Genomic DNA, 288358 nt, shown 5'->3' on the forward strand with positions numbered 1-288358 from the left:
CCTTACCAATCCCTTTGTCCTCGGAAGGCGGGCAGGGTCAACCCCACGCCCGCGCCCAACAGTTTTGCTAGCATAAATAACTGATGCCTACGTGACACGGGCATCGGGATCTGACCTGCTGAAGGCAAGGGTATCACTACACTTCATTCCCTATCAGCTGCACCAGAAGGTTGGTGACAGTAGGGTCTCCACCTGCCCTGGTCCTTTACCGGGAACCCCTTTCCAACCGCGGGCTCGGATCCAACCCAGTAGACCGACGCCACGACAGCACCTCTACCGGGACTTCCTCTCCGCGGCCACTTAATCGCTGTAAGGGTCGATCTCGACCGCAGGGCACCGGTATGACCTACGAAGCCGACTCCGAACCTCTGGAACTCTCGTACTGCATCTGAACTAGCCATTCTCCGAGTCCACGCGCCACCTCCCCTGTAGCTCCCAGACGATATGGGTGATAGCCGTTGAAACGGCGTTCCAGCCAAACTCATCCCTAAACATCCTCTGGACCAAATTGTCCGGAGTTGTGCCCTCCTCCCCGCATGTGGTAAGCATGCGGTAACGCATTGTGCGAAAACGTGGGCACACGAACAAAACGTGTTCCGCCGTTTCCTCTAAACCATTGCACACTGGGCATTCGGGAGAATCGGCATGCCCGAAACGGTGTAGATACTGTCGGAAGCAACCATGACATGAAAGAACCTGTGTCAGGTAGAATGTAACTTCCCCATGGCGCCTATTAATCCAACTATCTACCCTCGGTATCAACCTATGGGTCCACCTTCCTTTGGTGTCCTACGCACGCTGCCGTTTGACCATGGAGGCCATCCTGGAAGTCCTGCGTATGCCTCTTGTGCAGCGCATTTCGAAGCACTCTATGTCCTCACTGATAAGGATGCCGATAGGCACCATACCAGTAATGACGCAGAGAGCGTCGTGTGACACGGTACGGTACGCGCTCGCAACCCCCAGGCACATTAGCCTATAAGTACTTTCCAGCTTCCGTCGGTAGCATTTAGTACTTAGCGCAGTGTCCCACGCCGGGCCGCCATACCTAAGTATGGACGTAGCAACACTAGCCAGAAGCAACATCGCAGAGCTATTGGACATCATCCGGGACAGTGCCGCAATAGCCGTGGAGGCTCTTTTACAGGCATAATCGACGTGGCTACCGAAGGTAAGCCCAAGTGTTTGACGGAGCGCTTTGACAGGATAATGCACTCACCTACACTGATCTCCACTTGCTGCTCTGACTTCCAGTTGTTAACAACCGTCACCTCAGTCTTGTGGTGAGCCAGCTCCAGTTTCCTGGACCGCATTCACGCCTCCGCAACCTTGATCGAGCGGTCGATAGTCAACTTCACCTCCTCGATCGTTTCATCGTAGACTTCGAGCGTAATGTCGTCGGCAAATCCGACAATCTCCACTCCCACTGAGTACTCTAACCTCAACAGCTCATCGTACATGACATTCCATAACACCGGACCCAGGATGGAACCTTGCGGGACTCTTGAGGTTATGTGAAAGCACTTCCGACCCACCTCCGTGTCGTAAACTAGTACACGATTCTGAAAGTAGCTTTCGAGAATCTTGTACAGGTACCCCGGTATCGCCAGACGCTAGAGCGCATCGGCAATAGCAGACCAGCTGGTGCTATTAAACGCATTCCTAACATCCAGAGTCACTACCGTACAGAAACGAATTCCCCTCCTCTTAGGCTCGAGTGCTTTCTCCCCTTCTGGAAGTCGTACTGGTTACTCGAAAGACCAGTTTCGCCCTCGGTGAACTTCAACATTCTATTGAGGATGATCTTTTCGAGCACCTTCCCCGCCGTGACCGCCTTGGCCCTCTACCAGATCAAAATTGTATCGATCAGTTCTTAAATTTATTTCATTACTAAGGCTGCGCCCCCATAAGCCTCTGGGCCTGTCTATGTTGCGATGCCCTAGTGAGTTCTCATTTCAATATCTGCTTGCTACCGTACCGTTTTTACAAGATACTCTCTCAAATTTTATGCCGTCGTCTATCACCGACTGCAAGAGAGCTCGTGGGGCAATATCAGGCTGGATTCATGAGTGAACGCGCTACAACGGACCAGATGTTCGCCATCCCACTAAGGGGATTCAGGTGGCCAAAAATCGAAAATTGACTTTATTTAATTTGAGATTTAGCTTCGGCAGTTGAAAGTAGACCACTTGAACCAGTAAACCCTAGAATATTAGTTTGCTAATCCCTATACTTACCGGGATATTGGTAGCAGAATGAGACCATTGCCAATTTTTGGTAAAACGAATGAAATGTTTAACATTACATATCTTTGGCTTAAATGAAAAATGTCATACTTTTAAAGTAGTTTCTAAAAACTTACTTGTAAACCTTTCAAATGAAGCATCAGACATAGGTCTGTTGATTGTAAAAGTATTAAATGATACCACATTAAGAATATCAAATTATCTCCCTACAGGCCGTTCCATACAAAAAAAGTTTCGCTTCGGGACTACTTCCATGCCTTTGTTTAGGATCCCTGGGAGACATTGAAATCAAATTTGGCTACTACTAGCTGCTATTCTGTAATTCCAATCAAGTTGTCGGCGATGATTGAGATATTGCTATATAAAGGGTGATACGGTCAAAATTTGGTCACACAATTTGTTTCATAACTTGAGACTGCGTACACAAAAACAGCTGATTTTCGGACCAGTAATGGTACATTATATGTAGCTTATACCATAAAATTTTCATCAAAATCGGTTTAGTATTTGCGGAGATATTGTGAATCCTAAAAACTGCAATTTTAAAATTTTGTACAAAGAGGATTAAAAAATAAGAACACATTTTTACTCTTTTATTTATAGAGCCAGAAATACTGAACCAATTTCAATGAAAATTTTTCTGTATGTAAAGTATACGTATCAAAATGTTGTGTAAAAATTTAATTAAATTTCATCCAGCCGTTACAAAGTTATATATGTTTAGGTGGTCAAATTTTGTCAAATTTTGTCAAGTCAAGTCAAATTTTGGTCACACAATTTTTTTCATAACTTTAGATTGCGTTCACCAAAACAGCTGATTTTTGGATAAGTAATGGTACATTATATGTAGCTTGTACCATAAAATTTTCATCAAAATCGGTCTAGTATTTGCGGAGATATTGTTGAACCCTGACATCTGCAATTTTAAAATTTTGTGCAAAGAGGATTCACACATTTTTACTGTTTTATTTATAGAGCCAGAGATACTTAACCGATTTCAATGAAAATTTTTCTGTATGTGAGGTATGCATATCACAATGTTGTGTAATAATTTCTTTCAATTTGATCCAGCCGTTACAAAGTTATATTTGCTTAAGTGGCACCCGATCAGTTTTTTTCATATTCAAACTGCTACAACTTTGAAAGTACCGTCAAACGGGGTTACTTGCAACAGCGGTGTAACTTGCAACACGATGACATACACTAAATGTGAAGCATTTTCTAATAATAATGAAAACTAGTATGCCCTACTATTTTGGTTATAGAGATTATGTGTATCAAAGATCGATTCAGTATAAAAATTAGCCTTGTTTCTTTGTTTATGGTTTAGCTACACTGTTAAAACGGATTGCTCATTTTATGCCATAAAAACAAGTATGAAAATCGTGCTTGACCTCTCTCTTATAGTAAGTGCGATATGTCTGATGACCTTGCTTGCAGTTAGAGTACCTAATAGTAAGCTTAGCTAAACGATAAAAGTTTGATAAACTTATCGACTAAGTAATGCAAAAAATCATTATTATATTCGACAACCACTATGGGGTAACTTGCAACAGTTGAATTTGACGAAACCTTCTATTATTTATCTTTATTTCACGACATATTTGACAGAAATATCCGAAATGGATCATTTATTGATGATGTAACGCGTTGATTTTCAAATGACAATTCATTTTTTACGTTTTTTTGCACGTGACCTTCAAACATTGTTAGGAAATACCACATTTTGAAGTTTCATTCATGTTTCATCATGTTAAAAGTTCAATTTTTGTTTATGAACGCTGAAGCAATCACCAACATCAATTCTGAGCCTAGATGTAGTAAATTATTTCAGTTTAATACCCAAATTAGCCTGTTTGGCATTTACAAAGTAGAAAAGGTGTGTTTAAATCATGTTGATTTAGCTGAAATTGCCAAACACCACTTCAAACTAAAAGCTACTTGAAGATGACTCACTCTACCTTTTCAAGAAATGACAATAATCATTATTGACATTTTGTAATGAGTGCTAAGTCACGAGAATCATATATATTTTATGTTTGAGGGACGTGAGACCTGCTGCTAAACGATATACCGTAAAATGTAACCTAATTGCTTGGATTCGGGTCGAAAGTATCCGCGATCCACGTGTCTGGTTACCCGTAGCTAGTGACTTAAGCGCCACCTTCAACAGAAGGGCCACTAGCACTGTTTATGTCCGGCCAAAGACTCTTCTCTGAGGGCAGGTTGTTGTTCCCAATCACCGTAAATTCACTTAATCTCCCTTTCCAAACCCAACCAATCTTAAATCAATCAGAAAACCGAAGCTAGAACTGAGACCTAAAATACTATAAAATCATCGCACTTCATATCAAAAAACTCGAGCACTGATGGAGACGCATGGTTACTTAAAATGATTGAAATAATATTTACAAAAAAAATGATTAACTCAGGCAATTTAAAGAAATTCAACTTGAAAACTTAATTCTAAAACGCTTCCCAAAGAAAATAAAGAAAAACTAAAGAAAATTCAAGTTCAATTTTTAAAATTTAATTCGCGAAAAAGTGTGAAAGCAAAAACTAGGAACTAAGGTATTTAACTACTACGTGTATTTACAATATGTTACAAATTCCCCCAACTTTTTTCAGAGCTCATTCTTCGAGTGCACAAAACTAAAACGGGCTTACTTGCTGGCCAGCTGGCTTGGGGTTCCAACGAAGGATGGCTTCACGTGGCGTCGACGCACTTCAGTTCCTCGGAGCGGTTCGGGAATCGCCGTATTCTAAGAGGCCGCACAGCAGATTCTTCGGGAAAATTGTCCCGGAATCGTAGGTGGTGGACAGCTGCTTGCCAGTTAGCGACGACCGAGCGTGGGACGGCCACGTACTTTGGGCTCCAGACAAACACCCACGTTGAATGGGTTTAGCCACCTTTAAGTACGGCCGATTTTACTTCACACTCTTTTTGACGTTATTGAACCACTTCCGAATAAACTATTCAAAAAATCAATTAACCGTTTTAAGATTCAACAACTAACACTTTTACGTTTTCAAATCAACCACCTTGAACAACGGTTTCCACCAGAGTAAAGAGCGTTTGATATGAGTGCCCCAACCCCTTTTATAGGTTCAGCCCACTGATCAGTACTGTCTACTTTCCTGATTTCTGATTGGTCCAAATATGGTTTCCGGTTTTTCTTTTGAAATTTATAGTGAATTTTGATTGGCTGGAAAAAGGGTTTCCGGTTTCGGGTTGTCTTTCCATAGTCTAGCACTTCTTCTCGACTTTCCAAATTATTCGAGTACGAAAGAAAAGCGCATAAAGAATTCCGCCTGCAGGTATGCAATGTACGTGCTTTTTAAAGGTTATCGTTTTAGTACTCGAGCAGACATACCGATTCCTACCACTAGGTGTCTCTAAACGCCACAACGATAAAACGATCAAACTGTTGGGCATACACGGTAAACCACAATTGAACAGATTAAAAAAAAGAATTATTTAAACAATTTTAAAATTGTTTTAATAATAACAAGCACATGTTACAAAGACATTTGTTACATTCGCCCATACTAATTTTTCCAAATTTAAAAATACGCTACACACTCTCACGCAATAACTATGAAATAAATATTGACCTTTTCTTTATTAGAATGTATTATATTTACAATATATATATACATATATTTACAATCTTTATGTGACAACTACGGACCTACATTTAACTGGTTGGAAAAAAAAAACTATTTACAAGTGTCAATCGTTTCAACTTGTAGCTATCTTGTCTTGGAGATTAATTGGTGATTCCTCAACTCAAATCGCAAACATTCCATCTCACATTCATACAACTATACTAAGATTGCCTCAATTGCTACGCAATAGGCGATTCCCCCCTTACCCAATTTTGAATTACTCCATACATAATGGAAGAAAATGAATGACCGACATGGAAATTATTATCCAATAACTTCATAAATATATGAAAGAAATAATTGCCGACTGTTGCTTCAGCATAACTTCATAAAAATATGAAAGAAATGATCTCAACTTATTTTCTAACCAATTCTAACCCATTTCATGCACACATTACTAAACGCATTCATTATTATCGTTTCGGAAATCACATGGGCTATTGCATAACTTCTGGGGTTACTGGATGTTTTCGAACTTCGTATCTTATTGGAATCTATTGGAATGGGTGGTAGTATTCGTATCGCAAAACGGGTGGGGTGGTAACGGGTGGTTTATTTACATTGAACTGTCAGAAGTGAAAGAATGAGATTTTCCTTATGTACCGGTTATATAAGATAATAGTTAGAATATTGAAACGGAAACCACGTATTTGGCAGCGTTTTTTTGATTATTTAAGAGGTAAGGAAATCAAAATTTATTAAGTGATGAAAATAATCTAAAACTCGTTTATTTACTGCGTCTGTAATAGGTGGAACCGGCACAATTAGAATATTTTTAACGGAGATATTTGCAAATTTATATGGTTCAACTAGAAGGAACGAATCGGACTTTTTGACAGCTGGTGGTGATGGACAGATTTGGAATACGAATAGAACTGAATCGCTGGTGCTACAGCATGGGTGTACTTATCTATTGGAGGAACGATGCGGACTTCGCGTTTAGGAGAGATGGAGAATTTGTTCTATTGCATGGAGGTGATACGGAAGCTGATCTTTCATTGATGTGGAAAAATGCAGAAAACTACTGCGGTGGCTCGAATCGATTGACGAAACTATTGGAAAACAACTTATGCTACTATATGCAGATTCTATGTAGATCTACGCGGGATATTTGATTAAGATAAGTATTCAGTTTTTATGTATATTTTATCTTTAATAACCTAAACTAACTTACTGACATAATTCTGATTTTTGTTTATGATGATATTAACCTATTTTCTTTTTTTTTCTTTGAGCTAGGTGTCGCGATTGGAGCCTTTTCGTCGACTACAGGGGTTGTTTGAATTGTTCCGTCTTCTAATCTATTTCTCTTCCTCTAGATGGACCATTTTCTACCCGGAGGCTCTACTGCAGGACGCGGCATGGATGCGACGCCTTGGATTGTGATGACCACTACGTGTGTTTTTAATCTCTTGGTGAGTGATGGTTTATGTAACTTAGTGTGTACCGACATAGCTTTAGGGACTTAGACTTTGATTTTCTTTAAGAATGAGGAGTGATAGGTACCGGGAATGCGTTGCCCGTTCAAATTTGCCAATATAAAAGTATTTGATCCGACCACTTTGTGTATTTTCACTTTTGTGTATAAATTGGCAAATTTTCCCACAAAGTTCTTCGACTTGTCCGACTGGTGAATATTCTTTTTGTAGACAACTTCACCTTCAGTGAACTGTCTTGTAGGATTGCTTCTCAGGTTGTAATGGTGAGAGTACTTATCATAGGCTTTCTTGATATTTCGTTGGACAATTTCGTGAAGTTTTTTCTGGTCTTCTGGTAGGATTGCAGGGCGATAGTCTGCGTTAGGGTTACTGATCAAGAGTGTTTCATACTCTTGTCCGTTGCTGATCATATGTCTACCAAAATTGAGAAAATAAGGGGTGAAACCCGTACTTTCATGAACCGAGGTTCGAATTGCCATTGCAATTTTGTTAACGTCCTCGTCCCAGTCTTTATGGGAGGATTTGTCATTAAGCGAACACCGTATTGCAGTTACGATCACTCTGTTAATACGCTCAGTAGGATTGGGCCCAGGGTGATACACGGCAAGGTTCCAGTGTGTCACTTGGTATTGATGCAACAAACTTTCAAATAGTTTGGAGGTGAAAACGGTAGCATTGTCTGAAATGCAAATCGACGGTACTCCAAATACTAGGAAAACCATGTTTTCCAGAAAAGTGCAAACCGCTTGTGACGTAGCCGACCTCATACACTGAACCATCACAAATTTTGAATAAAAATCTGAGACGACTAAGCACCATATGTTTCCTCGTTTGGATCGGGGATATGGCCCTAAAAAATCTAGGGAGATCATCTCCCACGGTCTGGAACACAGCTTGCGTTTGCCGCAAGGAGGTGTAACATTAACATTGTCCGTTTTGGACTCTTTGCAGACCTCACACGTGTTACAAAATCGCTTTACGTCCACGGCCATTTTAGGCCAGTAGAATTTTTCACGGATTTTCGCTAAAGTCTTAGCAAACCCTAGATGTGCTTCGGTATGGATTTGCGTCATCACGCCTCTTCTTTCTGCCGCAGGTACTACATACTTCCACTTAAAGCAAGAATCTTCGAGCTCTGTGGTATTTGAGATGAATTTGTAGACGTTCCCTTCATGGACTTTGAAATCCTTGAAGCGTTCAGGGTTTTTTTGAATTTGATCCCGTAGACCGTTCAAGTAAGCATCAGGCATTTCAACCGACAATGAGTTGACGCATCTAGAAAGAAAATCCGCAGAAATGTTTTCGCTTCCCTTCTTGTATTCGAAGGTGACGTCATACTTCGACAATTTAAGAGCCCATCTGGCAATTCTTGGAGATTTTGACTCAATGGACATGGACTTTAAAAATGTCAAACTCATTGCGTCAGTTTGAACTACAAATCTGGTTCCTTCTACAAAGTGCCTAAAATTTTCGATGCTTAGTAACACCGCCAAGCACTCCCTTTCTGTTGCACTATAGCGTCGTTGAGTGCTGGAAAGTTTTTTTGAATAATAGGCCAAACATTTACGTTCGCCGTTCTGTATTTGGGTTAGGACAGCTCCGATAGCCTGATCAGAGCTATCTGTCTCAATAATAAATGGCATCTCAAAATCAGGGTTGGCTAAAATGGGCGCGGTAACCAGTGCAGATTTTAATTTGAGGAAAGCACAGTTTGCATCCTCTGTCCATAAAACCTTTTTTCCCTTTTTAAGAAGGTCCGAGATTGGAGCTGTTATGTCGGAGTATTGATTAATAAATTTTTGATAAAAACCTGCTATGCCTAGCAATCGACGGATATCTTTAACAGATTTTGGTATGGGGTAATCAAGCACAGCTTTTATCTTTTCGGGGTCGATTGACAACCCATCCTCGGTAATAATGTAGCCTAAGTACTTTATTTTCCGTTGACAAAAACTGGATTTCTGGACATTTATGGTCAATCCCGCCTTCCTAAATCTTTCAGCCACAATTCTCAGGTAATACATGTGGGTTTCAAAATCATCGGTCGCAATTATAGTGTCGTCCAGATAAACATGGACATATGGCTCTAAATCATGTCCTAAAACTTCACTCATTAACCGGGCCATTGTGGCGGGGGCATTTGTTAAGCCGAAAGGCATTACAGTAAACCTGTATAATCCCTTATTTGTCCGGAACCCAGTTTTGTTTTTGGATGATTCTTCGAGGGGAACTTGATAATAAGATTCAGATAAATCTATTATCGAAAAGTATTTTGACTTTTTAATCCTATGGAGTATGTTCGTCATGCTCGGAAAAGGAAAATCATCCGGCTTGGTTATTTGGTTTAAGCCTCGTGAATCTAAGCATATTCGCCATTTTCCACTGGCCTTCTTGACCGGCAAAATTGGGTTAAGGAAGTCTACAGGCCCACTACACTCTTCAATAACCCCTAGTTTTTTCATTCTTTCGACTTCACTGTCAACTTCACGTTCTACAGTCGGGGAATATTTATACATTGGCTGCTTTCTTCTTAGGTGTGCATCAGGAAGTATTTCTATACTGTGTTTGATAAGATCTGTTTTCCCTAAATGACCATCTTGAGTGCAAGGCAATGTCTTAACCGCCTCAAATAGCTCTAACCGTTGACTTGAACTGAGATTATGTTCGGTGATAATTTCATCTGGATGGTTAAAAGAGCTTTGAGGGAAATCTAATGTGGGAAGTTCCAAACTGGGGTCATTTTCATACTCCACCGATGATTTTTGCGTGACTTCCTGTTCTAACATCTCGTTAGGTACCAATTGGAAAACTATTGAATCGAGACTATTTTCGAAATAGTTTTCAACAAAAAACAAGTCGATCGTGTTCACGGTACCCTCAGTTGAATCACTATTTAAGGGTTGTGGATCATAAGGGCTACGTAACTCAAAACCAAACTGGTCTAGGAAGTTCATTCCCAGTATCAAAGGTTGGGATATTCCCACTACGATTACAGTAGGGACGACTTTCGTAACGTTACCGTATGTGTAGGGCATTTGTACACCTCCGAGACATTGATGAGCAGTACCATCCGCAGTTTTAATTTTAAGGTTAATGTTGTGAACTTTCAGTCCCAATTGATCAATAAGATCTCTGGAATTTATGATGGACATAGCTGCCCCAGTGTCTGCCAAAGCCTCAACTTCATAACCTAAGACCTGAACCTTGATCTTTGGACATCGATGTGGCTTAACTTTAATTTCAAAAACTTCGGAAAACGTAGGAAAAGGATTGGTCAGATCAGCTTTGGGAACCACTGTTGAATCAGAAGGAGAAGATTGGTTCCTTAAACATTCTCCTGTAACTCGTTTTTTGGAACTTTAGCGAATGTTGCGTTAGTTGGATGGTTGTTAGGACAGTTGAAAGAAGTTCTTCCACTATGCCCACAAACATGGCAAAAGATCCTTTTTTCTTCAGGACAATATTTCCAAATATGATCATTTCCACGACAATTCCAACAAATTATTCCCGTTTCCTCATTGTTTTGCTCGCTTGTGTACTTATTTCCATTTTGCCTATTAGTTCTACGACCAACTTTGACATTTAGCGCATTGACGTACTCCTCCTCGCTTTCTTCTTCATCAGCACTTAAAGCATGAATATCGGCGTTAGTGCCTCGTGACTTTGGATTGAAAAGATTTGATTCCAAGGCATCAAATCGATAACACTTTTGTGCTAAATCTTCAATCGACCGAATGTCTTCTAAAGCCAGCCTTCTCTTGTATGAAATCTTCATATTTTCTACCACTAAATCGAATTTTTCGATATCTGGCAATGGGTTAATCAAACGTTGCGATAAGGACTCGATTTCAGTAAGAAAAGCGCTGAAAAGCTCATTAGGCTTTTGCTTGCGGTTTCGCATTTCTTCTTTAATGTACCTATCCCTATTAGGGTTGTCGTACCTAATGGAGAGGTAGTACAACAGTGTGTCCCAATCTACGAAACGTTCAACGTAGGTCGTATACCAAGTATATGCATCCCCTGTAAACAAAAGGTGAGCATGGGGTTTAAGTTCTTCCTTATCGATTTCATAAGACCTGCAGAGCATATCAATTGTCCTTAAAAAGGACACCAAAGGAACAATATTGTTGTCGCCACAGAATTTTGGCCATGTGCCAATGATTTTACACAAATGGTGCGGTGGGTTCCGAACGTTTCTCATATTCGGTGTTTGAGGCGGATCAAAGGGGTTTCGCAAAGCATTTGGGCCGCTAGTCAAGGAAGTCCTATCAGAGTAAATCCTTTCTGGTTGATGAGGCAAAGATCGATTGAAAATCACGTTTGAGGACCGCTGCGTGCTCGTTAGTGAGGGAGGAATGTTCAAATTACCAGGGATAACTGAATAATGTTGAACGTCATTTTGCCTTCTGAAGGAAGTCGAATACGGTGTCGATCCTGGGGTTCGTTGGAATGTCGGAGTGTAGCGACTTTCTTCCCCACGAATATTGGCATTTTCTAATTGATCAGTGAGTAAATTGATCCGATCGGAGCCTACTCGATCTGTTCGTTGGTTTTCCAAAATTGTACTAACGCATTTTTGGACGTAAGTTTCGATTTGTGACACATGTACAAAATCATCTCTGGACGATTGTCCAAAATTATTGGTCACTTGTGAATTTGGTCTAAAAGCACTCACAAACACCGGGGGTCGCGAGGTTTGGGACGTCTGACCTCCCCGTGCCTCTTGTTGGAAATTACCTGTTTGAACCTCCTCAGTTCTTAGCCTGCGTGACATATTGACCGGAGTGGTATTCTGTACCCGCTCTGGGCTAATTAAAGGATTTACCGCTTCTGTGACTGGTGAGTTCAAGACTACTAAATCATCAATAATGTCACCATTTGATTCTAAACTTTCTTCATCGTCCCTAGTCGAAGACAAAAATGCAACGCGACGCGCTTGCTCGTTTGACTTAGGTATTGCCCCTGTCGATCTCTGATTAATACCTGAAACCGATACGCTTTCAGCGCGAGTCTGTCCTATCTCATTTCTACCCACGGTGCCACTAGAGTCCAAAGGCATTTGCATGTACAATTCGTCCTTATTTTCGATCAGTTCATTGAAATACTTCAACAACATGTCCTTGATGGCGTCTACTAAGACGTAACGGTTCTCTTCTTCGCGCGGAGTCTGTACCTGGCATCGTCTAAGCCTGAGATAATAATGGTACAACTTAGATTTTGATTTGAGGTTTGCCTGGTATATGATACTATCTTCGATTTCCTTTAAACGATTCCCTATGAACGCACATTCCTCAGAGATTCCTCGCCATGATAAGTAATCGCGATTTCCTTTCTCGTCATCCCTTAGGGCAGACCGAAGACGACGCTCATTGTCCTGTCTGTGTTCCGAAATCGATAATCCCCGCAAAATCAACTCATACTCCAACTCACACTCTTCCAAATGTGACGCATTCATACGATAAAGGTTCGCTGTAAACTTGGCCATATTGACCAGAGGTTTCTTCTCACGTCCCACTCTCAAAAAGAAAAAAAAAAAACTCCAAAAATAATATTAAATAAAAGTAATTTTAAAAAAATACCCTAAATTCAGAAATATTACACGTTTCCAAAAAAGAATTTGAAACAAATTCTAACTAATTTAACCCGCCCCACGTTGGGCGCCAAAATGTAACCTAATTGCTTGGATTCGGGTCGAAAGTATCCGCGATCCACGTGTCTGGTTACCCGTAGCTAGTGACTTAAGCGCCACCTTCAACAGAAGGGCCACTAGCACTGTTTATGTCCGGCCAAAGACTCTTCTCTGAGGGCAGGTTGTTGTTCCCAATCACCGTAAATTCACTTAATCTCCCTTTCCAAACCCAACCAATCTTAAATCAATCAGAAAACCGAAGCTAGAACTGAGACCTAAAATACTATAAAATCATCGCACTTCATATCAAAAAACTCGAGCACTGATGGAGACGCATGGTTACTTAAAATGATTGAAATAATATTTACAAAAAAAATGATTAACTCAGGCAATTTAAAGAAATTCAACTTGAAAACTTAATTCTAAAACGCTTCCCAAAGAAAATAAAGAAAAACTAAAGAAAATTCAAGTTCAATTTTTAAAATTTAATTCGCGAAAAAGTGTGAAAGCAAAAACTAGGAACTAAGGTATTTAACTACTACGTGTATTTACAATATGTTACAAATTCCCCCAACTTTTTTCAGAGCTCATTCTTCGAGTGCACAAAACTAAAACGGGCTTACTTGCTGGCCAGCTGGCTTGGGGTTCCAACGAAGGATGGCTTCACGTGGCGTCGACGCACTTCAGTTCCTCGGAGCGGTTCGGGAATCGCCGTATTCTAAGAGGCCGCACAGCAGATTCTTCGGGAAAATTGTCCCGGAATCGTAGGTGGTGGACAGCTGCTTGCCAGTTAGCGACGACCGAGCGTGGGACGGCCACGTACTTTGGGCTCCAGACAAACACCCACGTTGAATGGGTTTAGCCACCTTTAAGTACGGCCGATTTTACTTCACACTCTTTTTGACGTTATTGAACCACTTCCGAATAAACTATTCAAAAAATCAATTAACCGTTTTAAGATTCAACAACTAACACTTTTACGTTTTCAAATCAACCACCTTGAACAACGGTTTCCACCAGAGTAAAGAGCGTTTGATATGAGTGCCCCAACCCCTTTTATAGGTTCAGCCCACTGATCAGTACTGTCTACTTTCCTGATTTCTGATTGGTCCAAATATGGTTTCCGGTTTTTCTTTTGAAATTTATAGTGAATTTTGATTGGCTGGAAAAAGGGTTTCCGGTTTCGGGTTGTCTTTCCATAGTCTAGCACTTCTTCTCGACTTTCCAAATTATTCGAGTACGAAAGAAAAGCGCATAAAGAATTCCGCCTGCAGGTATGCAATGTACGTGCTTTTTAAAGGTTATCGTTTTAGTACTCGAGCAGACATACCGATTCCTACCACTAGGTGTCTCTAAACGCCACAACGATAAAACGATCAAACTGTTGGGCATACACGGTAAACCACAATTGAACAGATTAAAAAAAAGAATTATTTAAACAATTTTAAAATTGTTTTAATAATAACAAGCACATGTTACAAAGACATTTGTTACACTTTGATAGTTTTTCAGCGAATTTTCTTGAAAATTTTCCATGTAACAGTATTTCTTCTAGTTTTATATTTTTAAAACAAGTACTGGGGTATCAGTTATCAATTGCAATTGAAAGATCCGATAATTTTAAATATAATAGGTGACTTTTAATTTTTCATATGAGTGAGAATCACATTTTCATTTTGGGGTAACTTTGATAGTGCCCTGAAAAACACATCAAATCTTAAAAAATAATCACAGATTGAAATCTCAGTAGTTAGAACATGATAAAAGAAGCCTAGTAGAATATATTAGATTGAATTTTTTAGCAAAATATGGATTTTTTCACAAAATACTACATATAAAAATGAGTTTGTGGAGTACTGAGTGAAAAACCCAGTGTGTTTAACGATCAAAAATCATTTTCTTTGTAAAAATATATGCTCAACGGAAAATCAACATATGATTACATGTTATTCATGGTGAATTCTCTTTTTTCGGGTTGTTTCTGAATGTTTTATAAACAAATTTTGAACAAAACAGATTTAACTGCATGAAATTACAAGGGCATTGCATACTTTTAGGCGTTTATTGGTGTATGGAGATTTATGTCCCAATTTACAAAATTGATTCCAGTTTGTAAAAACTTACTTCGTTAAGAGATTCAAGGCCAAATTTGGAATCTACTATGATGGATCTACCGAGAATAAGAGGCCTTTAATTGAAAAAATAGTCGCAACAAAGTTGTACAGCAGATTGTTTGAAAGGGTTGACAAATGACAAAAATATCAACAATTTTTATTTTTTGCCCAGAAAGTTTAATATAAACTCGGTTTTAATGAAAACACGTCTAAGATGAACTTTCATATGTATAGTTTTAATCTACGTATGCCTATTTCTTAACTGGTTGAAGGAATCATAGTTATAAGATAAACAATACCATGCCTGTCGCACTATCAAAGTTACCCGCATTATCAAAGATACCCCATTTTACGGTACTCTCTTTTGCAATAACTATCAATCCTTCATTGAAAAAATATATGTCAATTGGTTAGTGTTATCTTTTCATGATATGTTTCATGCATAACATCAAAAATTTGCAATACGACTAAAAACTAGAATGTTAGTGCTGTTTAAAGATAGCTATTTTAGCTTCATGTCCTATGTTGCAAGTTACCCCACAGATGGGGAAACTTGCAACAAGCATGTATTTCGCACCTCCTGATAAGGTGGCAACGTATTTAGGTAAACCAAGTGCTGCATAGTATTCTACTCGGGGTAATTAGCGTACACGATGCTTCGCAGGATGTTTCAAATGTTTAGATTTTCAATGATATTGCTTCAAAGTCGAAAAGTGTTGCAAGTTACCCCATTTGACGGTATTCATACAAAATGGCTCAAAATTTTACTAAGAACATATTTTCATAATAGTATTATACTGTAAAATTTTGATAAAAATCGGAGCAGTATTGGTAGTTCTATAGTCAAAATTGTGCTTTACTGACCTTAAATTTCCGAAAATTTACTATGGAGCGCCTTTGTACAAAATTTCAAAAAGGTAGGTCGATGGTTTTATCTATATATCAACCAATACTTAATCGATTTTGATAAAAATGTTATGGTATAAGCTACATATAATGTAGCATTACTGGTCCAAAAATCAGCTGTTTTGGTGTACGCAGTCTAAAGTTATGAACAAAATTGTGTGACCAAATTTTGACCGTATCACCCTTTAAAACCTCTGATGAATCATTTGGTCGTCATGGCCGCTTTTCTCGGTAGATCAATCATAGTGCAGTCTAAATCTGGTGTTGGATCTCTTAGCGAAGCGTTTTTTTACGAATTGGAATACATTTTGTAAATAGGAACAGAAATCTTTAAGCGCCTAAAAGTATGCAATGCCCTTATAATTTCATGCTGTTTGAAACTGTCGTGTTAAAACAACCTGTTCAACATGTTTTTCATATTTTTCAGGCATAAACCCTACGAATAGGAGGACATTATGAAATTGACGTGAAAATATTTTTGGCCATCTATTTGTATGGAGCCGCCCCATAGTGCATCCGCCAGGTGTTGCAGAAATGCTGCGAATACAACGTGTTCACACATTACTTGTTCATCAATTTTAAATCGGCGTATGATACAATCGATCGAAACCAGCTATGGCAGATTATGCACGAATACGGATTCCGGGATAAACGGATACGATTGATCAAGGCGACGATGGAGCGAATGATGTGCGTAGTTCGAGTATCAGGGACACTCTCGAGCCCCTTCGAATCTCGTAGTTTTGGGACGTAAAACTTCTGATGCACTTCGTTGGTCAAACAGAGTAACTGGCATTTCGACCAACACTACATATCAATTCGTACTCTTCCAGTATTCGAGGAAGAACGAATTTGTCAATTTCTTGATTTTGCTTTGGCTGACCAAGCCATGTGGGAAATTACACTGTTGAAAATGCTTTGACATCCATGTGCACAACAGAACATGTGCTCGATGAACAAATTGAGATTTGAAATTATGAAAAGAAATCCACGTACTCCGGTGAGACTCGAACTCACGACTCCCAATTCGCTAGACGGGCGCTTCTATTCCTTCAAGCTACGGAGTCACTCGACTATCTCCGTCGCCAGCAGGCCAATCCCATCCGAAGGGGGTTTGGATTGTGAAAAGAAGATAACCATGTGCGATTGTGGAATCGAGTTCAGTTCTAGGCCTGCTGGCGACGGAGATAGTCGAGTGACTCCGTAGCTTGAAGGAATAGAAGCGCCCGTCTAGCGAATTGGGAGTCGTGAGTTCGAGTCTCACCGGAGTACGTGGATTTCTTTTCATAATTTCAAATCTCAATTTGTTCATCGAGCACATGTTCTGTTGTGCACATGGATGTCAAAGCATTTTCAACAGTGTAATTTCCCACATGGCTTGGTCAGCCAAAGCAAAATCAAGAAATTGACATTTGTAAGGTGCTACGGTCACCCTTACCGTATTCGGTCGGCCGAGGACCGACCCGTCGAGAGTCCGACTGCACACTAATTGCCATACCAATAAGTGATTGGAAGGCAGTGCCCGAAGCTCTCGACAATTAAAAATAACTTCCTCTCCCGCTTTGACATACATGTGCACAACAGACAATGTGTTAGATGTTCATCTAATCCCATCCGAAGGGGGTTTGGATTGTGAAAAGAAGATAACCATGTGCGATTGTGGAATCGAGTTCAGTTCTAGGCCTGCTGGCGACGGAGATAGTCGAGTGACTCCGTAGCTTGAAGGAATAGAAGCGCCCGTCTAGCGAATTGGGAGTCGTGAGTTCGAGTCTCACCGGAGTACGTGGATTTCTTTTCATAATTTCAAATCTCAATTTGTTCATCGAGCACATGTTCTGTTGTGCACATGGATGTCAAAGCATTTTCAACAGTGTAAGAACGAATTGCTTTGACATAACTGTTGTTGGTGTTCTAGTGTCCATTGCTGTATTACAATATAGTGACTTCTTTGGGATAATCACCTGATTCACCGAGCATAAATTTTGCATCTTCAATAGGGTAAATGTACCAATAGTGGTGCTATTAGTAGCTCCTTGTAGTAAAATAATTGAATAAAGTTGAAAAAACCACAAAACAAAAAGTTTGAAAACGTTAATCAGTAGTTTTTCACTTAAATTTGCTAGGAAAAATGTAAAAACCATTGTTTATTTCATATTTTGCTAATAAATCACTTGCACCAACTATAGGTACACGGTTCCTATTATGGAGGTAAAATTTAACAATGGTTCCTATAGTGGCGCATCCCATTGAATTCTTATGGGACCCACCACTATAGGAACACTACCACCACTATAGGTGCAAAGGAGCAAAAAAAATTAGGAAAATAATTGTTTAAAATAGGTTTTCCGGCAAATCCTGAACAAAAACCTGAATTAATGTTATTAATTAGGTATGAGGCATCTATAAAAAATGTCATTTGCATGCTTTTTGGTCGAAATAGTGCTAAATTGCCACTACCACCACTATTGGTACTACCTCCACTAAGGGAGCGTTTACCCTAGTATTGCATGATACTTGACCATGGAAGATCGCTGAACGTTAAACGTACATATTCAACAATTTTGAATAGAATCATATAATCACATAATAACAGATCTCGTCACCTTCGCCAACGTTCCGCAAAGTAGAAGCGTGACACCACCACCACAAGGTGAAGACAGCACCCAAATTGACGTGGGATTAAGAATGTGGCGCCTTCGTTTATGATCTACCACAAGACAGACAGACTGTATATGTAGAGATAGATTGTTGTAGATAAAGAGTACGATTCAGGCACTCTGAGTGAATGGTCCAATCAGGCCTCGCCCACCCGAACCAGATGTGAACGAAATGTGTGACTGGAAACACCACCGGTCCAGTCCAGTCCGCGCAACGCAGCTCGCAATCGAAAACGACATCGTTAAAGAAGTGTGGTTGTTTAAAATTTAAATTTTCCTTCTTACGGTGGGTCTTCAACTTCATCTTTTACATGCGAGGCGACGACGACAAGTGACACGGTCGTCATATTATTCTATCCAACCGCTTGCTGGACGAGGTTGGGGACAAATTGTGCGATGATGATGACGATGATGGTCTCAAATGCAAACAAAGGCACCATGTGCATGCACGTGCATATAAATGCAACTGTAGAGGACAGGGCTGATCGCGAATGGCTTCGAAGGCAGGTGAAAAACGTCTCTCATTCTAAATTTACATTCAAGACTATAAACAATAACAATGTTCGACAACACTCAACATGACCATGGTGTATCCACTAACATAGAAGTTGTCTTCTTTACGAGAGTTCCTCAAGCTTATTTCTCATCCCGGGATTCCTTCAAGAATTTCTCCAGCATTCATCCTGGAATTTCTCTCAGAATTTTTCGCGTGATTCCTAAAAACTTTGATTCCGGATTTTTTTTCTAGGGTTACTTCAAATATGCCTCCCGACATCTTTTTTTCAGGAACTGCTCCTAGAGGACTGTATGGTCAAAGTTTATTTTGTCCATTGGCAGCATATACTGTTTCATTATTACCAGCCCTGGCACAGCAGAAGCAAAACTATCAAGCAGCGGTCATGCTGTCAACAAGTTGTCCACATGGAAGATCATGTTGCGTCTGTTTCAGAATACTCAAAAACATTTGTCAATCATAATTGATTTGTTTGTCGTCGCGGTGTATCAACGAATCGAACCGAATGGCCAGTGCTTCAATTAGGGATGTTATTCCGAGAAACGCCTAATAGAAATGAATTCATTTCACGTTTTCTTCGCTTCATGCATGTTGTTGGTCGTCTCGTCTCCGCCAACGAGAAATAGATCAAAGATCTTACATTCCTCCGATTCCCCTCCGATCGGGTCGTCGGGTGGTGGTAATCAAATAAGTGTATAAATTCAAAACCAGAGTCTTTTCGCACTTGGTCAGAATGACAAGCGAAACCAGACCGGGGTCCGGTCGATGAAACCCGACTTATGCAGGCGAGCGAAATCTGTCTGCAGTAGTGCAGGATGGGCGGAGGCAGCAAAAGAAATCGCCACCGCGATTTCAATAAAAAAAAAAGTCGCACAGCAGGTTGAGTTCGTTGAGTCCGGTCCACACTCGTTATTGTACACACGCGGGTACATGCGAAATTAAATGAGGAATTTATTACCGATATTCTTGGTCATTAAAATATTCATGGCAAATGGTCAATCTCCAGGTGCTCCGATGGTCTCTTTTTCCTCGTGCAGCTCGTCGGACGAGAGTGCACCAACGGACCGGACGCATTTATATGCATGATGTAAAAGTAGATGCGATGATGCAAGGGCAATACGATGTTGATGGGATCCTTTCATCTTACTTAGTTGGAGACTTAGGCCAGTGGCCTTCGGGAAAATGGCTATGCGGATCACTTCGGGAGTTTATTAATAAGTTTATACTGTTTTCTTGAAGTACCTAGAGGTTTTTGCTTCTGAAATCGTCCTTTTTCGTTCAGGAACTCGTTGTTTTAAGTCACAGTTGCCTCTGTGATCACGTTTATTGAAGTCACTTTACACTACAGGTATGGGGAGTTCATTCGTGACAGCTCAGGTGGACCAACTCTGCTGATAAGTCTCTCATAGGACAGCAATCCACGAACACAGACCATTGCACCAAACACCTGAAACTTTACGATTTGGATTTCTTTGAATACCACAAGCCGGGAGCTAGAGTTTTTTGCGGTTTTCTTCTTAAACTGTTTAGTTTTTGTTTGATATTGAACTTCAATGCTTACTCCCAAGTCTTAGTCTGTCGGGCTGCAAAATGGTAAGTCTACAAGGAGCGTCCAACATAGCTCAGCACAAACTCTGGTCGTCACAAGTACATCATGCTTCCACGGGTCCATCGATGACAAAGACCGCCAGCTAAGAGTTGTGTGCTTAGCTGGTAGTGCAGCCTGGGCACTGTCGTCCTTCTGACTCCAGATGGCTTGAGGAGGTACGCCCAGAGCGTCTGTTCGCCAAGAAGGTGCGACTCAAATAGCGTCTGGTCTGGCATCCAGCGGTTGAGTATGTAAAGCTCCTCCACCACCGGAAGCCCCACCACGGTGTATAGAAGACCTTAGGCCAACAACCTACTGTTCCCTCCCGAAACCCAAAAAACGTTACAGAAACCGAAAATAAAAGAAAACGAACTGATTCAACGGCAACAACTTTTAGCACAAAGCAGCGGACAAGAATTGAAACTTGGAATGAAACCCTCCCAGGGTAAACTGGCATTACTAGCCAATTATTAGGCATGTCGTATGAAGAAGCTTGAGATCCTAGGACTAAGTGAAGTCCGCTGGGCGAACTTTGTAGAACACGGATTGAAATCGAGTCAAATTTTGCTATACTCTGGCCTACGAACGAAAACGCAACTCGTCACCGTTCGGTTGATCTCCGGCTTCTGAACCTATTAATGAGAGGATAATTGTAGCCAGATTCAGAACACGGGTTCGAAACCTTACCATGATCCAATGTTACGCGCCAACCGATGCTGCCGACATGCAGAACCAAGAGAAATTTTACAGTCAACTGAATGCTGTACCTACGTCTTAGATTCCAAAAGGTGATACATATCTAGATCCTCATGGGCGACTTCAATGCTAAGGTTGGTTCCGACAACTCGGACTATGAGCACGTCATGGGACGCCACGGCCTCGGAGAAATGAGCGAAAACGGAGAGCTGTTTGCACTGTTTGCAGAGTTTTGTGGCAACAGAGGCATGATGATTGAGGGATCACTCTTTTGCCTTCAATGCTTGAACTAGTGCACAATGTGACATGATTTTCCCGTAATAGCGTCACGAAAAATAAAACCGAACAAATCTGCATCAGCCGGAAATGGAGAGGAAACCTTCTTGACTTGCGCAACAAACGTAGCGCCGACATTGCGTCCGACCATCATCTCCTAATCGGCGAGATCCGACTAGGGCGCATCCGGATCCATCGACAGGAGGAGAAAATCTGACGCCGGTTCAGCACACCCCGACTGGAAGACGCTGCGGTGAAAAGGTCCTTCGTCGAGGAGCTGAAAAACCGTGCTGCGGATATTCTGCAAGGTGGAAGCGTTGAAAATCAATGGAGCGCCATCAAGAACGCCTTCATCGCCACCGGCGAAAATAATTTGGGTGAGCTACGCGTTCTGAGAAAGCAGTGGATCACAGATGATACCTGGAGAAAGATAGAAGAGCGAAGGAACGCCAAAGCCGCGATAGAGCGAGCGAAAACACGAGGAGCCAAAGCCCTAGTCCGTCAGCGCTATTCGGCCCTCAAGAAGGAAGTGAAACGCTCATGTAGGCGGTACAAAAGAGCGTGGGCCAACTTAGCCCACGAAGGTAAGAAAGCCTCCTCTACGATGTCTCACGTCGCTCTAGTGGGACTAAGATGAATGCTACGATGCCCGTGAAAGACACATCTGGATAGCTATTGACCGACTCGACTGACCAGCTAAAACGCTGGTTTGAGCACTTTGGAAACCTTTTTCAAGTATCGGCCACGCCACCTCAACACCTCAACATGATTCGCCAAGGGTTCGACATATTACCCGTGTCAACACCGAAGCTCCATCATTGCAGGAGATAGAAGTAGCCATCCGTAGCATGAAATCGAACAGGGCCCCCGGGGGTCGATCGCATATCAACCGAGATGCTCAAAGCTGACCCCGTAGTATCTGCACAACTGCTGCATCAATTATTCTGCAACATATTGGAAACCACAACATTTCCGGACGACTGGATGCAAAGCGTCTTAGTGAAGGTGCCCAAAAAGGGTGACCTGACTGTATGCGATTATTGGCGGGTTATCATGTTGCTGTGCATCGCTCTCCAAATCGTCTGCAAAGTGATCCTTAACCTGATACAGGAGAAGATTGACGCAACTCTCCGGAGGCAGCAAACAGGATTCCGTGCCGGACGATCCTTTGTGGATATATTGTCACACTCCGTATCATCCTAGAGCAAATCAACGAATTCCAAGAATCTCTCCACCTGGTGTTCATTGATTACGAAAAAGCTCTCGACTGTCTCAATCATGAAACCATGTGGGGGCCCTCAGGCGCAAAGGTATCCATGAGAAAATAATCGGCCTCGTTGAAGCACAGTATTTATTTTATTTATTTATTTATTTTGCTTTATTCGTGTAACTTAAGATTTACAATCTTTTTTAATGTTACAATTTGTAGGTATCAGCAGGATGTGCATGTTAGAGCTTGTCAACTAATTCATTCATTTAACTATTATCTAATTGCTGTGTTCATTTCAGTTTAGTGCGTGTTATTCAACTCCAAGAGTAGATCCCGTTTAAAGCTCGAAAAATTATTGGCAGATTTCAGATTTGATGGCAGGGAATTCCAACTAACTATACCCCTAACAAACAGCGACCGGTTATAATAAGCAGATTGATTAATAGGAACAAGAAGGCTTCTTGTTCTGGTGTTTCTGCATAGATTCAGCTTTGAAAACAGATAGCTAGGGTTTCCAGATGAAAGTATTTTAAAAATATGACAGCAGGATCTAAATTTGAAAAACTGATCGAAAGGACAACAAATAAGCTGACTTTGAAAGTGTGTGACACAGTACATGGCATTTCCATGCAGAGTACTACACAACGGTGTCTTGTCCGTTCCCATCCGGGTCGTTGCTGGAGTAAGGCAAGGATGTATCCTATCAACGCTACCGTTTTTCATCGTAATGGACGAGATCCTGGAAGGTGCGATTAATCGTGAACCAAATCGTGGGTTGATATGGCAGCCCATTACCAAGAAGCATCTAAATGACTTCGAACTGACTCTCTTATTTCAACTCTAATATACAGAGTAAGCTCGATGACCCTACCCTCGCTTCTCGGCGGCAGATCTCACCATCAACGTCAACAAGACCAAATCGTTGGATGTGAACACGGTCAACGCTTCCAGTTTTACGGTAGCTGAGCAACAGTGGAGAATGTTGAAAGCTTCCAATATCTCGGTAGCCAAATGGCTGCCGATGGTGGCACCCAAATCGACATATTCAGGTGCACGGATCAAGAAGACGAGGGCTGCCTATACGAGTTTAAGAAATGTAAGGAAAAGCAATAAGATTAGTCGACGCACCAAAATCCGAATTTTCAATTCGACCGTGAAATCTGTGCTGCTGTGCGTTAGTGAAACTTGGTGCGTATCAGCGGAGAACACTCAACGGCTGCGGCTCCATCGTCGATGTCATCAAGAGCCTATACCGACAGAAATTCGGGAGCGAATGTGGATGTGGGTCGGCCACACGCTACGCTCGGGCGGGAATGAAATCTGCAAATAAGCATTAGATTGAAACCCAGCAGGACATCGCAGCAGAGGCAGACCTAGAGGCCTGGTGGACCGACGCGATTGCGGACCTGCGCCGCGCCTGCCTACGGGCTAGGCGGCGGATGCAGCGAGCACGATCAGAGGAAGAGCGAAACGAACGGCGGGTGGTGTTCGCCGCTGCAAAAGCCGCGCTCAAGACCGAGATAAGAGCAAGCATAAAGGCCTGCTTTGAGGGTCTCTGTCAGAGTGCCAATACGAACCCGTGGGGTGACGCCTACAGGATCGTTATGGCCAAGACGAGAGGTGTGATGGCTCCTACAGAGCAATCTCCAGAGATGTTGGAGGGGATCATTGAAGGACTTTTTCCGCGTCATGATCCTAGTCCTTGGCCTCCTTTCGTAGGACAGCCGGGGACTGGGGCTGGCGATGAGGAAAGGGTCACCGATGTGGAACTTGTGGGGATAGCTAAGTCCCTTAGCGTAGGTAAGGCCCCAGGTCCGGACGGAGTTCCGAACCTGGCCTTAAAAGTAGCTATTGCAGAAGCTCCCGAGATGTTCAGGTCTGCTATGCAGAAATGCCTGGACGAGGGAGTTTTCCCAGAAGCTTGGAAGAGGCAGAGCCTGGTACTATTGCCAAAGGCGGGGAAACCACCCGGAGACCCGTCGGCATATAGACCAATATGCTTGATTGACACGGCGGGGAAGGTGCTCGAAAAGATCATCCTCAATAGAATGTTGAAGTTCACTGAGGGCGTAAATGGTCTCTCGAGCAACCAGTATGGCTTCCGGAAGGGGAGGCCCACCGTAGACGCTATCTTGTCGGTTACAAAAACCGCCGAGAAAGCACTCGAGCCTAAGAGGAGGGGAATTCGCTTCTGCGGGGTAGTGACTCTGGATGTAAGGAATGCATTTAATAGCGCCAGTTGGGCTGCTATTGCCGATGCGCTCTTGCGTCTGGGGATACCGGAGTACTTGTACAAGATTCTCGGAAGCTACTTCCAGAATCGCGTACTAGTTTACGACACGGAGGTGGGTCGGAAGTGCTTTCACATAACCTCAGGAGTCCCGCAAGGTTCCATCCTGGGTCCGGTGTTATGGAATGTCATGTACGACGAGGTGTTGAGGTTAGAGTACCCAGTGGGAGTGGTGATTGTTGGATTTGCCGACGATATTACGCTCGAAGTCTACGGTGAAACGATCGAGGAGGTGAAGTTGACTACCGACCACTCGATCAAGGTTGTGGAGGCGTGGATGCGGTCCAGAAAACTGGAGCTGGCTCACCACAAGACAGAGGTGACGGTTGTTAACAACATGCAGTCGGCGCAGCAGACGGAGATCAGTGTAGGAGAGTGCACTCTTCTGTCGAAGCGCTCTGTCACATAACCTCAGGAGTCCCGCAAGGTTCCATCCTGGGTCCGGTGTTATGGAATGTCATGTACGACGAGGTGTTGAGGTTAGAGTACCCAGTGGGAGTGGTGATTGTTGGATTTGCCGACGATATTACGCTCGAAGTCTACGGTGAAACGATCGAGGAGGTGAAGTTGACTACCGACCACTCGATCAAGGTTGTGGAGGCGTGGATGCGGTCCAGAAAACTGGAGCTGGCTCACCACAAGACAGAGGTGACGGTTGTTAACAACATGCAGTCGGCGCAGCAGACGGAGATCAGTGTAGGAGAGTGCACTATCCTGTCGAAGCGCTCTGTCAAGCACTTGGGCGTGATGATCGACGATAAGCTTACCTTCGGTAGCCACGTCGATTATGCCTGTAAAAGAGCCTCCACAGCTATTGCGGCACTGTCCCGGATGATGTCCAATAGCTCAGCGGTGTACGCCAGTACGCGCAAGCTTCTGGCTAGTGTTGCTACGTCCATACTTAGGTATGGCGGCCCGGCGTGGGGTACCGCGCTAAGTACTGAATGCTACCGACGGAAGCTGGAAAGTACTTACAGGCTTATGTGTCTGAGGGTTGCAAGCGCGTACCGTACCGTGTCACACGACGCTCTCTGTGTCATTACTGGTATGGTGCCCATCAGCATTCTTATCAGTGAGGACATGGAGTGCTTCGAAATGCGCGGCACAAGAGGCATACGCAAGACTGTCAGGATGGCCTCTATGGTCAAATGGCAGCGCGCGTGGGACAGTTCCACCAAAGGAAGGTGGACCCATAGGTTGATACCGAGGGTAGATAGTTGGATTAATAGGCGCCATGGGGAAGTTACATTCCACCTGACACAGGTCATGGTTGCTTCCGACAGTATCTACACCGTTTCGGGCATGCGGATTCTCCCGAATGCCCAGTGTGCAATGGTTTAGAGGAGACGGCGGAACACGTTTTGTTCGTGTGCCCGCGTTTGCGCACAATGCGTGACCGCATGCTTGCCACATGCGGCGAGGACACAACTCCGGACAACTTGGTCCAGAGAATGTGTAGGGATGAGATTAGCTGGAATGCCGTTTCAACGGCTATCACCCATATCGTCTGGGAGCTACAGAGGAGGTGGCGCGTGGACTCGGAGAATGGCTAGTCCAGATGCAGTACAAGAGGTGGTCCAGGGGTTCGAAGTCGGCTTCGTAGGTCATACCGGTGCCCTGCGGTCGAGATCGACCCTTACAGCGATTAAGTGGCCGCGGAGAGGAAGTCCCGGTGGCGGTGCTGTCGTGGCGTCAGTCTACTGGGTTGGATCTGAGCCCGCGGTTGGAAAGGGGCCCCCGGCAAGTGTCGGGGTAGGTGAGACCCTGCTGTCTGCAACCTACGGATGCATCTGATAGGGCCTGAAGGGTAGTAATACCCTTCCTTTGCGGGCAGGTCAGATCGGGTTGCATGTGGGCATCAGTTCTTGATGTCCGCTCAGCAGTAGGGCGCGGGCGGGGTTGACCCTGCCCGCCTTCCGAGGACAAAGGGAGTGGCGAGGACCACTCGGGAAACTGGCTAAGCGCCAGCAGGCTACCGTGATGGACTCTCCAGAGCGAGTCATCGATGTTCGTTGCTGCTAGGCTACGGCAGCTAACCTTGAGGGTGCGATATGCACTAGCCCCTCTCTGAAGCAATACCTTCTTGGTGGTTCCGGAGAGACGTAGGGTTTGGCGACCATAGGAATGTGTTTTAGTGGGTCGAGGAGAGAGTAGTCCTGGCTTCTACCGGCATTGTAGAAGACGGCCTCAACTCCACACTACCCTAACCTTCCTGTTAGGGTGTCTGATGAGCAGATTTATCCCCCTATGGTTTAGAAGGAAAAAAAGACCTAGAGGCTCATGGCGGCGCAGCCTCAATAAAGAAATAAAGGAAGTCGACAGAAATTTGACATGGCCACAGGTCAAGGCGATGATGGCTGGCAATCACCCAGGATGGAGATCTTTCAATTCGGCCTTCTGTACCACCGTGGGTGCTCAGGACTGAAAGTAAGTAGTCATACAATTACAGGCGAGCATAGATTATAGTTGAATGTGTGGTGTTACTGTTCAAAGTGTTAATAATTACTGTAACAGTTGTAGATGTCAAGGACTAAACTCCTGGATAATTTGGACGACCTTGAATGACCCAAAACTATACAATAATATCCATTAGTGTCGAGTATCCATAGTTGATTATTCAACGTTACACAGTACAGCGGACATGACTATATACTGAAAGTTCTGTACTCCAAGATAGTTTCTAATGACTTGGAGTATCCTCATTATGCTTCTGAATGGCGCTCGAGATTTCAAGAGAATCACGGATCCCTATTTCTTTTTGACCCCTCCGGTCCCAGATGGACCAATTTTTGTCTGGCTCAGCTCATCGAAGGTAAATTTTTTGAATCAATAGTTTTCCCTCAACAATAATCCACAAAAATGGCTTCAGACCCTCCCTTATGTACTTCCGCCCTTCCCATGGGCGCCATGGCAGGCGCTATTTTGAAATTTCACTTACCGTTGAACTTTTGCGCTCGGATACCGAGCACCGACGAGAGCTTGGTTATCGAGTCTTTGGTGTTTCGCTCCAGCAGGGTTTTGGCGTGCACCGCCAGCTTATTCTCTATCGTGTGTGTACAACAGGTGCCACCGGGCGGCACATCACAGTATCGTAACGGTCTATCTGTAAGAGGGTAATGAGGAGAGAGAAAAGGAAACGGAAAATAAGTACGTGAATCTATGTTTGGTGGTGAGAACAGAAGATGAGAGCATCAATTTGGCGCAAGGGTAATGAAGCGTTTAACTGGATGTAATTGGTAAACGAAAAGATAAACCGGGTAGAATGTGCATTTGCGTTATGATATTGTACTCCCTTATTCAGATTATCAATTATATTGGAATTCCACATGTTTTCTGAGGAATTGTAATAAATCAAACAACCCAAGAATTACACAGAGAGCCTATTTAAGATGCCGAACTATTCAAAAATCTGTTATAAATGTATTAGAAAAACGAAGGCAACATTGAAAGCACTTAATCACACTTTTTTTCAATTTTACGTCAACACTGCTACTGCTCGATTTTTACAAATAAGACTATGGAACGAGCTCACCAATTTGCATACATATATTGCGGCGCTCATAATAAATCCACATTGGGCGGCGGCGATATGGCCGCTAAGAGATACCCGCGATCAGGGATGAGAAATGTACTGGAAAAAACGGTTACCGGCTGTACATTTGACATTTATCCACACGAACATCACAGGCCCAGCAAAACTCAAACTGTTCGAAAAATAAATGTCATAACATTTTTTTTCCTGCAGCCTTCTTCCTCGAAACGGTTTTCAAGCGCGAGAGTGCCAGTACTCGAGCACAACGACGACAGAAATTTCTGTCTCTCCCATTTTCGCATTTTTCTGCGTTTCAAACCGCTTCTAGACAAACTTCTTAAATTGCAACACGAAGCTAGGAGTGTCCTCTAGCTATTTGTGCATATTGATTTAAATTATTTATTAAAACAAGCGAGTTATTAGCAGTTGGAAATATTTGACATTTTTCGCAATCACCCGCCGTAGCATGACTGCTCATAAATATTTTCGTGGGGAAGCGAAAACCATCAAGCGTCTGCTTGACTGCCGTCGGCGCGGCGTCTGATGGTATTGGTGCTGCCGTTGTTTTGTTTTTATTTTACTGCCAGTATCGATGAACGGTAAACAGAAAAAAGTCTCATTCTCATGCCTGCCCGCGATACAGACGCAATGTCAAAATCGAACAGATACTGTCACCCACCCAGCAGCATCGCAGCAGCCTTCAGGCCGTTCATATCAAAACAACAGTTGGCACAATGGCAACTCAGGTGGCCAGAAATCGTAATAACATTTATCGCGACATTGTTTCACTATAATACGCACACGCATCACCTCGTCGGCTTTGTGTTTAATATTTAATCGGGATGTTATTTGGTGATGCTACAGGATGCTGCGGCGGTATCTTCTCCATTTTCCACATTGCGTCTGTATCACGTGCACCTCCTCGCGGCCATATCGCCGCAGCCTCATGTGGATTTGATATAAGCGCCGCATGCAAAATTTCTGACCATCAGGTCGCTCATAGTGGTGCGCTCATATTTTGACAACTTGATGGAAAAGAAGAAGATAAACGCGTTTCGCGGATTTATCTTGCAAGGCACAATACACCCAAAGAAAATGGTCCACACTGGCCCGGACTCTTCCGCATAATCTAAGCATTTGGCATCAAGTAGAACAAAATGCCCCTTCTCATTAATAACAAAAATTCTCCCTCCGCATAAGTTTGAACCATAAGATGACAATACCATAAGCTTGAACCATAAATTACACCTTCGTTCGAACATTTTCATACATGTGGTCTTAGGCACAAAATATCGCGGGAATTATCTGATGCACTTTACGTCCTTTCTTTTTAATTTTGTTTTATTTTCGCGCTATGCATGTTCAGTGTTGGTACATTCCTTTCCTCATCGACCTGAGTTGAACCAATGCTTCAAACTTTCATTCAGGTAACCCCAAAATAACGGTGCACGTGGGGCTGCAATCCTGCATGAAATAGGTAGGTATGTACGCTCCCCAGCCAATCGACGGACGTCTGATCTTTGATCGGACTTTCTGGGCAGCAGAGCAGACACAGACCAGTAGCAGCAATAGGCGCACAAGCAAAACAAAAATTATCTAATTGGCCATGGTCAATCAGCTTCTCTCGGCTTCGGGTACCTTATGATGTATGTATACATGCTGCGTATGCTTTCCCACCAAAAGCCACGGTATCTCCCATTCCAACGCAACAACGATTGCTGCAGCATTACACGTGTGCCTCTACTTTCGATTTATTTTTTATTCTCTTTGCGGGTGCCGAAAAAATCTGTCGAGTAATTTAAATTCTCCAGAATAATAACCCTGCGCGGAAAAGTTCTTAATTATTGCTTCCGCTTTAGTTCATAATTTTGTTGTTTTACTGAAAGGAAAGCAACGTTTAAAATTGAATAAAGTCATTATGTTTTCACCTTTCTTTGAGCGTGCCTCACCTCCCTCTAGTAGTTTGTTTGGCTCCCTGGTCGGTAGCATCATCCCATCCTCGACCAATCGACGCGTCGGTATGCCGCACAATAAAAAGCTAACCGATTTTTAATATACACACATAGTATAGCTACATATGGTTGGAATTTTTTAAGTACCGTGCTTTTTGCGCATAGTTCACCTTTGGACCTACAATTAACATTTGTTGTGTTACTTTCGGCTGTGAAATTGAAGGTTTCCCGCCGTGATGCATATATTTTGGAACTCGCAGCAGCTAGCCTTCTGTTGATGTTCCACTTTGATCGAGGTTGTGCTCCAGATGATGTGCTCGTCCATGTTGGTATCAATTGGTATCCGGAATGCCTCCCGCAACATATACATACACATTACACGTACTATGTGTTTGATAAGAATGAAAGGTTTTGTCCTGTAATACCTAACGTCGTTAAGTAGACATAAGACTTGTACATATACTTAACAGCATAACAAGTAATTCAGTTTAGTAGCAGAAACTTCTGTTTAGAATTTGAAAAAAAAATCTTGTAAAATTATCATACTTATAACATCTATCACAGCGGAGGCGTTAAGGCAGAACATGGGGACAGAACTACAGAGGAATAACATTCATGAATTTAGCGTACAAGATTTTGCCTGGAATTCTGTTTAACAGGCTGAGGCCGATTGAGGAATCTTTCGTCGGCGGATCTGCGTGAGGGCCCCGAACAAAGACAAATCAGATATTCACCTTGCGGCAGATTCGATGTATTTTTTTTTTTCGAGTACAGCTTGCAGACCTATCATCCTCTCCTCTCCTCTTCTTGGCGTAACGTCCTCATTGGGACAAAGCCTGCTTCTCAGCTTAGTGTTCTATGAGCACTTCCACAGTTATTAACTGAGATCTTCCTCTGCCAATGACCATTTTGCATGCGTATATCGTGTGGCAGGCACGAAGATACTCTATGCCCAAGGAAGTCAAGGAAATTTTCTTTACGAAAAGATCCTGGACCGACCGGGAATCGAACCCGTCACCCTCAGCATGGTCATGCTGAATACCCGTGCGTTTACCGCCTCGGCTATATGGGCCCTATCATCTGTTTATCGATTTCAGGGCGGCATACGATTGGGGAGAGGGGAAACGAGTTATAGCAGATTATGATCAAACATGGTTTTCTGACGAAGCTGATTAGACTGATTCGAATAAATCAAATGTACGGATTGCAGGTGAAATTTCGTCTTCGTTCGAAACCTTAGACAGACCAGCTCTCATAATAGCTCCTTCAAGATCAATATTGAATAACAGATTCGACAGCTCGTCACCGTCTGGTCACGAAAGATGACGAAATTTCAACCGCAACCCGAACATCCGATTTTGATCCAGCAAGTTTTGCACGAATCTGCCTGATCAGTTTCTCCGGAAAACCGTGTTCTACCTTTATCAGCCATAACTCATTTTTATCACTAAATAAATCGAACGACGCCTTGAAATCAATAAAAAAATGGCAGGTCTGGAAGTTTTACTTCCGAACTGTATCTAGGATTTGTCGCCTAGAGGAATTCCTGGAGTAATTCATGAAAGAATGACAGGCTGAATTGCTGGAGTAACCGGAATTCCTGGACGAATCCCACCAGGGATTTATGCAGAAATCCTAACAGAAATTGCTGGAGCAATCCCCGCTGAAATTTCTGAAGGAATATCAAGAGGAATTGCTAGAAGCACTTCGTGAGAAATCCCCGAATAAAATCTCCGGAGGAATACTTAGATAAGATGCTGGAGGAATCTCAACGGGAGCTTCTTTAAGGATCGTAGCAGTAGTTCCTAAAGGAAAATCAGTATGAAATCCGAACGAAATCGTAGCAGGAATACTTGGAAGAATCTCTGAAGACATCGTTCGGAAGAATACGATATCTGATACAGCAGACGTTCGATAGCTCCAACAACTGACAGACGTGAAAGAACTGTCAGAATGTTGCCAATGTGCATTTGAAAAACATCGCACTGCAACAAATTTGCATGCGAAAAATATTGCATCTATGTTGACATTTTCTTTGACAGATAGTTAGCAGTGCGTAACTACAAACTTGTTGCACTTAGAGAATTTTCAGTTGAAAAGCATTGCAGTTAAAGCGTTTGCACCGGGCGAACGTCTACTGTAATTGGTTGAAAAGGTTGGCTATGACAGAAGCTAGAAGATCTGAAATATGAAAGTTTACCAAATTGAATTGATTGAAATTGGAGTCAATTGGAGAAGGAAGTTTTCAGTTATGTAACAGTCGTAGAGGTTCTTATAACACGCTAAGCGTATAAGCATGCTCTGTTCCAGTTAAAACGTAACGCCAAAAAGAATATTTGTTCGTTACGTTATTTGTATACGACGCTAAAAGGCATAAATTGACGTTTATATTAGGTATACCATGGTAATGCTGAACGAACGACTCGAGTCGAGTCAAGTACAAGACACTGAAGACGACCTTACAGTTGAGGTCGAAATACGTATCTGTCAAAGGATGCAAATTCTTAGTGGGATTCAAAGGAACCGTACTTAACCCGATTTTCTTTTTATTTACAGATATTCCCCTAACAAGCCCAGGTTAATCATCATCAAGAAAGCCTGACAAAATCGGGATTGCGAACTTAATGCTGATCAACTGGCAAACAAACATAGGTAAAAACTGTGAAAGTGCTTTTTTTAGCCAGTTAATTTATTTGAAGGCTCAGCTGTGTATAACATTCTACGGAGTCGAAATTTATTGTGAAAGTTCTCAAAAGAACATGCTCCACTTTTGAGACGTCAAGTCAAGGGAAGAAGTTTGGTTAGAACGAAAATTTGATGGACAATCTTCTTGATTTGAATTTATTTGAAAGAGAATTCAAAAGTCATGATACGCAAAAACTTTTCAGCTCACAATAATAAAACCATTTCATGAGCGTTTAATGCTCTAACCCCTCAGTCTGAACTATGATACTGATTAGTACCTATCAAAATCTACGTGAGAACCAATCAAAGCACCTAGCACTACTCCTCAAATGCAAAATACATTAAGGACAACAATACACACATGTCTACTGCTAAACGATCGACATCTTTCCGAACGGATCTCGCCCGTCCCGAACGGACCGCGATTGAGCATGCAATAAGCAAGCTATTTATCGCTTGTTGATAGCTGGTATCCATTAAAATCTTAATTGAAAAATAAAAAATCAATTTAAGTTCACGGCGACGACGACGATGATGACGATGACGTGTTGTATCACAAATGATGGTCGTTCTTCGTTCGATTATTCCCCATACAGTCAGAGTCTGATCAACCGCCCGCCTGTCCGTCCGAGCCCGAGTGGTGAAACGTTCCAGAGCACACAGAGCTGCTGATGGGTCTTGAGTTTTGAGCTTGAGCTGAGTGGACTCTTCTCCTCATCTGCACGTCTATTCACTTCACTTCGCCTCACCGAGGGTTTTGTGTGTATGCGTTTGTATTAGTCTGCGCGAACCGCAGTTTGATCAATCGCGGTCATTATGTCTTCATTACATTTTGATTGTGGTTTTCTGTAGCATTTTTATTGACCTCAAATGAACTGCCTTAATATATTTGAATATGGTATTTTCGTATTTTATGCAAACATTTCTGAGAGCTGCCCGAGCTCTGTGGTCAACCAAATTGGCCAATCGATAAAAAGGAGGCGTCGTTTAACATGGAAAGCAATAGATGCAGTACAGACAAACAGACGTAACATTGGCAAAATATCCGATCCGGATGTTAACGATCATTTCAAATCTTCTAAGTTGTGACCTTCACAACCAGAGGCGCGCACTTTGTTTTTTCTACGCGCTTGACGTTTTACACGGATTCCTGTAGTACCTACACTATGGAAATACTCGTAACATATGAAATTTAAGCCTATTGGGCGATAGGGTATTGGTTCTAAGGGCACACGGACGTCGACATGTACCGAGACACAGGAATTTTCTTACGAACGAGTGTAGGTGGTGTAGCGACAATATTATGATGAGCACCTGAAGGGCGATGTTGCAAGCATCGAAGGTGGCGAAGATCTAGGAGCACGTGCGGAGGATGAAAGACTTCCGGTCCCTGACCTCCAAGAGATTGAGGAGGAGATTGGCCGATATGGGCATGAAGCATGGAGCATACGTGCAGAGGACCAGCGCGTCCTTGGAGTTTTCGAACGGAATGTGTTGCAAGCACCGTGTGTTGCGGAGTGCAGATGGAAGACGGGACTTGGAGAAGGCGAGTGATCCACGAGCTGCATCAGCTGCTGAGAGAACCAACTATCGTCCACACTGCGAAAATCGGGAGGCTACGGTGGGCGGGTCACGCCATCAGGATGTCGGATAGCAACAATGGTTCTCGAGAGTCATCCAACCGGTACAAAAAGACGTGGTACGCAGCGAGCTAGGTGGGTCGATTTGCGGGACCCTTTTTTTTTTTTTTTGTATTTATGTGTATTTTAACTTATGCTAATTCTACACTTCAGGACCCTTCGCAGAGTGCGGAACTGGAGACACTCAGCCATGGACCGAGTTAACTGGAGACGACTCCTACGTACAGTAGAGGACACTCAGGCCTTAGTCTGACCGGTAAGGTAAGGTAATCAATCGAAGTGCAACTGCTCGAGCCAACACTTGTTTTCTACCGCGAATTATTGTTCACATGTAAGAAAAATGTATTTATTGCTGATAATATTAGCTGACTAAGTGCTATGAAGCATCTATATTAGTTCAAAGGATTTGTTAATGTGGTGAGCTCGTTTTATGCTATTTTTTTTAAATATATATGCATTGGTGGCTTCATAACTTTTTTTTTGTTTTTCGGTTATTCATATGTGATAACAATTAACAACTGATGGCAATCTTCCCAATTATTCGATCATTTGATACAACATGAACTGAAGCAGAATGGGAATAAAAACTCTCTTTTTGTTGGATGAGATACTTTGTCCATCAATACAAAAAACACAATTCGAGATGACGAACTATGATACGGCTAATTCCCACGGAACAATCAATGTAAATGCTTTTACTGCTTGGTTGCAAACCGTAGATACGGCATTTACCTACCAGCCAAAAAAACCTTCCATCGCCTCAAAACCGACGCCTAGCCATCCATGTGGGTACCGGACAATAGTTTGAAATGTAATCCATTAAAATCTCTCTTAATGACGTTGTCAATAAATGAATGGAGTCCCCGGCCTGTCCAACATGGAATGTGCGCAACGGACGACCGGCATTGAAGGCGAGAAGAACACACAACGGGCGAAGGAGACAGACACGGACAGACAGACAAGAGTTGAGAAGCTCTTCGAAAAAGGGAAGCCGAAATACATAATACATAGCGTTAAGGTTGAAGAAGTCGGCAGTATGATCTTCAGTTCTTCTTCATATTATTTTTCAAAACAATCATTGAACGGCTTTTGAATTTTAAATTTGCTTAATAGTATGTGTGACACAATAACACGTGCTTCGGTTCAGGATACGTTTTTATTTTTGCGAAGTATTGTAATCGTATGTTCTGAAATTTTATAAAATGCAGTGGCATGCATGCGACTGCGCATAACTTACGAACGGAATGTCCGATTGCTTAGTTGAGGCAAAAAACTTGAAGAAATTTTGATTTTTTGAACATCAGTTTTCCATATATTTTGAACGGGGACTTGAACTAGGGAACGTCAAACAACGCAGTAGACAAGACAAAGTTAACCGGAGACAGCTAGTTACTGTAACAATCGATGTCGGAGCAATCATTTAAACTAGATTTCTTTAATAACTTCCAAAAACGGTGAAACACTCGATGTCAAAAAAGTGTGCACCCTTTTATGCTGTCTTGCTCCCTCCCACAGGAAGTTTGACGTTTTCTGAAATAAATTTTTCTCTGTGTTTCTACTTTTAAAAAAGCGAGGGAAAGCAAAAATCAATTTTATTGGCGGCGTTAATGACTGCAAGATAATTAACATTGAATGTGTAGTCCGTTTAGCTACACTCGGCTCAGTAATCTTGTGACAATGAAATTAAACTTAAAGAAAACAATAACACTCCAAATAATGCAATTTGCATAATCTTTTCACGAGCCCAAATCTGAAAATCCAACAGCAGCTTCAGTTCGACTTTTCAATTTAAAATTTACTGCGAGTAAGCAAAAGTAAAATTTTTAATCAGACGCGTTTGATGGACATCCAGATTCATTCTCTGCCTTCGCAGATCATTGGTATGTTCGAACATGACACACGGTTAACGAATACAACATCATCAGCTCCCTTTCCAACTTTTTCGATTGTTCATTTTTGGGGCACATAACTTCCTCAACTAGAACCGTTTCATCTCAAACTGAAAGTCACGCTCAAGCTGCACAAAGTTTGTTTACAAAATAATCGAACAAAATGTGGTGGAATGAAAATATCAGCTGATGAGCAATGTTGCCAAATCAGGGCAAATAATGAAGGAAATAAAAATGTGTCCCTTTTTGTAGGAGATTTTTCGAAGCATTTAAATCAATTGTAATGCTCAACTTCAATTGATATATAATATAAAATTAAATTAGATGACACGTTTAATTATTAAGCCAACTTTTCACCGTTTTTGAAATAACTTTGGAAAACTAGTTTAAATAAATCAAAACATTGAACTGGCAACTTCACATTGATGATGCTTCCCTGGTTCGGTCGTAGTGCATGTACCGTCTGAAGTGTGGCTGTGCTGGCATAGTGAGTGTGCTGTTCGCAGGACGAATATTATTGTTCTGATTCCCAAAGTTTGAATCGATCGCGTATATCTTGATGTTATTGTTTAGTGCGCGGCTGTTTTTTAACGATTTTCTCAATCGCGTGATTTAATTGAAATGACGATACATTGTTTTAGTTTCACTGCCAGTGTTGATATTTTAAAAGCAGTTTCTAAAGAAACAAGGCGCTCGGGGGGCAAAAAGTGAGTGTTGTATTGTGTGAAAATTACTGCTGGGTGCAATGAATGCATTTTAGAACTACAGAAATGTGCATAATAGTGATTTTTTTCATTAAAAAAGGTTTGAGTTTCGGGTTTTTGTGGATTTTATGAGAATGTGTGCGTGCCTTTAGCCAGTGCCAAGTTGGTAGTGGTGATAGCAGCGAAGAAAAATGTTTATGAATTTTAGCAGTTTTCTGTGATTTAAAGGCATTTTCGAGGGAAAATGTCATGAAAAATTATTGGTGGTTTTTCCTGCTATCTACTGAATATATTCAGATGAAGGTAAGTTCACGTTTGTTTCATAAAAAGCGTGAATTAGCTTTTCCAGTGAACGAAGAAGAATAAGAAGCAGACAGTCATCGTCATTGACTTAATTAATTACAAATCCTTCAACCTTAAACAGCCACAAATCTTCATTCGACACGCTTGGTGTGTGGGTTAGCTTTCAATGAGCGTTTATTACGATTTATTGTTAAATTTACAGGAAAAACTGCGTTTAGTCAATAATTATCACGCCATGAATCCGAACAAATTTCAAACACCACGCGGTCATCGAGCGCAGCGGAGAGGGATAAACAGCAGCTACCGCCACCCCATTACTGAGAGGAAATACTCGCAGCACGGGCCAAGAGGGCTACACACAGCTACAGAATGCTAGATTTTGGCACTGTTATTTTCAATTAAGTGTCGTTGAAGTGCACTCGTTCGTTACGGTGTGGGGTTGAGCGAAAAGTTGCTGGTAGGTACTCGAGAGATACCCCTTGCCGTGAATCTGATTGAGATGTAGTCACTCTGCTGATTGTGATGATTGCTTTGAAAACTTGACCGGCTGTTGGTTGCAAGCTGTTATGTCATAATGGAAATCTTTGATGCGTAAAATTAAATTTGCCTACATTGTTCGATAAAATCTGGAAAACATCAGTGATTATTAGTTTTACATCGTTTACATCGTTTCAGATAATCGACCTTGTTCTTTCTTTACGTTCATCGCAGGATGAGTGAAAATGACTTCTACCCCCAAGACAATAAGCAAACTTTACATTTTTTTATATATTTTAACATCTCCAAGTCTAGTCTAGTCTAGTCTACACTTACACAGCCATCTTTTAGAAGAATCCTGGAAAATTATAAAATCGACTGCATTACAAGTATTGAAGCGGCCAGGCCTACTGTGCAGCGTCATTAAATACAATTGAAGCAGAGAACGGCGACATCTCGTCAGCCGTTCCGTATAATATGTGTTATGGATGTAAAACAAAATCGTTGGGAGTGATGTAGCTAAGAAAGTTAATATCACTCCATTGAAGCTCTTCGTCCTGGGATGGGACATAGGAATTTCAGCCTCATGTCCTGGCTCGAAAGCCTAGGCTTAAGCGCCATTACTCGCTCTCTGAAATGAGAAGAAAAAAAATCTGGCCATCCTTTTCCCAGCGTTATTAAATAACCAAAACTATAAGTAAGACAGTAAAAAGTATCGAACGTGGGAACGTGGGAAGAAATGTATTCATAATAGTGTTGCCTTGATTAAGTTGGCTAAAGTTGCTCGAGATTTCCGCATGATGCCCTTATTCATTTGTCAACAAATGGGTAGGAGCAGGACATACAAACCCCGAGAAAGTTCTTGAAAAATACTACTAATGAGCAACGCACGTGTTCACCCGTTAAACTCTTGTGCGGTGTCGTGTTATCTGGGTGACCACGGTAACAAGTTCATTTTCTGTAAACACGGCACTGCTCAAACGTCAAACTAGTGTCCTCGAACACTGGACCCTCTCTAACCGTTCCGCACACATATTGCATCACCGTCGTCATCTTTCGACACCGGTTCCAGAAGGTTGTGGATAGGAAAATAATCGAAATGTCCCAAATAGACAGAAATGTGTTTACTCTTAAAGAGAAACTTCAAAGAACACAAACATGGCTGCCACAATGGCCGACTTGGACCCGCGTTTTCAAGAGCACCAATATTGAAAATTCGTAAACAAATGCGCTGGATTTGGAAAAGCTGCCTCTTTTTGCAAGTGAGCAAAGCCAGGATTAACAAGTGCGGCTTAGTTTGATGCTTCTTTCGTCAGATTTGTGCCTCTAAAGTTTGTATGGAAAATTGCAAAGGGATTTCTTGATGTTTCACCTTAATGGAATCTTTTTCACGCATCGACTACGTCATCGTTCGACGCTGAGCCAAAAAAAGTCACAGAACAAAAAAGAACAAAGAACTACGAAAATAAGCGCGGCTATAAAATAATTTTCACTCGCTTGAAACGCACGCTGATTCTGGCCGGCTGCTTGTAATCAAATGGAAGATACGCACCAAATGGTCCACAAATTAAAAATTGTCTGTACAGCTCACACAGGTTTCGGCCATCCGTCAGCAGATAAATGCTTCCGAAATCCTCCAAAACCTCCGCTTGTGGAATTTGTTTCTGGTGTAGCACTAGTTTTCACACATTTTCCCATACTTCACAAACTAATGCACTCGAATGTATACTTTAAATTATTAGAGTAATTTTAAATTTCTTTAAATGAATGAAAACACCAAAAAATGACGGGAGCAAAAATTTACACGTCCGTCAATTCATATAGGGTGACAAAGGGTATTATCGGCAGGTTTGTTCTCTTCGTCATGGGGTGTTTTTGTGGGCCAAATTGTCTGAAATTTGGGCATATAACTTAACTAGGTTGGAAAGGATTTGAGTCCAACTTTGAGATCAACAGGTTTAAAAAAAAACCATGACGAAGAGAATAAAACTGCCGAAAATACGTAAGTTCCTTTTAACATCTCCAAGTGTTTAAAAACATAACAAAAGTTTGGTTTTCTCATCTTGAAGGTAGATTTTTTATTTCGCGCAGTTAGCGATGGACTCAGGAATCGGTTCCCAAGCTTTTTTTTTCGGAAAAGCCCTCATGAATCCTCCATGATTTTTTCTTGGGACTTCTCAAAGAATGCCAGGTGAAAAACTTTCAGGAATTGCTGCTTGGATGCTTCAGGAATCAAAAAAAAAAATCCTGTGATTCTTCCATGTATTTTTCTAGGAGGATGTTTTACAGGAATTCCTTCAAGAATTCCTGCTGCGATTCCTCCAGGAGTTTTCACAAAATTCCTATAAGAAATTTACAGAAATTCTTCCTGGGGTTGCTCCGGGAATTTTTGTCTTGTTTTCTCCATATTTTTTTTTCTGGAATTCCTACACTGGCTCCACTCGCATATGAGTCCCATTTGTAAAAAGTAGAAATGGAAAAAACGACATTTGAAGTTTGGAAATCCGTTTCCATATAAAACTTTGCAAATTCACCAAAATTTGGAAAATATTTCGATCATCTTGAAATTTACACAGATTACTTTTCACTCCAATACATAACTGTAAAAATATTATGTTTACTTAAAAAAAAGTTCAATTTTGTGTTACAGGGTACACAAATCCACGATGGGACTGATATGCGGGTACTTTCAATATGGGACGCTCATGATTTGGTATTTTTTCACGCATTGACATAAAAGTCCGCAATTTTTATTATGGTTCTTAAAAGTACATTGAAAGTTATGGCTATTCATAACGTGACCTCAAAAGTGACGACAAGTCAAATGGGACTGATATGCGAGTGGGGCAGTACAGGAATTGTTACTGAATACCTCCGGGTATTTTCCAAGAACTGCTCCGTAGATTGTTGACGAATTTCTGGTAGAATCCCATCATAGAGATTTCTTCAGTGACTCCTCCAGGGATTTATCCAGGAATGCATCTAAGGATTTCCGAAGGATATCTCTAGGGATTCATCCATGAAATGCTCTAGGTATTCCTTCAGTGTCTGTGTGAGAAGCTGCGCGCATCGCGAAAGAAAATGCTAAAATTGCTGTTATAACTCGTAACAGCGGGTTTTTAAATTAAGATATTTTCGAATCTAAGTCTGCAATAACAAGTGGAAGTCCAGTGTTATGAAATTGTGACTAGAAGCGCGAGTATCTGGAAGATATTTGATAAATTGTGTCAGTCCATGTCAAGATAAATCGACACTCAGTTGCACCAACACTAAATAATACCCCCCCCCCCCTTTTGCTATTGTTGTTGCGAAACTGCTGTTGCTGAGAAATAGCTGTGCATCCAGAAAAAGTTGGCATTACTAAAACCAACACGATCTACCGGAATTTTCTCACGAAGGAATTCAAGCATCTTGTTCAGGAGGTCTTCAAGAAGATAGTTAGGAAAGCTGACCAAACCATAGACCAAACATTCAACTCTTTCAACACTATGCTTCAGTCAATCAAGGCAGCTATGGATGGAGTCAAGTCTACGCAATGCTCACTCCTGGAAAAACAACAGAAAATGAATGGGGAACTCATGCATGGAACATCTGCACAAAATGCAAGATAAGCGCCTGTATGAACTTGCAGCAGTATCGGATCATATAGGGAAATCGAAGCTTATCTACGTCGCATCGAAAGCTGGAATTGCGCTTACAACATACTGATCTCTAACATCCCCAAAGCTCTCGCCATCAGATTGTGAGAAAGAGTTTTCGAGAAGGTGAAGATGTCAATTAGCATAGGATACGCTTGTATGGAAAAACTTAATCGCTCCAGCCGACTTTTTGGATTCCATTTAAGTCCCATTTAAACTGTGCAAAATTTTAGCGCAATCGGTGAAACTATAATTTAGCGCAAGCGGTTCAAAGTATGCATAGGATTTACTATGGAAAAAGTTACACTATTAGATAAAAAATCCCAGAGGTCGCCCTTAATCTCCTTAATTCAAATCGATAAATGCTTCTTGTAGAATAGTCATTTATGAATCATTCCTTTGAAGGCCGCATAACAATTGGATTGTGAAAAAAGTTGTTAAATTATTTCTGATTAGTGATCCGATGAACCAGGGGTGTAAGTTGACTGTCAACTGGGAACAAATTTCGCCTACCCTCTATCATGTTTTAGAACCAGTAGAAAGACGTATTTGCCAAATAAGAAAATTCCAATTTTTGTTTTTATAATTGATTTTAATACTATTTTATCATGTTGTTGAATCAGTATGTGATTCACGCATAAAGGATGTCATATTCAACATATTGATTTAAAAATGTCACCATTATGAAATATTAGCCTCTACTATCGTTTGTTATTGTTTTGTTTGGAGTGCGAAAATCGGTTGAAAATTGAAAACTCTCTGGGCGATTATTTTGCTCAAATGTGAGGATAATTCAACACCAAGACTCAACAAATGTCGATAATGATCGAAAACACTGATCATAAGCATCAACATCGAGAGAAAAACACTGATGTTTGTGCTATTGTTTATATTTATAAGCAATTGATAGAGTTTTGGAGTTCCTCTAGAATTTAGTCGTAGATTTTCTTCAGGATTTATAGTATATTTTCTTAAATAATTGCACAAAAAATGTTAGGTATTAGGTTTTATTTTAATTTAAATAATAACATTCTTGCCAGTAGGTACTAAGTTCAATTCTTGTAATAAACATCAAATCAAAAGAAGTTTCTGTCTCGCTCTAGGTCTCGCACTACTTTTTTTCATGCTTCCCTTTTTTTTTTTCGTGAAGTGCAATTTTGTGGGGGCTCCTGAAATGTGAGGGCCCGGGGCTCTGTCCCCCCCCCCCCCCCTAAATCCATAACACTCGTTAAAGTTCACTTTTACACGTTTTTATTACAAGAACAAGCACTGCTAGCGATAGTATTATAGCGAAAGGGATAAATTTATACAATTCATTACCTCACAATATTAAGGAAGAACGCTCCTTCAATATCTTCAAATCGAAACTACGATCATACTTGTTCGATCAACCAGTTAAATCCTCTGATACCCCGAGCAAAGCCCAACAACAAAATTACAGCAAATTGAAAACATTATTTGTATTCAGCAACAAATGGATATCACATTTTGATATCAGTTTATCTTTACTTAATTTGATTTCAAATTTTGTTTTCGTTTTGCTGTCATTTTAAAGTAATGAAAATATTTAGTGTTAGAATATTTTAAATTTTTTCAGTAAGCTATGTAATGTAATTCTAGGGATATATCATAAGTGCAATTACATTATTGCATTTATAATTTCATATCAATCGAAAAACATTACATTTTACGATTTTTCATTTTTTTTTTGCGCAGATAACAAAAGCAGTTATCAATTTTCTATCATCGATAGCAGGAGCTGTTTTCAATTTGCTGCCACAGGAACATTTTTCCTGCTCTCATTTTTGATGCTTTAACCGTTAAAACGACCAAAACGATAACAACCTGAATTAGCAAAATTGGCAATATTACAACATCAAAATTAGTTTTCAATTTGATATCAGACTCTGCTCGGGACCCCACCCCGCCTAGCGGTGTATAGTTTGAGCATTTTTGTAATTTTTGTTTCCTGAACAATCAAAACTTTTATATTTTTGGCTGATATTTAGGACTGTTCTGGTGTCTTAGTGTATTTAGATTTTTTTTTAAATCAACGAACAATTAATGATTTTTTTCACCTTTCGGAAGTCATTTTTATTTTGTATTTTTTTGTATCGCTAAAATTAACAAATTTTAGATTTTTCCCAAATCATGCTATCATAGTAAAATGGTTTAGGGGAGTCAAATACACTCTAAAATTATTTTCTTCAAAATTAAAATAAAATACTCCATGAAAAAAAAATAAAATAAAAATATTTCATAAATATTCATAAAATCTCAAAATGTTTTTAACTCAAAAATCACCTTAGAATGGTGCATTGCGGTGTAAGATCTACCAAATCTTATTTTGATCTTGATATTTACCGTATTTATAAATATTCCAAGATCAAAGTTTGATGCACTTTTTTGCGTTTTGCAGTGTATTAGAGCGTTAAACTACGCAGTGTGTCCTGTCCTGTCCTCAACTGTGAACGTGAACCCGTACTGTACATATATGTTATGATTAGCATTGGTTTGATGCTGAACATACTTTTAAGCGCTAAAACTTAGTCTCAGTGAGGCCGCTTTAGGATAATCAAAAGTAACGCGTGTAGGCGCGGAATTACAAGGGATGTCCATTATATGTCGCCGTTATTATAAGATGTGATTGTTTGGGTAGCAGTGGTTGGCAAAATTGGGCTTAAGTTAGGCAATAGTATTAAGATCAGTATTATAAGTACACAAACACTCAACGCGTAGTAGTATCACTACACCAAATCAGCTGAGTACAGTTTAAGAACTTTTTCAGTTGTAATCCCAATAAAGAAAAGAAAAGTATTCCTTGTGGTATTCTATCAGATTTGTTTGCTGGAATTCCTCCAAAAGTTCTTGCTCAAAAACTTAAACAGGAGCTCCTCTAGAAGCTACCTCCAGGCGTTTCACCAAGAACTCCTCCAGTAATTCATTTAGTGATTCCATTTTAAACCAATCAGTTTTATTGTTTTAAAATTTAATATTGTTAGTTTATTTCATCGCATGTGTTTTATATTTCAATGAAGTTCGAATTGATCCTAGGCCAGGGATTCTCGGCCTCCCGGAAACTTTTTAATTCTGATAATTCAGAAATTCCACTTTAAATAAATGATAGTACTCAGGCAAGAAAGAAACAAATGAACTAATGTTTTGAGATAAAACAAATATCAGAAATTCAACTTATTTATGAAATTTTATATTTTTTCAAACAGCTTTTCATTGAATTTTTGGAAAAAAAATGTTGTAGTAATCACATTATCAATCAGATAACGCCTACAAGTTATGCAATCAAGCGAACTGTGTTGCACATCTCCAGAATAATAAAAACACCCAATTCTATCACATAACCCTGGCATCCACGCACCAATGTGTGAACCTTCTGCCAACCAAATCCCACAAACACTCCGAGATCCGCATGAATTTATGCAGACGCAGAGGTATACAGGGTGTTAGGTTCCTGAGTGCAAACTTTTTAAAGGGTGATAGAGGACCATAAATGGTGAAAAAAATTGTTCTACGCATATGGTCAAATCTCAACCGTTACGTAGTTATTGAACTCCCCATGTTTTTGACTCTTATTGCCTTAACTGGTTATAACTTTAAAATGGTCAAACTTATCGCACTTTTTTAACCCTTATTCGAAAGATTATTGAATTTTCTATCAAATGGCATCTTTGAACCGATCGGTTTAGTTAAATAACTAAGTTTTCTAGATCAAATAGCCTAAAAGTTGTGTGTTTTAATTTGTTTTTGTCAATTATCTTTGAGAAATGCGTAATAATTTAAAATTCTTTCTTTGGGAAAGTTGTGATCCTTGTTTCACTCTACAGTTCGTTCTTTGACATCAAACTTCTATCTCTTATCGTTTTCTTGCAATTTCGATTTAAACGTCGCATTTCAGATCAGAAATTTGCAATCGTCATGGTTAGCACTTTTTTGCGCACTGTGCTGCACATTTAAATCAAAATTGCAAGAAAACGATAAGAGTTAGAAGTTTGGCGTCTAAGAACAAATTGTAAAGTGGAACAGGGGCCACAACTTTCCCAAAGAAAGAATTTTAATTTATTACGCATGTTTTAAAGATAATGGACATAAACAAATAAAAACACACTATTTTTAGCTATTTTTCCCTAGAAAACTTAGTTATTTAGCTAAACCAATCGGTTCAAAAATGCCATTTGATAGAAAATTCAATAATCTTTCGAATAAGGGTAAAAAAACTGCGATAAGTTAAACCATTTTAAAGTTATAGCCAGTTAAGGTAATAAGAGTCAAAAACATGGGGAGTCCAATAACTACGTAACGGTTGAGATTTGACCATATGCGTAGAACAATTTTTTACACCATTTATGGTCCTCTATCACCCTTTAAAAAGTTTGCACTCATGAACCTAACACCCTGTATTTGATTTTATGTGGTTACAAACGATTGCAATCATCACTTTCTTTCCCTTCCCCACATTAACCTGCAACCTGACGTGGCAGGCGCCATTTCCGCCCAAAAATAGAAGATTACCAACGCTCACATACTGAAGATGCCTGCCAGTCAGACACAGAAATTGCTTTCCGAGAACCCAACAAGAAATGGAGTCGAGGCCTAAATACAACCCCTTGAACCATGGTTTCTTTGACACCTGTCAGATGATAGAATGCAACCATCTACCCATCTCTCCATCTTTGTTGTTGTTGCCAGTTGATCGAAGTTTCCTGACAGAAGACGAATGCGATTTGAGCTCGCAAATATTCGACGTTGCCCGATACTCCTTCGTTACATGAAGATGATTATCATATTGTATTGCTTAAAATGCCATAAAGTTCCTTACCTAGGTATTTTCACCAAAGGTAGAAAATTTTGCTAGTGGTTTTCTAATTTTTCATTGAATTTATAGCTTTGCTCCCAGCCACAAAACATGTGACTCTTTGAATGAAACCACTTACTCCATCTATTAACTTCATTTGTTATAGGTACCTTTCCCACAATGCTTCCACACACCTACAACTGCCGGCATGGGGGCCCGTCTGATCCGAAGAGAAGAGGCAATGGACGGACGGACGGCGGGCTGAAGGAAGTCCGAAAAAGGTACACATCGTAATTCGAGGAAGAATCCCAACATTCACCGGCCGACAAAGACAAACTACTGATAAATGTAGCATGTTCGTCTTTCGCTTTGTCGCTTTCGGCGATTCTTCAATGATGATGTGTGGTGAGAGATCTTTGGCGCACACCGTGTGAGAAAATCCGGGAAATGCCAGACTGCGACTGACTGAGACGATGACGACGACAACGACGACGACAACCAAGACCGGCACGGCAATGCTATGCTGCTAACGGCCTCTCTCTGTCTATACAACCTACACCGGTCCGGAACCCCAGCCCAGTGACGAACGCATCAAACAAGTGAGACGAGAGAGATCACCCACAGTTCAATGATTGCTGTTGGACAGGGTCCTAACACGGTCTCAACTTTACGACAGCCGGCAGCCGTTTTATTTGAATGTGTTATCTTATTATACACTTCGACAGTCCATGGGTCCCCTTATTCTAGTGACTTCAAGGGATCGGCAACAATTATCGAACTGCTTAGGGAGAAATAAAATACCTCGTGTTTTAAAGGACAGAAAAGTATTGCTAAATAGAAGTACATTCAATTGTTTTCATAGGGTGGCGAACCACTTGAGCAGTAGCTGGTATTTTGTGCACTATTTCGCAATAACTCAGTCATTTTCGAACAATTGACCCGATTTTTTTAACACGGGTAGCTTTGTGGTATATTTTTCTGGAAAGCTACAGTTGTTCTAAAATAATCTTCGCAATATTGAAGCTCATAAGAATGAATTTGGAAGGCAAACGCTGTTGTTCCAGCCTCACGTCTACGAGTTATGCTACCAAGGAACTGTGCCGCACCACCTTTAGAAAAATCAACACAAAATCTACACGCTCAGAAAACCGTTCTGATAAACGTGAACAAACAAACGCAAATATGAGCACAAGCAAATATACACCGTGAACTGGAACTAGTTCCAGCTGTCAATATGGGCGTTCTAGAAAACGTGAAATCTAGTTCATGGTGTACATTTCTTATTGTTGTTATCGTTGCTATGCATAGTTCCCGTTTGTTCTCGTTGCCGTGACTGGGCGTGCACGTATATCGGAACGGATTTTTTTGCGTGTAGCAACTTACGGTTGGCATCCACAAACCAACATTAACCATTTGCTACACAGCTATTTTTCAAAAACTCTTCGACATAATAGCATGAACAGAACAGAGAACTCAGCGGTCTACCGTGGGCAAACAATTGCAATCATCACTGATTTCCGCTTCCTTACATTACCTGCAATCTGACGTACCAGCCGCCATTCTTACCTAAAACAGAAGATAACCAACACTCACACGCATTGAAGGTGCTTGTTAGTTCTAAGCTCATCAGTTCCTTGGGTGAGTGTAGGTAATCTGGCTATACTGGAGAAGCATCTATGGGTGGTCGTCAATCAAGCTCAAGCTCTGGTATATTTAATCATGACCATTTTTTTAATGTTAAGGCGTTTAGTACAAGGATTTAATTCTAAGATTTCAATTTTCACGCCTTCTTGATGGTCAACCGTAACCACTCAAAGGCGCTAATCTTAATGATTTGTATAACTTGGTTGTCAATTCATTACAATTCGATCCTCCAAATTTGCTTGAAATATATAAAAAAAATACTTCAATGTTATTTCTAAAATTGAAGTTTTTATTCCTTGGACCGCTTTAGTATCCTTATGGAGTTTTTCCTCATGATTTCTGCCTTATTTACTCCACTCGGTATATGAAAACACCTTTTGCTCATCAAGAAGCTCCAGTCCAGAGATTGGCACATGTTGCCGAACGAGCGGACATTCGGTATCGACATAAAACCCAAATGTGCTAATACACCTCGAAGTTGATGAGTCACCAATTACGGAAAAGCGAACCCCAGCCGCTCACCTCCAACCAGATTCGCAGATTCCTGTTGCGTTAGATAAACAATGAGCACAAATAAAATTCGTATGCTAATTAATTAATAAAAATTCTCAGGCACTCTGGCTCTGAGGTTCTTGTTTGCTTGTTCTTCCACCCAGAGCATTTATAAAAACCACTATCTACTTTAAATGTTGCTGCATGTAATCGCCCATTTTTTTGTTCTCTCTTCATCCAGATTTTTTTCCCTGTCCATTTGCCTCCCTCATCGCACTGCCAGCCGAGGAGGAGATACCGGTTATAAGATTCAGTATCTCAAAAAGAGAACCATGGGAATAAAAATTCAATACTAATACAAACAAAGCGCTGAGGAATTTCGATTCAGTTTTTTCCCTCCTCACATCATACAATCCATTCATTATTTTCTTGGAGTTATTTCTCTTAGGGGCAGATCATGCCTTGCAGATCTGCCTTCCCTGCCTACCTTGTACACCGCCGCAAACGGCCGGCCGGCCGGCCTGCGCCGGACTGCGGCGACTGGGAATGACGTGACGACCACGAGGTGAAGAGAGCAACGCAATCACGGCCACTATGGGACGGAAAGCTGTGCTGCATGACCAAAACTTGATAACAAAAAAAAAACATGAATGAGAATGAAATAGGACATATAAGCATACAAACTGAAGCGTAAACAGCAGATCTGCTTTTCCAACCAAAGAAAAAGGACATCCCAAGAAGGATTGAAATAAATTGTGAGGCAAAGAAACTGGTATATTGTTCTCATGCACCAAGAAAGTTCTACTAGAGCGTAGGCTTCATGGTATTCTGAACGTAACCTTTAAGGCGGCCATCGAGGTCCAGAGTAGCTATGCCGGAATGGACGCGAATTTCCTGAGAGGTAGAAAACACAAAGTTTGGTTCTACTGCCCAAAACGGGATGCCACCGGGTGACCCATCAGTGTACAGACCAATCTGCCACCACCGGGAAGTTGTTGAAGCGGATTATTTTGCTGAGTCTGATGGTTTATAACGAGAGGTCAGATGACTCTTGGCTCTCGGCCTAACTAATTTGGCTTCCAGAAAGGACGATCGAAGGCAGACGCTATCAGGTCAGTAACCAAAATGGTTGACATAGCACTCCAAAAGAAAGGAAAATCGCTCCTGTGTAGTTATCACGTTACGTTAGACGTGAAGAACATGTTGAACACACCAACTCTTCCCACTGAAGAGGGCCACAGAAAAAAAGGCTTCAGACGATAGCTCAACGGCTTCGGGATAACTCTCAATTGGTGCTTAAAGGCTGATTGTTTCGGCTGTTCAAAGAAAACGCATTTGTCCCTGCGTATCTCTTCAGTGGGAAGAGCTGGCCATTCCTCCGTCCAGTGTTCGTGATCGGACATTTTAAATGCGGTTCGAAGAACCAAAATGTCCGATCACGGACACTGAACGGAGAAATGGCCAGCTCTTCCCACTGAAGAAGGCCGCTGGAACTGCACTGCAGACGATAGCTCGACGACGGGATTTCTGACTAACTCAAGTAGTTAGCCTTCTTACTTAGACAGCCGGATAAATTAGCCTTTTACAAGGTTAACACTTGAGAGTTGGTCAGAAGTTGCGTCGTGGAGATATCGTCTGCAGCACTTGTTCATGTGGTCCTCTTCAGTGGGAAGAGCCGGCCATCCTTCCGTACAGTGTCCGTGATCGGGGACATTTTGATTATGTATCGATAATAAACTTTGCTCTGTGCTCGAATACAGTATCAGCTGGGCCGGTATCGGAAGCGCCATAAATCATATAGAAGTCTCGGAAAGAAGAGCGACTTATAAAGCAAGGTGCTCATCCACGACACCGATGAGCTACAAGGGCACCGCTGAAGTTCCTCAGAGATCAATCCTTGACATGTTACGGTGGAACGCAACGTACGACGGCGTATTGAGCATCACCAGGCATGGAAATGAGACTTTTTTCTGTTTACCGTTCATCGATACTGGCAGTAAAATAAAAACAAAACAACGGCAGCACCAATACCATCAGATGTCGCGCCGACGGCAGTCGAGCAGACGCTTGACGGTTTTCGCTTCCCCACGAAAATTTTTATGAGCAGTCATGCTGAGGCGGGTGATTGCGAAAAATGTCAAATATTTTCAACTGCTAATAACTCACTTGTTTTAATAAATAACTTAATTCGATTTGCACAAACAGCTAGAGCACACTCCTAGCTTTGCGATGCATGTAAAGAAGTTTGTCTAGAAGCGGTTTGAAACGCAGAAAAATGCGAAAATGGGAGAGACAGAAATTTCTGTCGTCGTTGTGCTCGAGTACTGGCGCTCTCGCACTTGGAAACCGTTTCGAGGAAGAAGGCTGCAGGAAAAAAAATGTTATGACATTTATTTTTCGAACAGTTTGAGTTTGGCTGGGCCTGTGATGTTCGTGTGGAAAAATGTCAAATGTACAGCCGGTAACCGTTTTTTCCAGTACATTTCTCATCCCTGAGCATCACACTCCTACCGGGCGTGAAGCTGATTGGCGCACTCGTGGTACACGGTGACTCGGTAGAAGAGGTGGAGCTGACAGTGGCGCATTCGATCAGTGAAGTTAAGACAGTTTGAACTCGCACGAATAGAGTTAATAAACTATAGAGGACGAATGTCGCTGATGTTCCCTTTGTTCTCGCTCGCAAACATGTCGGGTATCTATCTGTCAAACTGCATACTTTTTCGCTTTGACACTTGTAGCCCGGCCTATCTCCGCCAGCAAAAGATGTTTCGGCAGCGACGCCAGCGACATTCTTCCTCTATAGTTTATTACCTCTATTCTCGCACGTCACAAAACGAAAGTGGTGATGGTGAGCTATCACAATTCCGAGCAACGGGAGACGATCACCACGAGCGGTTGCACGATCGGCTCCAAGCGATCACTGAAACAGCTGAGTGTCACGATCGATGGTCAAACTGAACTGCGGTATCCACGTAGAATATACGCGTGCAAAAGAGGAAGTAACGGGTGGTCACTAAATAACGGGAATGCTTTGAATGTGCTCTTAAAAATATATGATCTTTAAAAATGGCAATCTGAATTTAACTATCATAAAGGTTTAACAATGTACGTCTATGGAAAATATAAAATTTAAGAAAGTTGAACGTAGTAATTTGTACAGTATTTTTTTGCAGTGATGTTGGAGCAACTGCTTTGTACGACTTTTCAGAGTTTACTTTCACGCATTTTCTGCGTCTGTGAAATCGTTGGTCAAAATAAATGGTTTCTCAGCTACCTTTAGCATCTACACACTCAAACAGTAATAAGAAAAAATGGGGATACTGACTTGTTTTTTTTTTGCTTTGGTTGTAGCCTTTTCCCGTAAATGACATTTATAGAAATTTCCAAAAAATGTTATTTTTCTGTATCACCAAAACGTGTCGATGTAATTTGTGCACTGCGGTTCATTGTTGAACTTTTTTTGTGCTATTTTTTTTTTTATAACGAACCATTTACATGTTGTTCAATGTGTAAATGTGATTTGATGTAAATATTTGTTATTTAACAAGGCATTCTATTGATTTATCCAGCCCATGTCACAAAAGAAGATTTTATTAAAATTTTTGTGGTGATGGTGAACAGTGTAGTTTGTTTCTGCAGTGCAGTGCTATTTTAATTAAATTTTCGTGTGAAATAGTGGATTTGCCGCTAGAAATTTATTTCTACAGCGAGCATAATAGTGTTTTGAAGCAGGATAAGTAGGAGGCAAATTGTCTCGAGTGCTTGTTCTTGTATAATTGTGCATTTATTTTTGCCCCAGCGCTGGCTGGCGGCTGGTAAATTTTTGATTTATTGTGTTGTCTCATCTGTGTTAGCGTTGCGTGCGTGTTTGTCTGTAGTATCGTGTATGTGGTAAGCTATACGAGATGGCTGAGTGTGTTTGCGGTAGTGCCATACTACCGTCGGACATACCGACTGCATGCTCGAGGTGTTCTAGAGTGTACCATTACAAGTGCACTCCTCTGACGAAAGCTGTAGCAAAGCTAGTCAGTGAGAACGAAAATCTGGAATTCAAATGTGGTGATTGTTTATCGGGCCAGTGTTGTGGCGAGCAGAATTTGGCGCTCTCGACCGTCCAAAAGTTCGAAGAAGAAATGAAGAAGATCTCTTCGATTTCTGACTCGATCAGTGGCGTTCGAGAGCAAATTGCTGCTCAGATAAATGACGCGTTAAAGATCGGGATGGAAGAATTGGGGAGAAGTATAAATAGTGCTATGGAAAAGGCTGTTTCTGAACTTGGTAGATCTGTGAGCAAAGAGTTGGAAAGTATGAAATGTTCATTTTTCGAATTTAATCCGTCTAAAACAGTAGCTGCAATGAATAGTAAGCAAGGAAGTGACATTCATAGTTATAACACTAGAAACGCGGATCAAATACGAACACCCCACTTTTTGCATGGTGCTTCACAAAATTCCTTGTATTATAAAGGTATAAATGTTTTCAATTCGATGCCTGACCACATCACGAACGCAGTAACTCTATCACAGTTTAAGAGACTATGTATTTCACACGTAAAAGCTGCTTTTTGAACAGCTTCTCTGTTGACTTTTTATTCTTGACTAGATTTTGTATCTTGACGAAGTTTACCAACGGATATTTTGTGTGGACAATTTATATTTTTGTAATAGGAGGCACGAACAAACTATAATGGTCGCCCCGATGATGATGATGGATTTTATATTTATTGACGTAGTATTATTAACTGAACTTATTTTGTGTAGTCTACAAAAGTTTGAGTCTCGCGCGCGGTGACAGGTATAAATGACATTTTTGTATTTATTTATCATATGGAATATTTCTACTGTTGAAGGATTCTATAGATTAGTAGTGAGTTGTCTAGTTGAATGTCGGGAATTTCTTGAGAATGAGAATATTGCCGACTGTTTTGACATCGCGCGAACGTTATCAATCCTCGCAATATTTTTGATTTTCAGATCTTTCATGATCACTAGTAACGCTTGCAAACATCCGTAGATGAGAACAGCAGTATTTCGAAATTTATGTTTTTGCTGTACAGTATGACAAATTATAATGTTGTTTATATCTGTGAAAAGAATCAGACCGTACTTAGTTTGCAAATCTGATTTCATTGATCATAATTAATAATTATCTTAAAGATATATCGTCTAGCTCAAACCTTTGTAGGGGTATGTGGCGGGACCATCATCATCATCATCATCATGTGAAATGATATCATGCTTATTGGTTTTGCTAGTTTTCCTCTATTTCCTTCAGGATCTGTTTCTTGGGATACCGAAATGTGAAATTCATTCAAAACCGGGCGGGTTCTAGTTTTATAATGGTTTACTATTAACTTTTTTTACGGTTGTTTTGAGCAATCAGTAGAGCCGTCCAAGGCGTTTTGGTAGTGCTTCCTGTTTCAATGTCGTTTTCTGCAGAACATAATAAGTTGACACAAAATAAAAAATACGCTGACTTTGTGGATAGATAGACGATGGTTTTGTCTAAAAAATGTTTACTCTATGGACGCTTCTATTGTTTTTAATCAGCTGCTAAAAGCATTCCCGTTATTTAGTGGCCACCCGTTATAGCATTCGCGGCGTTGAGGAAGATTATGTCCAACAGGTCGGCAATAGGCTCGAGCAAGCGTAGGCTGCTTGCGACAGTCAGGCTCCCTGCAAGAAAATGAGGAGGCGATTTATCTGATTTTCTGAGAAGAGAAAATAAATCTCGGAAATCACAACGCAAATCCTTAAAAGCACCGAGCGTGAGCTTGTCGCGCAGCGAGGAGTTCCTCCAACACTCATAATTGCTTGTTGTGTTTCTCACGTCCACTCACACTCAAAAAGCACTCGCGAGTTCCACTCCCATACAAATTAGTACTCGCTAGGCTCAAAACTCACACCTTTTCTCGAAATCATCATCGTTTGTTTTTTTTCGTGTGATCGAGCACACAAGCGGTCAACCGAAACGTGGAGAAATCGAGAGTATCCATATGAGTATAATGCCCATTACGGAAGTTTTAGCGGAAGATGATGAGTGATTTGAGCTACGTGGCATAAGAGTTGCTGCTAGACGGATCGCTAGAACGTCGTCAATGCTGAGATAGCGTAGGACTCCTCAAGCAAGGGTAGATGGACACAAAGGATTATACCAAATTTAGTCTTTGATTACACTAAGAGTGTCCAAGTGGACGAGCAGGCTTCGTGGCGAGATGTGTTTTTATCTGACACAATATTTGTCGGGCCATGCGTGCTTTAGTTGATATTCGCACATGCAGATTATCCAACATGGCCCGAGTGCACAAACTGCGATGAGACCGCCAAGCACGTGCTTTTCGTTAGCCCATGCTTCGTGGAACAAAGGTCGAGCATGCAGGAAATATGCGGTAGAGATATTCCTCCGGACAACATTGCTGAAAGGATATGTACGGGAGAATAACTTGGTTTCCGTACCTTCCACGTTCCCACGAATACTGCTTGAACTACAGAGGAAATTACGGGCTGGCCAACAGCAAGCTGAGCTAGCACCCCATTCAAGAGCTTACATAAGTCCAGTGTAGATTTTATAATACTGAAACAAGGCCTAAAACCTCTAAGGGGAGAGAGGACTGAGCGCTGTAGCAGTTGAAACAAAAAAGAGTGCTCATGCACGGTCTCCACTTCTCGAAGTCATCTTTAACAATTGATACGGACAAACTGAAACAAAATAATACGAACCGATTGTAAGGCAGCAACCCCAGCGAACAAAAACGTCATTTGAGTGGAAGCTCGAAACGTGGAACTGACGATCTCTCAACTTCATGGGAAGTACCTGTACACTCGCCGAAGGACTGAAGCAATCTTATTTCTCTTTTTCATACGCGCATAATCTTGAGACAGCGTAGCCGGAGGAGAGTTAGCCCTCCGTTGTGGCCTGGAGTACAGACAATGCATTCATCAACGACGCAGCCGAGAGCAGCATTGGGTAGGAAGAAGGAAGTTACATAATGTAACGATTGGTTCGCATGTATTACCGTGAAACGATACAAACAAATGTGGAAGCAGCAGACTTTCGGCGGAGACTGCGACAAGGTGACGGGTTTTTATGCATACTTTTCAACATCGTTAGAGCTTTTGCAACGGAGACAGAGCTCAACACTCACTTGAAATGTCAAACAGCAAACGTCGGAGTGTAGTGACGAATGAGTGAAGAGCCGTGCGGTTAGGGTCACCAAGCGTCTAATCGCACCATGCTGTGGGGTGAGGGTTCGATTCCCGCTCTGGACGGTGAAACTTTTCGTGAGAATAGTTTCTAATTCGTATCCACTGGTACATGCTCCGTGTGTCCCTCTTGTCTAGAGTTAAGTTTCGTTCAGTCTTTACAGCCTCTGACTAAATAGGGTGTCCGTGTCTTTATTTTTTTAACAAAAAGTGCATTCTAATTCGTGGAAGCAAGCATGACAGGATTCGTCAAGGAAATAGTGACAGAAGGAGATAGCTTTGAATTTGATTTTTTTTTTATGGAGGAATTCGTCTACCTGATTCTTGCTAACGACTGACAACAATGTAAATTGTGAAATACGAAGGCGTTTCCTCAATGGAAACCGTAATTACTATGGGCTACAGAGGAAACTGCTATCAAGTGAGATTCTCCAGAGAATCAAATATGCCATGTACGAAACGCTTGTCCGGTGTCTACGGTCATGAGATCTGTAGAAGGATTTGGAAGCTGTCAAAGCAGGAAGGATATAGTGGACAGAGCATATTGCGAGAATGGCAGACAACAACCGAACCAAGTTGACGTTGACATCAAATTCTTGTTAAACGTGAATCACAACGAATACGCTGGACAAAGTAAGTGATGCAGGTTACCTAAATGGGAGAGTTACAACTTCAATTCACTGTTATGCTTCAAAACATTAAGTTAAACAAACAGGCCACATTCCACTAGATTCAAATTGATTTCATCAATTTTGTCGCAAAATTTCGACTTCCAGCCCTTAGTGACGCGACTGGATGGTGCAGTGCAGCCCATCACACATGGCACCAGAGAGGTGTGCGGAAAAGGAGAAAATGGACTTGAACTCGACCAAACAGGACCAGACAGGTAATATGCCGAGGAAGAAATAAATTTAGCAAAGTACATTTATAAACGCATTCGCACACCACACACCGCAGCAGCAGCTTGCCCTCCCTCGTTCGGTTTGACCTGGTGGCTATCGAACCAGGCGAAATAACTCAACCTTAGTGTGCTCTCGTCCGTGGTCGACCGACCTACACTTAATTTCAATTTGTTTGAATACACCAACCAACCGTGAAACGGTTTCAATCAATTGTCGAATCATCCAGTGGACCTAGTATAGGTATGAAACCATTTACAAGCGGTTTGGATTTTCCTTCGCGGTTGCTAAGGACGAGCATTCCTGAAATACCTTTGCAATGTATCATACCTCTTCCCGCGATACAGGCAAGGTTAATGGACAAGTTTAGGAGCTACGAACTTCGTTTTTTTTCTGTTGTAAATGTATGTTGAGAATAAAGATGATTTGCCAATCATAAGCGATAAGTCGTTGACTCAGCGACAATCATAGAAGTCATAAGAGATGGAAATGGGTGCTACAGAATCTGTGATCTGAAACGCTGGAACGCATGGATCGGAATGGTATGCATAGATTTTATGAAACTGCAAATACGAGGGTGACAAGCTGTAGACCACATACCGCAATTCAGTAAAGATAAATTATCTACGGATATTGAAATATTCCATACTTTGGTCAATGCAAAAACTGTCAAAAATAATCGTACTTTCCAGTGCGAACTAAAGCGTATAAATAAGGAGCTAAACTACAAAAAAGGTGATAAACCTTATTGCCTTTCAGCTCTCACCGATGCTATCTCATAAAATGAGAATGGGATCCAAAAAGGAGAAGCCACAACATTCCATTCGGTCCGTTCCTTTACACGACCCACAGTGGATACAGTTCCGGATCGGTGCATCTCTCATGATGCAACATTGTATCGCGGAACTGGTTTTTGGCGTATAGAGTGACGACGAGGATGATGTTGCTTAGTTGCCTGGCTTGCTTACCCACACACAACAATGCAACAACGCAACGTTAGAACCAGAATGCTGCTCTCCGATCCGGCTTTCTTCGACGGTGTATCGTACTATCACCACTACTGCACACCAACACAGCCGACTGAACTGGAGACCCGACCACGATCGATGGCGGCCGCCAAAGTTGCAAATTAAGTTTTAAATTTTTCGCAAAAATGCTAATCAAGTGGCAATGCAATCAAGAATTAATCGCTCCTCACCGCTTCTCTTCTCGTGAAGCCGCGTGGTATCCTTAGCGGGGCTTTCCACTCGTTAACCATCAAAGCACCACACAGTGGTCGCATTCCGCAGAAAAGTGGACGAAAACAATTCAAGAGTGACATGAAGTTAGTTAAGAGTTGACTAAGGAGATAAAAAGAATATGGCACAACACACAACGAAGGCAGGGTAACGTGCAATACAGACGCGTCTGGCGACTGAAACAACAGATGCCGCCTCATCATACGCGCAGAACCTCGAGACAGTGTTGCCGGACGAGAGCTAGCTACATGAGGCCCCATCGCCCAGGGAAATGTAATGCGACGAGCAGGGCTAAACAACTAGTAAGCGGAACTGAACACGAAAGGATTTGGCTAGGGAATAACATTACGATAGACGGCAATACCAACAAGTCAGTGAGTCAGTGACGGGGTACAGAAGAAATGGCGGTCAAAAAAGATTCACCCCCGCATAAAGCTTTCGTACATGGTGCACGAAAAGCTTATAAGACCGGTACTGCCGTGAATCGCAAGTCAGTCCCATATGTAAAAAGTAGGCATTGAGAAAATGGACTCTGAAGTTTTCAAATTCGATTTCTATGTGAAACTTCAAAAAATTGCCGTGAGTTAAAAACTTGCACGATCATCATGAAACTTTCACACATTGCTTCAAACATGAAAACGTAAGAGTGAAAAATATAAAACTGGCTTGTGCAGTGTTAGGTTTTGAACTGGAGGGTACACTAATTCGTAATGGGACTGACTTGCGATTACAATTTATTATGGGACAATCTGACTTGATGTTGTTTTTTAATTTTACTGAACAAACTATATATTTTCATTCACGCAGCTGAAAGGCCATCCGAAGAAAGACCGAAAACGGCCATTAACTCATTTTTGCCCAAAATGCATATGGGACTGACTTGTGATTCACGGCAGGGTAGTCCTCTAAAGACACGAAACATGAGCCATGCTTGAGGGGGAGCTTCAGGCACTCGGAGTTTCCGATCGACGCGTGCTAAGGATGATCTTCGGCGGTATGCAGGAGAACAGTGTATGTCTGAGAAGGACAACCACGAACTCACTGCACTCTAGGGCAAATCCAGCATCTAGAAGTTTGCCAAAGCCGGAAGAAAGTCGGATAACAACCCTGCAAATTTGGTGTTCGCTACTGATTCGGTTGTAATCTGGGCGTGGCCGATGATGAGGAGCGGCAGGTAATGTACTTATCCTAAACGTTAAGTAGTGAAAATAAATATACTTAAGATTATTACCTTCTGAAGATAAGCACATTAAATGTTTTAGTCTTTCCATCAGCCCTCAGACCACTCTGTACATCGGCGACTTAGCAGACCCGGACAGATGATGCGACCGAACAAGCGGAAAAGCACGTCAAGGCTTGAAAAATCGTACTTTAAATTCATAATTTGAGCCAACCGGTGCGTGGTGCGGCGGTGTAGAGAGGCTATAAAAATATGGGTTAAGTTTTCGTAGTTACGCCCGTAATTGCGGTGTAATTAACTTTCTGGTGCTTTGTTTTAGGCTTTCCTGCTGCTGCTTCTTCTGCCCTTGCTGGCTGTTGCGCGTTGCGCCTCGGTCGGTGATTGATGTTGTCGTGCACAACAAGGCGCGTTCATAAAGGAAAAACAAGGATATTTGAAAAAAAAAAACCCGAACGTAAGCTGCACCAGCAGTTCTGGCAGTAGGTAAGGAAAGGCCGACGAACCTGGAAGAGAGAGAGAAAAACGGACAGAGGTTAGCATTTCCGTTGCAGGAGGACGACGATGACGATAAGTTAACAGATAGCGGTTGGTGTAAAAATTGACACACGCATCACTTGAGTCGCGGCAGCAGCGGCGCATGTGGGTTATATTAACAGCTGGCGCAGGGGAACAACCCGTAATATGCGACTGGCGCCAGCGTGAGTGCCTGGCGCTGGCCAAGTGAAGGCAGTGCACTGCCCTGGTGGACATGTGTGTAGGTATGGAAAGCAGTTTTTGGAAAACCGGTGATCGGGACTGGTGAGGTGGAAATCAAGGTGCGAATGGATAACACAACCTGCGAGCTGGTGCCATTTCAATACACCTTGTCTGAAATTTTAGTCGTAAGACCGCATGGGTCATTGAACGTGGGAATTGAAAATTATTTCAGTTGTTATATATTTAAGTGGGATAAAGTTTTATAATACAGTGAAACCCCTAGGATCTCAATGAATGTGGTAGTTAATCCAAAAAATCAAGTGAAAGATTTGAATCAATGAACAATTAACATACCAATAAAGAATGATCTAAACTTAAGTTTAATTAGATAGCCAAGGGCTGAAAGTTTCTATAATAAAGCTAAATCAATCGATCAATTTAATTCATTGGTTTGTATAAATAAAAAGTAGTAAACTTGGGTTTACTACATTTTAGGTAGTACTACTTGTGGGTGGAACATGTTCGTGTGAATAAAAACTATTTTACAGCACTAAAACTTTCAAACAAACTTTTATTAAAATTCGTCAATTGTTGAATGGTTAGTACTGATAATTTTGTTTCCATTAGTTTTTCCGTGCATAAGTTTAGCTAAAAACATCCAGAGAACGCCTAGATCCACTAATTCCTTATAGTTCGCGACATAGTATAGCGACAACACACCCAAATGATAAGGAAGCGCCTCATTTGAAGAGAGCTCTGGTTGACTGAAATCGCTTCAAATATGAATAGAAACAAAAATGTCTGAAAAGATTTGTTTGATAAAGTTCACATGAATTGGTTGAATTTTTGGCAAGACTGTTCGGTGAGATTCAAGGGGATTTCAAGAGAGCTTCAGGTCATGTTCAGAAGGATATCAAGCTGTTTCAGGATTTCAGGTGATATCAGGAATAAATCTCCTGGAGTGCCCCTAAAACACCTTTGAGACCCCCTGAAACCTCTTAAAACTCTAGAGCGCTCATGAAACCTTCTAAAAGCACATTTGAACATTTTTGAAATCCCCTGGAATACCCATGGGAACTGCCTGAACTATTTGGAAATCCTTTGAAAACCCCTGGATCGCTCCTGAAACCCCCTGGAACGCCCTGAAATGCCCCTGGAACCCCCTTAACCCTCTGAGACCCTTCGGAACATCCCTGGAACGCCCTTAAAACCATTTGAAAACGTTCCTGAAGCTCTCTGGAACATCCCTGTAGCATACCTGAAACGCCCCTGAAACCTGAAATTTCTGTTCAGATTTCTTCCGAAATTTGCTGTTCCTCTTTAAATTTCTTGAGGATTATTAGAATTTCTTTAAGGATTTTTCAAGGAATTTCTTCCAAGTTCCAGGGGTTTTCTCCGATTTGTTCCGAGAGGTCTTTCCGGCATTTTTCGGTGTTCTTTCCGGATTTCTGAGAGTTGTTCCTGTGATTTCTAACGGAGCTCTATCTAGATCATCTTCAGGAGTTTTCTTCCAGAGGTTCTTGAGGGAATCCTTCCGGAGGCACCAAGAAAACTCTCCCTCAAACTTTCTTTTGGCATTTTTCTTCGTGGTTTTCCAAAAAAATTTTCAACTGTTTCAACCAGAGCCGGAACTCGTAGCGTAGTGGTTACACGTTCACTTCATAAGTGGATGGTCATGGGTTCGATCCCAGCCTCGGCACTTGTAATTTTTTATCAGTTGCTCTTCCCCCCGAGAGCAGCTGACACCTGACCCTCTTCTGAGCATATGCTCTAACGGACCCGGAAACTTGGATATCGGCTACCGGCAACTCATAATGGACCCCCAATCGCACTCGAGAAGGAACAAGAGCTACATATCAACATCCTCGTGCTCATCATTCTACCCATGGACAGGGTAGAACAGTGACAGCAGCGCAACGGCAACCACTTCGATATTCGATATCTACTTCTAATTCTAATTAGCATAGAATACATTTAGGCGGTGTACAAAGTGTATTTGCAGCCGCCAATTTAAATCGCTCACGCAGTGTCCTAGTGGACAAAGGAGCTGTAAATTAGGGAAAGTGGTTGAAGAATAAAAAAAACTGTTTCCGAGATTTTTGCGATACTTCTGTAGCACTTCTTTCAGGGATTCTCCCAAAGAAGGGAAAGCAATGGAGGGTTGCAGAGATGATTTTACATGGGTTTCAAAAGTAAAGGGGACTTGGGGTTTTTGGTGGGTTTCAGAGGGTTTGAAAAGGGTTTTGGGCGAGTTCCATGAAAATTTTAAGGGCATTTCATGAGGTTTCAGGGTGGATCAGGGGGCTCCATAGGGATTTCAAAAAAAAAAATCCCCTAAAACTTCCTGAAACCCCTCTAGAATCTTCCTGAAGCGAAACCAAAGCTCACTGAAATTTTAATTAAAGCCCTCTCCGTTGGAACCCCTTCACATACCACTGAAACTCCGCCCTTTCAGGCTCCCCTGAAACTCTTAAATCCCCTGGACACCATCTCAAGCCCTCAGGGACAAAATATTTTCTCGAGAATCAAGTTCCCTCATTAAAATCACTGAGGTAATTTATGCACAAAATACCCTCTTTTTACGCCTTTTTACTCAGGACAAGAACAATTTCCGGAGGGATTTTGGGAAAAATCTTTAGAACAAACAATTACGAGAAAAGAAAGAAAAACACAGAAAGAATTCGCGGAAAGAACTCCATGAGAAATATCACAAATGACTATCCTAGAGCAAAAATTAGCTAAAAAACTGTAAAAACTAATACGTTGCTCACTGCTGCAATCTATACAACTAATTGCTGCAATAATTACTATCTGTCAGGGATTATTTTCGTAAGTAATTTGCACTCAAACGTTATAAATGCGATCGTAGCGCCATCTCCAAATGGTTGCCAGTCATGTTTCCTTATTAAAATGATGGAAATGTTAACAATCATTCTTATAAAAATCATAAAAGGAACTATCAATGAATCCTGGTAGACATCGATCTTGGAAGAAAGTCCATGATTAGTTCTGAAAAACTCTTAGAGACATTCTAAGATCAAATTTGGAAGAAATCTTATAAGATAAATTCCAGGAGAAATTCCGAAGGAAATCACAAGTCGAACTTCAAGAGAGAACTCTTAAGAAATACTTCAGGAGAAACTTTGGACAAAACCTCACGATAAGTTCATGAAGCAATGTCAGAAATAACTCTGGAAGAAATCCCGGGAGGGATCCTGGAAGCGATAACGCTAAAAGCTCCAGAAAGAATTCCGGGTTGAACTCCCATGAAAAAGTCTTGAAAACCCCATCACTATTTTTAGTGAAAATCGCAGGAATAACTCTTATACAAATTCTGGGAAAAATCGTACGAATACGAAAATTTAGTGGTTGTAAAATGTAAAAAAATGTCATTTGATTATTTGCCTATTTTACTGCCCCCAGCAAGAAATGTTCAATGACGATATCGTTATTTCACTATAAATAATTAACATTATTGAACGTTTGTGTTTACGGATGCATTAAAAATGGTAGAAATAGAAAATGTCATGACATTTTCTCCATGACATTTCCGTGACATTTAACAACCCTGGGAGAGATCTCGGGAAGAATATTTGAAAAAATCTCTGAACACTAGCAAAATGTGAAAAATAATAAAAGAATCTCGGGAGGAACTCTAGAAGAAAACCCGTAACAACATCTGAGACATACCCTGGGAGAAACTCCTGTAGAAATCCCGGTATAAACCCTGGGAAAATCTCATTAACATTTTTTTGGAGAAGACGCAAGACGAATTCTGGTACAAATTTCGCGAGAAATCAGATGAAATCGATCGGAATCCAGCAATCCAGGAAGTTTCTCACGGAGGAAATCTATCAGGAAGAATTACTGAAATGTTGGGAAAATGTCGGTAGGAATGTGAAAGAACCTCCGAGAGAAATCAAATGTAGAATACTGAGAAAAATGTCGTGAAAAGGAACGATTTTTTGGAGAAATCCAGGAAGGAACTATACAAAAGGTCCAGAAAGAATCCCTGATAGAATTTCTGGAAAAATTCTTGTGGAGGAAGACTATATGTTCGAAAACTTTTCTATTCATACCAACTATGTAGTGAGCTGTGTGGAGTAGATACTACAAGTAGTAAAGTTCGCTACTTTTTATTCATACGACCCATTTTTTTTTATTGTTCGAAAATTTTGCTTAAGCATTTTTTATGACCAAAAAGGACAATTTGTATCATCAGTTGGTAATTTTGACTCTAGCCTTACTTGTCTGAAAGGCCTAAGAAAAAATCATAGAAAAATTTTGTTCGTTAGATTAGCGCCTCTAACGAAGTGAGGAGTAGGTTGTCCCAAAAATTGCACATAGTCGAAAAGCTTGGGGGCTCACCCTGCAAATGATGGCTAAGGGTGTGAGAAACAAACTTTTGTATGACGGCAACTTTCAGAAATGACGTTTAGAGGTCGCCCCGGCGAGATAATTGAAAAATGGCCATTTTTCGTAATAAATTTCATACAAATATTTTTTACCGTACAAAAATTGGCAATACCCACTATTTTTATATTTTTTACAGCTTGATATAGATCCAAACTACCTGGGAAAAATAATTAACGACATGTTTTGCAGGTGACCTTTTGATACTGAATTTTTGAATTTACTAAAATTTGCCATTTCTTTTATATACTGTGCATTTTACCCATCATAAAAAGTATCTGAATCTAATTCTGATTTAAAACAATTTCCATAAAAAGATAGGAAATTTTATGAGGAAAAACTTTGCCGAAGACAGCATTGCGTTTTTTCTATCCGTTTTAGAGTTATTCACGATTTACTATTTGAAGAAATTTTGATTTTTAGGTATTTTTTTTTAAATCACAAAAGAACTGCCCGAAAACACATACAAAGTAAAAAATCAAGTATACTCAACAAGTTTTTGTCTTCATTGTGTTTAGGAATTACGGTGGCATCATTTATTGAATTTTTGTTTCCGTTGACAAATCCATTTTCTTTGATATAGAAAGGTATCTACTAGCGAGAAACTTTATCATTGGGTACCATTTTGAGATGCCTCAGTAGGCCATGGCATATTTAACGGTTATGTACTGACAATGGTTTATACGAGCATAATACACAATCAAACGCACGACACATTTTCTATATCATTTAGAAGGTGATACATTCCGCAAAACATGCCGTTTTGGTTTTCATTGAAGTTGTTCAAATCGTTCAAAGACATGAATAAATCGTTCTAGTAGTCCCTATCATGTTAATCAACATATAGGACGATAAAAATGACGTCACTTGTTTACGTCCAAAACTGTTGTTTACCAATACTAGCCTACCTTGTCTTATTGTATGCCGTGTATGTGTAATGGTAATCAAATTGTTCTAACCTTGGATAACATTACGTTAACTCGCTGGTTCATCTTATCCCACCCGTTTCAATTTGCCTCGGTGTGTCTTATTTTCGGTGTTGATAAGATAGTTCAAGTCAGCAAATGTAAAAAAAGACATGCTCTGCTTTTTAGAATGTCTTGAATTGGAACTTAGTATCTAAAAATTGGTACCTAATCTTACGCAAAATGTTCGTAATCGCGATTTGAATTTGGCATGGATCAACGTATTCGCCTTTATTCACTTTGCCACTGTTTCCTGGGCTGTTTCACTGATCCAGGACTCATACGTCTTCGCGTAGAAAAATAATTGAGAATAACGACAGGAAAGTAAGATAAACGCGAAAATATGTCTCAACATTTTGTGGAGAATATCTTCAAAAAATCAATAGGCAGTACGAAACTTGTCAAGAGAACTAGCTTTTTAATAAATTCTGCTAGTTAATTTTTATATGAAGGGAATGCATAACAAAAAAAAATCAATTATTGATGTCACCATAATTCCATAACACAATCGAGACAAAAACTTGTTGATCATACGTGATTTTTTACTTTGTATGTGTTTTTGAGAAGTTGTGACATTTTTAGAAAAAAATACCTAAAAATTCAAATTTCACCAAATAGTAAATTGTGAATAGCTCTCAAACGGATAGAAAAAACGCCATGCTGTCTTCGGCAAAGTTTTTCCTCATAAAATTTCCTATCTTTTTATTGGAATTTGTTTTAAATTAGCATTAGATTCAGATACTTTTTATGATGGGTCAAATGCACAGTATATAAAAAAATGACAAATTTTAGTAAATTCAAAAATTCAGTATCAAAAATTTACCTGCAAAACATGTCGTGAATTATTTTTCCCAGGTAGTTTGGATCTATATCAAGGTGTAAAAATATAAAAATAGTGGGTATTGCCAATTTTTGTACGGTAAAAAATATTTGTATGAAATTTATTACGAAAAATGTTCATTTTTCAAAAATCTCGCCGGGGCGACCTCTAAACGTCATTTCTGAAAGTTGCCGTCATACAAAAGTTTGTTTCTAACACCCTTAGCTATCATTTGCAGAGTGAGCCCCCAAGCTTTTTGACCATGTGCAATTTTGGGACAACCTAGTGAGGAGGCTGAACCCTTGCATTTTTTTTCTGCATAATAATAAAATTATCACCTCTTATGTGTGCATATATATTGTTTATCTGGTTCCCGGTTGGAAACAAGGCAAACATTCAATTTTCGTCCACAAGTGTCACAACATTTTCGCGACTAGTGCGCTGTGTTGATGATGACAAGGAGAAAGAAGCGTACTACTTTCAAAATGATTTAGAAAACATCGCGAGTCGGGTCACGTCGCGCACCACGGGTCAGTTGTGCGACGTCCGGATTGGTGACGAAGCGACAATATTTCTGGAGCAACATTTGAAAAGGGCATATAAGCATTGGTAAACAATGACTTCACACGGGGCCCTTTTCAAATGTTGCTCCAGATTTGATATGGAGTTCACCTCAGAGTTGCACTCTGTCACTTTCAATGGTAAGCAAATCGTTGATTTTGAGTCGCCCTGCGATCCTAGTCAGCGTGCGCTCTATTGAGGCACCGTCACTTGCCTTGTTCCATCAGAACTGGGCTGACTGTGATGGTGTGTGGAAATCACTGATATGCCATCTTTAAAATTCGTTTAAAAATCCAGATAAAGATTTACCAGGATGACATTTTAATATGACAGTAGACGATCAGTAGCCGAAGCGAAAAGACACTTTTGTTTATCCGCTGCACTGAGAGTTAGATTCTTCTTTTTTCTGGCTGTTTTCCTAGCTGTGCTTTGGCTATCCTGTAGCACAGGAAAAATGTCGAACGGAATCATCAAGAACACTTTGGTATTCCAGTTCCCGGAGGGTGCGGCAGGTCCCACTTTGGTGGAGATCGCCCGCTTTGTGAAAGCCTTCGATGCAGACAAGCGGACAATGGAGTCAAGCTACAAGATCTCCGATGAACGGGTTATCTGCATCAAGTTCAAAACAGAGGCTGCTATGAAGGAGGCGCTACTGCAGAACCCGGAGCTACATACGTTCCAGTACTCCAATGGCGACACAGTGCAAGTACGAATGACGGTGGCTGGAGGATGCATACTAGAGTGGGTCAACGTTGTATGGAGAAACTTCAAATTTGATCGTATCAACCCGGAACAAAGCTTTTTCAATCTATATTAGCGCCCAAAATAACTGTGCAAAATTTGGGAGCGATTGGTTGCGTCCCCGTATTCCGCATTGCGATTGAAATTTGTATGGAATTTAGTATGGGAAAACGTACTTTTTTGCATTTTACTTATAAGTTGAATTCTTTTGTCTAATACCATGTAACTAATGACGTTAAAGTATAGCCTAGGATATGCCGAAAAACTTTGCCGAAGACCGCAAAGTGATCCGACGCTTGTGAAAAAAGTTATTCGCCTGGTAACTTGGGCCAAAAATTGAGATTTTATTATTGATGTTATTCCTTTACATGTTAAATGTTAAGCACCACCGGGCAATCTATACGTTATAACTTTTTTCACAAGCATCGGATCACTTTGCGGTCTTCGGCAAAGTTTTTTGACACATCGTAGGCTATACTTCAACGTTATTAGTTAGATCGTTTTAGACGAAAAATTTCAATTTATGGGAAAAATGCAAAAAAGCACGTTTTCTCATACTAAATTCCATACAAATTTCAATCGCAATGCGGAATACGGGGAAGCAACCAATCGCTCCCAAATTTTGCACAGTTGTTTTGGTCGCTAAGAGGAATCGAAAAAGCTTTGTTCCAAAAAATCGACTTTGTTGACCCAGTCTAGCATACGTTACGTGCGTGTCTTTGACTTGCCGCCCGAGATATCTGAGCTGGACGTATCGTTGGTGCTCGGGAGATATGGTACGGTGAAACGTATGACCAGAGAGAGGTTTCCGGCGGAGTTCGAATTGGACCTCTTTACCGGTGTCCGAGGGATCGATATGGACATTAAAAAGGAGATACCATCAACCCTGTACGTCGCGAATCGAAGAGCTAGGGTGTATTACGAAGGACTGAAGCAGCGGTGCTTTTTGTGCAAGGAGGAGGGCCATCTGAAGGCAGACTGCCCCCAAAATAAACGACGTTTACCAGAAAGTGGTGCATCCGGGGTGGCAGTATCACCAAGCGAGAAACCAGTAACCAGCAAGAATACATACGCCGGTGCAGTGATCGGAACCGCGGCATCAAGCAAAATCAGCGAAGAACCCCAGTTGTCAATGGTGAAACTGGTATCGGCGAAGGATGACGGCGTGGCGCAGAGGGTGGTGGATGGGAGCTCCTTAACCGTCCGTGTGCCAGAGGACCGGGAGTCTGAGGCTGATTCCAAGGCAAACACTGACGAGGAACCAGACAGAACAGACGAGCTCACTGCGGAGGACAACGAGCGAACCAACAAAATACCTCTCACAGCAAGCAGCAAATCCGGGTCCGACGATGGTGGTGTCATGTTTGTTACAGTTGACCGATCCAGAAAGACTCGTAAACAGAAGCGGTGTGACGAAGATGCGGAAAGGCCGAATCCACTGGCAGTAATTGCAGCTGCGGTGCGAAGCGATGAACGGATCACCAGGTCAAAGTCCAGACGCCAGCAGGAGGAGCGATCGCGATCGCGAATTGGTGTGAAGGTGAGTCTCTCCAATGCTGCAACCGATAAATGCTGATTCTGACATATGTCAATCAACATTAAACGATACTTCGAGTCGCTGTCTACTCGAAACTCGAATCTCGTATACAACATTGAATGCAAGTGACATGAACTTTGTGAGAAATATTTCTACGGTCAATATTAATGCGATAACAGTGTGCTCCAAAAAAGAATTGCTAAGAGATTTTGTGGTACAAAACGACGTGGATATTGTACTACTACAAGAAGTTGCGTTTGACGACTTTTGTTTCATCCCTTCACATCACGCGATTGTTAACCGTAGCGATGCGAATGTTGGAACAGCGATACTTATAAGAAAAACTATTCCATTTGAGCAGATCATAATGTGTCTCACCGGCTGACTCATTTCCGTGGTTATCGGTGGTCTCAACGTCATTAATGTTTATGGGCACTCGGGATCGCAACATAGTGCTGAGCGAGATGATTTGTTCCAGAACACTATTGCTCCGCATCTGAATAAGGGACAGCAGATTCTAATAGGGGGCGACTTCAACTGTATATTGGATGCAGTTGATTGTAGAGGGAAGTACAAACCCTTCTCAAAAGGACTACGCAATCTCATTAATTTGTTCCAACTCGAGGACCTTGGGTTGAAAAATCGGGATTACACCTTCTTGCGACTTAATACGGCATCTCGTCTGGATAGGTTCTACGGTGGTAAAGACTTCGTTCGACAAGTTAAAAAGTACGTTACAATGCCAGTTCCATTTTCTGATCACCACGCAGTAGTACTCAAATTCGAAGTCAGCTCCCAAAATATTCCTCCGGCTATGGGTAGAGGATATTGAAAAATAAATGCTTCTTTGCTAGCAGATGATGAGACATCTGAGGAATTTGCTCAAGTATTTGCCAGTCTAAAGCAAAGACGCAAGCATGCAGTTAGCTTTTCGGAATGGTGGTCGTACGACTTTAAGAACAAAGTGAAAAGTTTCTACAAGTCCAAAGCCTTTGAATTCAACCGAGCTCATGCAATAAAGAAAGGAAGTTGCTACAGTCAGTTGAATGACTTAATGCGACAGCAGTCTGATGGCTTGGACGTACAAGAGAAGATGAGCAGTGTAAAGTCAGTACTTGTAGGACTGGAAGAGCAACGTTTGGCAAGCCTTCTTAATAAGGTGCAGCCATCTACCATGCTCGAGAGTGAGAAATTAAGCATATATCAGGTGTCTCGCGTTATGAAGCGCGGGTTTATTACGCCACAGCTGACAATTGAAACTCCGGAAGGATACACAACTAAACAAGCGGTGCACGATCACTTCGAAAAACAGTTCAGTAAACCACAAGAGCAACAAAGATCAGCTTATTCCGCCTTGAACCATATCAACAAACTGCTACCACAAAACATGGGAAACAACCTAATGTCGCCAATAGGAGAACAGGAGCTACTTGCAACAATCAAAAGCGCAACAAGGAAAAAAGCTCCTGGGCCTGACGGACTTACCTATGAGTTCTACGAAAGGCACTTCGAGCTGCTCAAACAGGATCTTTTGAAACTTTTCAATGGATTTTTGGACGGATCTATTACAATCCAAGAGAACTTTTCCAACGGAATCATCGTCTTGATCTTCAAGTCCGGGAATCGAAACGATCTACAGAATTACCGTCCAATCAGCCTTCTGAACACAGACTACAAAATTCTAGCGAAGTTATGTGCAAGAAGGCTCAAAGCATGTATGGAACTACTCATCGGAGAAGGACAAACAGCAGGACTTGAAGGAAAATCTTGTACACAAAACTTGGACAAGCTGAGAACGGTAGTTGCACGGGGTCAACAAAGCAAGCAAATAAAATTTGCGTTGCTGAGTTTAGATTTGCAGAAAGCGTTCGACTCTGTAGATCACACCAGGCTTTGGTGTGGCTGGCGAAATATCAACTTCCAGGACAGTTCATTGAGTTCGTACGAAAGCTGTATGGCAACGCATCGTCCCAAGTGTTGGTGAATGGTGCTCTAACAACATCGTTCAGGATTTTTCGTTCTGTACGTCAAGGGTGTCCATTATCTATGTTGCTGTTTTCACTCTACGTGGAACCTCTGATCCGGCAGCTGTACGATTCAACGATGAGACTAATGATAGAGGGAAGATTTTATAAGATAATGGCGTACGCTGATGACCTTACACTGATAGTAAGAAACAATGAAGAATTTGATCTTGTGATGTCTATAGTAACTGATTTTGCCATACAAGCAGCAATCCGAATAAATTTTCAAAAATCTGGATTCTTAAGGTTCAATAACTGCTCGTTAGGGCCCCAAATGATACAAGAGAAACAAGAATTCAAAATTCTAGGTATAATAATTAGAGATAATTATAAGGACATGATTAGGTCTAATTTTGATAAAGTGCTAAGAGCCTTCACAACTGCATGTCATAACCACAGTGCAAGAAACTTAAGTCTGATCGAAAGAGTAATGATTTTGAATACATACTTACTATCAAAACTGTGGTATGTGGCTCATATATTACCACCTAATAATTCGCACATAGCTGAAATTAAGAAAAGAACGGGCTACTTTCTATGGAATTCCTACTTCTTCAAAGTAAATAGGAATCAATTATATCTCGATTATAGTGAAGGGGGGATCAAACTTATAGACCCAGAGAGTCAGTGTAAGGCACTTTTTATTAGGAATATTTTGTATGACTGTGGTACGAAAACCAACCATTTCTTGCTAAAACATTGTAATATTAATTCATCCATAAACACAAAGAAATGGATCGAAGAAGCGAAAAAGCTTGAAAACCATTCATGTACTGAAAATAATAGGACATTGTATAATTACTTCATTGATGAACTAAAAACCCAACCCATTATACAACAAAAGTTTCCGCAACTCTGGTGGGACTGCATTTGGGAAAATATCAATCATTCCTTCCTCAGTCTGAAAACTAGGTCATTGCTTTACCTTATTTTCAATGATGTTATACCAAACAAAGCAAAAATGTACGATTATACTGATAGAGTTAACAATAATATTTGTGAAATATGCAACAAACCTGATACAAATATCCATAGAATTAAGGAATGCAGCAAGTCGGGAATTATATGGAACTGGATTACAAATATTATCAAACAAAAACTTAGGCTGAAATTAGGGTCACCAGACGAAATTTTGTATTACGGCATAACTAAGAAAAATCATTCTAAAAACGCTGCTCTCTACTTGGTAGCGGAGTCAATGGCATACAATATTCATCATTATAGAAACCCCAGCCTATTTTCGTTCCAAAAAATTATACGAGAAGCAAGGTGGAATAATAGGAAAATGTTTAGAACATTTTTCAGCACGTGTCTTAACATATGTTAAGCAGGTAACAATTGTTAAGATCTAAGATATTTGATGCCTAATTATTACCATTTATGTATATGAGGTACGATACATTATAAGGTTGTAGTTAGTATTTTAAGTAATGATCCGTAAATAAAAAGTTTTAAGTAAAAAAAAAAAAATATATGTGGTATAAAATAACAAGTTTTGCATGTTGGTCACAAAAAAAGTTTTAGTTTTGGCGAAACCCACTAAAATATCACAACAGTTGCAATGATTGTAATCTAGAGTGCTGGTCAATATCAGGTCGCACCCTGTCATTGCCGTTTCGATATTGAACGGCCTGGAGTGATAGTGATGATTGTGCAATATCAGTAGTCACCTGATAAGACTGATATTGCGCAACTCTGGTTCACCTATACAATGTTTGACTACTTATCCTTTTGTTGCACCACTGTACCCACTCATCATCCCAAAGTAAAGCAACAATCAGTTGCACTCGTTAAAAAATCAAGTCACTTGATTTCACCAGAATTAAATCCTTGACATTTCTCGAATAGTTTTTGGTATCCCTTTCTCTCATTATACGCATTTTTCAGGTTTGCGGTCTTCCCATCTTCTTGCCCGAGAGTCGTGCGCAATCCTTTCTCAGCCATAAACTTTCAACCTGATTGCACGACGGTGTGCGGTGTTCTTCTCAGGCCTGAGCAGGGCACATTCCTGATTTCTTATTCTTGATGCTCTGCTCTGTTGCTGCAGCTGCTGAAGTGCAAACTGCAGCAGTACTACTCCCAAGTCCCGACAACTGGCCCCGGAGTCCGGTCCGAGATGCTCGCTGGAAATCATGTGGTGCCAAAAAAGAAATACAGTTTATAAGAGCTGCCAACCAAGCGATTGCGAGAGCTCTCGGTCCTCGACGGACGATGCGATGGTGCAGGGCAGAAGGAGATAAAAATTCCTTTCCGAACTCGATCGGGCACTGATCCCGGGAAGACGACGAAGGATCACATGTGAATGGAACGAAAATCGTCAGCTTTCGATGATGCCAGCAATCGATTAGTCTCAAAGGTGTGTTTTTTTTGCGGAGAAAAAAGTTGATCCGGATGCTTATCTGCAAATCGGATTAAACGTATCTTTGTGGAAAATAGTTTAGGGATTTTTTGAACCTAAATTTCATCCGAGGCATGACACGTTAAAGTATTATTAATACTTAGGATGGATCATAGGTACATAGGATACACAGAGTTGTCACATGCTCGAGTTTTTACATTATGGGTTGTTGATTATTTGTCTAGATGAAATTCCATAAGTGATACGAATAATCTCATAGGGTCTCATAGGATCCATTTTAAGCACTTTACGCTGTAGCTCAATCAATTTTATAACAATTAAATTTATATTTTGAATACGGTGAGAAAAAGTTGTAAACAAACATTTATTTCATTTAGTATAAATTTGACTGAGTTATAGCGGAAAGTGCGCAAAATAGGTCCGAGGATACACAGCTAAGTATCGCGGTTTATTAAAAAATGAAACTGAAGATAGTTGGGTACAGTCAGATTCCATATAAGATCACTAACTTATGTAAACGATTGAATAATGAGTTCTTTAGGGAGGTCTAACAACCTCTTTTAGGAACTTAGGAATGTAAAATATTTGCCAGACGTCTGCGGCTCATCCGCAGATGACTCACCTCAGCTTGATGAAACATGATCCCTCGTGCTTCTGTAAGTTCAACCAGAGCCGAGGCCATCCGTCTCTGAGTCACCTGAGGATGAGGAGTGAGCCTTCAGGAATCCAAACGAACACGAAGAATCATTCTCTTTGCATTCCAGCAACGAACGTTGCGTACGAGGTGGACTGGTTGGTGGTATTCAAATTCCTCAAGTTCGACCAATCCGCAAACTTCGCTCTCGTCGGTGTGTGAAGAGGCGCATTTTCGTCGAACTGGTGCGCTGGCTGGTAACTATAACATCAATCAGATTAAGTAATTATACTCCCTGTCAGTTTGTGTTCCGTTTACCCGGGCCCCGAAAAGCAATGATAATTGAATCTCGGTTTGAAACTGGTTCGATTATTATCTCATCACTCAAAGACCGAATACCTCTCTCGACTCGAGCTGTGGCTAGACGGGGTGCGTCTTTAACGTGCCGCAGAGAGCAAAGAGCGCAGAACCGGCAGGACGTTGCCTTGGTTGTACGCAGCGCTTCGCGCGCTGCACAGTGGGTCAGACGTGGAAAATTTGCGGACAGAAATGGTCTTTTTCTTTTTTTAATTTTAATCACTTAACCCAATTTACATCTCTATTGCACACTAGGACACTACGCGAGCGATTGCAATTGACAGCAGCACTTACTGTTTGTGCAGCGCCTAAATGTATTCAACTTTAACTTTCAATTTTTACTTATCTACTAACTTATCTACTAATGCATGGTAGAATGATGAACACGTGAGTTGTTTTTTTTCCAGTTCCATTGAGGGTCCAATAACAGTCGACGTTCGCTGATATCCAGGAATCTGGGTCCGTCAGAGCCATGGATTCAGAAGAGTATCAGTAACAGCTCTTCTGTGGGGGGAAAATTGCAAGTGCCAGGGCTGGTAAGCGAACCCATGACCATCATGCTTATTAAAGGTCCCATTAGACATGACAAATATTTGGCCAAACAAGCCCAACAAATGACCAACACAACGTAAATCATGGCAACCTCGGATGAATGTCGGGCTACAATGGCAAAAATTTGTCATTATGACAAACAGTCTAATGGCCCCTTAAGCAAACGTGTGACCAATTGCGCCACGAGCCGAACTAGTCACCCTCAACTTACTTAAGCTTGAGCTTGATTGACCGCCCGTAGATGCTACTCCAGTATCGCCAGACCAGCTACACTCACACAAGGAACCAATGAGATTTCTGCCGGGGACTAGCAGGCATCTCTTCAGTGTGTGAGCGTTGGTGATCTTCTACGTCAGGTTGCAGGTCAATGTGGGGAAGGGTAAGATAGTGATGATTGCAATCGTTTGTATCCACATCTGACCGAATATATTTCTGCGCCAGCACAAATTTATGCGGATGTTGGAGTCTTGGTGGGAATTGGTTGGCAGAAGGTTCACACATTGGTGTGTAGATACCAGGGTAAGGTGATAGAATTGTGTGTTTTTATTATTTTGAAGATGTGCGGCACAGTTCGCTTGATTGCATAACTTGTAGGCGTTTTCTAATAGGACTGAGACACTGTGCTGTGAAGGTTTGGAAGGAAGGGAAACGGCTTTTTCAACCCGTTTCTGTTCTAGCGATGGATATGAACATGTGAATATACATGAGTTGTATATGTAGAGAGCAGAGAGAAAGTATATTGAAAGATACAAAGTAGGAGGAAAGGGACTGGCCAGGGATTGAACGCAGCACCTTCTGCATATAAATCAGAAGCGGTAGCCACTAGACCACCAAGCCCGTCTGAACTAGTCACCCTCAACTTAGTCTTGCTAAATTCATCGAAAATTTCCTTGACTTTACAAAAGTTGTCGTAACCATTTCCGACCCACAGTGCACTGTGGTCTGACTTTTGGATCTCTCAAGATGCACCGCCACCGCGCAGCCCGTGTGGTACCGAGCGAGGGGCGGAATTGCGCGACTATGGGAAGAAAAAGACTATCCGGAGGAACAAAACAGCAGCAGCGCGCAGTAAGTCAGCAGCGGAAAACAGCCAACGCGCGGCACGAGAAAGAGAATTCGAAAATAAAGTGAATCGAGAAGCTAATCATTGATACGTTCCGCAATTTTCAACGCGTAGAACATTTGAAATTAATTCTAATGCAAACACACTGAGCTTGTAGTTGCTCATGGGGGGGGGGACGATATAAAATGCGCCACGAGGGTAAAGCAACAGGCTAAAATTTGTCTTCGAATTTGACTCCATGGAAACGTGTTGTATGGTACTCTACCAAACTCATGGACAAAACGTCGGGAGACAAAACGTTGAAAGGACATAACGTCGAAATCGTCAAAAAGCGAGTACTATCTTATTTTAAGGGATACCAATTTTTCACTTTTCAGCGTTTTGGCATTCATCGTTTTGTACCCAATCACTCTCTATCATGCAAAGTACATGGTCGCGAGTAGAGCACAGGCATTTAATTTACACTACCTCAATAGTGACAGTGTGACTGGAGAAGTTTAAAACCTATAAACATATTAAAGAAAAAAAAAACGATTGTGATTGTTTACAACATTTTTTTTTACATTAAATTTCTCTTCATTCAAAATTTTCTGGTTTACAAACATGTTATTTACAGAGCAAGTGGTCAACTTTTCGTTTTTCAGTCTTTGTTTTGATCAGTTAAAGCAATTTACTTAGGATTTTAGTTTGGTATAAATCGTTTTACATGTTTACAACATATCTTCCGATATCTATTGCATAAAACAGGTAGTAAAATCTTCCTACCGGTCATGACATCTTTGGATTATTAAAAACCCACAAAAATAAGGGAAATAAGAGCAACACAAATAAAAATCGACGGTGAAAGAACTTTGCGAAACGCACAGCCGTGAAACATGTCTTTGGTTCGCATTGTTCAATTATTGAAAGGTGAAAGACAGACTTTCAAATACATGCAACTGAAAAGCATATAGAGTTACGATGTCATTAGTAATCCATTGCTCCCAAATTCATTCTATTTGAAAATAAAGCAAATACAGCAACGAATGGTTTCGTCAATTTACTTCTTCTTCTTCTTCTTTGTGGCTCTACGTCCTTACTGGGACTTGGCCTGCCTCGCTTCAACTTAGTGTTCTTTGAGCACTTCCACAGTTATTAATTGAAGGGCTTTCTTTGCCTGCCATTGCATGAATTTGTACATTGTGTGGCAAGTACAATGATACTCTATGCCCAGGGAGTCGAGAAAATTTTCCCGACCGGAACGGGAATCGAACCCGCCGTCTCCGGATTGGCAAGCCATAGCCTTAACCACTAGGTGAATTGGAGACGCCAATCACTTGCTTCGAGTAGGATGAATTTGGGAGTAAAATGTTAAGTCTCCCTATAATCGATTCATTTCTACTCTAAATTAGACTGTTTTCCTATAGGTCACATTTCACCCCAAGCTCCCCGGCTGAACCCCGGCTAGCTGGTGTCTAATTTGAATGAGTCATTTTCTCGGCACAATCGGCGAAACAATTTCCATTTCTCAGCTCTGCTCTCAGGACAGGTAGATGGATGCCCTGGACCGACGAGCAGTTGAAGTTAACAACGCGTTGTTTTTGTTGTTTGTGCTAACTGAGTAGGATAAACTTTCCTGTTCTTTGTCGTGCGCGCATCCTTCAAGTGAGCCGAGAGAATCACCAACAACGGCATACGGATTGGATCATCCGCGGAGGAAGCAAGTGTTTGTGGGAATGAGTACCTGTCAGGTTGATACGTTTGTTACGGTGGTAATTATAATGCAACCTGTTTCGTTCAAAATACTTGTTTGGAAGTGTTACTTCTTAATTCTTGAACTGGTAAGATTGCCTTATTTCACACATTCCTTAATGTGATTCAATCTGGAAACGATTTATTCAGAAAAAAAGGCTTGAATGAAACTAATTTTATTTAACTGACTTGTTCGTGGGCATCATGTACAGAGATATGCTATCAAATTTAGTAGATATCTGACAAAATAATCTCAGAGATTGTTACAAAGTTTGCACAGCATGAGTAATCATTGAGTACAGAGAAGCTTAAAGCTCATCACTTCTGATTTGTATATAGAAAGTCCTATTACCATAGCCATCGCTGGAACCAGAAACGGGTTTGAAAAGCTCTCGTACCCACTTCACAGCACAGTTACACCTGTTCTCAACCCGTGAACTGCGCCGCATAACAACGGTGATCCAACACGCAGTCACATCACCTTATGTGCACCGAACGGCGGGCTGCAAAACAGTGAGTCGTTAAGGCGAGCGTCCAACATAGCTCTGGACCTCAAAAATCCCTACCTCATGCATCCACGGGTCCATCGATGACTAAGACCGTCAGCTAAGAGTTGTGTGCTTAGCTGGTAGTGCAGCCTGGGCACTGTTGTTCTTCTGACTTCAGCTAGATTGAGGAGGTACGGACCGAGCGTCTGTTCAGCAAGGAGGCGCGGCCCAAACAGCGTCTGTTTTGGCAACCAGCGCAGCGACTGAGTATGAAATGCTCCTACATCGATAGCTTCCACCTTAGGCCAACAACCTACTGTTCTCGAAACCCAAAAACCGTTGCAGAAATCGAAAATGAAAGATTACGAACTGATTCAACGGCAACGACTTTTAGCCCGAAACAACGGACAAGAATTGGAACTTGGAATATATTAACCCTAACCCAGCAGGTTAAACCGACACAACTAGCCAATGAGGCATGCCGTATGAAGCTTGAGATCCTAGGACTTAGGGAAGTCCGTTGACTTTGGAGAACACAGATTGGCGTCGGGTCAAATTCAGCTATATTCTGGCCTACGAGGTGAACACACTCCACGTCACCGTAAAGTTTGTTTCCTGCTTAGCGCTCACGCCCACGCTGCTCACATGAAGTGGTAACCTATTAATGGGAGAATAATTGTGGCCAGAATTGTTTTTTAAAGTTCCGTTCCATGATCCAATGTTACGCGTCAATCGATGCTGCCGAAATGCAAGACAAAGAGAACTTTTACAGCCAACTGAATGCGACAGGAGGAGAAAATCGATCGCCGGTTCATCATACGCCGACTGGAAGACGCTGCGGTGAAAAGGACCTTCGTGGAGGAGCTGGAGAACCGTTCTACGAATATTCCGGTAGGTGGAAGCGTAGAAGATCAATGGAGCGCCATCAAGAACGCCTTCCTCGCCACCGGCGAGAATAGTTTGGGTGAGCTATGCACCCAGAGAAAACAGTGGATCTCAGATGACACCTGGAAGAAGATAGAGGAGCGAAGGAACGCCAAATCCGCGATAGAGCAAGCGAAAACACGAGGAGCCAAAGCCGTAGCCCTTTAGCGCTATTCGGCTATCGAGAAGTGAAGCGCTCATGTCGGCGGGACAAAAGAGCGTGGGCGGACTCACTGGTAGACGAAGGCGAGAAAGCCACAAACACCGGCGACATTCGTCTCCTCTACGACATCTCACGTCGGCTTAGTGGCACTAAGATGAATGCTACGATGCCCAAGAAAGATACATCTGGACAGCTATTGGCCGACCAGACCGACGAACAGGTACCGGAGGTCGATCGCATATTAGCCGAGATGCTCAAAGCTGACTCCGTAATATATACACAACTATACTGCATCAATTATTCTACAACACATGGGAAACCGCAACATTTGCGGTCGCCTGGGGGCAAAGCGTCTTAGTAAAGGTGCCCAAAAAGGGTGACCTGACTGTATGCGATAATTGGCAGGGTATCATGTTGCTGTGCATCGTTCTCAAAGTCCGCTGCAAAGTGATCTTTAACCGGATACAGGAGAAGATTGACGCAACTTTCCGGCGGCAGCAAGCAGGATTCCGTGCCGGATGATCCTATGTGGACCATATAGTCACGCTCCGTATAATCATGGAGCAAAGCAATGAGTTCCAAGAAACTCTCTACCTGTTGTTCATTGGTTACGAAATAGCTTCCGACCGTTTCAATCATGAAAACATATGGGAAGCCCTCATGCGCAAGGGTAACCCTCGATTCTAGACCAGGTTTTTACACCAATTATGTCATCTCACAAAAAAAAAATATTAATGGGACCTAGACAAATATTTGTCGGAACAGGTCGACATAAATCCAAGGTTCATCATGATTTGCTTTATGTTGATGAGCAAATGCTCGACTTGTTTGGTTAAATATTTATCAAGTTGAATGCTTCTTTTGTCCGTTTTTGCCCGTTTTGGTTGGAAGAGTGGAGATACCAACTTTCCTTTAAAACCATTATGTAGGAAATGGCGTACTCTTCTTCTTCACATTCATGGGGGCATCCTCCAATGCGGAGGCTATAATTTTATGATCTTGTTTTGTTTAATGAAGATGAGTATAATTATAAAGGATTGCTTATCAATAGTTCTGCTATTGAAGCAAGTAGTGAGCATTAAAGTTTGCCAACTTAGTTAACAATCTTGTTTTTAAAACTATGGCATAATAAGGACTGTTCAGTAAAGAAAGTGGACACCTTTTTTTCAATAGAGAATATTTATTTTCGAACAAATTCATAAGTTTATTTTTTATAAACGACAATCAACATACATGTGGCCGAATTCACGTGAGTTTGAACATTTACTTCGCATTTCTGAAGCGGATGCCAGATCCGGCCAAAACAATGAAGGATCCGTATGTTTTCGGCTGATGGGTAGAAGTCGTTTTTTGATGCATTCCTCTCTGTTATTTTCACCGTTGATTTTTCCCGTTGTGAAATATGAAGAACTCTTTGAGCCGCATGAACAATTAGCTTGCCACACCAAAAACTTTTTCCCAATTTTTTCAGTTCTGATATACCCTACATCATGCGGCACATCTCTCTTCTGCTCAGCGTTGAAAAATTGCGGTCCTGGAAGTGTACTAGTATGCCAATTCTCGAAACACCAACTTTTTGGAACACCATTTGTGCAGAATTAAAAGCTAGTCGCTAAGCTTATCCGACCCATCGCTATAAATTTCTCACTTTTTTCCGTTTTCTTTGAGTGTGTTGCCAAAGTGGACAATGTTCTTACACACTGAGCAATAATTCACATTTTTTTGTTTAGTTTTAACTTTAAACTATTGGTGAACAGATGTCCACTTTCTTTAATGAACAGTCCTTACACATCTAATTCCGTTTGTTAAGAGTTTGAAGAATCTCAATTATGCTGTAGAGCAAAAATCGGAAGTAGAAATTTGAATGGCATTTTATCACAAATGAACATTTACGTCATATAAAGGGCATTATTTATTTAAGTTTTGAAAAATTATTCCTAACACTTTCTGTTTCAGCGATAGAGGTAAATTATTTTATTGACGTATTTGTTTTGTTTTTGCCCTTTACATCTCATTCCAGCATAACTTAATCATACTAAATTCCATACCATTCCAGTTCCAAAATCCTATTTCCTTTCTATTTACGAGAGCGTCGGTGAGTCGCTGGCATCTCGATAAATAGATATAATCCCTTCCCTATTATCCCTTCCCATCCACATAACGTGTTTCTTATCGTTTCAGAGAGCGATCAATGGCGCTTAAGCCTAGGCTTGTTAGCCAGGACACATGGTCCAAATGCATGTGCCCCATCCCGGAAGCAAAAAGGCCCATGGAGTGACAAATTTCTTAGCTATGTCACTCCCAACGACGGTGTAAAAAAAAATCACTTACACTCACATCAACACATCTTACATGATCCACTCAAATACACTTACTCAATCTGAATCTTGTTGCATCACTCGCTTATAGTGAATTCCCAATCAACCCTTTCCAAATATCCAACTCCTTGACACCTATGGGGGTGTCGGTGAGTCGCTGACCTCTTGTAAAGTAGGTGTCATATCATCACATCCTTCCCTATCCTCGTAACGGAGAACACTGTTGGATAGTTGATGAATGTTTTATTGAGAAAATTTCTGAGTGATTGAAAACTGTGTAATATAACTTTAAAATTATATTCGAGTTAAAAAATCGCGAGTTTATGTGCCTTTCGATTGTTTTTGATCAAATATATGTGCATAAATATTAAAAAGTAATCATATTTTACATTAAAAATCTTGTGCAACGGTACCAAACTCGCATTGTTCTTGGTTGTGTTGCTGTATTGGTGCTCGTTGTAGATCATTGGTTACTGGCCGATTGCTGCTGCTGCTGTTGTTGTTGTTGATTGCTCTCTGTCCTTTCTTGGTGATGCTCAGTACTATCCGTGGCGCGAAACGCGGCTAGAATCTTGAGAACGGGCCTAAAAGGCGCAGAAGTGATTTTGACGCCACTTGCCATCAAATAAAAGTACAGCAGAAGCTAAGCATCTCACATAGTGTAAAATCAACTGCCACTGTCTCGATGAGTTCATTATAGTGCCAGCTAAGTTTCCATGTATGTAGTACTTTGTACCTTGCATGCAAGATTCCATACGTTTGAGAGCTACTTTATAGTGCAATATTTATGTAAATGTTTGAATCGAAAACTGTCAACTGGTGTATTTCCAGGTGTATGTGCGTGCGCGTGTATTTGTTGCCGTTGTGAATAAATTGATCGTATAGCCTGATTTGTGAAAGTGTGTGCTGATACCTTTGTAGATTGTTTGTTTTGATTTAGACAAATGACGAATAAGGGAATGATATGTTGTGTGGTGTGTGGTAAGACTGAGAGAGACCAAAATAAAATTTTAACATGTATGTATTGTTTTTCGGAAGCTCATTTAAAGTGTCGTAATATCGTTGGAAATGCTGCAGTACGCATAAAGCAAAACATGTACTTTTGTACCAATCAATGCTCTTCTAATTATCAACGCATATTTGAAATGCAGAATAATAAACCGTCTTTGATCGCCTCCTTGTCCGCTGAGCTTAAAAGCACCGTAGCAAAAGCAGTAACCACTGAAATGCATTGTTTTAGGTCCGAGATGAAACTGCTAGTTGATACAATCGAGTCTTCTCAGGAGTATATTTCAAACAAATTTGATTCAATTGTCGATGAATTTAGTACCTTGAAATCCGAGAATGAAAAACTGAAAGAGCAGGTTAAATTGTTGGAAAACTCTCTCAATAAGCTTCGGAATTTATGGATCATATTGGAGCGGAAGGTCATATTGACTCCATTCATGCAGTGTCAAGGATTTATGAAAACAAAAAACTAGCAAACCCGTTGATACCCATAAAAATAATGTTTAAAACTGTGGAATTCAAAGAACAAGTTTTTAAATTAAAAAAAGCCTGTGGAAAATTGTTATCATCTTCTATTGATCCTCGTCTGACGCGAAATGGTCAACCGACAACAGTTAATCTCAGAGATGAATTAACACCCCTATCGTTAGAATTACTTAAAAATGCAAGGGAATTACAAAAATCGTTAAACCTTAAATATGTGTGGTCTGGTAGGGGAGGGACCGTGTTCGTAAAAAAAACTGAAAATTCAAAACCATTCAGTATAAGAACAAGACATGATTTAGACACCACAATAAATCTCATCCGTGGGTCAACATAAATTCCGCATCACTTCCAGTGTTATTCGAATATTATATCCCAATGATAGCAATGGCTAACGCAACTAATTATCAGCATGATAGTATCGATGACTTCAATGCGCAATGTGATAACAACTTGAAATGTTTGCGTATCGCTCAATGGAATGTAAGGGGTATTAATGAGCTTCAAAAGTTCGATAATATCGCTTTGTTTCTGGATAGTTGTTTAGTTCCGATCGATGTTTTTGTTATAGGAGAAACCTGGTTAAAATCAGCCAATTGTAGTTTATATACAATTCCAAAGTATAATGCTGTGTTTTCGTGTCGTGATACGTCGTCCGGGGGTTTAGTTATGTTCATAAGAGATACCTATCACTACAAGGTTGTTAAAAATGAGACGATTGATGGATTCCATATAATTTGCATTGAATTGCAAATTAGTAGTGTATTACATGTTGTAGTTGGTATTTACCGGCCACCTTCGTTTGAATATAGTAAATTTCAAGATATTATGGAAAATGTATTGTCTTCTTGTCAAAATAAGCCGTGTTTCATTGTAGGAGATATGAATGTACCGATTAACTTATCGAGTAATAATGTTGTAATACGTTACAAAAATCTTCTTGAATCGTATGGTTTTGCTTGATCTAATTCGTTTGTTACACGTCCTGCGAGTAATAACACTCTTGATCATTTTATCAGTAAGAAAAATGATCTATCTTGTATTCGTCATGATACGATCTACTCAGATGTAAGTGACCATTTGCCTGTAGTTTCGTCATTTAAACTCTCTATCGAAAAAGAACGCATTACGCTCACTAAAAACTTTGTAAATAAAAACCAATTAAATCTAATGTTCACTAATTATTTGAACGAATTTGTTTGTTTTGAAGATGTTAATTGTTCTTTATTAAATATAGTCAATACTTATAATGAAATGTTATCACAGTGTACTGTTAAAAAAAGTGAAACCGTGAATTCAAAATCAAAACATTGTCCGTGGCTTACTTTTGATCTTTATCAACTAATAAAATTGAAGAACAAGTATTTGAAAAAAATGAAAAATAGGCCAAACGATCAGCATTTGGGAGAAATGTTGAAACACATATCCAAAAAGTTAGAAACTTCTAAAAAGTCTGCTAAAACCATATATTACAAAAACTTATTAGAAACTACTAACAATTCAAAAGTCTGGAAAAATTTGAATGAAATCATGGGGCGAATAAAGCAGAAAAACGTTATTAAACTTAAAAATGGAAGTGATGAAACCAGTGTTCAAGTTGAAGTTTGTGAAATATTTAATGAATATTTCTCAACTGTTGGAATCAAACTCGCTGAAAAAATACCGAAAACTTCCATAGCTGATCCTCTAAACAATATACATCATTTGAACCACTCAATTTTTCTCCAGCCTTCAAATGCCAATGAAGTATTTCTTATAATAAAAGAAATTAATACAAATAAAAGCAATGGCCCAGATAATTTTCCAGCCAGTTTGTTAAAGGATAACATCCAAAAGTTTTCGCATATTTTTTCACATATGTTCAACCAAATTATTTCTTCTGGTGCCTACCCAAATTGCTTGAAAGTGGCCAAAGTTGTACCAATTTTCAAGTCTGATGACGCAACTCAGCCTTGTAACTATCGCCCAATATCCACACTGTCTGTATTCAACAAAATATTTGAAAAGTTACTCGTTAAAAGAATAACAGATTTTTATGACAAATATGATGTACTTTATAAATATCAGTACGGTTTCCGAAAAGGCTGCAGTACATCAACAGCAATAGTAGAATTGGTAGATTTTCTTATTGATAAAATTGATTGTAAATGTGTTGTAGGAGGACTTTTTATTGATTTAAAAAAAGCTTTCGATACGCTGGACCACAATATATTGTTAAAAAAGCTGGAATTCAACGGAATAAGAGGTATTGCAAATGATCTAATACGAAGTTATTTGCAAGACAGGCAGCAGTATGTAGTTATTGGTGATAGTAAAAGCTCCTTGCGCACGGTTAATGTCGGCGTACCACAGGGGAGTAATATTGGACCTCTTTTGTTTTTGACTTATATCAATGATATTGGCAAACTACCATTGATTGGAGTTCCAAGGCTATTTGCGGACGATACGGCCATTTTTTACCCTCACAGTGATACCAGAACCGTAATTCTCAACATTGAACGGGACTTGAAAATCTTAATTAAATATTTTAACGCTAACTTACTGTCAATGAACCTTTCAAAAACCAAATACATGCTGTTCCACAGTCCACGAAAAAAACTGGAAAATCATAATCATCCATGCATTGGTACCGATGTTATTGAGAGAGTGTCTACAATGAAATACCTTGGTCTTAATATGGATTCAACATTATCCTGGAAATATCATGTCAAGTGTATAGAAAACAAAGTCTCTTCTTTATGCGGAATGATATACCATGTGAGTCCGTTCGTTCCGCGGCAAGCATTAATGAAGTTTTATTATGGCTGCATACATTCTCTTTTCCAGTATCTTATAATTGCTTGGGGTCACACTAGTAAATCTAACTTGAAAAAACTCCAAGTGCTCCAAAATCGATGTATGAAAGTTATATTTAAATTGCCAATCCTTTATCCTACGCTTCATCTCTACACTAGCACAATGCACAGTGTTCTACCAATACGTGCTCTACTTGAACTGCAATCGTCCCTATTTATGCATGATGTCCTACGTAACCAGAGCATGCATCATAATTTTAGTTTTACAACAGCGAATCACGGTCATGGTACACGTCAAGCCAATAATTTAATACTATCAAGAGCGCGAACAAATTTTGGACAAACAAAGTTATCCTATTTTGGTCCTCTCAAATACAACTCCCTTCCGGAGCACCTAAAACAGATATACAATCGCGATACATTCAAAATAAAATTGAAACAACATTACAAAGGTAACATAATCACATTTTTACTTTGAAACATAATCAACTATCTATCTAATTTTAGTTATATATTCAATCACTCATTATTAGTATTATCAGCTTAATTGTTAATATTAATGTATTAATTGTAATTATTGTTTAACTAAATGGATCCTTAAAAGGAAAGCTTATTTCCACTGGATCTTCAGTAATTCATTTGAATTTGCACTACACCTTCACACTATTTGTTTTTTTTTGTCAATTTTGTTAATTTAGTTGCGTCCACTACCAGGGGGCTCAACGGAGCTTTTTGGTGTGGGGGTTAGTGGTGGGTCGCTAAAAAAAAAAAAAAAAAAAAAAAAAAAAAAAAAAAAAAAAAAAAAAAAAAAAAAAAAAAAAAAAAAAAAAGATGGGCGTGGCCGGCAATGGAAGTTCTCATGTCTTTTTTACTTCAACCTCTGATTGGATAGCTGTTCCTTCCCAAATAGCATTCCATAAGCAATTAGAATAGGAGTATTTAAGTTTTAACATGACAACTTTCAGTATGCAATCTACGAATTACTCCGTTACAACGCAACGCAACGCAACGCAACGCAACACTCATAATTTGTTCTAAACAAAGGCGTATGAACAATAGTGCTGGCCAATACTCATTATTCATTTGGGCAATCCGTAAGGACGAAACAACTTATATCTTGTACTTTTTAGAAACATTTAGAAATCAAATTGAAAGTATATACACAAAAAGACGAAAAAGCCTCACAGGAAAGCACAGAATGAGCTCACCAATTTGTCTGGAAACAGCACATTCTTTCGATGCAAAATATTCAAATCTTTCCTGGTGGTTATTCGCATGGGCCACCCTAATCAAACCTCGCAAATAGTCGTGTTTGTTACATTGCTGAATTTCAGTAGCAAAGGTCGAATCGATGAAAACTTTCAACTGGAGCTCCATCCGCACATAGTATGTGTATACGGCCAGCAACAGCTAAAAGGTGAAATGGTTAGAAACCCAGCGAGAAGGTAAGGAAATGCATAATGAAAGAATGTAATATAAATTATAATCAAGATGAAATGTGAAGTTGAAGCATAAGCATTCTCATCGCCGTCGTCGTCGTAACCCATGTTTGTCGTTTCTGTACCGGTCGCTAGGTCGGTCGGTCATGCTGGGGTGGAGGCAAGTTGGCATGTAGATACCCAAGAAGCAGTACTTCAGCGGGTCGCCTTCGCCATCACCACGCCACGCCACTAACTGGCTGACTGGCTGAAGCACTGCGAATAACGATACGAATCCTATAGGTGTACGATTGCTTCCTCGGGCAGGCATTTTCTGTTTTCTTTCCCAGCCAAAGCCCATACTGAGGAGACGGAGGAGAATGCCATCGCCCCGCAGAGCAATGCCGTTTGGCCGATTTCGGTGGGTTATCTTTGGCGCACCGCCACCGCCGTAAACCGCTCGGGGAGTATTTTTTTCTGCTGCTGCTGCTTCTCCCGCCATCGCGCATAAAGAATTTCGAACAACAACGCTGCTGCTGACTGACACAGGAAAAGGGAGGCGGAGACGCATTGTTGCTCCGTGGTGCATATGTAACAGCAAAAGCGGAAATGTTCACAGCTGGTGGAACAGAACACGCAGAACGGCAGAGCCCGCAAATATATGGTAGACGTAGGTATACCTTACCGCATGGGAACGGAACCGAACGGTGCGGTGTGTGTGGTGCGAGAGTTGTGTGTGACAAGCTACGCTAAGTGCCCAGGATAATATCCGCGCCCGTATTATGTTCTCACATTCCACTCGTCGCCCTGTTCAAATATTCAAACTTTTGCGTATGCATTCATGTGTGGTGTTGTTATTCCCAGCAGCAGCGGCATCCAGCCAGCCAGCGCAGCGCCTGGTGTGTATGGGATGCTAAATGCATGCTGCCTTGACAGGTATCTTGAGAATTGATGAGTTGTAATTAGCAGAGTACGGTTCAAGATGCTCTTTCAACTGCACTTTTTGGTAATGAACAGCATAGGGAACCACTCCACATCCACAGCCATCTCGGTAGCGCTTCTATTTTGGGCACTTTTCTACTATAACTTAGTTAATTGTGAACCAATTGACACAATTTCTGGAACGCGATGAGGTATAGTATAGTAAAAATGAACGAAATATAATATTGTGGATTTTTTACCATGGTGTCAAACTGATTTTCACTTGCGGATGGAATTTGATACCCAGACCAAATTCGGGCATACTGGAGAAATTCTGAAGAAAATGATAAGCGCAGTGGATTGGCGTTGGGTCTCGACTAAGACGAGTTAGTGAAGTGGGTTCCCCATGACCTCGGACCTCGGTGGAAGAAACGCTATTGCGTGTGATGGCAGCAGTTCTATCGTTCATCTTAAATTACCGGCGAAAGACTGATGGACAGCTTATAATATGGACGGTTGAATGTTGCGAACGTACATCTGAACCGCGTCAAAGCAGTGAAGAAGTCGATTCTGCAACCGTTTCAGCAGATTGAATTCCAGATACAGGAACGGTGCTATGGAATCCAGCTCAAAGCGAAGGATTCCTGGACGAATTGCATACGCTGCTGAAAATGCACAGAAAGGTAGACTGCCACTAATGAAGCGGACAAGCGTGTTGTATCAGATGAAGCAGGTATATGGAAGACTGAAGCAAACCGAGTACAACAGGCCACAAGATAACGGAGGTGTTCATCCAAAGCTACCACGAAGCGTATGGTCAAGTGGCATCGATTCAGATCGATTCAGTGTGTTCAGCGTAGATTGTCTCGAGTCAATAACGGTTGCAATTGGTCATCGAAGCAAAAAGACGATGGGGTTTGCACGAGTGCGACAGTTCGAGCGATTCATCAGCAAGGAGAACGACAAGGTTACGATGAAGATCACCGCCGAAGAGTGTGCTGAGCTGATGATGGCAGTCAGTTGATGAGGAAGAACTACAAGTGGACGGATAGATGATAGATGATGCGTTGCACCGATGCGTGTACCGACGGTCACAGTATTGGACCTCCACAGGCGTACTAAATCTCTTATTGACCGATCAGGCTAAGGCCGGGGTGGCCTCTGCTGAACATAGTAGCCGTCTCCATTCCACTCGGTCCATGGCTGTTTGTCTGCAGTTCCGCACTCTGCGTAGGGTTCGCAGATCGTCCTCCACTTGGTCCATCCACCTAGCTCGCTGCGCTCCACGTCTTCTTGTACCGGTCGGATGACTATCGAGAATCATTTTAGTGGGGTTGCTATCCGACATCCTGATGACGTGACCCTCTCCCCGTAGCCTCCCGTTTTTTGCAATATGGGCGATGGTTGGTTCTCTCAGCAGCTGATGCAGCTCGTGGTTCATTCGCCTTCTCCAAGTCCCGTCTTCCATCTGCACTCCGCCGTAGATGGTACGCAACACCTTCCCTTCGAAAACTCCAAGGGCGCGTTGCTCCTTTGCACGTCCATGTTTCGTGCCCATAGAGTATAGAGATGGTCGGGTTTCAGATTTTACAAACCCGAACCCGACCCGTACCCGAACAATTTTCAATTTCAAAACCCGGACCCGACCCGTACCCGAGAATTTTTTGTTCCGTCAAACCCGGACCCGACCCGAACCCGAAAAATTTTCGTCGATCAAACCCGAACCCGACCCGAACCCGAAAAAAAGTTGCCAATAAACCCGACCGAAACCCGAGTTAAATTATAATCATTAAAAGTATCGGATACAACAAATAAAACATTTTTCTGAATATTGATTTATCTACATTGGTACCAAACCCGACTTGAACCCGACATTATTCAAACCCGACCCGACCCGTACCCGAGAATTTTGAAATTGTTTAAACCCGGACCCGACCCGTACCCGAGATTTTTTCAAATTTCCAAGCCCGAACCCGACCCGTACCCGTCGGGTTCGGGTCGGGTTTCGGGTTTGGAAACCCGAAACCAGGGCTGGTAGCAGGAACTGATGGTCAAAATAGTTATTTTAGTGACCAAAATCTCTGAAATAGTGACCAAATAGTGACTTTCAGATAGCAAAAAAGTGGCTAAATAGTGACTTTTGGCACAAAAATATGCTGATTGAGGAAACATTGTAGAACGAATTTGATTCAGAAAACCCTGGAGTACCGCATAATGAAAATGCTCAAGAAAAACTTTCATCTTCCATTCCTAAAATTGTACAAAGCTGCATGTTTTTACAATTTTATAGAATATATTGTGCAGAACTAGATGACCATAGCATGAAAATTCTGTCAAGAAAAAATAAATAAATTATGAAACTCTTGGAAAACTTGTTGGATGTTTTCTGTCATGAATTTCACCTTGATGGAAACTTAGGTAGACAAATGCTTAACAATGTGCGAATGAATTTGAATAAGAATTTTTCAAATATGATTTCTTGAATATTTTTGCAAATCAATATAAAATAAAATGAATACATAACAGAAAGTAATTAAGTAGTTTTGATGTAATACTTGAAATATTTCTCTACGTACCCTCTTGGAAATTTTCAGAAGAATTACAAGAAAACAACGGTTTTTTTTAAATAGCCTATGAAAATGTAATGAAACTCTTAATTTCTTCAAAATGTCCCATATTTACTAATTTATTTAAATTGTCTCATAGTTTCTGGTTAAATTTTCATAATATGTAGTTACAAGAATTCTGGGAGAAGTTGTTAATTTTATTTGGAGACTTAAAATAATGACCAAGCAACTAAATAGCGACTTACTATTAGGCCTGCACTCTCACCGACGCACCATGAGGCGGCCCCATACAAAATATGTTTGCGTTAGTTTATAAAACTCTCCAAACTTTATGGAACTCAGTCTTCCAATATACACTGTGGTGCATAATTGATCGGACAAACGCCGATTTTCATACAAAATGGCCAAGTTTGAGATGCTGTAACTATGGTTTGCGTTGATGGATTGAGCTCAATTTTTGACACGGAACTACTTACATGCTGAATTTTACGTATACAAGGTATTGCGCGCAAACCCCAAAATTTTATTCCCACCTTTGGGTTTCCGCGCCGAAGACCCAGCGCCAGATTCGGCAGTCGCCGGACAGTTGGCAATCCTGATTTTTGACGGCGGTCGCCCGTTAGTTATGGGAGTGAATTGTTGTCATGCAAATAGAGCTTTTCGCAGAAAATGCATGTGTATTAAGTTATTGTTGACGGATTTTTTGCTGTGTTAGTGTGAAATTTACCGAATTGCTGTATCGCGTAAGCTTTCGCTGGAAGCAAACGTCAAGTTCTTCAGCGAAGCAACGAAAATTTTCAATGAAAAAAGCAATACAAAATGTTTTCGTTCACAGGTTTGGGCGTGGCAAGGCGTTCAAAATGTGCAAAAGTGATCGGACAGCGGTACCCCTTTGATTTACATTTTGTACCTTGTAGACGTAAAATTCAGCATAAGAGTAGTTCCGTGTCAAAAATTGAGCTCAATCCATCAACGCAAACCAAAGTTACAGCATCTAAAACTTGGCCGTTTTGTATGAAAATCGGCGTTTGTTCGATCAATTATGCACCACAGTGTATATAAAAGTTGTTTCGATACACACGTACAGTGATTGGATTCCATTGATGTTGTTTTTTTAAGGCATATGTTTTGAAGATTTCTATAACAGTTTTACTACTTTTAGTTCTACATATGATCTAGGTCGTCCCAAAATTCCATGAAATGTAGGTGAAGGATCTACAAGCAAAACTAGTATTATACGAATGACTATTCTATACGCCCCAGACCAATGACCCTTTTAACAAGTAAATGGAGTATTATATTGAACTGTATACATGGTACAGATCTTACAAGATCTCAATGGAATATAAGCCTTTGTGTCCAGTCCACAAAACAACCAGTGCTGTCCGCGAAGGAATTTAGAGGTCCGAAAAGCGCTGTAATGGTCTTTAAAGATTATTCAAGGCCGTGCATGGTTCACTCTCATTATTTGAGGTGTTGTAAACATTTGAATAAACAATTTTAACACAACAGTTTCAACACTATGAAATTACAAGGGCATTGCTTACTTTTGGGCGTTTATATGTGCATGAAGATGGCTGTTCCAGTTTACAAAATAGATTCCAATTCCTAAAAACACGCTTCACTAAAAAATCTAATACTAGATTTAGATTCTGCAATGATTCATGATGCAATGATCTACCGAGAAAAGCGGTCATGACGACCAAATGTTTCCTCAGAGGCTAATATGGTAATTTTATGTTGGAATATTTCAATCATCGCCGACAACTTGATTGAAATTGCAGGATAGGAGCAAGTAGTAGCCAATTTTCTTTCAATGTCTCCCATGGATCCTAAAGAAAGACATAAAAGTAGTTGCGAAGTGATTTTTTTTTGTATGGAACGGTTTGTATAGGGAAAATTTTTTAAAAAATAGGGGCTTTTTTAATGTGGAATCATTTGATGGTTTAACATTTTTGAATATTTTTCAATCCGTATTTTATCAATTTCCCAAAAAAGTTGAAAAAAGTGACTTTTTAGATGAAAATAGTGACTTTAGTGACCTGACCCTGAAAAAAAGTGACTTTTTAGTGACCAACCCAAAAAAGTGACTAAGTCACTAAAAAGTGACTTGCTACCAGCCCTGCGAAACCCGACCATCTCTAATAGAGTACGACCAATCTAATCAGCGTTTTGTAGATAGTTAACTTCGTGTTACGGCGAACTTTATTCGATCGTAGAGTTCTGCGGAGTCCAAAGTAAGCACGATTTCCTGCCACAATGCGCCTCTGAATTTCTCTGCTGGTGTCGTTGGCGGTCACCAGTGAGCTCAAGTACACGAATTCTTCAACCGCCTCGATTTCATCACCGTCGATATAAATTCGGGGTGGCGGGCGCAGAGATTCCTCCCTGGAGCCCTTTGCCATCATGTACTTTGTCTTCGACACATTAATGACTAATCCGATTCGCCTGGCTTCACTCTTTAGTCGGATGTACATTTCCTCCATTGTCTCAAATTTGCGAACCATAATATCAATATCATCAGCGAAACCAAGCAGCTGAACGGACTTCGTGAAAATCGTCCCACTCGTGTTTATCCCCGCTCTCCTTATTACACCTTCTAACGCAATGTTGAACAGCATGCACGAAAGACCATCACCTTGCCGTAACCCTCTGCGAGATTCGAAGGCACTCGAGAGTGTCCCTGATACTCGAACTACGCACATCACTTGATCCATCGTCGCCTAGTTCAATCATATCAGTTTATCCGGGAATCCGTATTCGTGCATAATCTGCCATAGCTGTTCTCGATCGATTGTATCATACGCCGATTTGAAATCGATGAACAAGTGATGTGTGGGCACGTTGTATTCTCGGCATTTCTGCAACACCGGATGGCGAACATCTGATCCGTTGTAGCGCGTTCACCCATAAATCCAGCCTGATATTGCCCCACGAACTCTCTTGCAATCGGTGATAGACGGCGGCATAAAATTTAAGAGAGTATCTTGAAGGTAGCGCTCAGTAGTGTGATCGCGCGGTAGTTCCCGCAATCCAACTTGTCGCCGTTTTTGTAGATGGAACACACGATACCTTCCATCCATTCCTCCGGTAATACTTCCTCCTCCCAAATCTTGGCAATGACCCAATGTAGTGCTCTCACCAGTGCTTCTCCACCGTATTTTAGAAGCTCACTTGATAGTTGATCTGCTCCAGCGGCTTTGTTGTTTTCAACCGGCCAAGCTCTTGGAGGTCAGGGGCAGGAAGTCTTTCGTCCTGTGCCCATACTCCTAGATCTGTTACCACGCCGCCTTTGGTACTTGCAACGTCGCCATTTAGGTGCTCATCGTAATGCTGCCGCTACCTCTCGACCACCTCACGCTCGCTCGTGAGAATATTCCCGTGATTATCTCGGTACATGTCGGCTTGTGGCACAAAGCCTCTGCGCGAGCGGTTCAGCTTCTCGTAGAACTTTCGTGTGTCCTTAGCGCGGTACAGCTCTTCCATCGCTTCGTGATCTCGTTCTTCCTGCTGGCGCTTCTTCATCCGAAAGACTGAGTTCTGCCTGTTTCGCGCCTGTCTGTACCGTGCCTCATTCGCTCTCGTACGGTGTTGCAATATTCTCGCCCATGCTGCATTCTTCTCGTTTTCCAACTGTTCACATTCGCCGTCGTACCAGTTGTTTCTGTGATTCGGAGTCGCGAAGCCTAGTGCTGTAGCCGAGGTACTACCTATGGCGGATCGGATGTCCCTCCAGCCATCTTCAAGTTTAGCTCCTGACGGTATCGCGTATGATATCCCTAAGAAAATTCCCCTCATCAACTGGTTGAACCCCCTTGATACCATGAACCGGTTATGACAAACTGAAGCTATGTATACCCGATGAGTGGAAAGAAGGGGTAGCCGAGTCAAATATGAGACACTGAAGATGGCGTTGAGGCCGAAATACGTATCTGTCGAAGAATGCAAATTCTTAGTGGAATTAAAAGGAGCAGTACTTAACCCGGTTTTGTTTTTACTTACAAGAAGCGGTAGTTATTCCTATCCTCAAAGAGGGAAAGGACAAGATGCTGACGGAGGATTATAGACCAATAACCTACTTAGTAAGTAAAGTAGTAAAGCTGGAAAGGCATACATAAACTGGCGAGAGAGGAACGCATGCGGGGTGGACGTTGCCAACTCCGAAGTAGCTCTGACTATCTTCAGAGAGGTTGCATCTTCGTATGCAGACAGGCCACACATGTTCACCGATGGCTCAGTAGCACAAGACGAAGTATGTTATGGTGCGTCTGAGGTGGCTATAAACCGCTGTGATCGGAGTATCTTTCCAGTTGAGGTTTATGCATTGTTGCAAGCGTGTAGGAGAGTCTCCATTCGAGACATGTAAACGGAAAGGGTTTCTGGCCGTGGTATTCTCGGACTCCATGAGTTGGATGTCCGCCCTAGAACATGCTTGGACACGCAGCCAGCCCAGGCAAAGAGGTTGCCGACGTTCTAGCAAATCAGGGGCATTCACAGGAGGTTATTTCGGATCCTCTCTGTGACGCAACCCGTTGGATCAAACAGAGCACGTGGTATGTGTGGAGTGCAACCAGGTAGTACAATCGGGAGGCTCTCCTCCGCACTCGGCTTGCTCATGGGTCAAGAATCGATGACAATACGGTCTGTTGCCAGGGATGCGGACAAACAGTAGACGCTACAAATATACTGGTAGAATGTCCAGAACGGGTGTAATTGTGGACAGAATTCGGTGTAGAAGGATCAATACGGGATGTATTGTCAACGACCGAAACGCTGAGAAAGCTTGGAGAAAGCGGTTCTAAAGCTGATTAGGGCGCTGGAGCTCCATGACGCTGGCAAGTGGTTTAGGACACTCGTGCTTTATGAAGGTAGAGGAAGTAGAGGACGAATTTCAGAGGTTTTACGTTGCATAGGACGCATCACTTACTTCCAGATCGTGCTCCTTAGTATAACTTCCACCAACAAAAACTACTTCCCGCAACAACGTGGAGACGCAGAGATATAATACACCAGGCGAAATAAACTAATGAATTTATCAAAATAATCTATGAATTTTAGCCATGGCTGTAAAGCAAATTTCTGAAATTCATTCTAATCGTTATAAATTTTTTATTTTAATTATTCTGCCAATGACCATTTTGGATGTGTGTATCTGCGACTATTTTGACCCTACAGCGATTACCCGTGCTGCATCAAATTTAGATTATCAGCTGTATAATCAATCCATTGTACATATATACATCGCAAAAAAGCATTTCATGATAGCCAACCCAAATTTCCATACAAGGGGATAATATTTGCTCGGGCCAACGAACAGAAAAAAAGAGCGATTATCCAAACGAAAGAAATTAATTTGAGTTGGTAGTCGTAAATTAATAACTCGAAATGTGTTCACTTCGACGCGTTCTTCCATTCACCCGTATCGGACCGCTCTTTTCTCGCCCAAAGCCATGCACAAACTTCGTCCGTCCATCGTTCTACAAATAACCATGATGCCAGCAGAAAGAGAGAGAGAAAACCGGCGTGTGAGGGAATTCGGTTTGGTGGACCTCAGCGCAAGATCGAACCTGATACGACCGGAGTCGACCGATCGACTCGACCGGCAGTCAGTCCAGCCGAGCCAGACCGACCTACCGGCACTCTCCCGGATTCCGCCGTAAAAGTGTATATTTCTTTCTCTCTCACTTTTCCATCTACAACAGCTTTTTTTTTGTTTATGAAATGTGAGAACGAAACACTAAACAAGCTGTGAGGTACATTCCAGAGTTTACCTTTTCTTTTTGTTGCGCCTTGCTTCCTCATCAATTGCCCAGCCAGAGTTTACCTTTGCAGTCGAAGTCGAGGAGGAGCAGGCGAGAGTTCGAGCGGTGAACGAGCAACAGATTTCGGACTTTCGACTTCGTCCCATTTTCCCTCCTGCTTGATCCCCCTTTACCCCCAGAGGAGGCCAGGGAGGGGTACCTATACCACCGACCGAGGTGCAATGGGCTGCGTTTGCGTTGCGCCGCGCCGAAAACGGCACATCGGTGTATCCAGTGGTTTTCAACTGGAATTGGAAGAAATTAGTTACCATTTTGGTGTCCAAAGTGGTAAGGTAGAACACTTTTATTGTGGGCCCTCGAGATCTTAAACGATTAGATAGGTCAGTGCCACGACAAAGCTTACATGAAACGATCTACAACTTATCGATTTCAGACTCCAGTATCTTAACTGCGTCCAAAAGTCTCCGGGATCTACAGTGTACGGTACCGACGGCTACCGTGATACGACCTACATCGAGGTGTAACGGCTTCCACCGTCCCGTAATTTCAAGAGATGCTGGAGAAGACCATCGAGGGGTTCTGCCCACATCATGACCCGAGTCCTTGACCTCCCTTCGTAGGACCGCTGGGAACTGGAGATGGAGATGAGAGGAGTGTCACCGATGAAGAACTTGGAGAGATTGCAAAATCTTCCGGGATGTTCAGATGTGTTACGCTAAAGTGCCTGGACTTCTTTTCTCAGGTTCGGGAGAGGCAGACCCTGGTCATATTGCCAAAGGCTGGAAAATCACCCACGGTGACCTTTCGGAATATAGACCAATATGGTTGCTCGAGCTAAACACAACAGGGATTTCTCTAGAGCGGACCATCCTAAACAGACTGTTGAGGCCAAGGTTGAGGCACACCGAGGGTGTAGGTGGTCTCTCAAGTAATCAGTACAGCTTTCGGTAGGGATGGTCGACCGTAGACGCTATCTTATCGGTCTCTCCAATGTAAGAGGAGGGAATTTGATCCTGTGCAGAAGTGACCATATCTAGGGTCACGCGTTTGATAGTGCCAGTTGGGCACATATTCCAGATGCGTTTCTGCGTCTTAGGACACCCCGCTACTTGTACAAGATTTTCGGAAGCTAATTCCAGAATGGAGTACTGGTGTACGATACAGAGATAGATCTGAAGTGCTTTCTTGTCAGCTTCTCTCGAAGTTCCATAATAAGTTTGGTGTTATGGAATGTCACGTACGATGAGCTGTTGAGGTTGAAGTTCCCAGTGGGCCATCGTGGGCTTCGCTGACGATATAACGCTGGAGGTCTACGGCGAATCGATCACCGGTATGATGGCTATCGGGAGGATATCGAGTGCTTCGAAATGCGCCGCATTGGAAGCACACGTTGGACTGCCAGGCAGGCTTCAATGATCAAATGGCGGCGTACGTAGGACAGCTCCACAAAAATTGGTTCCGACGTTAATAGTGGAGAGAACAAGCGCCAAGCGGAAGTAACACCACTTGAATAAGCTGTTTTCAGACCATAGCTGCTATAGACAGTATGTACAACGTTTCGGTCATGCAGACCGGTGTGTGCAGATTTTGAAGAAACTACGGAACACGTACTTTGTTCGTATGCTCGTGGTTTCGCACAATACGTGACCACATGCTTAGTGCAGTAAAAATCAGGTATTCAGTCTCATCCACGAGAAAGGTAACAAGATTATAACAAATTTCGTACCATTCTGCACGTCGTCTATAAAGATTATCCCAGATTTTCGAGGGGCGTTTCTTGACGACCAGTTGATGGTCTATCATACCTACTATTCAATATTGACATGGAAGACACGAGAACATAGACCGAGCTACTATTTCCAGGAAATTCAGTCGATTCATTATTTTTATTTGTGAATTACATGATTGCGAATTATTAGCAGAAAGTTTAGGATTGTGAAAGAAACGAAAACTGCATGGAAGTGGTAGGCAGTGAAATAATCTTACGATACATGGTACGTTGAAAACCACTGGCACAAAAACACCCCGCACAAGAGCGACGGATCTCGGGCACTTGGTCCCTCTCGCGTCCAAACCGAATCAACCGAAGGAAGGTTCGAAGATGGAAAACACGCTGCATAGAGAGCCCGTCGTGAAGCTACCACACAGATTTTTATAAATTACTTGATTCCGATATCTGCGCGATCCACTTTGTCTGACTGGCTGATGATCTCCTCCAAGAAGCAAGCGCTGCTAGGTTTATTTGGAGTGTTGATATAGACTTAGGCAATAGGGACTCGACCGACAACACAACGACGGTGAACGAACAAATTCTTTTGTGGAATCGTTATCAGATCGTCCGAGATGAACTGGAAATGTTGTACTGCCCATCTATACGCTCGAATAATAATGCGAAGAAGGGTAAATTGAATCATCAACGATTTTCTGGGTCCGTTCTCGATCTATTGAGATGATGGCACAGAATAGAGTGATATAGGAATTTAGTGGTTGGTCAAGCAGTCGCTGTTTGGATTTAGGGTTCTTTAGACTGTGTTGTAAATAGAGAATAAAATCGTAAAGAAGCAGCTACCGTAAAACGAGAGTTAGCTGTTAGCAATGGATACGAAAAATGTTGATGAAAGTTGTAATCATTATATTAGTCATCATACTTAATATCGGAAACTGAATTTAAGTTGGCTCCTATCCATGGTAAGTTTGTATCAGATGCACAAAGTATGACTAGTGATTTACACTCCCAGTAATATGGCAAGTCTCGCTGGATAATTAGTCTCTCGTACGTTTTGTGGTGAAAAAATTATCATTTTGCAACTTGTTGCCGTACGTACCTACTTAGGTACTATCCGAAACTATGGAATCCACCGTTAATTTCAAAAATACATCTAAAATAGTATGAAACGAGCTCACTGATAATCATGAGTAAACTGACTTTCAGGCAAATTAGTTATACAACTCGCAAATGACATTAGCGAATTCTCTTGCACAACCTGTGAAGTTTAATCACCTCAAGTAACAATGACAGCTGAATAACAGCTTATTCAGCCATTTTTTTTTAAATCAAGCATAAGAGCAGCTTGTTCATCTGTTGTACAGCAATAATGTTTGTTGGGACGTTTCAAGAAAGCTTAGAAAACAATTTTTTGTTGGAATTATTCAAAAAGAGCTTCATTTGGCTTACCGCTACACTGACGTATGTACATGCAAGTGTTCAAACTGGTAGGGGGCTGTCCATTAATTACGTAAGGGTTTATGGAGGGAGGGGGGGTTTGAAAAATCTTACAAGCCATACAAAAATTTTTAGGCTCTCATACAAAAAATCTTACAAGGGGAGGTGGGGGTGCCGAAAAATCGTAAAAAATCCCTTACGTAATAAATGGACAGCCCCTAGGCTGTCTTTGGATTGCAGTTAATACATACCTGGAATAGAGAAGAAAACATAAAATTAGTGACTAATTTGTTACAGATGACATTATTATGAATGAAACAAGTTTCTAAATGAAGATTCACAAATAATGGGAATTGGAAAAAATAGACACAAATTGTAAAATTCTCTGTTGAATGGAACAATAAAAGCCAAAATTACAGCATATATCTGAAAGTGAATGCATTAAGCTAATTTACCTCTCCTTCCCCACGTTTAATGAACTCATACAAATTGACTGAGTTTAATGAAGTACAAGTCTTGTTCGTAGCAAAGCATGTGATAGAACATGCAATGAGGTACAGATACAGGTGGCGCAGATAAACATTGCTTTCCACTAGTTGTCTCTTTTGTTCTACCGCTGATCTTATGCAACTCAATTAGTGACTTCATTAATTGTGTTGCATAAGAACAGCGGTAAAACGAAAGAGACAACTAGTGGGTCGCAATGTTACCTTGGAAGCGATTGTATCCTCATGAACTACGCATTGTTCCATGTAGATGACTTCTTCATCCAACTCTTCTTGCAGGGAAGCTATTATAGCACCCATCTGGAAGATGTCCAGTTCTAGTTGAGCAGCCACTGCCAAGATATAGCGGATTGTGGCATATCTCACCACCGGAGAATACGTCTGGTTGTAATCCACTGCTGTTTGCTGTGAAAACCCTTCAATCACTAAACGCGCCGTGTAGCGGTTTACCATTCCGTTCCGTCCATGTTGATCCTGATCCTAGTAAACGTCGTAATCATGTCGTTTGCACTATCGTAGTCTGTCTTCGCTTCGGTTTCTTCATCGGTTCATCGGTATTGGCAGGTTCTCTTATCTTTTTTTCCTTCTAAACCATAGGGGGAATGCCTGCAAACAGACACCCTAATATCAAGGATAGGGTAGTGTGGGGCTGAGGCCGTCTTCTACAACAATAGTAAAAGCCAGGACGACTCTCTCCTCGTACCCACTAAACACATTCCTATGGTCGCCAAACCCTATAGGTATACGTCTCTCCGGAACCACCAAGAAGGTATTGCTGCAGAGAGGGGCTAGTGCACATCGCACCCTCAAGGTTAGCTGCGTACACAGCAAAATATTTTTGCTGGTAATCAGCAAACTTTGCTGATTTTTGGCGTGCTGATTGCATTCAGCAGTACAAATTACTGAGTATCAGCAATTATTTTTGAACTTGCTGAACCAACCAGCAATTTTGACAGTTGATCAGCAAAGTTGTGCTGAAATTCAGCAAAAATGTTGCTGAAATTCAGCAATTTCTTTTGCTGATTTTTGGCGTGCTGGAAGCATTTCAAAAATTTTGGTGTGTAGCCTAGCAGCAACGAACATCGAGAACTCGCTCTGGAGAGTCCATCACGGTAACATGCTGGCACTTAGCCAGTTTCCCGAGTGGTCCTCGCCACTCCCTTTATCCTCGGAAGGCGCCCAACTGCTTGGCAGACATCAAGAATTGATACCCACGTGCAACTCGATCTGACCTGCCCGTAAGGAAGGGTATCACTACCCTTCAGGCCCTATCAGATGCACCCGAAGGTTGCAGACAGCAGGTTCCTCTATCTGGACTGCTTCAACCGCGTCGCCGGTTTCTTCACGCGCTCATTGTCGGGCCCCGCCTGTGTGGCTTCTATGGGAATAACTACCATCTTACTAAAAGGCCACATCACAACAAAAACGGCTGCTTCAGATTTTGGATCTTACTTTTTGCGCTGCACTTTCGGAATGTGACACATCATCTTTATACTGATCAGGTGAACGGCCGTGGCTACGACTTCTGCCCCAAAAACACTGTTCCAGACCACCATCGAACAACAGACAACGAGCTTTTCCCACCTCCGTACGATTAATCCTCTCCGCAAGGACAATTTTTTTTCGGGTTGTACGGAACCGTCTACTGATGATGAATTTCCGATTCTCGTAGGAACTTTTCCATTTCTTGATTCACATGCTTAAGGCCGTTATCCAAAAGTAATCGCTTGATCCGCTTTCCATTTGTGTTTCATCAAACGCCTTGATGTTTTTGAAGCAGGTCCTGAATGTGTTGTACTGGATTTAACTCCCCGTTTTCACTGAAAGTTGCTTGATGGTGCCCCTTTCTCTCAAGCCTCTTTCTAGGACACTCTGTTGAAAAGTGACCTATCCGCTGACACTTGAAGTACTTAATCCTTGACTTTTCGGATTGCTTCTTCCGCTGCTGACTGATGAACGCACTATCGCGGTTCCACAAGATTTTGGGTCATTATGCACACCTTAACTTCCTGAAGAATTGTGGCCTTTATCGCGTCCGCTGTCATCCGAGCACCTGACATCTCAAGGTCAATGATTATCGGCTCGTACGTTTCCGGGAGTCCCATCAGCAGGAGGATAGCCAGCAAAGTGTCGTCGACTTTAAGCGATAGTTTGTAGGTAGTCGGCATCAGCTCCTTAACGTACTGGCGTATTCACCGACGCACACTGGAGTAACAGGGTCCATTTCATGGCCAAAAAGTTTTAACGCGTTTTCATAGTGTATTATGCATGTACTAGCTATAAAATTGTGAATTTAGATATTGAGGAAGCATTTTGGATTATAAATAGCCATATTAATCCACTTAAAGGCTAGAAATGATTTCTTATAACCTCTCTAAGGACAACGTTTATTTTCAATTTAATCATTTAATCGCTTGAAGCATCGAACATTTTTATTTGACAACAGAGAATTGAAAAATATTCATATTTCAATGAAAAATATTGTTTGGAAACAAGGGCCACCTCGTTTCATAGAAATTCTCCTAGAAGTGTGAGAGAAATTCAATTCTTTTATAAGTGTAGATAACGTGTTTATGTCTTCAGCAAAGTTATAAGGAGTGTAATAATTGGGAAACTTGCTGAACAATTGTTCTATCTTCACAATGTTTGGGAATATGGGCCGTTATTTTTGAACGGCCCCTTAAACTCAGTTTAATTTTGGGAATCACATTTTCATTTTGGGGTAACTTTTAAAGTGCATCAAAAATTATTCATGAATTGAAATTTTAGGAGTTTGAACATGATGATAGAAGCCGTGTGGAATATATCAGTTTGAATTTTTCTATTAAAACATGGCATTTTAACACAACTTTATACATAAAAGTAAGTTCGTGGAGTACTGAGTGAAAAACTCAATGAGTTTAGCTATAAAAAACAATATTTATCTGAAAATATTTTCTTAACGGTGCATCAACATATGATTACATGCTATAAATAGTGAGCTCTTTATTTGAGTTGTTTTTGATTTTTTTATAACAAATTTTGAACACAACAGGTCTAGCTACATTAGATTACTATTGCATTGCATACATTTACGCGTTTATCGGTGTATGGAGATTTCTGCCCAAATTTACTAAATTAATTCCATTTGACACATTTGGTTAAGAGATAGAAGACCAGATTTGTATTCTGCTATGATCTATCTACCGAGAATAAGTGGCCATTCATTGAAAAAGTAGTCGAAACGAAGTTGCTTTTCGAAATGAAACCTAAATTGTTACTAAAAACTAGTAAAAAAGGTGTAAATTTCAAAATGTTTTATTTTTTCGTCTGGTACTTTCTGGTACCCGTTCTTTTGCAATTCACAAAGGATATGCCTTATATTTTATTGTAATTTTATCCAGATCGCGGAATGCTGCAGAATATGGAAACTTTTTGAATGCTGAAAATGGTTCAAAATTGACAAAAAACATGATTTTGAAAACTCTTCTGTAAGAGAGCAAAATAAATTAAACCAGATGAAGTTTTTTGTTTAAATGATACACCCTTATCAGGAGAACTGTGTTACATACTCAGTTATTTTTTCAAATTGTCAATATTTCGATAACTGAAGTTCTTCCGATGAGTTATGATGCAAATGAAAAAAACAGTAGAGAAAATCGTCAAATTTCTGCATTTATTCTTAAAAAAATATGCATCCCAAAGTATTTTATAGATTGCCACATGATGAAGCATTACTTCATTTATCTTTAAAAAATATTAGACTCTGGAAAACCCTGAAAAAAACTTTTTCGACTTATGGCCAGGAATTTGGCCCATTTACGCCTGTGTGCGACGTAAGGGTAAAGTTTGGAGCATGAATATTGCTAATTTAGAGAAAACTTCCCGTTTCACGGTAAAACGCAGCTGTCAGACTACTGATTTTCACTGAGGTATCATCGATCTACCCTAGCGATGCCTTGGATAGCATTGGATACGATACCGATGATCAGTGTTTGTTGTTGGTTTTCAGTTCAATTCACCTTGCAAGCATGCTTTGATTTGGCCTTCAGTTTCAATGATAGGATGATTTTTAAGCCTGCGGTAGGACTTTGACAGCTGCAGTAGAACTCGGCGGCTACCGCAGAGTGGATTTTTTTTTTAAATCCGCAATAGAATACGTAACTGAAAGTGGTAGGCCCAGGACTGGGTTCAGAATGCGTAGATTCAATGGAGCGAATTGTAGACTATGGTGAGTTTCAGTGGGATGCTCGCGAACGAGCTCTATACCCAGTTAAATCCCAGGAAATTCCATTACGACAAAAATCCTTATCAGCACCAGGAATTGAACCCTACTGAAGCGCAGCGCGTTTGCCGTCAGCGTTATATCTGCCGCATCGTTGCACATCCATAATGTCGAGAGACAATTAGAGATTATCCCAGAACTGACACCAAATGACTTAATTTGATATTCTTCCATCACCAACAACGGCTGCGTTGGTGGCGGTTACGCTGATGGCTGCTTGCACCGGTTGGCCTCCCTTCCTTCCACCTGTCAATTGGAAACAAAGAGACACTCGTCGGCCGGCCGAAGGAACGCAGTAGATAAATATGATAATTGCATCTCCACTTTCTTCTTTCGTTTTCATCCATGGATACAATACGGTGCTTGCTGCCAGGCATAATAATGACTTCACGAGTCTCCTGTGAAAAATGTTGCTGCCGGTCGGTCGGTGCATCCGTAATAGCCTACTATTCCCAGGTAAGGCTCCGTCCTCGCACTTCGCATACATCCCGGCCTACTACATCAACAGAAATAACAAACACTACAACATAGCATACTCCCCGATCATTCGAGGCGCTGTAAGTGCGAAAGAGAGGGCTCTGATGCGCTTCATCAAACAAGCGGTGCGAGATAGGAAATAAAGATTAATATTTTATCAAGTAGGTGGCCTCCTATATTACTTTTCGGGGTATTCTTGGACTCCCGATGGATATGCGCCTGAGCTAGGCATTCTTCAACAGGCAGCCTTTTTTTAATGCTCTCTTGCCGAATTCATTGAATACAAAAAAAAGAACTTAAGAACAAGAGAGAAGCAGGCGATGAGCAACCTGGATACACACTAAAACGTGTTGAAGGCGTAGTGGGTTAATCTCTTTTCGGACATGTTCTTCCCCTACAGTCAATCAAATTTGAAAGAATGCGGCCAAGGAATTTGAGTGGCTCATTCCCTGAGAAAGTAGCAACAACTCGAGTATTTCCATTTAAGCGTGTAGTAGAACACGGATCACCTGAGAAAAGACAACAAAAAGCAAAAGTCCAGCGGAGCCAAGAGCGAAAATGAAAACGGAAAGGAAAGTAGGTACGGCAAGAAGAAACACATAAAATTGAGAAATATATTAAGAAGTTTCAAAACGACGACGACGAGGTTAAGGTAAATGATGATGATGCAGATCATTGAATACAATAATGAAAAGATGAAATGAATGCCGTTGTATGGGTTTTTATACGTGCATGCTCTTTTTTTCACCGTGTACTGTGGACGATGTGAACAAGACCGACCTCCCGCGCCACAGCAACCACGCTGACCGACCGCCACCGTGTCGTCTTTGCCGGTTTCGTTGGCTGATGACGGTGTATGACGACTGATCAAAGGAACCATAGGTAAATGTGCGCGGACCGTCCTCGGTGCCTCGAATGCCGTGGCCGACTAGATGTGAAACAGATCTGTCGTTTTTCGTCGTCGTCTATTGCCATAGTCAATGCGTGTCATCTGTGTCTATCTAGTTTTTACCCCATTCAGGTTCTTTGGTTCATAAAATTATGTTATAATTTATGTATAATATCGACTTATACGCCCGATAACTACAGCAGTAATGGTGCCTTGAATGGTGCACAGGAATGTTTTCCGTTGCTTTTATGCCTTCACCTAGGCCTTCACGTTTTTTTTCTCCTTGCGGGCGAGAAATGCGTAACTAATTGACTTGTGTTGGCTAATGCTCTTTGACACGTTTATCACCTTTATGCGTTTCCTCCAAAAGTTTGCCAGCTGTCACAGTGTCGGATCGATTTAGTTGATTTTTAGGTTCGGGTGAGGTCTGTGGGATTAGGATTTTTTTTTGGTTCCATCTGTATTTGTGTGACACATGAAACCGTCTTTCATTTTCTATGAAAGGTAATTGATGTGCGCTAATTTCTTAGCATGTGCCCGATGATTGTCCTGCCTAAGAGTACTGTAGAACCTAGTGTAAAGGGTGATACGGTCAAAATTTGGTCAAACAATTTGTTTCATAACTTGAAACTGCGTACACCAAAACAGCTGAATTTTGGACCAGTAATGGTACTTTATATGTAGCTTATACCATAAAATTTTCATCAAAATCGGTTTAGTATTTGCGGAGATATTGTGAATCCTGAAAACTGCAATTTTAAAATTTTGTACAAAGAGGATTAAAAAATAGGAACACATTTCTACTCTTTTATATATAGAGACAGAAATACTGAACCAATTTCAATGAAAATTTTTCTGTATGTAAAGTATACATATCAAAATGTTGTGTAAAAATTTTATTCAATTTGATCCAGCCGTTACAAAGTTCTATTTGTTTAGGTAGTCACATTTTGTCAAATTTTGTCAAGTCAAGTCAAATTTTGGTCACACAATTTTTTTCATAACTTTAGATTGCGTACACCAAAACAGCTGATTTTTGGATCAGTAATGGTACATTATATGTAGCTTGTACCATAAAATTTTCATCAAAATCGGTCTAGTATTTGCAGAGATATTGTTGAACCCTGAGATCTGCAATTTTAAAATTTTGTGCAAAGAGGATTCACACATTTTTAATGTTTTATTTATAGAGCCAGAGATATTTAACCGATTTCAATGAAAATTTTTCTGTATGTGAAATATGCACATCAAAATGTAATGTAAAAATTTCATTGAATTTGATCCAGCCGTTACAAAGTTATATTTGATTAAGTGGCAGCCGGTCAGTTTTTTTCATATTCAAACTGCTACAACTTTGAAAGTATTCATAAAAAATGGCTCAAAATTTTATTAAGAACATATTTACATAATAGTATTATACTGTAAAATTTTGATAAAAATCGGAGCAGTATTGGTAGTTCTATAATCAAAATTGTGCTTTACTGACCTTAACATTCCGAAAATTTACTATGGAGCGCCATTGTACAAAATTTTAAAAAGGTAGGTCGATGGTTTTATTTATATATCAACCATTACTTAATCGATTTTGATGAAAATTTTATGGTATAAGCTACATATAATGTAGCATTACTGGTCCAAAAATTAGCTGTTTTGGTGTACGCATTCTAAAGTTATGAAAAAAATTGTTTGACCAAATTTTGACCGTATCACCCTTTAGAACAGTCAGCGAAACCTTAAGCGCCACAGCCAATAATATTAGGCAATTCTCTTGCAAAAGTTACTACCTGGTGATGGTCAAGCTGACCCTAAAACTCTCCGACATCAGCAATGTACGGTACCGGCGACTGCCTTGGTATGAACTATATATAGACCGACTGGAACAACCGGATGTTGCCTTTGCATACGCGCTGAAGTTCGAAGCTGCCTGCGTTGACAAATGAGGTGTGGCCTGCTAGAGTACATTGAAAGCAATAACAAACGACGCAGCCAAGAGCATTATGGAGCGCAATCGACGGAAAGATGCTACACTGAGTAGTATACAGAGATTGTTATGAAGATATGGGAGGATGAAAAATTATCCAGTAGTTGGTTGAACGGCCTCGTATGTCCAAAGGCATGGAACTGGAGTGTGTTGATTATATACACTCAGCGAAGTAAACTACCGAAATTCATCGAAATACCTTATGAAATTTAGCCATAACTGTAAAGTATGGATGCCATAAGAATACCTTATGAAAATTGAACATGCTTATTATGACCTAACTACATAAGATAAACTTATGAAAAGAGCAGAAAAATCACAAAATGATGCAGACTGGAATCGATCCATTAACGTCGAGATCACTGAGCTCGTGCCCAACCCACGCGGCTATAGACGCTTGAGAATATTGTGTTGCTAAATGTGTATAAAAGCCAAACTGTGAGTCGATTCTGCGTCATAGACCGACCTTATGAAAATCGTTCTCGCCGTTATGAATTATTTAAAGGCCATTTCATAAGTTAGACCTTATGATTATCTTAGGTTTATTTGCCTGAGTGTAGGGATTACCGATTTAAATTCAGCGTACAAAATACTGTCGCGTGTCCTGTTCAAAACACTGAGACCTCTTGAGGAGTCCTTCGTCGCGGACTACCAGGCTGGTTTTCGTGAAGGACGACCAACAACGAATCAAATGTTTAACCTGCGGATGATCCTAGACAAACATGTAGACTTACTCTATGCCATTGATTTTTAAGCAGCGCGCGATTCAGTAAAAATGAAATGACCTTTGACAGATGCTGGTTTCCCGGCGAAACTAATTAGGCTGATACGCGCAATACCGGATGGTTCAAAATCAAATGTTCGGATCGCAGACGAAGTGTCAATCTCGTTTGTGAAGGAGCAGACGCGCCAACTTGGTCAAATTATTGGGGGGCAAAGTCTGATTTTCCCGAGTTTTTTCTTAAGTTTTGTATGGAAAAATCGAAAAATCGTCAAATATTGGGGGGGCAAAACCATGCTTGCCCCCCCTAAGTTGGCGCCTATGTGAAGGAGCGATCCCGTCATCCACAAAATGCCCAATGCGGCGAAAATGATACCCAATGTTTACTAAGATTGAGCAAGCAATAGATACCTAGAAATTTTAGCTATGTGCGTTGTATGGAGAACAAGATCCGTGCTTTCGGTATTTGCAAGGCAGTCATTTCCCGTATGGGAATAATTTTAACGATCAAATCTGACTATACATGTCAATGGTTGCTCCTCCGTGATTGATCTGAGCTGGTAACAATAGGGAACTGCACTGTTTTGATTTTGTATGGGATTATGACGTTTCCTGGCCTTGTTGTTTACAAAATTTCAATAAGAGTAAAAGAGAGGGAGTGAATTTCGTGCAGAGCCCTATTGCACTGAGATCCAAATGAATAAGGGCTGGGACACTCCACTTATTCTCAAAGTGCAATTTAAGCAGCTCATGCATTTTTGATCAATAACGGCGCCGGCCACGTCCTCATAGTCAGTTGGGAAGGGAAAGGAATGTTAGAGTGTGCTGGTTGTATCTACTAAAGACCGAGAGCACCTCTGCATCCCCACAACCAGCATGGACATTTGCAGCATGGGTTATTTGTTAGATGGAAAGGATGGTAGATCTGGGAGTCACCGTTGGGTCGGTGATGCGATCCATGGATAGGGGAAGTATTTATAGTATTCGTATGATGATAGAATGTGTGGTGAATAAGGTGAATAAGGTCAAGCGGCACAGCACGCTTTGGTTGCATAATTTGTAGGCGTTATAGACACTGTGCTGTGAGTGGAAATTGGAAGGGAGGTAAACGACTTTTTTTCCAATTCGTTTCTGGTTCTAGCGATGGCTATGAACATATGAATATACATGAGTTGTATATCTAGAGAAGAGAGAGAGAGAGAAAGTTGATAGAAAGATACAAAGTAGGATGAAAGGGACGGGCCAGGGATTGAACCCATGACCTTCTGCATACGAATCAGAAGTGGTAGCCACTAGACCTCCAAGCCCGGTTACATTTCCCGTATGGGAATAATTTTCCCGACTTCTCCTGATTTTTTCGAGTGCGTAACCGCTCTGTACTATGGGTTCTAGAAAAAAATAGAGCCATGTAGGTGAATCTCAACGGTCATGAAACCGGAGTATTCGAGCGACATGTGCCAATGATGAATTTTGTCTCGTTGCGTCAACTTGACATCAACAGTTTTCTAAAAGCATTCCTCATACAACAAAATTTGCATATCGTGTGCAACGATTTGCATGACTGATTTATCTTCTTTTTTGTTTTCGTATGACCTCACTAAGAAATCCAGCACCATCGGGAGTTAGCTAATGGTGCAGTTTATATCAGCACCACAGTTAAATAAACATAAGCGTTAATTTCCCATCAAAATCGCTATGCCTAGTCAAATTGCCGTCGTGAAATCCAACACGACCGGTCAGTCAGTTACCATCAGGTCGCACCCAGTTAAGCATCGCCATTTGACTAGAGTGAAGCTACAGGTCTTATATTGGCAGTTTAGAGAACCCGATGGAAAAAAAGTATTGAATGTCACACACAGGGGCGACAGGGGCAATAAACTTACAGAAGCAAGAAAAAAAAACCATAATTCGGGAAGGAGCGTGTGGTACCAATTCGACGTTAGTCATCGGTAAATCGAGGGAAAATAACTTAACACGTCATTTTCGGGTTATGGTTTCAGAACCAGTCGATAACCGAATAACCCATCCATCCTACAGACGGAAGACGGTGTCGAATATCCGGTTTGACCTTGATGGAGATGTGTGCGGCGCATGTTTGATCAGCTACCTACAGCTATGTTTAGAAGGAATTGCTGCACACTACCGAATGCTGTAAACCGGTACTCGACTCAACAGCGAGCAGTACAGAGTGGCAAGAGTAGGAGAGAAACGAATTCATCGTAGCAAGCAATAGCATCACGAAAACACTGTGTTGAAGCGCAATCAAACATGGATCGGAACGATATGCGGAGGATTCATGCAACTGCTAGTGGTTAGCTAGCGACACTAGGCTGTGCTAGTACCCGTCATGTGCAATGACCGTGAAAGAAATTTGCTGACTGACAAAACGCGGGTAGCAGCCAGTTAGAAGCAGGTGTACACAGGAACAGGATTAAAATAGTTAATCCTGCACATTAAATAAAGATATTGCCATGAAGCTGTTCGAATGGTCTCATATGCGCATTCTACAAAAAACACAGTCTAGATTGTGCTAATAACTGGGCCCATAACCTGTAGGCAAGGTATCACTGCCTCTCCTTCCATTCAAGAAAAAAAAATCAAATCAATTTCTTCCAGACGCAGGTACGTTTCAGTAGGTGAGCCCCAATACACAATACAAAGCACCCAAACAACAGTCTAGATTAGTGCAAAGAACCAAAACAGTTGGCAGCATCATCGCCCGTTTCCTCGCGAGTGTGTATACTAGATACCTATACGCTACGCATGTGCTGAGACTCCCTCCTCGCGGAATCCCACAGTCAGTGGCGTCGCATCGTCGTCGTCACAATCGTCATCAGGCCAGGCCGGGCGGCATCGAAGCGTACGCGTTTGATTTATCGCTCTCTTGAGATAATTGCCAACTGCCCCGATTGCGCCGCATGTACACACACAGATTTTAAGCCTCGAAGAAACGCGCCAAAGAAGCGGACGGACGTTGTTGGCGGCGGCTGCCGCACGCCGCCGGTATCTTGCAAGTTGTAATATGTTTCGCATTAAGGGGGAAACGGATCGGCACTTTTTGTAGGTTTCGCCGCTCTCTGTGTGTGACTTCTCCTCCTGTGCTCACTACTCACTGACTGGCTTTGGCTTTGTCTAGCCGTGTTTGGTATATACACTCTCAAGTCAAGTGCTTCCAACACCTTCGCCAGTCCGGCCGGGAGGAAAAAGAGCGTGGTCAGTTTTTTTTCGGCACTTTGGATGATTGCATTCGAGGGTGCTTGACTCATTCCGACCGAAATTACAATGATTGTCGCAACAGATTGTGTGATTGTTGTGGGTTAATTTCGGTTTGACTTGGTCAATCATGAATGAGTAATTTTGTTTGTTTTTGAACAAGATTTCAGTTTAAATTGAGAAGCAAGCTCTGTTCCTATAGAGGTGTAATGTCTAGGATTTTATTCTTTCTTTTTTATTAAAACTCAGGTCTAGTTTTATTGACTTGGTGGCCTAGTGGCTACCGCTTCTGATTCATATGCAGAAGGTCCTAGGTCGTCCCTTTCCTTCTACTTTGTATTTTTCTATCTACTTTCTCTATACTCACCTCTAGGGCCCATATAGCCGAGGCGGTAAACGCACGGGTATTCAGCATGACCATGCTGAGGGTGACGGGTTCGATTCCCGGTCGGTCCAGGATCTTTTCGTAAAGGAAATTTCCTTGACTTCCTTGGGCATAGAGTATATTCGTGCCTGCCACACGATATACACATGCAAAATGGTCATTGGCAGAGGAAGCTCTCAGTTAATAACTGTGGAAGTGCTCATAGAACACTAAGCTGAGAAGCAGGCTTTGTCCCAGTGAGGACGTTACGCCAAGAAGAGAGAGAGAGAGATACTCACCTCTCTACATATACATCTTATGTTCATAGCCATCGCTAGAACCAGAAACGGTTGTAAAGGCGTTTACCTGCCTTCCAACTTCCACAGCACAGTGTCAATCTATCAGATAACGCCTATGAGTTATGCAACCAAGCGAACTGTGCCGCTTTAGCTTCATAGTAATAATCGCACTAATCTATCACCTTACGCATGGCCAAAGTATCTAAATACCAAGGTAAGAGATTCCCGCTAATATTCACGGATTAGTGAGAAAAGGAAAAAAGCAAAAAATAGTTATGAAGTTTGCGCTGATTTGTATGGGCGCATCACTATTTAGCAAACTTTCTTAAGAAATTTTAAGCACTCTTATCATAGAAGCAATTATTTAATTGCATCTTACTGGATTAAAAGTGACTTCCAAGCAATAAAACAGGAAATATCGCCATTTGAAAATCGGTAACATTTTTTTTTAATTGGTTCTAAACATATTTTTTCAGCATTTAGAAACATCCAAACTACTAAAACTTTACAAACTTTGCTGAAATAATGACATTTTAGTGTAAAAACACCAACTTTTCATAACTAACGCAGATGTGTTGATGAGTCTCATTTTTGACATTTGCGGGAATCTCTTACCTTGGGTATTTAGATACGTTGACGCATGGTATCCACGCACCAATGTTTGAACTCTCTGCCAACCATATCCCACCAACACTTCGACATCCACATGAGTTTGTGCAGACGCAGAGGTATATTCCGGGCTGTTTTTTTGTCTTCTATACCACGACTATCTTATGTCATATTGTAATGGAAATATTATTCACTATCTTGTACAAAGAATATCACCGTACCTGCCAAACGAATACAAAAATGGCCAATTGACAATAATGGTAAAGCTTTCAGTTACCTAACCCTTTTAACGCCAGGGGAAAATCGCCAACAGCCTATTTATCAACCGAATTTTGAACCACAACTCGCATAAAGTGGCCCACCCAATGCATCCGTTTGCGTGCGTGACAATAATTTGACAGCTTTCCAATGGAAAACTTTAAAACCTTCGAAGGAACCTCCTAGTTTAGAAAATATAAGGACTGTTCAATTTATAAAACGGACAACTTGCTTGTGCGATATCTTTTTTATTTTTCAATAAAATCATTATCAGTTTTTTGCATAACTTTCTATAGCTATTCTCAAATATAGGAAAAATATAACATTAAGCAAAATGTACTTTATTGTGTAACTGAAGCGATTTTCGTAAAACATCAATAAAAACCCATTTCTCAAAATTCGACATAACTTTCCACATACTAAACATGCATATTTTCATGAAGTTTTTAATGTATTGGAATCTTATACTATTCTACTAAAGATAAAGCTCAATAGTTGGTTAGTAATAATGCACCAAGCCAGCCTTCAGCTTGATAAAGTGAGTTGCCTTTTTTACAAAGAAATTATTAAAAAATATTTATTTAAGTCCTGTGATGCAATAGCACAACGGATTCGGCTAAAAATTTGTCCAGAGTAGTAGAATATTGTTTTGTGAATGATGCAGAAGAAAGAAATACTTAAATTGCATTCTTCATAAGAAAAAAATAATCCATAAAGATGGTCATTGTAAAAAATTGCATTCTTTTTGCTCCATTGATGCAAATTTTCGACTCTAGCGAATTTTGTTATTATTTATTTTCAACAAAGTTGATCCTATGTTATTGTACACCTTATTTAATAACAATCGGATATAAAAATTTTTATTTGCAACATCAGCGATATGTAAAAATTGCATTAGGTTGCATTGTTATTTGGAAGAACCTTCAAAGAACGAAACTGTTTTGCTTACTGTGCCTGTAATGGCGCACAGTAACCAAACCAGCAATGCTATTAATAAGCAGTTTTCAGCATTTGAAACTACATCATTCCTATTTTCGACTGGATGCATAAAAAAATTGTTTCTTGAATATTTTCATGTACTTTTTGCTTTACAATTGAATTTTAATCAAAAAATCGAATCTCACTTGAGACTTTAATATTTCAACAACTAATTTTCCAATTGAGTTTAAACTTCACCAGAATGTTCATTACTGATGCTGCTGCAGCATGGCACATACTTTTCTGATATTAAAAACGATATACCATATGTGAACAGTAATTTTATATATATTTTCAATTTTCAGCAATAGTAAAATTCACCTCATTTAACACCTGGCCGATTTTCTATTAATTAAAACTATTTTTATTCGATTCAAAAATCACTACTATAATGAAAGATGATGTACTGAACAACGAAGCAAGGGTGGTTAAATTTGAACTACGCGTCTTCATTTTATAGCCTTGTAAAGTTGTCCGTTTTATAAATTGAACAGTCCTTATGGGATCAAAATTTTCTTCAACTTTTGGCTGGACGGAGTAAAGCCGGTAAGTCACTGGGTTAAGTCGGGTGAAAAAAAAATGAACTACGATTTGCACCCTCAAGAGTCTCTCAAGTTTTTCAATGGATGTTTACATATTTAGTTGCTGAATGATTGTTGGAATTGCTATTGGTTCAAAGTTTCTAATATGCTTTCAAGAACTCAACTGTTGAATATCACATTTCTGAACTATCGAAGTCTACGCTAACGTGTGTTATTTTCAAAAGATTTTACACACGAGTGTGGCATACCAGTTTAGCACCCTATGCGCAGAGATGCGAATCGTCAGCATTCGCGCATCATCGAACACCGCGACCCAACCGCGACAACAATATTCGCGCTCCATCAGACATCGCGACTTCGCGACGTCGCGACGCGCACGTCGTCGGTCGTCAGCGACACGAAGACTCGAGCCGGTCGGACAGGAGAGACCGCGCCGCCGACGATCGACCTCTTTCGCATCGCAGCAACCGGGCGGCAAGCACGTGTCATCCAAAACAGGCTGGAGGCAATTTTGCGGCAATCGGCCGAAACTGTAGTGCGGAAATTTACATTGGTGATCCTGCCAGGTTTGCTGCTTAAAGTTTTAAGAGCAAATAAATTGTGAAGGCCGAAAACATATTCCAATATAAGCTAAATGGTAAGCATATTTGGTGGAAGTGATTTTTTTTTTCATACTCGCAAAGTAATGCTATTTGATTGTGTAATGACGCTGAAGAGCAAGTGAGGTTATGAGTGCTGATTGAAAAAAAAATGGAAAAGAACCACACATGGACTTGTGTGAGGATCCGGCGCGATTGGAGTTCCGCCGGGGGAAATGGAAAAATCCACACATGGACTTGTGTGAAGATCCGGCGCGATTGGAGTTCCGCCGGGGGGAAGTGAAAAGAACCACACACGGACTTGTGTGAGGATCCGGCGAGATGGGACTTCCGCCGGGGGGAAGTGAAAAGAACCACACATGGACTTGTGTGAGGATCCGGCGCGATTGGAGTTCCGCCAGGGTGAAATGGAAAGAATTACACATGGACTTGTGTGAGGATTCGGCGCGATTGGAGTTCCGCCGGGGAAATGGAAAAATCCACACATGGACTTGTGTGAAGATCCGGCGCGATTGGAGTTCCGCCGGGGGGAAGTGAAAAGAACCACACATGGACTTGTGTGAGGATCCGGCGCGATTGGAGTTCCGCCAGGGTGAAATGAAAAGAACCACACATGGACTTGTGTGAGGATTCGGCGCGATTGGAGTTCCGCCGGGGTGAAAATGAAAAATCCACACATGGACTTGTGTGAAAATCCGGCGCGATTGGAGTTCCGCCGGGGGAAATGGAAAAATCCACACATGGACTTGTGTGAAGATCCGGCGCGATTGGAGTTCCGCCGGGGGGAAGTGAAAAGAACCACACACGGACTTGTGTGAGGATCCGGCGAGATTGGACTTCCGCCGGGGGGAAGTGAAAAGAACCACACATGGACTTGTGTGAGGATCCGGCGCGATTGGAGTTCCGCCGGGGGGAAGTGAAAAGAACCACACATGGACTTGTGTGAGGATCCGGCGCGATTGGAGTTCCGCCAGGGAGAAATGAAAAGAACCACACATGGACTTGTGTGAAGATCCGGCACGATTGGAGTTCCGCCGGGGGGAAGTGAAAAGAACCACACATGGACTTGTGTGAGGATCCGGCGCGATTGGAGTTCCGCCGGGGTGAAATGGAAAGAACCACACATGGACTTGTGTGAGGATCCGGCGCGATTGGAGTTCCGCCGGGGTGAAATGGAAAAATCCACACATGGACTTGTGTGAAGATCCGGCGCGATTGGAGTTCCGCCGGGGGGAAGTGAAAAGAACCACACATGGACTTGTGTGAGGATCCGGCGTGATTGGAGTTCCGCCGGGGTGAAATGGAAAAATCCACACATGGACTTGTGTGAAAATCCGGCGCGATTGGAGTTCCGCCGGGGGGAAGTGAAAAGAACCACACATGGACTTGTGTGAGGATCCGGCGCGATTGGAGTTCCGCCAGGGTGAAATGAAAAGAACCACACATGGACTTGTGTGAGGATTCAGCGCGATTGGAGTTCCGCCGGGGTGAAAATGAAAAATCCACACATGGACTTGTGTGAAGATCCGGCGCGATTGGAGTTCCGCCGGGGGGAAGTGAAAAGAACCACACACGGACTTGTGTGAGGATCCGCCGAGATTGGACTTCCGCCGGGGGGAAGTGAAAAGAACCACACATGGACTTGTGTGAGGATCCGGCGCGATTGGAGTTCCGCCGGGGTGAAATGGAAAAATCCACACATGGACTTGTGTGAAGATCCGGCGCGATTGGAGTTCCGCCGGGGGGAAGTGAAAAGAACCACACATGGACTTGTGTGAGGATCCGGCGCGATTGGAGTTCCGCCAGGGTGAAATGAAAAGAACCACACATGGACTTGTGTGAGGATTCGGCGCGATTGGAGTTCCGCCGGGGTGAAAATGAAAAATCCACACATGGACTTGTGTGAAGATCCGGCGCGATTGGAGTTCCGCCGGGGGGAAGTGAAAAGAACCACACATGGACTTGTGTGAGGATCCGGCGCGATTGGAGTTCCGGCGGGGTGAAATGGAAAGAACCACACATGGACTTGTGTGAGGATTCGGCGCGATTGCAGTTCCGCCGGGGAAATGGAAAAATCCACACATGGACTTGTGTGAAGATCCGGCGCGATTGGAGTTCCGCCGGGGGGAAGTGAAAAGAACCACACACGGACTTGTGTGAGGATCCGCCGAGATTGGACGTCCGCCAGGGGGAAGTGAAAAGAACCACACATGGACTTGTGTGAGGATCCGGCGCGATTGGAGTTCCGCCGGGGTGAAATGGAAAAATCCACACATGGACTTGTGTGAAGATCCGGCGCGATTGGAGTTCCGCCGGGGGGAAGTGAAAAGAACCACACATGGACTTGTGTGATTATCCGGCGCGATTGGAGTTCCGCCAGGGTGAAATGAAAAGAACCACACATGGACTTGTGTGAGGATTCGGCGCGATTGGAGTTCCGCCGGGGTGAAAATGAAAAATCCACACATGGACTTGTGTGAAGATCCGGCGCGATTGGAGTTCCGCCGGGGGGAAGTGAAAAGAATTACACATGGACTTGTGTGAGGATTCGGCGCGGTTGGAGTTCCGCCGGGGTGAAATAGAAAGAACCACACATGGACTTGTGTGAGGATTCGGCGCGATTGGAGTTCCGCCGGGGAAATGGAAAAATCCACACATGGACTTGTGTGAAGATCCGGCGCGATTGGAGTTCCGCCGGGGGGAAGTGAAAAGAACCACACACGGACTTGTGTGAGGATCCGCCGAGATTGGACGTCCGCCAGGGGGAAGTGAAAAGAACCACACATGGACTTGTGTGAGGATCCGGCGCGATTGGAGTTCCGCCGGGGTGAAAATGAAAAATCCACACATGGACTTGCGTGAAGATCCGGCGCGATTGGAGTTCCGCCGGGGGGAAGTGAAAAGAATTACACATGGACTTGTGTGAGGATTCGGCGCGGTTGGAGTTCCGCCGGGGTGAAATGGAAAGAACCACACATGGACTTGTGTGAGGATTCGGCGCGATTGGAGTTCCGCCGGGGAAATGGAAAAATCCACACATGGACTTGTGTGAAGATCCGGCGCGATTGGAGTTCCGCCGGGGGGAAGTGAAAAGAACCACACATGGACTTGTGTGAGGATCCGGCGCGATTGGACTTCCGCCGGGGTGAAAATGAAAAATCCACACATGGACTTGCGTGAAGATCCGGCGCGATTGGAGTTCCGCCGGGGGGAAGTGAAAAGAATTACACATGGACTTGTGTGAGGATTCGGCGCGGTTGGAGTTCCGCCAGGGTGAAATGAAAAGAACCACACATGGACTTGTGTTAGGATTCGGCGCGATTGGAGTTCCGCCGGGGGTAAATGGGAAAAAGCCACACACGAACAGCGACATCGGAGTGTGAAGATCCGTACGAGATCGAATTATCGTTGATAAATTAAAAAAAATCCAGACGTTATGCACGTGGTTGTGCTTTTGATTGAGTGCTCGTATTGAAGGACATCTTATGCATGTGGATTACCATCAGAAGATGCAGATCGAAGCTCGAGAAGTGGCAGCTCAATGTTCATAAATCCGCATACATGGACTTGTGTGCGCAATTTCAGACGCGTTTGGACTACCGTCGATATTGTAAAGGAATTCATTTCTTGATTTTAACGAGAAGCTACAGGATGCTCACGTGTATTCATGTTCGTACGACTTGCGACAACGACAGCAAATAGTGCTTGTTGCGACTCCTTAGAAAGAAACTCAGCGGACGTGGTTATGCGTCCGCCTTTGTGGTGTACTGATAGCCTCGGATGTGCTTGGAGAGTCACCGAAATAAGAAGTATCTCGGATTGAGAAACTATGGAAAATATAAAAGTTACTGTACAATTTTTATAGATTCGAAAATCCCGGAGTTGTTTGAACAGCATTGAACGCTTCTTTCACAAGTTGAATGTGCCCTATAATGTTGAAATTCATGCATAACAGAAGATTTGAAAAACCGTCGTGCAGGTAGCGACATTAGTAATGTTGGCGTATTGTGAGTGCCCCAGAGGACTCGATTCGCGCTGCAGGTGGAGGAAAATTTCCGTTAAACGAAAAATACTCAACTGATCCACCAGATGTTTCATGTTGTGGTTTCTAAGGGTTGTAATTATGAGGTGCTATTGCGGACTGATTGGACAACCGTTTGAATGAGAACGATTTCGCTTAGAAAAGATTTCATGTCAATTTAGTATTCTCGGGCGAGTTTTGTTTCACGATGAAAGGTACATTTCGTTGGAAAAATCAAGAAAAAGTAACATACCAAATGTGTTAGCAACCGGACATAAAACATGTATATGAACCAACATATAAAGTCTTTAACACATCATTCATTACGTCTTAGTTTGCATTTTTGAAAGTTTTTCAATGGGAAATCTGTCGAACTACTGCCACACAAAGGCATACGTACGTTATATGGAGCTTTTAAGACATGCACCGCATTTAGATTTCCAAAACATGTTCAGTAACATTTTTTTAAATAAAAGGCAATGTTGAAAACAACTTGTATAAATTCGCGAATTAAAATCGATCAACAGATTATGTCATCGAAATTCTTGTTAGGTATGAATCACTTAACACGGGCATTTTGAAACATGGACAATAGTCAGAATAATTATGTTTCAAACAAAGCCGTGCATGGAATAATAACATATTTAAGGATTCTCAAATAAATGCTTTGTTCGCATTAATAAATACTCCTCTTCAATGTGCTCCAAGAACACAAAGTTGGAGAGAAGCAGTCGTTCCAGTGAGAACGAAGAGCCGCAAAGAAAAAGAAGAAGAAGAAGAAGAACCATGACAGCAACTAGAGAGATCTAAATTAAAAGCTACGGTTCGCGAGGACAAGCGAAGGCGAAAGAAGCATCCTGAGTAACGTTATGATTGAATGTTAATATAGAGTGAAGGAAGAGTCGATATTCAAACTACATAGTAATGCAGTAATGGAGGAGTATAATGAAAAGATGGTGGTCAATTATGCATTTGGTCAAACCATAGTCGTCTCTAAATGACGAGATGTGGTTGCAACCATGCGAACGGGCCCTTCCGGTGTTCTGCTAGTGAGAAACAAGTGCAGGTTTATTCAAAAAACATGCAGGACCGCGAAGAAGCAAATTCCAACAGCTAAGAAGTAAAATTTTTGAATATAACTGGCACACGACTCTTACGATCATGAGATCGTCTGAGATTCTGGCAACGAAATGTTTCTGTTATTGGCTTAGTGCGATTGCCTAGAATCAATTGAATTACCCTGTGTTTTAGTAAATCAATAGGTTGACGAAATAATATTCCAGACGCATGTGAAGGCCGTATACAATATGTAGCTGGGAGATGGTAACCTTTTTTTTGGGTGTTTTTTTGTCGAGAGGAGAAGGAAGATGTGGCATACCAGTTTAGCACCCTATGCGCAGAGATGCGAATCGTCAGCATTCGCGCATCATCGAACACCGCGACCCAACCGCGACAACAATATTCGCGCTCCATCAGACATCGCGACTTCGCGACGTCGCGACGCGCACGTCGTCGGTCGTCAGCGACACGAAGACTCGAGCCGGTCGGACAGGAGAGACCGCGCCGCCGACGATCGACCTCTTTCGCATCGCAGCAACCGGGCGGCAAGCACGTGTCATCCAAAACAGGCTGGAGGCAATTTTGCGGCAATCGGCCGAAACTGTAGTGCGGAAATTTACAACGAGATATAGTTTGCTTATTGTTCTATATCTCGATAGATTGTCCGAATCCTCACGGACTATTTGCTATTGTATTCGTCGCTCTTTTCTGGCACCAATACTTGAATAAAGTAGACAAATGTTTGTATAATCAACGAGTATAGCAGACATTTTGACGACCTAACTGCAGTGTTGGGAATACTCACTTGCAAAAAGTTATACTCGCTTGCTACTATCTCAGTTTAGAAGTATGCTATCAAAAAACGGTGTTTGAAGGGACTTTCACATTGTAGTTTTATGTACAAGTTTGCCGAATAAAGTAGGGGTCGCAAACGCATACCGAAATTGTTAGAGAACTGTGAGCACGACTCACGAGGTGAGTATAAATTACACTCATTTTACTCACCTCGTGCTCACAGCTTTCTCACGACTTAAGGCGAAACTGGAAGCATTTCCTCATTTTTTTGGTTTTAGATTTTTTATTAAATAACGGAGCAATATTTTCAAAATCGGTTTTCATACACATGTAGAGTATTAGTGTGGGTCATCGGAACCGTTTTCTCAGATCAAAGCTTTTTTGGTTCCGTTTCGGGTCCTGAGTATCTGTGTAAAATTTGAGCACGATCGGTTGCGTCTACACTTTGCGCATTGCAATTGAAATTTGTATGGGATTTAGTATGGGAAAACATACTTTTTTGCATTTTTGTCATAAGTTGAAAAAGTTTGCCTGAAACTTTTTAACCGATACTATAGAATGATAGCCTAGGATGTTCTGAAAGACTTTGTTGAAGACCGCAAAGCTATCCGATGCTTGCGAAAAACCAACGAACCGCATGCATGTGTTTATGTTTTAACATGTAAAGGAATAACAATAACAACAAAATCATACTGTTTCGCCAAGCAATGTCAACGCTATAACTTTTTTCATAAGCATCAGATCACTTCGCGGTCTTCGACAAAGTTTTTCAGGACACCATAGGCTATGTTTTTATCTTATCGGTTACATGGTTTTAGAAAAATTCGAGCTTGTTATGAGAGAAATGCAAAAAAGTGTGTTTTCCCATGTAAAACCCCATACAAACTTCAAACGCGATGCGCAAAACGTAGACATAACCGACCGTGCTCAAATTTTGCACACTTATTTGGGTCCTAAAATGGGATCAAAAAAGCTTTGATCTGATAAGATACCATTGAATTTTTCGAATTTCCATATAAACGATGACCCACTCCAGTAGAGTATGGATCAAGGTATCTCCTGATTTTTTTTTGTGGTGGAAAATGGTTTCCTTTTTTCAAAAACCATTTTTTTGTGAGATTTTATTCAAAAATGGTTTCCGCAAAAACGAAAAACATTTTCCACCACAAAAAAAAGTCAGATGATACCTTGAGTCATACTCTACATGTGTACGAAAACCGATTTTGAAAATATTGCTTCGTTATTTAATAAAGTGAGGAAATGCTTCCAGTTTCACCTTAAGTATGCGTGTAGAACTCGTAATTTTTCGGCAAAATTTTAAATAACTCTGCAATGTAATTGTTCTTCATACACTGTTTTTGATAGCATGCATTTAAATTGTGTGTATAACAAGGTGTATAACTCTTGCAAATGAGTACACTGCCAACACTGTCTGACTGAAGTCAGGACTTCAGAGAACCGTAGATGGTCAACAATTCGAGTTATTTGTACGCGAAAAATTTCTGTTAGCTACAGATACAGATTGTGGCTTCCTGGTCATGCGGCTAGTGTCACCAAGCATTTAGTCGCATCGTGCTAGGAGCGCGGGTTCGATTCCCGCCGCAGCTGTAAGGAAAAGTTTTCGGCTGTGCCACTGGGCGTTGCATGCTAGTCCGTTGTCTAGTGTCGTGCTTCCTTCAAAGAGCGAATAGCTCACTGGAAGTAGTAAACGTGTCCGTGTCTTTTAAAGATAACAAAACTACATCAAACAGGATGTAGTAAATTCCTCGATATTGTTCCTGAGTACACGGAGACAAACTTCGTTCGCTTGAAACAAAAATATTAATGTTTATTAGTTTAACTGATAAAATGTTTAAAACTAACTCAATTACATACACATTTATTTCGACAATACCCATTAAGAAGCCCCCCGTTCCGCCGTCGAGAACATAAACATAGTCCAGCTGCAACATCAAACAAGATTTCCTCCTGCAAAAAAGGCAAGGTTTACCGAAAGTCTCCACGAAATCCCATTGTTTTCGGGAGCGTATGTTATCTATTAGATGTATATATGATGTTGTCAGAAGATGCATTTTTGTTTCAAACATGGATTGCATTTGCTTCAAATGTGACGTTCGATTTGCTCCAAACAGTTTTATTTTTGTGGCCTGAACAAATTGATAATTTATTTGAATTTACCTCAAATATTTTTGATTTCAACATAGTTTTTTTCTGCGTGTATCTGGGAGGGTCTAGCTGAAGTCAGTTCTTGAGTTCAATCAGCCGAAGACGGGCTGTTAATTTGTAGTACGTACATGTTTTAGCACACGTGGAACTCCTGTGAGCTATATATAACTTCATGTGTCAATAAGAAGCTATCTCATAAATATTTCTGAGTATATTTTAAGACCTATCTGGAGTCATGACTGAACTGCAGATAACTGTAGATAGCAAACTATTATACTTATGTGTATGAAAACAACTTCTGGTAGTTACAGAAATCGAACGAGATGAAGAAGATTTCTCGACAATATTTTTGAGTGTCTGTGAGAGCCTTGTTAAAGTTAATCTGTTAGACTATTGAGCTCTACGTGAAAAGGCATTGTCGATTTGTGCATGCAAGATTCCGACAAGAATCCTAGCAGGACACTGACGAGAATTCTTGCTGGATTCTGACGAGAATCTTTGCACGACTCTGAAATTTTTCCAGGATTCTGACGAGAATGCTTCCGGGACTCTGACAAGTATCATCCCGGGATTCTCACGAGTATCCTTCCAGGATTCTGACGATAATCCCTCCGGAGTTCCAACGAGATTTTGACGAGAATCCTCTTATGACTCTGACGAGAATCCTTTTAGGATTCTGAAGAGAATCCTCTCAGGATCAGGATCGAAAATCCTTCCCCGGAATTCTTACGAAAATCCTTTCGGGCTTCTAACGAGAATCCTTCCGGTAATCTTACGAGTATCCCTCCGGTATTCTGGCCCTGACGAATAGTATCTTTCAGTATACTTCCGAGTTTCTGATGAGAATCCTTACAAGATTTCAAAAAAAATCTTTCCGGATTTCTGACGAGAATCTTTCAAGGATTCTAAGGAGAATCCATCCGGAATTCTAACGAGAATCCTTCCGGATTTCTGAAGATAATACTAATTTCAGAATTTTGACGAGAGTCCTTTCGGGTTTACGACGATAATCCTTCCGGGATTTTGACGAGAATCCTCCAGGGATTCTGAAGAGAATTCTCTCAGGGTTCTGACGAGATTCCTTCTGGTGATTTGGCGAGTATACTTCCGGGTTTTTGACGAGAATCTTCCAGGGATTCTGACGAGAATCTTTCCGGAATTCTAACGAGAATCGTTCCGGATTTCTAGCAAGAATCCTTCCAGAATTCTGAAGATAATATTAATTTCACAACTTTGACGAGAGTCCTTTCGTGTTTTTGACGATAATCCTTTCGGGATTCTGACGAGAATCCTTCCGCGATTCTAACGAGTATCATTCCGAATTTCTGATGAGAATTATTCCGGGATTCAAAAGAGAATCCTTCCGTGATTCTGACGAAAATCCTTCCGATATGCTGACGAGAATCCTTACGGAATTCTTACGAGAATTCTTCCGGGACTCTGACGAGATTCCTTCCGAAGTTCTGACGAGTGTCCTACCGAGGTTCTTAAGATAATCTTTCCGGATTGTGACGAAAATTCTTCGCGAATCCTGACGATTATCCTTCCGGGATTCTAACAAGAATCCTAGCTTTCTGACGAGAATCCTCTCAGGATTCTGACGACAATCCTTTTACACGCAAAACTCGATGTACACAGCGCAACGAGTAACTTTCACGCAGCGACCGAAAAGGCATAATAATTTCCACGCAAATTTGTGTAACACTGGATCAGCACATATTTGTGTTGTTCTAGTCGTACACAACACAAACACGAGTGAAAAATCCTTTGTCATTTTGCAAGTTACTCGTGCGCTGAGTACTTTCGTTCAAGGGTGCAGGATTGTGAAGAGCATTCTCCCAGGATTCTGAAGAAAATCCTCTCTGAAGAGAAATCGTCCACCCTTTCAAGCATTTGACGAGAATCTGCTGAGGATTCAGAAGAGAATCCTCTCAGGATTTTGACGTGAATTTTATCAAAATTGTAACGAGATTCTTATCAAGATTTTGACTATAATCCTCTCAGGGTTATAAAGAGTATTTTCCCTAAAATCTGACGATAATCCTCCTTGAATTCTGAAGAAATCCTTCTCTGAAGTCTAAAAAAAATCCTCTCAGGATTCTGAAAAGTATCCTCCCACTATTTTGAAGAGAATCCTCCCAGGATTCTGAAAAAAAAAACTTCCAATGATTCTGAAAAGAAAGCTCTGAAGACAATTCTCCCACAATTCTGAAATGCCTTTTAAGAATTCCCTCTTTCGATCCTTGAATTATCCTTCCACAACATTTTTCATCGATTGAGTAATTAGCAAAATAGTTTCCAAAACGAATACCCAACCAGCTAAAAAAAACTGAGTAAACTTTCTTCCCCATCTCGTTTCGTTTTCCAACGACTATATACACATGTTTCAAACTGACAGGCACAATGTAGTGTGAACAGTGCTACTTCGTGTTTTACATGCATTCAAGTCCGCAAAAGGATCATCATTTTAATCATTCCGAGTGCCTCGTCATATTTCTACCTGCTATGCGGTGGTAACTCTTGCTCCCACCACACACTAGTAGCGCTACTAGAGTGTGCTAGACTATAAAAATACACATGTATCTCGACGGTTGGCCTCTATTCCAATCTCGTCGTCGTCGGTCGGTGGTATAGTTGGGTTTAAAAAATATGTTCTACGCTAGCATTTCCTCTATTATGAAAAAATAAAAATCTGAAATCTGAAAAGTCAGGAAGAAGGTTAAATGGTGAAATGCTAAAATGCGATATATAAACTCCCAGGCGGGCATGTTTCTTTTTCGTTGCCTGGCCGTTCTTCCTCCGTATACACCGGGCTCTGCTGCTGCATTCCAGATTTTACATTCTCTCTTTTATGCACCTTGCCGCTGCTGCCGTTCTGCCATCCTACGTCGCCTCGTCTGCCTCGATTGCCAATGCTGTTAGCCGTATAGTCAGCGCCGAGGATATATAGAGGTATCGAATCGGTGCAGCATGGGTTGCGGCGATGCGGAATGATAGCAGAGTCATTCCACGTCAAATCGACTAAGAGCAGTTGGCGCTAGACGATTGAAGCCTCAAAATTTGACTCCACGAATCTCGCTTGTAGATCGATCACGATCAACGATTAATTCTGACTATACATGTCAATGGTTGCTCCTCCGTGATTGATCTGAACTGGTACCAATTGCACTGAGATCCAACTGAATAAGTGGCTGGGACATTCCACTTATTCTCAAAGTGCAATTTTAGCAGCTCATGCATATTTGATCAATAACGGCGCCGGCCAAGTCCTTATAGTCAGCTGGGAAGGGAAAGGAATGTTAAAGTGTACTGGTTGTTGCTACTAGAGACCGAGAGCACTCTGCGTCCCCACAACCCGCACGGACTGGGGTATTTGTTAGACGGAAAGGATGGGAGATCTGGGAGTCACCGTTGGGTCGGTGATGCGATCCATGGATAGGGGTTATTTATAGTGTTCGTGATAGATTGTGTGGTGAATAAGGTCAAGCGGCACAGCACGCTTTGGTTGCATAACTTTTAGGCGTTATATATACACTGTGCTGTGAGTGGAAGTTGGAAGGGAGGGAAACGACTTTTTTTTTCCAATTCGTTTCTGGTTCTAGCGATGGCTATGAACATATGAATATACATGAGTTGTATATGTAGAGAAGAGAGAGCGAGAGAAAGTGGATAGAAAGATACAAAGTATGATGAAAAGGACGGGCCAGGGATTGAACCCATGACCTTCTGCATACGAATCAGAAGCGGTAGCCACTAGGCCACCAAGCCCGTCAGACTCCACGAATCTCGCTTGTAGATGCGAAAAACTACTTTCTAAAAAGTTCTTAGATTACCAAGAAGGGCAGCAGAACTTGATTGCTAAGTCATTATTGTTAGCAACTTCATTGCTAAGTCATTATTGTCCAAAGGCCCGTTTCATAAGAAATTCTTGTATGATGATCATTAATGACATAAATCATCACCATAAACTGATGCTTCATAAGTGAAGTTACGCGGCTAGTTTTGAAGAACTGTTTTCCAAGGAGTTCTTGAATAACCTAGAACATCCGTTGAACTCAGTTAAAACTTGCACATAGGTAGATTTGATCTGATTCTGAGTGGATTATGATGGTTATTTGTACAGCCATACACTTTTATCCAGTTGGCGAGATTCGGAAGACTTCTTCCGAGAATGTATTGTTCAACGCGGAATAGAAACAATGCGAGCGTGCGTGGCTAGTTTGGGAACATTAATTTTCCGTGAGTGCGTTGCTCGAAGATAAAAATGAACAGTGAGCGCGTGTGCGGCAATATCGGAACTTTCTTTGTCAGGAGTGTGTTTTTCGGTACGGAAACTTAACAAAGAGCGTGTACTGGTTTTAGCACATTCTTAGCCGAGAGAGTATTGATCGGATCTGGGAATCCGAACAGCTACCGGAGGAGGAAGGGAGGGATAATCTGTCCCATCCACAAGTAAGGCGACAAGTTAATGTGTGAGAACTTTCGAGCGATCACCATTTTGAATGCCGCCTACAAAGTGCTATCCCAGATCATCTTTCGTCGTCTTTCACCTAAAGTAAATAAGTTCGTGGGAAGCTACCAAGCCGGTTTCATCGACGGCCGGTCGACAACGGACCAGATCTTCACCGCACGCCAAATCCTCCTGAAATGCCGTGAATACCAGGTCCCAACGCATCACCTGTTCATCGACTTCAAAGCGGCATACGACAGTATCGACCGCACAGAGCTATGGAAAATTATGGACGAGAACAGCTTTCCCGGGAAGCTGACTAGACTGATAAGAGCAACGATGGACGGTGTGCAGAACAGCGTAAGGATTTCGGGTGAACTACCCAGTTCATTCGAATCTAGACGGGGACTACGACAAGATGATGGACTTTCCTGCCTACTATTCACCATCGCCCTGGAAGGTGTTATGCGACGAGCCGGGCTTAACAGCCGAGGTACGATCTTCACGAAATCCAGCCAATTTGTCTGTTTTGCGGATGACATGGATATTATTGCTAGAACATTTGGAACGGTGGCTAGAACATTTGGAACGGTGGCAGGTCGGACTGATGATGAATGCGGCTAAGACAAAGTATATGCTGGTAGGTGGGACTAAGCGAGACAGGACAAGCGTTGGCAGCAATGTTACGATATACGGGGATAATTTCGAGGTGGTAAAAGAATTCGTCTACCTCGGTTCCTTGCTAACGGCTGTCAATAACGTGAGCCGTGAAATACGAAGGCGCATCATCAGTGGAAGTCGTGCCTACTATGGGCTCTAGAAGAAACTGCGGTCAAAAAGGATTCACCCCCGCACCAAATGTACCCTGTCCATGGACACGAGACATGGACGATGCTCGAGGAGGACCTGCAAGCACTCGGAGTTTTCGAGCGACGGGTGCTAAGGACGATCTTCGGCGGCGTGCAGAAGAACGGTGTGTGGCGGAGAAGGATGAACCACGAGCTCGCTGCACTTTACGGCGAACCCAGCTTCCAGAAAGTGGCCAAATTCGGAAGGATACGGTGGGCAGGGCATGTTGCAAGAATGTCGGACAACAACCCTGCAAAGTTGGTGTTTGCTAACCATCCGGTTGGTACAAGAAGGCGTGGAACGCAGAGAGCACGATAGGCGGACCAGGTGGAGCGTGATCTGGCGAGTGTTGGGCGTGACCGACGTTGGAGAGCTGCAGCTGCAAAGCGAGTATTATGGCGGCAAATTGTTGATTCAGTATTATCATGAATTTGATGTTAACTAAATAAAAGGAGAATTGATCGACGCGGACATTGCAGTTATCGTGTGTACGGTTAGATTTGGAAGATTCTATGCCAGGAGTGCGTTGTTCGGCGACCAGACAAGTGGAGATTAGTAAGCCTATTGTGAAAAATAACGTAATCGGCAAAGGCAATAGATATATTCATCATTGTAATTCCATTCACGATTTCTGCAAGTGTTCATACAATGCTATGCATAAACTTTGTCGATTTGGCATGGAATGGCCCAACAGAGTAACCCATGACCGAGTGGAGATGCTGCACTGCATCGCATCGGCGGCGGCTGCCTGGAAGCATAGAAGGGAAGTAACAAAAGGAAGGGCAACATAGTCTTCGCTCTAGCCTATAGACTCACCGAGAGGTTACCAGCCAGTAGTGGCGCCTAGGCTGTGCTATAATGACAAAACAATAACACAACAACACCACCGAAGCCCGAGAGGAGAGATAGAGAAAGGTCGATCCAGAACAGGAGAGGGGGAGGGCACAGAAAACGTGTCTATGCAGCTTCTCTTCTTCACACTTTCCCATTTTCTGGCTCTGGATAATTTGCTGGTTGAGTTGCTGCGCGACCGGACCGGACTCAGCCGGACCAGACAGGGGCACCGTTTGGGAACACACAGGATGCAGAACGCAGTCGAAGGCAGCACGTGAGAATGCTATGCCACGAGAATAGTGTATGTAGTTTATGGACAAAAGCATGTTGGTAGAGCTGTTGTCGAGACGGCTTGACTTACTGACATGATCAAGTTTGTTTTGATTGACTCAGTGTAATACTTTGATGTAATTCATGTGAGCAGGGTGCTGTAGTTGATGTGTTTGCAGTATCAAACATTATTGTGGACAACTTACGTAAGGTAACTAAATTAAGCTATAACGTCCTCAACGTAACCCTTTGTTCCATTTAAGCAAATCTGACAAAGAAACATATGAACCACCGAGCATTTATTCATAGTACCTTTGTTCACTTGTAGAAAGCTTAAATCAAAATCAGATGCATTGATCTGCGGATCTGAAGGAGCTAGTGGAGGAATTTTTGGATCAGCTCCTGGAAGAATCCCAGAAGGAATTCCAGGAAGAAAGCAGTGGATTCCTGGGAAAAAAATATAAGAGGAAGTCTTTGAAGAATTCCTGGACTCCCTGGACTGGGGTCTCCAGTTAGCCTAGTGGCCTAGTGGTTAAGGCTATGCATCGCCAATCCGGAGACGACGGGTTCGATTTTCGTTCCGGTCGGGAAAATTTTCTCGACTCCCTGGGCATAGTGTATCATTGTACTTGCCTCACAAAATATAAATTCATGGAATGGCAGGCAAAGAAAGCCCTTCAATTAATAACTATGGAAGTGCTCAAAGAACACTAAGTTGAAGCGAAGCAGGCCAAGCCCCAGTGGGGATGTAGTTCATGAAGAAGAAGAAGAAGCTCCTGGACTCCTGGAGGAATCACTTGAAGAACTTATTGAGGAATCGTTGGAGGAACTCCTGGAAGAATTTTAAACATCTGAGGGAGAAAATTTCCTAAGATTAATTCTATAGACGGCCGCACAATTTTTTGGAGGAATCTCAGAAGGAGTTGGACGATAAGTGGAATGCAGGAGCTCGCGACCCGTTGGTGGTCAATCGACGAAAGAATGTGCAGGATCGAAGGCCGATTCTTCGACTTCAGCATTATCAACGTGCACAGCTCACACTCAGAAAGTACTGATGATGCTAAGGACGCATTCTACACACAGTTCGAACGCGAGTATGACCGCTGTCCAAACCAAGCCGCGAAGATCATCACAGGAGATCTAAACGCTCAGGTTGGCTAGGAGAAGAAATTCAGACCAACATTTGGAAAGTTTAGCGCCCACTAGCACATGGGCATTCGTAAAACCTCTTTCCGACACAACCAACATTTGAATATCATCACAGTACACGGAATCTAACATCGACCCCGTTTTGATTGATGGACGGCACTTCTCCGACATTATCGACGCCAGGACCTATTGTGGCACTGACATCGATTCTGACCTCAACCTGTAAGGTACCACCACCAGCGCAATATGACCTAGGGCGACAACTAGAGCAAACACGTAGAATCTCGAGGCAGCATTGTCGGACAATTGCGAGCTCCATGAGCTCCCTCTAGAGTACAGTTAAAGTAGTCATTAACGACGCAGCGCGGGCGTTCATGCTGTAACATGGGACTCGACAGAACGTGGAACATTACATACGAAAGCGGAAGCAGCAGGCCTCTCTTTCGAGATAAGAAACACCGTACGGGAGAAGCGGAGCGCGAGCGAATGGAATTTCCGTGCCGTTCTCAAGAGTCACAGAAGATCTACCGGAAGCTCCAAAGATCCCGCAACGGCCGAAAGCTAAAATGTGCCGGAATAAGATCGGGGACCTGTTGGCGGACCAACGGGAGGTGATCGAAAAAGTGGAGGCTACAGTTCAACTAAAACCTGAATGGTTAAGAATACACACTGAGGCACTAAGGATCAAGGTACATAGTATAAGAAATTGCTACGTCAGTATGGTGGATGATGGAAACCAACCAACTCCCTCCCTGATTGAAGGATGCCATTCAACAGCTCAAGAACAATAAGGCAGCTGGTAAGGATGGTATTGCACCGACTGATTCTCAGGATCTGGAACAACTAACAGAGGAGTAGAAGGGGTGTAATTTGCCCTATCTATATGAATGGCGACAAGTTAGAGTATGAGAACTTTCGAGTGATGTCGTCAACAAAGTGATATCTCAGATCATCTAACACCTATAACGAATGAGTTTTTGGGTAGCTATCAAGTCGGCATCGTCGATGGCCGTTCAATTACGGACCAGATCTTTAGCGAGCCGCAAATCTTCCAGAAATTCCGTGAATTTGTTCATTGATTTCAAGGCGCAGAGCTATGGAAAATAATGGACTTCCCCGTCCGTCAAGCTTACAAGATATAAGTAACGATAGACGGTGTACAAAACTTCAAGAATATTTCTGACGAATGCTCTAGTTCATTCGAATCCTGGCAGTGGTGAACGCGTTCCAATGGGACTGGTGGGGAATGCATCAAAAACGAAGTATACATGCTGGTAGGTAGAACTACGCGAGACAGAACAAACGTTGACAGTAGAGTGGTACGATAGACCAGGACACGTTCGACGTGGTGAAGGAATTCGTTTACCTCGGTTCCTTGCTAATGGCTGACAAAAACGTGAGCCGTGAAATACGAAAACGCATCATCAAGACAAGGTCCGGACAAGGTGGTCTGATCAGATCAATAATGATTAGGCGAGTGTAGGGTGTTCCTGAGGTTGGAGGGAAACAGCAGCGAACCGAAATGTATGGCGTAGAATTGTGGTTTCTTTCTTATCTATGCACAAGAACACATGCAAAATAAAGCCAAAACTTCGAGTCTACTTGGCCGACTTCTTCTTGCTAATGTTAGATCTGTTGAAATGTTCAATAACAGTTACCTGTTAGCCTATATCAAAACCAAACATATAAACGTGTCTAATGGCCTGATATAGCTCAATGATTCTCTGCACTTGCTCTCAATTTGGTTCCCGGGAAGATTGGTTATGCAATCACCAAAATGTTACAGATATGATTCAGCGACCAATCGTTTCCTGTACAGTCCTTAGGTTCTTCATTTGGAGTGGTTACGTAACTTTTTGTTCTATTTTTGTAGCTCAACTTCAAAACCTTGAATCCTCTGCAGGTTTTTACAGCAATCCGTAAATAGGCCGAAAAATATTACCAGACACCATTTGCGGTAGGACAAAAACTACAAAGAGACCTATTCAAAGCACTGTGGTGAAACAACAACGACTTTCACCACTCCGATACATCAAAGTTTTCAGCTATGATGAGGATGATGATGAATAAGTGTGTCGAGTGATATTACAAAATGCTTCCGAATTGAAGATGCCCACAAAAACTGTGTGTCTCTTTCTCTATCTCTGTGTGTGTCGCACTACATAATGGTACTATTTATGCAAACCACTCTCCACAGTAGCATAATGTTTTATGAAGAGTGGTTGACTGGTTAGGTACCATTCAGTCAACCAACACGACAGGACCAAAGGGAGGAAGCACGCGCGCCGCCTCTGCCTCTCACATAGTAGAGCAAAAAGATAAACATGGGAATGAACGGTAACCGACCAACGACGTTGTCTATAATGACCCGTATCGGAAGGGATTACAAAAGGTGTTCTATTTTGGACAATTGCTACACTGCCTATAATCGCATATCAGTTCCATATTTGCTGGATTTCCAAATCCAATGAGACAGTTATGCGATCATAGATAGTACATCACTAGTTAATGACATAGATGGATGATTTACACGAAATCAACTAATAGTTATTTATGTGACGAGTGGCAAAAAGTTGATTTTTCAGCACGAGTCGTACATTTATCCAACGAGGCTTGACGAGTTGGAAAAATACGAAGAGTGCTGAAAAATCGAGTTTTGAAACAAGTTCCATGCAAAACTTTATGCAATGCTTTTTTTTTCATTATACAACTCATTTGAGATGCATAATGTTCATAATGCAACTCAAATGAGTTGCATAATGAACTTTATGCAATTCAGTATCATAATTTACATTTTATATAACTCATTTTGGTATCATAATGGCCAATTTTTCCGAACTGGCTCATTATGCAACTGAAATGAGTTGCATAATGAAAAATAGTTGTATAATGTTCATAATGCAACTCATTTGAGTTGCATTATGAACATTATGCAACTCAAATGGGTTGCATTATGAAAAAAATCATTGCATAAAATTTTGTATGGAACTCGTTGCAAAACTCGATTTTTTCAGCACTCTTCGTATTTATCCAACTCGGCAAGCCTCGTTGGATAAATCTACGACTCGTGCTGAAAAAATCAACTTTTTGCAACTCGTTACATAAATAACTATTACGCAACTATTTTTCATAATGCAACTCATTTCAGTTGCAAAATGAACCGGTACGGAAAAGTTGGTCATCTGGTATCATGATGAGTTATGAAATGATTTATATAAAATAAAAATTATTATACTGGATTGCATAATAGTAGTTTACGCAACAAGGTGCAGAATGACGATTTTTACAGCACGAGTCGTACATTTATCCAACGAGGCTTGCTGAGTTGGATAATTATGACGAGTGCTGTAAACATTGAATTTTGCACCGAGTTGCGTACTACGTTTTTTGCAATTTCATAAATTACCGATTGAAGATAGTTTTTAACAAACTTGTTCCATGTTTAAGAAAATCTGATCATAGCATGTTATACAGTGATAGACATTCGTTTAGCCGAGACCAAAAAATTTTCAAAAAAGTGTCAGGAAACTCATACAAAAGATTTTATGATAAAACTTTTTTATCGTAGTGATAGTATATCTAGTAGTATATTTTTATAAAAATATGATACATCTCACTTACATATACACTTAAATAAAAACGAGGGTAAAAACCCTTCAAATGTCATTTTTTGCCTTGACATTCGTTTAGCCGAGGTAAATTAAACATTGATTTTCAATAGATTTTTTGCAATTTAGTGAGTACATATATTTCCCAAGGCATTTAGTTTATGACGTGTTAGCAAGATACTTGACCTTAAAAGTTTATTTATTTGTGAGATTCAGAGAAATATTATCAAAAAAATATCCAGATAAGGAGAAGCGATGATAAACAAATTTTTATTTAAGGAAAATGATTTATGTAAACACTCAAACGTAAGCTAGATTATCAATTTTGAAAATATGGCACAGAATAATTGTTGAAAATGTTCAAATTATTGCATAAATTGTCATAAAAAAATTAAGAATATTGGTTTTTGGTTTTTAAACCTTAAAATGGGATTGATAAAACCTAAAATAAATAGTTCTACGTTGAAATAATGACGTGCTCTAATGCCTGTGGAGTATACCTGTTTGATACTAGCATTACTTAATGAGTTAGAAGACTGCTAAGTGAAAGAACTGCAAGAACTGTCAGAATTTTTGTACCCTGTTTATTTAAAAGCAGATGTTCATACAAAAATGCAAAATGGTCAAAAAATTGGCTTATTTCATTCAATCTGAAGAAATATATTATAAATGAGTCTAAGATTTGAGCCACATTCATTTTCAACGTGATTTATCTGAAAAGAACTATAAATTATAAAACAAGTAGTTCATGCTATAAATTTGAATACTTTCGGTGCCATTTCTCGAAATGTGAGCCGTCCAATGTATGTTATTTCAGCCAGAATACAGTCTAGAAGATATTGGGAGCTATTAGAAGACGTAATAGTAGTAAACGTTGTGATTTATGCAAGTGAAACCATCATATTTCATCAAAGCAAAATACGTGATTTTTTTATGGTTTGCGTTATTTTTTTCTGTTAAAACATTGTTTTTCGTACATTTTTAACCTGCACTCGTCATGAAACTTTCATTTGATTCTTTTGAAACACTTCCGATAAAAATAACTACATCAAATCTCAATTTGGAAACATTTACAATATTATGACCTATTTATAAGAGATGCATGTAAAATTAATATGGCAACACTTCCAAAAACGATCAAATTTATGATTTACAAGTCGATCTATAATGCAGGTCACCATACAAAATGATTTTGTTGGATATTTTTCGAAATTTGTTAGTTTTTTATTATGGAATTCCAAAAATTGCACAATTCGGCTAAACGAATGTCTAGGCAAAAAATGACATTTGAAGAGTTTTTACCGTCGTTTTTGTTTCAGTGTACATGTAAGTGTGATGTATCATATTTTTATAAAACAGTACTAGATATGCTATCACTACTATAAAAAAGTTTTATCATAAAATCTTTTGTATGAGTTTCCTGACACTTTTTTGAAATTGTTTTGGCCTCGGCTAAACGAATGTCTATCACAGTACTGTGCAGTTGTCACAATTTTTTTAAAATTTCGGCCAGAAAGCATCAAGAAGTTGATCAAAACTGAAAACAGTGCTGTAATGGTTCATTACGCAACGCAAATCAGTGCTGTAATGAACCATTACAGCACTGTTCATTTGGTGTGGGAAAGTAGGCCTTTTCCTGGCAGATTTGCGTGAGGTAAAACAGCCTATTACGATGAGAAATTGCAAATAGTTATTTATGCAATTCATTATCATAATTTCTATATTATACTACTTATTTCAGTATCATAATGACCTACTTTTCCGTACCGGTTCATTATGCAACTGAAATTAGTTGCATAATGAAAAAAAGTTGCATAATGTTCATTATGCAACACATTTGAGTTGCATTATGAACATTATGCAACTCAAATGAGTTGTATAATGAAAAATCATTGCATAAAATTTTGTATGGAACTCGTTGCAAAACTCGATTTTTTCAGCACTCTTCGTATTTATCCAACTCGGCAAGCCTCGTTGAATAAATGTACGACTCGTGCTGAAAAAATCAACTTTTTGCAACTCATTTCATAAAAATATTTTATGCATTTCATTATGAATATAATGCAACTCAAATGGGTTGTATAATGAAAAAAATCATTGAATGCTCCGGATTTCTTATTCTTTTCCATTCGGGAAATGCACCTCGCCGGGCTTCCGTCTCCGCAGAATGAATCTTCCCTTGGTTAGTTGGTCGGGCTGACTGAATGACATGAAAGGATGAAAGCAAATATTTATGTGACAGATGAGAGCCACAGAGAAAACACGCTCATATCCGGTACTATAGGAAAGCATTTCCTCCCTCGCAACAGCAGCAGCACCGGTGTCGTCGTCGCCGGGTAATGTCGTCGTCACGTTTGGTACTGGTTGCAGCCCAGTCTGCTATAGTTACCCATTTTCAAATACGGGTGCTCAATTGACTTACATTTCCTGGTTTCATACCACCGCCGCCGGGATGAGGCTGAAGGACGTTAAAACTTAAATGTGTACATTTATGTTTTCAATTCTGAAGAAATTCTGTTGCATTCGGGAGGATGCCACTTAATATTGATAGAAATAATGAACGTAAAGGCAAATTTATTGGGTCAATAACGGCGCCGGCCACGTCCTTACGGTCATCGTCATCGCGGAAGGGAAGGAATGTTAGTATACAGTGCGTTGGTCCTAGAGACCGAGATCACCTCTACTTCTCCATAACTATTACGAGAAGGAGTTTTTGTTAGTGTGGAGTGGGGAAAGTTACATGATCTGGGTTCACTTTAATAAGTGATATGATTCATGCAACCTTATATCATACTAGGAGCAGAAAAATTGACAAATAACAAAATGAAAAGTCGCTTGAATTGCTCCCAACTGGAACTGCGACTGAAATTAGAATATATCTAATTGCCTATGACTAAATTGTGAGCCGTAAGTAACTTTCAGGTCAGGTTTCGTCACATCATCCCCACCCTTTTTCCACCCAATTCACCACGACCCCCATTTCCTGTCTACACTGACTGTTTCTATACCTCGCCCTAATCATCTCCTTTTTCCAATATATTTGTTATTGGAATTCTATATATAAATATCCGAATCGACACATCGGAGCGCTTGGGAAACACATGTGCGCTTCAAATTGAAACCGTGCACAAGCTCATGCTGAAGCTGGAACAGAGAGCATCATCAGCAGCAGCAGAAACGGCGGCGACGGCGACGACGACGACGACGGTTGCAGTGTTTAGATATCGAGTTGTGAAAAGTGAGAATCCAGACTACATATTCGGTCGTGTGCTCCCAATCCAGTATATTCCTGGAACATAACATAGCTCTACGCAGGTATCTACATATAGAAGAGAAGATGGAATACCTCTTCCATCGATCGCGCGGCGCTGGCTGTGGCTGATCCGGAAGCGAAAAATCGATAACTCTATTTGATTATGATAACACCCGTCGCGGCTCAAGGGGCTTATCTGTCGGGGGTTCTCCTGCGGGAGAGGGACGACAAGCTATAGGTACGTTAAGCAGGCACTGTTGATTTACGATATGTACCTCTATGTAAATGGACGAACCAGGTTTTGATTGGCATTTGAAGGCATACGTTAAGCCCTTTCACAGCGACCACGGCGCTGAAATAGTTTAGAGTTTGAACTTCAAGATAAATATAAACTAACAAGTTTTCTTGGAATCAGGTATGCCCAACTGAAACCGAATGGAGCGCTGACTTCGGTGTGTATCTCAGAAGTCACATTTTTGTGTGATTCATTCATTAATCTAGAGCAAAATTACTTATGAATACGCAGTATCAACAACTTGCCACCGCAAGACTCGGGTTGCGTCTACAGTTCACCAACATCTGTCTCAGATCAGTTAACGTTCGACGAAGCACCTTCTGCCTGGTTCGTCTATTGTGGTTGATGTTCAGGTGTTCGCCTATGTGTTGCTTTCACCTTTCAATCCCCTCAAAAAAGGTAGGTCTGCTGCTTTCTGTCGCGTTCAATCTAAGCGGCCGTCGGTACCGTGCATTGTTATTGACGAAGAGTTTTGGCATAACCAAATAGTGGTCCGGGTCGTTCTTTGAAGACGCATAAAAAAGGGTTTCTCAAAAAATGGCCTTTTTTTCATTTTAAGAATTGCTCTAAAATGCGGAGGGAATTTTTCTCTAAAAAAATAACTTTCCTATATCATGAGCATTCTGGAAAAAAAATATATTTACGCAAAAAAAAAATAATATTTACCCATAGTTTCCGCAATTTCAATTTTTTAGGAGGTGTACAAAATTTAAAAAAAAAACATGTGTAATTTTTGAGATAAAAGTCCAAGTTAAATGATTATTTTTAGAAAATCAGAATTGTCATTTTTTTTTCAAAGATTGATATAGGATCTCCAGAAATAAAGTTATGTTTATTTCGAACAGATTATTTTTAAGGTTGTTGTGAACATTTACAGTTAATTTTCGAGACACTCCTTATTAGGGTGGCCCACACTTGTATGAAAAACAAAAATTTAAAAAAATACCAAGTCTTACCTCCTAAATCAGTTGCTTTGGACTCCCAGAAGCTACGTTTAATATTTCAGCAAAATCGGTTGAGCCTAAGGGGGCGCTCAAAACGCTTGAAGTTTGTATGGGAAAACTTGGCCAAATGTACACTCCCGTTCAAAAGTTTGGGGTCACCCCCTCAAAAACATGTCATTTTTTTGGGCCCATATCTTCGCCAATTTGCGTCTGACTTCAAAACCCTAGGTTTCATTCAAAAGATAATAAGTCAAAGAAACTTTGAACTAGACCTGTGCGCCGACTTTATTTTGTTCGGCGGCGGCGTGAGGGTCATTTTTGGCCGGCGGCGGCGGCGTCATCGGCGTCACGCCGGTGGCAACTTTCGGCGGCGGCGGCGGCGGCGTGAATCGGCGTGATCAAAATTTTACCATAATGTCAACATTGGATAAGCGAAGAAGTTGTTACTACGCTCTAGAATTTATAGTCTGAGCTTTTTCGTGACCATTGATGATATAAACTATTATGTTAGTTAAGAGGAAACAAACCATCATCGTTTAGCAAAAACTCAAAAGCGGTTTTCTCGCTGAAATCTCAACCAATGTTAATAAAAATTTATCACTGCACTCTGGTCATCATCTGGATAACAGTGAAATAATTTTCAATGACGGTTTTGTGACTTAGAGGAAGAAAACTGCTTTTGAAAAATTAATGATTGCTGATGACTGAATGATGGTTATTTGAGCCTTAAAATGAATACCTAATTTATTTCTGTTTGGGTCCGTCAATGCCATCAGTGAATACACATATTGAGACATTACCTGTACCCTTAGTGTAATGCATATTGCATTACTTCAATGCAAATAAAGGGCAATAAAACATCGATTTGCTATAGTTTTTGTTTTGTTTTCTCAGAACCTTCAGAAGCTATCAAACTTGATAATAATTTTAATTTGTCTTTATTTAAGAGACTTTCAGCCCATGGCTGGTTCGTCTCTATCTTGATAATATGGTCACACTATTCATACTAAGGAATCCCCGAATGATTTCAGGAAGTAATCACAAAAGGAATTCCAAGAGGAGCTTTAAAGAAACTCATGAAGAAAATTGTGGACCAATCTCTGCAGGAACTGATGTATGAAACCCTGAAGAAACTTCTGCAGGAATCTCTGGTGGTTCAAGAATCTCTCTTAGAGAGACCCCTGCAGAAACTTGTTAAAAATTTGCTGATTAGAGTTTTGAAAAAATTTTAGAACAATGACGAATCTTCGAAAGAATTCGGATTCCCCAAATGAATTCAAGAAGGAAACCCCAGGAAATTACAGCAGGAGTTCCAGGAGGATTCACCGAAGGAATTTCAGCGGGAATTCCAAAAGAAATTCGAGAAACAATCCCCAGGGCTTTCTAGGAGGAATCAACGAAAAATATCCAGGAGGAATCTCTGAAGGAATTCCAGAAGAAATCCCTGAGAGAATACTAGGAGCAATTTCTTCGTGGATCCTCGAAAGAATTTCAGGAGGAATCCCATGAGATTTCCAGCAGGAATCCTCAAAGGAATTCGAAGAGGAATCACCAAAAAACTTCCAAGAGGGAATCTCGATGGAAATCCAGAAGTAATCCTCGACGAAATATCAGCAGAAATCCCCGAAGGGATTTCAGGAGGTATCCTCGAAGGAAGAATCCCTCAGGAAAAACTCCCGAAGAACTCTAAAAGGAATCCTCGAAAGGACTCTAGGAGGAATCTCCGAAGAAATTCCAAGAGGAGTCCCCGATAGAATTCCAGGAGAAAAATTCGAAAGAATTCTAGGAAGAATCGCCCCGCAGGAATTCTACGAGGACTCCCAAAGGAATTCCAGGAGGAATTTCCGAAGAAAATTAAAGATAAATCACCAAGAGGGAATCCCGAAAGAAATCCAGAAGGAATCCTAATCGAACCATCAGGAGAAACCCCCTGAAGAAATATCAGAAGGAATCCTCGAAGAAAGTCTAGAAAGAATCCCCGAAGAAATTACAGCAGATAACCCTGCAGGAATCCCAAGGGGCACCACCGCAGGGATTCCGGAAGGAATCTCCGAAGAAATTTCAAGCGGAACACCAAAGATTTTTTCAAGAAGAAACATCATAGGAAGTCCAGGAGGAATTTTCAAAGTAATTCAAAGAGAAATGCTCAAAGAAAAAAAAATATCAGGAGAAATCCCCGAAGGAATTCCAAGAGGAATCCTAGAGTAATTCCATAAAGTATAACTGAAGGAATTTCAGGAGAAAACCCCGAATGAATTCCAGGAGGAATCCTCGACGGAATATCAAGAGAAACCATTGAAAAAATTCCAGGAGGAATTCATGAAGGACGTTCAGGAGAAATCCACAAAGGAATTCCAGAAATAATTTTTAAAGAAATTCGAGAACAAATTCTCAAAGTATTTTTAAGGAAGAGCCATCGATAAATATCCAGGAGGAATCCACGTAGGAGTTTCATGAGGAACCCCTGAAATTATTCCAAGAGGAATTCACGTAGGAATTATAAGAGGAAACCCCGAAATAATTCCAGCACTTCCCAAAGAAGTTTCAGCAGAAATCCCCAAAAAATTACGGGGGAAATTTCCAAGCGAATTCGAGAAAGAATCCCCGAAGGATTTCTAGTAGAAATCAATGAAAAATATCCAGAAAAAATCACTGAAGGAGAAATTCCTGAGGTTATAGGATGAATCACCGAAGGAATTCCAAAAGGAATCGCCGGAAGAATTCCAGAAGAAATTCCTTAAGGAATTCTAGGAGGAATCCCCGGAGGAATTCCATGAGGGATCCCCGAATGAATTCCGAGTGGAATCTCCAAAGAAATTCGAAGATGAATTCCCGAAGAAATTTAAGGAGGAATCCCCAACTGAAATTGCAGAAGGAATCACCAAAGAAATTTCAGGAGGAATCCTCGAAGGAAGTTCAGGAGGAATCCCCGAAAGAATTTCAGGAGAAATCCCCAAAGGAACTCTAGGAAGATTCTCCAAAGCAATTCTAGGAGGAGTTGTGGGAGGATTCTCCGAAGGATTTCCAAGCGGTATACACGAAGGATTTCACGAGGAATCCCCATAGGAAGTCCAGGAGAAATCTTCGAAGGCATTCCAGGAGGAATCCCCGAATGAATTTCAGGAGAAATCACTGAAGCAAATTCAGAAGAAAACCCCGAAAGAATTCCAAGACGATCCTGGAGGAATTTCATAAGGAATCCCCGAAGCAAATCCAGGAGGAGTTTCCTAAGGAATTCTAAGAGAAATCATCAATGAAATGGTAGGAGGAAACTCCGAAGAGGAGGAGAAATCCCCGAGAATGTTTTAGGAGGAATCTATGAAGGATGTGCAGGAGGAAAACTCGAAGGAATTCCAGGAGAAATTCCAGAATGAATTCTAGGCGGAATCACCGAAACAATTCCAGAAGGAAACCCCAAAAGAATTCCAGAAGGAATCCCTAAATGAAGTCCAAGAGAAATCCCTGGAGGAATTATAAGAACAATCCCCGAAGAAATTCCAGGAGGTGTCTCCGAAGGAAATCTAAGAGAAATCACCAAAGAAATTCCAGGAAATATTTACGAAGGAATTTTCTGAGGAATCTACGAAGAAATTCAAAGAGGAATTCCTGAAGAAATTTCAGGAGGAATCCTCGAAGGAAGTCCAAGTGAACCCCTGAAAGAAGTCAAGGAGGAATCTTCGAAGAAATTACAAGAGATTTCCCTGCAGCGATTCCACGGGGAATGAACCAAGTAATTCCACTAGGAATATTCAAAGGATTTCCGAGTAGAATGCTTGAAGAATTTTCAGCGGATATTTCCGTGTAGAGGGAAGGATTTGCAGAGGGTATTCCTTAAAAAATCCTGTAAGAATTCCAGGATGTAATCCATAAGGAACTCTTGTAGAAACTCCATGAAAGATCCCTCAAGAATATCCTGGAGATATGGCTGATTATAATCCTAAGGAAATTATTGAAGGAACTCCATCAAGTTTCCCTGAAGAAGTTCCTGAATGAGCTTCTGGAGAAATCTTTGATGTAACTCCTGAAGGCATCCGTGAGTCTTCCTGGCAGGCCCGTGCACAGAAGTGGCGCCCAGGGAGGGGGTTTTCCTAATTTTGGCAAAAGGCGGAGGGGTGCCTAGTGTATGGAGCGTCGGTAATGAAGAGGATTTAACACCCAAACCCCTTCCCCCTTGTGCATGGGCTTGCTTACTGGAAAAATCTCGTTCTCAATCTACAATCTGAAAGAACCCCAGGAGCGATCCCTGGATTAACTTCTGGAAGAATCCCGAGAAACTTGTCGAGGAATCGCCTAAAAATATCATGAAGGAATCTTGGAAGGAACTCTTATAGGGTGAAAGCACTAGACTTCGCCACTACACTAGTCTTCGCCATCGCCATACAAACCTTTTTTATGTATGAAGTGGCGAAGATTGGAGCAGAATTTTGGAGGGTAGGCAAAGGCTAGAGCTTTTACCTTATAAAAATCCATGAATAATCGTCTGGGGAATCCCTGAATTCTGCTGGAGGTAACCTTGGATCTTCCTATATGATTCTCTGAAGAAACTTCTGTAGAGATTTCTGAAGGAACTTCAGTAGGAGTCCCTGAAGAAATTCAGGGGAAATCTCTGAAGAAACATCTGCAAGAATCCCTGTAACTTCTGGAGCAATCTCTGATGGAACTCCTGGACTAATTCTGTAAGAACTTCTGCAGGAATTCCTGAAGAAACTTCTCACGGATTCTTGACGGATCTTCAGGTGGTAATTATGAATCCTCCTGAAGAATCTTTAAAGGGACTTTTGGTAGTACACGCACGCTTTTGGTACATAGCATGAGCGTGGAGTCGTTGCTCGACTGCTCGAGGGTTAAAATGGCTTAGGGAAGTTCTGAAGGAATACCTAATGAACACCCGGAGGCATCCTTGAATCCTCCTGGAGCTATTGGGGTCCTTTAGCGAACTCCTGGAGAGATCATCGAAGGAACTTCTGGAGCAATCCTTGAAAGAACTCCTGAAAGAATCTCTGAAAAATTTTCATAAGGCATCCCGAAATAATTCCAAGAGGAATCCCCGAAGGAATTTCAGGAGGGATTCTTGAACAAATTCCAGGAGGGATACTAGAAGGAATTCCTGTAGGAACCTTTGATGAAACTCCCGGAGTGATCCCTGAAGCATCTTCTTGAGCAATCCCTACAGAACGTCGAGAGAAATCCCTTGTTGGAATTCTAGAGGAATTTCTGAGGAAACTCATGGACTAGTTCCTGGAGAAACCCCTGTATAAATTCTTGAAGGAACTTCAGAAGGAATCCTTGAAGAAACTCTCAGACTAATCTCTGAAGGACCTCCTATGAGATTCCCCGAAGAATTTTCTGGATGAATTTCTGATGTATCACTAGCAAGCATCCCTGTATCTTCCCGAAAAAAAATCAGAAAGAACTCCTGGAGTTTTCCTTGTCGAGATCTTCCTGAGAGTTCTACTGAAAAAAAAATCAATGATAAAACTCCTGGAGGCGTCCCTGAAGAATTTTCTGGAGGAATCCTAGGTGGATCTCCTGGAGGCGTCACTGAATCTTCTGGAAGAATCTCTGAAGAAACTTCTGGAGAGATGTTAATCAGGAATAACTAATATAATCTAATGAAAAATTAAAACAAGAGTTGAGAAATCAATTATTGTAGTCAATCATTTATGATAGTGATCGTGAGATTTTTTATCTCAACTTTATGTAAACTTAATTGGCTCTGACGGCAGCAAAAATGCACTCACTCCAATGGAAAATCCCATTTGTATCTGTCATCGTGTGCGTGAAGAAGTATAAACAAACGTGTTTTGTCTCGTTTTTTCTCACGTTTGCCATACGACTCCCGCCAGGTGGCAGCACTGCGGCGCTGTCATGGCCTATTTTGTTCGTGCACTGATCACCGGCGCGAAAAAAGAAAATCGGCGGCGTGACAAATAGCGGCGTATGGCGCGCCGCCGATACCTCCGTCGGCGTCGGCGTGGGACAAAAAGTGTCGGCGGCGGCGGCGTGGCGCGGCGGCGCACAGGTCTACTTTGAACATGATTTAAAAGAAACTTTTTCAAAAAAAATTGTATGTAAACTTAACCCAAAGTTGCAAAATTTTCTAAAAAATGAATATAAACTTACGGCAGTGTCGCTGGAAGTTGGGTCGACCAAATTTTAAGATAAGAGCGGTAATATGACCCGTTTTCTATTAGCTTTCAACTGCTTTTTACAGAACTTAGCTAAAAAATCTAGAAAAAAAGTTATTAAGTAAATTAATCCTTGATGTCATCGACCAAAAGTTTGGGGTCACCCCTCAATATGATGTATCGGCCAAAAGTTTGGGGTCACTTTCGTAAAACATGAAAAGGTGATTTGGTGATATCTTCGTCATCTATACAGTCGACTCTCCACATGTCGATGTTCTACATCTCGATATCTCTCCCTATCTCGATGGTTTGATCGGTTCCTTCAATCTGCATACATTTTACCTCTCTATAAGTCGACATCTCCTTATCTCGATATCTCCCTATCTCGATGCGATCTCGTTCGTTTTTGTTCTAGATTTTCTCTCCATATGTCGATATGCCTATATTCACAGGTTGCTAGATCTCGTTTCGTGGGTGCAAACATTCTGGGAATGCAAAGTGACAACTGTTTGTTGACGGTTTTTCCTAGTTACGGAGCATTTTTCAATCTAGTGTGCATTATAAATTTGTTCTGCATTTCAATCTCTCCCTATCTCGATGGTGCCTTCAATATCGAGATGTAGATAGTCGACTGTAGTTCAATTTTAATTATTGGGCCACCTTACTCCTTATAAAACTTCAGGCCCAAATTGTACCGTCATTTCGGGTGAAATTGATCGACGTGAGGGCCATTTTAAAAGTTTTGAGTAGCTTTTCGAATTCTGAGATGGTTCATTCAGGTGGAAAACATATTTTTGCAATTAAGTTGCAAAATAGCTCACTTTTTACACGCGAGAATAACACTAAAATGGTAGATTTTTCGATACTAAAACAAGTGTGCCGAAAAGTACTACTTTTCGGCACCCTTAAAAGTGCCGAAAAGTACCACTTTTCGGCACTTTTGTTCGTAGGGTATTGGTTCCCTTATTAAGCATGTGGCTCCCATTTTCATCCTACAAAAAACAAAGGAATGAAGCACTGTTTGTTTTGTTTCTTATTTTTGTATTTTTTGTTAGAAGTGAGCACGCATGAAAACAAAAAGAACGGAATCAATCGGTGCCGTAATCGCTTGTTTTCGAATAGGATGAATATGGGAGCGTGAGATTACTGATGGAACACAAACCCTATACACTTTTGTTAAGCTTCCGTGAAGTTCTTGGGATTTCTAAGGGAACATTACGCCGGGACCAGATTCTACTGGTACTTCCACGTTCATTGAGCAGCGGAAGAAACTGTTATCGTTGACCTACTACCGGAAAATCCTAATTCTTTCACGAAGGTTTGTCGCACTGATTTCCAACGGCTGCCCGAAAACTTCTGACACCCAACTGTAGCACAGCCTACCTGATCGAAAAACGTACTCCAGCGCGGCATGGATGCTCACACGTGGTATCTCTTGCAACATGGTTGTGTAGTTAGAAGTGATCCAACTCATTGGATTTTTTTTTATAATTGCAAAAAATGTTGTATGCAACTCGTTGCAAAACTCGATTTTTTCAGCACTCGTCATATTTATCCAACTCGGCAAGCCTCATTGGATAAATGTATGACTCGTGCTGAAAAAATCATCATTTTGCAACTTGTTGCATAAATAACTATTTCGACACTTACTAAAGTATGATCAATTTCACCCCGATTTTTTAATTCAAATGATGTTAATTGCAATAAAATGATTTGCTGTAAAAGTTTCAACCTCGTTGGCTGATAGGAACCGTGGTCGTACTTGTTTTATAGCACTGAGTTTGGCCAAATCGACAACTAGACATCGAAAACTGTGAAAAGTGATCAATTCCACCCGAAATCACGGTACTCAAAAAGTTCAACTTTATAACTACATTTGTTGTCGACGTAAGTTACAAATTTATCAAAAAAATAAAATTGTATATTTGTTGGCCAAATTGGTACTTGAAGAATTTTCTGAATTTACTATACACTCGATTCTTTTTTGCACGGGTCTGGTTTTCGCTATAACTCAGTCAATTTTTAACCGATTTTCATGAAATTGTGTACACATGTAGGCACGGTTAGTACTATCAGTGTACAAAATTTCATGAGAATCGGTTAGAAAATGAATGAGTTATAGCAAAACCAGACCCATGCAAAAAAAGAATCGGGTGTGCAAGCTTTTGGAAGAATTTTATTGCATCTGTTTCAGAATAATCGAGTTCATCAAAAACGTCTTCAAACATGGAGACAGAAACGAAATAAAATTTAGCCGGGCAAAATAAGTACTATTTTTGATAAATTCCAAAGCAATCTGTGAAAGTTTCGAAATGATTGAAATGTTTTTCAAGCTATGACGATTTGAAAACAAATTTTCAAACTTTAAATGCCGTTATCTCAATATTTATTTTTTACAGATGGTTGATAGGGTATTGGTTCCCTTATTAAGCATTTTCATTCTACGAAAAACAAAGGATTTAAGCGCTGTTTGTTTTATTTCTTATTTATGTATTTGTTGTTAGAAGTGAGCACGCAAGAAAACAAAAAAACGCAATCAAACACTGCCGTAATCGTTTGTTTTTGAATAGGATTAAATTGGGAGCGTGAGATTACTTATGGAACTCTTACCCTATATGAGTGGGGACAGTATTTTTCTTGGAGGAGTCACAACTAAAGATTCTTTAAAGAAAGTCTCACCGGAGTTTTCCAGGCATTGGTCAAAAATTTCTCAAAGTAATCTTTTACGAATTCCTCCAGGGTATTCTAATGAGCATGAATCATTTTTATAAATTATTTTTGTGTCAAGCTATTTCTTTGAAAAAAAAATACTCAAAAATTCTTTAAAAAAACTTGTCCATTTGAGTTCGTATTCAGGCTTTCTCAAGGGTTTTTAGGTATAAGGTACACCGGGGCAAAATAAAACGGGTGAGATAAGATGAAACAGCGGGTTAACATGATGTTATCTAATTATGATAAACAATATGAATTTGAATGGCATAACACATTGTTTTTTGAATCAAATAATCTTGTGGCGAGGAATAAATTTCACAATTGTACTGAAATATATTTCAAAACTTCGCGTTTCATCTTGCCCCACCCACTTCAACTTGCCCCGGTGCACTTTGCCTAAGGTAAGGATTTTTCCAGTTCACCTTAAAATTCTTCCAACATTGTTTTTTCCTAGAATATATCTCACGAATCCAGTAGCCTTTGGCATATTTCTTTTGCAATTTTGTCTGACGGGTCTTGACAGATATTTCTCCAAGAACGCCTTGTGGATTGCTACATCGTTTGTGTTCGAAATTGTTCAAAGGATTATTGTGAAAAAAATGAACCAAAGTTCTGGTAAAAATCTTTTAAATTTACTTACAGAAAGCTTACAATAATCAAGCTAAACCGCTTTGATTCACGAACCTAAAGTTTAGTTTAGGCCTCATACAGTTGCGAGTGTCTTTTTTTTTTCAATTTGCGTCCCTGACGTATGTTGCGCACCCAAATTTCGATGTTCATTTGGCTCTATTTACCATTTCTTAGAATGCACCGGTTGGTCAAGTTGGATTACCGGTTCCGGATTTATACGGAAACCCAATGGGGTACGTCGATTGGTCAAATGATACATTTTCGTTGTTTTTTACATATCTTATATGGAACAATAAGTTTTCACATCTGAATGAAGCTAGTGCACAAGGGAGTGATTTTGGGGATTTAACCCCTCTCATTGCCGATGTTCCATACACTAGGCACCCCTCCGCCCTTTGCCGAAGTTTGGGAAAACCCCTCCCTTGTAGTCTTTTTGTGCACGGGCCTCATAAAGTATGCATGTCTTTGGATACTTTAGGGTTATTTGGAACTATAGTACCGGATTCCGGTGTAACTTTGACAGTTTTTTCTACACGATTTAATGCGTGCAATCAAATTATCACCTGCGTATTTTTGTTTTGTTATTACTGTACATCAACATTTTATTATGGGCTGCGCATATTGAGTGCTCTTTTCGAGTTGTATTAGAAATTTACATTAACAAATTTGGACACAAACAGTTCTAACTACATGAAATTATAAGACATTGTATACATTTAGGCGTTTACCGGATTCCTTCCCAATTTTCAAAATTTATTCCAATTCATAAAAACACGCTTCGTTAAAAGGTTCAAGACCATATTTAGATTCTGCAATGATCGATCTATTGAGAATAAGCCATTAATTGAAAAATAGCCAAAACGTTGTTTTAGAGCAGATTGTTCAGAGGTGGTCTTCTTTGTCCAACTAACGTACCCCACTGGGTTTCCGTATAAATCCGGAACCGGTCATCCAACTTGACCAAGCATTCTATAAAATGGTAGTAATTTCCGGTTGTTCAGTCAAATTTACTTCAAAACCGGGTAAAAAATGAAGAAAATAGAGCTAAATGAACATCAAATTTGAGTATGCAAAATGCGTCAGGACGCAAAGGTTAATCTTTGGGGCATTAAAAAAAAGTTACGAATAATGCATTGGGGTCATAATGATCCAGAAATTAAAACTCTTTTAAAATGATGGTTTTTTACCAAGTCAAATGACCAATGTCTTATTTGTAAGAAAATTTCGCCAGGAATTATGCTTAAATTTCGCCAGGAATTATGCAGGAATTGCTGATATCGTAATACTGTGGTTCCAGGAACATTGGCTACCGGGAATTTGCTACACAGGGCACCATGTCGAACATGTGGGACAACAGCATTATATTTTGACAGTATCTCGTGTTCTGGACCACTTAGAAGGATACTGTATTCGGCAACGTTGCTCAGAAGACTAAAAGAGCTTTCACATAGAAAACAATTAAGTTCGAGATTCACGCACTGTGGGGTGCTGGTGCTCTTGGGAGCATCCAGTTTAGTGTGAACGTCGTATATTTCGCGTTCTAAACCATTTAGAAGGATACGGTCTTCGGCAAAGTTGCTCAGAATACTAAGAGCTCTCGCCTAGAAAACAATTTACTTCGAGAAACACTCACTACGTGGCGCTAGTGTTCTTATAAGCTTTTAGTACAGTCTAATCGTCGCATATCTCGCGTTCTAGACCACTTAAAAGGATACTGTCTTCGGCAGAGTTGCTCAGAAGACTAAAAGCTTTCGCGTAGAAAACAACTTAGTTCGAGAATCACTCACTACATGGCGCTAGTGTTCTTAGGAGCTTCCAGGTTGTTCTTAACGTCATATACGTCGCGTTCTGGACCATTTAGAAGGATATAGTTTTCGGTAAAGTTGCTCGGAAGCATAAGTTTCATTGTAGATGAAATTTTGTTCAAATCACGGCAAAGTGTTTGCTGGAAATATCGTGGAAAGAGAGGTGGGGTAACTTAGGACATTAGCCATACACTCGTATGAATATAATTATCACGAAAATAAATAAAAAATATCATGATGTCAAACAATTTTGTCATGATTTTTAATGTAACACTTGCTTGGGAATCATTGTTCATGAGACCTCTATGGCCTAAAAAAATCTCAGAAACCTCTTTTTAACTCAGTTGCTTTGGGGCCGTTCATAAACCACGTAGATTTTTTGGGAGGAGGGGGGTTGTCTGACCAAAGTCTATGCTCCACACAGTCTCTTATGAATAGTCCCTTTTCAACGTCAGCTACATTACCGCTAACTAGTAGTTACATTTCCCAGAACGCACATTCATCCAGGCAAGTCTATGACTACACTATACAACAATCGCATTGATTGACGGACCTTATCTATTCTCGTGAACGATAAATAGCGACACTCACCTGTAACTGGGTCAGTTGGCATGTTGGCCGTGTTGAAACCCCGTTGCTCAAAAATGGAATGCACATTAGAACACGTCCGCTTGGTTCCCACCGGACCACCGGTCGTTCCCGGTGAGCTGGTCTCAGCTGTTTGGAGCACATTTTCACTGCTGTTTCCGCCGGCAACTGCTCCGGTCACCGATGATGACACACTGCTGCTACTAATGGCACTCGTTGATTGCCATTGACCGGACAGAATCAACAAGTGCAGCAGACACACAACAGCGAAAGCTGCGTTCTTCGGCAAGCGTGCCATCTTCATGGATTTTGCACGGGGAGAGTTCGTTACACAAATTGATCAGATAGATGATAACGAACGAGCAACACTGTCACACGGTGCAATCCACCCGACGACTTCAGATAGTGTACCACGCTCACTCACGATTGTAACGATTGCTCCACAGCGGACAAAGTATCATAAAACGCCGGTCATATTTTTTGCACTACACACACAAGCTGCACTGCGGTCATGAGAGGTCCTCGAAAGAGCACCAACTTTTCACTCCCACTTGAACCATTCGAAGAATGCGTGCACCGTTTATTTTTGCTTCTGTCTCGATCGATTTTATGTATATTTTGCTGAACACACAATATTTTAAGCTATTGTATATTTTTCATGCCATACACGAACGCGTCACAACACCACACACCAAACGAGCCTCGACAAATGTTTACAAATCTATGGCTGAAAGCTCAGACATTTTTATCGCACATTTTATCACTCCTCCGATGAGATTCCAGCAGCAGCAATGGCACACAACTGGCTGACGGCGATCGTCGTTTTCTCCAACCACACTCGCTCACTCGCAGCAATATGCTGAGCGGGGTAAGTGTATTCCATGCAGAATTACTGAAAAATGTTGAGTTTTAAACTGAACCACCTACAATTTAAATTATATTTAGCGTTTGTTTTCAGAATAGGAAACATAGCATTTTTCACTTTTTTCTATCCTCCGGTATTCTTAACGTTGAACTTTTCGTCATTGAAATCATCGTCATCATTAAACATTTGAAAGCAGTTTTTTCGTTCAAAACAAAAGTGTTTGCTATGAAAATATATTCACTGTACTCCACTTGAGGAATATAATGCAGTGAATATATTTTCATGATCCTTGTTTTGACTTGCAGCGAGAAAACTGCTTTTTATTTTCCGAAAAATGATGACGAATGCTTGAGCCTTAACTTCTTAACAGGTCCTAGAAGCAGGAATGGGAAATGTCATGGTATATAATTTAATTCATAACATTTCCCATCCCTGGTCGTAAGTGTTTTTGCACAAATTTATCTAAAAAATGTGTAGTTTGGAATCGATTTTATGGAAAAAACTTTCTGAGAAAAAACTGTTCAGAATTAATGTGACTTCACAGAAGAAAATATTATACTAGTCGTTTTCAAAGGTTTTCAAATACAAAGTTTCAAAATAACATTTTATTTATTTTCCTCATTCCAAAATAAGACCCCTTGCCCAAGAGGTTCCGCGTCCTATTTCTCCACAACTAAACAAAATTGGTGTAAATCTTTCAAGAATTTAAACAAAAATTGCTCAAGGCATATCTCTAGTTTTTCGCCAGAATTCATTTAGGCAAAGTTTTAACTTTTAACGTGCCCATAAAATATTCTTCATGCAAATCCATCATTCCATGAATACTACAAACACTAAAACTATAGAAGACGAATCAATGATTATTAAAAAAATTCAGCCGAAAACACTAGTGCGATGTTGTTATGAAGAACTAGCATAAGCTAAAATTCACGTAAATAAAAAGACAAAACAAAACTAGTAGGATGTACGCAAGATACTTTCTCTCTCTGGAAATCTATCAAGATCCATTGTTTCATAAACTACAAAAACTACAAGTGGTCGGAGTCCACAAATAAATTCTACAGGTTTTTTTTTATGGATTAGAAAATATTTTTACTAATGAAACATTGTTTCTAAGTCTAATGAATCCCCTCGAATTCGTCCTCAGACAAGATTTTTCATAACAACATCGGATTCTATGCTACAACTATTAAAATAAATATGAGTGAAAACACTTAGAACCTTCTTAAAAATTATTAGAGTCCACATTTTTTTAATTAGCGGAAAATGCTTTGTTTCCTAGTTTGAAAAATGTGTAAAGTTTCATTCAACGATCTGTGATTTGGCGTGGAATCAATCAGTAGCGAAATTTGTGTCCGAAGTTCGCGATGAAGTAAGGTGAACTCACTGATACACCGGCACTTGGAACACCACGCACACTATCCGGCTTTACTGCCTATATTCCTTCTTCGGCTCGGCTCAACAACGTTGTTTCAGCTCCACTCAAATGTATTGCCAATTCATTTTTTTTCACAGACGGCATGCAGTGATTGGAAAAGTTTGCCAAAATTGTATCCTTCGTTTTTTTCGCAAACAATAATGTACGATTCGCACTTTATCACTTTTTATCCTTGCGACAGTGATAAACTTACTAAACAACACCAATACGAATGCGTGTATGAATGGAGCACAATTTTTCCTTAATGAACAATACCCGACCAACTTCACTGAATTTTTCACTTGCCCAATTTGTCAAAAACTTCACTCTTCACGTCTGTACTGCAATCTTCGAATGTCACCAATATCCGACAGAAAAATAAATCCAAGCAAAACTAGTACCCACGAAAAACTAAAAAAAAACCAAACCAATGCGAAAAGTCTCTGTGAAAAGTTCAAAAACGGAACACACAGAGCACTGAAATATTGGTGAACCACTCCGCACAAAAGCTGAAAAGGTACTGAATGAACAGCGACGAGAGCGAGAACCGATTTTGCGTACCGAACCGACCGCAACGCAACATAAATAAAACTTGATGTTTTCTTCCGCATACAAGCGCACAAGACTCTCCCGTTCTCAAATTATCTGCTGCTCTGCATTGGGGACTACGAAGGTGATGATTTTGTTTGCGGTTTTCTGTGAGAAAGTGAAGGAGGGAAGATTTTTTGCTTTTTTTTCACTCATACTCCCATAAGAAACCCCGTAGGAAGAAAGAGTGTTTCCCGGCTCTTCAACCTTCGTAGTCCCCAATACTCTCCCGCTTTCGTGGCTTTTCAAGTAAGAGAAAGATGGAAAACTAAAATGCCGTTAGAATGACAAGAAGAGCATCACAATGGATAACACGCGCATGCAAGAGTGGGACAACTATTTCGTCAATTTACCGGCTATAGGGCACTGCACTGTTTTGATTTTGTATGTGGTTTTGACGTTTCTTGGCCTTGTTGTTTACATAACTTCTGTGAGCGTGAAAGAGAAGGAGAGAATTTTATGCAGCGCCCTATTGATTGAATTCAAAGAGATAGACGAACGGGTTTGGCAAAATTCAGGTAGCGTGTTTAGTTAACTGTAGCCATGTGTTTTTAAAGGTATCATTAGACCACAAACTTTAGTATAGACTCGACGTAGGCCTCCTGGTCCAATGTGATGGACTCCTTGCTTCGACCAAACCGGATCCCAAGGCAATGGTTGCGTTTGTCCCAGATTTTTTATCCGGAAGCAACAAGATAGTTGATGCTTCAATGTGTTCTTCTAAGCTATGTCGTCAACATATGTGGCAACGAACATCATCTTGCCTTCTCTGATACCGACGTACACGCACGGGTCGAATTGTGATGGTACCAGGTCGAAACGTCACAGAGCCGCATCCAGTTTGTGGTTCCAAACTTGGCTGGACTGCTTCAACCCGTACAATGCCTTGTTCAGCTTGCACACCATCGTCTTCCGTTTTCCGTAGAGGGGGCTGCTCCATGTAAATCTCTTCATCGAGATCTCCTTGCAGAAATGCCGTTACTGCATCCATCTGGTCTATCACGAGGTCATGCTTCACAGCCAGGACACGGCGTGCATAAGGTGAAGGTTTATCACAAAAAATTAGGCATCGCCAAATCCGCCGTTTTTCGAAAATATGGACTTCTAGCTTTCATTTAACGTGTTCCCCAAAAAAATCCACCGAGGGATCCCGAACAACTTTTTCAGAATACTGTTTTTCCCCATACAAAATGCACGGTTCCAAATTAATCCCTATTTCTACTTAACAAACATACTCAATTTTTGTATGAAAAAGTTCCCCCGATGGAATATTTCGATGTTGGGCTCGAATGAAAGCTGGTAGCGTTAACTTTCACGTAGCGTAAAAATTAGCGATGCCCATTTTTTTGTAATAAATTTGTTCTACCAGACACACCGTGAGGACGAAGAGGTATCGCAGCGAACTGTACCGCACGACGGGAGCATATGTTTCATCGTAGTCTACCCCCTTTCGCTGGGAATAGCCTTTGAAGACCAAACGTGCCTTGCGTCTTTGAGGGTTTTCGGTCCCATCACACTTTACCTTGTACACCCATTTGCACTTGATCGCTTTCCGGCCCTTTGGGAGCGGGGTCCAGGTGTTGTTGTTCACCAGCGCGTCGAACTCCTGCTGCATGGCACGTTTTCATGCATTGCTATCGTCCCGAGCCACCGCTTCTTGGTGCGAAGCGGGGTCGTCTCCTGATTCGCCATCCATACCAGATGCCATCGTCACAAGACCATCGTCATCGTTTGGTCTGCCAGTGCTGTCGTCATAGGGGAACCCATGGAAGTCGCTCGAATCATCGTCGGAGGTTGGCAGTGGAAGTGTTAAACCGGGTAGGCCAGTGGTATCAACAAGAAAATGCTTGTACTTGCCTGGCAGGACGTGCTCCCGTTCGCTGCTACTCAACACCTTTGACCGAGGTGGTTTTGAAGATTGTCGCGAAGGAAGCACAAGGTCAGTCAATGTAGAGGTGCTGCTTGTATCACATTCTTGGCTTGAAACGCATTCATCGTACTTACCGTACCTTACCGGTCAGGCTAAGGCCGGGGTGGCCTCTGCTGTACATAGTAGCCGCCTCCATTCCACTCGGTCCATGGCTGTTTGTCTCCAGTTCCGCACTCTGCGTAGGGTCCGCAGATCGTCCTCCACGCATTCATCGTAGTCGTCATCTGATTCCGCAGCATTTTCAATTGACGGATGTTCTGGTCCCGCCACGGGTTGCTCCGGAACGTGGGTCACAAACGGTTCACCGAAATCCAATTGAATGAACGTCGTAGGCCTCCTGCGTGGTTCCGCCGGAGACATCGCATCAGATGTAACGCTTTCATCCAGTAAAACGACCTCTCGACTCACGATGGTTGACTTCTTTATCGGATCGTACAGCCGATACCCTTTGGGTTCTTCATCGAAGCCTGTCAATATGCATTCATGAGATTTGAGATCCCACTTGTGCCGCTTCTGCTTTGGAAATTGAACCGTCGCTTTCGTAACAAACACGCGCAGATGTGAAGGGTGTGGTTTCCTTCCACTCCACGCTTCCTCTGGAGTCATATTATGCCCACGAGTAGGAGAACGGTTGATGAGGTAAACCGCGGTGGATACGGCCTACGCCCAGAAGCCTTTCGTTAGGTTGCAAATATTGTCTCGCTCCGCCAGACCGTTTAGCTGTGGCGTGCATTCGTTGGTCGTTTCGTGTCGGATGCCTTTCTTTTGTAAGTAACCTTGAAAACTTTTGTTGAGGAATTCCTTACCATTGTCAGTCCGGATCGCCTTAAGCTTCTTGCCGCTTTGACGCTCCGCCATCGCGTGGAATCTCTTGAATACTGCGAACACTTCATCTTCTGATTTCGTTTTCAGGAAGTACACAAACATGCGTCTGGTCTTGTCGTCGATGAACGTGATGTAGAACCGATTGCCCCCAATTGAGTTCGTCTCCATCGGACCGCTGATGTCGGAACGAACCAACTGCAGGACGTCCGCCGCACGGGAACCCTTCTTCGGAAATGGTAATTTCGATTGCTTTCCCTTCGAGCAGATTCGGCAATCCGCACCCGCTTGATTGATAAGTGTGATGCCGGTCGCCAGACCACCAGCAAGCTTCTTCAAATTTTCGGTCCCAAGATGCCCCATCCGTTTGTTCCAGAGCTCGAAACTTCCAGCGGCGTTACATGACATAATTTTTTGCCTGCTACTCACCGCCTGGTCCAGCTTGAATTGATTGTTGGAGTGGCTCGCAGTTGCCACCGACTCGCCTTCGGATTATGCACTTCGCAGCCGTCGTTGTCAAACTTGACCGAATACCCCTTTTGCACGATTCTACTCACCGAGAGAAGATTTGACGTCAATCCGGGAATCAGTTGCACGTCACTGACCGTAATATCGTCTAGATCACCTCTGAATTTTGGCTGGAGATTTGCCGAACCATAGGCAACGATGTTCATCGAACCACCATTCGCTGCAACAACCTTACCATTGGCGTTTTCGAGGTTCTCCAGAGTCCAGGAGCTGCTTGTTACTCGTTATGTGCGCATACGCCGCCGAGTCGGAAATCGTTCGCATCTCCCTTGCCAAACGTGGAAAACACCGTGCAAAACGTCTCACCTTTCCTGGAATCCTTGCAGTCCCTTGCGAGGTGTCCATGCTGACCACTTTTTCTGCATTTCGAGCCCTTGAATGCGGTAGGCTGGATTTTCGGAAATTTTCTTTTAGTTTGTTGGTTGCGAAGACTTGGCTGTTTTTCCGGTTGCTCTTGGAGCAGCTTGGGTTTCACGAAATCGCCTGTTATGATGACACCAGAATTTCCCAGCACCATGATCATAGGCCGATATTCGTCCGGGAGGCCAGCCAGGAGGATCGGCCCTTGTCTTCGAACGGCGTTTCCAAATTTTCCCACACCACGCGCGCGCCGATTCCGCGTCTTCGATGTAGACGTAAATTGTGGGGTCCAGGAGAGAGATCAGCTTCAATCGGACTTGCAGATCCTTCCGCTCTTCTACCGCTTCGAATGTTCCGTCGTCGTTCTGCTTGGGCTTCACGGCATCCCATAGTCCTTCTAGCTGAAGAAAAGCTTTCGCTGCGAACTTCCATGACGACCAGTTTTGGCGTCCTGCCAGTCGTTCGATGGGCGGGAGGGTTGAATATCCGCCGAAGCTTGATTGACTTCGAGAACTTTCCATCTTCCAGAACTATTTTTTTTTTCACAGCGACAGGCCCATTGTAGGGTCTAGCTCGAATCCAAAGTAAGATTCAATAAGCCACGGTCAGATTATTTACAGAAAATACCCATTTCTGCGCTCTGAAACAGCGTCTTTATGTCACCATGTCGCCAATTCTCCCTTCCTAGATGATTCCCGACTACTACGACCGTTTCTTCTCGTTGTCCTTAACAACGAGCACATGTCTCGGAACACTGAAGCAAATCATCTACTCATTATGTTATAATAACATAACCAATTTCCAACAATCCTCCTTTTGCTTTTTTATTCCACAAGTTTAAAATAAAGTTTCTTTTAAAACGCTTCATAACAAAATCTCTTTCTGATTATTGGTCTTTTATTTCCATTACGATCTATCTACAGTATTGTAGCCGGTAAATCCACAATACGCGTATGGTGTTGGTTGAAATGCGAAAGCTTTTAATCATCAACGAAAATCGTGCCTTCTATGTGCTCCTGATGAAACTGTGGTCAAGTAACCTTAACTCTTTGTAACCGGATGATTGCGCCACTACTGCCGCCATCTCGCTGGCCTCGAATACATTTGTTATGCTCGGTTTCATCGTCGGGGTCATATTGACCCCTTCGGCTCCAAACTACGCATCAAATGTGTGTGGTGGCGACTAAAGATAAACTACGACCTCGCTGCACTCTAGGGCTAGCACAACATCCAGAAGGTGGCTAAAGTCGGAAGGATACGCTGGATTGGGTATGTTGCAAGAACGCCGGACAACAACCCTGCTAAGTTGGTATTCGCTACTGATCCGGTTGATACGGGAAGGTTTGGGCGTAGAGACATTAACCGTCTTCTTATCATATTTTCTGACTCCTCATCTACATCTTTCATTTGACTGTTATGATGACAGCACGGCGGGCACTGTTGCCGGCAACAATGCGGATACGTCCATTGGGTCTACGGACAGCAACGATCGGAGCGGCCCACTCCGAGAAATCGACAGAGAAAATGAATGATTCCCTTCGACTCGAGACGGTTGAACTCGGCGTTCACCAATGGAGTTGTGTTGAATGGAACCGGGCGCATTGGACAAAAAACTGGGTTTGCGTTAGATATAAGGAAAAGCTTTACCTTCGTCTTGGTGCAGTGCCCCAGCGAGTCGTCGAACACAACCGGATGGTCACTTCGGAGCTTCATTTTGTTCACCACGGAGACTCCCCGGGTTTGGGAACTTGTTTCAGCTTCTTCTTTGCAGGCTTCTTTGCGGTCGGTGAGCTGGGCTAGAATCCAGAGATGCCCGTATCCTCAGTGTAGAAAAGAGAAATAGAAAATACACCACTCACGCTGTGCATCTCAACAGGAGCCCGTCTCTTATATGTGAATCCACCACTGCGATTCGGATGCGCGCAAGCTTGGTGGGTAGAAATAAATCTCTTAGCTCCCTGAGCACGAGGCCACACAACAGTGCGGTGAGAGCGCTTCAAAATTCTCTCCGGTAAAAATGTAAAAGATCACCCGGGCGCGCGCTCTAGTAAGGTTTTTGTGCCAGATTGCGCGCTGCGGTGAAACACCGGAGAGTTCTCGCCCCGGTGACACCATGGTGATGATTCGGTGACTGCTGGGTGAAAACACGGGAGAGCACGCGAGAGCGATTCGCGTGAAAGAGTGAGACACACTCGATCCAAAGTAAACGAGCAAGAGCACACACTAGCGCTTGGTCTACCCACCACCCAAAACAAGAGAAACTGGCTTCTTGGTATGGTGAAAAGTGTTCCTATCCCCAGTGTGGTCGATAAACTGACGCCGCAGTGAATCGCTACGGTGAAATGCCATCTCTGCTAGAATCACCGCCGTGCGATTTATTGATGCAGCCGCAGTAACCTCTGTCGGAAAACGGACAGTCACGGACGTAGTTGACCTGACCGCATTACCAGCATGGTGTGGATGGAAGTGGCTTACTTTTCGCTTTCGGTGGCGTTGAGACTGGTGCTCCTTTTTCTCCGAGACCTGATGGTTTTTGGATGAACGTCGTGTCCGCCCTGAGATTGACCAGTCGTTGGAACTCGTCGATGAGCGTCTGGAGAGTCACCGGTGCGTCACCCGTCTCGCCCTCCATGCAGGAAGGAAGACGTGCCCGGATATCGGCGTAGCGTAGTACCTTGAGACCACACACGAAAACCAAGCACTTGAAGTGATCGATCACTTTCTCGAACTCCTCGCAAGCACGGTTGCCTTCCCACCGTAGCTAATGATGTCCCCGGCCTCGTTATTCACCAGTAGCAGGCACTAGAAGCGCTTGTTGAAAACGGATGTCGGTGTGTGTGTGTGTGTGTGTGTGTGTATGTACAATCCATCTCCCACTGACCGGCAGTGCTTTTATGGAAGAAAAATGTTCGCGTCTATTTTTAACTTTTATCCATAGACGCAAACAGTTTTAGTCCTGGATATGGAAGGTGATAGCTCTACTGCACTTCCAACGACCCATTTCAAGTATGACAGGGCTTCCACGTACATCTTGAGGTCGTTTTCTGAAACAGTAAGCCCCGCATTGATGCATCCGGATATCAATTGGATATCTGAAATGCATTAACACTTCCTGAATCAAAAATTTGCATTTTTATTTCTGGCGCGTATTTCTTCTTCTTCTTGGCGTAACGTCCTCAATGGGACAAAGCCCGCTTCTCAGCTTAGTGTTCTATGAGCACTTCCACAGTTATTAACTGAGAGCTTCCTCTGCCAATGACCATTTTGCATGTGTATATCGTGTGGCAGGCACGAAGATACTCTATGCCCAAGGAAGTCAAGGAAATTTCCTTTACGAAAAGATCCTGGACCGACCGGGAATCGAACCCGTCACCCTCAGCATGGTCATGCTGAATACCCGTGCGTTTACCGCCTCGGCTATGTGGCGCGTATTTAGGTATAGTAAATATCACATGTATGAATAAAATGACGTTTTTAATTAGAAAGATTTCACCAAGTTCTTCATAGTCTGCCGTGATATAGTTGAACCGAAGACCACTTTATCAAGAAGACTTGCAACACTGCCGAAGATCGGGAGTCACTGTTACCAGCGCCACCACGGATAAAGGTGGAACTTTTTATGATAGTGTGAGTAAATCTTCATACTCGCACCAATACACTCTTACCCTTTTATACAAAGGTACCACCTTAACTCAACAGGCGGCAGTGCCGTCGGTGACGCTTGCCGTTAGTATGGGAAAACAACAGAGTTGCATGTCTTCTTGATGAAGTAGTCTTCGGTTGAACTCTTATTTCTCCAGCGATGCAGCAACGACCGAAATAGGATTGTTTTCATTGCCGCGTACACTTTAAACGACGTGGACCGATCAACCGAGTCAGCGATTACTGGCATTACGCCGAAACTCACGAATAATGGATACTACGCTGAAGAATTACACTTTCACACGAAGAAAATTGACGGGGTGGCACCACCAGCGCAATCTTCGAATAAAGTTCGTTTTGAGAACGTGCAAAAAAAAAAAAAACAAGCGGATTCGACACCCGTTCGCGGCAACGCTTACTCGCCACCCACGTTGTTTTTCTTCTCACTGGTAAGTCAAAATTCACTTTGCTTCGATATTTATTCACAGTTCAGCATTCTAAACTAAGCCAAATCAACGCGTCCACACGTGACAAAACTTTCCGGGTGGCGTAGTACCGACCAAACCACCAGCGGAACCGTGAAATTTGCGAACGCGAAGAAAACGTGACAAGCAAAATAAAAACACACCCGTTCGCGGTAACGCCTGCTGCGATTTTTCAATACGAACCGGTTGGTAATGTATGATTTAATTCACACTTGACTAAAAGCTTCACAAAAGCGGCATTTCGATTTTGCCTCCAAAAACACACTGAACTGCCCCGTACGAAGATGAGCACCGCTTGTTGAAAACGGATGTCGGTGTGCCGAAAATTTTCTTGTAGGATGTAGTTCACGTAGTGGCTGTGTGAAGCATGATCCAGCTTCCGCAGGAGAAGACGTACTTCGGCTGCGTCGTCGAGATTCCGGGCGTCGTTGTCGAAAAGATCCGAATAACGTGCAACAAACTCGTACACAAACTCGTACACAAACTCGTTGATGTTCGTGGAGAGGGACACTAGCACTTTCTCCTGGCTAATCGGCGGTAGCGTGGCCATTCGTTGGAGCAGTTGAGCCGGAATCTCCCAAAAAATGACCACGTGGTTTATGGACAGCCCCTAGAGAGTAACCTCTAAAAGGCCATTGAGTTCATAAAGTACCGTTGATAAATTAAAATTAAATGAAAGTGCCATATTATCCAAACTTTTTGTTACTTGGGTGTTTATGTTTCAAGAATTAAATCTTAAGGATGGTTCGGACAATAATGCAACGCAGCTCAGTTGATTAGCTAAACAAAGTCTTATTTCTTTAGGTACTGCGAAATAGTTAAATATCAGAAAGATTAAGTATTGTACTGAAAATTACCTGTCGCCGCTTTTCACGAAAAGCGCATTCAGATCCGCTCGAGCAATGGTTTCACATTGCGGTCCCAGTTCTCCACCCAGCGCAGTTGCTGGAATTCCTTTAGTTTTTGGTTGATCCGTTCCTTTTGGTTGGTTAAGGCCACATTCACCGGAAAGTCCCGGAACCAGTCGCACAGTTGACTGGCCAGCTCGTTGGGTGTTTTGAAAACGAATCCATTCTGGCCATGTTGGACCAATTCGCCGATGCTAGGGAGAAGAGAAGTGGGATTGCCTAAGTTCATAGTTTTCTTCAACTTTGCAAAAAAATCGTGCTTACGCCGAAACCAGGGTGATAAGGTTGTAATTAACTGATTTTTGTCTTACCAATTGAAGTCCATGGCGCAGACCGGAAGCCCACAGCCGAACATATCGACGACCTTCATGGGAAGGTCAAGGCCACTAGAGCTATAATGGAGACAAACGCCGAGATCCCCCGCCGCCAGTAACCTCGGATAGTCAGCATTCTCAAGCCACGGAGTAACGACCGACACTTTCTGCCAAGGTCTCTCCCGGATCAGTGCCTTGTAGTGCTCCTTCTGGGGTCCCTTACCAGTTATAACGCAAACCAGCCTCGGGTAATGGGCGGATTCTTCGACGGCTCGCTTTTCGTAAGCGTCCAACGCCGCCAACAGGATTCCAAAGTCCTCATCGGGGGTCCAGCTGGTGCTAGAGATTAGCAACGCCGGCCGGTTTGGGCGGTATTTTACCTCACCGGATGGTAGCTTAACGGTGAAGGCCGACGCTTCTTGGGCTTCCTCCGTGGGGTCGAGCTCAGCGCTGGCAAATTGTGGGATTATTTTAGCCAGATCCATAAAAAGAGCGTGCTTCTCTTCGAGCGTTCGAGGATGGAATTGAAGCGGTGGTCGATCGTACAATACGGTAGCACTGGAATGGAAGTACAAGCAAAGAATGTAATTCTCGGTCGATTAGCGCTGATAGCAGAGTGAACTCGACTGATCGGTTAGGGGAGCGAACTAATGGCCGATTTCTTCACCTCGGCTTAACTGGTAAGCCAGGCTTACCCATATAGTTAAACCTGGCTTAAGCGTTAAGCCAGGTTTAACTGCATGGGTAAGCCTGGCTTACCGGTTAAACCAAGGTGAAGAAATCGGCCCTAAGAATGATTAATTGCTACACATAAAAAGGAAGGCTTACTATGCTAACAGATACATTGAGAATTCAGAATGAGCGCGTGCCAATTTTGGCGCGACGTACTTAATGGATGCTCTCTTGTCGTAGGAAAACCTATAGGATCAGGGATGCCAGGTGAAATTTTTGAATGTCTTCGCAAGGCACGCTGAAATGTCTTCACATGTCTTCACACACCATATTGTGGCTTTGATATACAACTAATGTTAAATATAAAAATTTATGATATGTTCTCACTGCGCTCCTCTATACTAAGTAATAATGCGTGATGATCTGAGTGATGATATCTTAAAGGCGTTGTAATAGGCTCCTAAAGTCCTATCGGGATTCTTGTTTTAAACCACAATATATGGTTCAAGAGTACATATTTACTCAATTTTTGACGTTTTTATTAACTGTAGTTGAAAAAATATAATTTTTATTTTTTTAGCCTTTTGTCTCGTCCCTAGCTTATAACACATACTTTGAGTGATTTTTTTCACCGTGTATGTCAGATGGGAACATTTTTGAAATCCCAGTGCGAAAAATGTCGAGCTCAGTCACACAAGGTTGACCTCAAATGTCAAAGTAGAACTATTTACCATTTTTCTTATTTCGAATTTTCTCATTATTCCTTTGTTTTTCAAGTTCGAGTAAAGTACAATTCCGATTAGAATACCATGCTTGATCGTATTATTCAATATAAGCGAGATTTCGTCTTAAATTTTAGGACCCTATTCCTCCAAGAGTCTGAAATCCCTTCAATAGTTTCTTCTGGGATTCCTCCAGTTCTTTTTTGTGATTCCTGACAAAGCTTCCCAACAATTTATTAGGTTCACTGGGAAGTCTCTTCAGATATTCCTACAGAAGTACCTCGGGAATTACTTTCCAAGTTTCCAGATAAAGCCTGTATCCGCAATAATCGGGACACAGAAGTACGTCATTAGCTACGTTGACAGCACGGCACAGAATGCGTTGTCCTTCTTCGAGCTGCGGCAGTCCTTCGCTATATGGCCGTACTTTGCACATTTCCGGCACTTCGGTCCCTTGGGAGGATCCGACTTCTTCACTTGCTTACCGGAAATTCCGCTTCGCTTCTTGGCTGCAAACGCCGAATCACTTGAAGTCATCGTCTGGACCTCTTGAAGAAGTTTCGTTTTTATGATGTCTCCAGTGATGGGTATGCCCGAGTTCTCCAAAGCCATAATCATTGGACGGTACTCGTCGGGCAGGCCAGCCAGCAGCAACGTTCCGATCCACTCTTCCGTAATCGCAAATCCGATCCCGTTGAGTTGATGAGCAGTCGAGACAATCCGGTTCACGTAATCGCCCATAGATTCGCACGATGTAAGGTCCGTCTTGATCAATTTGTGGAGGAGCCCGACTCGCCTGGTCAGTCCCGAATCCTCGAAGGCCCGCTCCAGCTTCGACCAAACTTCTCTCGCCGACATCGCTTCCTTGACGTGAACATAATTGATGGGATCAAGGAGTAGGATGATCTCCGCTCTAGCATGCTCATCCGCAGGAAGCTTGGAGGTCTGGCACCGCCGGATGGGACACCTGAACGTAAACGGCGTGCGCAGCCTGGCCAATGGACTAGTCACTGGTGTCAACATCGTTGGAGGAAGCATGGCTGATTGCAAGGTATGTCCAATGGGCAAACATAGTCGACATCCGTTTTCCAAACAAGGATCTCGCGCGGAAGGAGTACTCGACGTGGTCCATTCTGACATTTGCGGGCCAATGGAGACCAAATCGCTTGGGGGAAGCCGCTATTACATAGTATTACATATTTTTTGAAATCGAAGTCGGAAGCTGAGGTCATCAAAACTTTCCAGGATTTTCACGCAATGGCGGAACGACAATCTGGACGAAAGCTGAAGATACTCCGGACAGACAACGGAAGAGAATACGTCAACGCGGGTTTCAAGAATTACTTGAAGAAACACGGAATCGTCCACCAAACAACAAATGCGTACACCCCGGAGCAAAATGGAATGGCGGAGCGTGCCAACAGATCCATCGTGGAGCGTGCTAGGTGCATGTTGCACATGGCCCAACTGCAGAAAGGATTCTGGGCGGAGGCTGTTGCTACTGCCGTGTACCTGCTGAACCGTTCTCCAACCAAAGGTCATGATGTCACCCCGGATGAAGCATGGTCTGGCAAGAAGCCGGATCTGTCCCATGTTCGGATTTTCGGAACTCGTGCCATGGTCTTCGTTCCTAAACAAAAACGCAAGAAGTGGGACGCAAAATCCGAAGAATGCGTTCTGACGGGCTTCGACGAGGAAACCAAGGGGTACAGGCTGTACAACCTGAAGTCGAAGACGATTACCATCAGTCGGGAGGTGAACTTCATCAATGAAGGTGAGATTGTCCCAGTTCAAGCATCGTCAAGTCAGACCAGGAAAATCATTCTCATGGAGCATGAAGAGGTGGTATCCCTATCACCAAATGAAGTCCAGGAGGAAGTACCAGGCGAGGACGAGGACGAGGAATTCTTCACCGATGTCAACGATGAAACCTCCGATGATAACGACGCGACCCTGAGTGAAGTTGAGGATGCTGACAACACCGTGATCAACTTGACCCCCGTGCTCCCACCGCGACAAAACTCATATCCACCTAGGTCAGAGGTGTCGAGGCGCAGCGGTCGGGAGCACATACTTCCAGGCAAGTACAAAGATTTTGTAGTTCCAACGAAAGGTCTCCCCAGTTCCCTTCCTTCTCAGAAACGAAACATCATACTCCCGGGACCCAGAAACCAGCGTGAGTCCAACGAGGGTACAACATCCCGAAGCGAGGTTCCTTTTTCACGTGACGAAACTGATGCCACCGGACCCGAGAGCCAGGGTCAGTTCAGCGGGATCACAAAGTCCACTTCCGAGGCCAGGATTTCAGCAGCGGCTGAAGATCCTTACACCCATCAGGATGCACTGGCGCGTGACGACTCCGAACGGTGGAAGACAGCAATGCGTGATGAATACCAAGCGCTCATGGACAACGACACGTGGACTCTGACAACCCTCCCGGAAGGAAGAAAGGCTATCAAGTGCAAGTGGGTATTTAAGACCAAACACGACGCTGCCGGGAACATCGACCGTTACAAGGCACGACTAGTCATCAAGGGCTACTCTCAGCGAAAGGGGGTGGACTACGACGAAACCTACTCGCCAGTGGTTCGTCACAGTTCTCTTCGGTACCTTTTTGCGCTTGCTGCCAAACACAACCTTCTCGTCGACCAGATGGAAGCGGTCACCGCTTTTCTCCAAGGCGACCTGGACGAGGAAATTTATATGCAGCAACCCCCGTGCTTTGAGCAACCTGGAAAGCGGCCAATGGTGTGCCGTTTGAACAAAGCCCTGTATGGACTGAAGCAGTCGAGCCGTGTATGGAACGCGAAATTAGATGCAGCCCTCAAGAAGCTTGGACTGAAGCCTTCAAGGTACGACCCGTGCTTGTACTACAAGTTTAGTGGCGGCAAGATCCTGTTTGTCGCAATCTACGTGGACGACCTGATGCTGTTTTCCAACGACGAAGACATGAAGGACGAAATCAAGGCCAAGCTGAGCGGCATGTTTCGCATGAAGGATCTCGGACCAGCAAAGAGTTGCTTGGGGATCCGAATTACGCGTACGGAGGATGGCATAGCGCTCGATCAAGAAGCCTACATTCAATCGATTTTGACCCGTTTCAAGATGCAAGAATCAAAACCCACATCAACGCCGATGAACACCGCAGTCAAACTGACGAAGGAAATGTCACCGCAAACCGAAGAAGAAGCCGAACAAATGGCTACGGTACCTTATCAGGAAGCGGTAGGGTGCCTTATGTTTTATGTATCTTGCTCAGTGCACCAGACCCGATATCCTGTTCGCCGTCAACCAACTGAGTAGGTACAACACCAATCCCGGACCAAGTCACTGGCAGGCCGTCAAGCACCTAATGCGGTACCTGAGAGGAACGTCAACGATGAAGTTGCAGTACTCAACATCTGGTAACGAGGAGATACGTGGTTTTTCCGACGCTGATTGGGCCGCTGACTCGGACGACCGGAAGTCAACCAGTGGATACATGTTCCTGTTGCAAGGCGGAGCGGTATCATGGAGCTGTAAGAGGCAACCAACCGTTGCATTGTCCACCTGTGAGGCTGAGTACATGGCGTTATCTGCTGCAGTACAAGAGGCTTCATGGTGGCATGGGCTGATGTCGCAGTTTGGTATGAAGCAACCGATAGACCTCTACTGTGACAACCAGAGCACCATCTGTATTGCCAAGAACGGCGGTTACACTCCAAGAACGAAACACATCGACATTCGTCACCACTACATCCGAGACACACTGGATCGAGGGATAATAAACATCAACTATATTAACACCGAAGATCAAGTAGCTGACGGATTAACAAAACCGCTTCAACGAATCAAGCTGGAGCGAAATCGAGGAGCCATGGGAATCGCATAACTGGCTTAAGGAGGAGTGTTGTGAAACCTATCGTAGTAACCCATGGTTATGCTAGTTAAGGATTATGTCAAATAAATTTTCACTTCTGTTCTAACCTTAGTACGAGCAAGTCGTTATTATTGCGTACTCTAATAGCTCTGTAATGAATCGGTAAAATTGACCAAATAATTGACTGAGAACTCTTTGTTGTATGTTTATTATTTGTGCCAAATTTCATAAAAATCGATATATTACTTTTAACTGTGGATGAAAAACAAACAGACGTGGTTTTAAGCATTTTGTACATTCATGACCAATTTTCATTCGCATAGTAGATGGTTCTTTTACACTACAGTTCAAAGTTCTGTGATGATAATTGAGGGGGTCAGAAGCAGAGGGGTGTAAGTGACCAAAACCTGATTTTGAGATAATGAACGAAAACTTTGACATCTAACAAAAAAATCAACAATATTCGAAAAAGTTTGGATTCGCCCCGAACACTCTACTATCAAGTAACTCCACCATCTGAGATGGAAACAGACATTATATACGCTGTTTTTCTGCAGATAGGAAAATTTGATTTTTTGGATTAGTGTCACTTACACCCCTTTACCACCAAACTGTTGACTTACGCCCCTTTGGCGCCAAACAAGTTCTCAATAGGCCATATACTCTATATGTAGACTCAAGTATTACTATGAATAAAATTGTCCCTAAAATGTTTAAAATTTCGCTTTAATTTTGATGATGTGGAAGCATTATTACTTTTCTGAATTCAAAAATCAGATGAAGTACATATGGACAAATTAAGAAAAAGCCCTTAATTTAACCCTAGTGGGATGTTGGGGTCTTTATGACCCAGGCTTCCTGAACGAACACTGCGCTATCGTGATGCGTCTTACATTTTTTTTTAAATACACAAACATGAAACCTTAGTGACCATTTTGTCGGATCATTGTTACGTCAGTAAGGACCTACAACTTAATCATCATAGTATTTTCAAAAAATGTAAGTTTATTTTATTTTTAAATGTAAAAAATACATTTCAACCTGATATGTTAAAAAGATAAAAATTATGATAAACCGGCTGTGCGGTTTTTTGATATATAGCTCCATAGAGAAGTCCCCCGTTATGTGTATTGGGGCCTCTTTTGCCAGTTAATTTGTCAAGTTGTTTAGAATCTTCCCCGGCTCAAAAAAAAACTGGCATGTAAATGTTCACGCCGTTCGTTTCAGATATTTTCGAGTCTATAAGGGTAATACAGACAGACAGAAACTCATTATTAAATGTATAAATAGATAGGCGTGCGCTACTAATACATGTTTTATCTTTCCAAATTATGGAAATCGCCAACAATACGATTTAAAATCTAACTATTTATCATACGGATTCTAAAACAGAGCCTCAATGACACCATACACGACGTAATGATGCACTTTTAGTGTAATACTACGTATGTAAACTTGTCCCTGACAGTGATTACCAACGAGTATATACTGAAATTTGGAGTTTGGACGTCTCACGATTTCAAACGGTAATTTGTTAACTGCCCTTCGTTTCATCCGTGTTTGGCAGCCTTCTTTTAGGAGAAATAGACCTATTTCTCCCTAGAAGAAGACTGCCAAACACAACCGAAACGTCGGCTAGTTAGCAAAGCACCGCTTGAATTCATGAGACTGTACAAATTTTTGGTAATCAAATTGATAACCTAATTCTGATCTCCATGATCGTCATAAAATCCTAAATTTTGGAATGAACAATTGTGAATAAAATGCAGTGTTGTAATCTTAATTGGTACATTATCGTCATTCGTACTCACGATGTGCAACGAAAAGAAGGTGATATTGTCACTTTTTTGTGTGAAAAAGTTCAGCAAAAATATCAGTCAATTAATTCGCTATCGATGTTTGCGGCTTAGCCAGTCGAGTGAAAGTTTTACATTATTCCAAAAGCTAGACTTCGCAAATACTGGCGTGAGTGAGAAATGGATTATGAGAAGTGAAAATGACGAAAACGTTACTTCTCCTCTCAGTAAGACTCGAACTAGTAGAATACCATCACTGCCATTATTAACTAGAGAATTTAAATTGATTGAAAAAATGTTGAACAGTTATATTGGAACAACAGGTTCAATGCGATTTCAACATTTTTAAGAACACATTCGCCAAGTGCGTCGTGGGTCTATGACATAAACCATATTCAACGAGATCAATGATGTACAATCAATCATAAAAAAAATTGATTCAATACTTCATGTAAATATAATAAATTACTTACACCCCTCTGCCTCCAAGCAAATCTCCTCAACGGTTAAGCGTCATATTTTCAATCAATGTTTAAACTTGCTCAAACATTTTTAAAAATTACGGGTCTTTGGCAACAACCAAAGCTGATCTCGTAGAATCACGTACGCTATTTATCTCAATTTTGAATTTTTGGTCACTTAGCAGAGGGGTGTGCTTCTAACCGCCTCAATTATGAAATTTCGTTATCAGTTATGATACTTATAGAGACACTTTCTTGCAAAATTTCATCAACTTTGACCAATTGGTTTGAAAGCTACTGGTGTTGATAGGGGTGAGTGTTAGTGAAAATTTTTCGTGTTTTTCATGTGCGATTTTTGCCTATTCATAACTTTTGAATTTCTCTGCCAATTTTCATGAAATTTTCCCGGAAGCTAGTTTATTATGTGTATATTTTGCCTGCAAAATTTGATGATTATTGGTATAGTACTTTCAATAGTACAATCGAAACAATAAAGGGTGCTGACTAATTGCTGTCTGAGAGGCTAAAATCACGTTCAGTCCCAAAACATCGATTTTTTTGAAATTTTGCCCATGCAACAAATGTAGATTGAGAGATTTGTGTTCAAAATTTCAGCCATTTCCTTTGTCAAATTCAAAAGTTACAGCGCTGACAAGCAAAACTTGGGGCTGTACAAAATTCAATGGCGCACATTTTACTCTTTGGTTGGTACAACAAAAAGTACTGCACCGATTTACATGAAATTTTATAGGTGAAATGAACACATCTTAAGATATTTTTAGACAAAATTTGAGCAATTTTAATGTATCTATTGCAGAGTTACAGCTGTGTTTCTGTGTCCCAAATATTGCGGATACAGGCTTTAAACTTCTCCAAAAGTCTTCGAGAAATTTTCCAGGAGTTTCTCGGGAATTCGTCCATGGCTTCCCCAAGAATACAATGCAATTTCCTCAAGAAGCTTTAGAAGAATTTATGCGGCATTTAGGGTAGAATTCCCTCAGGATTACCCAAGGAATTTCTCCATGATTTTAATGAAAATAATAACATAAATTATTCTAAAATTCCCCCTTGAACTTCCATGAAATTTACTTCGAATTCCCCAAGAAGTCCTCCAGCAATGATGCATAGTTTCCTCAGGCAATGATGCATGGTTTCCTCAGGATTTCTCTCGAATATTTCAGTTTTTCCCAACATTCTTAAAGAAGTTCCTCGGATTTATTTCTACAAAAATTCCTTCAGAAGATCCTCGCAAATTCATCCAGGAATCCCAAGGAAATTCCACCATCAGTTCTTTAGAAATTCCTGCAAAAAAAATTAGGACTTTTCTCAACTGCCTTATCACTGCACTAGGTATCAGGTATCAGTAGGTCGGCTCTAGAGGCACGTTCTCCTCCATTCGGGAAATTTGTGCCATCGCCATGAACACGAGCCTATTCATCATTTACCTGACGGAAAAGGGAAGGAAAAAGGATAGGACATGGGAAAGGACAGGTAAGGGAATAGGATCGTCATACTCGCAAAAGCGTACCACAATGGGTTCACATAGCGTCCTGAAAAGGACACTGTAATAACGCATAAGCGTGCCACAATGGGTTCGAACAGCGCCCTGAGAAGGGCACTGTGATAATGCATAAAGCGTAAAGAGAGCCTATAGCTCTTTACCACAGCGGGTCAAGAACAACAGAACGTCCTGAAGATTCAGGTTTCTGAAGTCAGTTTCACTTAATAAGTGTTTCCCGAGTACTCGGAAACGCAATTGCGCAAAAACTGGACAGTTACATATTAAATGATACGAAGTTCCATAATCAGATTCACAGCTATCACATGCAAATGAATCAGCTTGCTGAATATTCGCCATGTGATAACTGAGTCGGCAATGGCCAGTCAATGCTTTGACCAGCATGCTGCAATTCTGCTTTGACAGATTTGTTAGATACTTTGCCACCACTAGAGATGGCTCAGTACAATACAATTTTGTTTGACGACATGACTCCAAACTATTCCAGTATTGTTTGTGCTGAGTGGCAGCCCAGGTGTCAATCTGAAGCTTCACCCAACACTTGGATACCGGAATAGCTGGCTCAGGGCCAATGAAGTCATGTGATGCTCCAGAGCGAGCTAACTCATCAGCCAATTCATTTCCAGCGATGGAAGAATGGCCAGGTACCCATACAAGGTGAACAGCGTTTGCTGAATTCAGCTCCTCAATTTGAGTTCGACAAGCGATAACTATCTTCGACCTGGAGTTGGCCGAAGCAAGTGCTTTAATAGCAGCCTGGCTATCTGAACAGAAGTATATTACTTTGCCCATTACGTGCTGCTGAAGTGCTGATTGCACTCCGCACATAAGAGCAAAGATTTCGGCCTGAAAAACGGTGCAGTGTCTGCCAAGTAAATAACACTGATGCAGCCTTAGCTCACGAGAATAAACACCAGCACCTGCTCGACCTTCGAGAAGGGAGCCATCAGTGTAACATACGATGCCGTCTGAAATACTTCTTTCCAGATAACCAGATGTCCACTCTTCCCGGGAAGGGAATTTCGTGGAAAATGTCCTATATGGAAAATTACAAGCAATTGTAAGATCACTTGGAGCAAGGACAACTTTGTCCCAATTCACCAAAAGTGGAAACAACGAAGTGTGTGTTGAACTGCGGTTCACAGGAGTTTCCTCTAGTAAACCGAGTACCCATAGGCGGTAAGTGCAAGAAAGTGCTTCTTGTTTGAGATGAATGTGTAGTGGGGCAACGTCAAAGAGAACTTCGAGCGCTGCCGTGGGAGTTGAAAAGAACGCTCCAGACATCGCCATTAAGCACATCCTTTGGAGATGGCCTAACTTTGATTGGACCGTTCTCACTTCGCCCTTTTGCCACCACATAGGCCAATATTGGCCGAACAACAGTTGTGTAGATCCATTTGATATACTTGGGTTTTAGACCCCAAGTTGTACCAAAGGTTCGCCGGCATTGCCCGAAGGCCATACAAGCTTTCTTGATTCTGAACTCAACATGAGGTGTCCAGGAAAGCTTGGAATCAAGAATGACTCCAACGTACTTTACCTGTTCAGTCACATTTATTTCAGAATCAAAGAGACGTAAAGTTCGAACACCATTACGGTTTCGCTTTTCCGTGAAAAGAACAATAGATGTTTTACTCGGATTTACCGAAAGGCCATATTGGCGACACCAACCCTCAACTACCTGAAGAGCGTTTTGCATCAGGTCGAAAAGGGTGCTGATGCACATACCGACTAACAATGTTAGGTAGTCGTCGGCAAAACCATAAGTAGGAAAACCGCTATTATTGAGTTGCCTCAATAGCGTATCTGCTACGAGATTCCATAAAAGTGGTGATAAGACTCCCCCTTGGGGGCATCCACAAACACTCAATTTCCTAATCGCCGCTTGACGCAATGTCGAGAAGAGATATCGGTTTTTGAGCATTTGGTGAATCCAATTGGAAATCATTGGAGATATACCATGACCCCGTGCGGCTTCCAATATGGCATCGAAAGGCACGCTGTCAAAGGCACCCTTGATATCTAAGAAAGCACCCAAGCATGATTGCTTTTGAGCGAATGCCTTCTCGATATCGTAAACAACTTTGTGTAAAAGAGTCACAGTGGACTTTCCAGATTGGTAAGCATGTTGGTTCACATGAAGAGGCACATTGGTCAGATGAGCATCACGGATGTGATGATCGACTATGCGTTCTAAGCATTTCAGAAGAAAAGAGGTCAAACTGATAGGTCTGAAGCTCTTTGCTTCTTCATACGACGCGCGACCCACTTTCGGAATAAACTTCACAGTAATATCCCGCCAGGATTTGGGAATATACCCTGTAGCAAAACTGCAAACAAGTAGTTGTTTTAAAACATGTTTGAAATGATCAAATCCCTTCTGAAGCAAAATAGGATAAATCCCATCTGCCCCAGGAGATTTGAAAGGAGCAAAGCTATTAAGTGCCCATTCAATCGATTCTAAAGTTATGATACTCCGAGCCGAAGCTAAAGAATCATAACTACAAGTTCTTTTGTGCTGAAGATTGATCTGAGCTATCCTAACCGTAGCCACTACCCAAACTAGGCAAGATTAAACTCTTAACAATCACAGCACAAAAAAGAACAGCAACAATAAAGCCAGATCGGTATCGATTTGAGTGCGCCAAAGGCGAGGATGCACAGAATACACTGTGTAAAACGCATAATGCGAAACCATATAGGTGAAAATCTAAACTAATTAATAACATCTTCATAATCCCGCCCTTATTCAGCCTCAAGTATGAGATTGAAGAAGGGCAGCTGATTGTCTCGGAGAAACACAAGGTCCACCGCGCTATTGCTCCGATTAGCACAGTAAGGGCAAATACTGTGGAGGGTGCCCTGGTACTCCACAGGCTCCGTTTGCGATTAGGTTTTTATAAGACCCCCCTAACCATTCGTAAAGCCGCATAACACCATGAATTAGGGTTCACCTGATTAGTGGATTCCTACCACTGGAACAGGCGGTCCGTAGTGCTATTCTTAGCCAGTTGAACTAACCGCTACCGACACTACACAGCTATCTAGGCTGATCGGGAAAAGAAGTTAATATTGGTGATCAACTTCATACGGGCCCGAAAAGCCGATAAAATAGTACAATCGAAACAATAAAGGGTGCTGACTAATTGCTGTCTGAGAGGCTAAAATCACGTTCAGTCCCAAAACATCGATTTTTTTGAAATTTTGCCCATGCAACAAATGTAGATTGAGAGATTTGTGTTCAAAATTTCAGCCATTTCCTTTGTCAAATTCAAAAGTTACAGCGCTGACAAGCAAAACTTGGGGCTGTACAAAATTCAATGGCGCACATTTTACTCTTTGGTTGGTACAACAAAAAGTACTGCACCGATTTACATGAAATTTTATAGGTGAAATGAACACATCTTAAGATATTTTTAGACAAAATTTGAGCAATTTTAATGTATCTATTGCAGAGTTACAGCTGTGTTTCTGTGTCCCAAATATTGCGGATACAGGCTTTAAACTTCTCCAGGAGTCTTCGAGAAATTTTCCAAGAGTTTCTCGGGAATTCGTCCATGGCTTCCCCAAGAATACAATGCAATTTCCTCAAGAAGCTTTAGAAGAATTTATGCGGCATTTAGGGTAGAATTCCCCCAGGATTACCCAAGGAATTTCTCCATGATTTTAATGAAAATAATAACATAAATTATTCTAAAATTCCCCCTTGAACTTCCATGAAATTTACTTCGAATTCCCCAAGAAGTCCTCCAGCAATGATGCATAGTTTCCTCAGGCAATGATGCATGGTTTGCTCAGGATTTCTCTCGAATATTTCAGTTTTTCCCAACATTCTTAAAGAAGTTCCTCGGATTTATTTCTACAAAAATTCCTTCAGAAGATCCTCGCAAATTCATCCAGGAATCCCAAGAAAATTCCACCATCAGTTCTTTAGAAATTCCTGCAAAAAAATTAAGACTTTTCTCAACTGCCTTATCACTGCACTAAAAAACACGTCTGCAGCACACGGACGCCTGAGTATTTCTAAGAGGCCAAATTTAGGCAATGGCCGCTACAATTTACTTTTCTCCCATTCCGTCATTCCACTTAATTTTAATTTTAGCATTCAGCCAGCCATGTTTTGAAATTGGTAGCCGACGAATATATTCACAGCGATACTGAACCCTATCACTTCTGTGGTATTTCCTTCTGTTTTTACACAAGAAACGTGAAGGGTCCGACACTTACAACATATTAAAAAAACAAAAATCAACAATTTGTAACCAAACGGTTACACACTTCAGGTGTTCCCTATAGTACTGTTCATGGTTTTTCTCGAAAATTCCTAAAAAAGTTCCTCGTATTTATTTCCACGAATTCTACAAAGAAATCCGAAAAGTCATCCAGGAGTTCCACGGGTATTCCTCCCGGAATGTTTCGGAAATTCGAAAACCACCAGTATATCCTTGGAAATACCTCCAGAAGATCCTCAGGAAATTGTCCTGGAATTCATCGGGAATTCCTTCACGAGTTATTCAAGAATTCCTCCTCGGGTCCTCGGGAATTCCTTCAGTGGTTCCTCGAGAATTATTCAAGAAAATCTTCTTCATAAAGATGTTCGGGTAATTCTCCAGAAGATCTTTAGGGATTCCTCCTGGAAATCGTCAGGAGTTCTTCAGAAATTCCTCCAGAAATTCCTCGGGAACTCCACCAAGAGTTCCTCGGGAATTCCTCCATAAGTTTCCAAAAATTGCTCCCGGAATTCCTCAGAAATTTCGTCAAGAGTTCCTGGAGGTATCCATAGGAACATCCAGTTGAACCACCGACGAAGTTGAACTTCTGATAGACTCCTGAAAATCCTCCTCCGTGAAAGTTTTCCCGAGAAAATGCTAGAGGGATTCTCGAGGATCTCCTGGATAAATTCCCAAGGTGCTCCTGGAGAAATGGACTACCCGCTTTGCGCGCAGCCACAGTTGATCAGCAGGAGTAAATCCATTTTATTTTGTATGGTGAAAAGCATCTAATCTTGAATTACTTGAAATAGAAAGCTTTTACTATTTGGTAGGCTTAATAGTAGTCACCATTGTGCACAACCACTACCAAATATTTTTTCGAATAATGTATTCCACTTCGATTAATTTGCCTTTAGATGCTATTCGCCATACAATATTTTTTCGATTTACTTTTAGCGATTTTTCGCGCATAGAAGCTAGCGCCACATTGGTCGATGCGGAGAGTAGGAAAACAGCCGATGTAGTTAATTCAGTGCTTCCAAAACTGTGCGCCGCGGCGCCCTGGTGCGCCGTGAACCTTTCCCAGGTGCGCCTCAGGATTTTGGCTTTTGTGACGAAACAAAAAAAAAAAACAAACTCTTTATTTGTATTGCGGAAAACTTTTATTTTTTTTTTATTAGTGAAACTAGTGTCGCTCACTTTTTTTTTAATCTTTCCTACTCTTCAATTGTTCAATAAGATTTCTGGTATCCTTTTTAAACATATCAATTGAAACCACATTTTTAAATTTCAAGTTTTTGAAACCATTTTTCTAATTCTTAAGTTTCAGTTTAGCTTTTGGTTTTACTACATATTGTCCAAAGTTTTAATTTCAAGAACATTATTTACGTTCTTTTCAGAATAATTACAAGGTCTTCGGAACAGCTTAGTGGCATGCAGGTTTGCCGATCTGGTAGTGTGAAGAGCTAGCTTTGACCTTTTTGAACCGGACTATCAGTACTGCCGCAACCTCGCAGAACTCGAATAAGTTTGTTATGCTCGGTTTTATCAATATAGTTATATGTATATGGCCAATCCAGGCCCAAAGGGTTAAGTTGAAATTTATGAAAATAAGTTCAATCAAAGTCCACCTGGCATGTCTTTACAATCTCTTCATGTGTCCCAGTTTGTCGGAATTAAAAAAAAACATAAAAGTGTTGCTTTGCAATTTCCGCAAAAAGTTGAAGCTTTGATCAAGTTCTGTGTAGTCATTTTCATTCAATAAGAATTCTTTAATTATTGCAAACGCTTTAGAATTTTTGGCTGAATTGTTGAAATTCAGCAGCTTGTTTTACCTGTACATCTGAGTTTCTTCTTATTTTTAAAATTTCTATGATGAAATCAACATGATTTTTGAATTCTTACAAATATTTCAACTATCTTTGAGAAATTAATTTAAAAAAATAGTTAGTTTCCAAATATTGAATTCTGAAAACATGATATTAGAGAAGTGTTTTACGATTTTGTCTTGCACACTGTAAAGTGAAAGTTGCCCAAAATTAAAAAAAAACCTTTGTTAAAACTTTGGTGCGCCGCGACATTTTTGGAAATGTCAAAGGGCGCCGCGATAGCAAAAAGTTTGGGAACCTCTGAGTTAATTCATTCCCAAGGATCTTCTTTAGGAATTCTCGAGAAACTCCTGGAGGTCTTCCTGAGGAACTCCTGGTAGAAATCGCGAGGAACTCGTAGAGGATTTTCTGTAAAACTCTTGGAAGAATTTCCTAAGTACTCCTGGAGGAATTCCCGAGTATCTCGTAAAGGAGATCTTAGAGAAGTTCCCAGGTAATCTCTGGAGGAATTCTGAAGAAATTCTCGGCAAACTCCTGAAGCAATTCAGGAGTAACTCCTGGAGGACTTTTTGGGAAATTTATGGAGGAATTCCTCAGGAACTGCTGGAAGAATTTCGATGAATCCCTAGAGGAATTCCTGAGGAACTCTCTCTCTCTCTTCTTGGCGTGACGTCCTCACTGGGACAAAGCCTGCTTCTCAGCTTAGTGTTCTATGAGCACTTCCACAGTTATTAACTGAGAGCTTCCTCTGCCAATGACCATTTTGCATGTGTATATCGTGTGGCAAGCACGAAGATACTCTATGCCCAAGGAAGTCAAGGAAATTTCCTTTACGAAAAGATCCTGGACCGACCGGGAATCGAACCCGTCACCCTCAGCATGGTCATGCTGAATACCCGTGCGTTTACCGCCTCGGCTATATGGGCCCTAAGGAGGAGGAAATCCTGAGGAACTCCTAAAGGAATTTTCGACGAAATTCTGAAGGGGTTGCTGTGGATCTCCTTGAGGAATTCCTGAAGAACTCCTAGAGGAATTCCCGAGGAACTCCAGGAGGAATTTTTGAGGAACTCCTGGAGAAATTCCCGAGGGACTTCTAGAGGTATAGTCGAGAATCGCTTGAAGAGGTTACCGAGGAACTCCTGGAATAATCTCCATGGAACTAGTGGAGAAATTCCCGAGGAACTCCTGGATGTATTCTTGAGAAACTCCTGGAGAAATTCCCGAGGAACTCCTGAAGAAATTGCGCAGAATACATGGAGCAATTCCCGAGGAACTCCTGAAGAAGTTCTCGGTAAACTCCTGAAGGAAATCCCGAGGAATTCATAGAGGAATTTGCGAGGAGCTCCTAGAGGTATTCGCGAGAAGTTCATGAAGGGATTTACAAGGAACTCCTGAGGTACTTCTGGAGGAACCCGAAGAACTTCTGGAGCAATTCCCGAGGAACTTCTTCTCCTCCTTCCGAGGAAAACATTAAGGAATTTCCTAGGAACTAATAGAGGAGTTCCCAAGGCACTTGTGAATAAATTCTCGGCAAACTCCTGGAGGAATTTCTGAGAAACTGTAGGAATCTGTTAGTTTTTATCAACAAAAATTGAAACGCATTTCAACTGAAATTGTTCCAAGATTTGAATTATTGGGTTGGATCAAAAATATAAATCTAGACGAACATATGAAAAGGGCGTATCTGCTTTGCGTAAACAAACATGTTTTTGTCTCTGTAGGGTCTACATATCTGTATCCACCCACGCACATCAACACCCTTATCAGAAAGAGTTGTTGTTTGTTTATTACCAGGGATTTTAACCTTTTATGGGTCATTCATCCCGTATCAGAAAGAGTGTTCTTCAAGCTATCTCTTAAGGGTGTTGATGTGCGTGGATGGATGCAGATGGGCCCTGCAGAGACAGAAACATGTTTGTTTACAAAAAGCAGATAGGCCCTTTTCAAGTGTTCGTCTAGAAATACTATTTTTAAGCTTTCAAAAGTCTTCAAAAGACTTCACTTAATTTGAAATGTCTTCAATATGTCTTCACAAAAATAAATGTCTTCACAGAAGTTCAAATCAGTAACAAATTTTGAAAACGACGTATAATCAATGCTACACCATTGATTATACGTTGTTTTCAAAATTTGTTATTGAAATGTCTTCACATTGAAGACATCTAGAGTAAATACCTATGTTTAAACGGGGAGCGGGACATTTGGCATAAAGTCATTTGGCATAAGGTCGTTTGGCACAAGGTCACTTGGCATAAAGCCATTTGGCATAACGGCCATTTGGCATAATGGCCACTTGGCATAATAATGCACCCTTCTTTATTATGCCAAGTGTCCATTATGCCAAATGACCGTTATGCCAAATGTATTTACGCCAAGTGACCTTTTGCCAAACGGCCTTATGCCAAATGACACAGACCCGTTTAAACGAGTTAGGGCCGATTTATTCACCTACCCGGCTTAACGACGTAAGCCTGGTTTATCTTAAACCACACTTAAAGTTAAGCCAAATTCTTAAGCCAGGTTTAAATATTTGCATTTCTTCACATCGGCTTAGCAAATGAAGGCGATGGCTTACGCTAAGCCAAGCTTAACGAAATTTCCCATATCATTCCAGTGACTTTCCAATGGAAACGTCATTTTAAGCCGCCAATATTTTGAAATGCCCGTTATATGCAGTATGGAGTAACAACAACAAAACATCCGCTGAAATTTTAGTAAGGAAAAGCGGAATCGGTAAATTTTTCGGATGCAGAAGGAAATTAACAACGATGAACTATCTATAGTGTTGATATTTTACGTATTTTACCCAACGTTAGTATCGAAGATCTTCGATTTAGTACCTACTCCATATGATCGTTGTAGGGTGTTAAAATTTGCCTTTCATTGTACAAAATGGGAGTGCCACCAGTGCCACATTGCAGCAAAGGCGTTGCAATGTTGATTTTATGCTTTGATATCCAGATTCGCCTTCTAATAAATAATCTCCATTATCGCCCTGTTAGAGTTGCATTTCGATAGTGAGTTTTTGAAAATGTGTTGGTCGTGAGATACTCCAGCGTCCAGACCATTTTTCGAATATGTTTAAAATTTTGAACTGTGTATGAAAACCATAGCAAAGTTCAAGTTCAAGTAGAAACTGAAATCCCTCAATAGAAACAGTTTATTCCACTTTTATTCCATTCGTTGGTGTTTTTAAATACTTTATTTTAAAAATGCTTATGTGCCGTTCACAAAATACGTAACGCTCTTAAGGAAAGGAAAATATGATCGTGCGTTACGGCCCATACAAGATTTAGGATTTTAATATAAAAATGCATTAATACGATGATGGTTGTGGATCAAACAATTGCATTATGATCATTATGAATCGATTCATAATATGTACAACCGAATTCAGTTGCATTATGAATCATATTGCAATAGGACAAATCGGCGAAGTACTAGATTTGTAGTAATGAGCTGAATTTTAGTATGGTGAGAAGGTCAATTCTCCGTTTCTACAGTGAAATGGTGCAAAAAGCGTGGGTATTATAATTCTTTGCCTAGTTTGATGCTGTTTGAGCAAAACTTTAGGCAACAGTGTTGTTGTTTTCTCTATTTCTCGCAAAGTAAACAACATAGTTATCCAAAGTTTTGCTCAAACAGCATCACATTAGGCAAGGAATTATAATACCCACGGTTTGTGTACCATTTTATTGCAGAAACAGAGATCTGACCTTCTCACCATACTAAAATTCAGCTCATTACTACAAATCTAGTACAACCCTACACCGAACGTGCCCCATTGTTTGGTATAGTACGAAAAGCTAGTCCGTTGTGATCTCTTCTTCTTTTCTTCTTCTTCTTTATGACTCTACGTCCCCACTGGGACTTGGCCTGCCTAACTTCAACTTAGTGTTCCTTGAGCACTTCCACAGTTATTAGTTGAAGGGTTTCCTTTGCCTGCCATTGCATGAATTTGTATATTGTGAGGTAAGTGCAATGATACACTATGCCCAGGAAGTCGAGAAAATTTACTCGACTGGAACGGGAATCGACCCCGCCGTCTCCGGATTGGCGATCCATAGCCTTAACCACTGGAGTCCGTTGTGATCCGGCAAGTATAAATCAAATTTCATACTGCTGATTTACAAAAAGATTTAAAATCCACTTGCGTCATTTTTAGATATGGGAACTTACGTATTTTCGGCAGTTTTGTTCTCTTCGTCATGGGGGTTTTTTTGAAACTTATTGAACTCAAAGTTGGCCTCAAATCCTTCCAAAGTGAGCTGAATGATATGCCCATGTTTCAGGCATTTTGGCCGACAAACACCCCCTACGACGAAGAGCACAAACCTGCCGATAATATCCAACGTCACCCTATTAGGTATTCAAAATAAGTCATGTTTAGAAGTACACCTCGAATAATACTTTTTATATTAAGAATTATAAGTCAAAATGTTAAATATTCGATGGGCTAAACGTGCTTTGAACTAATTTTTTTTAAGAAATCAGTGTATAAAATGTTATCAGAAGAATTTTTTTTTTGAGTGTCATCCCAATTTTGTTTGTTAAAAAAATAATACATATGTCTTGAACCATAAGAGAAAAAAAATATGTTTATTGTGACCTGAAATTATGGAAGGACTTGACTTCAAATAAATAGAACTTCAATGCAAATGTACTTTCGACTTCCAAATCAGGATGACAAATTTCCAAAAGTATCAACACGGTGCCTTTTTGAAGACTTTCAATCTAATGTAAAAACTTGATTGTCCCAAAAACCGATGTTGAATATTTTATATTGACGACGCACCGGCTGTAGATTATCATTCTCTTTATCATCGCCTCCATCCGTATCCAAACGTTTTACAATTGTATACATACTATATAATGTTTTTTAAAAATATTGACTGCTGTTTCAAAAATTTTACCATGAAGCAGGTGAAGAAACCCAAACTCTGCAATTTTTGGCTTAAGCCTGGCTTAGCGCTGCTAAGCCCCCTCAGAGCACCGCTTAAGATAAGCCACACTTAACGTAAACCGTAGCTTTATTAAACCGGGTTTAGTGGTTAAGCCGAGTTGAAGAAATCGAAAAAATGTTAAGCCCGGCTTAAAATTTTGCTAAGCCTGGTTTAAAATTTAAGCCCGGGTGAAGAAATCGGCCCTTAATGATGGAACTTAAGAATGATTTTTGAAGATTTTCTTGAGTAAAATTTACTTGAAAGATTTACTCCTAAAAAAATGCCGAATGAATTCCTAAAAAGTTGTCGGAAGAATAATTATCAAATTACCGAAGAAATACCTAAAAGAAACATCGAAGGAATTGCTAGACAAGTTGGAAAATACTTACCTTATATTCCAGTTCTCCTGTAGGTCCTGTTGCATCGCCTTGGTGACGCAGAGATTCTCAGCACTCTTCCGACCGAAGTGCGTCTCGATGGCCTTGGCCAACCGGACGATTACACTCTTCGGCGAGGACGCCATGGCCAGGATCGTGTGCGTATAGTTGTGCCAATCGATGATCATTTTGCACCGGGCAAAGAAACAGTACACCGAAACTACGGCCACCGTCGGAATGGCCGGCGGATTCTGACAGAGGATAAACTTCGGCTTCCGGATGCTGATGAGAACCATCAGAAGCGTTAGCGCTTGCCAGCACGACTTGAACAGGTATTTGGCCAGGCCGGGTAAGTGCAGCTCCGGAAAGGGACTCAGCGGATGGATGCGTACATTCGGGTTTGACGTCAAATCTTCCAGCGGTTTGGATTCCACGTATCCAACCAAGTCGACGAAGTAGCGCCTGTCGGCAAGACTTTTCGCGTGGTACTGCATCCGGGGGCTGCGGCCAATGTCGCCCAGCACGACCACGCACGCCCGCTCGATGTTCGGCGGTGGAGATTGCATCACTTTAGATCATCGGGATTTGGAATTTAGGGACACAAAAACTGATCACTTCCGAAAAAAATGTTCCGATTTTGGATCTCGAGATGACGAAACTGAACACTGTTGACATCACTTTTTGTAAACACTACTGAAAACGTTAAATTCGGGATAAGCGAAAGCGATAAAAATTAACTGCTCGGGATTTTTTTTTTAAATTAATATTTAAATTTAAATTTAATTGTAATTGTAATTGTAATTGTAATTTATTAATTATACGAAAGCCTGGCAGTTATTGAACTATAAATCAGGTCAAGGAAAAACAAATAGGATAGTAAATGGTTACATTGGAATTAAATTTCAATTTCAGTTATGGGGTTGGGACAACATTTTCATCAACAAGTACGCAACAAAAAAGGGATTTTATGATTTTTTCAAAAACTTTATGATTCATATACGCATAACATAAAAAAAAACATTTTCATTAGAAATATTTGTGTGCGATTTTATTTAACCTCATTAAATTTAATTTTGAATGATCGATAATATGCGTGCACACGAAGTGTCACAACAGCGCCACCGTTCCCGTACGCCGGTGATTGAAAGAACTAACCGTGTTCGGGTTTGTTTTTCTTGCAGTTTTGTACTTTTCCAACCGCGGAGAGCTGCTTGCAGTTTCCAACGGAATTTTCGCGGTTCAACTTGTTTTGTTCGGCGCTTCGGCTTTTTCGTCGCCAGAATCAAAACGAGACTCAAGATGGTGTAGTTCGCACGGAGTGCAGGCGTTGTTTGTGATCGTTGAAAGTTTATTTTGTAGGGGAAATTCAGTGAAATTCGTTTGAAATACGTAAAAACTAGTGAATAAGATACGATTTATCCAGTGGCCATTGAAATTTCGGTGTGAAGCAGGAAATTAGCAGTGAAAAAGTGAACTGAAAGCTCCGATCGAAGCAATCCACGCCTCGAAAGTCGTCCGTTGCCTTGGCAGGGAAGAAGAAAGTGCGTTTGATCCTTGCTGGAGGACACCTGGCCTTGGGGTGGAAAAAAGAGGACAATGGCACTATTGAGCGGGGCTCGGTTGTGTGTGCTGCGGAAGAAGGGCGAAGGCTTCATCTGCGAGGTTCCCATTCGGACCAACCTGGTGACCATCGGATTTGATCTGCACTGTACCGTTCGGCTCAAAAGTGAGCTGACCGAGCAGCTGCACTGCAAAATATTTGTCCGGAATAAAAAGGTAAGACTAGGTTATATTTTACAAAATTTAAAATTATGTGTATACAATATCGATTATACCTACCTACAGCACAACTTGTTTGTATAATTTAGAGTACGGGTACGGGTTATTTGAAGTATTACTTATGTATATTTAATTACAGTCATGTCCCGATATTAACTACCCCCTTTTTGGGACATCAGTGTAAACATTTCAATAGGGCCCATATAGCCGAGGCGGTAAACGCACGGGTATTCAGCAGGACCATGCTGAGGGTGACGGGTTCGATTCCCGGTCGGTCCAGGATCTTTTCGTAAAGGAAATTTCCTTGACTTCCTTGGGCATAGAGTATCTTCGTGTCTGCCACACGATATACACATGCAAAATGGTCATTGGCAGAGGAAGCTCTCAGTTAATAACTGTGGAAGTGCTCATAGAACACTAAGCTGAGAAGCAGGCTTTGTCACAGTGAGGACGTTACGCCAAGAAGATAGATAGGTCCAGCTTAATTATTTCTCATTCAATTTAGCCCTGTTCAATGAAGTAGGTTGAACATGGTCCAAGTTGCATCCTACTTTTACCAATTCGTCAACAAACGGCTGAGAGTAGGATGCAACAACTTTGACCATGCTCAACCTACTTCATTGAAGTGCACTAATATAATAAACTTTGATTATCTCTTGGAATTTCATGAGAAGTTTTTGAAGAAACAGTTTCTAACTCCTGCGATTTCCTTATGATTTCCTAATGAAATTTCTTCAGAGGTTCCTCCTGGAATTAACCCAGTCATTGCTTTTTAAATTCCTTCTCGAGTTTCTACCGGGATTCCTTCAGATTCCAACTTATTTTGGATTTCAACCGAATGTTTCTGTTGAGATTCACCAGAAAACGTTCCCCCTGACATTTCTCCTTAAATTCTTTCTGATATTCCTCCAGGAGTTGGGGATACCCAAGAAATTTTACCTGAAATTCCAGAAGTTTTAGGGATTCCTCAAAGGGTTCCTTCTTCCAGTAATTCCTTTTGGGATTTATCTAAGAGTTCCTTCTGAAATTCCTGCAGGAGTTCTTCGTGGTATTCGTGCAAGAGCTCCCTCTGGTACCTATAGGCACAGACTGTCTGTGCTATAGGTATACTTCGATTTTGAATTCTTCCAATTCTTTTGCTGGATTCTATCTACAATAGTCTTTTGAATTTCGTACTATGTTCCCTCTAAGAGATCCCATCCCTCTGTAAATGCTCCAAAATCTGCTTTTAAAAATTCTGCAGAAGTTTCTTTTGGGAACACTCCTGGTATTCGTTACAGAAATTCTCCCAGCAACAACTATTTCCGGGAATCATCCATCCAGAAGTTTTTTTGAGAATCTTACTGGAATTCATTCTAGAAATCCTTTAGGAGTTCCTTATGGAAATACTTCAGAACTTTTTTTAGGATTCCTTTGGAAGTTTCTTCTTAGAATCCTCCAGAAGAAACTTTCTGGGAATTTTCCACAAGCTCCATCTGGTAGGATGTTGGGGTCAATGTTATCCGGACAGGCACGCTGAACGTGCACTACGCCATCGTGGTGTGAAAATCTAACATCTGAGAAGGGTTAAGTTAAGGTGTTCCTATAAAAATAGGACGCAATCAGTGATGTACTAGATTGCAAGTAGTGAGCCGGAACAGTTGGAAAATACGATAATCCACCTCCTAAAACCAATATTAGCAGATAGGGATGTTTCCTAGCCTGCTAGTGGTATCGAGCTGCCCGGCGATTGATACACGTCACATTAAAAACGGAAGCAACTTTGCCAACAAAAAAGTGATGAGTATTTTCAATATGTTAGGCTATTTTTCAGCAAAACATAAACATCTAATGTAAATAATAACAATCAGCAGCCCACAAGTCAAACGTCTCGTAAAATAGCCTATTCGTTAATTCATCAAATGTTCAGCATAGGGTGGGGCGGGGCAAGATGGGTCACCTAAGGATGGATCATCATAACTTTGTAAATACAAATCGTATTGGTTTGTATTCGTCCGCTACTCTTCAATACACTAGTTAGCTATGCTAAAAGTCGATAAAAAATTCATTAAATACATAATATGATGTTAAACAAGCAGTTTTAAAAAGTGATCGATTTTGCGCCGTGAAAAAAGTGCGGGGCAAGATGGGTCATCTTATAAGTAATTCACATTTTCTCAACGAAAAACGTCAAAATATAAGATTTGTTCCGCATTCATATATGCTCCATATCTGTTACGTTAAACGAGAAATAGGCCCTTTGTACAACTGCAGTACGTCAGCATCAGAAGCGACGAGTTTGTTTTGGTAAACAAGGAAGAGAAAAGATTGGTTTACCTCGTGCGACAGATTTGTAGTAGATCCCCAATTTCTTAAAAAATAGTTAAATACGTTAAGCATAAATCATTAACAGAGTACACAGTGTTAGATTATAGGCATTAGCTTTGAGATGTTGCACTCTAGCAGTGGTACTTGTGAGTTAACGGTATTTTTCAATGATTTTTAAACACCATGAATTGATTGTTTATGTTTCCTAGGCAATAATGATTAATGTATTTCAAAACTGTATGCCGAACAATGACAATGTCCAATCTTCTGTAAACTAGTAAGATAGTACGATTTTCACTTAGTCGGTAAATTTCAATCAGTTTTAAATAATTCCAGCTACAATTGAGAGACAGTGCACATAACCTCATTCGGCGTCGCTTCCCTAGAGCATAAACAGATTATCCCTCGAAGAAGAAAACTAACTGTAAGTTTCATCATTTCCATTTAATGTATTGCTAAATAAAATATCATTATAGTTTGAGTCACGCAAAAACGGACTTCAAAAAGGTTTTCTACAATATCCATACTGAGTAAACAAGAGCTACTAGTAAAAATTTTATAAATTTATTTGGACTATAAAAAACTTAACGATTTGAGTGGTCCTAAGGCGACTTGAAAATCGATGTTTTCACTAAAAAATTATCATAATTTTATGTTATAATTTTGAGCGTTCATTCCGCTTGATTGAAGTCATTTATGAGATAGTCTTGTAATAAAAAATATATAACTTTTGAATGCTCCAAAAATACGTTCAAAATTGAAGGTGACCCATCTTGCCCCGCGGCCGTTTATATGGAGATTATATGGAATGTATCGCATAAGAAAAATGGCTAAAAACGATTTCAAGCATAACTTTTCAATCCGACGTAACTCGAGAATGTAAACAAATTCGGGTTAACAGCTGCATGCATTATTCATAAAGCAAATTGAAGAATCCACATCACTGTTTGATGATTTATTGCTTAATTTGCATATTATTCGAAACGACGTATCTAACTATTTTGATGTTTACAACTTTACTGATAGATACACCGTTTTGATATATGAGAAAAACAAACGACGTATCTAGCCAAAATCATAAGTAACAGATACACCAAACTAGCACCATATAAAAGCGACGTATCTGGCATGACGTATCTCTAACCAACCCGGTGTAAGTGTATTTTTGTCAAAATTCATTGTGAAAATGATATGGAATGAGTAGGTTTTGTTTCTTACCTAATGCGTGCTATATCCCTGGTGATGTTTAGCACGAAAAAATTTATGAAAAGTCTTTATAAAAAACTATTTTAGTGAAATGGTCGTCAACATTGACCATGAATTTACTCAGATCAGTGAAAAAGTTAGATACGTCGATTTGAAAAATTATGCTTGATTTTATTTTTTATTTCCAATGAGAGTGAATAATTTTTCAATCAATGCCCCAAACTTTTGTATATTCATGCTGGTCATCTAACAAAATTATTAACATAATCAAAACATGAGTAAAGCGCCCGAAAATGACACTGACCCATCTTGCCCCGCTCCACCCTATAAATTCAATTTTCTAATAATTTTGAGGTCGCCTAACGTTTTCATCGATATATCATTGTTGCGGTCAATGCACACCTAAATTTTTGAATGTTTTGGAAAGCTTAGACTCTCAGGTTTCTAATGATGAGTTTGGATTTGAAATCGGTGGTAGCGAACACAGCGAAAATCGCAATTTAATGATAAAATTCAAAATGGCGACCAAATCCAAGATGGCTGCCAAAAATTTCAAATGAAAGGTCTATACTTTCCCTTCATAGAAAAGTGAAGTTTTGTATGTGTTACAACACTCAGGTTACAACATTAAATTTTGAGATATGCGATAAATTAGGTGCAATTTGATGAAAAATCGTCATTTTTGTCACCTTGTCAGCTCTTGCCAAGCGAGGGGTCTCTCAATTTAACCCAACCAAAGTGGTTTTCATCCTTTTTTTATCATATTCTAGCGAATAAGCAAGACAAAATTGAAATCCCAGACTTTATCTAAATGGCGGCCTGGTTTCAGCGAGAATTTACTCATAGATATATTGAGCTTATCCGAATGCAAAGCACAGTTCCTCATAACACGGGAAATACACGCTACAGCTACATTTGAAGGCCAACTTTCGGTATCAATCGACATTAAGGGATACAACACTAAACAAAACAGTATATGCGTGGCTGTGAAGGAGAAAATAGAATAAAAAAAAAGAAAATGTGAGTGAAACTTCATTACAATAGGACGCAATCAGTGAAGTACTAGATTGAAAGTAGTGAGCTGGATTTTTGTATGGTGAAATAATCAGTTCTCCATTTCTGCAATGAAATGGTGCATACAGCGTGGGTTATATGGTTTCTTGCCTAATTTAATGCTGTTTGAGCAAAAGTTCGGGTAACTGTGTTGTTGAAGTTGCAAGAAATAAATAATACAACAACCCAGTTACCAAACTTTGGCCCAAATATCATCAAATTAGTCAAGAAATCATATAACCCACGCTGTTTGTACCATTTCATTACAGAAATGGAGAACTGATCATCTCACCATACAAAAATCCAGCTCACTACTTTCAATCTAGTACTTCACTGATTGCTTCCTATTAATTTATCCACACAACCATATCTTTAATACTTTGCAAAATATTCGCTACGTGACTCATCTTGATAAGAATCAATGATACTGTTCATTCAAAATCTAAAACTACCTACCTTGATACCTTGTTGGCTACAAAGTAACTTTACTCCAATGCCGAGCGTATAGTAGAGCACCATCTTCGTCGGTCTTGGGCGATACCGGTAAGGTAGCCTGCTGAAAACCTTCAAACACCCAGAAAAGCAATCTAAAACTACAGTCACCGAAATATTAATCAAGCAAGGTCAAACTATCGCAGTACTGTCAATTTCCCGGGCGGTAGAAACGCTAGCTGCAGGATGTTTACGACTTGAAAAAGCCGAGACCATCAGGGAAAACACTGAAATATTTAAAAAAAACTTGGACTTATCAGGGAAAATTACTTCTTGCACTTAAAAAAAAAATATGTCGGGTTCTACATGCATCCTGGGACATGAATAAAAACTTCAATGGAGCACGTTCGGTGTAGTACTAGATTTGTAGTAATGAGCTGTATTTTAGTATGGTGAGAAGGTCAATTCTGCGTTTCTGCAATGAAATGATGTAAAAAGCGTGGGTATTATGATTCCTTGCCTAATTTGATGCTGTTTGAGCAAAACTTTGGATAACTATATTGTTTATGTTGCAAGAAATGGAGAAAACAACAACACTGTTGCCCAAAATTTTGCTCAAACAGCATCAAATTAGGCAAGGATTCATAATACCCACGCTTTTTGCACCATTTTATTGTAGAAACGGATAATGGGGCACGTTCGGTGTAGTACTAGATTTGTAGTAATGAGCTGAATTTTAGTATGGTGAGATGGTCAATTCTCCGTTTCTGCAATGAAATGGCACAAAAAGCGTGGGTATTATGATTCCTTGCCTAAACATTGCTGCCCGTTCTTTCTAGTATCAAATTAACCCTAAAGAATTGTCCACTCATGGTCGGTTAATTAGTAGGCTAACAACCTAGTCCCCATGATCACGAACATGTTGTCGAACAAGAATGTATTTTTCGGAGAAACGGGTCATTCGGGGAACCGACATTCAGGGAATGCCGAATATTCCTCTAGAAATTCCTTTTGAAAATTTATACAGAAATTGCATCTGAGAATTTGGGAATTCCATGCTGCTGGGGATTGATCCAGAATCTTGTCCAGAATATCCTTTTGGCCTATTACGGATTTCTCCAGATTTCTCCGTGTTTCTGCAAAAGATTTGTCGTTCGTTCTTCATCCAAGATCACAATATTTCCACATGGAACATCGTTCGAGAACCAAATACCTTGAAATGCTATTAATGAAGTTTTTGGTTGGACTACCGTGACTGTACCTAATTCCGTTCACTTAAGGCGATGAACTAAGTCTAATAGCTGTAGAAAATACATGTTCTGCATTTAGTGGCTCTAATTGTGCAACGCTGTTTCATTATGTTTCTATACTGCTAGAAAAATATAATCGAGATTGCAAGCACTCCACTTATTTTGAAAATGGCCGCTATTTAAAACAAGTTGTTGTTCCTTATTCCAATCAGTATGATCCTAATTCCGTTCACATGTGTTCCTATTTCCGGTCACTCCAAGTAATTATCAAGTTGACAAAATAATCATATTATCATAGGTTGTTATAGTTATATTTATATTTTATATGTCAAAATACATTTATTTACTTATCAAAACATGTTAGTTCTTTAATAATTTGATGTAATAACATTGGATTGTTTTAATGTTGTTGCGTTTTTGAGAGCTTTCTGGGAAAACTGCAAAATTCCACCAGAGTGAAAAAGTGTCGAACGTCGCGTCAAAGTCGGGTCAAATGTTATCGAATGTTGGACCAATGTTGGGCCCACATCGCATAACTGTTGGGTCTATGTTGGGTTTGGGGACCAAAATAGAAACAGGTCATTGATAGGTTTATGTCGGGTTTGACGTCATCTATAAATCGACACTGATTTTTCATTAGGGCCTAACTGACATTTTCGATTTCTCTTCATCGATTCTCTCTTTGTGTTATTACAGAATGTGTATTGAGTTTTCCAAAGATTTTTTGGTTGAAATGCGGAGAAGACGACTGCATCTTGCTATAGAAACAAAAAGAATAACGATTTTGTTTGTTTAGATCAAGTTATTAGCGAAAGAGAGAGTCGACGAAGAGAAATCGATCAAGTCAGTTAGGCCCTTATGAAAAATCATTGTCGATCTTTAAACCTACGACACCACAATTTATGCTTGCTAGCTAGGGTTACCAATCAATGATATAAACTAAACATCAATCGTCAGGGAGCCTTGACTGATGCTGGAGTTGGTTGTTTCGATTGTACTGCAGATTTTTTCATAGTTTCCTTTGCATTTATATGGTGATTGGAATTAGGAGCAAGTACAACCTGTAGTATCCTAATTCCGGTCATGTGCCTTTCTCATTTATAGCATCAGGAGCAGTGCTGAAAATTTCATTTCGTCATATCTAAATTCAATCACCTACAGCTCATTTTAGAAGCTGAACCTGAGAATATGGTGTATGAAAAACTTGTGCGGCTAGACCAGTTCTGCAAGAAAGTCACGGAAAAACCGCTATTTTTTGAATATTTAGGGTAAATGTCACGGCCTACCTTTGAAAAATGCCAAATGATATTCACCGTGAATATCATTTGCATTTTTCGAAGGTAGTACGTGACATTTACTTTAAATATTCGAAAAATATCATTTTTTCCGTGACTTTCTTGCAGAACTGGTCTAGCCGCACAAGTTTTTTTTTTTTTATCTTTATTATCGAGACTTTCAGCCCGAGGCTGGTTCGTCTCCGGAGAATTGTGTGAGTCAAAACAAATAACATATTGTTGAGTCTATTTGTGCTTACTTAATAACCGCTCGATTTTTTTCGCCTGTCTTCGGGACATTCTTTCCCTTTTATCGTTCCACGCTTTGATAGCCTCTGTAGTGGCGATATGGAAATCATATCTCAGGTTCAGCTTCTAAAATGAGCTGTAGGTGATTGAATTTAGATATGACGAAATGAATTTTTCAGCACTGATCAGGAGTCTTCTTTGAAAAGTTGATTTGATGTTAAATTTATAAAAATATGTCCTTTATTGTTCTGCTTTGGTGCTGTTTTGATTGATTTTGTTAGTATTTCAATGAAAATACATTAAATGCATAAATTGATGCAATTCACAGGTCCGCAAAAGAAAAAAAAAGTAATATGGCGGCCGGTTGAATAATTAATGACATTTAATGTATTTTCACAATAATACACAAGAAACCCTTTAACTTTTTGATTATATTCTGGCGTGGGCATAATTATTGAAAACTACAAAAATCAATTTGCTAAAGATTTGCGACAATTTCTGCTAATACTCGGTGTTTTGATTCGTGTGAACGGAATTAGGAGCTGATTTGAATTAGGCGCGGTCACGGTCACGGCTTCTCACGGTTTGATCATATCTAGAGATCTGTTCAAGCTAAGCACTAGGCATGTTGCTGTAGACAGGGATGTTTTCGATTACCTGGCAATCGTTTGACTTATTTGTCCATAACTCAGTTCAGAAGCCTAACATTGAAATGTTGTGTTCGACAAAGTAATAGGTTAGTGTTTTTCCTATAATTATCACTAAGGAAGCCATGTTCTAGCTCTCATATATACGGCGATAGAGCGCTAGTACTACCTACTGATACTAAACGATCGAAAAATCCGAATGTTTAGTAGAAGTAGGTGGTACTAACACTTTTATGCCGTAAGTATTAGAGTTAGAATATGGTGTCCTTGGTGATAATGATAGGAAAAATACTAATCTATAACTTTGCCGAACACAGCATTTCAATGTTAGGCTTCTGAACTGAGTTATGGACAAATGAGTCAAACTTATGGTCTTTCTTCAGAACAATTTCAAATGCCAGCGAATCGAACAAAATTATAATTTGGGTTATCAATTCGTTTCTACATTCAAGGTGACGATTGCGAACTATTCCACAAAAAATCCAATTTCTGTTGACGGAAGAGTAATTACCAAGAGAGGTCTCTTGCACGACGGCAGCACAATAGAAGTGTGTGGAACGCGCTTCCGCTGGCAGTTCGATGAATCCCTTCTGGCAAACCGGTTGGAGAAATCCAAAAAGATCCCATCAACTCCGACCAGCTCCAAGTTTGGCTCACGCCGGCGCACTACGATGGTGCCGAAAAAGGTGCAGCCCACTGAAGAAACGGCGGCTGTTGCCGGACCTAGCAGGAAATCCGGTCCCAAAAAGACCCAGAAGCAGCCAACGTATACTTTGCCGAAGAGCAATAAGCAGTTGATGAAAAAGATCAAGAAGCGATTCACGATGCACAGGTAAGGAAGTCGTCGAACATACAATGAATGATAGTGTTTCTAATGAAACGCAAATCTTTTTCTTTTGTATTGCACAGTGTAATTGTAGATCACGATTTAGAGGAAGAGGACGACGAAGAAGCGGAGGAAGAAGAAACTGAACAGAATGAGAGTAACGGTAAGTGGCAAAGGATTTTCCCGATTGTAACAAATTTCTACTGCAGCAGTCAAAGCGGAAAGGGTTGAATAAATTAAACTTTTTCTATACTTTGTTAGCATTCCCGTATTTAAACTTTATACCTACTTTGAATTGACAAATTTAAATCGCATTTAGGCGGTTGTTACTGAACTCATGAAGTGTTTCTCTTGCCTTTTTCTCTGGTCATGCCGGACCCTATTCTCAATAGATAAATATACATGTTTGGCTAGCCCAGAGAAAGTAAATTGGAAATGTTGATCAATAAGTACTACGACAGCTACGGTAGATTTTCTTGTACATAACACTGCGAAAATATCAATTTGTCAAAGTTATAATACACTATAATTTTCCCAGCATCGTTATCCAAAGCTGTTGACCCATCATGCGAAACTCCCAAGAAGTTGACCGCACCTGATGTATCGAAGAACAATACTCCGTTTTACACACCAGACCCGGAAAAAGAAAACCAAACACCAGTGACGGTTGGAAAAACTCCTGGAACTCCAAAACCGCTCGCATTGGAAAACTCTGCCATGATGATCTTGTCCTATACGCCCGTAATTGGTCCTCGTGCCAAAACGAACCTACAGAAAACACCGTTATCGAAAAAGAAGGCCGCAACACCGCTGGTGCAGTCGGGTTTTCTGACACCGAAAAACGAAAACATTTCTATGAACAGCACTCCAGCCAAAGGCGGTCAAAGTGTGGCCAAGGGGGGAAACTCTATGTACCTTATTGATCTTACGTCGCCAACATCCGCTAATGACAGTAGCTTCGTCTACAGTCAGTCAGATGGATCGTTTTCATCGTCAGCTGGTCTGATCGATCTTACGACTCCTCCCTCGAAAAAGTTGAAAACTCCGTCGTCTACGGTGGTCCGATCCGCTCAGAAAGGTTTGCTGCGGTCGGCATTGAAAAACGCCAGCAAAACGCCTCTCAGTGCTTTGCGTTCTCGCTTGGCGAAGGACACCCCCAAGAGTGTCAGCAAAATTAGGTTAGATGACTCTATTGCCAAGACTCCAGTAACGCCGGCAAAGGGCCGTACCGGTAGCCGACCAACAACTCCTGCGAGTGCGACTTCCGGTAAATTGCGAAGTCATGCAGGAACACCGGTGGTTGATTCTCCCATCGTGTCCGTCGGAACTTGCAAACCGGAAACACCAATTGCTGCCTCAACGAGTCATGATAAAACGCCAGAGCCGGTTATGACTACCGATGAACTGTTCGACACCTTGGTTGGCAGACCGTCTGTAACGAAGACCTATACCCGAAAATCGGAATCCCCGAAAAAATTGCCTTCGCCATTGGTAGCTGTTGAAGGTTCAAGCGATTTGCCAAAAACAGATGTCGATCTTTGGGTAGAATCGGTCGTAGCTGCGGTCACTAGTCCGGAGCCGCTGGAATCGTTCATCAAAAAACCGAACCGTACCACCCAGGTCCGATCATCCCAGTACTCCGACATTACTCCTCATGATTCGTTTGCAGATACCCAAAATGCAGCGTCCGTCGATCCCCCAGAAGTGACCAATGAAGTAGAAAATCCGACACCAGTAGACGACGATGAACTCAACAACATGACAGACAAACCGAGCATTCCCCACGTCGCACGAAAAAGTCATACGCCACTCGCCAGTAAGATCGTTCGATCGTTGGGAAATAAACGACAAACGATTGGAAACTTTTTCACGAACATGTTCGGCAAATTGACGGTCAGTCCCGTCACCAGAGTGAGCATCACCGATGACAATCACAGCGAGAAAACGATGGAAGATCTGGATCGCAACTCAGAACACGGATCTGACGGATCGGAGGAAGTTTACCACGACAGCGAATCGGATCATCCGCAGGAGCCAGAGAAACCTCCGGAACCAATGATCAATCCTAGCCCGAAGCTACGCCAATCCCTGAGGGATACAAGAAAGTTTATTGGAAATGCGTTAACATCACTGAATACGTCCAGACTAACGATGGATGACAATACGGCAGAAATCGACGAGAGCCTTCTGTTGAGTGACACCTATGAGGACAATGCCAATCAAACGGAAGCTGCCGAAGAGAATTACGATCTGACGGATTTGAGCGCTGTCCCCGATGCAAGTGCCAACGATCAATCGAAACTGACCACACCCGCCAAGTCCGCTAGGAAAACTCTCTCACGGGACTTCCGCGCGGAAATATCTCCCATGGTCGGTAGTGGTGGCCGGTAAGTTTGTTTAACTGATGTCGGCAGAATGTTTCAAAACCACTCAATGTTTGATTGTTTGTTCAGATTCGTCCGACAGGTACAGACGCCGCTATCTGTTTCGACACCAGCCGGGAAAAGAAGAAGCACCCGACAGCAACAGCAGATAGCCGTGGATATCAGTCCTTTGGCTGTTCCCATACAAGGTACGCCAGTGAAAAATCCACTGCGAAACGAAGCGGATACACCCGAGTTGCCCGTGGAACAAGAAACTTCAATGCACGAAAACGGCGAACCTCAGGCGTCATCGTTCACCGTTAGTGAAAGGTATGTATACTTAAGGCGAAACTGGACGCATTTCCTCATTTTTTAGTTCGTTTAAAGTTTAAATAACAAAGCATTCACAGTTAGAGGAAGGTTCGAGCTATCTCCTGGATTTTTTTCAGGTGTAAAACTTTACCAGTTTTTCAAAAACCATATTTTTTTGAAATTTCATACAAAAATGGTTTCCTTAAAACTGAAAAACATTTTCCACCTGAAAAAAAAATCAGGAGATACCTTGATCCTTCCTTTAACTCTGTACGAAAACCGATTTTGGAAATATTGCTTCGTTGTTTAATAAAAAATCAAAAACCAAAAAGTGAGGAAATGCTTCCAGTTTCAGAGAGATTTTCGGCGCGAAACAAGTGTTTTTCTGTCGCGGGTACATTTTTCGGTGCGTATAAAATGGCTTTAAACGGCTTTTGTAGTTGTCATCACATACGAATCCTTCAACCCAATAAAAATGAGCCATTTCTGTATGTTTTTTTTAGCGAAAGTGTTCATCAACTTGATTCTGTAACTGAGACAGACCAGACTTCTCCGATGGATGTGACACCGGAAGATAGTACTACCGAAACATTGAACCAGTCTGGGTAAATGTTTGCTAGCTGACTATTGTATCCGGTTCTAACTCTTAGTTCTATTTGCATTTTACAGTGTGGAAACATCCACCGTAGCTAGGAACGTCATGAGCTCTGCCGAAGAAACGATCGACTCAAGTTCTCGTAGCACTCGTCTGTCTAAGAGAGTGTCCAGGAGCTCGAACGTCAATGTATCTCAGCATGAAGATCTATCGAGTGTCGGGGAAGAATCCGCTCCGGATGTAACATCAGTCGATGAAAGGTAACTTAAAACAGCTATTATAATAGGTGAATAATAATATTCCAGAAATCTATTTTCTACAATTTGATTCTTGATAAACTAGCTGACTAAAAGTAAATTTGCGTGTTTCTCGCGCCGCAAGTACGCCTCTAGTGTTGGGAATCGAAAATCTTTGTCAGTGATTTGTTAACATTTCTATAGAGGGCAGGAGCGGACCTGGTGTGATGGTTAGAACACTTGACTATCACGCCGAGGACCTGGGATCGAATCCCAGTCCCGACAAACTCGCAAAATGCGAGTTCTTCCTTCGGAAGGGAAGTAAAGCGTGGGTCCCGAGATGAACTAGCCTAGGGCTAAAAATCTCGTTAATACAGATAAAAAAAAATGTCTATAGAGAAGAACAACACCTGGTGTAAATTTCATCAAAGTAGGTAGCTGATCGCGTTGTTATGGATTTTATTCTGTTTATTTGAGTTAATGTAATAAAGACAAATATTGTACACAAACAAAAATCCGTAGTAGTGGCATGGCGATGACGAAGCATACCTACATCAAACTCGATTTTGATTTGGCAAACGATTTGAAGTGTTAGCCAGAAAACGGAATCATTTGTAGACTGGGGTTCAGGATGACTAGAAAATACTTGAAAACTATACCAAAGAGAAACAGACGTAACACATAGAAAAAAAATTAGAAAACATCGTCACGAAAACGTAATCGCCCAATGCTAAACTAATTTTGTTTGATCGGGCCACCACTAGATGGCGGTAGTTTTTTGTTTTTTGTTTGTATTTATGTGTATTGAGCAAACGTCAAACATTCCACTTCCCTACTTTAATTACAGAGAACTTTATTTTACTCTTCAACTCGTGGGAACATTGCACGGTTACAGAAGTTACACAGATTTGTGTACTACTAGATCAGCCTCACCGCTGTGTCAAATGTACACAGATACTTTTCCGGCTCCAGCGCTGGCATGAAAACAAAATTAACAATTATTTTTGCACTGATCGATTCCTGATAATGCATGTCATCGTTCAGAGAAAATTAGTTATGAACTTTGCTCCCATACCAGCGCTAGATCCAGAAAAGTGACTGTGTACATTTGACACAGGGGTGGAGGCTGATCTAGTAGTACACAAATCTGTGTACATTGTACACAAGCCTGTGTACATTGTACACAAGCCTGTGTTGTTTCATTTTAGGGTGTGGAATGAATGAATGAATGAGGTTCCCGTGAGACTGGTAGACAGTGGTGAGAGCGGATATCCGATTGCTGTCATTGTCAAGCAGCGACTAGGGGTTACCCGAGCAAAAGTTTATCACTTATACATTCAATCAATCATCATCACATCCTCGGACGATGATATCACAGAATGTCTAAAGGGGCCATTAGACTGTTTGTCATCATGACAAATATTTGCCATTGAAGTCCGACATTCGGCCAAGGTTGCTTTGATTTACGTTGTGTTGGTTATTTGTTGGACTTGTTTGGCCAAATATTAATTTGCTATGTCTAATGGGACCTTAAAAGTGTTTTTATTGCCGTTCATCTGCAAGCAAAGGTGCAAACACAGAGAAACAGACGTCACACTCTCATCGCTTCCCATCGATCTGCTTTTTAACGGTTGATTCAAATATTCAGTAGTAGGTCGATTGGCCACTCGCGGCGCTGGTATCGTTTTTGTTCCTGTTTGACGTTTGCTCACTACCGCCATCTAGTGGCGGCCCGGCCAAGCACGGTATATTTAGCATTGGGCGATTAGGTTTTCGTGACGATGTTTTTTAATGAAATTGGTTCTAAGTGTTACGTCTGTTTCTCTGTGGTGCAAATTCATGTTTTGCCCCGATTCGATTACCTTCTACTGGGTACTCCAAGATGGTTCTAGAGGTTCAAAACGATCCATCTTGCTCACACGCTAATGAATCATTCGAATTGAATGGCACTCCGACCAATAGAAACGGTACTGGGCAATTTGGAAGCAGGGACTTCGACGAAGCAGCGGGGCAGTAAAGGACATCCAGTAAATATCCATTTCTTCCACTGTGGAACTTTTTAAACTTATTGAATTACGAATTACAAATCTTGTTACAGATTTGAGCGTACCTACCAATTTATTTTTAGTCAGCCTTTCCGATTGAGATGTTATTTGCATGGATTTCTTGAGAAATGGAATTCTGGGAAATCTTATCGAATATTGTCACTAATACGTCATTACTCATTATCAAACTATACTTCACAGCAATCTGAGCCGTTCAAATTTGACTGCATCGATTCTTGAACAAGACCAGCAAGACAATCAAATTGATTTGTCCAACCCTAACGATATTGTACCGAACGCTGAAGAATCTACCCCACCGCCTACTGATCGCCGTGCTTCAAGTCGACATAGTGTTGCCGTATCGGCAGGTACACCTGCTACAGCTGTCCAACGAAGAAGAACGACAACTGCTTCGTCAACTCCGCAACCCGAGATCAGATCCGCAAAGCGTAATGTCAGACAATCGATCGCAGGTATGAGTGTAACGCCGGATTCAGTCGATAAAGGCCATGTCGATCAAACGATGCCCCTGAGCGAATCAAAGTTACCTCTGCGCTCTCCGTTACCGAAGAACAGTGAACCCTTGAACGACTCTTCAGGAGGTAATGATTCAATCTCTGGGACGGTAACGCAGGACGTTGCCGAGAAAGAGGCAGTTGATTCGGAACCCGATGTAACCAATGTGGACAGCTCAGTCGTATCCATTGCGGATTCACCCGCGATTCAGGATTCTAGTCTGTCAGCAGTCGTTCCTGAAGACGACCAACAACCGGTGGATGCATCAACACTAGAGCAATCTACTGTTTCCGAAGCGGTAGAACCATTGGAGGACGATCAAGAAGATTTGTCGAACAGTGGTGATAATGAACCGAATGCTGAAGAATCTACCTCGGCTACTAATCGTCGTGTTTCAAGTCGACATAGTGTTGCTGCATTGACAGGTTCACCAGCTGTACCTGTCCACCGAAGAAGAACGACAACTGCTTCATCAACTCCCCAAATCGAGATCAGATCAATGCGGCGTGTCAGACGGTCGATTGCAGTTATAGGTGTTACGTCGCCTTCAGTCGATAAAGGCCGTGTTGACAGAACCAATGAACCCTTGAACGCATCCTCAGAGGGTAATACTACGATCGCTGGATCGATAACAGAGGACGTTGCCGAAACAGAGACAGTTGATTCGGAAAAAGATGTAACTAATGTCGACAGCTCGGTCGTATCCATTGGGGATTCACCCGCTATCCAAGATTCAAGTTGTGTATCAGCAGTTGCTTCTGAAGAAGACAAACAATCGATGAAGGTATCAACACTAGAAAAATCGACCGTTTCCGAAGCGGTACAATCATTGAAAGAAGATCAAGCTGATTTGTCGAACCCTAACGATGCTGCACCGTATGCTGAACAGTCTAGCCGACCCACTGATCGCCGTGTTTCAAGTCGACATACTGTTGCTGCATCGGCAAATTCAACAGCAACCGCTGTCCAGCGAAGAAGGACGACAACTGCTTCATCAACTGCGCAACTCGAGATCAGATCCATGCGAGGTGTCAGACGTTCGATCGCAGTTATGGGTGACGTTGCAGGGAAAGAAGCAGTTCATTCGGAACAGGATGTAACAAATGTCGATACCTCGGTCGTATCCATTGTGGATTCACCCGAGATCCAAGATTCTAGTTGTATGTCAGCAGTTGTTTCTGAAGACGACAAACAACCGAAGGATGAATCAACATTAGAGCAATCAACTATTTCCGAAGCGGTAAAATAATTAAAAGACTGTCCTCAACATTTCTCCAAATAATTGAACGATCTATTTTCAGGCTCCTGAATCACCCGTTCGGCAAGGCAGGAGTTCACTCAGGACTCCTCGAACGCCCGTAACGGCCAGCAGTAACAACGAGCGACTAAGCATGACAGTTGAAAAGCCAATGCGGAAACCTGCCAACGGAACGCCACTGCTCAGGAAAGCCATCTTTGCCATGTGTACTCCCACGCGGACATCCCGTAGCAGCGTCACTAAGGCAGTCGTTCCTCAGGAAAGTACCCCGAAGCGAGTGTCACGTTCCGCAAGCCGGGCAACGATTGGTGAGTTGGCGTCATTCAGTGAGGCTACTCCGTTGAAAGCTGAGGAAGAATCTGCAGACACGATTGCCGTGGATCGCATGCCAGAAGAGATGGAAGAATCTGCGTCCGTTTCAACACCGGTAAGATTTCCATCGATATATTTGTTACACTGAAAGAAAAATGTAGTCTGCATCTCCGATTTTCCATTTGAAGTTATTCATTTTTAATTTGTAACGAAATAAATATGCCTTCAGATAAAAACTGCATCGCGGACTCGAGGAAGCGTTTCAAATGCTGGAACACCGGTACAAACGACCGTGTCTAGTACAACTAAAACGCCAGCATCTGTGAGAAGGTCGCTTATGACTCCAAAAGCGGACATGCCCGCAACACAACTCACAGAATTAGCCACACCCTCCAGGGACAGTCCCGCCTCAGAATTAATCACCTCGAACAAAAATGCTAGAAGAGCATCCCGTCGGTTGACCATCGCTAAGGAATCCACACCCGCTCGTCAAAGTCTGATTCAAACGGAAACCGAAGCTCACTATGAATCTAACGCAACCGAAGTTTTGAATGAGCTCGAACAACCACTGCCAGACAAGTCTGCGGAACAACAAGAACCAATTGTGACGGTTGAGTTGTCTGATTCAATGGTGGTTGCTTCCCCGGTAAGTTGTGTCATATTTTGTACATGATGATAAACAAACGGCCCGTATATTAAATATGCAACGACAAACATGAATGCAGTACGATCTGTTTCGTCGGCAACCATGCAAAAATGCAAATATTAAAATACAGAAATACCAAATGCAATAACATACTGTAATAGGTAATATGCTTTTGGCTGTTCATATACCGCGTTATGTAAATTATAGGAATTGCGTACCTACCCAGAATACGTACATAAGTTTCTGTAATTCCTATACGACCAAATTTAGTCATATAAGAGTAAGAATCACATAAACTTATGTATGACATGTGTGGGCTGTGGCTTTCCCGACATATACAATTTACTGTTACGCGACACTGAAGAATGCTTCAAACCTCTGGATAGATTTTCATTCCAATGTACAGGGGATGGCCAAAATGTTTGGGATAGGCAACTTTTTTTTCTCTCACAAAAAAGTTCAACATGCTATAACTTTTCATAGAGTGCATCAAAAATTCTCAAATTTTGGCTGCTTGTCAACCTATTATATGTGCATCATTGGTACAAATTTGGGCTCGATTGAATAATTTTTCGCGAAGTTAGAACCGTTCGGGTAAAACACTTTTTTTTATACAACTCATTTTTGAGTTGTCATAACTCGGAAATGGTGAACCGAATTAAATGAAATTTTGAACGTACACTAACAATATGCGTATGCTTCACAAACCATTAAAACATAAATACTTTTTGTACGTTGAAAAAAGTTATCATAGATTGACACTTTTTGGATTTTTCTCGAAAAAATGTAATTTTTTTACGTCAATGTCAATAAATTTTAGTGTTGGTGTCCAAAGATTTTCCACTTCTGTTCTCTAGTTATCTGTAATCAGATATATTAGAGCCTATTTAGATTAAAGGAAGAACACATTAAGTAATTTTTGTATGGTATTGTAAATTTGACTTATTTTCCTTTATATGGGTAAAAATTTCAACCCGGTATAACTTAATTCGCCGTAAGAAAATATTATATTTTATAACGTTGTATTAAGCATCAATATATTGTTGATAAACGTTAAAAAATTCATTCAATTCGGTTCACTGGTTTCCGAGATATAACTGCTCAAAAATGAGTTGGCTAAAAAATCCCTGGGCTTGAATTATATCTTCCAGGAAGCTTTGATTTCAGGCATGTGGTCGATGGCCTTTGCAGTAATGATTAGAATAGCTGAATGTATAATCAATGGCAAACAATTCTGTAAGAATCAGATCTCCAAGTCATCTGATATAGTTATACTGATCATGACGCTGCATAGTATATCGAACATTTGTCGAAGTCATTTATGTGCTGGGAAAATATAATTCCAAGTTGGAGAGAATATTACAAACTGAGGGAGGGTAATAGGCCCAGTCAGACCCCTGAATGGGCAATGTGGGTTAGTTTATGGGAATGCCATTGAAGGTTTGTAATATTCTCCGAGGCTTTCGAAATCCAACAGGGCGCGTCCCCGGGTTGCGGATAGGGGGAAAAGGGAGATTTTTCACATTTGTACTGTAATCAGCCAATGTGGTATTATCTCCTATGGTGTTGTAGTGCGAATGAATGATCTCATTCTATGGGAATTCGAACCTTGTAATGTATTGTTTATCAACTTCAATTTTCTAAGCTTGATAAGGTTTTGAAGACAAACATGAGATGAGAGAATTGCCTAATAGGAAAGTCACATCAGCAAAGCTTTTACATATGCAAATGCTATCCATGGGGTCATGTCTAGCATTTAATATGTATGGCAATGACTGATTCTTACCTAGCAGGGGTACTACAAGACCACGCGGACAATTCGATTAAAGGCTTAATTGGGGATAATATATTTTCCAGAACTGAAGGGACATTTTTTCCGGGGTGACTGGCGAGTCGGAGAGGGTAAAAGTTTCCGTTTGTTATAATTGACAAAATAAACAATCGGGCGCTTTTTCTTTCTATGACTTGCTTGGTATTTTGTGGATTATTGTTTTTTGGTTTTGGAAGGTATGCGATTCACTATTGAGCCTTAAAATTATTTTGCATCTGAATAGCATTGATATCGTCAAGTCTGCACCAACACCCTAATCCCACACCAAAATACCCTTTTCCTATCCCATGGCGTTTATGTGGTCAGCAAAGACTATTCAGCCATTACCCCTTGTTGGGAGGAGTTCGGGGCAGCATATCGAAAACCTGTTCTTGGAGTATTGTTGGTCGACACACTCAAAACTAAAAATATATTGAATTCAAATTGCGGCATAATACATAATTCATTTTCATAACTTACAAACTTAGTCTTCCAATTACACAATCCAGCCTCCGAACAATCCAATCTCCCTACAATATATACCCTATAAAACGACACTACGCTGTTAGCACTGGCAACCTCAATGGTATACAATTACTTACGGTAAATATCAACTCGTTCGCTATCGTTAACCGAGGATTTTAGCGTCGCTTTCCCAGCAACAATTATACGCCTGCAGTAAATATTTAATTAAATGTGAATATATACTAAGAACTAACGTACTACCTTCTATTTTCAGCCTAATAAGTTAGAATATCTAGGCAACAAATTCTCTCGTATTCAATTCACTTCAATAATTTTAGTTATACACATCTAACATGTCTGCGCTCTCGGTTTAGGCAGTCATTGACAGACTGCTTGTCATCGCACATTATGAAGGTCACGTTCACCTATCGCACCCTTTCTATCCCGGCGTAACACCCCTCCTTATCATCGGCTTTGGACTGACTTGCGCTCTCATTGCCCCACCAAATGCTGCAAAATGAAAATGAAAAAATGAGTTGGCTAAAAAATAGTGTTTTACTTGAACGGTTCTAACTTCGCGAAAAATCATTCAATCGAGCCCAAATTTGTACCAATGATGCATATATAACAAGGTGATAAACAGTCAAAATTTGAGATTTTTTGATGCACTCTACGAAAAGTTACGGCATGTTGAATTTTTTTGTGGGAGAAAAAAATTTGCCTATCCCAAACATTTTGGCCACCCCCTGTATATTCTGCTTATTTCGCAAGCATCATTGTTTGTTGCTATTTTAAAATAACTGACCTAATTTTGAACGTTTTATTCAACAGGTTAAACAGACTCCACGGTCTAGGCGAAGAGATTCTGCTGCACAAAGGCCAGCTTCAATGAGAAAGCAGGCAGGCGATAGTGTAGTCGAAAAGAGTATGGTTGTCCATGATTCTGCAAGCTTACCAGCCGAAAAGGCAACCACCGAACATTCGCCGAACCAATTGATTCAGAACGTTTCACTTGATGGCACGAATGTCTCAGATGACATCCACGTGGAAGAGAGTAGTGGCATTTTGCCTGACCCGTCCTCAAACGACGGCACACTTCACGAAACTGCAGCGGATGTAACACCGGTAAGATAATTTTTGAGTTGCTCGCTTCTTCAATTCTAATTTTCTGCTGTTATAGATAAAGCATACGCCACGCACACGAGGAAGGCCTTCAAAACCCGATACGCCTGTATCTACTCCTGCTTCGGTGATGTCCAAACAAGCGATCGGTATCAAAACACCATCGTCTGTTAGAAAATCCATGCTAAAAACATCGCAACTGCTGGAACACATCCCTGAAAAAGCGGTTGAACAGGACGATATCGTAGACACCACCACGGAAGCTGTCACACCGGCAAAGGCCATCGATACTTCGCGCTTAGAGTTGACTCCGAGCAGCACGTCTCCCGCTACGCCGGCTGGGTTGGACGTGGTTTTCAAAACTCCACGACCGGTTCGCGATACACGCATGTCGCTGGCTACGCCGAAGAAAACACCTGCAACTGTCGTGCCTGCTTCTGATCAAATGGTAAGTCAAAATACAGTTGGTCGGAGATCTGCCAGACGCAGCACTTCTGGTGCGGTCGATTCTCCTTCTGTGACTGAGGTCGACACCAACGGAGTCCCCCAGTCTGCTGAACGCTCCAGTTCATCTGTCAGTGACAAAACTACGCCGACAAACGTGGTTGTTTCTCCATTTGTGGTGGAAGAGACGCCAAGAAAAACTATTTCACCCTCGGAGGATGCAACCACTACCTCCGTCGATTTATGCCCGGATCTGTTGAAGCATCTTTGCGAGCGAGTCATCACCTTGGAGCACGCGATGGAGAACCTGGAAGATCCATCACAACAATCGCTCGAGATCACGGCAGCCAACAGCACGGACAATTTGGAAGGAATCAAACATCTACTGGAAACACCAGCAGCAACATCTACGGTTCGCAATAAGTTGCGTTCTTCTACCGCAGTTGGGGGTTCGAACGACACTGTCGATTTAGAAGGCGTTGGACAACTGTTGAAGTCCCCGTCTGCAGAGAAGTCGTCTTTGTTGCAGACCTCGGTAGTCGCTCCCGAAACTAGAAAAGCGCTACGATTGTCGGCGGCATCCACCGAACATAATGAAAGCAGCAATTTGGACGCGAGTTCAAAGCTTCATCTCGCTGAAGTAAGTATCGGCAGCTCAGTTGACGACACTGCGAACGCTACTACGGACTTGGAAGGGGTTCAACAACTGCTGAAGACTCCTTCTGCAGTGACAAACTGTTCGATCAACCTGGAAGGAGTTCAACAGCTGTTGAAAACTCCTAATGCAAACGCCGCCTCAGTGTCCGTTAGAAGTCGTAATACGAGGAGTTCAACAGCCGCTTTGGACAGCACTATGTATCTGGACGGAGTTCAGCAGCTACTGAAAACTCCGGCTACATCTGTTGCAAAAATACTTCCCTCAGCGTCGAAGTCTAGCGCTACGAATGAAACAAATTGCGATGCTTCCTCTGACATGGAAGGGGTAGAGCAGATGTTGGCAACTCCAACCGCAAGCATCGTCTCCCTGTCGGAGAGGACTCGTACTACGAGGCGTTCAACCACTCCGTTGGATACCACTATGCACCTGGAAGGGGTTCAACAGTTACTGAAAACTCCTATTGTTGCGCGGGTATTGCCTAACGATTCTTACAACTTGGAAGGAGTTCAACAAATGTTAAAAAGTCCAGCTGCGTCTGTTTCCAAGAAACCTGCTATGGATGACACCGGCAGCAACGATACCTTAGATTTAGAAGGGGTAGAACAGATGCTGGCAACTCCAAACGCAAGTGCGGTTTCCGTGTCGGAGAGAACTCGTACTACAAGACGTTCAACTACTCCATTGGATACTACTATGCACCTGGAAGGAGTTCAACAGTTACTGAAAACACCTATTGCGCGGGTATTGCCAAATGATTCGTACAACTTGGATGGTGTTCAACAAATGTTAATGACTCCTGCTGCGTCTCTTTCCAAGGACCCTGCTGTTATGAACAACACAGGCAACGACACTACCTTAGACATGGAAGGAGTGCAGCAAATGCTGTCAACTCCGAACGCTAGCGTGGTCTCCGTGTCCCAGAAGACTCGTAGCACAAGTTGTTCAACAGCTGGATTGGATAACACTATGCAACTGGAAGGAGTTCAACAGCTACTGAAAACACCCGTAGTTGCGCGAGTATTACCGAACAATTCGTGCAACTTTGAAGGAGTTCAACAGATGTTAAATACTCCGTCGGCGTCTGTTTCCAAGAAGCCTCCTGCTATGGATGACAGTAACTCTACCTTAGACATGGAAGGAATACAGCAAATGCTGACGACCCCGAACGCTAGCGTGGCCTCCGTGTCCCAGAAGACCCGTAGTACGAGAAATTCAACAGCTCCACTGGATACCACTGTGCAACTAGAAGGAGTTCAACAGCTACTGAACACTCCGGCGGCATCTGTTTCCAAAAAGCGCTCCTCAGTTTCAAATTCCAACGTTATGAATGAAACAGACATCGACACTACCTTAGACATGGAAGGTCTACCACAAATACTGGCAACTCCGAAAGCTAATGAAGCCTCCATGTCTCACAAAACCCGTAATACTAGGCATTCTACCGCTCCATTGAATAGCGCTATGAAATTGGAAGGGGTTCAAAAGCTGCTGCAGACACCGGTGGCGGCGCAAATGTTGCCGAACGATTCGTACAACTTGGATGGAGTTGAACAGCTATTGAAAACTCCAGCTACTACCGCCGGTATGTCTATGCGCAGTTCAACTACCTCGAAGATGTTAGATTCAATCGTCAATTTCTCAGTCGTGAATCAAACGGTAGACACCTTAACGGCTTCCATTTCAAATGAGCTGTTTGAAACATCAGAGACAGAGTCAAACTGTATCACACCTGCGAAAATGGAAGACACGGCAACAGCCAATGCTGACGAAGTGATTTTGTCAGTCAAACAACTAGATACTCCGGCATCCAGCATGAACCGTTCGACGAAAAACTCAACCGCATCAGAGAGCTTCGACTTGGAAGGAGTTCACCAATTACTGAAAACGCCGATCACTGTCAGAAAATCTCCAAGAGGTTCTTTGACCGGTAGTCCCAATTTGACAGGCGTTCAGCAGTTGATGGCAACTCCAGTATCGTCACCACCAGTGTCTTCAAAGAAAAGCCCTGCTGTGCCCAAAACGCCAGGTGCTGTTAACTTGGATGGTGTTCAACAACTGTTCAAAACCCCTGGGGCACCGCTGACAGGTCGTAAAACCTTGCGATCCTCAACCATTGCGATTACGCCACACGCATTAGCATCTCCAAACGATTCAACTTCATTAGAAGGTGTTTACCAACTTCTGAAAACCCCGGATAATACAAAATCGTTGCGTCGATCGGCTGTAGCTACCGAGTTGAACTCAACAGTGAGCAACAGTTCCAATTTGACAGGAGTTCAACAGCTACTGACAACACCGGAGGCATTCACTTCCGAAAAGCTATCGAATACGCCGGCAGCATTGAACACATCGGATCGCAATGAAACTGTTGACATGGATGGCATACAGCAGTTGCTTACGACACCACATACGACACCTGTGCTGAACAGTTCCGTGGATCTGGAAGGTCTCAAGCAGTTGTTAGATACTCCAGTCGTTAAAGGCGCACCAAACGATTCCGCCCACCTCGAGGGTATCCAACGGCTATTGACTACTCCGGCAGCAGCGAAAAAATCTTTGCGGAGTTCAGCCTTGGACAATGATCTGAATTTAACAGGAGTTCAGCAGCTTATGGTAACACCGCAAGCAACATCTACGGTGAAGAGAATTACGACAGTTCCCAAAACACCCAGCGGCGACGCAAACTTTGACGGAGTTCAGCAAATGTTCAAAACTCCTGTAGCTTTAACGGGATCGCGCAGAAACATGAGATCGAATGTAACCAAGATCAACCTCGACGAGAGCATCAACTACGACGGGCTTCAACAGCTCCTGGGAACACCAGTAGCGTCTACTCCGATTGTAAAATCAACCAGGAACGATTCAATTCCCGATAGCACCATGGACTTGGAAGGAATTGACCAATTACTAAGTACACCTGTTGCAATTGCTTCCACTAGCGACAAAATGCGTTCCCCGATTGTTTCCGGGTCGAAGTCTCCGATCGAGCAAACAAGTATGCGAAAGAGCTTAAGAACTTCAGTCCTGAAATCTGGATTGAACAATTCCAGTCATCTGGAAGGTATCGAAAAGATGCTACAGAGTCCTGTTGTTAAAGGAACAACGTTCAATAGCATCGCTCTACTGGAAGGAGTTGATCAACTGTTGCAAACCCCACACAACACTTCTACAACAAAGGCACCTCTCAAAACGCCACAGGATGTTTCCGCCAATTTGAGCAATGTGCAGCAGCTATTCCAAACTCCCAATCCACCTTCTGCCCAGAAACGTCAAAACAGATCCTCGAAGGCAGCTGAAGTATCTTCCACCACGCCAAATGTTTTTGACAAATCCGTCAATTTAGAGGGATTGGGACGAGATGAGCAACTGCAGAACACCAACGCCGTTAATCTCAACCTTAAGAACAAATTGGATTCAGTGCCAGTAGTATCATCCGGCTCAACCATTCAAACGAGCCGAAGCAGCGATCTGTTTTCTCCTCCTACCGATGATCAATCCTCGTCAGATACTGTAAATGTGGCAGGAATCATACAGATGCTAGATACTTCTAATCTCACAGCTGTTGAAGATAAATCACCCAAAGATACTGGAGATAAACTAGAAGAAACACCTGCCGTAGAAAAAGCTAACCAGCCTGACATCCTTGAACAAACCCGTGATAGTCTCCCGAAAAGTGTTCTGCCAACTCCGGCTGCAACTCCGGCGAAACTGGTCAATGTCAGCGTAACGGTTAGTACGGAAATAGGAACTCCAACGCAACAAAGACTGCGCCGTAAGCTGTACACCAAGAACGACCCGGACGACAAAACACCTGAAAGGATCAAGTCAACCGTTGTGCGCCCTGTAACAAGCAACGAGTATCTGCATATCATGGACCCTAGCACTCTTACCAAGGAGGAGACCAGTGAAGAGAAGCGAAATCGTCTTGGCAAGAAATTGACCAAACCGACGGAAGAATTGACGGATTCAGAATCGGACAGCAACAGCGAATACGAAAGCGTGGAAGTGGTGGAACCTGTTCGGAAAATATTACCATCCAGAGCTTCACGAAGGAATATCAAAACTTTGTCGGAGGAAGCGCTGGCTGGAGCCTCTCCAGAGCTGAAGTATGTCAAACCGAAACCACCGAAAATTGTTGAAGAACCATCCCCGGTGATTGTTGCCGAAACTCTGCCTACGATTAATGAAGATTCCGCTATCAATACCGAAGACTTGTCCGCTGGTCGCAGAAAAGTGATGTTCAATGAGAACATCCAGATTAAGGAGATCAACTCACCTGCAATTGTTGGCGACATTATTCAGAAGGTGTCACGAGGACGCGGAGGCAAGCATCAGAAGGCAGTTCAAGTTATCGTTGAGCAGCACTCGATCAAGCCCGCAAGACGTGATAACAAGTATGAGCAAAAAGATGACGAATCAAACAAACTCGAAGAGGAAACAGACACATCAAAACGTTCTCGACGGGGTACCAAGAGGGTCAATTATGCTGAAGAAACTAACGAGAATACCAAAACAAATGAGACCATGAAGCGCTCCCGTCGTGGTGCGAATAAGGTGGACAACGCGGAAAAGATCATAAACGAAGCAGATGCATCCGCCACAAAGGAAATCGATGTCAAAACAACGAAACGTTCCAAGCGTGAAGCGAAGAAACACGAAAGCCAGTCTTCTGAACAAATAGTTGAGACGGAAACAGCATCTAGTGTGAACACTGAAGAGACGTTTGAAAAGGATCATGCTGAACAGCCTGGAAGTACGGAGCCGGACGTTAAAGAAGGCGGTGTTATTGAAGAATCCGACGTTAATGTTCCAGAAACACAAGCAAATGTTGCTGATTCTGCAAGCAGTATTTCTGAAGAGAACAAGAAAGTCGAAGAGTCCAAACCTAAGCGAACACGGCGACCAACAGCGAAGTCCAAAGCAGAGCCTAAGAAACCGTCGTCAAGGTCTAGGTCCAAGAAAGCTGAAATAGTACCTGAAGTCGAGGAAAGTGAAAAGGAAGCTACTTCAAATGATCAAGCAGTACAACTCGAAGGAAGTGAAGATGATACTGTTAAGGCAAATGAGGAACAGCAACCTAGTCAGCTTGAGACCATCACGGTTGATGCTTCCGATGCTAAAGCTGATAAGTTGAATATGCTAAGTGATGAGGGAGCAGTGGATGCTAAGGAAGAAGGCGTCGTAGGCGTACAAACCGAAGAACTTGCAGCAAAACGTTCTCGTAGACCTGCTAGAAAGACTAAACCAGAGCCCAACAAAGCATCGTCGAAAACCAATTCTACGAAAATGTATGCGGAAGAGAAACAGGAAACTTCCCAACATGAAACGACTGCAATTGCTGAAGAATCTAAACGAACCGAGCTGCACGCGAACCAAGAGTCTTCTCATCCAGCTGAGGATACCACTGATGTGAACGAAAAGCCTGCAGCCAAACGATCCAGGCGCGCACCATCGAAAGTGGCAAAGGATATTACACCACCAGAGTCCATCAATGCTGAAGCGCAGTCATCAAATGGGGAGACTGAACACCAAGAAGAAAAGGACGCTGAAACCGTCTCCGGCAGAGGTAAACGTGGGGCAAAGAAGACAACGTCTAGATCTGCCAAGTCAAAGGTAATTGACGTGCCTCCGGATTCTACCAAAGGAGAGGAAGCCGTCGTTAAAGCTGCTGAGGAAGCTTCCGAGTCAACAGAAACGGAAAAAGCGAAACCTGCACCTCGAACAGTCAAGAGTCGCCAACGGCGAGTTGCTGCAACTACGACGGAAAAGGTTGATGATTCCATTCCCAAGATGGAGATCCAAGTATCTGCAGAATCTACTGATATTTCTGCAAAGGCCTTACACATTGTGGAAGCACCAGTTGTTGAACAAGCTGTTGCAGATTCCACCAGTCAAGATGAACCACAACCAGCACCAATGAAGCGAAGTCGCAACACGCGAAAACCGGCATCGAAAGCTAAAACACCAAAAGAAGAACAGCCGATGGTGGAAGAGGATGAGGTTGCAGCTATGCCACCCCCTGCGATGATTATCACTGCAGAACCAGATGAATCTGCTTCAAAGAAATCTGTTAGAAGAGGGCGTCAAAAACCTGTAGCGGAAGAATCTCACCCAGAGCTTCACCACACCATTGAAGAATCGCTTAATGAATCTCGTATGGTGAAGACAATGCTGCCATCTTCACATACATCGACGCCACTAATGCGAATCGAGGAAGAGAAACCTAAAACAACACGAGGAGGACGCACGCGAAAGCTTAACCCAGCCGTCGCTGCATTGATAGAAGCTGAGGTCACCACCACGCCGAATAGAAGTTCACCTCGAAACCTTCGCGCTGGATCTCAGAGCAGAACGGAGGACAGTCAAACTGCTCAAACAGCATTAAAGGCGAAAACATCTCGCACTCGTAATGCCCCGAAAATGAAGTCCGTTGATGTTTCGCATGACCAGCCCCAAAGCGAGAAACATACATCAAACGTGATCGCCGAAGAGGATCCAACAGAAGTCAACGATGCCGCTGATATCGCACCATCCAAGGCTCGCAAGAACCCTCCTACTAAGCGAGTACGCGGTAAAGTAGTTGAGCAGTCCGAATCGGACGAACACCAGGAAGTAGCACCAAAGCGAGCCCGAAAAGTCCCCACCAAATACCGCGATGTACAAGCAGAAGTCACTGAAGAAGTCAGCAAAGATATCGTGGAACCTACACGAAACCGGCGTGGTGCCAAATCGGTTAAACAGGTCGAAGAACCTACTACAACAACAACAACCGAAGCAAGCGAAACCAACGATGAATCGGAAACAGTTCAAGCTAAGCCGTCGAGAAGCCGAAAAGTTCCAGCCAAATACCAAGAAACTCGACCGGATAGTGCATCCAAGTTGGAAGACACCGAAGATGCTAGTAAGGAAAACGTAGAACCTACTCGCAATCGTCGAAATGCCAAACCAACCAAGAAGACCGAAGAAGCTACGAGGACACTCGCAACAAAAGCAACGACCGAAACAAACGATAAATCGGAAGATGTGGAAGTAAAACCATCGAGAAGTCGAAAGGTGGCAGCAACTAAACGGCCTGCTGCAGCATCTCGAAAGAAGGTTGTGGACGTAGCGGATACGGAGGAGGACGAAGCTTCTGCGGTTAAGCAAACGCGCGAAAACGAGGAACCAGTAGAAACAAGTAGCAGTCGCAGACGACCGCTGCGAACGCGAAGGTAAACTGTTATCTGTGGGTCAATCAGCTGTCTGTAAGGATCTCGTTATGCTTCTGTAAGTTTTGTTAGTTCGTATTCGTCGAGTTCATATGACCGTATATTAACTGTTACATATTGGTATTTTGATTAACTTTTTATTTAACTATCGACTAAAAACCTTGTATTTTTAAAAGAGAACTAATTAAATAATCCCTGAATTTGTATTGACAAGTACTGAAGATGAACGAGTTTTATCGAACTGAGAATTCTTCGAAAGTTCCTTAAGCGTGGCATCCTTTCAACAGCTGTAAAATTCGGTAGCAGTGAGTAACAAGGCCAACTTAATCTCACTCGCTTTGCAGCTGCAGCTCTCCAGTACCGTCGGTCGTGCTGTCTGTGCTCTACGTCTTCTAGTGTCAAGCGGATGGGACACTCACTGGGTGCTCTCGGTGCGCTTCTATACCCCGTTTGGCAGCCCTCCATCATTGCAGCAAACTTTACCGGTCGCTGCTGGATGCGCTCGCAAAATAGTAGCGCTATGGGTGGGTGACCAAATATAGTAGCGGGACAGTTGCGCTGCTAAAAATTCTATGGGAATATGACAGCCCTCCCGATACGAATCAGGGTGACTAATTTGATTGCTACCGGTGTGGAAAAGGGTGGCTAAGTCAAAATGGTAGCGCTGCGCGGGTTGCTCGAATAGTAGCCGCCGTTAATGTTGCTCTGAAAGGGTTACACTTATAGACACTATAGATTCCATGGACTCGCGGAGACATGGTTAAGCAATACGATTTTAGTGTGTTTTTCCGTGAATTTAGAGTGTACCGAGCGAATATGACGTCACGCCATCCATTGTCGCTATTGAAATCGTGACGTCATGCTCGTTTGGCTACACGAACTGACAGTTCGTTTGGCTACAGTTGTCTTCGCCTTCGCGAGTCTATGGAATCTATAGTGTCTATAGTTACACTTATAGACACTATAGATTCCATAGACTCGCGGAGACATGGTTGAGCAATACGACTTTAGTGTGTTTTGCCGTGAATTTAGAGTGTACCGAGTGAATATGACGTCACGCAATTCATTGTCGCTATTGAACTCATGACGTCATGCTCGTTTGGCTACACGAACTGACAGTTCGTTTGGCTACAGTTGTCTTTGCCTCCGCGAGTCTATGGAATCTATAGTGCCTATAGTTACTCACTTGGTATTTTCTTAAGGAACGGCCAGAGTGGACGCTTCACGCGACGCGACGCGGATTTGCCTTACGAATGGACTACCCGCTTTGCAGGCAGCCACAGTTGATCAGCAGGAGTAAATCAATTTAATTTTGTATGGCGAAATGCATCTAAACTTGAAATACAAAGCTTTTCCCGAAAAAATATTTGGTAGGCTTAATAGTGGTCACCATTGTGCACAACCACTACCAAATATTTTTTTGAATAAAGTGTTCCACTTTGAAGAATTTGCCTTTAGATGGTATTCGCCATACAATATTTTTGCGATTTACTTTTAGCGATTTTTCGCGCATAGAAGCTAGCGCCACATTGGTCGATGCGGAGAATAGGAAAACAGCCGATGTATTTAATTCATTGACAGCTGGCCAGCACCTTAGTATGAAGTATGCGAAGTATGCTATCAAAAACAGTGTTTGGAGGACTTTGGTGGGGGCTGGCTCACCAACACTTCCGGTCCGCTTTAGTGCTTTATGCATCATTGTGGCCAGGTGTTGTTCTAGTTTTTCCAACTGTATTGTAAAGCATGAGCGGTGATCCTTGGCATTCTTGTGTAAATTGGGGTACTCGGAATGTTCATCGATCACCGATTATTGCTGGCAGATGCAGTGGAAAGTTTGTCTTAATACGTATCAATCGTCTCTGACAAACGAGAAAAACTGACCTCACTGATTACCTGTCTCTGAGCCAAATTTGGTATAGAGTCTTCAGTCTCCGATTAATCGCTTTATGTTTGATGGAGGCTTTTAATCCAATGGGTTACATAGCCGCTATCCGAATGAAGAGAGTAATGTTCCGCGTAATATATCATAAATCAAAAGAGGTGCGGTATATTAAGTGGAGCGGATATACTGAATTGGGTACCAGACCAAGTCCCTGCTGGGTGGCACGAAATAGGTGAGCCATAGACAATGGAATCGTCAATGTCGTAGGGCATAGTATGTGACTATTGTCGAAACCAAAAAAACTTTTAATGCCCAACCAAATCATTAGCAATATCAATTTGCTTCAAACGCGTTCCAGTGATAGGGTTAAGATTAGGATCAATTATTACAATACAATTTCACGTTTCAATATGTGTTTAGTAGTTTTAGAGGTAACAGCCTAATAAGAAATTTTCTGTAGGTTCATAACTTGCCCTCAACGAGTTGAATGTTATATTGCCTCACAACTGTGAGCAACATTATTACTCATTAATAAAAGGTTGTACCTATCATCAATATGGACATAGACTTGCTGAACGAAACATTTGACCAATTAACATCTTTCAGGTATAAAATAGGTAGTAGGATAAAACAACAAATTACAAATTACAAGTAGGACAAAACTTTTATTTTTAAAAGTAGTTATCTATGTTCATGATAGAAGAGTAGCGTAAAGTGATACCACCCGTTCCAGATCCAGAAACGTTTCACACTGAAAGAAGGTTGGAATGACAGTGTGAACAGAAGATCCGAACTGCTAGGTGTAGGAAGAAGTATGTTTATTTCCCCTCCCCTTCCCCAACACTCTGTAGAATTTTGATACAACTTCACGTAACTGTTGTGAAGCCTCCACACTTTTTAACAAATTTACAACAAACACGCTATAACAGTATCTAGAGAATCGTGGAGGGTGAGAAACCTGAACTAGTAGCAGTATTCATATAGATTAACAATGATACTCTATTATTTTCAATCATTGCAACCAGGGTTGTGCAGTTTCAGGATGGTCAATGTCGAATGACACTCGCCCTAACCATCACTTCATACGACAAACGCAGTCCATCAAAACATAATCGATTCACGCAAAAGCCACTCAAGCCAACCCTCGTTCAATGCAGAGTCAACCACATCCAACAGCAGCGATCGTCTCTTGTTTTCGAACCACACGATGAAACACCGAAGCGAGTTTTTGTTCTACGCTTTGCATTCTATTCATAGGGCGTGCTATGTTTGTGTTTGCTGCGCCATGCAATACTACTTACCCAATTGACCCTCATCCTGGCATTTTCAGACGAGAGTCACCCAGCAGTGAGTGACATAGCTCTGCGTTGGAACGACGGTTAAGAAGCGTTCGGCTACTCAAGAGATTTGCAGAGAAAGAGCGTGGCGGCGTCAGCCACCGTATCAATGCGTTCGTCTCGAATGTGTTCGATAGCAATATAGAGACGGTCGGCTGTAGCGTTGATGGAGGAAGAAGGGCAATGTTGATGTTGCGGCTTTTTTGTGTTATGATGGTGATAATGCACAAGACTGATTGCAACATTATACTAATATGTGCGGGCCGCCCATTTGCGGAGTTGTGCGGCCAATTATTCTCTTTCCATTCCAGAAACGACCGTTTTGAAGCAAGAAGTGTCCTAATGGCTAACACAAGCGGGACTTGTCCGAAACACACAAGATAAGTACAACAATTTTATAATCAGGCACCCAATTCTTTCTACTACTTTGCTAATAGATAAATACTTCAATATGCATACTTCAATATCAATTATTTGTTTGTTTGCGCCTTTATTTATGACACTATTGAAGCATTCGTGTCGCCGCGAAATAGTTTACAATTTATCTTATTCACATTTTTCAATTCACTTTAAAGTATCTGACACTGCTTTTACAATTGTGTATGTAAACTTGTATGTTAATTATGTTCATTATTAAGGCTCAAGCATTCGTCATCATTTTTCGGAAAATAAAAAGCAGTTTTCTCGCTGCAAATCAAAACAAGGATCATGAAAATATATTCACTGCATTATATTCCTCATGTGGAGTACAGTGAATATATTTTCATAGCAAAAAAAATTGTTTTGAACGAAAAAACTGCTTTCAAATGTTTGATGATGACGATGATTTCAATGACGAAAAGTTCAACGTTAATTGTTGAGAACCACTGGAATGGATAGTCTCTCATGCTGTCGTCGTTCTGCGTGCTCGCCGATAGCATGTAATATGCCTTCGGCTGATGCACAATCGCAGAGAATAGATTAGAAGTAATGTAGTCGCCGTGTCGTAAATACGTGTCGTTTTGTAATGTAATTTTAATGTAAATAAAGTTATGTTTTAATGTGTTTGTTATTCGCTACGCCTGGGAGTTTTAATAGACTGCGATGTCACCCGGCCACCCCGAACTCCAGGTCGTAACAGTGGCGACGAGAAATCCGTGCGTGCAGTGAGGACCCGCGACACGTTAAGTTTTCCGCGGAGGAGAAGATGGGCGACGGCGACACAATGGACATCGGGCGGAGTGAGCAAGCACAGCTCCAGCATTCGGCTTCAATGGCTGGACAGGATCAGCACCAGCGTCAGTCGCCGGTTCTGAGGTCAGTATACCAGAACCAAAATGCTCCATTCCCATCAGTGCCCGTGGAAATCCGTTCTCAGCAGCAGCACCAGTTCAACGATCAACCCTCGCATCAAACCCCAGCTGGAATCAATGAATGGCCCATTGATTCGCTACCATATGATGGGCAGTCAGCGGTACAAGCACCACCGCCGCCATCATCGTCAGGCCGGTTTCCACTCGATCGAGAGCAGTACCTCGATGAGCAGTTTCGGCAGATGCGAGAAGCCAGCGAAAAATACTACGGTAGTATGAATCGGCTGATGGAGCTCCAGTACCAGGTTTCTGTGGAGCGAATGAAAACAGTCAACCAACAAATGCAGTTGATGTTTTCGCTTTGTTGGGCTGCTCGAGCGCCGAAGCCAACATACGAGTCTGCCCCGATCAGCACACAACAGCAGGGAACACAATACCAAGCACCGTTCCAAAATGATGTCGACACAACGGCGGCGGTAATAAATGAAGTGCAACCGCGGCAGCCACGAGTGGATCAGCTGATTGTTCCAGTGTCGACGCTTCATTGTGAGGAGCAACAGCAGCAGAAGCTAGAAATAAAAAACTGTATTGCCATACCTGCACAACCCGATGGCAGTAGTGAAGTTTTCGAACACGCTCAGCAGAACGAGTGTGCAGCAGAGGTGTTCAAGTCGTGCAATGTCGGATCACTTCGGGGAGCAGAAATTGTTTCCGATAAGCACCCACCGATCAGCGTTAAATCGGATCCAATGTTCGTGCAGTATTTTGTGGATCGATATGGGCATCGGATGGATTTGGCACGTGGACGTGCCTCAGTTTTCAGTGACGTCTTCGAGTGGATGATACACAATGTTGGAATCAGGATCAAGCTCCGGTCTTCCGTACATCAGTGTCTGTCAACCTGATCACCGGCAACGCTTCCTTCACTGTCCACCATCATCGCTCTTCCTGCGCCAGAAGACCGCTGTAATGGTTTACCGTCAACCGATTAGAGGAGGAGATGTTGAGAACCACTGGAATGGATAGTCTCTCATGCTGTCGTCGTTCTGCGTGCTCGCCGATAGCATGTAATATGCCTTCGGCTGATGCACAATCGCAGAGAATAGATTAGAAGTAATGTAGTCGCCGTGTCGTAAATACGTGTCGTTTTGTAATGTAATTTTAATGTAAATAAAGTTATGTTTTAATGTGTTTGTTATTCGCTACGCCTGGGAGTTTTAATAGACTGCGATGTCACCCGGCCACCCCGAACTCCAGGTCGTAACATTAATAGTAGTCTGATAATCCAAGTCTAGTGATTTTTTTCCCAAGGAATAGAAAGAGTTGGTGTCATAATCAATACAATACTTGAAACTGGAAACTCCTTATTTCCCCCTATGGGTTATAGGGAGGGGCGGGACATTCGAGCCTACTCATCAGTGGAAAGGACTTGATATGCTAATCGGTTTAGCATAGGGCAGATACAAGTCTACTGGTAGACGTATCGCCCAGCGAAACAACGCAGATTGGCCACGGCCAGGGGGTGCGTTGATTATAACAGAATAACAGAAAAACAGTGTTTGGAGGACTTTTACCTTGTACAGGGTGTCTCAGTGAAGAGAATTGTCAGACAAAAGAGGCACAAAACAAGCAACAAAGAGGCGCGACGATTACTCTTTTTCCCGGCTGGTAACAGATAATGACATGATCTCGAAATTTTTTGTTGCAGACAAAACGGAAGCTGAATTTGTTGCGTACTTTTCAACTCGTGAATAATCAATAATTACTAACCCAAAGTCGAAACTGTTTGATGATAGAGCTTCACCAGAGCTGCAGTGTTTACCGAATCGAAGTTACCGTTCGAAAATCGCAATGCAAGGCTTAAACCTCTCTAAACTCGTGGTGTACGATGTTTATCCTATTATTTTCAAGTTGGGACAAACTTATGTCGCAATGGGTGGATTGTCGCAACAAATACAGGTTGCGACATTGTCATTATTGTTGCGCGATGGTTGAATTTTGATTCACTGGGGTGTCTACTACCTGGAAAAACCTGGAAAACCGGGAATCCTCAGGGAATTTTATTCAACAGGGAAAAATCTGGAATACTCAGGGAAATTCTTGAGTACTCAGGGAAATTTTACTCCGATAAAAAAAACATTGGGTCGTATGAACCTGGTAGTAAAAATCCATATAGATATTTCGCTACAAGGATGTTTTCCAGAAATTCCCGTCAGAATTTCTTTCTGGAACTTCTTTAAAAATACCTCCCGGAATGTCTCCCAGGATTTCTTATAAAATTCCTTCCGCAAAGGTATACTCCCGGATTCCTTCCAGGATTCCTGAATTCCAACCGATTTTTCCTGGAGTTTTTCACGGGGATGCTATTTCTTCCCAGAGTTCCTCCAGTGTTTTGCTCAAAGAAATCTTCGTAGGAATTTGTTAAAAGTTTTCGCGAGGTTTATTTTGAAGTTTTACCTGAGATTTTTCTCGGAGTATCTCCTGGAACTTCTCTCAGAAGATTCCTTCCGATGTTGGTCATGGGATGTCTCTCAGAGTTTTTTTTTAATTTACCCTGGATTTTCTCCTAAGATTTTTGTTCCATAGTGCCTTCTGGAATTTCCACAGGAGTTATTGTTGATATTTCTCGTTGAATTCTTCTTTTGCATTCTTTCAGAGCCAGGCTGTTTCTTGTAGTTGGACCGAATTTCTTGCAGCTATCCACCTGAGAGATTTTACAGATATTCTGTGCATTATTCCCAAAATTCTTCCCGGAATCTTTACCAGAAATTGTCCCGAGATTCTAGACACTCCTTTAGGGATTTCTGCCAAACTAATTGCAGGGATTCTTCTACGGGTTTTCCTCAAAATGTCTCATGAGATTACTTACGAAATACCTTATAGGAAATTCATGGAGAAATATTCGAGGGAATTCAGATAAATTCTTGCGAGAAACTCCGCAAAGTGTTATTCAAGAAATCTCGACAGGAACTTCAGGAAAAACCTGAGAAAAAAATGAGACATCTCGAAAAATAATAGGTAATAGTAATCCCGAGAAGAAATATTAAGGACATCCAAGGAGGAATTCTAAGAACCTCATGGAATCCTGAAAGCAGCTGCGGACGAAGTTCCGCGAGGAAAACAAGAGGACTATCGGCAAAAATCCAATAGTTTATGGATAGCTGTCCAGGAAAACCACTAAAAAAGGCATGGACACTGGCTTCAGCCGGCGGTTGTACCGATTGAACGAAACTTAACACAGAGTGGCTACGGATAAGAAGCTATTCTCGTGAAAAATTTCATCGCTCGGAGCGGGAATCGAACCCTCATCCACCCGGACCCTAACCGCATGGCTACGAGGTTCAACCAATGACATTCTTGATGAAACTTTGAATAGTTTTGGATGGATCTTCAGGAGGAATCCAGCGAGAATCTCTAGAAGTATATCGGAAAACCTTTGCAAGAAATATCGGGACGTACTCAAACAGATAGCTCGCGTGAAAGAATCCTGCGGAAAGCCAGGAAGAAACTTTGGAAGAAATTCAAGGAATTATGCTCAGAAATCTTGAAAGAATTTTTGAAGAGTATGGGAACTTACGTATTTTCGGCAGTTTTGTTCTCTTCGTCATGGGGGGTTTTTTGAAACCTGTTGTACTCAGAGTTGGCATCAAATCCTTCCCAACCAATATGATCAAGTTTCAGGCAATTTGGCCGGCATAAATCGCTCATGACGAAGAGAACAAACCTGCCGATGATACCCTTAGTCACCCTTTATAATTTTTAGAAAATTTGAGTTATTTTTTTTTAATTATAAACTTTCAAAATTTCATCTGGAAAAACCTGGAAAACTCAGGGAATTTAATTTTGAGTTATGAGTAGACACCCTGCAGTTTTATCTACAATTTTGTCAAATACATTAAGGGTCGCACACGCATATCAAAGTCGTGAGGGGTCTCGCGGAGAGTCGCTTTCAACGCTTGGTCACGGCTTTGATATGCGTGTGTGACCCTTAAGCCTTCATTACACGCTTTGCCAAGTGTGCAAACTTTTCCGCACGCATCAACCAACATCAAAGCGAACGCTTGACATTTCCGATGTTTTCTCAATATTGCGACCGCTGTTGGGCTGCTGGGTTATGCGTGCGGAAAAAATTGCACACTTGGCAAAGCGTGTACTGAAGGCTTTACTTTATTCGGAGAAGTTTTAGATAAAACTACAAGGTAAAAGTTCTCCATACACTGTTTTTTGATAGCATGCTTCTGAACTGAGAAAACAGCAAGTGAGTGAAACTCTTTCCAAGTTAGTGTCCATCCCTGCGAACACCAACTTTGTAGGGTTGTTTCCCGTATTTTCGTAAAATACCCTTCCTAGCATCTCCGTCCAGCTTTAGCTATTTTCAGGATGTTGGGTTCACCGTAGAGTGCAGCAAACTCGCGGTTCATCCTACCTACATGTACTTTTTAATTTTTCTCCATAAACGTTATAGCCGACTCTACGTCTCTACTTCTTTGCAAAAATCTCAATAGCAGGTTCACGCGCGTTACCGTCGCTCCAATGCAGAAATTGACCCAGTGTAGCGCTCCACTGTATTTTAGAAGCTCGCTTGGTAGTTGATCTACTCCAGCGGTTTTGTTGTTTTTCAACCGGCCAACCTCCTCCTCAATCTCTTGGTGGTCAGGGGCCGGAAGTCTTTCGTCCTGTGCACATACTCCTAGATCTGTTACCACGCTACCTTCGGTATTTGCAACGTCGCCATTGAGGTGCTCATCGTAATGCTGCCGCCACCTCTCGACCAGCTCACGCTCGCTCGTGAGAATATTCCCGTGATTATCGCGGCGCATGTCGGCTTGTGGCACAAAGCCTCTGTGCGAGCGGTTCAGCTTCTCGTAGAACTTTCGTGTACAGCTCTTCCATCGCTTCGCGATCTCGTTCTTCCTGCTGGCGCTTCTTCCTCCGGAAGACTGAGTTCTGCCTGTTCCGCGCCTGTCTGTAACGTGCCTCATTCGCTCTCGTACGGTGTTGCAGCATTCTCGTCCATGCTGCATTCTTCTCGTTTGTCAACTGTTCACATTCGCCGACGTACAGTGCCATTTACACTCTTATCAATAAATTGATTCAACCAAGATGTTCAATCCTTCCTTCAACTTCATCAAGAAACACAAATTGATAGAAATATTGCTAAATGTATTGCTTGCATTTTTATTGCGAAGAAGATGGATGATAATGTTAAATCTTGATATAAATACTGACCAACCTGCAAAAGCGAGGATTGAGGTTGGTGTTTATATCTTCAATAATTTCCCCTCCGAAAGATTGATCCAACCACCGCTATCATCCAGTTTGACCAAACCATCAAGATCATCCAAGTCCGTCAAACTTTCCCCTTGAGTTGTTTTATTCGATCAATCTAGCAGGGTAAAAGAGTCAGCAGATTAAGCGAAGATCATTCCATCAGTGAGGAAGAAATAGCAATTCACCAACATTCAGCGCGTGGTTCACGGCGTTCATGGTGGCCAGCTCAATTGAATTTTATGGAATGCTTTGAAAGCAAATTTTTAGAAATAAAGTCTCACGTTTTTGCATTGTAAATAAAATAAAGACTTGATCATTAGAAAAGTGCAAATTTCGATATTTCACTTGCTTATTCAATTCCATTAATGATTATGAAAAAAATAATGTTTTGATAATTTTGGTTATTTACCACGCCATATTCGATTTTTTGTAAGCATTCATGAACTCTTATTTATTGAACCCAATCTCTCGGATTAGTATGATGAATTGGTAAATAGTGGATCAATTTACTAATTCATCATGCTATTTTTCCTAATGTCTTGAGAAGGTTAATGTTTTTTTAATTTCTAACACAAGTTATGAACTTCTACCGATGAACCAAAATATTTCATACAAAATGGAGCTTAAACAATAAGTATTAACAGTTAGGTGCGAACTTCAACATGTAAGAGGGCTTTTCCCTCTTACAAAATTTAAAGTTAAAAATAAATAAATAAATAAATAATAGTTAGGTTCGAACAAGTTTTGATTTTTGCTAATGTCATAGTAAATATGTAAAGCAGTAGAGGTTTGGAAAACAAAGGCTGATAAGAGGTTATTGCCATATTGATTTGTTTGTTTCGGCTATAATTGAAAATATTTGCTTTATCCGTTATTAACAGGTTTATCTATAGCTAGATTGATTACTGAACGATGATTAAATTATATGCCTTGAGAGTGACTTTGAGTATTATTGGCAGTGTTTCTCTCTTTGCCATAAGAGTTTTTTGTCGTCCAAATAGCTTGAAACTTAGTTGTAAACAGTTTGATTGGCAAAGATGTGACGCCAACTTTCAGTTTATCAGATTTTAGATAACACCCCATGACGAAGAGAACAAAGCTGTCGAAAATAAACTGAGTTTTGTAGCATTTTGTACTAAAGGCACTAGAAAATCGCATATGCGTTAGTGGAAATTAAAGATGTGATATAAAACATGATGAACCAATGTTAAATATTAAACATTATTCCTAAATAATCTAATGAAAATTTACGATGCGCAACATGTGCTTGAAAATGTTTATTTGGCAGCGCTTTCTTGTTTCCTTCATTCCACCATTCCATCAATTATTTCTTTCTCAAGGATTATTGATGAAATCACGAGGATCAAACCAAGTATCAATCCAATATCTTTCACGAGAGATAGATCAAGCCGAGGCTCGAGCAGAGAGAAAATCTCCCGGCAGTATGAGAGAAGTTAATGCATAAAGAGAAAAAAAAAACAAGTGTCCGTGCATGCTTATCATACGTGCACAGCTAGCAAAGCAAAGCCTTTTATTGAATCAATGCGTCGTCGGTGGGTGTGCGGTTGATTTTCAGTCCTACCGATCCCAATGCCAATAATGCGGAAGATAACACAGCGTAACAAAAACTAACTTTTTGTCTGTCTCAAGAGCAAACTTATGTGTCTCTGAAGGATTTTGGGCCGCTGAATCCAAATCCGGGCTCAGATTTGCTCTAACACGTCACAATTTTCAGCTATACCTCAATTTATAGGGCAAAATATGCGATTTTGGGCTTCTTTGACTGCCAGCCATTAAGCAAGGAAATATTTTTTTTACGCAATCAAAAGGTTAATTGGTCAATTAACATATAAATTAACGACTCACGCAAAATATTTCGTTTTACCAAATCGAATTTGATAGTTTTAAGCGATTTATTTTAGGTACCATATTTCCCATACAGGGCCCATATAGCCGAGGCGGTAAACGCACGGGTATTCAGCATGACCATGCTGAGGGTGACGGGTTCGATTCCCGGTCGGTCCAGGATGTTTTCGTAAAGGAAATTTCCTTGACTTCCTTGGGCATAGAGTATCTTCGTGCCTGCCACACGATATACACATGCAAAATGGTCATTGGCAGAGGAAGCTCTCAGTTAATAACTGTGGAAGTGCTCATAGAACACTAAGCTGAAAAGCAGGCTTTGTCCCAGTGAGGACGTTACGCCAAGAAGAGGAGAGGAGGATTTCCCATACAAGTCACCCTCCAAAAGTTGCATGCAAGTTTTCAAACTAACATAAAATGCTTAAATCTATCAAATTTGATTAGGTAAAACGAAATATTTTGCATGAGTCGTTAATTTAGATGTTAATGGACCAATTATCCTTTTGATTGCCTAAAAAAAATATTTCCAAGATTAATGGCTTGCAGTCAAAAAAGCCCAAAATCGCATATTTTGCCCTATAAATTGAGGTATAGCTCAAAATTGTGACGTGTTGGAGCAAATCTGAGTTCGGATTCGGATTCAGCGGCCCAAAATCCTTCGGAGACACATAAGTTTGCTCTTGAGACAAAAAAATGTTGCGCTGTGTAATGTATACAATGAATTTCTGTCACATTTTTATTTATGTTTTTAATGAATTTCTATTCACATTAATTCTTCTATTCTATTGTGAATATGTGAATTCTATTCACATTAATTCTTCTTGTAAGCTTTACCATTTTTACATAATCAAACATTTTACATATTTTTTTTATTACGAAAAGTTTTTGGACAACCCATGGGATGGGACTCGAAACACCTTCAGTGCCGTCTTGCTGAATTACCTTTATATTTCGACATTACACAAAATTACTACAGAATGGGGTATATTTCTAATTTATAGGCAACGCAGCTAAGCAAGCATGTTACCACTATAATGTGCAAATTATTAATCAACTGGTGTTAGAGACCTCCAGTGCACCAGTAATTTTTAGCAAAATTCGGTGGGACACCAACCGAGTTATAAGGTTACACAAAAAAAGTTGTGAACTGTTTATTATCACTAATGCATTGTAATCGTTGGGTTCATTACATTTACCTCTGCATAAATTACTTTACATAAACTTTGCATAAATTTACTACATTACTTCTGCATAAATGGTTTTTTTTTGTTCGATGATTTATTACATCTGAATTCAGTTTTTTTTTGTATAATATATCAATAGCTGTTTATTTAAATTTAAAAAAATACGGCAACACGGCTCTGCAATGATGACGCTCTCGTTCACGCGCTGCTGCATTGAAAGAATGATAGGTTGATCTGGAGGGGAAATATTGAACCAATCAATTAGCGCCAGTCACACGATGCATATATTGATCAATAGTTGGCCGTTTTATGGAAACATTGAATGTATGATATTGTTCAAAAATAGATTGATATCAATCATTCAACTTTTCCCCTATCTTCCGTTTGATCAACCACGCAGCAATATTTCCCCTCCATAGCGCATTTTACTTCAAGTTTCTCTACAATATTTCCCCACCTCCAAAAATTTTACATCAATCCTCTCGAAGATTGCTCAAACCATGGGTCAAATTATTCCATGGATCAATTGATTGGTTCAATATTTTCCCTCCAGATCAACCTATCATCCTTTCAATGCAGCAGCGCGTGATCGAGAGCATCATCATTGCAGAACATTCTGCCGTGTTGCCATACATATATATTTTTTAAAGTTAAATAAACAGCTATTGAAATGTATAATACATACAAAAAAGAAATCTGAATTCAGATGTAATAAATCATCGAACAAAAGAAACAATGTATGCAGAAGTATTTTCCCCAAGATTTTTTATTTAAATGTAATGAATCCAACGATTACAATGCATTAGCGGTAATAAACAGTTCACAACTTTTTTCATGTCTAGATTGAGTTAAAATAAGGGCGAAAGTAACATGAGAGAGTTCTCTTCATCGACTCTCTCTTCTGCAAATTGAAGTGACAAGATTCAAATTCAATCGAACTTTTTACACTTAGACGCTAGATTGCATCGCAACCTAGCGATTTATGACCAAAAAGTTCAACCATACTTGCATCTTGTCACTTTAATTTGAAGAAGAGAGAGTCGATGAAGAGAACTCTCTCATGTTACTTTCGCCCTTATTTAAACTCAATCTAGATGTAATCTTATAAGTCGGTTGGTGTCCCACCGAACTTTGCTAAAAAAAATTACTGCTGCTCTGCCGGTCTCTAACACCAGTTAATTAATAATTCGTGGAGCGGACCTGGTGTGATGGTTAAATCACGTGACTATCACGCCGATGACCTGTGATCGAATCCCACTCCCGACAAATTTACAAAGGGTGAGTTCTGCCTTCGTAAGGGAAATAAAGCGTGGGTCCCGAGATGAACTAGCCTAAGAGCACCTTTAACGGTGCGCTTCTATACCCCGTTTGGCAGCCCTCCATCATTGCAGCAAACTTTACCGGTCGCTGCTGGATGCGCTCGCAAAATAGTAGCGCTATGGGTGGGTGACCAAATATAGTAGCGGGACAGTTGCGCTGCTAAAAATTATATGGGAATATGACAGCCCTCCCGATACGAATCAAGGTGACTGATTTGATTGCTACCGGTGTGGAAAAGGGTGGTTAAGTCAAAATGGTAGCGCTGCGCGGGTTGCTCGAATAGTAGCCGCCGTTAATGTTGCTCTAATACTGATAAAAAATTAATTCATAGTTTGCACATTATGGTGGCTTACTTGCGTTGCCTATTAATTAGAAATATCCCCTTCTGACAAATAACACCCTTCAGTAGTAATTTTGTGTAATGTCGAAATATAAAGGTAATTCAGCAAGACGGCGCTGAAGGTATTTCAAGTCCCATCCCATGGGCTGTCCAAAAATATTTCGAATTAAAAATATGTATAATATGTTTGAATATGTAAAAATAGTAAAGCTTAGAAGAAGAAATAATGTTTTCCATTCACATTATTAAAAAAAACAACAAATTTGACAGAAATGCATTGTATACATTATCTTCCACATTGGGATTGGTAGGACTGAAAATCATCCACGCACCCACCGACGACGCATTGATTCAATAAAAGGCTTTGCTTTGCTAGCTGTGCACGTATGCTAAGCATGCACGGACACTTTGTTTTTTTTTTCTCTTTATGCATTAACTTCTCTCCCTTCTCTCATACTGCCGGGAGATTTTCTCTCTGTTGATCCATCTCTCTGGAAAGGGGCAATATCGAAGATATTGGATTGATACTTGGTTTGATCCTCGTGATTTCACCAATAATCCTTGAGAAAGAAATCTGGAGCTCGATTTGAATAGGTCGTATGTGCTTTTGTCGATATAAAATTAGATCAGTTTATTTTAGTCATTGTAGCAGTATGGCAGATATTTTGCAAACTTTTAATGATGGAACAGAAAGCCTGTTTTGTGAGGATTCTGCTGTATGTATAAACTTTGCTCAATTTCAACGGTTTTCGCTATAATAAGCGAATCCAACTGATCCAATTTTTAATCGACAAAAGTACATACGACCTATTCAAATCGTGCTCCAGAAATAATTATTGATGAAATGATGGTAAAGGAAACAAGAAAGCGCTGCCAAATAAATATTTTCAAGTTCAAGTAAGTTGCGCATCGTAAATTTTCATTAGATTATTTAGGAATAATGTTTAATATTTAACATTGGTTTATCATGTTTTATATCACATCTTTTATTTCCACTAACGCATATGCGGTTTGCTAGTGCCTTTAGTATAAATGCTAGAACTATATAGGGAAACTCAGTATATTTTCGACAGATTTGTTCTCTTCGTCATGGGGTGTCATCTAAAGTCTGATAAACCTCAACTTGGCGTCACATCTTTGCCAATCAAAGTGTTTCACAAAAACCCCTTATGGCATGGCAAAGAGAGAAAAACTGCCAAAAATACCCAAAGCCACTCTCAGGACATATAATTTAATTATCGTTCAGTTACCAATCTAGCTATAGAGAAACCTGTATTAATAAGCCTAGTGCTGTAGCCGAGGTACTACCTATGGCGGATCGGATGTCCCTCCAGCCATCTTCAAGTGTAGCTGCGCCAAGCTGCTCTTACGTTGGTAGGGCCACTGCTAACTGCTGCGCGTAGTCTTGAGCCACTTCTACGTTAACATAGCGCTCCCGCTTTTTCTTTTTTCTTATTCACTCCTCCAAACAAGCAAGTGAAAGAGCTGGATGAAAGAGGAGGCAAGCTGTTTCCTCTTCCACCTCTCTCTCTCTCTCTCTCTCTCTCTTTGTGGTGCATGTCTAGGAGAGTGTGTTAGAAAAAAGAAAATCCTGGCCCCGTTGTTGATTTTTTGTCGACGCTTTCTTTTGGATCAAGATTTCCCTCCTATGGAGAGCCTGTCATCGCTAATATTGAATAGAACGAAGAATAGAACGCACATACGGTAAAAGAGATTGTTGTACAATTTTATTGACGTTTTGAAATAATTAGCATTCTAGTGTCACCCGTTGTGTGAGAACTTTTAGTAATTGATAGTTTTGCGTCATGTGATTTTAGAAGTGGAACAACGCAAAAACAACCTAACACGTAAACTAATTGCGATATCTAGCTAGAACGCTACCATATTAAATAATCACAGCAAACGCAGTTCTCACGGGAGCTGAGCTGAACATTTTGGAGAGTTTTAATTTATATTAAAGTTCATACATTACAATTCGGCTTCTTTAGTCTTCTGTTTTTTAAAAATCATCCAGCTTGCCAATTGTCCTACAGTTCAGTGTGTTGCGCTTCTTGGTTGGAGGAAGCTTCTCCTGAAAAAAAAAAAGAAACCATATAAAAGTAATGGAATGTGGGCTTGCGGTTGGAGTTTGATGTGTTCCTTACCTTGGGAATGTGAAATCTGACCAGCTTCGTGCTCCAGTTCGTCGACCTTAGCATGCAGTCGTTTTATTTCCGCATCGTAGTCTTTCCACTCGGGCACAATCCGCTGGGCGGCGGTTAGTTTAGCCTCTTTGGTCAGAGGATTGTTGCAAAGATCGATGGTCTTCGCATACTGTAAGGTGTCGCTACTGCACCAAGTTTCACACCAAAGCCATTCCTGGGGTAGCGATTTGATGGCCACCTGGTGGATCATGTTGTTGGGCAGATCCTGATCCAAGTTGGATAAACTGTTGGGATCCTGGCTCAACGCTTGGTACTGCCCTCGGATTCGGTCGCCCGCGGCAATCTTCCGGAACCGTTTCAAATCCACCACGTACAGCGCCGAAATGTGATATTTGCGCCCTTGCAGGTGATTTCTCCAGTAGCCTTGCTTCCAAAATCGGAATCCTTCCATTTCCTGTCGAGAATCGCAGAAGGGAGTGTAGCCGTACGGGGCTCCACCGAGGTCGAAGTCGTTGAGCTCCTTCATGTCGGCACGAACAATTTGATCGGCGTCGACAAAGATGATTTTCTTCACATCCAATGGGAATAGGACGTCCAGGAACAAAATCTTGTAGCCCCAGATAATTCGCTGTTTTTCGGTCTGCTGATGAAGCCATCGTGGCCATTTGTACTGCACCAGTTCGTACTGGAAGTTGTATTCTTTGGCCATGTATGGTAAAAAGTCAATGAATTGCGGTGATAGATAATTCTTCAAGAACCAAAACTTGACGGGAGTTTTAGTGTGTTTCAGCAAAGACAGCATCATAATCCTTAGCAACCGTTCGTACAGGTGACCGGAAGCAACCGAAAATATGTTCAGAACTTCTTTGTCCTGGGCATCGCCGGTTCCTACCATAGAGCTAATCGAATCCCAGATTCCACCACCGGATTCCTTGTCGTCTCCTAGCAAATCGGCATTGGCCTTACCCGGTTTCTTAGTCACCCTTAGTTTCAATACGTGCGACTTAAGCGAACTCACGACAACCCTAGTATCTTCACTGGAATGTACCGTATTGGGTCCCTCGGCACTTGTGATGTCGTAGATATCCGCACTCTTTCCATGGCGCAGTTTAAGAACCCACGCTCCCGGATTAGCCTTCAGTTGGAAGTATCCCAAATTGGCCATAACAATCGTATCCACTACGATCGGGTGCTCCTCGGTTCCCAGGGTGATCTGCAGCCCTCGCGGTGGTGAACCCGTCGTAGTGTCAAAGCAGTGGCCCTCCAGTAGCAGATATTCAAGCTCGTACTCGCTGTGTACCGGACCGTTGATTTCGGATAGTTTGATATTGTCGAGATCGTATACGGATCGCACCACTTCTACGAGCCAGTTTTCCGGAACCTAAAATCGTGAGACCATAATTGAATGCGACATTCTTGTGAATACGAGTTATGGACTTCTTACGTTGAGACTTTGCGTTAACAGGGGATTTGCAGGCAGTCCAACGAATTTGGCATAGGGTCCCGGAGCATGTTTACCATCCGGCATGAATTGAAGTTCCGGCTCAACAACGAATCGGTAGAAACTGAAATACGGGAAGATAATATATTTGATGGTAACCCAGATCAAAATAATAATCGAAGGCAAGAATTTCGGAAAATTCTACCTTTATTTGGAAGTTTGCAGTCGAGATTACGATACTGTAGTTCAAATTTGATTGACTTTACCCAATCAGATAACTATTTCACGTTGCTACTCACGTTTTAACTGGCATGTCGCTGTGTCTGTCCACGGCACAGAGAACCAGTCGCATGTTGCAGTTGACCACATTTCGCAGCAGAATGAGCAGCGACGACAATTTCTGCGCCCCTCTTGAAGCGGGATCTAACACGGCCACTATTTCGAAGAATGGCAAATCATTCGATTTCGGCGGAAGTTTCACCACGGTATGATGCTCTTGGAGTTCCGTCGGTATGTTGAAGCGTGATTTGGATTGCTGTCGAGGCACCAGGATTGCGACCAGCCGAAAAATGGTATCGCTGGAAACTTCAATGTCTTCGCCATCGACCGATGCCTCCTTCAGGGCCTTTCGAATCTTGTCGGTATACTGGAGACTGATGAACTTTTCCAGCAAGCCGAAATCTTCCGAATCGAACACTTCACCATGCTCGAATGGCCCCAGTACGCGCCCATTGGCCACCAGTCCGTTCGTGGATGCCTTCAACTTCAGGACACGTTGACAGTAGACCCGAAGCATTTTCAAATGCAGCTGCGTTGCCGGCAGAAAGCCAAGTACCGAATCTGGAACTTCGTAGTCCTTCCCTTCTTCGGCTTGTTTCAGGAGTTTGACCACCAGCTCGGTTGCCTCTTCCGGCCGAAGAGTGTTGATCGTCGCCCAAACGAGTGCATTTAGATCCTTTTTCAGTTGCGATCTAGCAGCATCCGAGCCGTCGACGTTGGGAACGAATGCCACCCTTGTGCCGCTTGTTGATTTCTGAAAGGTACACAAAGGAATGATATATAAATCCGATAATTAATTTTTGAGCGCGGTCTGAGAAAAAAGGAGTTTGTCGTCAACAATGCACGGTAAGAGAAACATATTCTCCGCAGCAAGAACCGACAGCATGAAGGTGTGATTGCTGAAGTGCATGAAAGCATGGATTGGAATGATATACGAAAGTTTTATGCAACTGTGCCAACACTTACGAACGGCACTGTAATTGTGCAAAATATGTTGTATTGCTTGCATACAAATTCTTGTACAAGTTGTATGCGCAAGCTGTAGTGAAAATGTCAAATTGTATGTTGTATTGCTGACTGCACCCCAAATTGGACTGACACAATAGTGTGCACAGACCTTCAAAGTGTGATTGCAGCGCAGGACCACGTCGGATCGAGTTGAGGTCTTCGGTGCACTTATTCCTTGTAAATAGAGGAATAAGTGCACCGAAGACGTCGAGACGATCCGAGGCAAATGTGCACTTTTATCACACTTTTTAGGCGTATCAAAAAAAGTGTGATAGTCCAATTTGGGATGTAGTCTGCAATATGTAGATTATTATTGTAATTGTATCCGTGCTTCATTCGATTGTGTCTTCTCACTGCGGACGGAGCGTTTTTGGCACGTGGCGAATTTTTGTTTTGCGTTTTTGAGAGACCTTTTACGGAAAAGCGCGTTTGATCGTGTTTACGATCGGATCAATATTCAGTAGTGACCCATATCAGTGATTTGTTCTGAAATTCAAGTGATTAGAAAGAAAAAAGGACCTTTTTCATCGGAGTTCAGCGAAGGAGCCAAGATGGCGCCGGACCCACCGGGCATCGCCTCGGGAGGGAAACCCGACTCGAAAGCAACCAATACCAACAAAGTGTACCAGACATACGAATACAACCAAAATGACGCCTCGCCTTTCCGTGTGATCGTGCAGTTGCTTGATGACGATGAGGGCCGTCTCCGCATCAACAAGTTATCTCTCGGGAAAGTGCTATCGAAAATCGACGACTACAAGCAGAACATCACGAACATGCGAGCATTGGGAAGAAACAAGGTGCTTGTCTTCCTGAGGAGCTGTCTGACTGCCAACAAAATGCAAGCTGACAAGATGCTGCGCAATAACAATTACAAGGCCTACATCCCACGTAGTTTCGTGTCAGTGTCTGGAGTCGTCGCCGGCGTTCCGACGGACATGACCATTGAAGAAATCCAGGAAAACATTTCGAGTTGCTATCCAATCTTGGCAATCAATCGGCTGCATCGCTATGAATCGGGTAAGAAGATCGAGGCACACAGGATCAGTGTCACATTCCGTGCGAGTACCCTTCCACCAGAGGTGCGGCTCTTTTGCTGCATCAATACGGTTCGGCCGTTCATCACGAAGCCGGTGTTGTGCCTGAACTGCCTCAGGTACAATCACGCAACCGACAACTGCAGATCGCGCAAAAGATGCCCGAACTGCACGCAACAACATGAAGGATTTGTCCCAACAAGGCGAAATGTCTTTACTGTAAGGACAACTCAAACCACCGAACGTCGGACGAGGAGTGTGCAGAGAAAAAACGGCAAAGGAACATCAGGACGATCATGGCCAAGTCCACGCTAACGTTCATGGAAGCAAAGGAGCAATTCCCAATTCTCACCGAGAACCGATATGAACTGCTGGAAAACGCCGAGTGTTTCCCACCGCTACCCAACACATTCGCAGAGATGTCGGCTGGTCAGTACAAGACGAAAAATGTTCAGCAGTATCGCCCCCAGAAGCCGAAGCGTACGAATACGGAGGTAAACATCGCGGATCAGGTGCAAGTGTACGCGGAGAAGAAGAAGAAGAAAGTGGATGGAGACAAAGAGAAGGAGCAGAATGGTGTAGCACTGTTCAACACGTTTAAAGTGACGGATTTCGAGCGTTGGGCTCAACGTATGGAAGAGCAACGTAAGGTGCAACTGCAGCAGCAACTTGGTGGCGACCAAGCTCCCACCTTGGGTTCGACGGAGCCGGTGGACGAAGATATGTTCATGTCGAGCAGCGGAAGGAAACATGCTTCGCAGCATCGAAGGAATCGCAGTCGTAGTCCGGATCAAATTCGCAAATGAAATAGCAATCGTAAGTAAATGCCAACAGAAGAGATAAAGATTTTCCAGCTAAACATTCAGAGTTTTGAGAAAAATAAAGAAGAATTAACCAGAGCATTGATCATTGAGAATTATAATGTAGTCCTTTTATCAGAAACTTGGAGTAAGATAGAATTAGAGAGTAGCAAATATAGTGTGCCAGGGTTTTTCACTTTCCTCGACTCGAGAGACGACGGTTATGGAGGCGCTGGCATCCTAATCAACAAAAAATTAAAATCTAGAGGGATAACGTTACCGAACTTACCAAAAATTCAAGCCGTCGCACGATTGATAGTAGCCCACGATATTGTTGTGATGTCGGTCTATGCAGCACCCAATATTTCCCATTTTGCCCTGAAACAAGAGTGGAATCCCTACTGCAAGCTGTACGAGGTTACCGAAAGGTTCTTGTGGGAGGTGACTTCAATGCGCACCATTTCGCATGGGACCCTCGGCACCAAGATAACAAAGGAGCAGCTCTATTCGACCTTATAAACGACGAAGCCTACATTCTTTTGAACGAGGGACAGATGACGTTCGTACCGGTTGAACTCAACAAATCGCCTTCTGCAATCGACCTTGTTCTGGTATCTTCAGGGCTGTTTGACGATGCTAGAATGAAGGTTCTAAATTATGGAATAGGTAGTCGACATCTTGCTATTGAAACCGTTGTACAGCTGGCCCAGCGACGACCGAACGGATATTTCATCAATAAAACCAAGGTGGCAGAGGAATTCAGCAAAATCAGTGTGTATGAAGTTGTTAGCTATTCCGACCTACAGGGGCAATCGAAAATCATCAGCAAAAAAGCCAAACAGCCGGACAAGCACGTGCCTAAATTTTGGTGGAGCGACGAGGTGGAACTAGCATGGAACGAGAAGAATGAAGCAAGAACTCGATTCAACCGCAGTGGAGATTTGGAGTCACTACTGGATCTGAGAAAAAAGGAAACGATTTTCAAAAGGAAAAAACAGGAATCTTCACGGAAACGGTTTGAGGAATTCGTTGCCAGCTTCGATCCTCGGACTCCAGCAAAGACCATCTGGAATCAATTAGGCAAACTCACCGGAAAGAAGAAGAAAAGGGAGAATGTACTAGTACACGATGATTTGCAAATGGCGCAGCAGTTTTTGAACAAATACTTCCCGTTTGAAACTAACATTGCTTTCATACCTTCTTATCTTCCCAACTATGACATTTTAACAAGCAGCTTTTGGATCCGATTTTTGTCGAAAAAGTCTTCTCATTCAGCCCCAGTTCCAGACGGGATCGCATATAGTTCCTTGAAACTATTAAACGCTGAAGTGAGAGACTCCATTATCATGGACATGAACCATATCTGGAGATCAGGCGTTGTCCCGGAAAATCTCAAATCCATCAAGGTTGTAGCAATTCCCAAACCGAGGAAGGACCCCGAATCAATAGAAGGAGTTAGGCCTCTGTCTATGCTAAACTGTGGGATGAAGATTTTGAATGCCGCCGTGCTAGAAAAACTACAACAACACATCGAAATAAGAAACATTCTTCCGAGGTTATCTTTTGGGTTCAGGAAGGGAATGTCTACAGTTGGCTGCTTGGAATACGTCACGAACAAATTATTCCTAGCTAAACGGGAAAAGAACCTTGCAGCGATAATCTTCATCGATCTCTCCAATGCGTTCAACGCAATCAAACTGGATAAGTTAGAGCAATGCATGTTATCGTTTGGACTTCCACCAGAATTTCCTAGTTGGGTGCTAGCTTTTCTGGCAGACAGGAAAATACAGTTGCAGGTCGGAGCTGATACGCTAACACGGCATGTTAGCCAAGGCCTTCCACAAGGAGACGTACTGTCACCGACGCTCTTTAATATTTATACTGCCAATCTCCATAGTATCCGGGTAGAAGGTGTCGAACTCGTTCAGTATGCGGACGACTTCGCCGTGATGATTGAGGGACGAGACCTAGAAGAAATCAACGAACGAGGTAACCAGTTCATGGAACGTTTTGTGGAGGCAACAGATGAGCTGAATTTCACCATCCACGCGCAGAAGACTAAGGCTATATTGTTCTTGAACTCTCCGAAGGTTCTGAATATCCATATTGGCACGGATGTGATAGAAACAGTCAACTTCCATAAATACTTGGGACTATTGATAGATAGATCGCTAAAGTTCGGCGCCCACTTACGGGACCTCTCCAAGCAGGCGGCCGATCGCCTAAATATGCTCAAGGTCATTAGCGGTACCAAGTATGGCAGTCACCCAGCGACACTTGGTATGGCCTACAATGCTCTCTTTCGGGGCTTCATCGAATATGGTTCTAGTATATACAGCTCTGCGTGCAAAACTAATTTGGAGCGAATTGATGTTATCAATAACGCCTGCCTACGAAGAATCACAGGTTGCACCAAAACAACACCTCGGAACACTTTGCAGGCCATAGTTGCACAGCCTCCGCTTCAATTCAGGCGGCTGAAGGTAGTTGGGAAGCAGGTGGTCAAGCACTATTACCGGAAAACTCCTGTATGGGAGCAGATCAACAACTGCGACATGTTGGACGAATCGAAGAGGTACACCTACATCGAGCAAATAGCGGCACAACATGCGGAAATATTCCAGGACATGACATGTGCAGTTTCAGCGACTCCGTTATCAGGATCAGTGGACATCTCAACAACACTGAATGAGGAACTGTGGCCCAAAAAACAGACCAACATCAGGGTGCTGAGGCAGCTTACACCGTCTCTGATCCACGGAAAATATCGAAATCGTCCTATTATTTATACAGATGCGTCAAGCAATGGTATGGAATGCGGAATTGGGGTTTTCCATGAGCCAAGCAACGCCAGACTCAGCTTGAAACTGTCTAACTTCGTCTGTATCATGTCGGCGGAGATCCAAGCAATCTTCATAGCGCTACAGTACATCAATCGTAATGGTATATCCAACGGAGTCATAATGACGGATTCCAGGGTTGGCTGCGAGTTCATTCTGGATCAAATGGACAAAGAAGTGCGAGATTTTCTGATCAACCAAATCTTGGTCCTGGCGGCCGCAACGATGACGTCTATCCAATGGATACCAGGACACACGGGAGTGCGAGGTAATGAAATGGCGGATCAACTGGCCAAACAGGCCCTGGAAGGAGACATCATCTGCACCAACAAAATACTGCTTCATGACGCGGTTTGGTACTTCCAACGTCGCAGCGAGGAGGATGCTCAGCAATGGTATCTGGACTACTCGTCAGAGCTTGGAAAGGGCCGCAAGTACTTTCAGATACAGAACACTATCCCTCATAGACCCTGGCACTTTAAGTTAGATCTAAATAACAAGGAAGTACGCACTCTCAATAGGCTACTCTCTGGTCACGATTTTTTACGCTACTGGTTATTTAAAATGAAACTGGCAGACGATTGTATTTGCGAAAGCTGCGATGTAACTGAAGACGCCGAACACATAATCTTCTACTGCGTAAAATATGCTGCGACAAGGAACAAATATGGACTGGACAACTTTTGCAACATTTACAATGTTTGGGACCGGAAAAACATCGACCTTCTCCGTGATGTAGTCAGCTTTTTAGAAGAAATCAACAGCAAAATCTAGAGATACCAAAAGGGAATGGATAATCGATGAAACTGCAATGCCCTGACAGCGAAAGTCAATTGACTATAAACAAACATCGTTGGCGTTATAGCTGATACAGCTGTGCCATCCCTGCTTGCCCTAGTTTGACAGCTGGGCAGGCGTAGAAAGAAGAAGAAGAAGAAGTATCCGTGCTTTGTTGACTTCTGGAAACTAATAGTGAAAGTTAATTTATATGTTATTTTATGTCTTACTTAATGAAAATAAATTGCAGTTTCGAGTACAAATCTGTTGCAAAACAATACTGTGAAACTGGTTTCTGTTACAGCGTCCGAAAGACATCCGCGGCGGGATGAATTCTCGACGCAACAGCAACTTTCGTACACGGTACAAGACGATGCCAGTGTCCACCAGGTGGAAAAGCACTTGCAGAATACATGACGTTTCATTTGAAATTAAAAGGTATTTACTGGTGTGAATAGGTCCTTTCACGGCGTAACCAGCAAAAGCAAACAAAACTCGCTCTGTACTTATGTCTGGATTATAACAAACCAAACCAAAGTCCTGTTAAAGAAGTTATGGCAATCCTGAACGTTTCGGGAAATTGGAGGACCATAGCCCAATACCAACTACCGATAATGCTCCACTACACGCTGGAGTAAAATAACGTAGTGATTTTCAAAGACTAAGACCACAATGTATCATCAGGCAAACATCACTCACCATAAATCTCAACGCATTCTGCAACAACTTCCGTCCATCGCTATGGTTCAAATCGGCAACTACCCAAACGCTGTGGAAGTGCAATCGGTAGCCCATGAACTTCTCGTAGGTGGATTTCCCACCCATATATTTGAGATTTTTCATCAGCGTAGCCGTCAGGTCGGAGTTTGATAGCTGAGCCAAAGCAGATACGTCCTCCAGATCGGGATGGGGGTTTCCGGACACGTCCAGGAATGTTGGATCTTCGGCCGACAGAATCCGTTGGTTCAGCCGTGGCATAACATGGGGCTGCTTCATCAGGTAGTCGATCACCGGTTCGCCATCGTTCAGGTCACCCTTGTAAACAGCCTTCTGAATAGTGGGCGTCTGCTGCATAATTTCCGTAAGAATCGTTTCTTCAAAGTCATCGGTGTTGAGCGTATTTTGTGCCAACAGGACTCCATTCATCAGCGCTTGGGGCGTGGACTTCAGTCCCAGTCTGCCGACAAATTCCTGCGAAAGCTGTCTGCCGTAGTCGAAATCAGAGTCCTCGCCAAGAATCTCTTCAACTTCGTCCGATTTCAGTTTGGAGAACGTTTTCTTCAGTTGTTTGCGCACATCATCGTACGTGATGTCTCTCTTAGAAGTAGTGGCGAAAAGCTGGAATAAAGAAAGGGAGTTAAGGTAATGATGTTCGGTATATTTTGATCAAATCAGACGTTCTTACATCTGTTAGGAAACCCAGCGCCTCGGAGGAGCTCTTTTTCTGATGAACATAGTTGAAAGCGCATACAATCGACCGGTAGTCCATCTCTTTGTCAGAGCTGCCCCTTGTATCAAAGACCAGACCCACACGAACCGGGGCCGAGTGTACAACAAAGCTTTCCGCCAGTTTCACTATGCCCCGACCGTTGTCACTGTAGGCGACGGGATCGATCACCAGCACCAGGTTGAAGAGGTTCTTGCGAATGTTTCGCAGCATTCCGGGGAACGTTGGCCGCAAGAGATCCATGACACTGCCCGGCCACCGCCGGTACTGGGCATCGTTTTCCAGATCGTTGATCCACGTGATGGCCGAATCGCGTATATCGATGGCGAACTCCTTGGAGGTCGACGAGAGATCCAAGGCCAGTAGGGGAGCTGCTGCTTTGCCGCGAAGATTAATTCGGTTCAACCCTTCGAGAACGTGCATTTCCGAGCGGAGGGTATCCAACAGTGTTATGGTATCAATAGTGTCAGCATCAAAGAACAATCCATTAAGGAATAGGGCGGAATCCGGAGGTTGTAGGTTTAGATTGCGGCCCAGTACTTCAATGTTGTGACGCATTTCTTTTTTGAAATCTTCGGAAACCGTTTGAGCTAGCAGGGACTTTGCTTGGGTTGGGAAGTTCTGTGCCGTGAACTGTAAGATCTGAAGTGCTTCCTCACCCTGGATTTGTGCGATCCGCTGCGCCGCCTGCAACCCCAATTCCTGGAACTCCCAGGCCTTCAAGGGTGCGATCTCTTCGTGCTTCTCCTGCAGGGCATTACGGAAACGGTCCAACGAATGGGAAAGATGTGGAAAGCGTTCCTTCAGTTTCACGAAGTCGAACCCTTCTACTTCCGGTTCAGCGGAATCATCGCTGAATACCGTTTCCTGATCCTGTGGTCGAGGCGAATCGTCCTGGCTCTTATACTCAGTGGATTTCAAATGCAGCTCCACTCCGTACCCAGACAACCGCATTTTCCGATTCGGTACCGTTTTTACAAAATGTCTAAGAACATACCTAACCGCGCCCTGTTCAGCCTTCTCCTTAAGAATACCATGAAGCTTTTCGAACAGCTCGGTTCCAATCTGGGCGTACAAAATAGCGGTCAGCGAATTGTTCTCGGACGCCGGGTATACATGATCCAAAATGTGAACTTCCACTTTCGTTGGATCTTTATCCAAGGCCTTCAGGATGCTACGTAGTTCATCCTCATCACACGCCACTTTACCCCCAATGGTGACAAATGCCGACGTTTCACAGTCTCCCTGTTTTAGCACCTGGTTGGCTATCTGAAGATGAGCTTGCACCTTTGCGGAGAAGCTATGTAGCGATAAGGCCAGTTTCAACAGATTCGTTTGGCCTACTCCCAGCAGACTTTCGGCCAGTTCGATGGACTTGCGGTATCGATCCCGTTCGGTGCCTGTGGTACAAATATTGCAAAAAAGAAATAGCATTAGTAAATTTTATTATAAAATTTCCTCTGAGTATTATCGACGTCCTGAAAGCGCGTTTCATTAGTGCAAATAGCGAGGTCGTTGCTATTCAATTCGGTTCGTGTTTGCTCGCTGGGCCGATGTGCGTTCTTGATTCTATAACATTTCCCAGAATGTACCATTCCCCAGAAAAACTTAATATATCCTGCTAAAAAATTAAATTCAATGCACAAACAGTATAATGTTGATCATAATGGTATGTTATAGGCAATGAGAACATTATAGTGTTTTTACGCGCAAATATCTGTTTCTAATACGGTATATGTAACAAAATAAGGTAATTGATGTACACATATGCATAAAAATATTCTACAATGGTTCAAACGTTTGATCACCATGTTGCTATAAAATGTTTTGTTCTCGACAGATTTGACCAGCACGCAAATTGTGCAGCACGTGTTTCACGTTGAACAACGTTTTAAATGTGACGTGCAAAATTTGCAGAGAAAACGTATTTTCTACTGATGTTTTATTCAGTGCACAAGATGTTAGTGGACCAGTTTATTTATGGCCGGTTTATATTAAAAAAAATATTCTGTCTAAAACTTCGAGCTACTCGGAAAGACTCAACTGACCACGCTTTTTAACGTAAATGGTTGGAGGGATCCATTCCAATGGCTGCTCCTAACACTGTTCGACAAAAAAAAACTTTTGCCGTGATCAGAGACCCCATTAGTAGGGCATTAAAGCGCATGGAAAATGTAGAAAAATGCCATTTTCAAATCTGTTGGAGCACCCCTAGAAACTTTTTGAGATGAGTTTGAATTTTATTCATTTTTGAAGGTTCGTCAAGAGCTTAACCCTTTATAAGGCAGTGGCAACTATATTGCCACCTACTGTTTGTATTTTTTTCTGTTTTATAACAATTTATTTCGAACTTTTTTTTTTGGTTTACACAAAATTGGGACTACTAACAACGCCTGGTATTTTTTTGGTACTAAACAAAGCTATAACAACAATTTAGGAGCCATTTGTAGTCTCAAAAATGACTAATTTTGACCCCGTGAAGAAAATTAGCTCAAACTTATTGTAAAATTATAGATTTGGTAAATATTTTAAAAAATAATCAAATTTTGGGTTGACATGAGCTGAACTACACAGTTTATATTATGGGTTAAGGCCCAATCCACTCTAAAATCTCTTTTCCGGCTTTTTGTCGAAGTCAAAAGAAGAAAAGTACCCTAAACGGGCAGTGGCAAGAATATTGCCACCAGCGCTGGTGGCCTAAACGGGCAGTGGCAACTATATTGCCACCTCAAAAGCCCGTTTTTGGGGTTAACGGGCAGTGGCAACTTTATTGCCACCAGCGTTTTTGGCCTAAACGGGCAGTGGCAACTATATTGCCACCTAGATTTTTGAGAGTTTCTTTCAAACAAAAATTGTTTTGTACATGTAATCATGTATATAATCATTTCCATAATAGTACGCTTTGACAACTCTTCTAGTTTCCTCGGCCTTATAAAGGGTTAAACACTCCCACTGCCATGCTATAAATCACTTACATGGCGAGATGGACCGTGACCGGTCTTAGCCAGTCGTCTGACACCACAAACAAAAAAAAAAAAAATAAATCACTTACACCAACTGCCATGCCTCAAAACAGTGGGAACGGTATTTTTCAACTGCTAATATCTCAGCCGTTTTTTATCCGATTTGCAAAATTTTTGAAGCTATGAATTTTCCCAGCCTTCTAGATGAATATAAAATTTTCAAATTATGGATTTGACCAAAGGTCTATTTTTGAGTACTCAAAAACTCGGAGCAAGTACCTTAAAAAATACTGTTTTTCTGGAGCCATTCCGAATGTAAATTAGTTTCCACGCTAATTTTAATGTTGAATTGCCCATATTAATAAAGCAAAATTATTGCAAAGAAATATATGGAGATACTCATTATTTAAGACTATAAAATCTTCACAAAATTACGTATAATACAGAAAATTTGTATATTCGATTTGAACTTTGTATTCATCGCGACAACCCCTGTGTTTTATTGCTTGAAACCAATCACGTGCACATGAGAAATCTTTTTCCAAACGATTGTAAAAAGTATGAATCTCAGAAACTACAAAATTTTCATAAAATCACGTATAATACAGGAAATTAGCATTTTCAGTTTGAACTTAACATTAATCTCGACAATCTCCATATTATATTGCTTGAAAACAATCACGTGTACATAAGAATACATTTACAGATAAATGAGGACAAGTGTGATTCATAAAAACTACAAAATCTTCACAAAATTACGTGTAATACAGAAAATTTGGCCCATATAGCCGAGGCGGTAAACGCACGGGTATTCAGCATGACCATGCTGAGGGTGACGGGTTCGATTCCCGGTCGGTCCAGGATCTTTTCGTAAAGGAAATTTCCTTGACTTCCTTGGGCATAGAGTATCTTCGTGCCTGCCACACGATATACGCATGCAAAATGGTCATTGGCAGAGGAAGCTCTCAGTTAATAACTGTGGAAGTGCTCATAGAACACTAAGCTGAGAAGCAGGCTTTGTCCCATTGAGGACGTTACGCCAAGAAGAGGAGAGAGGAGGACAGAAAATTTGTATATTCGGTTCGAACTTTACATTCATCGCGACAACCCCTGTGTTATATTGCTTGAAAACAATCACATGTACATAAGGAAACTTTTTCAGAACGATTGTGAAAAGTGTGTATTTTAGGAACTACAACATTTTCACAAAATCACGTATATTACAGGAAATTTGTCTTTTCAGTTTAAACTTCACGTCCATCTCAAGGGTTGTCTTGTGTTTATTGCTTGAAAACAATCACGTGTACATTAGAAAACTTCTTCCAATCGATTGTGAAAAGTGTGTGTTTTAGTAACTACAAAATTTTCACAAAATCACGTATAATACAGGGAATTCGTATTTCAGTTCGAACTTTACGTTCATCGCGACAATCCTTGTGTTTTATTGCTTGAAAACAATCACGTGTACATAAGAATACATCTACAGATAAATGGGGACAAGTGTGAATCATAAAATTACAAAATCTTCACAAAATTACGTATAATACAGAAAATTTATATATTCGATTTGAACTTTGTATTCATCGCGACAACCCCAGTGTTTATTGCTTGAAACCAATCACGTGCACATGAGAAATCTTTTTCCAAACGATTGTGAAAAGTATGAATCTCAGAAACTACAAAATTTTCATAAAATCACGTATAATACAGGAAATTAGTATTTTCAGTTTGAACTTCACATTCATCGCGACAATCTCCATGTTATATTGCTTGAAAACAATCACGTGTACATAAGAATACATTTACAGATAAATGAGGACAAGTGTGATTCATAAAAACTACAAAATCTTCACAAAATTACGTGTAATACAGAAAATTTGTATATTCGGTTTTAACTTTACATTCATCGCGATATCGCGATAACCCCTGTGTTTTATTGCTTGAAAACAATCACGTGTAGATGAGAAAATTTTTTCCGAACGATTGTAAAAAGTGTGTATTTTAGGAACTACAACATTTTCACAAAATCATTATTATTCAAAGGCCCTTCGTTCATGTCTCATTGTCTCTGTCTGGGGGATGTTGGGGACAACATTAACGCGGATAGTCCCTACCTATGCCGCCACCGCTGGACTCGCGGGCGACCGAACATCTGTCACCCATTGATGTCGACACAGCGCATACATGTGTAATTGTTATTGAATGAATGTTGTCCAAATGTAATGTATGTAAATAAAGTTTAGTTTTGTTATTGTTCGTTTTACCGCAACAACGCGTTTTAATTCGTTCGTCCGATTAGGTAGTAATGTTTTAATTTGTTTCTCGCGCTAATGATCTCGGTACGCGAGTTCGGCCACCACGTACGGGCGCGGGATACAAAAGTAATGGAAATTTCCTTGACTCATAGGATATCTTCGTGCTTGTCACACGTGCAAAATAATCATCGACAGAGTATTTAGGCTCTCAATTAACTTTTTGTGAGTCTATACTTATGACGGGAAGTGTAAATATATGCCTTTGTTGATAGAATTGATTCAGAAGCAAATGAAAGCTAGAGCAATCAAATTTTCGATCGAGAGTACGCCGGCCATTAACAAAGTTCCCTGATTTTCTTCAATTTTCCAGGCTCGAAAATAAATTCCCTGACCGTCTAGATTTTTTTCAGGTAGTCTAGTTAAAATCTAGTCGTGTCAAAAAATGTGTGGATTTTTTCGTGACGTGTTCGATTTATGTGTTTGAAAAATAGTATCCCAGTATGTTGTGCGAAGTTATTCAACGCCCTAAAATGTCCAAATTCCATACTGATTCTCAGTTGAAGTAAGGCTGTACCTAAATATGATTATCAATACATAGGGAAGGTAAGTGGAACCATCTCGGTAGGGGTTCTATTTTGGGCACTTTTCTGCTATAACTCAGCCAATTCTGAACCAATTGACACCATTTTTGGAGCGCGATGAGATACGTATAGTATCTAGCCGTGTACAAAATTTCAAGTCAATTGGTTTGGAATTGACTGAGTTATAGCACAGAGTACCCAAAATACCGGCCGCTGCCCAAGTGGTTCGCTACCCTACCTACCTACGTATAAAAATAAATAGGCCAAAACACCCAGCTATCATACCTATGCTATGCAGTCCGTTGGGAATTTTGTTGAGCAGATCGATGTAATCCCAAAACAGGTTCACGTTTTCCTCTTCAATGAATTCCGCAATCTCCAGCTCGACTGGCGTTATGCCCCATTTTGCCGAAAGCTGCGTCGTGACTGGATGGCTTTTGGATTCACCGGTGGCCGTTTCCAGCAAAGCCACCAGTCCCAGCAATACCAAGCCGTAACAAATTCTCATCTTGGTTCGGTCTGTAAGTAGAACGCATATTAATTTCGGAAAAACTGCAATCCATTATTAAATTAGATAACTCCATACATACACGTATGCCGATGTTATCCTTGCACTTGCCAGCAGCGTAACCTCAAACGACCAAGTTCCAGCAGAGCATTTTCTCCAACACTGCAGGAATCAATATGAAATCGTTGTCTCCTTTTCGGATATCCTTTCGTGTTGAGAAGAAGAACGAAATCAGAATTTCACAAACACCACTGTTTTTATGAATGAAACACAACAGGATCGGATTTTTTTCATTCAACAAAATCACGGCACGTAAAACGCTGAGGTGGTCGATTGAGAACTCTGTCGCGGCGACGACAACGACGACGACTAGAACACCGATTGTTTTGACACATCATCCGCCAGCAAGGAGAATACATTTTACTAAGGTGGCGCAGATAAACATTGCAAACCACTGGTTGTCTCTTCCACTCTTCTGGTGTTCTTATGCAACTAAAATAGTGACGTCACTATTTCAGTTCCATAAGAACACCAGAAGAATGGAAGAGATAACCAGTGGTTTGCAATGTTTATCTGCGCCACCTTAGTAAAATGTATTCTCCTTGATCCGCCAGCACCAATCAACGCGAGACAGCGCACTTCGTGGTAAGGTCAGTACAGAAGAAGGTGATGTGAGTTTTACAATGTTGCCAAAATGGCAACTAACCATCTATTGAATGTTCTGTAAAATCAACCGATAAATATCCCACATTGATTGAAAGTTTGAATAGCAGAACGCACTAGAAAATGGCAAAATTTCCACTTCCGTTTTCCTAAAAATATAAAATTTATTTAATATTTAATAATCAAATTATTAAATATCTTTTTCTAATATGTGTTATTTTTGAATGAATAGAATTAAGCGTGTAGAGAAGTGACAACTGCCAAATTTGTCGTAACGTAACGAGTGCACGCCACCTTTGCGCTGCCAAATCAAAAACATAAACACTCGTCATTCGCGGGGCTTCAGCGGCGCCAGCAACCTCAAAAGAAAGCACGTGAAAGTGTTTTCGGCCGCAACAAAACCAGTTCCGATCCCGATTCTTCCCGCGGAATAATGTCTCTCGTGGAAGTGCGAACAACCTCACAAAAGGTAACCCACCGTTTCCGATCGTAAGTGTCGAAAAACTCATCAACATTGTCGCTTTTCCAGGGCAGAGGTCTGTACGCCACCGCTCCCATCAAGGAGGGAACCGTTCTGTTTGAAGAAACCCCACTGGTGTCGGCACAGTTTTCGTGGAACTACACCTACGGGTATCTGGCGTGCGAGTACTGTCTGAAACCGCTGGAGACGGCTGAAACCAACGTGCGCCGGCTGACGAACGACTACAGCATCAGTTTGCCGTACCGGGAATGCTGCCCCATTCAGGAACAACTCGGTGGCCATACCAAGTGCCCCGACTGCAGGGAAGTCTACTGCAGTGACGAGTGTCTGCAGAACGCCGTTAAATTGTACCACCGGGCGCTGTGTCTGGGTGCGGAAAAGGGCAATGCGGAACACCCGACGAATGCGTTGGTCGAGTTTTGGAAGTAAGTACCTACCAGTCACATACCGTTATATTTAAATTTCCACAAAATCTTCAGGTTTCAGACGATGGTAGATAGCTTTTTGTTTTCATTATCATTTAGTGAGGCTTTCAGCTTCAGCCACATTCTAGATACCGTGTAGGTACCAAACATTGCGCATTTCCTTTAAACCCAGTTTTTTTTTGTTCTACTTTCATATTTTTCCTACATGCTCACAATAACTAGCTGTGGAAAAAAGATTGCATTATGCATCAGTAATATTGTTAAACGATTTTTTACAGTATATTACACCTTCTAACGCAATGTTGAACGGGTCTGGTTGGCATAATGCCTTTTGGCATAAGGACTTTTGGCATAAAGGACACTTGGCATAAAGGACATTTGGCATAAAGGACGTTTGGCATAAAATGACTTCAGTAAAAAGTGAACTACATACTTAACTTAAAGAAGGATAAGTATTAGCGTGGGTCATCGGAACCGTTTTCTCAGATCAAAGCTTTTTTGGTTCCGTTTCGGGTCCTGAGTACCGTGGGGTGCCCTAATTTCGTGCACGCCCAAACTTCGTTAACTTCTGACATCTGAGAGCATTATCATCTAATCAACAGCGGAATAATCAAAAATTTGTTATAACTTTAAAACTACATTTGATCTCAATACAATTTACAAAAAAATGAAATGAAAAATTTGATTTATGTCAAAGATTGAAAAATAAATTGCAAATGTATGCAAATAGCAGCAGCCATATTCAGAGATACGAGAAAATAAACACTTATGGAAGTGAACTAGTATTTCGATCTCTAGCAAAAGTAAATATTCCAATTTACGTTTGATTATTTCAATTGAATATTATTATTATTATTATTATTATTATTATTTATTAAAGACACTTTACACCTAAAGTGCATTCGCGTCGGATTATTTCAAATACAATTGTAACTATAACATCATTTTCTTCTTCGATCTTGTGATAACTTTCCACGTCGAATCGGAATTCGGAGCACTTTCATTGCATGATCGCTTGGCTATATTTTCATCTTCCGTTCCATTGGTTGACTCGGTTGACAACCGCCGCTTCGCAGAATCAGTCTCCGGGGTATCATCCTTTCCGTTCTCACATTCGTTAGGGTTCATTCAAATATTACGTAACGCAAATTTTCACAATTTTGGACCCCCTCCCTCCCCCACGTAACGACTTTTGTATGAGAAATTTTGAAATTTTGTATGAAGCGTAACACAGCGCTAGACCCCCTCCCTCCCCCCTTAGCGTTACGTAATATTTGAATGAACCCTTATTGGAGTAGTTGTTTTCGTCATCGTCGTCATCGTCATCATCGCCGCCGTCACTATCATGCCTGGTTTAGACAGTGCAAGTGACTTGACTCAAGTCAATGGAAAATGTCCAATTGAATGCGAATTGAACGTGTAAACATCACCATTCATCTCACATGAGCAACTCACTTGACTTGAACGAAAGTTGAACATGTTGAACTTTTTCATTCAAGTCAAACGAAATCGTCTCACTTGCCCCGTCTAAACCCGCGATTAATGTGAGCTGAATTCATGTCATCTGTCAGTGAGATGAATTCAATTCAGTTTGCTTACGCTCCGCACGAGTTGAACAATGTAAACACTTGCTTCAACTGAGATGCATTCAAGAGCATTCAAGTGAACACTCAAGTCATTTGCTCAGTCTAAACACATCATTCCATTGGATTGAACATCTTTGAGAAGTTAGCAAGTTGAATGCTCGTTTCAGTTGAACAATGTAAACCAGGCATCAGGTCTAACCGCTGCAGGTTCAATTGAATCGCACTGCTTCTGCACCTTAGCCGAGCTGGATGATGGTTTTTGTTGCTGCTGTTTTGTTCTCTGGGATGCTGACTTATCGCTATTGTTAGGGTAGCTGACGTACGTGCTGTGGTTGTTCACAACGATGTGCGACGGTATCGGTTTATCCAACCTCATCCGGACAACACGCACACCGTTCGGTACTCCCGAGAAGAAATTCTTCCACACTTCATTGTAGATAGAGATTACTCTCCCGTATTGCTGCAAGTGGTCGGCGATGGTATCGTTGCACATTTGAGGTGGAAGATCGTGAATCCTCACCGTCGTTGTAGGGCCATCCACGTATACCGGGATGTAATATTTTACTCCTTCTAGTACAAAGCAGTGTCGCAAGTGATGAAGCTTTTGTAGCCGCGGGGCTACTCCAGGATCGTTCATCTCGATGAACAAGCAGTTTTTAATGTTGTGAATCTGAATGCTCCTTACATCAGCCATATCAAGTTTGATATAATGCTTGAAGAACTCCTCATTGGCGTAGCTAGGGGGGGTTCCAGGGGTGCCTGGCACCCCCTAGAACAAATTTGGCACCCCTTAGAATTTTTCCTTGACAATCACCCAAAATTTAAAATTTCACACTATAAACTCCAATATTTATTAATGGCACATTTGAATAAAACTTAAACACACCCGGAATTACTTATATATCGGTTGTACGTTTTTTGCGTTTTGGATATTAGTAAGAACAATTAGCAAACTTCTCCATAGATTCCTTCAGTAATACCTTTATCCATTCATACAGTGGTTTCTTCAGGCTTCCTTCATGGATTTCTCTCGATATTTCTTCAATAAACTTTCCTCTCATGATTCTCCAGGCTGTTTTGATGCGGTTGTAAACTAGGGGCAGGACAGATCTAACGAGAGAAAATCTGTGCTCGAAATGTTGTTCAGAATTCCTCACAGTTCCTCAGAATTTCTCCCATTTATGCCAAAGTGTGATCTGGCACCAATTTCAAACTGCAAAGTGTTGCGTGTGCTGAATGAAAATTGCAGTTTTGGGGATGTCTTTCATCAAATTTCGTCGATCATCGATAAAAAGAGTAACTCAGAATTCCTCAGAGTTGCTCTCGTTTGCACAGTGTCTTGCCCCTAGGATTCTCCTAAAAATTTATCTTGGGATTTCTGCAGGAATTCCTGGTGGGGTTATTCAGGACAGCCTTCCTGAGATTCTTTCAAAAGTTCCTCCGGTGATTCTTCCAGGATTTTATTCAAAGTTCTTCCAGAAATTTCTCATGAAATCCCTGCAGGAGCTATTGGCCATCCTCCGGGAACTGTGGCTAGGATTCTAGCAAGTTCTCTTAGAACTTCTCTAAAAATTCTCACTGTGGTATCTACTAGGGACGTTTTTTTCGGAAATTCTTACAGAAAATCACCCTGGGATTTTTCTAAAAACCTTTTCGGTGATTCTTCCGGAGATTTCGTCAAGAATTTAACCAAGGCTTCCTCCAGAGGTTCTTCCAGAAATTTCGCAGGGGATTTCTCCAAGAACTTCTATTGGCCTACCTCCATAAATTCCAGCTGGAATTCTTTAAGCAATTTCCTTTAGCACTCCTTCAGAAATACTTCTAGGGATTTCACCTGGCATACTTACATGCAGCAATACTTTCGAGAAATCTTCCTGAGATTCCTCAAGAAATTCCTCTTGCGATTCTATCAGGGATGCCTCCAGTATACTTTTACCGATTCTTTAAAGGAGAACTGTAGGTATTCCTCCGGGCATTTGTTAGAGGAACTTCTTTTAGGATACCCCCGGCATTCCTGATTCTAGGATTTCTCTAGAAATTACTCCTATGATACCTCCCGAAATTCTAGGAATTCCTCCAGACTCCTAAACTCCGTTTTCGCGGCGCACCAATCTCTTGGAGGCTCGCTAAAAGGAGTAGAAAAAGCGATCCTGCGACACGTGGGGGCGCCACGAAAACTGTTTTTGGGAAGCGCTACTCCAGATATTCCAGCTGGGATTCCTCTAGCAATTCCTGCGGTTCTTTCAGCTATTCTTTCTTAATATATTCTAACTGTGGTAGTTCAGAAATTATGCTGCGGATTCTTCTAGAGCTTTCTTTCAGAAATTCTTCTAGTTGTTCCTTTACGAATTTATCCTAGCAGGAATAGTTGGAATTCTTCCGGGAAATCTTCCTGACATTTCTTCAGAAATTCCTTCAGGGCCTTCTCTAAAGATTCTTCAAGAATACCTCTACCGGTTCTTGCGGAGACTTCTTTTGGCATTCCAAGGGTTTTTCTTTGGATTCCACCAGACATGCTCGATGGGGTTTCTCTATAAATTACTGTATAGTTTCCTCCAGCAATTCCTCCTAGGATTTCTGCTGAGATTTCTACAATGATACACCCCAGAATCCTCTTAACAATAACTCCTGAGATTTTTCCTGTGATTTCTTCAGAAGCTCTCCGTTGATCCTCAAGGAATTTTCATTGAACACAGCAAATAATTTTGTAATATCCAGGCGCGTAATTTCTGGCGATGTATCCATTTTTTAACGTAGTTTCATTCGGTTACATCGTTTTCCAACATTTATTACACTCACTATGTACACCCTGGTTGGCACCGGAAAGTGTCAACAAACCCGTTCCAACAAACACTCAGAAGCAGTATCATACTTATCATCTACCTCCCAACTCGGTGAAATAGCCGAGAGGCAAGGGATACGCCTCACAATCAAAGGATCAGTGTACGAATCCATGCCAATATTTTACTTATATATGATTCATCAATCGTTCTGGGCTCTAGCGATTGCTAGACTCACTTTCAAACTGCGGCGGCTGATTTGCTGCGTAGAACGGATGTAATTTGTACATCAATTTTATGACGCGCCTGATGTGCATCGAAAATGATGTGTTATTACAAGACTTTTTTTGCTGTGAAGATATTTAATCCAAGGATTCTCTCATAAATTTCTCATGGGATTCCTCCAGGAACTCCTGTGTATTTTAACTTATGCCAATTCTACTCTGCACGGTTTACTCCTAAAACCCCTCTTGGGCTTCTTCAAGGAATTCCAGTAGAAATCTCTAGAAGAATCCCTAATCGAATTTCGGGAATAGTTGGAATTTCCAGAGAAATCGTAAGAGGCATTACTTGAGAAATCTCTAGTGAAATCCTATAGGAATTTAAAAGTTGTAATTAATTAGAAAGCACAAAATGTTGCTTATTGACAATTTCCCGAGATGAACTAGCCTAGGGCTAAAAATCTCGTTAATACAGATAAAAAAAAATGACAAATTGAGAGATGAATTTACGAAAAAAATCACGCTCTGGTGGAATTCGAACCTACAACTCCGTATTCGCTAGACCATAGTATGGCCATTTCTTTAAGGATTCTTTCGACATGGTTGTTTTTATTTTTTGAACATTTCTGCGCAGCAATTTCTTTGGTTTTTTTTCTATAGTATCAATGGCTATTCCTCTATTTTATCAATTTCTTTTTCAGTTATTTTGCAAATTTTTTAGGCAATTTTATCGTGATTATTTTTGAAATTCTCTATGATTTAATTGTATTTATATTTATTGTTCCCGAAAGTTGCTGAATCGGAAAATCAGAAATTCTCAACTGGTCTTGGTCAAAGAAACTCCTATGAAATTCACGAAAAACTTACTGAAAAAAATCTCAAAGAAATTGTCGGAAAAAAATCCATCAAAATTACCTTAGAGCTTTCAAAGTAGTTGCCGAAAGAATTCATATAAGAATTACCAGAGGAATTCCTGAAGAAAATATTAAGACTTTATAAAGAAATTGGTTAAATCCAATCTCAAAATAAATTGCCGAAATATATTGAATAAAACAAAACAAAAATTCGAAGAAATTCTCGAAGAATTTTTCAAAAGCATTTAAGGAATTTCCAAAGAAAATTTTAAAAGAACACTGAAAGTAATTGCCGTAGAATCACCGTGACATAATTTTTAAAGAACCACCAAAGATTTTTGTTCAGATAAATTCCGAAGGAAATCACTCATAAATTTGCCGAATCAATTTCCAAAGGAATTACCAAAGAAGTTCCCATAAGTAATAATCGAAGTTGCCAAAATTTCCGAATGAATTGGTGATAAAACTCCCAAATTAATATTCAATGCAAGTAACATCGGAATTGCCGAAGGTATTCCGGAATCATCTGCTGCTGGAATTCCTTGTATAAAAACTGAAGAAATCTAGAAGAAAGTGTCTGAAGAATTTTCAATAAAATTATAGAAGCGATTTATGACAGAATTTCAGAAGAAGTTTCCGTAGGAATTGTAATTGTAATTGTAGTTTTTAGAATCATACTCACAATTTTTCTTTATTTTCGTGTCCACGTGGTAATATTCAACTAATTAAAAAAACGCTTTTTATCCATTAATTTTGTGGCCAAACCAAAAATTCAAATATGTATTTTTGATTTTGCAATTTTAAATATGCATATTTCTTAAAATTGTTCTTGAAAACTATTTTTGTAGGGTTGATTGATTTGTCTTTATTTAAGAGACTTTCAGCCCTCTTTTTAATAGGGGTTGTTATTATGCAATAAAACAAAGAGGATGTCTTGATGAATACAAGTTACACGCAAATTTGTGGATTTTTTATATAATTTCCGAGATTTACACGTCTAATAATTGCTTTGAAAATGTATTCTAATGGACCTGATTGTTTTCAATCCACAAAACAGGGGTTGTCGCAATGATTGTTAAGTACTTAAGTTCAAACTGAAAATACAAATTCTATTTTCCTGCGACGCAGCATATACCGTAAAATGGGGTAACTTTGATAGTTTTTCAGCGAATTTTCTCAATATTTTTACATGTAGCAATATTTCCCCGAGTTTTATATTTTTAAAACAAGTACTGGGGTATCAGTTATCAGTTGCAATTAATAGATTCGATAATCTGATATATTTTGGGTGACTTCTAGTGTTCCATATGAGCGAGAATCAGATTTTCATTTTGGGGTAACTTTGATAATGCCTTAAACACATCAAATCTCAAAAAATAGTCACAGATTGAAATCTTAGGAGCATGAACATGATGAGAGAAGGCTTGTAAGATATAATATATAGAATTTTTATAGCAAAACATTGATTTTTTACTAAATTCTACATATAAAAATGAGTTTGTGGAGTATTGAGTGCAAAACACAATAAAATTCAATCATTATCTTTGTAATAATAAATGCTTAACGGTACATCAAAATTTGATAACATGCTATTCATGGTTAGTTTTCTTTTTTTTGGGTAGTTTTCAATGTTTTATTAACAAATTTTGAACAACACATATTTATCTACATGAAATTACAAGAGCTTTGCATACTTTTAGGCGTTTATTAATGTGTGGAGATTAATATCTCAATTTACAAAATTGCTTCCATTTCGTAAAAACACACTTCGTTAAGAGATTCAAGACCAGATTTGGAATCTACTATAATGAATCTATCGAGAATAAGAGTCCATTCATTAAAAAACTAGTTGTAACGAAGTCGTATAGCAGATTGTTTGAAGGGGTTGATAAATGACAAAAATATCAACAATTTTTATTTTTTGTACAAAAAGTTGTATATAAACTAGATTTTTATGAAAATACGTCTAAGATGAACTTTCATATGTATAGAATTGATTTACGTTTACCTTTTTCTTAACTGGTTGAAGGAATCATAGTTATAAGATAAATTACACAATGGCAGCCGCACTATCAAAGTTACCCGCATTATCAAAAATACCCCGTTTTACGGTACTAAGAAACTGAGGGTGAATCGGTATTTCCCCTAAAAAAACCACAAGGAAGCCACTGAAACTGGCACCCCCTAGGCACCCCCTAGGAAAAAATCCTAGATACGCCAATGGAACTCCTCCACTTTCTCCAAAGCGGGTCGATTTGGCAAGACACCGAAATCCACTACCAACGTGTTTTTTCTGAATTGTGCCATCTTGCATCGATGCAAGTAGAGCTACGAGACAATGCGTTACAAAAGACGTCCGTCGCGCACGAAGAGCGGTTGTCAACGTCAATTCAATATGTTTTATTATAATACGCAACAAAATTACTTAAAAATGCTGTTTTCTTATTTTGTTTCAACATTTATGTTGTTGACGAAATTAGGAACCCACAATTTGTATGGGTCCCTAATTTCGTGCACTCTTTTTTATAACTTTGTTTTAGAGGTTCATGTGTACTTGTAGCCATCGCATGATTCGGTTATTAATAATAGTTCTAATAACTATTTTGATTGGTTTAAGTGAAAAAATAAACAAATTTATAAATGTGGGAATACTAAGTAAGCTCAAGATGATTTTATTTATTTATCCAAACATTGGGAATAGTAGCTTACAGCCGCTAGTCTCATTGAAGCAAATTATTGACGTAAGCCTTATTGCTAGAACACAAATTTGGAAGACGACACTTTACTAGAACTAACCTCCCGAGGAATGAGGCTATTAATGGCACATAATAACAAGGTAAAAAGTTACAATTACAAAAATGAATTGATTCACATTACTGACCATCAGTAAAGTTAGTGAACATTAGATTCAAATAGCAAACAATATATTGTTTAATTAGGATGTCAATTAAAGTGCAAAACAATCGTCAAAAATAATAACCCTTAAAACTACAGAAGGATTTTTGGAAATCCTAATGTAAACATCCGGGACGAACATGGGAAACAGCAAGTATTCACTCATATTTCGTCACAGGCATCGATTTTATCTCCACGTTATGGTTTCATTGGTATAGTACGAGTATGCTACCTTTTGAAAATTAACACATTTAGGCGAATTCTACGTCTTTTAGAGTGAGCGAAATTTGGACCCATTTTGAACGAAATTTGGAACCCGTGCACGAAATTTGGCACTTTCAAACAAATCAAAACTAATGCTGTAACTATCTCGTATAATGTGAAGTTGCCTAATTTATATTTTTCTTGGGAGCTACAGTGCCAGCACTGAATATTATTAAAGAAATTAATCCGATATACTTTATGGTAAAATTTCAGACGTTTATCAAACTTTGGGAATTCTTAAGTGCACGAAATATGGGCACCTCACGGTTCTGTGCAAAATTTGAGCACGATCGGTTACGTCCAAGGTTACGTCTACACTTTGCGCATTGCAATTGAAATTTGTATGGGATTTTGTATGGGAAAACATATTTTTTTGCATTTTTGTCATAAGTTGAAAAAGTTTGTCTGAAACTTTTTAACCGATACTAATAGCTTAGGATGTTCTGAAATACTTTGTTGAAGACCGCAAAGCAAACCGATGCTTGTGAAAATAGTTATAACCAACGAACCGCATGCATGTGTTTATGTTTTAACATGTAAAGGAATAACAATAGCAACAAAATCATGCTGTTTCGCCAAACAATGCCAACGCTATAACTTTTTTCATAAGCATCAGATCACTTCGCGGTCTTCGACAAAGTTTTTCAGGACCCCTAGGCTATGTTTTCCTTTTATCGGTTACATGGTTTTAGAAAAATTCGAGCTTGTTATGAGAGAAATGCAAAAAAGTGTGTTTTCCCATGTAAAACTCCATACAAACTTCAAACGCGATGCGCAAAACGTAGACATAACCGATCCTGCCCAAATTTTGCACACTTATTTGGGTCCTGAAATGGAATCGAAAAAGCTTTGATCTGATGGGATACCATTGAATTTTTCATTTTTTCATATAAACGATGACCCACTCTAAAATAAGTATTCTAAAGAAGGGCAATACATTATAATGAATTATTTTTTATGGATATCACGCATTTGAAAGAATTACACTTTGAGTTTCGATTCTTAGCTTTGTCCACCTAGATAAATCGAAAATTAAAAATTTGCGACAGATAAAACTTTTTCATGTTTTACAATTTTTGCTCACTTTTTGTTTAACTTGTTGAGGTATATCTCATACACAACATAACGAAAGTTTGTTTGCACACATGCAAGTACATGTAATGGCTTAATATATAAAACAATTAACATTAGAAAAAACCAAAGACTAAACAGTTGAAAAAATTACGCAAAACTGTTATTGCTCAACAGCACAATTGTGCTGGTTCGTCACGAAAGGGATATAATATGCAGACAAGAATCATTACCGGAATCTAAATTGCTTGTATCGATGAAGAACAGCCTATATACAAAAGAAGGGACATTCCCCTTCCGAAAAAATCATATTCATGGAAGCAAAAGGTTATTTCGAAAATAAGAGATCCAATATTAAGCACCAACAACAAGTTTGCCTTCTTTCCCTTCAAGGCTGTTCTTTAATTTTTCTCCAGAGGGAAAATATATTTCACATATTCTTTATGCCAAACGTCATTTATGCCAAACGTCCCTTATGCCAAATGTCATTTATGCCAAACTTCCTTTATGCCAAATGTCCTTTATGCCAAACGTCCTTATGCCAAACGGCCTTATGCCAAACAAACCAGACCCATGTTGAACAGCAAGCACGAAAGACCATCACCTTGCCGTAACCAGGGTGGCCACTCAGTCGGGAATTTCGGGAAAACCGGGAAAAGCTCGGGAATTCAATAACACCGGTAAAAAGTCGGGAAAACTTCGGGAATTGTTGCTAGCCACCGGGAATTTCCAACATTCTTAAATTTATACAGTCTCCACAAGCATAAATACGAGAATCTGTGGAAAATGCAGCCAACAACTGTTAAACTATATAACATAGTGGGTGAACTGGCGTAAAAACCATTCTTGGAAATTAATATCTTGTCGTCGTGTTGTTACCTAACATCACAATTTGAACAATTTCAAAGATATTCTAAAGAAAATTCTGGTGGAAAGACTGGTTGAGACACATTCAAATATTTATAGATTCATATGTCACTTATGCATTTCAGGATGTACATGTTTCAGAAAACATCAAGCTTCCTATAAAAGTTTTATAAAACATAACAAAAATTATAACTTCTTTCTAAAAAAATATCCTTGTACAATCTCTAGGAGAATATTTGATATAGGCTTTGTCCTTTGAGCGAAAAGTCTTCGAGAAATTCGGATAGGATGATGATAAAATTTTGAATGAATGAATGAATTGTCCCAAGATTAAATTTAAATGGGGCACGTTCGGTGTAGTACTAGATTTGTAGTAATGAGCTGAATTTTTGTATGGTGAGAAGGTCAATTCTCCGTTTCTGCAATAAAATGGTGCAAAAAGCGTGGGTATTATGATTCCTTGCCTGAATTGATGCTGTTTGAGCAAAACTTTGGATAACTATGTTGTTTGTGTTGCAAGAAATAGAAAAAAACAACAACACTGTTACCCAAAGTTTTGCTCAAACAGCATAAAATTAGGCAAGGAATCATAATACCCACACTTTTTGCGCCATTTCATTGCAGAAACTGAGAATTGACCTTCTCACCATACTAAAATTCAGCTCATTACTACAAATCTAGTACTTCACCAATCTGTCCTATTAAACATTATGAAATTCTGGATGAGTAACTCTGGTGAAATTTTTTTTTCAATTTAAAAATAGTTAGTGAAAAACAATTGAAAGAATAAGGGATTTTTAGTATCTGATGGAATTCCTCAAAGCACGCCTTTTGTAGCTCATAAAAGTATTTCTAATATTTTGTTTAAAAGATTTGTGTTGTTTTTCATGAAGCTTTTGGGTGTACTCATTTATTGTACTTGTGATTAAAAATGTTTGGAGAAAATCGGAGTAAGGTATCGGGAAAATCCGTTTTTGGCGAAGCTTTAGCAGAAGTCCCTGGTAAAACTCCTGGTTCAGCAAATTCTCGAGAATTTTGAGTATTCGTAGTTTCTAGTTAAACTACCAATTGAAATTCTCGCGGGAGTTCCAGTGAGTATTCAAAAGCATCTGGAGCAATATAGTTGTATGATTTATGTAAAAAAATAATCCTCAAATAATGATTCTGCCTCTACATTTTGGGGGAAATACTTACTCAAAAACTAATCTTTCAGAAATTCCTGGAGAAATTCTGGACATATCTGAAAATGTGATCAGAAATTAAATCTCTGAGAGGTTCATATTGCAATCGCTGATGAAATAACTGAATGACTGAATGCTAGCCGAATATCAGACAAAATCTAAGATTTCTTTGATCTCTCAAATTTCTCCTAGAATTTACGATTCCAGCCTAAGTAACCTGCCTGACTTGCTGCAGTTGCCATTTACGGTATCATAAAGTTCTCCACTGGCTTTCTATTAAAATATCTTGAAAATGACAATCAAAAATACTAAACTGAAGATTTCCCTAGAAATCGTTGCCAAAATTCTTTCACGAGTAATCTTTCCAGATATTCCACAAAAAGTTCATTCAGAAGTTTTTTTTTTGTTGGCTTAAACAAATGCATAATTTGTACTAGTTGGTCATCTATGATTTTAAGGAATGTTTAATGAAAATGTCGTTACTTCAATGCCCATCATTGGATATGAGACAAACAACGCATAACTTATTTTCAAGTTCATATGAATACTTTGTAAATCCAAAGATTTAAAAATATTCAATATCAATTCTCTTATTTATGTTCTTAGTAAGTTACGTTTAATTTTCACTGTAAATCATTCTATTTAAGAATCGGGAAAAATTTCAAAAACCTATCGGGAAAACCGGAAAAAACTCGGGAATTTTATTTGCCACTCTGAGTGGCCACCCTGCGTAACCCTCAGCGAGATTCGAAGGGACTCTAGAGTGTCCCTGATACAGTGACGATTCGTTCGTTGAGAGCTCGTTAGATGGGCTGTCTCGATGGTTGAATGTTCACTGGTTGGGGTAAAACCCAACTAAAAAGCACTGTCAATGTCAAAATAGATGTCAAAACGAGTTTGACGTTTGACCGCCGTCGTATTGCTAATTTAGAGAAAATTTTCCACTTTACGGAAGATTGGAAAGCTACCGCAGCTGTCAGACTGATGATTTTCACCAATGTATCATCAAGCAGTCCAAGGATACCTTGGATCAAGCCTTGGATACGACGCCGATGATCATTGTTTGTTGTTGCTTTTCAGAACATTTTACTTTGCAAGCATGCTTTGATTTGACCAAACTTTTCAATGATACGATCATTTTCATGGCTGCGGTAGGACTTTGACAGCTGCGGTAGAACTCGGCGGCTACCGCAGAGTGGAAAATTTTCTAAAAATCTGCAATATCACAGCTCCTGTATACAGAACGTTTGCGCAAGTATGTGAGTGTTCCGTGACGTATTTCTCGTCACTTGCGTGTGTCTAGAGCATTTTGATCAGTTGTCAGTTGCCCCAACAAACGAACACGATTCGCTAATCGGGGCGCAGTCGTGACCCAACCAGCGAATCCGGACTGTACTCGAACTACGCTGATCAATCGTATCAGTTTATCCGGGAATACGTATTCGTGCATAATCTGCCATAGCTGTTCTCGATCGATTGTATCATACGCCGATTTGAAATCGATGAACAAGTGATGTGTGGGCACGTTGTATTCACGGCATTTCTGCAACACCTGGCGGTTGGCGAACATCTGATCCGTTGTAGCGCGTTCACCCATGAATTCAGCCTGAAATTTGGGAGAGTAGTGTGATCGCGCGATAGTTCCCGCAATCCAACTTGTCGCCCTTTTTGTAGATGGGACACACGATACCTTCCATCCATTCCTCCGGTAATACTTCCTCCTCCCAAATCTTGGTAATGACCCAGTGTAGTGCTCTCACCAGTGCTTCTCCACCGTATTTTAGATGCTCGCTTGGTAGTTGATCTGCTCCAGCGGCTTTGTTGTTTTTCAACCGGCCAACCTCCTCCTCAATCTCTTGGAGGTCAGGGGCCGGAAGTCTTTTGTCCTGTGCACATACTCCTAGATCTGTTACCACGCTACCTTCGGTACTTGCAACGTCGCCATTGAGGTGCTCATCGTAATGCTGCTGCCACCTCTCGACCACCTCACGCTCGCTCGTGAGAATATTCCCGTGATTATCTCGGCACATGTCAGCTTGTGGCACAAAGCCTCTGCGCGAGCGGTTCAGCTTCTCGTAGAATATCCGTGTGTCCTTAGCGCGGTACAGCTCTTCCATCGCTTCGCGATCTCGTTCTTCCTGCTGGCGTTTCTTCCTCTGGAAGACTGAGTTCTGTCTGTTCCGCGCCTGTCTATAACGTGCCTCATTCGCTCTCGTAGCCGCGGCATTCGATTCGACGCGTGGTAATAACTGTTTAATAAGTTTCGAGCGCATGCATACAGCGACTGAATCTATATTCGCACTGTGGTATGTGCGGACATTGGTTATATCCGAGAAGAAGTTACCGTCGATTAGAACGTGGTCGATTTGGTTTTCTGTTCAATGGTCGGGTAATCTCCAGGTGGCTTTGTGGACAACTTTGCGGGGGAAGAAAGTGCTTCGGACAACCATACCACGGCGGGCTGCAAAGTTTACGCATCGCTGGTCATTATCATTCGGTAAGACGTGTAGGCTGTTTCCTCCCTTCCTACCTGCGCGTTCATGGCGCCGAGAACGATTTTCACGTCACGCGGTGAGCATCAGGTCTCCCTTCGTGTGGGCAGTGCACTTTTATGATGCTGTAGTTGAAGAAAGGACCATTAACTTTTGCCCAACACTATAAATCCTGTTCCCAGTTCCTTGGTGGTGCCACGGCTTTGGTAGAAGGTAGCCGCTCGATGCCCGTTTTTCCAAACTTTCTGTCCAGTCCAACAAGGTTCCTGCAACGCCACAATGTCGAAGTTGCGGGGATGTAATTTTTCGTAAATTAGCTTGTCACATTTTTCGAAACCAAGTGACTTGCAATTCCATGTTTCAAGTTTCCAATCGCAGTCCTTATTTCATCGCGTGGGTCTTTGCCGATTATGTCGAGTCGTATTTTCTCCTATGTTATTCGCAATGGGGATTTTTACGGCTTATTGGACCTACGCCACCACTCCTGTTTCGCCGGAGGGCCATTGTGCCAGTTCTGTTTAGGGTCCCAACCAACACTGGGACGACCACGCTGATGGGGTTCCAGGGTAGTATCTAGTTGGACGTGATGCAACGTTTCTTACTCAGCCGCTGGGTGCCAGAACAGACGCTGTTTGAGCCGCACCTCCTTGGTGAATAGACTCTCGGGTCGTACATCCTCAATCTAGCTGAAGTCAGATCGACAACAGTGCCCAGGCTAAGCATGCAACTCTTAGCTGGCGGTCTTTGTCATCGCTTGACCTGTGGAAGCATGAGGTAGGAACTTGTGAGGACCAGAGCTATGTTGGACGCTCTCCTTTTCGACTCACCGTTTTACAGCTCTTCTGTAGTTCTGTAGTTTATTTAAGCAAATTCCAGTTCGAGCACGGCACTAGCCTGGTGCGGGGTGGTACCTACTTTTCTTGCGAACGGCATTTCCTCAGCTCCTTCCAGGTGGAGTTTTTTTCTCGCTAAACAGGCGGGCTTGCTGTTTTGCTGCTAACGATCATTGCAGGTTCTGCCGGGTTCCATGCTGCAGCATTATTGCCCGCTCGGTTTTCTTCTCAAAAAACGCTTTGTATTCTTCGTCGAACCATTCGTTTCATCGACTTTGTTCCGCGTACCAGATGATGCTCTCGGCTACGTCGTTGGTGGCTGCTTTTACTGTGCTCCACCAGTCCTCTGGAGGGGCCACATCGAGGTCACCCTCCTCGAGAATCTGCGCGTATGCTGATAAGACATTTGGTTGTTTTAGTTGGTCTAGGTCGTGGCAGTGGCCGGTACCGTACATTATCGGTAAAGGCAAGTTTTGGGCGCAGTTTGACAATCTCCAGGTAGTAGTCGTAGTTAGCGCCACGAAAGATCCTCAAAGACGCGCCGTTACCGTCAATCAATCAGCGCCTGGTTGATATGCGATGCCGTCTGACGATCTTCAGGTGATGATCTCACATCGCTCATGAACACTAGTATGGGACACGCTTGTATGGAAAAAAATAAATCCTCGCTCCAGTCGACTTTTTGGATTCTATTTAGGTCCCATATGAACTGTGCAAAATTTCAGCGTCATCGGTAAAACTATATTTTAGCGCAAGCGGTTCAAAGTTTGCATAGGATTTGCTATGGGAAAAGTTACACTTTCAGATAAAAAATCCCAGAGGTCGCCCCTTGTCTCCTTAATTCAAATCGATCAACGCTTCTTGTAGAAAAATCATTAATGAAACTTTCCTTCGAAGACCGCAAAACGATTGGATGCTTGTGAAAAAAGTTATTGATTTATTACCGATTAGTGATCCAACGAACGGCTTGTTGTTTTGTTTTATCAGCAGCACTGCTGCTGCCGTTGTTGCATGGGGTGGCGGGAGGCATCACCACCCCCAGAAACAGCAGCAGCCAAGGCAGCAGCTACAGTGCTGCTGATAAAACAAAACAAAAAGCCGTTCGTTGGATCACTCATCAGTAATAAATCAATAACTTTTTCAACAAGCATCCAATCGTTTTGCGGTCATCGAAGGAAAGTTTCATTAATGATTTTTCTACAAGAAGCGTTGATCGATTTGAATTAAGGAGACAAGGGGCGACCTCTGGGATTTTTTATCTGAAAGTGTAACTTTTCCCATAGCAAATCCTATGAAAACTTTGGACCGCTTGCGCTAAATTATAGTTTCACCGATTGCGCTGAAATTTTGCACAGTTCATATGGGACCTAAATGGAATCCAAAAAGTCGACTGGAGCGAGAATTTGATGTTTGTCCCTTACTAATGAACACTTTTTGGATCCTAAATATCCATATCAACTGGTCCAAATGTCTGCCTGATCAGAGAAACTAGCGCCCGCTGTTTTCTTGCCATGTGCAAAATTACTTTTACAAATGGGGCTTCGTGGCCGAGCGGTTAGCGGCGTCAGTCGTTTAGGTGTCTCGTAAGCCTCGGAGTGTGGGTTCGATTCCCACTCCAGTCGGGGAAAACTTTTCGTCAAACGGAAAATTCTCCACTGGGTCACTGGGTGTTATATGTGTTGTCCGTTGTCGAATGTTTGTACTGTTCAGTCTGTAGAGGCCGTAAGGTCGAAGACGGTGTAATTGTCTTTTTTTAAAAAACTTCTATTTTGCCAGGGGCGGCTGACTGGCAGAGCTGGACACCAACCCCCTACTTTCCGGGTGATCATAGTGCACAGCTGAGCTAAGAGTCCTTCCCTGGCACTCGGACGTCGATCGGTCTCTTTTCCTGGAAACAGACGGTCAGATGTGCAGAAGCAGCCCCCTTCTTCCTACTACTATTTCATTCAGTGTTATTGCAGCCATTATGCTTCCACGTCCTCTCGCTAATGTATGAACAGTATGTACCTAAATATCCGTTTTTTATGATTTCAGAAAAACGCACTACCCTCCGGAAACGTCCAGCATCCAGTTGGTAGTGAAAATCATTGGCATGTTCAAGCAGAGCGATGACCTAGCCGCATTGCGCGCCAAATTCGATGACTTCGTCAGCCAGACCATGAACGAAGATTTGATGATCTTCCACAAAATGTTAGGCGAAAATTTTTCCCAGCAAATCGATGAACTGTACGAATTGATCAGCAGGGCTTTCGATCCCGCAGGGGAAGAGCGTCTGCAGTGGCTCACTTTGAGTGGATTCCGATCCTTGCTGGCTTTGATCGGTACCAACGGTCAGGGCATTGGAACCAGCTCATTCGCGGATTGGGTGCGCAACGTGTCGGAACTGGACCTCCCGGATAATCAACGGGAGTCCGTGGATATTCTGATCGACAATCTGTACAACAAGTTGGACGAGGTTGTAGGGAGCTTCCTGAACAACGAAGGATCGGCTTTGTACAGCTACCAGAGTAAGGTCAATCACAGTTGTGCGCCAAACGTCGAGTGCCGGTTCCCGAATTCGAACAACGTGCTGGCATTGACGGCCACCCGGGACATCAAGGTAGGTGAAGAAATTTGCATTTCTTATTTGGATGAGTGTGCTCTGGAACGATCGCGCCATTCGCGGCAAAAAATGCTCAGCGAAAACTACCTGTTCCAGTGTCAGTGTGAAAAGTGCGAAAACCAGATCAACGATCCGGATGAGACTTCCGAGGACGAGGACGACGAGGACGAAGACGAAGACAATGACATGGACGATGACTCCGACTAGTGGATACTGGGAAAAGAAAATATACTTTCATACACACTAATGACGAACTTTGTGATAGCAAGGTGTGCTTCAGTAGAACCAAAAGAAAGCCAGTGGTATAGGTTGAAAATGAGATTTATAGGGTTGGGCGGGGCAAGATGGGTCAGTACCATTTTCGAACGCATTTGTTATGTCTTGATTATGCTGATAATGTTGTAAGATTACCAGTATGAATCTATAAAAGTTGAGGGTGTTTATTAAAATGTTTTTATGATATCAATCACTTGTCACTGGGGTTGCCTTTACTCCACTCTATTCCAATTCCGGGAGATTTCCCGGAAGATGTGAAAACTTGAGCAAATCGAATAGGAGTCCCCAGTAACAAAACAGCTGCTACTATACTATACAGGGAACGTCCATAAATTACGTCACGCAAAAATCGACCATTTTCAACCCCCCCTGCCCCCTATGTCACACTTTTTGTATGGGACCTCTGAAATTTTTGTATGGGACCTCTGAAATTTTTGTATGGGTCGTCACACTTTGCTGAACCCCCCTCCCCCCTCAAAGCGTGACGTAATTTATGGACGATCCCACAGTACAATTCTCGCGCTTAGTATCATACGGGCGTATCTACAATGATCGATTTCTCTTCATCGGTTTTCTCTTTGATTAATAACTTGGCCGGCAAATCATTTTCGATGGTTTTTGTTGTTTTAGAAGCTAGTCCTAGACGTCATTTACCGAAATACACCGAGAGATCATCCGAATATTGTCTGTATTTCCCGGAATAATCCGAAGAGAAAATCGATGAAGAGAAATCGATCAACGCATTTCATGAGTCACTCCAAGATACTTTGGAGATATTCCAGATCAACCAGTCGTTTCTGGCTTTTTACCAAATATGCCAGCAGCTACTGGACCTGAGACTCACCGGAGCTCGATATAGGTGACACCTGGACACGCCCTTTGCCCCTACTGTACGTTGAAGGAAGACTCTAGTGATGGACGACTTTGGGTGAGGAAATTCGGTGTTTAGTGAACGCCACTCGAAATCACCACTTCATGGTACCTAGTAGGTCAACAGGCTGGCTTCTCAGAACACAACTGACACGATGCAAAAACTTTTCCTACAGCTCCTTATTGTGTATTGTCGCGAATATCTCTAAGTTGCCGGAAACCGAGGTATTTATTCGGAATGGTTGAAGGGCAGTGATTGTGGTTACAAAACAAACATCATTTCATTGCAAGGCAGACTGATTTCTTTGTTCCCCACAAAATTTATTTCGAATCATACAAACAGATTACTTCCACTCATTGTTCGTGAGACGTCACGACGCGCCTACGCCGTACCAAGGGCGCCACAACTTTACGATGAATTAAATACAGTTAGTTTAAACTAATTTCTTAGCCTCGAAGAAGCTTTTCAGATGCTTCATTTGCCACAATCCCATGGTGACGAGGACAAGAGTCTGCGCCAGGGACCACCACAGCACCCGCTGGTTTGTGCTGTCACTAGTCTGACGGAATCGCTCCTCCCGATACTGCGGACGAAAACAAAACCATACGTTAACAACTTTTCCTTACTGTGTAACATTTGAAATAAAGGTCAATTACTCTCTGATAGTTCTGCTCCTTGGTGATCTGGTCGACTTGATCCAGCAGCTGTCGGATGCGCAGTTGCAGCTCGGTCAGTTTTTCCTTCTGGGCCACGTTGGCGTAATCGATGGCGTGCTCGCCCACTTGGATGTCCAGATGCACTCGCAGCTGGGAACCGCTGAACCAGGCCGTGCTGTTCGAGTACATGCAGATTACGTGCTCGCCGGGTGTGTGCGACGTGAAGGATATGCGGCCTGAAAGATAGATTACAAAAATCGGCATAACACGGATGTAAAGTCATTTTGCCGAGACAGCTACAGTTTTGGCGACAGTGCAGTTAGCGAGCGCCACTCGATAACGGGAAGAAGCTCCCGTCGCCGAAGGCTATTGTAATATTGTGTTTTATTTGTCGATTTGCACCATGATACAGGCTGGTGAGGGCCGATCAACGACGAATCAAATGTTTAACCTGAGGATGATCCTAGATACATACAATATAACTTCTGCTCATTGATTTTAAAGCATCGTACGTTTCAGTGAATCGGCATACACGACGAAAAAAGGACTACGATTGGAAACTTGGAACATGGGATTGCAAGTCACTAGGTTTCACAGGATGTGACAGGATAATCTACGACGAATTAAATCCCCGCAACTTCGACATCGTGGCGTTGCAGGAACTTTGTTGGAATGGATGGAAGATATCGTATATCCCACCTACAAAAAGGGCGATAAGTTAGATTGCGGAAATTATCGCGCGACCACACTATTGAATGCTGCCTACAAGATACTCTCTCAAATGCTATGCCGTCGTCTATCACCGATTGCAAGAGAGTTCGTGAGACAATATCAGGCTGGATTCATTGGTGAACGCGCTACAACGGACCAGATGTTTGCCATTCGCCAGGTGTTGCAGAAATGCCGCGAATATAACGTGCCCACACATTACTTGTTCGCCGATTTAAGGACAGACTTGTTAGAATCCCAATATGGCCGCCACAATGGCCGACTTTGGCACCTACTCACGATTTTGAAGGCACAAATCTCTTCGTAAACAAAACCAGCGCACTTGAGATTCTTATTTTAAGCTTATTACAAATGAGCAAGAGCAGAATAATGAAATGCATTGTTGCTTGAAGCTTGCTTCTTGAGATTTGTGCGTCTGAAGTTTTGATGCACTGTTGAACCGGGATTTCAAGACGTATGTCCTTAAGCGTATGATACAATCGATCGAGACCAGCTATGGCCGATTATGCACGAATACGGTTTTCCGGATAAACTGATACGATGGATAGAGTGATGTGCGTAGATCGAGTATCAGGAACACTCTCGAGTCCCTTCGAATCTCGCAGAGTTACGGCAAGGTGATGGTCTTCCGTCGATAGAAAGTGGAACGATTTCCATATTGATATTATAGCTCGCAAATTTGAGACGATGGCGGAAACGTACATCCGATTGAAGAATAAAGTTAAGCGAATCGGATTAGTCCTTAATGTGTCGAAGACAAAGTACATGATGGCAAAGAGCTCCAGAGAGCAATCACCGCGCCAGCTACCACGAATTTCTATCGAAAGTGATGAATTCGAGACGGTTGAAGAGTCCTTGGGCTCACTGGTGACCGCCGACAACACCAGCAGAGAAATTCAGAGACGCATTGTGGCAGGAAATCGAGCTCACTTTGGACTTTGCAGAACTTTACGATCGAGCAAAGTTTGCCGTCACACGAGGTCAACCATCTACAAAACGCTGATTAGAGCGGTAGTTTTCTATGGGCATGAGCATGACCCCTACGTGCAGAAGACCAACGCGCCCTAGGAGTTTTCGAACGGAAGGTGTTGCGTACCATCTACGGTGGAGTGCAGATGGAAGACGAGACTTGGAGAAGGCGAATGAACCACAAATTGCATCAGCTGCTGAGAGAACCATCAGCTCAATAATATCAGTCGATCAAGTGGAGGACAGTGCGCAGAGTGCGGAACTTGAGGCACACAGCCATGGACCGAGTAGAATGGATGGAGCTGACTTCTACGTACATCGGAGGACACTCAAGTCTTAGTCTGACCGGTGAGGTAAGATACGATTTAGTTAAAAGAAATTGGCTGATAATGTCAGAACATGGTTTTTCGGCGAAACTCATTAGGCTGATACGTGTACAACTTAATAGATCATAATCAAGTGTTCGGATGGCAGACAAACATGATTGCAAGTAAAGACAGAGGCAGGCCAGTAATGTTAGTGGTAGGGATTGGTGGAAATGTGTTTGAAGTTGTTGAATTTGTTTTTTTTTAACTGTGACATGCGACAATGGGTTTTCCTGTGAAGTGAAAAGGCGTATACTGCAGTTGCGAATAGGGCCATTTACGAAATACATATCCAGCTTTGATCCGTCAGCTTGAAAATGCAAACAAACTTCGTTTATAAACCTATATAAAATGCAGATTCTGTTTATAACTGTGCAAATACCAAAAGAACACCATGCTGCTAAGCAAGTCTTATTCCAGTAGATGCAGATGACTAGAAGAAAAGTAGGTAAGATATATTTACCTTCGGAGCTATAAACTCGGGAGAGAATGGTCTTGTCGTCCGGATCTTTGACTTCGACGTGCATTCCGATGCCGGGAGAGGATGGCATGAATCCACCGCTTCGCGGGTCATACAGCTCGACCTTGTAGTTGACTGAAATGGGAAATTGAATAGTTTCACTTATAATAGCACTTCCGCGGCAGACGGAACTCGCCCTTGTCGCGTCGCCTTACCAATCACTGTGGTTTCGTCGGGAATTTCTTCGATGAAGCACTTGCGTTCGGTTTCTCCTATGTGGAAGTACAATGCACTGGACAGTTCCACCGCAATTACGACCAGTAATAGTAAACTACGATGCCAATTCATTTCCGACTGTAATGAGCTAACTTTATGTACTATTAAACCGGGAAAATCAATGAAAATTACGGAATAATTTTCACTGCCCTGCTCGGAAATTTATATTTTCAGAGCTACGACACGTCAATGAGTTTTGAAAGTGCTTCGCTCGCTGCTGGTTGTCACACAGGGGCGGGATTGAGCTTTGTGTTGCCCGCCGACTTCAGGGGCGTATTTGGGTGATGTTTATTGCGCTTTTTATTGCAGACTACATCTCAAATTGGACTATCACACTTTTCTTGGTACGCCTAAAAAGTGTGATGAAAGTGCACATTTGCCTCGGATCGTCTCGACGTCTTCGGTGCACTTATTCCTCCATTTACAAGGAATAAGTGCACCGAAGACCTCAATTTGATCCGACGTATCCCTGCGCTGTAATCACACTTTGAAGGTGTGTGCACGCTATTGTGTCAGTCCAATTTGGGGTGCAATAAATATTGTGGATTTACCGGCTAGGCAGCATCCATTTATTACGTAACGCTAAAATCGACACTTTTTGACCCCCCCTCCCCCCTCCGTAACGCTTTTTTGTATGAAAACCCTAAAATTTTTGTATGGACCGTAACGCTCGGTCGGACTCCCCCCCTCCCCCTAGAGCGTTACGTAATTTGTGGATGGCGCCCTACCTGTATTCTACCGGTTTGAGTAGCCGTTACAAAGTAACCGTTTTCATATAAAAATCAACTTGATTGTCAAAAAATGAATGTCGCTGAAAAGCTAGTGGCAACGAGAAATAGCGCATACAATAAAAATGTTTAAAAATATTTTTAAGTTACACTTTTTATAAAACGGCTACTTCGGAGGCCATACTTTTTTATTTATTTTTATTTTATATGTTTGCACTATTTATTTATCAGAAATCATGGCTTTTACAATTTTGTTAGGCTTGGCAGAGATTTGTAACACTTTCAGCTGCGAATGAATCAGTAAGTCCCTATGGAGAAATTATGGTTGAACAGTAAATAATCAGATGTCAAAATTCCTTTGGTAATTAGAGGGATTTTTCTGGAGTGCTTTTCTTACCAGTAGGCGAATTCCGGCGCACTTTTTCTAAGAAGAAAAGAAAATTTTCTTGCTGGTGAGCAATGGAAGAAAATTTCTTCTCTTCGAATAACTTGTGCGCCGGAATTCAGCCACAGGTGCGTACAAGACTTAAACCGTCAGAAAAGACATATTATTCGATCTTATACACATTAATATGATCACTTACGGAACGAAAATAGTCCTTATTTCTAGCGCTAATTTCTTCCCGATTCTACGTATTGATATTCATTCCAACTTGCAACTTATAACCTTTTTTCACTACTTTCAATCATTAAGCTTAGTTTCTTGTTGCCAAGTAGAGCGCTCAAGTAAAATTCCACCTTTTTCCGCAAGTAATTTTGACAACTGATCCAGTATGGGGTTTTCTGTTAGCGGTTTCTTAAACGAAACAGACCGACCCGGTGGAACTCAACGACACGTTATAGGAACTCGAAACGGGGTAATGTGATTTGCGGTTGGTTAGATGCGCTAAGCGAACTGGTCAGGTTGATGGTTCAGATTAGACTGATGTCTCCTTTATTAGTTTGCTCTTTCGAGCCCTTTGGCCCAACCGATCAGAGCATCGGCTATCTACCCGAAATCTACCGACTCGAATGTCGGTTTACATCGAACGCATGGAATGCGCAGGTATATATCAATCCTTCCCCCTTTCGGAGGTTTCTTTATAACACTCGTTTTAAATTTAACCAAGTAACAACTAGTTAAAAACATTTCCAAATCAATTCTGAACTTGACTATCCGAAAGCTTTATATAAAACAACTAGCTAAAAATCTGAATTCAATTTAAACTTAACTTATAACTCCGAAAATTCAAATATAATGATAATCGTCTTTACGGTTCGATTTCCGAGAGCGCTTTGACCTACGAAGCTCAACTGGATCACACGAGGAAACTGGGCGCCTACGTTTTCTGCCTCCCCTTGGAGCCTCGGGTTCATGCTCTTCATCCAGCGGCTCAACATCGGGGATCCTCAATACGCTATCCTGTCCATCTCCATCCTCCCTTCGAACCAAAACGTTCGGCCTTTGCCAGGTTGTGTTGGTCTTACTGATCCGGATTTGAGTTTTGTGCGCCATTGTTTCCACGTTTCCAACGCATATCTGAAAAACATTGCGAGAAATTTTTTTTATGAATGTGGCTTTTATCCATCTTGCCTTATGGTGGGGATTGTGGTTCGCATACCACACCTCGTCCCCTGGCATCAGATTGTCCAAAGCATCTCTCAAATCATCCGGAACATTCCCGCTTTGCTGCTTATCATGGACCTCATCATGTAATTGTGGCTCTACCATATATTTTTTATAATGATTTCTCGGATTAACTAAGTCTAAAATTGTCTTTGGTTTGAAGGAGAAAATTTTTCCCGAGGGGAAGTATCCCTCTTTCGTCATATTATTATTTCTAAAGTTAAATAAAAACAAGTTTATCTGGTCTTCCAGATCCAACTCCAAAATGTTTGGGTCCATTAGAAACCTCCTTAGAACTTCCTTAACTGTTCTGACTAATCTTTCCGCTTGACCGTTACTAGAAGGATTATATGGTGGGCTTTTCAGCTTTTATTCCTTGTCTTTCAAGGAAGTTAACAAAGCCCCAGGAGTTGAAAGGTGGACCATTGTCCGACACCAAAACGTCCGGCAGCCCAAATCTTGCAAAGAATGCCACCATTTGTTTTAATACTTTGTTACAATCCGTACCATTTCGCATGTATTCTACCTCAATCCATTTAGAAAAGCTATCGACAATTAACAAAAAGGTACGGTGTTCAAAAAAGAAAAAATCTATATGGATTCTACTAAAAGGCCTCGTAGTTGGTGTCCAAATGGAAGATTCCTTAGGTTTCCGAACTATAGCCATACTATTGCATGCATCACAACTTTCCACATATTTCTCAATGTCGGCATTTATGCCGAACCAATACACGGTATTCCGAGCTAATTGCTTCATTTTGACAATTCCCGCATGATTAGCATGCAATAGTTTTAAAATTTTCTTTTGGAATACTTCCGGAATAATTACTCTGTCCCTAAAAAGAAGACAGTCGTCTACTAATTCTAAATCAACGTAATTCGAAAAAACATCTGTGAACTTTCTGTCAACCCTTTCTGGCTAGCCTTTTAACATGAATGACTTAATTGTTTGTAAAAATTCATCCTCCTTTGTTGCATTAGCGATCAGTTTTGAATCTATAGGTATATCTGTACTAAAATTTATACTCTTGATTACATCAATGTCTAAATTTTCTGGGACGGCTTGTTGTAAAGGGAATCTCGAACAAAAATCCGCATTCCCCAATTTATGTGAGGGTCTGTAAATAATGTTGAAGTCATATATTGCTAAATCCAAAACGAAACGTTGCAGCCTTGTCACATAAATCGAATTTCTACCCTCTTTACCGAAAATTCCCACCAAAGGTTTGTGATCCGTATATACTGTAAAATGTTGTCCGTAGAGATATTTGTGGAATTTTTTTATGGTGCAAACCAAAGCCAAAGCCTCTAAATGTAAAATGGGGTATTTCCTCTGGGCAGGATTCAACGAAAATGATGTAAAGCATATCGGCTTTTCCGTATTATCTACCACGTGAGCTATTAAGCCTCCTAAACCGTAGCTTGAAGCGTCTGAGATTACTACCATGGGTTTCTTTGGGTCGTAGAACTCTAGAAAATCTGTTTCAATTAGCAAATTTTTACTCTCAACAAAGGCTTTCTGGCAGTTGTCGTCCCAGACGAACTTTACGTTATTTTTCAACAAATTGTATAATGGAAATAACTTAGAAGATAAGTTCGGTATAAACCGGTGGTAATAGTTTAACAACCCCAAAAATGACTTTAACTCTGACTCATTTTTCGGAGCATTTGCTTTCTCAATCGTTGAAATTTTGTCAGGGCAAGGTCTGAGCCCTTTATCGCTAATGATGTGCCCCAAATGAGTGAGTTCAGATACAAAAAATTTGCACTTCTCAAAGTTAACTTTTATATTAGCATTAGCTAAACGATCTAATACACAGCAAAAAATAAATGCAACCCGGCCGATGTAATTCATTCCGATGTACTAAATAATCGATGTAATCACGATTCCTATGTACGATTACATTGTTTTGATGTAAAATCTTTTGTTCTTATGTGTACATCGTCCTGTGTAATATTCATGCAACCGACGTATTGATCGGGTTGCAGCAGTTCAGATGTAATATTACACAACATTTTTTTCTGTGTACTAACAAAAGCTTCGATCTGCACTCTTCAACCGTTTTTCCAGCAATCAGAACGTCATCTAAATAGCATGATACATGTTCTATTCCTTCCAGTACTTTATCCATGACCTGCTGGAAAATTGGCTTCTTTGGCGATGTTGAGATAATTCCATATTCTGAATTTGCATGCGAAACTGAGCCGAAATCCAAATTTTCATGAATTTTGGTACCCGGGATCCAATTTAAAAATCAATTTGAAGTTTGTATGGGAGCGATTTGTCGAATCACCCCTCGTCGCATTTTGTACTGGGTGGAGCTGTCAAACAGTTACCCAGCTGTCAAAAGGTGATTTCAAAAAATCTCTTCGAAATTGATTTTAGGTATCAACATAAAATTCTAAAAATCTGAAAAAAATCATAGTGGCTCAGAAAAAGGTGCTCTTTCGTATAAAATCAAAAAATCGATACATTTTTCTTAATTTAAAAACCCAATTGCGGCACTAGACGAAGCTCCCTGTGGTAGTCTGTTATATTTATATAAACCTTTCATCGTATTTATTATCACAAACCTTTTAGATCTCTCTGTCAACTCTAGCTGTGTATATGCACCTTCAAGGTCAAGGGCGCAGAATACTTTGCAGTCTGCTAAATTTGCGAATATGTCTTGTGGTGTTGGTAATGGATAGGTATTTGGAACAATAGATTTATTAAGCGACACTTTGCAATCGATAACTAAACGAATCTCGTCATTCTTTTTTATTACTATAATTATTGGGGAAGCCCATTCACTCGTATCAATAGGAGTTATAACTTTTTATTTTTCCAACTTATCCAAATACACAGAAACTTTATCCTTCAGTCTGTAAGGAACGTCGTACGCTTTCTTAAATATAGGCGTTTCATCCTTCATAACCAATTCCGCTTTAAACCCATGAATTGGCGAAGAAAAATCTTTTGTAAAAACATTTTTAAATTTGCTTTTTAACTCATCAATTCCAATTTCAACAGTGCTTTTGCATATGCTATTTATCGGCAGTGTGTTTTTGAAAAATTGCCTCCAATTGGGATAAAATGTGTCCAGCCAAGTTCGATCAAATAGTGGATAAAAATCATTTTCGCAGTCCAAAACTAAAAGCTGCATTAGAGCCTCTGTGTTATTGTATTTAACTGAAACAGTTGCTTCTCCTACGATCTTCAATCTATTTCCGTTTACTACCATCAATGGTTCGCTATATTTACGCAAGGGATTGTCAAATTTCGACAAGTATCGCCTCTTGCTAATAACGGATACCGATGCCCCACAATCCACCTCCATTTCTAGGAATTTACCCTCAATATCAACTTGTACTAAACATGGATTACTAATCTTGTTTATGGAGGACACGTACATACACTGTAGATTACCTGAATCACTATCCTCGCTTTCGTCATCGTCGTCGTTGGTTCTCATCCGTTCCAGCAATTCCGAAATGTGCCTGTCCGCTGACGGCCCGGGCCTATATGAGTCCACCAGATTCACCGCGTCGCGGTTTAAATTTTTCAATTTGAAGCACTTCTTCCTTATATTATGAATTCGATTGGAAATCAAAAAACTTTTTTTGAGAAAAATATTTTTGCTAATTTTGAGTTGTTTACAACATACATCGGAAGTGACGTATATGATAGTGCATCATTGAACGCACACAGCGCACCCCACCCGGTACTGAAAAAAAGTGTCGCTAGTCGAAAAGTGTCGCTAGTCAAAACGTCGCTATTCGGTTTGGTGCTGGCGCCATAATATGGCCCTTGATTCCGCAAAAGTTGCAGGTGATGTTAGAATAGTCCGGTCGCGGCCACTGGCGATACCCTCTGCGCTGTCCGTCCGGTGATTGGAAGTTGCTCGCTTCGGCCATCCGTCCTCCTCGGTTCAGCTGTGGTCTGAATCCTAATCGACTCTTAACTGGACCTCTATTGTTATGACCGCTGGCATTACCTCCAACCCCTTGATATTTCATCGACCAATTGTAAACTTGAGATAATTTTCGCCCCGCTGTACCCTGTATCGCATTTGCTCTATCGTTAACCGCGGCAACCATACCATGTTGCCCAAAGTTTGCATGGTCGGTGGTTCCGGAATTTGCGCGAGCCACCTCCCATGTTGTTACAATCTTTTCGGCATTAGCTAAGGATAATTTGTCTTCGCTTAACAATCGTTGCCTAAGGTTCTTGTCCTTGATACCGGCGATTAAACGATCCAAAATGGCCACCTCTTTAAAGTTTTCAAACCCGCAAAACTCGGCTTGCAGTTTTAAATTTAAAATGAAATCCTCTGTAGTTTCATCTGGATTTTGTACACGGGTACTAAATTTGTACCTCTGTACCAGATCCGGATCAGTTTTATCCAGGCGATTTTTAAGTTTATTTACGATATCGTCCAGTGCTGCTTTTTCAAAATCCCCCGTGGGGTATAGAAGCTTGATTTCAGCAAAAATCACTGGGCCACTCATGGTTATAAAGTAGGCCATTTTGTCCTCCTCCTTAATTTTATTCACCCGGAAGAAATACTTCATCCGGGTAAACCAATCATTGAAGGATGTACCCTTGCGATAGGGTTCCAAAGTAAAGGCTACGCTGGAGCTCATTGTGCGATCGAAACTAAAAATACTAATCAAAAGGGTATTCCAACAATAAAAGAAAACCCCGAGGTATTATGCCGGATGAAAAACGCCCAATGGAATACAATACAGTTCACAAAAGAATTCAAAATGTCACCAAGATTTCAAAATGTGCCGAAGAGAGCGTCAGCAGTGATTCAATGCAAGTCAATAATGTAATTCAATTCAATACACAATGCCCAATACACAAAAGGCATTCAATTCATTCATTCACAATCACGAAATAGGTAATATTGTACAATTGAGGGGCATACACGTTTAAAATTCAAGTAATTCAAATAAAAGTCAAAATGAAACAAAGAATAAACGAAAAAATCCTTTTAGATTCACCAGTTACACTACTTCAAATTTGCATTATATTGTGGTTAAATGTTCGTCAATCAGAAGAAAAAGATTAAAACGACTCACCCTACAAAGCTAGTCAACGGCTGTGGGCTTGATCCAAAACGGATTCCCAAACGTGGATCGGCGCTTCCAAATTTCAATAGCTATTGGAGCAAATCCCGAATGACCAATCCTATTCCGTTTGGTACCGTCCTTCGGATGTCTCCAGGAACCAGTTCAGCTATTCACCGTCGAGATCGTCGCCTACTCCTTTTATTGTGATTCCGCAAAAGAAAAAAAAGGAAACTTCAAAACAAAGCCAAAAACTTTTTTTTGATTCACCCTATTCTTCTGCTCCCCACACAAAGACGAAAAGGCCTTTTCGATTTCTATAGTGTCAAAACGACGCCACCGACAAAATATGGCGTAATAATGTTACCACCGCTTTTCTCTATAATTTTTACCTTTTTCGTAGCGTTTTTGGTGGTACGGCCGTACTTACGGGTTTCCTCTTTCGAAAACGAACCGCAAGGGTGACTATTTCTTGGACCTGCTGCTCCTACGATTCTTCCCGTCAGTGACGTGTAACCAGCAATAAAAGATGGCTTCGCTTCGGTACAGATGTGGCTGCTTCTCGACGGGCACTAGAACAAAATTTGCACTACCGTTTTTAACTACGCACGTGTAATTGAATGGTTTTCCTCGTCGACACTTTTCTGTTAGCGGTTTCTTAAACGAAACAAACCGACCCGGTGGAACTCAACGACACGTTATAGGAACTCGAAACGGGGTAATGTGATTTGCGGTTGGTTAGATGCGCTAAGCGAACTGGTCAGGTTGATGGTTCAGATTAGACTGATGTCTCCTTTATTAGTTTGCTCTTTCGAGCCCTTTGGCCCAACCGATCAGAGCATCGGCTATCTACCCGAAATCTACCGACTCGAATGTCGGTTTACATCGAACGCATGGAATGCGCAGGTATATATCATGGGGGAGAAACGTTACTTTTCCTTACGGTATAAAAGCGCGGACTATTTTTCCGCAAGGAAAAGTGACAGCTCCATTTGATTCGCACGGGAGGCGTTACGAGTGTTACACTTTTCTCCTTACTTGCTATCTGCGAATTGCACAAATAGTTTTTTGCAATTTCTCATCGTAATATGCTGTTTTACCTCACGCAAATCTGACAGGAAAAGGCCTACTTTCCCACACCAAATTAACAGTGCTGTAATGGTTCATTACAGCACTGATTTGCGTTGCGTAATGAACCATTACAGCACTGTCACAGACAAACAGACGTTACACCTTGAACGATTTTCATGAAAATCCATCGCCCAGTTCACACTACCATCCCCTGGTGGAAAAGTTGCACGAATCACTGTGTTGTGCCATATCGTCAACAGAAGGCGCTAGTGTGAAACGTCAAACGCATAGAAAAACGATGCGCGCGCCTCTGGTTGTGAAAGCCACGACTATGAAAATTTAAAATGATCTTTAAAAGCGTGGTCGATGGAAATTTCGCAAGTGTTACGTCTGTTTGTCTGTGGCACTGTTTTCAGTTTTGATCAACTTCTTGGTGCTTTCTGGATGCAGTTTTGAAAAATTGTGACAACTGCACAGTATAACCTGCTATGATCAGATTTTCTTAAACATGGCTATGAGCAACAGTATGCAGTTTGATGAAAAATTTTGTTCAAGCGGTAATTTATGAACTTGCAAAAAACGTTGTACGCAACTCGGTACAGAACTCGATTATTACAGCACTCGTCGTAATTATCCAACTCGGCAAGCCTCGTTGGATAAATGTACGACTCATGCTGTAAAAATCGTCATTCTGCACCTTGTTGCGTAAACTACTATTGCGGAATCATTACTTGGCCATTACTTCTCCTATCTTTTTCCACAGTACGTACGAAGTGGAAACTAGCCATTAACGTTTACTAGCTTCACAGCAAAAAATAAATGTAACCCGTCCGATGTAATTCATTCCGATTTACTAAATAATCAATGTAATCACGATTCCTATGTACGATTACATCGTTTTGATGTAAAATCTTTTGTTCTTATGCGTACATCGTCCGATGTAATATTCAAGCAACCGACGTATTGATCGGGTTGCAGCAGTTCAGATGTTATATTGCACAACAGTTTTTTTCTGTGTTCTTAAGAAATTTTGGCTGGCGGTAGTTCTACGTCAAGAAGCGATGATCCTGACTAAACACATGTGTACTAGCGGCTTAAGGGAGGCGATAATTTCCCCGCCTTGCGTCAAAAATGGAAATCAAACAAAAATATTGACACGACACGCGTACGTAGAAATTTAAAATTAGCACGAATAGTTTGTTACTAGATCTTAAGATTATTAAATACGATTATCCAGGAACATGGATCTATATTTACTCATTGGAATCGCTGTAGCTTTGTTAGTTGTGCTAGTAACATTATTATTCCTTTCGAAAGGAAAAGGAAAACCTGGTGACGGTAAGTTTTGTGACGGCGGGCGTAATTATTCCTTTCACTTATTTTTTCTCCTTGTAGGCGCCGGGCAGGAACAGGACGAACGTGAAGCAAATGCTCCGCCACGTCGTGCACAGGTGGTCCGTCAGCAGCGGAACCGTGCTAGGGTAGCCGCAGCTGCACCGGCCGAACAACATGCGGCACACCGCGATGAAGGCGACGATGACGATGAAATTCCCCATGCGGGGCAGGATTTGGCCGCCGAAAAGATGGGTGCCAAGAAGCGAGCTAAGCTGGAGGCCAAAGCGGAGAAGAAGGCCCTCCGCGAGCAGGAACTGAAGATGCGGGAGGACCAAAAGAAGAAGGACGCCTTGGTCGAAGAGGAACGTAAGCGGCAGGAGGAGAAGGAAGCCGAAGAGGAGCGGAAACAGGAGGAGGCCGAGCGGAAAGCTCGCGAGGAAAGGGAGAGGAGGGAGCATGAGGAGTATCTTAAGATGAAGGAAGCGTTCAGCGTCGAGGAGGAGGGATTCGACCAGGAGGAAGAGAACGATAAGCAGAACTTGCTGCAGGAGTTCATCAATTTCGTCAAGGTAAGAAAAGGGATTTTTTTTTTCAGGCCTGGTAGCTGCGGGGCCCCTATAGTCACAGTTGTATGTAAACGGCGTGGGCATTCAGCATGACCATGCTGAGGGTGACGATTTCGATTCCCGGTCGGTCCAGAAACTTCGTTTTGAAAATTTCCTTGACTTCCTTGGGCATAGAGTATCTTTGTGCCTGTTACACGATATTACACATCGTTGGCTGAGGAAACTCTCAATTAGAGAGTTGATGAGAATGATCATAGCCCCCACAAGCTGAGAAGCAAGCTTTGTCTCAGTTGGGACGTTAGGCCAAAAATAATTAGAAGGTCACACTTTGAGCACAAGTATTTCAATAATTGTAGTCCTGAAGGTCGCAATTGATCGCTACCAGTTTTTTTTTTTAAATTTAGAATGATAAAATTGTAAATGGTCGGAATGAGATAAATCATCACCTCCCTAACCCTTATGTGGCCGGCAGGGTACCCGGGTACCCAGCACCCATTTAAAATACACGGTGTAGAAAAAAGCAAAAAGTTTGCCGGCCACATAACGGTTAACAAAATCCCTAAAGTAGTGACTTATTGGCGAACGCTTCTTTTATCCCTAGGATAACAAAGTCGTCGTCCTGGAGGATTTGGCCGTACACTTCAAGCTTAAGACGCAGGCCGCTATCGATCGGATACTCGAGCTGCAGAAGGAAGGTCGTCTGAGCGGTGTCATCGATGATCGTGGAAAGTTCATTTACATTTCCGAGGAGGAACTCAATGCGGTTGCCAAATTTATCAAACAGCGAGGGCGGGTTTCGATTACGGAACTGGCAGAGAACAGCAGTAGTTTGATCAACTTGGCACCGGCTACGGCCGAAGTGAAATGAACAGCTCAGGTAGTAAACGGTGAAATAACTGAATTAAAAAGGTAAGTAGAAAACGTTTTGTGTTAAATTATAAAGTTCTCAATTCAAACTCATTGCTTCCACAAAGTAGAAGTGAAAGAAAGCCGTTGCTAAAACTCTACTACCCACGATGATTCAATATAATGTTCTTTGAATTTACATTATATTATATTTTGGAAGATCAACTGTGAGGGAGTGTTCAACCTAGAGGAAGCGAAGGATTTCCCCTTTATTGCCGTCGAGCAGGTACAGAATTTCCGTACCTCAAAAACTTTCACGACAATAACCGTCAAGGTCAGTGGCCTCCTCTAAAAGGGACTGGTTACCCGAAGAGCTTCACTGATTGTTCCCTGATGGGTTAATCCTCCTCTAAAAGGGACTGGTTACCCGAAGAGGATTAAGGTTGAACTTCTCTTCCAAAAGGGACTGGTTACCCGAAGAGATCCACTCTGTGGCTAGTTCTAAAACAAAATTCTCCTCCAAAAGGGACTGGTTACCCGAAGATAATTAGGTGGTTTCGGATATTTCAAAACAAAGAGTCTGACTTGACTCGTACTAGAATCTACCGCGAATGCTTTATTCATGGAACGGGTTCCCCTTATATACACTACCTGTCATAAGTACGGACTCACAAAAAGTATTGCATTAATATTGCATCACCCTGACTCACCTCGATATCTCCAAAACCAGAGGACTTACAAAGATGCTGTCTTCAGGTAAGTTACTCAGAAAAACAAAAGCAACAACTTTTCTGAAGGCGGCATTTTTGTAGGTGTTCTGGTTTAAGAGATATCGATGTGAGTCAGGGTGATGTAATATTGTTGCAATACTTTTTGTGAGTCCGTACTTATGACGGGTAGTGTACCCTCGTCCAGACCAGTGTTGGTAAAAACTCAAATTCTCAAATCTTACGGTTGAGTTGTTTCATGCGCGATTCTTGACTCGCCAAACTCACCGCCGAAAAAATCATGCATGAGTTGACTCGTAATTTCACTCATTGCTTTATTTCTTGGTATTCTCATTATTTACATTGAAGTTTTTAAGATTATATGATAGAGCAAAAGCCAATCTAGCGTACAAAAATATTGAAAGCCGTTCAAATTTATTTGGGTTCGTTTTACAAGCAAACGAGATTTCGGCGCTTGACTCGTGAGAGCGAGATTTTGCATGAAAATCTCGCGCGTGAGAAAATGATTCAGAATCGCGTGCGAGTTTGCTCATGCAGGAGCGGTTCATGAGTGTGTTTTGAGTGAGATTTCACCAACACTGGTCCAGACCTGTCCAGACATTTTCGCACCCTCTTTATAACATGTTTTCCTGATCCTGTGGAAAACTATTCCATTTGTATATGTGCCGTCCAGAAAGAACCTATGCTCATCCTTTTCACATCATTAATTAGCCATGATCGATCGAGATTCTAACTTGCATACATATAATCTTGCTATAAACCTTCCAAGCAAATCTTGCTTACAATTAATTTATTTAGCCGGGTTGAGAATCTTTTCAGCAATTAAGTCTCTGCAATAGATTAGAGTTTTCCTGGAATAACTCTTGGTGGTGAGCGTGGATAGTTTCATACAATTGTACTCCTAGCGGTGTTTGTCTGGTTTAATAGAGTTTCACAATATTGCTTAATCATAATGCTTATGTATAAGCAGGCTTGATAATCCTCCTCGAAATCGAAAGAGTTTTGCAACATGTTCTAGAGCGGTGTTTTGCTTTTGCCTCATCGCGAGGGAGCGAACGAACCCCAAACAGAGAGACAATATAAACTGAGCGAGGAAGCGGGGAACGAAAAAAGAGCCGATGATTATTTCGGGTTTTTGAGTGCGATTTTCGCCTCGAGAGTCTTTCTTTGTATGGGAGTGGAACTCGCGAGAGCTTTTTGAGTGTGAGTGGACGTGAGAAACACAACAAGCAATTATGAGTGTTGGGTGAACTCCTCGCTGCGCGGCAAGCTCGCGCTCGGTGCTGTTGAGGATTTGCGTTGTGATTTCTGAGTTTTATTTTCACTCCTCAGAAAATCGCCAAAATCGCTTCCTCATTTTCTCGCGAGGGAGTTTCTGTCAAGCCAGTGGCAAGGCTTTATCTGAGTGCGCAATATCAAATTCGATCGCATAATTCATCCCACTCATGCGTATTACCGGGGATGCCTACATGAATCGATCTAATTTCTGTACTACCACACATCTAGAATTCTTGCATCTTATGGATCATGATTGATCCTGAATATGAAAACGTTTTCATTCAATACAACTTGATCATTAATTCCCTATAATATTCTGAATGTATGCGATTTGTGTATAATAGGGTGGGGCGGGGCAAGATGGGTCAGTGCCATTTTCGGGCGCATTACTTGTGTTTTGATTATGTTAATAATTTTGTTAGACGACCAGCATGAATATACAAAAGTTTGGAGCATTGATTGAAAATTATTCACTCTCATTGGAATTAAAAAATAAAATGGTTTTTAGCCATTTTTCTTATGCAATACATTCCATATAATCCCCATATAAACGGCCGCGGGGCAAGATGGGTCACCTTCAATTTTGAACGTATTTTTGGAGCATTTCAAAGTTATTTATTTTTATTACAAGACTATCTCATAAATGACTTCAATCAAGCGGAGTGAACGCTCAAAATTATAACATAAAATTATGATAATTTTTAGTGAAAACATCAATTTTCAAGTCGCCTTAGGACCACTCAAATCGTAAAGTTTTTTATATTCCAAATAAATTTATAAAATGTCCACTAGTAGCTCTTGTTTACTCAGTATGGATATGGAGCATATATGAATGCCGAACAAATCTCATATTTTGACGTTTTTCGTTGAGAAAATGTGAATTACTTAAAAGGTGACCCATCTTGCCCCGCACTTTTTTCACGGTGCAAAATTGCTTGTTTAACGTCATATTTTGTATTTAATTAACTTTTTATCGACTTTTAGCGTAGCTAACTAGTGTAATAAAGAGTAGCGGACGAATACAAACCAATACGATTTGTATTTACAAAGTTATGGTGATCCATCCTTAGGTGATCCATCTTGCCCCGCCCCACCATACGCTTAATAATTGACATTGACATTGATCTTGCGCTAGAGTGCCCTTGCCAAGCATAACCATAGTAGCAACAGGGAAGTGGAACGCAAATGATTTGTTTATAAATATATGCGCTGGACTAATCGTTTACTATGCGCGGTTTGCTCCGCGCTGGGTCATGTGTTTATCCAAAACAGTCCCTTCCATAACGCTATGCGATCAAAGCATAATGGTGATAACACAGATAACAGACGTTTATGCTTATATTGACAATGTGTGTAAAAATGCTCAACAGCCATTTTGTATGTAACGAGCAGCTAAAACTCATAAGGCAATCATTTAGAGATGGCGCAGTGATCGATAATCAGTGATCGCTTTCAATATTGCATGCACTACGCAATTTTACATCCAAGATTGTATTCGATCTTGAATGAAAGTGGAACTTTGAACTATTCTTGCATTCAAGTTCGATGTAATGTCGCAATCAGTTGAGTAGATGGCGGTAGTGAGCCAACGTATATCGTTTTGAACATTTACACAGGATTGTACTACCCAGGTAACCACTAAGCACTGTTGTAAGCGTTGAAATAGCCATCGAACAGCTTTTAATTGCCAATAAGCTCTATGCTAGTTTTTCAAATGCTTCTAAACACTATACATCGAAAGTCTTGAAATAGGCCGTATATAGGTACATAAGGCTATGTTGTAGTGCATGTAAACTTTGTGCCTATAGGCCGAATACGAGGGCTGTCAATGCCGTTTGAATGCTTGTCGTACATGACGTTTGTATCGATTGGGGAATACGAAGGTTGATGAGCCGGGAAACACTCATTCTTCCTACAGGGTTTCTTATGGGAGTATGAGTGAAAAAAAAGCAAAAAATCTTCTCTCCTTCACTTTCTCACAGAAAACCGCAAACAAAATCATCACTTTCTTAGTCCCCAATAATCAAAAAACCAAAACAAGAACCGATGAACGACAAAAAAAAACTCAGCAAGAATTGGCATTGGATTATGGAAGACTAGATATATTTCCCGGTGAACAAAAAAAAGTTTAGAATTGTTGTAGTTATCCCCTATCTGTTAGTTTTTCGTATAAACGAATCTTAGCTGAATTTCATTCTATTTTGAAACGGTATGGAACAGCATTGTAAGGTCACAACCCTCCGGACCTTTCCTGCTTGTTTCTGTTACAATTTTATCTCAGTTTCTGAGTTTTTCTCTCGGTTTTTCTCACCTGCATTTTGACCCCCCAACATCGTAAATTCATCCTAGTCCATTGTTTTAGAATACTAGTTGAATCTCAATTTCTGATGATCCCTGGCCAAGTTCGCAGGGGTTGACGGTATTAAAGTGAAGGAGTTTCATTTTGATTATTGTAATGTAGTGTTCTTTAGTGAAACATATCACCTTTTTAACACTTTAATGCGCCTCCAACGGTTCATCACGAACCGGCTGCTGCAGATGGAGTATGGCTGATCATATGCATCAGACATGCTCGATAAACACGGAGGAACCGCCAGGGCTCAGTAGAGTCTATTCCCAAGCAATAGTTCCAAATCGGTTGGATTTGAGAAGGTTTTGATGATCGTTACAAATTCTAATAAAAGTTTTATAGGATTTGTGACTGATTTTGGAACCTTTTACAGCCAGCTGACTTCAAAATGTTGTTTGGGCTCTATTTCCCACGTTTCTCGGTTGATTTTGATTAGTAATTTTTTAATGTCATAGTCGCTTTTTCGAATTTCGAATGTTATACTTTATTATATTTTATTTAAATAAAGCAATTAAAATCAACCGAAAAATTAATAGTGGGAAGGAGATTTGCAGCACTTAATTGTGCTGATAGATTCGAAGCTAACGTGCGAACACTTGACGTGACAGTTTGGACTGGACAAAAAACTGACTGTTTTTTTTATTAATTGAACAACGTTACTTTTGTATGACTAGGTTGACATTTCTAGGCCACGCATGAGAAAATGACATGGTTTATCTTGATAGGACCGATAGGACAGAACGAATTTGAATATTTTTCATAGTATTTGTAGGGGGATGAATACATAATAGTTGACAAGCAATTTTTGTTTATCTCTTAGATGATAAATATCAGAAGTTCAGTTACATGTTTCTGTAGGTTTTGGACCGATGACATTTTAAGGACACAAGAGATGAACACAGAGAAGTAAAAATCAAGAAAACAATTTGACACAGATTCGACTATATTTTAATATACGGGATCGACTGATTCGATGAATTTGTCTAGAAGTATCTAGAAGACAATTGACGCTAAGATTGGAAAAAAGCTTGCAGTTGGGACTATACTACAATAATGGCCGATAGGAAACAATGCGCTAGACAGCATTATTATTCATTTTTTAATATTTACCCGTAGGCTTTTCGCCGGTTGACAATACAGTATTTAGCTGTGTACAAAGATACGGATTAGTTGGTGTACAGATGACAGGGTTCTCACGGGCAGTGCTTCAAGCGAGGCTTACATAACAACTGACAATAAAGAAACATATTTTCCTTGACTTTCTACGCAGTGGACATCTGACCGAAAACACGTGTTTTCGTTAATCTCCTAGGCATTATTAAGACATGACGTATGTGCATGACGGAACAACTAGCAGGACACAGTTCTAGACGTATCTTTTCAATAACGACATTCAGCCTATTTCCAATAAAACTACACTTCAATAAAGCAAAGACTAAAGCTGCTATGATATAACAGATCAGAATGACTTAATTGACTATTACTTTGGAGATCTACTTCGAATAACTGACAAATTGACAAGAACCTAACTAATTACATGGACCATACTAAAAAATCAATTGACAAAAAGAAAAAAGGGGAAACTTTTAGTAAAACTATTTTTGTTCAACGCAGGCTAAACAGTGTCGACTTGGGCCACACACGCCTACGTACTTCTGTGTGTTGAAACAAAAATAGAGGCTCCTAGAAGCAAATGTAGGGAAAGGGTGCGGTGTAGAACATAAGCACAGGGTTGCTACCGCCGTAATCACTTTGAAAAAAAAAAAAAAAAAATCTTAATTTCTGATGATACACTGCTCACAGAAAAAATGATGCTGCTTCACGTTATCGATTTAAATATGTGTTTGAGCATATTGAATTTATGATGCACAGGTGGAGTAGACGGGAACATGACGGACATCTGCTTGAGA

The 288358-nt window shown here is 41.4% G+C and overlaps 7 protein-coding genes and 2 long non-coding RNA genes across 12 annotated transcripts; 4 read left to right on the forward strand and 5 right to left on the reverse strand.

The window, feature by feature from the left end:
* Positions 1 to 24207: 24207 nt before the first annotated feature.
* LOC115261430 (uncharacterized) lies at positions 24208 to 154052 on the reverse strand. 4 transcript variants are annotated; one of them, XR_009998872.1, is made up of 4 exons: positions 153491 to 154052; positions 151242 to 152130; positions 27505 to 28337; positions 24208 to 24317 (listed from the first exon to the last, which is right to left on the reverse strand). XR_009998872.1 is itself a non-coding variant. In XM_062857202.1 (3 exons), the coding sequence occupies exons 2-3, from the start codon at positions 151540 to 151542 to the stop codon at positions 28165 to 28167; spliced, it is 474 nt and encodes a 157-aa protein (XP_062713186.1). In that variant the 5' UTR covers positions 151543 to 152161; positions 153491 to 154051; the 3' UTR covers positions 27505 to 28164. The 4 variants fall into 4 exon arrangements, 2 of the variants coding, with proteins under 2 accessions (XP_062713186.1, XP_062713185.1); XR_009998871.1 differs by having other exon boundaries at positions 24209 to 24317; positions 151242 to 152161; positions 153735 to 154052; XM_062857202.1 differs by lacking the exon at positions 24208 to 24317 and having other exon boundaries at positions 151242 to 152161; positions 153491 to 154051.
* An 8595-nt stretch (positions 154053 to 162647) lies between these two features.
* LOC115261429 (chitobiosyldiphosphodolichol beta-mannosyltransferase) lies at positions 162648 to 184170 on the reverse strand. The gene is made up of 3 exons (XM_029863079.2): positions 183499 to 184170; positions 163095 to 163655; positions 162648 to 162977 (listed from the first exon to the last, which is right to left on the reverse strand). Exons 1-3 carry the CDS (start codon positions 184050 to 184052, stop codon positions 162761 to 162763), a joined length of 1332 nt encoding a protein of 443 aa, XP_029718939.1. The 5' UTR covers positions 184053 to 184170; the 3' UTR covers positions 162648 to 162760.
* A 531-nt stretch (positions 184171 to 184701) lies between these two features.
* LOC109427215 (mucin-16) lies at positions 184702 to 214720 on the forward strand. Its single transcript, XM_029863078.2, has 12 exons — positions 184702 to 185262; positions 194136 to 194515; positions 194593 to 194672; positions 195048 to 196896; positions 196963 to 197202; positions 197688 to 197789; positions 197854 to 198039; positions 200262 to 201816; positions 201878 to 202261; positions 202376 to 202792; positions 205899 to 206192; positions 206248 to 214720. The coding sequence occupies exons 1-12, from the start codon at positions 185083 to 185085 to the stop codon at positions 214504 to 214506; spliced, it is 13926 nt and encodes a 4641-aa protein (XP_029718938.1). The 5' UTR covers positions 184702 to 185082; the 3' UTR covers positions 214507 to 214720.
* A 9800-nt stretch (positions 214721 to 224520) lies between these two features.
* Positions 224521 to 225859, forward strand: LOC134284130 (uncharacterized). Its single transcript, XR_009995631.1, has 2 exons — positions 224521 to 224929; positions 225013 to 225859. It is a non-coding gene; the product is annotated as an uncharacterized LOC134284130 (long non-coding RNA).
* Positions 225860 to 230688: 4829 nt separating this feature from the next.
* Positions 230689 to 247451, reverse strand: LOC109427216 (UDP-glucose:glycoprotein glucosyltransferase). Its single transcript, XM_019702723.3, has 8 exons — positions 247151 to 247451; positions 246846 to 247079; positions 240720 to 242161; positions 240014 to 240652; positions 232873 to 233606; positions 232577 to 232697; positions 231133 to 232513; positions 230689 to 231059 (listed from the first exon to the last, which is right to left on the reverse strand). The coding sequence occupies exons 2-8, from the start codon at positions 247066 to 247068 to the stop codon at positions 231016 to 231018; spliced, it is 4584 nt and encodes a 1527-aa protein (XP_019558268.2). The 5' UTR covers positions 247069 to 247079; positions 247151 to 247451; the 3' UTR covers positions 230689 to 231015.
* A 583-nt stretch (positions 247452 to 248034) lies between these two features.
* LOC109427223 (histone-lysine N-trimethyltransferase SMYD5) lies at positions 248035 to 266530 on the forward strand. Its single transcript, XM_019702733.3, has 3 exons — positions 248035 to 248200; positions 248261 to 248637; positions 265716 to 266530. Exons 1-3 carry the CDS (start codon positions 248165 to 248167, stop codon positions 266488 to 266490), a joined length of 1188 nt encoding a protein of 395 aa, XP_019558278.3. The 5' UTR covers positions 248035 to 248164; the 3' UTR covers positions 266491 to 266530.
* A 1178-nt stretch (positions 266531 to 267708) lies between these two features.
* On the reverse strand, positions 267709 to 271085 carry LOC115269140 (transmembrane emp24 domain-containing protein eca). The gene is made up of 4 exons (XM_029877541.2): positions 270825 to 271085; positions 270613 to 270744; positions 268087 to 268322; positions 267709 to 268013 (listed from the first exon to the last, which is right to left on the reverse strand). The coding sequence occupies exons 1-4, from the start codon at positions 270955 to 270957 to the stop codon at positions 267864 to 267866; spliced, it is 651 nt and encodes a 216-aa protein (XP_029733401.1). The 5' UTR covers positions 270958 to 271085; the 3' UTR covers positions 267709 to 267863.
* Positions 271086 to 272406: 1321 nt separating this feature from the next.
* On the reverse strand, positions 272407 to 276784 carry LOC115261427 (uncharacterized). The gene is made up of 2 exons (XR_009998877.1): positions 276629 to 276784; positions 272407 to 273132 (listed from the first exon to the last, which is right to left on the reverse strand). It is a non-coding gene; the product is annotated as an uncharacterized LOC115261427 (long non-coding RNA).
* A 3689-nt stretch (positions 276785 to 280473) lies between these two features.
* LOC115261158 (DDRGK domain-containing protein 1) lies at positions 280474 to 282202 on the forward strand. The gene is made up of 3 exons (XM_029862515.2): positions 280474 to 280683; positions 280741 to 281249; positions 281848 to 282202. The coding sequence occupies exons 1-3, from the start codon at positions 280587 to 280589 to the stop codon at positions 282112 to 282114; spliced, it is 873 nt and encodes a 290-aa protein (XP_029718375.1). The 5' UTR covers positions 280474 to 280586; the 3' UTR covers positions 282115 to 282202.
* Positions 282203 to 288358: the final 6156 nt, after the last annotated feature.

This window comes from Aedes albopictus, chromosome 3 (genome assembly GCF_035046485.1).
Source record: "Aedes albopictus strain Foshan chromosome 3, AalbF5, whole genome shotgun sequence".
NCBI classification, from domain to species: Eukaryota; Metazoa; Arthropoda; class Insecta; order Diptera; family Culicidae; genus Aedes; species Aedes albopictus.

Coding starts and splice junctions, on each gene's coding strand:
- LOC115261430 (XM_062857201.1), bottom strand. CDS start 151,542: ATGAAGATGGCACGCTTGCCGAAGAACGCAGCTTTCGCTGTTGTGTGT. Junction 60,023..151,241: donor GCCAACTGACCCAGTTACAG/GTGAGTGTCGCT, acceptor TCTCTCTTCCAG/GTTCGTCGGCCTTTCCTTAC.
- LOC115261429 (XM_029863079.2), bottom strand. CDS start 184,052: ATGCAATCTCCACCGCCGAACATCGAGCGGGCGTGCGTGGTCGTGCTG. Junction 163,656..183,498: donor CAGGAGAACTGGAATATAAG/GTAAGTATTTTC, acceptor CTTCCATTCCAG/TGCTACCGTATTGTACGATC. Junction 162,978..163,094: donor TGCGCCATGGACTTCAATTG/GTAAGACAAAAA, acceptor TCTTCTCCCTAG/CATCGGCGAATTGGTCCAAC.
- LOC109427215 (XM_029863078.2), top strand. CDS start 185,083: ATGGCACTATTGAGCGGGGCTCGGTTGTGTGTGCTGCGGAAGAAGGGC. Junction 185,263..194,135: donor TATTTGTCCGGAATAAAAAG/GTAAGACTAGGT, acceptor TCTACATTCAAG/GTGACGATTGCGAACTATTC. Junction 198,040..200,261: donor GTAACATCAGTCGATGAAAG/GTAACTTAAAAC, acceptor TATACTTCACAG/CAATCTGAGCCGTTCAAATT.
- LOC109427216 (XM_019702723.3), bottom strand. CDS start 247,068: ATGAGAATTTGTTACGGCTTGGTATTGCTGGGACTGGTGGCTTTGCTG. Junction 233,607..240,013: donor AGAATGCGTTGAGATTTATG/GTGAGTGATGTT, acceptor TGTACCTTTCAG/AAATCAACAAGCGGCACAAG. Junction 231,060..231,132: donor TCAGATTTCACATTCCCAAG/GTAAGGAACACA, acceptor TTTTTTTTTCAG/GAGAAGCTTCCTCCAACCAA.
- LOC109427223 (XM_019702733.3), top strand. CDS start 248,165: ATGTCTCTCGTGGAAGTGCGAACAACCTCACAAAAG. Junction 248,201..248,260: donor TGCGAACAACCTCACAAAAG/GTAACCCACCGT, acceptor TCGCTTTTCCAG/GGCAGAGGTCTGTACGCCAC. Junction 248,638..265,715: donor GCGTTGGTCGAGTTTTGGAA/GTAAGTACCTAC, acceptor TTATGATTTCAG/AAAAACGCACTACCCTCCGG.
- LOC115269140 (XM_029877541.2), bottom strand. CDS start 270,957: ATGAATTGGCATCGTAGTTTACTATTACTGGTCGTAATTGCGGTGGAA. Junction 270,745..270,824: donor CGACGAAACCACAGTGATTG/GTAAGGCGACGC, acceptor TTCCCATTTCAG/TCAACTACAAGGTCGAGCTG. Junction 268,323..270,612: donor CCGAGTTTATAGCTCCGAAG/GTAAATATATCT, acceptor TCTATCTTTCAG/GCCGCATATCCTTCACGTCG.
- LOC115261158 (XM_029862515.2), top strand. CDS start 280,587: ATGGATCTATATTTACTCATTGGAATCGCTGTAGCTTTGTTAGTTGTG. Junction 280,684..280,740: donor AAAAGGAAAACCTGGTGACG/GTAAGTTTTGTG, acceptor TTCTCCTTGTAG/GCGCCGGGCAGGAACAGGAC. Junction 281,250..281,847: donor AGTTCATCAATTTCGTCAAG/GTAAGAAAAGGG, acceptor TTTTATCCCTAG/GATAACAAAGTCGTCGTCCT.